The sequence below is a fragment of the Sceloporus occidentalis genome, unplaced genomic scaffold (assembly GCF_023333645.1).
Source record: "Sceloporus occidentalis isolate IW3139 unplaced genomic scaffold, rSceOcc1.0.p SCAF_390, whole genome shotgun sequence".
NCBI classification, from domain to species: Eukaryota; Metazoa; Chordata; class Lepidosauria; order Squamata; family Phrynosomatidae; genus Sceloporus; species Sceloporus occidentalis.
The window spans coordinates 10897-287808 of record NW_028317370.1 but is presented as its reverse complement, the minus strand read 5'-3'; the positions used below and the strand labels follow the sequence as shown (position 1 = coordinate 287808).

At 52.5% G+C, this 276912-nt stretch overlaps 20 protein-coding genes across 25 annotated transcripts; 9 read left to right on the top strand and 11 right to left on the bottom strand.

Moving 5' to 3' along the window:
* Window positions 1–14000: 14000 nt before the first annotated feature.
* Window positions 14001–71918, top strand: LOC149273252 (ryanodine receptor 1-like). Its single transcript, XM_089506551.1, has 109 exons — window positions 14001–14048; window positions 23369–23488; window positions 23569–23673; window positions 24300–24320; window positions 26106–26180; window positions 26425–26503; window positions 26742–26854; window positions 27012–27111; window positions 27352–27448; window positions 27531–27605; window positions 27943–28099; window positions 28211–28375; window positions 28464–28585; window positions 28728–28914; window positions 29118–29253; window positions 29452–29547; window positions 29659–29777; window positions 29871–30004; window positions 30148–30389; window positions 30601–30793; window positions 30891–31107; window positions 31227–31331; window positions 31450–31553; window positions 31658–31741; window positions 31852–32011; window positions 32134–32278; window positions 32397–32605; window positions 33049–33223; window positions 33305–33513; window positions 33607–33968; window positions 34068–34197; window positions 34488–34648; window positions 34843–35008; window positions 35379–35465; window positions 35636–35862; window positions 35953–36835; window positions 37061–37261; window positions 37399–37507; window positions 37655–37804; window positions 38379–38652; window positions 38801–38915; window positions 39243–39375; window positions 39464–39558; window positions 39712–39847; window positions 40199–40385; window positions 40684–40795; window positions 41362–41482; window positions 41572–41741; window positions 41867–42087; window positions 42409–42499; window positions 42615–42755; window positions 42850–43013; window positions 43308–43386; window positions 43490–43579; window positions 43689–43826; window positions 45392–45472; window positions 45782–45857; window positions 46096–46219; window positions 46302–46417; window positions 46685–46752; window positions 46856–46977; window positions 47217–47266; window positions 47473–47533; window positions 48315–48553; window positions 48671–48752; window positions 48895–49025; window positions 49132–49452; window positions 49680–49920; window positions 50048–50135; window positions 50293–50385; window positions 50972–50986; window positions 52806–52976; window positions 53236–53295; window positions 53395–53529; window positions 53638–53750; window positions 54064–54160; window positions 54457–54563; window positions 54647–54698; window positions 54882–54947; window positions 55252–55351; window positions 55452–55531; window positions 56016–56092; window positions 57520–57593; window positions 58079–58096; window positions 60257–60337; window positions 60566–60654; window positions 61086–61214; window positions 61309–61413; window positions 62208–62237; window positions 64537–64566; window positions 64917–64998; window positions 65137–65272; window positions 65393–66107; window positions 66212–66686; window positions 67116–67182; window positions 67480–67672; window positions 67861–67947; window positions 68066–68290; window positions 68443–68573; window positions 68931–68973; window positions 69175–69305; window positions 69535–69595; window positions 69698–69844; window positions 70275–70409; window positions 70659–70815; window positions 70953–71017; window positions 71211–71311; window positions 71483–71534; window positions 71823–71918. The coding sequence occupies exons 1-109, from the start codon at window positions 14001–14003 to the stop codon at window positions 71916–71918; spliced, it is 15156 nt and encodes a 5051-aa protein (XP_089362677.1).
* Window positions 71919–75019: 3101 nt separating this feature from the next.
* On the bottom strand, window positions 75020–90487 carry LOC149273251 (mitogen-activated protein kinase kinase kinase kinase 1-like). Its single transcript, XM_089506563.1, has 28 exons — window positions 90380–90487; window positions 88886–88943; window positions 87678–87768; window positions 86619–86683; window positions 86421–86476; window positions 84185–84232; window positions 84020–84062; window positions 83430–83502; window positions 82968–83099; window positions 82321–82383; window positions 81820–81901; window positions 80926–81045; window positions 80072–80284; window positions 79902–79954; window positions 79736–79795; window positions 79516–79588; window positions 79277–79436; window positions 79024–79091; window positions 78303–78387; window positions 78146–78222; window positions 77507–77567; window positions 77320–77422; window positions 77017–77075; window positions 76756–76859; window positions 76390–76567; window positions 76217–76285; window positions 75848–75937; window positions 75020–75099 (listed from the first exon to the last, which is right to left on the bottom strand). Exons 1-28 carry the CDS (start codon window positions 90485–90487, stop codon window positions 75020–75022), a joined length of 2472 nt encoding a protein of 823 aa, XP_089362689.1.
* Window positions 90488–96651: 6164 nt separating this feature from the next.
* On the top strand, window positions 96652–101832 carry LOC149273249 (tetraspanin-15-like). The gene is made up of 8 exons (XM_089506562.1): window positions 96652–96738; window positions 99678–99863; window positions 100107–100181; window positions 100304–100399; window positions 100628–100744; window positions 100878–100925; window positions 101376–101492; window positions 101665–101832. Exons 1-8 carry the CDS (start codon window positions 96652–96654, stop codon window positions 101830–101832), a joined length of 894 nt encoding a protein of 297 aa, XP_089362688.1.
* LOC149273250 (uncharacterized) lies at window positions 97559–99602 on the bottom strand. Its single transcript, XM_089506550.1, has 4 exons — window positions 99537–99602; window positions 98908–99396; window positions 98191–98619; window positions 97559–97714 (listed from the first exon to the last, which is right to left on the bottom strand). Exons 1-4 carry the CDS (start codon window positions 99600–99602, stop codon window positions 97559–97561), a joined length of 1140 nt encoding a protein of 379 aa, XP_089362676.1.
* Window positions 101833–106206: 4374 nt separating the features above from the next.
* On the top strand, window positions 106207–109528 carry LOC149273248 (eukaryotic translation initiation factor 3 subunit K). The gene is made up of 8 exons (XM_089506543.1): window positions 106207–106265; window positions 106753–106851; window positions 107308–107428; window positions 107791–107865; window positions 108399–108465; window positions 109046–109123; window positions 109255–109380; window positions 109457–109528. The coding sequence occupies exons 1-8, from the start codon at window positions 106207–106209 to the stop codon at window positions 109486–109488; spliced, it is 657 nt and encodes a 218-aa protein (XP_089362669.1). The 3' UTR covers window positions 109489–109528.
* A 5680-nt stretch (window positions 109529–115208) lies between these two features.
* Window positions 115209–122472, top strand: LOC149273247 (CAP-Gly domain-containing linker protein 3). Its single transcript, XM_089506540.1, has 13 exons — window positions 115209–115344; window positions 116195–116334; window positions 117301–117394; window positions 117582–117743; window positions 118529–118647; window positions 118781–119017; window positions 119252–119387; window positions 119519–119647; window positions 120249–120383; window positions 120807–120930; window positions 121020–121084; window positions 121808–121880; window positions 122418–122472. The coding sequence occupies exons 1-13, from the start codon at window positions 115209–115211 to the stop codon at window positions 122470–122472; spliced, it is 1605 nt and encodes a 534-aa protein (XP_089362666.1).
* A 5250-nt stretch (window positions 122473–127722) lies between these two features.
* LOC149273246 (putative RNA/DNA demethylase ALKBH6) lies at window positions 127723–129885 on the top strand. Its single transcript, XM_089506561.1, has 6 exons — window positions 127723–127770; window positions 128654–128722; window positions 128843–128903; window positions 129040–129191; window positions 129273–129389; window positions 129619–129885. Exons 1-6 carry the CDS (start codon window positions 127723–127725, stop codon window positions 129883–129885), a joined length of 714 nt encoding a protein of 237 aa, XP_089362687.1.
* Window positions 129886–142326: 12441 nt separating this feature from the next.
* Window positions 142327–148176, bottom strand: LOC149273245 (galectin-4-like). The gene is made up of 9 exons (XM_089506560.1): window positions 148132–148176; window positions 147283–147371; window positions 145843–146050; window positions 145532–145666; window positions 144835–144876; window positions 144656–144682; window positions 144132–144220; window positions 142866–143031; window positions 142327–142473 (listed from the first exon to the last, which is right to left on the bottom strand). Exons 1-9 carry the CDS (start codon window positions 148174–148176, stop codon window positions 142327–142329), a joined length of 948 nt encoding a protein of 315 aa, XP_089362686.1.
* A 2278-nt stretch (window positions 148177–150454) lies between these two features.
* On the bottom strand, window positions 150455–153864 carry LOC149273244 (delta(3,5)-Delta(2,4)-dienoyl-CoA isomerase, mitochondrial-like). Its single transcript, XM_089506542.1, has 10 exons — window positions 153828–153864; window positions 152962–153124; window positions 152557–152645; window positions 152323–152447; window positions 152002–152050; window positions 151861–151925; window positions 151359–151429; window positions 151039–151110; window positions 150649–150799; window positions 150455–150559 (listed from the first exon to the last, which is right to left on the bottom strand). The coding sequence occupies exons 1-10, from the start codon at window positions 153862–153864 to the stop codon at window positions 150455–150457; spliced, it is 927 nt and encodes a 308-aa protein (XP_089362668.1).
* A 1785-nt stretch (window positions 153865–155649) lies between these two features.
* LOC149273243 (heterogeneous nuclear ribonucleoprotein L-like) lies at window positions 155650–161597 on the bottom strand. Its single transcript, XM_089506539.1, has 13 exons — window positions 161484–161597; window positions 160750–160868; window positions 160393–160633; window positions 160188–160273; window positions 159957–160053; window positions 159803–159875; window positions 158211–158282; window positions 157477–157757; window positions 157276–157397; window positions 156809–157010; window positions 156596–156653; window positions 155793–155888; window positions 155650–155708 (listed from the first exon to the last, which is right to left on the bottom strand). Exons 1-13 carry the CDS (start codon window positions 161595–161597, stop codon window positions 155650–155652), a joined length of 1620 nt encoding a protein of 539 aa, XP_089362665.1.
* A 3922-nt stretch (window positions 161598–165519) lies between these two features.
* LOC149273242 (ADP-ribosylation factor 6-like) lies at window positions 165520–166047 on the bottom strand. Its single transcript, XM_089506544.1, has one exon. The coding sequence runs from the start codon at window positions 166045–166047 to the stop codon at window positions 165520–165522; it is 528 nt and encodes a 175-aa protein (XP_089362670.1).
* Window positions 166048–175426: 9379 nt separating this feature from the next.
* On the bottom strand, window positions 175427–182591 carry LOC149273241 (galectin-4-like). Its single transcript, XM_089506541.1, has 10 exons — window positions 182547–182591; window positions 181639–181727; window positions 181159–181363; window positions 180857–180982; window positions 180743–180772; window positions 180646–180681; window positions 179221–179250; window positions 179053–179141; window positions 176402–176567; window positions 175427–175573 (listed from the first exon to the last, which is right to left on the bottom strand). The coding sequence occupies exons 1-10, from the start codon at window positions 182589–182591 to the stop codon at window positions 175427–175429; spliced, it is 963 nt and encodes a 320-aa protein (XP_089362667.1).
* Window positions 182592–189284: 6693 nt separating this feature from the next.
* Window positions 189285–206734, bottom strand: LOC149273240 (alpha-actinin-4-like). Of its 4 annotated transcripts, XM_089506535.1 has the most exons (22): window positions 206603–206734; window positions 196919–197033; window positions 196583–196702; window positions 196211–196297; window positions 196044–196131; window positions 195880–195958; window positions 195488–195569; window positions 195124–195209; window positions 193951–194043; window positions 193436–193666; window positions 193194–193341; window positions 192918–193068; window positions 192290–192398; window positions 192054–192194; window positions 191772–191954; window positions 191523–191657; window positions 191193–191372; window positions 190921–191067; window positions 190272–190352; window positions 190021–190086; window positions 189731–189889; window positions 189285–189443 (listed from the first exon to the last, which is right to left on the bottom strand). In XM_089506535.1, the coding sequence occupies exons 1-22, from the start codon at window positions 206732–206734 to the stop codon at window positions 189285–189287; spliced, it is 2772 nt and encodes a 923-aa protein (XP_089362661.1). The 4 variants fall into 4 exon arrangements, with proteins under 4 accessions (XP_089362661.1, XP_089362662.1, XP_089362663.1 ...); XM_089506536.1 differs by lacking the exon at window positions 190021–190086; XM_089506537.1 differs by lacking the exons at window positions 190021–190086; window positions 195124–195209 and adding an exon at window positions 194682–194767 and having other exon boundaries at window positions 190290–190352; window positions 206603–206725.
* A 1654-nt stretch (window positions 206735–208388) lies between these two features.
* Window positions 208389–218181, bottom strand: LOC149273239 (calpain-1 catalytic subunit-like). Its single transcript, XM_089506558.1, has 18 exons — window positions 218035–218181; window positions 217591–217660; window positions 217402–217520; window positions 217151–217314; window positions 216587–216758; window positions 215880–215951; window positions 215437–215522; window positions 215280–215351; window positions 215003–215169; window positions 214350–214510; window positions 213817–214022; window positions 212565–212601; window positions 212412–212474; window positions 212265–212325; window positions 211824–211882; window positions 211357–211435; window positions 210730–210846; window positions 208389–208588 (listed from the first exon to the last, which is right to left on the bottom strand). The coding sequence occupies exons 1-18, from the start codon at window positions 218179–218181 to the stop codon at window positions 208389–208391; spliced, it is 2052 nt and encodes a 683-aa protein (XP_089362684.1).
* Window positions 218182–220745: 2564 nt separating this feature from the next.
* LOC149273238 (uncharacterized) lies at window positions 220746–227306 on the top strand. The gene is made up of 11 exons (XM_089506557.1): window positions 220746–220773; window positions 221409–222090; window positions 222975–222999; window positions 223285–223407; window positions 224142–224259; window positions 224742–224834; window positions 225532–225572; window positions 226118–226283; window positions 226370–226437; window positions 226540–226699; window positions 227041–227306. Exons 1-11 carry the CDS (start codon window positions 220746–220748, stop codon window positions 227304–227306), a joined length of 1770 nt encoding a protein of 589 aa, XP_089362683.1.
* A 424-nt stretch (window positions 227307–227730) lies between these two features.
* LOC149273237 (serine--tRNA ligase, mitochondrial-like) lies at window positions 227731–240875 on the bottom strand. Its single transcript, XM_089506556.1, has 23 exons — window positions 240651–240875; window positions 240297–240392; window positions 240125–240154; window positions 239641–239781; window positions 239501–239555; window positions 239365–239428; window positions 238192–238297; window positions 238079–238126; window positions 237809–237917; window positions 236211–236256; window positions 235990–236077; window positions 235796–235908; window positions 235349–235442; window positions 235141–235233; window positions 234995–235060; window positions 234695–234819; window positions 233424–233522; window positions 231932–232158; window positions 231079–231125; window positions 230492–230585; window positions 229461–229529; window positions 228622–229277; window positions 227731–227805 (listed from the first exon to the last, which is right to left on the bottom strand). Exons 1-23 carry the CDS (start codon window positions 240873–240875, stop codon window positions 227731–227733), a joined length of 2766 nt encoding a protein of 921 aa, XP_089362682.1.
* A 1258-nt stretch (window positions 240876–242133) lies between these two features.
* On the bottom strand, window positions 242134–243895 carry LOC149273236 (F-box only protein 27-like). Its single transcript, XM_089506555.1, has 5 exons — window positions 243604–243895; window positions 243158–243269; window positions 242931–243026; window positions 242548–242686; window positions 242134–242364 (listed from the first exon to the last, which is right to left on the bottom strand). Exons 1-5 carry the CDS (start codon window positions 243893–243895, stop codon window positions 242134–242136), a joined length of 870 nt encoding a protein of 289 aa, XP_089362681.1.
* A 5864-nt stretch (window positions 243896–249759) lies between these two features.
* LOC149273235 (small ribosomal subunit protein uS12m-like) lies at window positions 249760–251404 on the top strand. Its single transcript, XM_089506554.1, is given in 4 exon segments — window positions 249760–249790; window positions 250256–250325; window positions 251033–251055; window positions 251058–251404. Coding segments are annotated over 4 exon segments (471 nt in total).
* Window positions 251405–253892: 2488 nt separating this feature from the next.
* On the top strand, window positions 253893–257489 carry LOC149273234 (acid phosphatase type 7-like). The gene is made up of 13 exons (XM_089506553.1): window positions 253893–253995; window positions 254070–254273; window positions 254601–254783; window positions 254865–254890; window positions 255063–255160; window positions 255298–255360; window positions 255681–255795; window positions 256071–256184; window positions 256375–256432; window positions 256714–256781; window positions 257058–257129; window positions 257226–257363; window positions 257442–257489. Exons 1-13 carry the CDS (start codon window positions 253893–253895, stop codon window positions 257487–257489), a joined length of 1290 nt encoding a protein of 429 aa, XP_089362679.1.
* Window positions 257490–267874: 10385 nt separating this feature from the next.
* Window positions 267875–272986, top strand: LOC149273233 (serine/threonine-protein kinase PAK 4-like). Of its 3 annotated transcripts, none has more exons than XM_089506534.1 (8): window positions 267875–268078; window positions 268286–268936; window positions 269155–269550; window positions 269712–269845; window positions 270048–270174; window positions 271256–271381; window positions 271470–271604; window positions 272831–272986. In XM_089506534.1, the coding sequence occupies exons 1-8, from the start codon at window positions 267875–267877 to the stop codon at window positions 272984–272986; spliced, it is 1929 nt and encodes a 642-aa protein (XP_089362660.1). The 3 variants fall into 3 exon arrangements, with proteins under 3 accessions (XP_089362660.1, XP_089362659.1, XP_089362658.1); XM_089506533.1 differs by having other exon boundaries at window positions 269128–269550; XM_089506532.1 differs by having other exon boundaries at window positions 268286–268948; window positions 269128–269550.
* The last annotated feature ends 3926 nt before the right edge of the window (window positions 272987–276912 follow it).

Genomic DNA, 276912 nt, shown 5'->3' with positions numbered 1-276912 from the left:
CGCTTGCTCCGCGTTTCTCTCACCTGCGTGACCTGGATGAATTTAGTGAAGACCTCGGCGCGCTGCTGGGGCGTCGGGCGATTCAGGATCATAATCTGGACCCACTGAGAGATGCTGTTACACAGAGTGACCGAGCGGGCGAGGCGAGGGATCTCCTGCAGGGGCGTCTGCATGGTGTAGCTGCGATAGTCCAAATGCTGCAGGAGAGAGGGGAGCAAAACGGAGAATTATAGAGAAAGGAACTAGAAGAAGAGACCGGAATCTAACGCTAGAGGGTAGTAGATAAGTGGAGCAGCCTCCCAGCAGAGGTGGTAGAGGGTAATACAGTGAGGGTATTAAACATGCATGGGATAGACATACGGCTCCTGAATCTAAGACGAGACCAACGACTGATTAAGGTTTGAGTCTTTACAGACTAGACGGGGGCCGCCAGGGGCCGATCTGCCGGGGGGTTCTCTGTTTCTATAAAATATTCCATTAGAAAAAATCTCTAAAACTTCACTAATCACCGGAATAAAAGGGGCTTTAACGTCTCTGGGCCCCCGGTATCCAGATCTATTTTAAGAAAAGACAAATATGCCAAGAAAACCACGATCGATAAATGGAAAGGGTTAAAATATCGTCAATTTGTAGCAGAAATGTTATTTGTGAGTCGTGGCCCCGCCTTGTGCCGGAGACGTGGGGCCCCAAGTCGCCGGGGCTTCCGCCCCCTACGGTAGAAAAGGGTTTTGCCCCCTCGGGGGCGGGATTCTCCGTCACGGGGTCAGCGTGCCGTCTGGGGGTCCGTCCACTCGTAGCCCCCATCTCACCGTGATCCGGCAGAGGCACTTGAAGTCCAGGAAGCTGAGGTGATTGGCCAGCTCCGACGGCTCCAGGTGGTCGAACAGCAGGGACACCTTCCTTTTCTTATTGAAACTCGGCGACTCCTGGAGCGGCTTCGAGGCGTCCGGTTCGAGGCTGAGAGTGATGAGAGGGGCAGTCACAAGGGGGCAACAGCGAGAGGCAGCAAACAGTCACAAGGGGGGCATTATATGGAGGAGTCACAAGGGGCAAACGACATGTCCGGGTACGACGGGGTATTTAAGGCGTAGAAGCAGAAGAAAGGAGCCCCCCCCTTACACGAGCGAGCTGGGCATGGCTCCGGGGCATCGGCCTCTTCCTTCCTCCACCACCTCCCAGAACTCGGCCATCGTCTCCTCCAGCTGAGCGTCCAGGCGGAACATCTCCGGGTACTGGCTGATCCAAAACCTGCGCGACACGGTTACATTATCCACGGGGAAAGCAGGCAGTTTGGGGAGGAAAAAATGGAGAAAGAGGGTGAGAACCGATTGAAAGAGAAACGTCAACGAGGCCAAGCTGGGAAGATCCATCCCGGGAAGGAAGCAGCGATTGGGTCAATAAGACGCCGTCCAACGGGACAAAACCATACAATTCCATATTACATACCAGGAGAAACCGGCAGATACCAGCGGGAGATACCGGCAGATACCAGCGGGAGATACCGGCAGATACCAGCGGGAGATACCGGCAGATACCAGCGGGAGATACCGGCAGATACCAGCGGGAGATACCGGCAGATACCAGCGGGAGATACCGGCAGATACCAGGAGACGGATGAGGAGAACGGGCAAGAAGCGACTCCTGGGCAGGAACCCCGTGTCCTTCACTCCAGGCTCCTGAGATGAAGCGGCTGTTTGTATCCGTTCCGTTCCCTCGGTATAAATGACTCCGCGTTCCGCTCCGGAATCTGCCCTCGCGAGTTACCCCGCGTGTCCCGGAGGAACGTGGCGGGGGGATCAGAGATGCCCCTTACCTGGCCAGGTGACAGATGGCGATCCTCGTGTGGTTCTGAGCGGCGTGTTTATACGTAGCTGGGAGTTAAGCTTAAATACGCAGGGTTTGGAATAGGAGAACCCCCAGATCTAGAACCCCCTTCCCCGCGCGTTCCGCACCCCACACCGCGAAGGATATATCTGGAGAAGCTTCTGTGCGAACTCCGCTGACGGCACCACCCAGCTGTGCATCACCAGAGTCATATGAACCGTGTCCTCGTTCCTCCACAGCTGCCCTTCCAGATCTTCCAACAGAAAACAGCATTAATATCTCCACGTGGCTCTACCGCCTCTGCTGGGAGGCTGTTCCTCTCATCTACCGCTAAACTAAACCTTCCTCCCATCCTCACCAAACGATTGGACGCATTTTTCCAGAAGCTCCTCCAGGCTGCAGCCCTTCCCGAGCGGAGCCAGCGTCACGGCCACCATGGCTTTGTTTATCTCGGCCGGAGAGGGGCAGGTCATGCGCCGCCTGCTCTGCCTGGGCTGGCCCTTGGCTGTGATGAAGACCCCATTACTGCTCAGGGTTTGGTGCTGAAGATCCTGCCGGGACTTCCTGGGGGTGAAAGAAAAAAATCTGCCTCCAGTAATGACTTTGGGGTGACTCGGGGCTCTGCCGGTATCGCCCACATATACAGGAGCGGTGTCAGCGACCCTCTTCCACCCCTGCCCGGCCCCTGCCCCACTTCCTTAGATCTCACGTCCTACTAGTTACTTGTTATAAAATATTTCCTTTCCTCGCTACAAAGAACGCCGTGACGCAGGAGACCGCCGAGACCTCCGCCTGAGCGGGTAACTTACCGGTGTATCCGAGCCCTTTCATGCTAAAGAGACAGGAAACCGAATAACCAACCCTGCCCAGCGCCGGGACGCGGCATCCACCACCCGCCGGCTCACCTTTTGCTGTCTTTCCGATTCATGGTCGGGCTTTGGAGGTCTGCGGGGCCCCAAGAAAAGTCAGGGACGGAACCCTCGCCCGCCTCTAATCACCCCCTTCCTACAGACCCTCGGTGACATTAGCTGCACAGCGTCCGGATCGAGGAGTGTGACGGGGAGTGTCTTCTCTAAAGAGGAACTGCGAGAGAGACTGAGACACCAGAAGAGACAGAGAGAGACAGCTCAACGAGACCTTACGACACCCGCCGCAACCCCCCAAACGGCACACTTAACCCTTCACTGCCAGTGCAGACCCTGTAATATATAACCAGGACTGGTCAGACAGCGGCGGGTCTGTATGTAATGTAGGGGATGTGACCGCGTTATCAGGACTGGTCAGACAGCGGCGGGTCTGTATGTAATGTAGGGGATGTGACCGCGTTATCAGGACTGGTCAGACAGCGGCGGGTCTGTATGTAATGTATGGGATGTGACTGCGTTATCAGGACTGGTCAGACAGCGGCGGGTCTGTATGTAATGTAGGGGATGTGACTGCGTTATCAGGACTGGTCAGACAGCGGCGGGTCTGTATGTAATGTAGGGGATGTGACCGCGTTATCAGGACTGGTCAGACAGCGGCGGGTCTGTATGTAATGTAGGGGATGTGACTGCGTTATCAGGACTGGTCAGACAGCGGCGGGTCTGTATGTAATGTATGGGATGTGACTGCGTTATCAGGACTGGTCAGACAGCGGCGGGTCTGTATGTAATGTAGGGGATGTGACTGCGTTATCAGGACTGGTCAGACAGCGGCGGGTCTGTATGTAATGTAGGGGATGTGACCGCGTTATCAGGACTGGTCAGACAGCGGCGGGTCTGTATGTAATGTAGGGGATGTGACTGCATTATCAGGACTGGTCAGACAGCGGCGGGTCTGTATGATGATGATGATGATGATGACGCTCGTCCTGATTGCTGAACCCAATTAACAGAAGAAGTCTGGGGTCTGTTAGGGAATCCGGGCCGGTTTTTCCATCTGGCCCCCGGGGTTGCCGACTTGGGGCAGATCCCAGCATGCTCGGCGGGGAGGAATAATTTGGGGCAGGTAACAGAGCCGATCCTTCTGCGTCCCGGAGACTCGGAGCCAAATCACAGGTGACAGAATCGTTTGCAGCTCTGCGGGGGTCCTGTGGCTGTTAATTTAACCCCTAATGTTGGGGGGGTCCTGATGTGCATTGGCCGGGGGGCTCATACCGGGGTATAGTGTGGCCGGGGGAGGGGATACAATGTTTCGTCTGGGGGTTCCTGGGATTTTAATTAAGTTCTGTTTATTAAATGAGCTGATTGGAAACGTTTACCTCCTCTGCTGGGGAAAGGAGCTGGGCTACTGGCTTTAGGTGGAGGTGACAGGGCCAGGTTAACGGGAGTTGCCCCCGGACCTCCTGGCCCCAGGCAGACATTCTCGTGGCACTCTGGGTCGGGTTGTCGGGGGGCAGTTTGCACAGAGCGTTCGTTGTGTGAGGGTGTTTTTGGGATCGGTGTGTCGGGGGATCGGTGATTGGTGTGTCGGGGGTCGGTGATTGGTGTGTCGGGGGATCGGTGTGGGTCGGTGATTGGTGTGTCGGGGGATCGGTGCGTGTCGGGGGATCGGTGCGTGTCGGGGGATCGGTGCGTGTCGGGGGATCGGTGCGTGTCGGGGGATCGGTGCGTGTCGGGGGATCGGTGCGTGTCGGGGGTCGGTGATTGGTGTGTCGGGGGATCGGTGATCGGTGTGTCGGGGGTCGGTGATTGGTGTGTCGGGGGTCGGTGATTGGTGTGTCGGGGGATCGGTGATCGGTGTGTCGGGGGTCGGTGATTGGTGTGTCGGGGGATCGGTGCGTGTCGGGGGATCGGTGATCGGTGTGTCGGGGGTCGGTGATTGGTGTGTCGGGGGATCGGTGCGTGTCGGGGGATCGGTGCGTGTCGGGGGATCGGTGCGTGTCGGGGGTCGGTGATCGGTGCGTGTCGGGGGATCGGTGCGTGTCGGGGGATCGGTGCGTGTCGGGGGTCGGTGATTGGTGTGTCGGGGGTCGGTGATTGGTGTGTCGGGGGATCGGTGATCGGTGTGTCGGGGGTCGGTGATTGGTGTGTCGGGGGATCGGTGCGTGTCGGGGGATCGGTGATCGGTGTGTCGGGGGTCGGTGATTGGTGTGTCGGGGGATCGGTGCGTGTCGGGGGATCGGTGCGTGTCGGGGGATCGGTGCGTGTCGGGGGATCGGTGCGTGTCGGGGGTCGGTGATCGGTGCGTGTCGGGGGATCGGTGCGTGTCGGGGGTCGGTGATTGGTGTGTCGGGGGTCGGTGATCGGTGCGTGTCGGGGGTCGGTGATTGGTGTGTCGGGGGATCGGTGCGTGTCGGGGGATCGGTGATTGGTGTGTCGGGGGATCGGTGATTGGTGTGTCGGGGGATCGGTGATTGGTGTGTCGGGGGATCGGTGCGTGTCGGGGGTTGGTGTGCGGTTTAGCCGGGTCATGGAGCGTCTGTGTCCCGGTTCTGATCACATGACCCAGTAATATTTTAGAACCGGCCCAGAGACTGAATGTGGCTGCAGCTCCGGCCTTCAAAGGAACAATCGGGTAACCCGGCTGGGGCTCTTAATCAACCAGCACAGCCCTGTCTGTCCCCCCGCACTATTATCTCTTATCCCCGTACCGGATCCATTCCCTGTGTCCTCCCCGAGCTAATGGGGTTTGGGGTTGGGTTCCGTGCCCCCCCCCGGGCTGATGGGAGTTGGGGTTGGGTTCCGTGCTCCCCCCGGGCTGATGGGGTTGGGTTCTGTGGCCCCCCCCCGGGCTGATGGGGGTTTGGGGTTGGGTTCCGTGGCCCCCCCCCCGGGATGAGGGGGTTTGGGGTTGGGTTCCGTGCCCTCCCCCAGGCTGATGGGGGTTTGGGGTTGGGTTCCGTGGCTCCCCCGGGATGAGGGGGTTTGGGGTTGGGTTCCGTGCCCTCCCCCAGGCTGATGGGGGTTTGGGGTTGGGTTCCGTGGCTCCCCCGGGATGAGGGGGTTTGGGGTTGGGTTCCGTGCCCTCCCCCAGGCTGATGGGGGTTTGGGGTTGGGTTCCGTGGCCCCCCCCAGGATGATATCGGGGTGTGTTTTATTGCAGAGAAGAGCCGCCCGCGCTGGAGTCTCATTAAATGATCACTAAAGGAGCCATGGGGGCCACAGGCCCCTCCGTCCTCATAATCCAGTATCTGAAGTCCTTGGGGATTAAGATCCGGCCTTTGAAGAAGTCCCTCAGTCTGGACACTCAGGTGGGTTCCGGGCTTTTGTTGGGGGGGGGGGGGATTGTTATCGAGGGACATTCCGCTCATCGGGTTTGCTTTTCTTTCCAGAAGAAGATGCCCCCCGACGGGCTGTTTGGGGTCCCGTTACAGTCCCTCCCAGTCAACAGCAAGGAGGGTGGTGTTCCACAGTAAGTTACGGGCCGGGGGGGTATTTTGCTCTCCCGGGGGGGTAACTTAATAAACCCAAAAACATTCCTTCTTAATGGATTCAGGCAGGAGTTACGTAAAACCCAATGACAGATCGGCCCCCATTCATCGTCTTAGATTCAGGAGCCGTATGTCTATCCCATGCATGTTTAATCCCCTCACTGTATTACCCTCTACCACCTCTGCTGGGAGGCTGTTCCACTTATCCACCACCCTCTCAGTAAATTACAGTTGTGGAGTCGTTAATCAGCGGCTGCTGTAAGAATTGCTGTTTTCAGTGTTTTTGCGGTAAAGTGGGGGTTATTATGACGCCAAGGGGGGTTGGAGTTTTTTTATATATATATTGTGGTAGAGTGTATGGGAGAGTGGTGGATGGGATATATATCTCACCTGGTTTCCTCAGCCAGGCACGGCAGCAAACCCAGGAGCCCTCAGGTGAGGCTTCCTAAGCTCATTACTGGGGAGGAGGCCTTAAAAGAGAGGGCTGTTGGGTTTGCAGGGGGAGGAGAGGCTGAGTGAAGGAGCAGCTACAGCCAGCGCTGCAGCCCACCAGGTATGAAGCTTTACCTATGGGCAACCTGTTACTTTGCATTGTGCCAGACCTTAGGCTTGTAGAGAGGTATCCGGATGTTTAGTTAGAGCCGGACAGGCTTAGGGTTTGTTTTGTTTGCAAGGAGCTCTGTGCCTAAATCATCTAAATAAACACGCTTTACGTTTTTTACGTTTGAAGCCTGTGTGAATGCAGTGATTGCCGCCCCGTGCGTGAGCTGCCCCTGCAATATATATTTGTTTAGATTTTATTAACTTGATATATTTTGATTAAAAATGATTCTTTCCTTGAATATTCCTAAAAAAAACAAAAAAACATGAGGAAATAATCACGTTTCTGATGTTATTAGAATGTGGCCCCCGTGGCCGGATTATTACATCATCATATAATATAACTGAACTCCAAAAGTAGAAAAGATCATTAAAGGAAATGTATATTTTTGGGTTCAGATTCTGCATTTTTTGTAAAAGAGACCGGAATCTAACACTAGAGGCTCAGATGAAATTGAAGGAAGGGTTAAATACATTACTGGGGGTGGATAAGTGGAACAACCTCCCAGCAGAGGTGGTAGAGGGTAATACAGTGAGGGCATGGGATAGACATACAGCTCTTTGCAGCAGGAACATGTATAATTCAGAGACACGGCACATGCCCGGGGAGGACTAAGTGCTGGGGGCCGCTTGGTGTCTGGAGTCATTTTGCTGTGTAACCCGGTCCCGCTCCCCGCAGGTTGGTGGTAGACATTTGCCAGTTTCTCCGGAGCCATCTCCGCACCGAAGGCCTCTTCCGGAAATCCGGCTCCGTCATTCGGATCAAAGCTCTGAAGGTATCGCTTTCCTCGGGGTAATATGGGGGGGCGCTGCGGGGCAATTACATCACGCAGGGTTATACCCCGTTACCCCTACAGTTTATGTTAAACGGTTTTTGATTTGCCCCTTTCAGATGATGAAGGCAAAGGGTTAATTATTCACAAGTGACGGTAATACACCCCCCTCGCCCGAGGGCAGAGCCCCCACGCAGGGGGGGTCTGTGGTATTAGGGGCCCACAGATTTTGTTCTGGGTAACGGGGCAGATACTGTGACGGGATACGGGGCTTATTCAGCATTTGCCCCCCATGCCCCATCACAGTAATCCTGTGCCGGTCACGCGTGTCGGGGTTGCGTAAGAGAGCGCTGCCGGTGTGTGGCAAGAGCCCGAGAGGAAGCCGAGAGACCGCAGCGGGCGGGGAGGATATTTGAGAAACCCCAGCGTCGTCACGGAAACCCCACCAAGACCCCTTCAAGTCTTAAAGGGGCAGTAACGGAGACCAACGAAGCGCAGCCCGGAACGCAGCGAATGTTCCGGATCAGGGTAGAATTCAGGTTCTAGATCCGTTGGGATGGTTTTTATCTGCAAGGGGTCCGGTGATTCTGGGCTATTCGCTGTGAGCAGAGCTCGGGCCTGGTGGCCCCCCAATGGGGTAAAATGGGGGGCAGATTTCCACTCCAGCCACGAAGATAAAGCGTGGTTAATGGTGAATTTTGTTAACCCTTTACCTCACTATCACACTGCCATGTGACCCGGATTTCTCCCTACAGGCCCAGCTGGAGTCCGGCGAGGGCCGCTTGGAGTCGGCCCACCCTGGCGACGTGGCCTGTCTCCTCAAGCAGTTCTTCCGAGAGCTTCCTCAGCCCCTCATTCCCCCGGAGCTGCAGGACCCCCTCTGCCAGATCCAGGAGTGCGTGGCCGAGGGGCAGAAAGGGTCTGCCAGCACCCTGGTGACGTGTCTGCTGCCCACCGTCCACGGGACCACCCTCCGCTACCTCTGCACCTTCCTGCAGGACGTGGCATCGAGGTTCGGGATAAGAGCGCGGCGGGGGAGGACGGGGTTTTTGCCCCACTAGGCACTAATTTGTCTTCTCGGATTGTAGGAGCTTCGAGAACAGGATGGATTCTGGGAACTTGGCTCTGGTTTTGGCTCCAAATCTGTTCTCCAACCACGGCTTGGGCGAGAAGCTGACAATCGGTGCGGAGCGGCAGCTCCAGTTGCAGGCGTCTGTGATGCAGACTCTAATCGAGCACGCGGAGGGCATAGGTCAGCAAAGGGTTAATCACGCCACCGCTATGGGTCACAGGACACACTCTGTGTGGGCGGGGCAGGCTCCGCGTCCCATATCTCCCCTCGGTCACCCCGCAGTGGGTGGGGCAGGCTCCGCGTCCCATATCTCCCCTCTGTCACCCAGCAGTGGGTGGGGCAGGCTCCGCGTCCCATATCTCCCCTCTGTCACCCAGCAGTGGGCGTGGCACGCGTGATAATGGCGTTATGTATTTTCTGTGTCGGTAGGACGGACCCCGGCGTTTCTTTCGGAGAAGATGTCGTCTTTGTGCCCGGATGCTGCGGGGGGCGAGGTGGAGACCCCTAAGGAAGGAGTGACTCGCAGGAGGCGGCGGCGCAGCATGGGTGGTAAGAGACGGCGCCATCTGTATAATACATGTAATACATATAATAATCGTTTAACCCCCTCCCTCCCAAGGGCTTGTTAACGAAGCGCTCAGCAAACTGAAATCCGGACTGACGTCTTCCAGTGCCACCCCGGAGCGAGCCCCCCCTGGTGAGAGACGCCAGGGTAACCCCCCCCCCCTGTCCCTCAGTGGGAGGTAACCCCCCCCCCTTAATTTCCCCCCATTTTCTGCTCTGGTAGATGAGACGGAACAACCCCCGCGGAGCAAAGCCAAGCGCAAGGCGTCCGAGGACTCGGCGTGCGGAGAGCCGTGTATGGCTAAGAAACGGTACCGGCTCCGCTCTTCACTCCCCCCTTTTGCCCCGCTCCGCTCGTCACCCCCCCCTTTTTGCCCCGCTCCACTCGTCACCCTCCATGTCTGGTCGGTTTTCCAGGAAATCTTTGCTGGCCGTTCCGGATGATGACCCGACATGCGCGGATCCACGGCCGTTACCGGACCCTGCGTCCCCCCTGAGAGGTGGGTAATTGCCGGTTGTATTCACTTCCGTGGATCTTCCGAAGATCATCGGGGGGGGGTCTCTTTATCATCCTCTGCAGATAATGGGATTGGAGGGGATGTTTTCCTGGAGTTCCCCCCCAGTCCTGGCACCTTCCTGGAGCTGACGGCCGTGCCGCTGGAGGCTCCACTGATCCCTGAGCCTCCACTCAAAGGGCCACGGGCCAGGACCAAGAGGAAGGAGGGCAAGAGGGCCCAGAGGTGAGGTTCGGCCCCTCGGATCACCCGCCGTGGCCCCTCGGATCACCCGCCGTGGCCCCTCGGATCACCCGCCGTGGCCCCTCCAGCCATGATCATCTAACGTGGAATTCTCTGTCCCGAAGGACCAGCCAGATATCTCTGTCTCCGGCGCACCTGGAGAGGAGGGAGAAGGTCCGGCATTCCCTGCGCCTGTTCCAGAGGTCGCGTCCGGCCAAACACCCGGTGAGCGCTAGGTTATCGTAGTTACCCCCCCCGGGGTGCGGACCCATCTGTGGGGGTGGGAATGGCGGATACGACCCACCCAGCCCTTAGACCCCCGCTCCGTGGTCTTCTGCGGATTAACCCCCCGGCCGCTGTTTCTTAGCACAGGGGTGGTAATTGCCCCCTTCTGTCTGTCAGATGCCCCAATAAGCTCTTCGGGATCTTTGTCTCTCCTGCAGACTCCGGAAGGGAAAAATCCAGAAGAAAGCGGCTGGAATCTGATGAAGAGAATCGTCGCCGAGGCTCTCGAGGGACCGATCTTCAACGGGAGAGAACTTCGTGTCGCCGCCCTGTCTGTGAAGTCTGCAAACCGCGGTAATAATGTACATGCGCTATCAGGACTGGTGAGACAGCGGCGGGTCTGTATGTAATGTAGGGGATGTGACAGTGTTATCAGGACTGGTGAGACAGCGGCGGGTCTGTATGTAATGTAGGGGATGTGACCGCGTTATCAGGACTGGTCAGACAGCGGCGGGTCTGTATGTAATGTAGGGGATGTGACTGCGTTATCAGGACTGGTCAGACAGCGGCGGGTCTGTATGTAATGTAGGGGATGTGACCACTGTTACAGGGTCACCGTACCCAAGGCTGGGTACCCCTGTTTGAGGCCTGTCACAACCACGTTATCAGGACTGGTCAGACAGCGGCGGGTCTGTATGTAATGTAGGGGATGTGACTGCGTTATCAGGACTGGTCAGACAGCGGCGGGTCTGTATGTAATGTAGGGGATGTGACAGTGTTATCAGGACTGGTGAGACAGCGGCGGGTCTGTATGTAATGTAGGGGATGTGACCGCGTTATCAGGACTGGTCAGACAGCGGCGGGTCTGTATGTAATGTAGGGGATGTGACTGCGTTATCAGGACTGGTCAGACAGCGGCGGGTCTGTATGTAATGTAGGGGATGTGACTGCGTTATCAGGACTGGTCAGACAGCGGCGGGTCTGTATGTAATGTAGGGGATGTGACTGCGTTATCAGGACTGGTCAGACAGCGGCGGGTCTGTATGTAATGTAGGGGATGTGACTGCGTTATCGGGACTGGTCAGACAGCGGCGGGTCTGTATGTAATGTAGGGGGTGTGACCGCGTTATCAGGACTGGTCAGACAGGTCTCTGATTATCGTTCTATTCTCTCTCTCTAGTTAACCCCTCGTGTGCTGACTTGTCCTCTTCTCGCTCCTCCTTGCATTCTGCTGCCTCGTGGAAGTCCATGGAGCGGGTGAGCGTGGAGCCGGCGTTGCCCCGCGGGAGGACGTGCCGGTCCATGCGCCGCTCGCTGAGTATGCCGGAGAACGTGGGGGAGTGTGCCGGTACCGGGGCTGATGGGTGTCCGCTCTACGAGGATGCGGCCGGCTCCAGCAGCGCAGAGTACGGGGTAGAAGGGGGCAGCCGGGAGGAGACCCCCGAGGAGAAGATGCATGGAGACGTCTGTGAAATGTGCCCCCTGACTTCGCCCACTCAGGTCTTCTCCATCCACAGTCAGCTGTCGTTGTCCTCGCTGCCCCGCAGCCCCCCACATTTCGGCAGAAGCGGGGGCCACATGGCGCAGTACCGGAGCGTGCGCAAACTGGTGCTCAGCTTTCCCTGGGCATCTCGAGTGCCCGCCGAGGATCCTCCCCAAAAGGACTCGAAACAGCCGGCCCCCCACACGATCCGGCGACAGGGGGCTCGGAGGTTCGGCCGGTCCCTGAGCCACGAGAGCGGGATCGGCCTAACGGAGGAAACGGACGGGCGGAAAACTCCGGAACTCGGCGGAAAAGACACCAAAACGTTAAGTGACAGAAACCGGCGAGTGTTCGTCAGCCACAAAAATATCACCCTGAGCGGGGCGGGTCACCAGAGTCCGGAGGCGCTGGGCGAGGGGCCGGCAGACACCGCCCACCTTCCCATGGAGCTCGGCCTCAGTCCGCTGAACGACTGCTTGTTGTTCCGGCAGGTGGGGGCGACCAACCGGGGCCCGGAGTCTCCCGAAACTGCCCTCTGTTTGGAGCCAAGTTAGAACTCCTGGGGGGCTCTTTGGGTTTATAATACGGGGGTCTGGTTAGCGTGACAGGAACCGGGCCACGTGGGACATTTCTACTAAATGAGTCTCTGCCGGGACCCGGTGTGTGTGGGGGGGCTGTCGTATTTTCCCCTTAAAATACTTATGTCGTTTAGCCCCCCCCATCCTTACCAGTGGTTGAAGCAATGTCACCCTCTGTGACCTGCGAGTACTAAACACTAGAGATAGTAATCTGCCCCCCAATCAGGCGCTCATCTACTTAACGGGCCGCTCTGTATTGTAATAACGTCTTTTTTAATGTTTTTTAAGCCGCGCTCTCCTGATGCGAGATCGTCATTAAAAATGTCTCTTTCTATGTGTTTTAATAAACTCCCCATGGGGGGGGGGGGTGTTTGCGGACCCTGGGGGGGGGGTATTTGGGGTTATTTTCCCTGAATATTGACTTTTTTGGGGTTTTTAATAAATCTGTCGTAATTATTAATAATGTGATTAACAATAAATAATTTGGAATAAATCTTGTGATCGTGGTGACTGGATCCTTCCTGTGCTCTGCGTTCTGATTGGATAGCGCAGAGGCCGGACTCTGCCAGGTATGTTCTCTGTGTTCTGCGTGTGAAGCCGCGGGGTGTACGCTTTGGGGTAAACGGTTTCATTTTTTGCCCCGATCGCTCCTCTTTGTGCGGCAGATAATCCTGGGGGAGGGGCTCTACAGTCATAAAGAGTCATTTAGGGAAAATATTTATTCTCAAGAAAAATGAGTTTTGACTCCCTCCCCTGCCTGTAGGGGGGGCTGGGGCTCTAGGCGGCTGCTTAATATCTTATACGGCTGCCTGGAGTGGATGATACAGGGCCTGGGGCACCGGCAGAGGCGCTCTCTCTAGAAACCCCTCTCTCCTCCCCTGATGCCCCTCTTTTCTAGGAGGTCAGAATGTTTGCTGGGTATGAGGGGATCGCAGGGTTCTACAGCCCTAAAAGCCCCGTAATGTGTATAGAAACAGCAGGGAACGGCTTTATAAATTAAACAGGGTAATAGAATAGGAAGGAGTCAGACTGCGTGACCCGAGAATTTGCCCCCTCACTGTGAGACTGGGGCAAAAACCCCGAGAGCTCCGGCGTACGATCATATTTACTAAAGTGGTTCTGATTAAAAGTCCTGAACATGGTAGCGATCATCCCATTGGTTTCCACGGTGACTGCTCCACATTTAGAAATTTGTCCCAGACATTTTAAGACGGGTGTATTGAGCTGGAAGTGCCCTGCCCTGTGCCCCATGCCGCCCCTGCGATTTGCCCCACGCCCTGCCAGGTGCCACCCCTGCGATTGGCCCCACGCCCTACTATTTGCCCTGCGCCGCCCCTGCGATTTGCCCCGCGCCGCCCCTGCGATTTGCCCCACGCCCTGTGATTTGCCCCACACCGCTCCTGTGAGTACCTGATAAGTTTCAGAGATTCATTAATCTGGAAAAGCCCCCCTCCCCCATTATTATATCCCTGGCTGGGGGCAGTTTTTGGAAACAATCTTTCTCATAAATCTTTTGCCCCTTCTCAGTCTGCCCCCTCCCTGTTGCTGTTGCCCCCCCCATCTATTTTCCCTGCCCTCCTCCCACTCTCCTGCCCCTCTGTGGGTATTTTGGCCGTAGGAGCGCTCCCTCCAATCAGTGAGCGGAGGTGGGGAGCGGAGGGGACAGGCTGTCTGTGTCATCGTTCTGCACGGAGCTCGGGGGGCAGCAGCCGCTCTCTCTCCCCCCTCAACACCAACGGATTTAGTGCCAGGAGACCCCCGGGAGACGTCCTTTGCCGAGACCCCCAGCCATGGCTGAAGCAGGAGAGAGTGAGGACGAGATCCAGTTCCTCAGGACGGTGAGTGTCTGTGGAGGGTGAGGGTATGTGGAGGGTGAGAGGGTACAGAGGGTGAGGGTGTGCGGAGGATAAGTGCGGTGAGTGAGTGTGCGCTCACACTGGCACTTGGTTACCCTGGGCGTTCTAGAGTCGTAGTTTTATAAAGGTGGTTGCGGAGAGAGGGGCCATGGGCGCTGTGAGTGTGTGCGGGGGTAAGTGAGGGCGCTGTGAGTGTGCGCGGAGGGTGAGTGAAGGCACTGTGAGTGTGTGTGGAGAGTGAGTGAGGGTGCTGCAAGTGTGTGCGGAGGGTGAGTGAGGGCGCTGTGAGTGTGTGTGGAGGGTGAGTGAGGGTGCTGCAAGTGTGTGCGGAGGGTGAATGAGGGCGCTGTGAGTGTGTGTGGAGGGTGAGTGAGGGTGCTGCAAGTGTGTGCGGAAGGTGAATGAGGGCGCTGTGAGTGTGTGTGGAGGGTGAGTGAGGGTGCTGCAAGTGTGTGCGGAGGGTGAATGAGGGCGCTGTGAGTGTGTGTGGAGGGTGAATGAGGGCGCTGTGAGTGTGTGTGGAGGGTGAATGAGGGCGCTGTGAGTGTGTGTGGAGGGTGAATGAGGGCGCTGTGAGTGTGTGTGGAGGGTGAATGAGGGCGCTGTGAGTGTGTGCGGAGGGTGAATGAGGGCGCTGTGAGTGTGTGTGGAGGGTGAGTGAGGGCGCTGTGAGTGTGTGCGGAGGGTGAATGAGGGCGCTGTGAGTGTGTGTGGAGGGTGAATGAGGGCGCTGTGAGTGTGTGCGGAGGGTGAATGAGGGCGCTGTGAGTGTGTGTGGAGGGTGAGTGAGGGCGCTGTGAGTGTGTGCGGAGGGTGAATGAGGGCGCTGTGAGTGTGTGTGGAGGGTGAATGAGGGCGCTGTGAGTGTGTGTGGAGGGTGAGTGAGGGTGCTGCAAGTGTGTGCGGAAGGTGAATGAGGGCGCTGTGAGTGTGTGTGGAGGGTGAGTGAGGGTGCTGCAAGTGTGTGCGGAGGGTGAATGAGGGCGCTGTGAGTGTGTGTGGAGGGTGAATGAGGGCGCTGTGAGTGTGTGTGGAGGGTGAATGAGGGCGCTGTGAGTGTGTGTGGAGGGTGAATGAGGGCGCTGTGAGTGTGTGTGGAGGGTGAATGAGGGCGCTGTGAGTGTGTGCGGAGGGTGAATGAGGGCGCTGTGAGTGTGTGTGGAGGGTGAGTGAGGGCGCTGTGAGTGTGTGCGGAGGGTGAATGAGGGCGCTGTGAGTGTGTGTGGAGGGTGAATGAGGGCGCTGTGAGTGTGTGCGGAGGGTGAATGAGGGCGCTGTGAGTGTGTGTGGAGGGTGAGTGAGGGCGCTGTGAGTGTGTGCGGAGGGTGAATGAGGGCGCTGTGAGTGTGTGTGGAGGGTGAATGAGGGCGCTGTGAGTGTGTGTGGAGGGTGAGTGAGGGCGCTGTGAGTGTGTGCGGAGGGTGAATGAGGGCGCTGTGAGTGTGTGTGGAGGGTGAATGAGGGCGCTGTGAGTGTGTCAGGGCCGGGCTCTCGGGGGCAAAACACCTGTTGGGTTCTCATCAAAGCCTCATAGCGGGGGGGGGGGGGGCGAGTGACAGCGACCAAAACGGACACTCGGTGACAGGAGTTTTAACACTTAGAGAGTGAGCTGGGGGGATGGGAGACTACCCCTCTCTGTATAACACGCAGAACTACCCCTCTCTGTATAACACGCAGAACTAACCCTCTCTGTATAACGCGCAGAACTACCCCTCTCTGTATAACACCCAGATCTACCTCTCTGTGTATAACAAGCAGGACTACCCCCCGTAAAACTACCCCTCTGCATATAACACACATAGTAGTCACTCTGTATAAGACACTTCCATTAATCCTCTGTTACATTCACCGGTTCGCAGGGAAAGCCTGCTGGGCCTGTAATGATGTAAATCCCTTCACTGTATTACCCTCTACCACTTCTGCTGGGAGGCTGTTCCACTTAACCACCTCTGTGGGTACGGGGGGGGTGAATGTCTTCTCGCGCATGCATAAGAATGTATGTATCATGTAATTCTATATACCCCCCACCCCCCCACACACTCAGCAGAACAGGACAGACGCGTTTCACCCGATCTATAAAAAGCCTCGGCCGGCCCCGGAGACCCAGAGCGAAGACGTGGCCTAAATATCTCGGTGCTGAGCGGAGAGCCTTCCTGATACCCTCTTACATATCATACATCACATACATCATACATCTCATATATCACATATATCATACATCACATATATATATATACCATACATCACATATATCATACATCACATATATATCATACATCACACACATCATACATATCATACATCATATGCATCATACATATACATCATAGATCACATACATCACATACCTCATACATATCATACATCTCATACATATCATACATCACATATATCATACATATCATACATCATGTATATCATACATCACATACATCATACATATATATCATACATCACATATCATACATATCATACATCACATATATATATCATACATCACACACATTATACATATCATACATCACATATATATCATACATATCATACATCACATATATATATATCATACATCACACACATTATACATATCATACATCACATATATAATCATACATCACATATATATCATACATCACATACATCATGCATATCATATATCTCAGACATCACATACATCATACATCACATATATCACATACATCATACATATCATACATCACATATATATCATACATCACACACATCATACATATCATACATCATATGCATCATTCATATACATCATAGATCACATACCTCATACATATCATACAGCATACATATCATACATCATATGCATCATACAAATACATCATAGATCACATAGATCACATACCTCATACATCACATACATATCATACATCATATGCATCATACATATACATCATAGATCACATACATCATAGATCACATAGATCACATACCTCATACATATCATACATCACATACATCATACATATCATACATCATACATATCATACATCACATACCCTCATACCCAGCGCACATTCTGACCTGATGCCGAGGGGCATCGGGGGAGAAGAGAGGGGTATCAGTGGAGGAGAGAGGGGGATCATGGAAGGAGAGGGCCATTGTTGGGGCTTTTAGGGCTGTAGAGCCCTGTGATACCCTCATACCCAGCAAACATACGAGGTGGCGTTCTAGTACCCCGGTAACAGTCCTCCTTCTGTGACGTGGGGCAGCTCCCTACACGTCCGTTATAGGAACTGCATTGTTTAACCCCTTAAGGACAATGGGCGGTCCCTAAACCCATTGAAAACAATGCATTTTGAGCCCGTACATGTACAGGCTTTGTCATTAAGGGGTTAAATGTACGTAGAAGACCTCCGTTATCCGGGGCAGTCCTGGACTGCCCCGGAGTCTCCGAGCCAGGGCCTGCCTCCCCAGGTGTCTCCGGGCCTTTGGTCATACCCAATCACTGCGCAGGTCCCGCCCACCCCGGCGCCCCTACTCCCCTACTTCCCATCAACCCTACTCCCCTACTTCCCATCAACCCTCCGCCTTCCAAATGCTAACCAGCCCCGCCCCCACATCCGACTAGCACCACCTCATGATGGAAGCTCCGCCCCCATAAGGGGGGGGCAAGTAGCCTTTGCTGAAAAGGTCCCAGGCTCAGTGTAGCTGCCGTCATCATGGGCAGAAAAACTCCCATGACCCTCAGCCACAATAATGATGATGAAGGTGTTACAGGGTCACCGTACCCAAGGCTGGGACCCCTGTTTGAGGGCTGAGGAATCACCAGTCAGTCCCTCATACGGAGCTCCTGCTATCCACGGGTCAGTCAGACCACCATTCACAGTAAAACAAGAACTTTATTTACAAACACACAGAACTTTATATATAATCAAAATCCAATGAACACAAAACCCAACCCCCAATCCCATCACTCCCATCCCATCACAAATCCCATCAGTATACAGGGGATGTATCAGGTGAGGGGATTAAGGGATACAATGGGTTCCCCCACCTGTGTTATCCCCCCTATAGTGCGGGGGCCGGCGGGGCCGACAGGGCTGTGCTGGCTGATTAAGAGCCCCAGCCGGGTTACCTGATCGTCTCTTTGAAGGCCGGAGCTGCAGCCACATTCAGTCTCTGGGCCGGTTACACAATAATACACACAATATAATATTATAATATAATATATTACCGGGTCACGGAGCGCTTTTGTGTCCGGTTCCGTATCCCGTGACCCGGTAATATATTATATTATAATGAACATATGAGCCGGCTAGCCTGGCCCTGTCGCAGAACGTCATAGGAGCCAAAACCCCAAAAGCAGGGGCACCTGAGCATCCAACACACCTGTCATTTATTGGCCCCAGGGGCCAATTCTGGCACTGAGGTTTACTTCTACTGTGATATGTGAACCATCACCTCCAGGGGCTCTGCGTGTGCTCCACACGTATGTACAGCCGCATGCAATGAACCAATTTATACCTATATATAACAATATGATAACCACACACATTGGCCAAGCCTCCCAGGTAGAAATAATGAGTCCTGCACCGGTTTTGGGGGTGAATGGAGACCCTTTTCCTGCTGTGTCGTATTTCCCCGTTGCCCGCATCATGCATGTTTCCCAGGACATGTGTGCGCTTCCGTATGCGGGGGCAGCACTTTACACTTTAGGCAACGGGTTGTATGTTGTGTGGTTTGCAGGCAGCGGGTTGTATGTTGTGTGATATGCAGGCCGCGGGTTGTGTGTTGTGTGATATGCAGGCCGCGGGTTGTATGTTGTGTGATATGCAGGCCGCGGGTTGTGTGTTGTGTCATATGCAGGCCGCGGGTTGTATGTTGTGTGATATGCAGGCCGCGGGTTGTATGTTGTGTGATATGCAGGCCGCGGGTTGTATGTTGTATTGTGTGGTTTGCAGGCAGCAGGTTGTATGTTGTGTTGTATGTTGTGTTGTGTGGTTTGCAGGCAGCAGGTTGTGTTGTATGGTTTGCAGGCCATGGGTTGTATGTTGTGTGTTGTGTGATATGCAGGCCGCAGGTTGTATGTTGTGTGATATGCAGGCTGCGGGTTGTATGTTGTGTGGTTTGCAGGCAGCGGGTTGTATGTTGTGTTGTGTGGTTTGCAGGCAGCAGGTTGTATGTTGTGTTGTGTTGTTTGGAGGCAGCGGGTTGTGTTGTATGGTTTGCAGGCCGCGGGTTGTGTGTTGTATGATATGCATGCCGCGGGTTGTGTGATATGCATACCGCGGGTTGTGTGTTGTGTGATATGCAGGCCGCGGGTTGTGTGTTGTGTGATATGCAGGCAGCGGGTTGTGTGTTGTGTGATATGCAGGCCGCGGGTTGTGTGTTGTGTGATATGCAGGCAGCGGGTTGTGTGTTGTGTGATATGCAGGCCGCGTGTTGTGTGTTGTGTGATATGCAGGCCGCGTGTTGTGTGTTGTGTGATATGCAGGCAGCGGGTTGTGTGTTGTGTGGTTTGCAGGCCGCGTGTTGTGTGTTGTGTGATATGCAGGCAGCGGGTTGTGTGTTGTGTGTTTTGCAGGCCGCGGATTGTGTGTTGTGTGGTTTGCAGGCCGCGGGTTGTGTGTTGTGTGATATGCAGGCCGCGGGTTGTGTGTTGTGTGGTTTGCAGGCCGCGTGTTGTGTGTTGTGTGATATGCAGGCAGCGGGTTGTGTGTTGTGTGGTTTGCAGGCCGCGGGTTGTGTGTTGTGTGATATGCAGGCCGCGGGTTGTGTGATATGCAGGCAGCGGGTTGTGTGTTGTGTGGTTTGCAGGCCGCGGGTTGTGTGTTGTGTGGTTTGCAGGCCGCGGGTTGTGTGTTGTGTGGTTTGCAGGCCGCGGGTTGTGTGTCAGTTTGTGCGGTTAGCGGTGTGAATGTGGATTGCTGGAATTTCAGTTATTTGCTGAGTGTTGATCTCAGTAAAACCCCCAACAGGTGCAGCCTTAAAATATTGCAGAGAAGAGCCTAAAGTCCCGGCCCTCTGTACGAGAAAGAGACCCCCTATATCCCAGGGAAGAGCCCTATATCCCGGTGCGATCTACAGGGGAAGAGCCCTATATCCCGGTGCGATCTACAGGGAAAGAGCCCTATATCCCGGTGTGATCTATAGGGAAAGAGCCCTATATCCCGGTGTGATCTACAGGGGAAGAGCCCTATATCCCGGTGCGATCTACAGGGAAAGAGCCCTATATCCCGGTGTGATCTATAGGGGAAGAGCCCTATATCCCGGTGTGATCTACAGGGGAAGAGCCCTATATCCCGGTGTGATCTATAGGGGAAGAGCCCTATATCCCGGTGCGATCTACAGGGGAAGAGCCCTATATCCCGGTGCGATCTACAGGGGAAGAGCCCTATATCCCGGTGCGATCTACAGGGGAAGAGCCCTATATCCCGGTGTGATCTATAGGGGAAGAGCCCTATATCCCGGTGTGATCTATAGGGGAAGAGCCCTATATCCCGGTGCGATCTATAGGGGAAGAGCCCTATATCCCGGTGTGATCTATAGGGGAAGAGCCCTATATCCCGGTGTGATCTACAGGGGAAGAGCCCTATATCCCGGTGCGATCTACAGGGGAAGAGCCCTATATCCCGGTGCGATCTACAGGGGAAGAGCCCTATATCCCGGTGTGATCTACAGGGGAAGAGCCCTATATCCCGGTGTGATCTACAGGGGAAGAGCCCTATATCCCGGTGTGATCTATAGGGGAAGAGCCCTATATCCCGGTGTGATCTATAGGGGAAGAGCCCTATATCCCGGTGTGATCTACAGGGGAAGAGCCCTATATCCCGGTGCGATCTACAGGGGAAGAGCCCTATATCCCGGTGCGATCTACAGGGGAAGAGCCCTATATCCCGGTGTGATCTACAGGGGAAGAGCCCTATATCCCGGTGTGATCTATAGGGGAAGAGCCCTATATCCCGGTGTGATCTATAGGGGAAGAGCCCTATATCCCGGTGTGATCTACAGGGGAAGAGCCCTATATCCCGGTGTGATCTACAGGGGAAGAGCCCTATATCCCGGTGCGATCTACAGGGAAAGAGCCCTATATCCCGGTGTGATCTATAGGGGAAGAGCCCTATATCCCGGTGTGATCTATAGGGGAAGAGCCCTATATCCCGGTGTGATCTACAGGGGAAGAGCCCTATATCCCGGTGTGATCTACAGGGGAAGAGCCCTATATCCCAGTGCGATCTACAGGGGAAGAGCCCTATATCCCGGTGTGATCTACAGGGGAAGAGCCCTATATCCCGGTGCGATCTACAGGGGAAGAGCCCTATATCCCGGTGCGATCTACAGGGGAAGAGCCCTATATCCCGGTGTGATCTACAGGGGAAGAGCCCTATATCCCGGTGTGATCTACAGGGGAAGAGCCCTATATCCCGGTGCGATCTACAGGGGAAGAGCCCTATATCCCGGTGTGATCTATAGGGGAAGAGCCCTATATCCCGGTGTGATCTATAGGGGAAGAGCCCTATATCCCGGTGTGATCTATAGGGGAAGAGCCCTATATCCCGGTGTGATCTATAGGGGAAGAGCCCTTTATCCCGGTGCAGTCTGTTAGGAAGGGCCTAATGTTCTGTTATCAATTACATCTCCTGGGAGCTGTTATGAAAATGCATGCTGCAGGGTGGCACTGAGCCCACTGCCTCTGTATAAATGCCCCCAGTTTATGCGTCTGTGGGGGGGTCTTTTGAACCTTTCGTCATTCAGTCCTCCTTTAGACAGCTGTCGGTCCGGCGGGCCCCTGCGCTCGGCTGGATCCGCAGTTTAATGACATTTCCTCCTGCTGAGTGTTAACCCCTCCATATAGCCCTTCATATAGGGGGTGGGGGTGCTAACCATCAGCCCAGGGCCCATCCATATGGCCCGAACATAGAGTGGCCAGCAGGGCCGGCCCGACAATGGAGCCGAGTGGGGCAACCGCTCCAGGCGGCACTTTTGAAGGGGCCCCAAGCCCCCCCTTTTTTTTTTTTTTTTTTTAAAGCAAAAGAGAGAGAAAGGGGCGCCGAGTGGTTTTCGTTTACCAAGCTGTCAGTATCCGCTCGGCGCCCCTCTCTCTCTCCTCTGCGGCGAGTCTTCCTGTTCGGTCTCGGTGCTGAGTGCAGAGTGCTGGAAGATGACCTCATTTCCGGCGCTCAGCATTACAAGCCGGCACCGAGACTGAACAGGGAGACTCGCCGCAGGACTGCTGAAAGGTAAGTACAAGGTGGGGGGGGGTAAGGGTAGATAATAGGGAGGGAGGGAGAGGAAGGGTAGATAATGGGGGGGGCGGCAGGGACGGAGGGAGAGGAAGGGTAGATAAGGGGGGGGGGCATTTTAAAATTCGCCCCAGGCGGCATTCTGTCACCCTGGTGGCCAGACACATGGACTGTGCCAAAAAAATAGATGGAGCACAGAAAGGTTCACTGGGGAAATGCTGTGGGACAACCCTAAGTGAGACCCTCGTGTTATTCCAGGCAAGCAGATAAAATGTAAGATTACAGTTGCCCTCTTGGCCAGCGCTCCCTGCCCACTTTATTACCTTTCCTGTGTTTTTCATAAAAAATGCTGAACCCTTATTTTACCCTATATAACCCCTCCTATTACTTCATAAACCCCTCCTATTACTTCATAAACCCCTCCTATTACTCCATATAACCCCTCCTATTACTTCATAAACCCCTCCTATTACTCCATATAACCCCTCCTATTACTCCGTATAACCCCTCCTATTACTTCATAAACCCCTCCCATTACTCCATATAACCCCTCCTATTACTCCGTATAACCCCTCCTATTACTTCATAAACCCCTCCTATTACTCCATATAACCCCTCCTATTACTCCATAAACCCCCTCCTACAACCATCCTATTACTCCATCGACCCCTCCTAGTACTCCATAAACCCCTTCCTACAACCCCTCTTATTACTCTATGTACCCCACCCTATAATCCCTCCTAGTACTCCATATACCCTGCCTTATAACCCCTCCTATTACTCCATAAACCCCTCCTACAACCCATCCTAGTACTCCTCCTATTACTCCATATAACCCTCCCTATAACCCCTCCTATTACCCCATATATCCCCTCCTATTACTCAATAAACCCCTCCTATTACTCCATACACCGCTCCTATTTCCCCATATAACCCCTCCTATTACTCCATACAACCTGTCCTATAACCCCTCTTATTACCCCATATACCCCTCTAATTACTCAATATACCCCACCCTATAACCAACCTCTCCTATAACCCCCATATTACCCCACATTACCCCATCTCCATTTTTTGTCCCTGCAGGAAGATGTGGTTGTCCTGCAGTGCAGCGCCACCTTCAGGAAGGAGCAGCTCAAGATGTGCATGGGAGCCGAGGGCTTCGGGAACCGTCTTTGCTTCTTGCAACCAACGTCCAATGCCCAGGTGAGGGGACGACCTAGCCGCAGCCAGCCCAGAGCACCTCCTGGACCCCGCTGCCTCTCATGCTTTTGTGTTTCTTGTAGAACGTGCCCCCGGATCTCGCCATCTGCTGCTTTGTCCTGGAGCAGTCTCTGTCGGTCAGAGCCCTTCAGGAGATGTTGGCCAACACAGTGGAGATCGGAGGCGAGGTGAGGCGTCTGTAGGTCTGCTCTTCTTTTGGCCCCTAGTCCGCCACGTTCTGCCACATCGGTCTTATGGCCAGACTTTGTGAAGGTTAAGAACGTCTCTTTTTACCTTTTTACAGAAAAGGTGATATTTAAGAACATTTCTAATACGGATGTAAAAGTATTTTTCACGTTCCAGTGGATCTGGGGTGATGTGGAATTTGGGAGTGGGGTTCTGTGGCTTGCGGGGGCTCCCTGCCTGTCCCCGGAATACCCACGTTACCATGGTAGTTGGTGAAAATGGCTGAACATTCTGTATCCAAGCCCGTGCAGAAGTATCTGATTCCGGGAGTGGGGAAAGGCTTACGGGAAGCTCTCCAGATGTGGATGGACTGCAATTCCCAACATCCTTTGGCTATCGTAGTCCATTTAGCCAATATAATGCCTGAGCACCATAGTAGTTGTAATCCAACATCACCTGGAGAGCTACAGCCGGGGTGGTTTCTGCCCCCCATGTTTCACACCTGTATGTCTGTGGTGGTCTTTGGCTCAAACAGGAACGTATTTTCGTGGAGCCGTCTCGAGGATCTTTCTGTGACGTAACCTCTTCTGTGTTTTGTTTTGGCTTTCTTTCTCTGTCTTCGTGCTAGGTGCCCAATTTGGATAAATGGGTATGTTTCGTGGCTTTGTTCTGCTACCTCATGTGACTCCCCGAGCCCCTTTCCTCGCAGCCGGTACCGCATCTCTCCTCCTGCCGAGACCCCTGGATACGCAAAACGTATCATTTCTTTAACTCGCCCAAAAGAGATTCTTCTCGTATCATTCCAACGCAGAGCCGCTTACTCGGTGATATCGGTATAGCTGCGCACGCACAGCGTTCAATTTACTCCCCATGAGAGCCTCTACCTTTCCATGTATCCGGTTTTCTTCCTCCCAGTGATACATTGAAACCAGTTAAAGAAAATCCCTTTACAAGCTGTCGGGTGGTGACCCCCATCTTAAACTGGCTTAAGTCTCTCGTGCTCGTATGTCACTGCAGCTGGTGGAGAAAAATACTCTCCGGAAATAGCCAGCACTCCGCCGAGAGGTCCTACCGGCAATGGAGACGTGAAAGGAGAGAAGACGCGTTCACACCAGCAATAATAATTTAGAATGTGTCATATAGACCCGCGGCAGCCAACACCCCACCGTCTATCCGTTAGCCTTAGATTGAGTTAATTATGGTCCACATGGAAACCCGTTAGTGGATTTAGAGTCCACTCCTCTCCGAGATGGGAAAGGATACACAAAGTGTATAATTTTGCTCCTCATCCAAGCCTCTAATGCTCCACGTATCCAGTTTTTGTCCTCCGAGTGATACGTTGCAGCCAATTAAAGAACATCTCTTTACAAGCCGTTGGGTGGTGACCCCGTCTTAGATTGGCCAGCCTTGCCCGAAGTACTGATCTCACCTTTGGGATTTTCTCTCCAGAGAGAGATGTGGTTTCCAGCTTCCCAAATCCACCCTCTCCTCGTTCCTCCTGGTGTCCTTGCTTTGCAGCCTGTTTGCCGATGTCCTCTTCTGTTGACCCGATTTCTCACCAGCACTAGACATTCCTTCCATCACTGACTTTACTTTGAGTTTTTCTCCCATCCCTTTCTTTTCTTTTCCTTTCTTTTCCCTTTTTTGCATGGTACAAATGAATCCTCTAACAGGCGTTCTGGGACAGAAGAACTTCGACTCTTTGGATAGCGTCCTCCCGTTTGGGCAGATTTGGGTTTAGGGTGTTAGGATTGGCGATTAATGGGTTCCTGGTCTCCTACTCCGTTAACGATCTGACCATGGAGATGCAGTACACCTCATTATACTTAATAACATCAATGTATCTGTGCTTAAAGCACAGGTCAAGGGGCGTTCTCCAGTCTTGCGGAAATCCTCACCGCAGGGCAAGAACCACAAGGCATACTCACTCCGGGAGACACCGTATAATAAACACAACTGCACTTTGGGGGTTTTGTGCAAAGGGGGGTTTAACTAAGTTAAAGCAGGAGTCTTACTTAAGCATTTGCTTAACCTGGTTGGCGATCAATCTCCAGAAGGGAACAATGAGGTGTGCTCCATCTTTTTGTATGGATTATCCACAGGAAGGCTGCATGGTCGGCCCATATGGCCCCAGGTGGTTATATTTCCATAGCTGCATGCAATCCACTGACCTGGAACCTCTCTAACACGGACCTAGAAATGGCCAGCAGAAGAGCAGTCAGCCCCTCCGATCCTGAACACCACCGCGGACTTGCCTGGTGGTGACGTTCTTAGAGTTAATGATGGCCTGGCATTTCTGTTATCCATGCGCATCCTCAATAGATGGAGACCCATGGTTGCCCCTAGTGGTGGGGTTTGTAAAGGTTTTGGGGGGGGGGCAATTGTACAAAATGATTTCATGACTCTTACACTGCCTCCTGTCTTCTTCATCCAGTCATCGCAAGGAGGAGGACATCGGACCTTGCTGTACGGTCACGCCATTCTGCTTCGCCACTGTCACAGCGACATGGTAAGGAAACTGAGCAGGGTTTTTACTGGGAAATAAAATGGACAAACATGTCAGATTATGTCCAATAGGTGATTCATACACCTTTACATCATATTAGTTTTATTTATTTTATTTGCAATTAAGTAAAAATCTTAAAGTCCCACCCAGCCTTCTATTATTTCCTGATGTGGGAGCCGCCATCTTGCCCCTGCCAGGTCGTGGAAGCTGCACCTCTCAGGTCTTATAGCTTTTTCCTTTTCTCTAGTATCTCAGCTGTCTCACCACGTCTCGCTCTCTGACGGATAAGCTGGCGTTTGACGTAGGGCTACAGGAGGACGCAACAGGTAGGACTGTGGGGGTGATTAGGACCTGCGGATGGGGACATATTTACAGAACTTGGATTGCGCCGTGTTGGAGATGTTTGGGTTGTCCAGTAATGGATGGATGGGATCCCACCAAGTTTCTTTGACCCTGGTACACATACCAGCAGTATGCATTTGGCACCGGTCCTGTCTTGGAGATGTTCTTCACCGGGAGGGACATTCAGTGTCTGCAGCTAATGAGTCTTTCCCCCGGTTGTAGGAGAAGCGTGTTGGTGGACCATCCATCCAGCGTCCAAACAGCGCTCGGAAGGTGAGAAAGTGCGTATTGGAGACGACTTGATCCTGGTCAGTGTGTCCTCCGAGAGGTATCTGGTAAGTTGATGATGTGTCCATCTTCTTTTTTCTGTCCTCCAACTTTTATTTTCCCCTCTTTTTATTTCTAACACGTCTCCCGGGTTTGGTTTCCTTCATGATTTGTAAATAAATCTTATATCATATATATATTTATTATGTCTTTATCTTTCTCCAGCATCTCTCCACCGCCAGCGGTGAGCTCCAGGTGGACGCCTCGTTCATGCAGACCTTGTGGAACATGAATCCCATCACATCTGGCTGTGAGATGGCTGAAGGTAGGAAGCTGATCCCCCTCGCTAATCCTAGCCAATAAAACAGCCATATTTATCAATGTGACAGCTGAGCAATTCTGGTGCTAAATATGACATCATATCTCCTGTAAAACAAAACAATGAATGAACCCTCCTCATCCAAAGTCAGCTCTGTGCTCCAGAATTGCTCTCGTTTTGATAAATCGAGATCAGGGTCTTGGCCGGAAACTGGAGGTGGGTGATAACCCTGGGTTCTTCACACAGGATACCTGACTGGAGGACACGTCCTCAGGCTCTTTCATGGTCACATGGATGAGTGTTTGACCATTGCCTCCACTGACCAAGGCGAGGAGCAGCGCAGGTATGTCTGAGTAGAGGCTAACCTGGGGGTCTAGGGAGAGGGTAAGGGTCTGGCACTAACTTTTTCCTCCCCTGTACCCCAGGCTACCACATTATGAGGGTGGAGCTGTTTGCTCACATGCGCGGTCCCTGTGGCGCCTGGAGCCTCTGAGGATCAGGTATGTAACAGGACGGGTTTCCAGGGGTAAATAGGTCAGTTCCTGGTAGAATTTAGGGGCAGTTGGGCAGAAATGTAGCCGAATATACAACTACAATATACACGGATATATAGAATTTTCGGCCGATGTAGTCTGTCCATTTTTCCCGAATGTAGAAAATGTATCTAGTAAACTTTTAAAAACAGAATAATTAAAATTATGAGATCATTCACAGGTTTAAGTTTTATCCGTCCCGGTTATTGTAATACGCCGATACTTTCTAACCCCGCGGGGGCAATAGGTGGTCATTAGCCCCCTCTAGAGGCTGCAGTGTGATTGCATGCACTTCTCCCCACAGCTGGAGCGGGAGCCACATGCGGTGGGGTCAGCCATTCCGCGTGCGCCATGTTACCACCGGCAGATACCTAGCGCGGGACGAGGAGAAGGGGCTTGTGCTGCTCGAGCCAGAGAAGGCAAACACCAAGTCCACGGCGTTCTGCTTCCGGCCATCCAAGGTGAGGAGGCCACCAGTGGACAATAATCTTCCTCTTCACTGCCCCCTTTAATCACTGATAATTGCCCCCTCTCCTCCTTATACCCCGACACTGCTGTTTCTTCCTCTGCAGGAAAAGTTGGATGTGGCCCCCAAGAGAGACGTGGAGGGTATGGGCGCAGCGGAGATCAAGTACGGGGAATCCATGTGCTTTGTGCAGCACGTCCAAAGCGGGCTGTGGCTCACATATGGTGCGGCGGATCCCAAAGTTGTGCGCCTGGGTCCATTGAAGCGCAAGGTAAGCGAACATGGCCCCAGTTGGACGCACGTAACGTCCCCGTCTGCCCCTCGGCTCTGGTTTCTAACCCCATTCTCCCCATCCTCAGGCTATTCTGCACCAGGAAGGACACATGGACGACGCGCTGTCCCTCTCCCGCTCCCAAAGGGAGGAATCCCAGGCTGCAAGAATGATATTCAGCACCGCAGGGCTCTTCAACCTCTTCATCAAGTGAGTCCCGCTCAGAGCATCCACTCTCTGCAGAGCATCACGCGATGCCGCTACTCACTGCCCATCCTCGTCACGCTCGCTTTTATCACCCCCATCACCCCTCGCCGTTGCGGTTTTTAATAACCGTCTGTCTTATTTGCAGAGGACTGGACAGCCTCAGCGCGAAGAACAAGCCAGCCAAGCCGGTCCCCCTGCCCTTGGACATGGTGGTTCTCACCCTGCAGGATCTGATCGGCTATTTCCAGCACCCGGAGGAGGAACTGCAGCACGAAGAGAAACAGACCAAGCTCCGCTCTCTGAAAAACCGCCAGAACCTCTTCCAGGAGGAGGTGGGCGCCACACAGGGATCCAAACCATTCCCCAATTCCCGTACACGCCGTTGTATGCAGTAACTGGCCTTGTCCGAGCTGCCCCCGCGTCCGTGTGCCGGCATTGTACCGGCAGGCCCCGTCCTTAAGAGCTAAAAGTCTTTATTTTACGTTACGATTCCGTTCGTTGTAAAGCGACCCTGTCTTTCTCTCTCCCCCCCAAGGGCATCATCTCTCTGGTCTTGGACTGTATCGACAGGCTGAATATCTACAGCACGGCGGCGCATTTCGCGGAGTTTGCTGGCGAGGACGCTGCCGAGTCCTGGAAGGAGATTGTAAACTTGTTATATGAACTGCTGGGTACGCGCTGGCTTTCTTTTATTGGCCCTAAAAATATTAATAATCATTAAGATGAGTTCTATTTCGTCTGGCTCTAAGAGGGAGTCTTTTTGGGAAATACCCACGTTAAATATCACGGAAACTGCCCCTAAATTTCTTTTAGTCTCCTTAAGCAGGTTTAGGAGGTTCTGATGATATTCTCTGCCTTCTGGTTCACAGCTTCTCTCATCAGGGGTAATCGCTCCAACTGCGCTCTCTTCTCCAGTAACCTGGACTGGGTGGTCAGTAAGCTGGACCGGCTGGAGGCTTCATCAGGTGAGCAGCGAGAACCCCGTTGCACCGTGCTCGTGGTGGCATTGCATTGTAGACACTACGGTTGTGTTCCCGTGGTCAGTGGCCGTTACACCGGGTTTCTTTCCATTGCAGGGATTTTGGAGGTGCTGTACTGCGTGTTAATTGAGAGTCCTGAGGTTCTGAACATTATTAAGGAAAACCACATCAAGTCCATCATTTCTCTTCTGGATAAACACGGCCGTAACCACAAGGTATTTGCATCCATTCATTTGTCGGTATTTTGTTTCTGAATTCACTGCGTGTCTCTGGATTGTCCTCACTTTAGACACTCGTCCCTCTCTCAGGTGTTGGACGTTCTTTGCTCTCTTTGCGTCTGTAACGGGGTTGCCGTTAGGTCTAACCAGAACCTGATTACTGAGAACCTCCTTCCGCGCCGCGACCTTCTTCTTCAGACAAAGCTGGTCAATTATGTCAGCAGGTATATTATTTCATTTCATGGCCGTTCATTTCTCTGTGACTCCTTAACCCAGAAAAGACCAATATAGGCCATTGGTACACTTTGAGTTAATACCCCTGAAAATCTTAAACCCACACGAATGACACAAACCTTCTGTATTCCAGCATGAGACCAAATGTGTTCCTGGGCACATGCGAGGGGTCTACACAGTTCAAGAAGTGGTATTACGAGATGATTGTGGACCACATGGAACCTTTTGTGACCGCTGAGGCAACCCATCTGCGCGTTGGTTGGGCGATGACTGAAGGGTACAGCCCGTACCCTGGGGCAGGAGAGGGCTGGGGAGCCAACGGTGTGGGAGATGACCTATACTCCTTTGGCTTTGATGGTCTCCATCTTTGGTCAGGTGAGATGAACCTGTCCCTGGTTACTTAGTCGACACATAATAAGTCCTTGTGGTAAAAGGACTAAATAATCTGTAATAAACAAATCAGCATCTTGGGGCAAAAGTAGGTTAAACTTTGGATGGGGTGCATCAGAAAGTTGCATCAAGCCGAGGTTGTAGACATGTTGTCTTTTTTGGACTTTGATGAAATGACCGTTTTTGTTGTTGACAGGTCGGGTTGGCCGGTCGGTAGCGTCACATAACCAGCACTTGTTGGCAGGCGATGATGTGGTCAGCTGCTGCCTGGACCTGACGGTGCCCAGTATCTCTTTTCGTATTAACGGGCACCCCGTACAGGGCATGTTTGAGAACTTTAACTTGGACGGGCTCTTTTTCCCAGTGTGCAGCTTTTCCCCTGGAGTTAAGTGAGTAGTGGATACTTTCACCCGTCTTGTTTACGACGGAAGAGCTTCTATGTTTGGATACAATCTTTCTGACATTAATTTGTGCCGCGCTCAACAGAATTCGATTCCTGTTGGGTGGTCGCCATGGAGAGTTCAAATTTATGCCCCCTCCTGGATATGCCCCAGTTTATGAAGCTCTTTTGCCGCGGGACCGGATGCGGGTCGAGCCCATCAAAGAGTATAAGCATGACTTCCAGGACATCAGAAATCTCCTGGGTCCCACCAGGTCGCTCTCCCACACGTCCTTTGTTCCATGTCCCGTGGATACTGTGCAGGTACCAAGAATGGACCAGTAATAAAATTAGCGCTGTCCGTTAGACGTGTCTATAGTATGTTCTGGCCATTAGAACAAGTGAATTAACTCTCATCGTACCTTTCTACCTCTCGCCTCCAGATTGTTCTCCCCCCTCACCTGGAACGTATCCGTGAAAAGCTGGCAGAGAACATCCATGAGCTGTGGGCTTTGACCAGAATAGAGCAAGGATGGACCTACGGACCGGTGAGTGTCAGCTGAGCTGCCCTAACGCCTCCTCTTAGACTGGCAGAACCCACTAGAATCGAAAGGCTGTAGGTCCCTGTCTCTCATTTTGGGCTCGCACTTTCTCTCGCTTCTCCAGATCCGGGACGATAACAAAAGATTGCACCCGTGCCTTCTGGACTTCCACAGCCTTCCCGAGCCAGAGAGAAACTACAACCTCCTCATGTCCGGAGAAACCTTGAAGTAAGAGGCGTGGGACGGGGGCCATGGATAATACCCTGGGTAGTGGACAAAAAAGTCAGTTCCCAGATAGACTTTTTTGATAAATATCTCCTCGCTCTCTACAGGACATTGCTTGCCCTGGGCTGCCACGTGGGAATGGCGGATGAAAAAGCAGAGGAAAACCTGAAGAAAATCAAACTTCCTAAAACGTGAGTGGCTCCCACATGCTGGGATACGGAGGGCAGAGGGGCCCTAAAGGAAAAAGCCAACCCACGCAAATGATGACAATGGTCACATTGTTTGCCTCTCGTCCCTCCAGGTATATGATGTCCAACAGCTACAAACCAGCTCCTCTGGACCTCTCCCATGTCAAGCTGACGCCTGCCCAGAACACCTTGGTGGACAAGCTGGCTGAAAATGGGCACAACGTGTGGGCGAGAGACAGGGTGCAGCAAGGGTGGACATACAGCATCATCCAGGTATATCGGTCTGTCTCGCCATGCTCCCACCGCTATACCGATGCTCATTGTGCTGAATACGTGAGCTACCAGCCTGCGATGAATCAAACGCTGATCAGTGACGTAAATATCTCTATGCTCAGGATATAAAGAATAAGAGGAACCCTCGCCTCGTGCCCTACAGTCTGCTGGATGAAAAAACCAAGAAGACCAACCGTGACAGTCTTTGTGAGGCCGTCCGCACCCTTATCGGATACGGTTACAACATCGAGCCCCCGGATCAGGAAAGCAGTGAGTCTGGCTTTTTTGGAAACGTTATTATCTATTCAACGAACGCCGAAACCTCAGGCATTACCGTCTAAATGCAGCAGTTAGTTGAGAAGCTGAATTTGTGTTTCCCCTCCAGCCGCTGCCCAGGGCGTCACGAAGCCGCGTACCGAAAGGGTGCGGATCTTCCGCGCTGAAAAGTCCTACGCTGTCAATTCTGGGAAATGGTACTTTGAGTTTGAGGCGGTCACTACCGGGGAGATGAGAGTTGGCTGGGCGAGACCTGAGGTCCGGCCAGACGTGGAACTGGGAGCCGACGAGCTGGCATACGTGTTTAATGGCTGCAGGGTGAGTATCTGCTGTGAGCGTGCACTTACACACCCAGCAATGGCGGCCGGGCATCTGTGTGTTATTGGGTTGTCGTTTTATTTATCTATCTCATTGTGACTGGGGAAAGGATTAGGCACCTTCCCTCTGGCGCTTTAAGGGTGGATGAAGACAAGAGACATGTTTTTTAAAATAGATTTTAACCCAAATTTTCTGAATTCCTGATAAATTTAACCAAATTTAGTAAGTGCCACTCAAACCTTAAATCATGGCGCTCAAACTGGTAACATCTGAGTAGATAAAATGCTCCTGGGCAGAATACTTCTTCGGCGACGATGGATACATTAAACATCAGAACCCCTGCTGTCGGTAACATGTTACCACAAACAAGTGTCCGTGGGGCCCGTTTGTGTGTCCTTGTGCTTGAGTATAGATATAACCTCCTGTTATTTGCCATCTCTCAGGGCCAGCGATGGCACATCGGAAGCGAGCCATTTGGCCGTAACTGGCAGCCGGGAGATGTGGTTGGCTGTATGATTGACCTCATAGACATGAATATAATGTTTACCCTAAACGGGGAGATGCTGATCAGTGACTCTGGCTCCGAACTGGCTTTCAAGGATATAGAAATTGGCGATGGTGAGTTCAAGCTCATGGGGAACTGGGATTCTTCTGTCTGGAAACAAGTAGGTCTGGAACACGTTCTACTTCTCTGTCTAGGGTTTATCCCGGTTTGCAGTCTTGGGATGTCCCAGGTCGGCCGTTTGAACCTCGGTCAGGACGTTGGCAGTCTTCGCTATTTCACCATCTGTGGTCTGCAGGAAGGCTTCGAACCTTTTGCCATCAACATGAAGCGAAACATCACTACGTGGTTCAGTAAGAGTCTTCCTCAGTTTGTGCCTGTCCCCCCTGACCACGGCCACATCGAGGTGAGTGAGGGAGACGCTCTAGGCGAGGTTTCATCCTTGAAGAATGTTTTATTCTGAGATAATATTCTGTTTTCCCAATACCCTGTAATTTAGGTTGGAAGAATTGACGGTACGGTTGACAATCCTCCAAGTTTGAAAGTCACCCATAAGACCTTTGGCTCCCAGAACAGCAACACCGACATGCTCTTCTTCAGGCTCAGTATGCCCATTGAGTTCCATGAGACTTTTAAATGTACGCCAGTGGCGACCCCTCTCACCCGCACCTTCACCATCCCCGAGGAAGATGTCTTGGATGTGGACATGGACTCGGAGTTCGAGGTCTTGAAGAAATCCGCCAGCCGCAAAGAAGCAGAGGCCATCACGGAGAAGGAGGCTGTTAAGGAGCCACCGAAGGAACTCCCAAAACCAGAGAACGAGAAGGACACAGTCTCCGAAAAAGGCAAAGGGAAGAGAGGGTGAGACAATACAGCAACAATGCATAGACTTATACAACGAAGGTAACACAACTCGCGAGTCTCTGATCAGTCCTGCGTGTTATTGCCTCTCTCTCAAAGGTTTCTTTTCAAGGCCAAGAAGTCGGCCTTCATCTCTCCACCCCCCGTGGTGCCAGCCATGCCCCGTCTGATGAAGGACGTGGTGCCCGACGACCGAGATGACCCCGAGATCATTATGAATACGACCACGGTATAAAACATGAGCGTACTGAGCTGACGATGTGAAGATATATAGTGGGGATATGTTATCGTCCCTGATCCTAGAAGCTTACAATCTAGTTGCTGTGCTTATGTTTCTTGGAGAGCAGCAAAAATGAGTTCAGAATCACAAAAAGGTTTTTTTTAGGGTCTCGTTATAAGAGCCCAAATCACTCTGTAATGAGAATTCGGATCAGAACGCTCGGATAGTTACGAGAGCTTCTTATGTTCTTGGTGCTGGGTAATATCAGTCGTTTTCCTGATTTTTTCTTCCCTTGGCAGTATTATTATTCGGTGAGGATTTTCGCAGGACAGGAGCCAACTGGGTTATGGGTGGGCTGGGTGACCCCTGATTACCATCTCTATGACATGAACTTTGACCTGAACAAAGTGCGTCTTGCCACCATTACCATGGGGGATGACAAAGGGAACATATTCAACAGGTGAGTTCGTGCCGGAGAACCCATGTTTCCCGGCCTGTGTTGATTGACAGGAGAGAAGGAAAGTTTTTAACATTAAATCGTTAACGGAAACGTCAACATTAATCCCACCGCCTGGTGTAGAAAACGTATATATATACGAAGGTTTACAGTTATTTTTGCTTGAAAAACCCGAGGTCTATGATTCTTTCTTCTAGCATCAAGCGCAGTAATTGCTATATGGTCTGGGGAGGAGAATTCAGTGCCAATACCCAGCAGGCTCGGGTCCGAAAAGAGGACCTCGTGATTGGCTGCCTGGTTGATCTGGCGACTGGTCTAATGACCTTCACGGCCAACGGGAAAGAGGTCAACACGTTCTTCCAGGTACGAGAACCCGGCTGCGGTTTTAGCCTAACCTTCCGGAACCTTCTCTAACCAAAATCCCGTTCAAATACAAATTTCGATATGGTTCTGCTTCGGAATGTTGTAGATACCTTGGGAAGGAACACAATACCATCATCCTTTATTGACGCAGAGCTATGTTCTTAAGATGTATCAAGAAGGGAACTCTGGGCTTTAACATTTCTTTAAACTAGCGATACGAATATACAAAATATTTACACATATATAAAATACTGAAAAAAGAAAACACGTTCTAATGAATGTTTTAAAGAACTTTATATATCTAAAATAGAATTTGTTATTATGTTTAATATTTTTTTGCCCAATAAATGGTCATTACTTTGACTTCTAGGTGGAACCGAACACCAAGCTGTTCCCAGCAGTCTTCGTTCAGCCCCTGAGTCAGAACATGTTCCAGTTTGAACTTGGAAAACTGAAGGTAAAAACCATTGTGCTGTAAAGATACCCCACGGATCACCTCACTCGTTACTTGTACCCCATATCATTTTGTTTACCCCTCCTGAATTAAACATCAGCTGTCCATCTTCCTCTCGCTGTCGTCATAGCGCTCTCTCCTTTGACTAATACCCTTTTCCCACCTTGTCGCAGAACATCATGCCCATATCAGCCGCCATGTTCCGCAGCGAGGGCAAGAACCCGGTGCCCCAGTGCCCTCCTCGGCTGGACGTCCAGATGTTGACGCCTGTGGTGTGGAGCCGAATGCCAGATGAGTTTTTAAACGTAGAGACCGGTAAAGTCAGCGACCGCCGCGGCTGGATGGTGGAGTGCTCGGAACCGCTCATGATGTTGGCTCTCCATATCCCCGAGGAGAACAGGTGAGAAATTGTTGGGCAACTGCTTAGCGGCCAGACGTTAGGGTGACAGCGCTGCGAGAGTAACTGTTACTGACGTTTTGTCGCCCAAAGGTGTATCGACATCCTGGAGCTGTCGGAGCGCCTGGACATGCTGAAGTTCCATTACCACACATTGAAGCTCTACTGCTCGGTCTGTGCTTTGGGCAACAACCGAGTGGCTCATGCTCTGTGCGGCCACGTAGATGAATCTCAGTTGCTTTACACTATCGAGAGCAACCATCTTTCTGGACTCCTCCGCAGCGGTTTCTACGACTTGCTCATCAGCATCCACCTGGAGTCAGCCAAGAGGGCCCGTCTTACAATGAACAACGAGTTCATTGTCCCCATGACCGACCAAACAAAGAGCATCAAGCTGTTTCCCAATGACAACAAGAAACACGGGCTTCCCGGGGTTGGCATGAGCACCTGTCTGAGGCCTGAACTTCATTTTTCGCACACCTGTTTCGTCAGTACGAGCAGCGAACTGTACCAGCATAGCCCTTTCATCCCCCTGGACATTCTTAAGATCAAGGCCATCAACATGTTGACCGAGGCTGTGTTTGATGGCGGGCAGCATACTAGAGACCCGGTAGGGGGAAGTGTGGAGTTCCAGTTTGTACCAGTCCTAAAACTCATCTCAACACTTCTGATTATGGGTGTTTTTGAGGACGATGATGTAAAACACATCCTAAAGATGATAGAGCCCAATGTTTTCTCAGAAGAGGAAGCAGTAGAAGAAGACGAGAACGCAACAGAGGAAGAAGAGGAAGAGGAGGAAGAAGAACCTACAGAGGAAGGTGGAGAGGAGGAAGGAACAGGTGAAGAGGAAGAAGGACAGGAAAAGACAGACGAAGGAGAAGAAAAAGTTGTAGAGGCTGATGAGGAAGAGGCCAAGGAAGAAAGTCTGGAGGAAGGCTTGCTGCAGATGAAGCTTCCAGAGTCCGTTAAGTTGCAGGTAGGTTGTTAAACTCAAGAATTTGTAACCCATCGCATACCCCAGGAGCTATCATGCTATTGAGTTGGAGGTATAAAGTATTTAGGCAATCACAGACTTCATAGACTGCCATGACAGTCTACTCGGGTGGAATATCTCCATTTTTCACTAATCTAATCTTTGGCTGAATGTGAGGCTTTCTCCATGCCCCATAGCCTGAAGGAATTGTCTATCTCTCGCCACCAGATGTGCAACCTATTGCAGTATTTCTGCGACCGGGAGCTGCAGCACCGCGTGGAAGCCATCATCGCATTCTCAGAACGCCATGTTGACCGTCTGCAGACCAATCAGAGGGAACGCTACAAGGAGCTGATGCAAGCCTTCACGATGTCCGCCGCAGAGACAGCGCGACGGACGCGAGAATTCCGCTCTCCTCCACAGGAACAGGTGACATGGCGCGCTAGCCTTCCTCCTCATACTCCAGCATCCCATCAACATTGTGCTCCCTTAATCTACCGTGTACTTTCCTGCTCTCTTACATGCACATTTTTGGATGTTTGACCCCCTGATGTCTCTTCTTCCAGATAAACATGCTTGTGAACTGCAGGAATGTTTCTGAGGAGGAATACCCGGTGCCTGAAGAAATTCGGGAAGAGTTAATAGAGTTTCACAGCGACCTCCTGTCTCATTGTGGTAAGAGGCAAATGACTCCACTAGCTTGTCGAGTCCTTTCCAGCTTCCAGTAAGATCACACGTCATTCAGGAGAGTAGTCTGGGATCAGGCGCTGTCATATTTGGTTATGTGCATGCGCAGCTCACGTATCTGTATTTGTTCGCTAGGAGTTCAGATAGAAGGAGAAGAGGAAGAGGAGTTGGAGGACACCGGCCTGGCCAGAAGGCTGGCTAACTTAGTGGAGAAAGTGAGAAATCTGCGTGGCAAAAAGCAAGAACCAGAACCGGTGCCGGAGGAGAAGGAAGAACCCAAACCCAGTAAGCGAAGGGCAATAGACCCAAAAGCTGGGAGGGCTGCTGGGGTGAGGAATAGAGTAACAGCCCGGGATAGAGGGATGAGGGCAGTGAATAGAGGCTGAACGGGGAGGAATAAGAGAAGGAGAATATTGGATTGGAGTAAGGATCTGGTAAGTAACTAATGGACGCAGATTTTTGGGTATGTCCTCTTTGGACACACATGATGGTGCATACGGCAGTGCAGGCTGGGGATACTTGGTTTTAGATGGTTCCTTTGAGTGCTTGAGTTTCTTTGTGACTTGAGGATTACTCTGCAGATCTATTGTCAATGGATCTCTCTTTAATGAGTCCGGACATATCTATCATAACCATAAAAATCTCCAGTTTGATCCTGCAGGGGATGATACATTTCTGCTCCCACCACATATCCTCCTAGAGATTATAGAATTACATCCAACTAATTCATTTGTATCCACTTTTCTTTTTCACTTCTCATGTCCATTGCTCATAGAGTCCCAGTCTTATAGTCCTGTCAAGCACCAACGTGAGACACCAAGTCCGTGGTCATTGACTCCTCTCTTTCTTGCACGGCCAGGTACCCTGCAAGAGCTGATCTCCCACACCATGGTTCACTGGGCCCAGGAATCCTTTATCCAGAGCCCTGAGCTGGTCCGCGTGATGTTCAGCCTGCTCCACCGTCAGTACGATGGGCTAGGGGAGCTGATCCGAGCTCTTCCCAAGGCCTACACCATAAACGCCATCTCGGTGGAAGACACCATGAACCTTCTGGAGAGTTTGGGCCAGATCCGCTCCCTGCTCATTGTACAGATGGGACCCGAGGAGGAGAACTTGATGATTCAAAGTATCGGGTTGGTCTTTCTTTGCTTGTTCTCAATATCATAACATTTTAGCTTTTTGTATGTAAGGATCCTTTAAATCCTTTTTTTTATGTTTATGGAACTTCAGCTAAAGTCCCATATTCTGTACCTGATCTCAGACTCATTCTTCTTCTTCTAGAAATATTATGAACAACAAGGTGTTTTACCAGCATCCCAACCTTATGCGGGCTCTGGGGATGCATGAGACGGTGATGGAAGTGATGGTGAACGTACTAGGAGGAGGAGAATCCAAGGTAAGGCACAGCCATGGTAGATCTCGACTGGCGGCTGGACAGTCGTGGGCTCCCTATCCCTGATGCTGTGAATGTAACGGCTCAACCAGGGATTAGATATGGCCGCTGACCAAAAAGCTGCTCGTGTACACGCGCCACGCTCCAACTATAGACTGTTTACATGTATGAACACTGGTGCCCTGATGATAGTGGAAAGTGATGGTGCTCCTTCCAGGGGATCAATGTGTCTACACAGGTCAAGAGCAAAGCCATCCATTGGGTTTCTCTGTATACAGTCTTGTCTTTAATTTATTATTATTTAATCATCACTCTCTGTCTATATTCTAGGAAATTCGCTTCCCCAAAATGGTGACCAACTGCTGCCGGTTCCTGTGCTATTTCTGTAGGATCAGTCGGCAAAACCAAAGAGCCATGTTTGACCATCTCAGTTACCTCCTGGAGAACAGCGGCATCGGGCTGGGTAAGACCTCATCAGGCCGGGGATGGCAACGCTAGGACGCCTGGCGCGGAGGAACTGGGTTTTGACCCTGTATGTTACCTTCTTGCAGGGATGAGAGGATCAACACCCCTAGATGTGGCCGCCGCATCAGTCATAGATAATAACGAGCTGGCTTTAGCTCTTGAGGAGCAGGATTTGGAGAAGGTGAGTCTGAGAGGTTCTTCAGAAACCATCAATAATCTTAACATGTTTACGGTTAATATATTCCCATTCCCACCATTATCAAGCCCCATGCTCCAAAATGAATCGCCGCAAATAGTTTCCTAAATCCTCTCTTTTTTCTGCAACCTCCGTCAGGTTGTCTCCTATCTGGCCGGCTGTGGTCTTCAAAGCTGCCCCATGCTTCTGGCTAAAGGTTACCCTGATATTGGGTGGAACCCGGTCGGAGGGGAAAGATACCTGGATTTCCTGCGATTTGCAGTTTTTGTGAACGGTAGGTGAAAGCCGAGGGCTATACAAGGGGCATCTGGTTTATGGAAAATAATGCAATTTACCCAAATCCAAAAGTTTTCACTTCTATTGTTGAAAAGACTTTTAGGTGAGTTTTCACTTTTTCTGGTTCAGTTGGCTAATGAATGATGATCCGTTCAGCAAATAAACGTTTATACGACTGGTTATAGAAGGAGTGGAAATTGGTGTCTTTCCTGGGTTTTTGGTAGCGCTAAGGCTGAAACGTTGATGGTTATAAATTGGAAGCAAATTGCTTTTTGTCTCGTCAGTCATTCTTAGTATGGGGTATATATGTACAGGGCGATGTAAACAAGTCTCCCTGGATTTCCCGCAGGAGAAAGTGTGGAAGAAAACGCCAATGTGGTGGTGCGTCTTCTGATCCGGCGGCCCGAGTGCTTCGGTCCAGCGCTGAGAGGGGAAGGAGGGAACGGGCTTCTTGCCGCCATAGAGGACGCTATCAAAATATCAGAGGATCCAGCAAGGGATGGGCCCACAGTGAAGAAGGATAGACGGCGGGAGATGTACGTGAAAGGCGACGATCGTAGCCCTTCTCTTTTGGCGCAGTCACAGCCCGTCCTTCTGTTTCCTCCATTTTTGTTTGACTACCAGTCCCATGACGCCCATCTTGCCATATGCAAACTGTTTTAGGATGAGGGGCTCCAAAGCAGCTGGAGATTGTTTGTCCGTGGTCTGTTCCTTATGTCCTTTCTCCTATCCCAAATTCCTCCTTTCCGTGTTCTCCTGGATCTGGTTCTTATTCTCATTTATTTATTGGTCGCTCCCCCAGACCTCTAACGTACATCCTGTCTCTTTTCCTAGGTATGGTGGAGAGGAGGTCCACGAGGAGAATCGGGTGCACCTCGGAAACGCCATCATGTCCTTCTATGCTGCTCTCATTGATTTATTGGGACGATGTGCCCCAGAAATGCATGTAAGTGAATGATTAAGACTGGGTCCTTTACACCCCATTATATATATATTATATATATATATATATATATATACATACACACAGCTCCACCATGGCTCCTGGAGACTCATTTATCCACATCTTTATGTTCTTTGCTACCTGTTCTTCAGATTTCAATCTTATGATTTTCTCATACCTTATCTTACCCCAACTTGTTTCCATTAACCCCCCAGGTTCACCTGTCATCACTATATCTTATGAGCTAGTTATTTTCTTTTTTCCCCCCTTGACTTGATACGTCCAGCAATGTATTTACTTTGGGCACGGGTCTGACGCTAGGGCTCACTTCTGCGGCTGCCATTTTCATCCCCTAATTGATCCTGTAAATGGGACAGTTAGGGAGATCTCCCTTGTATCCAGCCCATTGAGGAGGCCTCCAGTCCTGACCCCTAAGCCTAGTCGCCCTAACCCAGAATACATTGATAACATTTTCTTCTCTCTAAGCTATAACGTATTTATTTCTCACTCTGTCTGGTGGATCCGTCTGCTTCTGATGCCCTTTGTTAATATCTCCTTGGTATTTCCAGTTGATCCAGGCTGGTAAAGGAGAAGCTCTGAGGATCCGCGCAATCCTTCGATCTTTGGTTCCTATCGAGGACCTGGTGGGAGTCATCAGTCTGCCACTCCAGATTCCTGCCTTCGGCAAAGGTGAGATGGGTGGAATCTTAGTGGCCATGTTTGTCCTCCTCATCCCTACACAGAATCTCAGTAATGAAAAGATGTCTTCTCCTCACCAGATGGAAACACCATTGAGCCAAAGATGTCTGCCAGCTTTGTGCCGGATCACAAAGCACCAATGGTTCTGTTTTTGGACCGTGTCTACGGCATTGAGACCCAGGACTTCCTGCTCCAGGTTCTAGAGGTTGGGTTCTTGCCAGACATGAGGGCTGCAGCATCGTTGGACACAGTGAGTATCCCTATTGTCCAAGGGCCACCTAAACCAAAAGACTGGATCAGACAAGCACTGACCCCCCCAGTGAAGTCTAGGTTCCTCTGATTCACTTTTCTGATACCCTGCGTTCTCTCCTACAGGCTGCCTTTAGTACCACAGAGATGGCCTTAGCTTTGAACCGGTACCTATGCCTGGCGGTTCTCCCCCTGATCACCAAATGTGCCCCCCTGTTTGCTGGCACTGAACACCGCGCTATAATGGTGGACTCCATGCTCCATACCATTTACCGGCTGTCACGCGGGCGCTCGCTCACCAAGGCGCAGAGAGATGTTATTGAGGAGTGTCTGATGGCTCTGTGCAGGTTATTGCTCCTATTAAGTTGTTTCTCATTTACTCTCCAGGTTCTCAATATCTTAATTGTTCCCTCTCCTTTCAGAAGTGACTCTCTGTCCTCACCTCTGTCTCTTGGCTTGTCTGTCTCTTATTCTGCTTTCTTTGTCACTCTGCCTTTGCACTGTTTTTCTTGAACACTAATTTTCTTGCTTTCCTGGTCTTTCTCTCTCCTTTCTCTCTAATACCCGCTGCCGCCCGTCTGTCTTTGACTCGGTTCCATTGAATGAGGTCACTAGCTGGCGGCCGCTGGGCTTCTGTGGGCGTCTCATTTCTGCGTGTCTGCTTTCAGGTACCTCCGTCCGTCCATGTTACAGCATCTCCTGCGTCGGTTGGTCTTTGATGTGCCCATTTTGAACGAGTACGCCAAGATGCCACTAAAGGTGAGGAACTCCACAAATCCTTTGTCCTTCGCAACCCAACGTGTAGGTTAAATGTGGTCGATCCCTACCTTTTATGCCCCCGAGCATTGATGTTCACGCTGCCTTCGTCCTCCAGCTTCTCACCAACCATTACGAGCGCTGCTGGAAATATTACTGCCTTCCAACCGGCTGGGCCAACTATGGCGTGACATCTGAAGAAGAGCTTCACTTAACGCGGAAGCTGTTCTGGGGCATCTTCGAATCCCTCGCACACAAGGTAATGGACCGCCAATGCTAGCGTCGCCATTATCCGTGGCGGTTAAGTCATGAAAGGAAGCTCTCTGCACGGATAATGACTTTATTTATTGCAGAAATTTGATGCGGAGCTTTATAAGATCACCATGCCGTGCCTGTGCGCCATCGCAGGAGCGATCCCCCCAGACTACGTGGATGCCAGTTACTCTTCCAAAACGGAGAAGAAGGCTTCCGTGGACGCAGAGGGAAACTTCGATCCCAAACCGGTGGAGACCCTGAAGTAAGGAGTGTCTCCAACGTGAAACGCCACCACGTCTGCAAATTCAGAATTTTAACGAGCCGGGGCAGATACCTACCTAATTAGGGCAAATGAATGCAATATGGAAGGCAGGGGTTTCGTGCTATAAGAACCTAGACCATTTTCAGTATAGGTAGCTACATTCTCTTGGAATACGGCCCGTGATCTGAGATCAGATAAGAGAACATATTGTTGGAATGATGGAGAGCAAAACCAGGTCTGAGGATGGCGACTGGGGCGGAAAAAAAATACCCTAATCCTTCTTTCTGGTTTCAGCGTGATTATCCCAGAGAAACTCGACGGGTTTATCAATAAATACGCTGAGTACACTCACGACAAGTGGGCATTCGAGAAGGTGCGTAAACGTTGGCTGCGTTTGGGAAATCCATGTTTTTCTTCCGGAAAATTCCTGAATTTAGGATGGATTAATAACGAGGCTGAACGTTCCCTTCCCACAGATTCAGAATAACTGGTCGTATGGAGAGACGGTGGACGAAGAAGCCAAAACCCACCCAATGCTGCGCCCATACAAAACCTTCTCCGAAAAGGTAAGCGTGTCCGGGGAAAGTGCATACGTGTTATGTGTTGTTTAGGTGCTAATGTGTGAAGCTGCGTCGCTGCGATTTCAGATCACAGTCTGTGTTGTTTCGTTCGCAGGATAAAGAGATCTATCGCTGGCCCATCAAAGAGTCTCTGAAAGCGATGATCGCCTGGGAATGGATGGTGGAGAAAGCGCGAGAGGGAGAAGACGACCGGACAGAGAAGAAAACGAAAACCCGCAAAATCTCCCAGTCTGCCCAGGTGAGAGACGTGTGACGTGTCCTGTGTGTGACAGAGAGAAGCGTGTGACGTGTGTGACAGAGAGAAGCGTGTGACGTGTCCTGTGTGTGACAGAGAGAAGCGTGTGACGTGTCCTGTGTGTGACAGAGAGAAGCGTGTGACGTGTCCTGTGTGTGACAGAGAGAAGCGTGTGACGTGTGTGACAGAGAGAAGCGTGTGACGTGTCCTGTGTGTGACAGAGAGAAACGTGTGACGTGTCCTGTGTGTGACAGAGAGAAGCGTGTGACGTGTGTGACAGAGAGAAGCGTGTGACGTGTCCTGTGTGTAACAGAGAGAAGCGCATGACGTGTGTGACAGAGAGAAGCGTGTGACGTGTCCTGTGTGTGACAGAGAGAAGCGTGTGACGTGTGTGACAGAGAGAAGCGTGTGACGTGTCCTGTGTGTGACAAAGAGAAGCGTGTGACGTGTCCTGTGTGTGACAGAGAGAAGCGTGTGATGTGTCCTGTGTGTGACAGAGAGAAGCGTGTGACGTGTCCTGTGTGTGACAGAGAGAAGCGTGTGACGTGTCCTGTGTGTGACAGAGAGAAGCGTGTGACGTGTCCTGTGTGTGACAGAGAGAAGCGTGTGACGTGTGCGACAGAGAGAAGCGTGTGACGTGTCCTGTGTGTGACAGAGAGAAGCGTGTGACGTGTCCTGTGTGTGACAGAGAGAAGCGTGTGACGTGTGCGACAGAGAGAAGCGTGTGACGTGTCCTGTGTGTGACAGAGAGAAGCGTGTGACATGTCCTGTGTGTGACAGAGAGAAGCGTGTGACGTGTCCTGTGTGTGACAGAGAGAAGCGTGTGACGTGTCCTGTGTGTGACAGAGAGAAGCGTGTGACGTGTCCTGTGTGTGACAGAGAGAAGCGTGTGACGTGTGCGACAGAGAGAAGCGTGTGACGTGTCCTGTGTGTGACAGAGAGAAGCGTGTGACATGTCCTGTGTGTGACAGAGAAAAGCGTGTGACGTGTCCTGTGTGTGACAGAGAGAAGCGTGTGACGTGTCCTGTGTGTGACAGAGAGAAGCGTGTGACGTGTCCTGTGTGTGACAGAGAGAAGCGTGTGACGTGTCCTGTGTGTGACAGAGAGAAGCGTGTGACGTGCCCTGTGTGTGACAGAGAGAAGAGTGTGACGTGTCCTGTGTGTGACAGAGAGAAGCGTGTGACGTGTCCTGTGTGTGACAGAGAGAAGCGTGTGACGTGTGTGACAGAGAGAAGCGTGTGACGTGTCCTGTGTGTGACAGAGAGAAGCGTGTGACGTGTCCTGTGTGTGACAGAGAGAAGCGTGTGACGTGTCCTGTGTGTGACATAGGGAAAAACGTGTGACATTTCCTTTTTGCGACAGAGAGAAGCGTGTAACGTGTCCTATGTGTGTGACATGGAAAAGCATGTGACATGTCCTGTGTGTGACAGAGAGAAGCACGTGACGTGTCCTGTGTGTGACATACGGAAAAGCGTGTGACGTGGCCTGTGTGTGATGTGTGATCTGCCGTGCCTTATTCTCCTAATTCCTGATCCACAGTTTTTTCTCCCCGTGTATTTCAGGCGACCTATGACCCAAGCGTCCAGACATTCAGCCCAACCCCTATTGACCTTACTGGGATTACTCTGTCCAGGGAGCTGCAGGTAGGGACCCTGCTCTCTGCTGATTGGCTGTAATTCTGGGGCTCGTTTCATTATTCAGGGGGGGTTTCCGAATAGCTTGTGGGGTCTGGCGTCTCCTCTTCTGCCTAGAAGGCTGTAACACATTTGCTTGGAAGATCAGGCTTTGAGATCCGACATGCAAGGACTTTAAACCCCTCCAGGGGCGCACAATATTGGGGGTGAATAAGGAGGAGCCTTAGGCTGATAGAACAGACATCTCGGTCTTACCTGTCATTTATAACATGTCTCTCTAATTATCCCACCAAACATTTCATGGTATTTCCTTGGCAGTCAATGGCCGAGCAGCTGGCAGAGAATTATCACAATACCTGGGGGCGTAAGAAGAAACTGGAGCTGGAGTCAAAAGGTGAGATCCAAACCCGATCGTTTGCATGTTTACCCTCCAACATACAGAATTAACCAACATAACCCATTCAGGGACGCATCAAACCCATCAATTCAAGTAGCAGGAGAAGACGGACGGCTAGAAGGGTTGGATGGGTCTTATCTGCTGTCTCTATGCTTCGTACACCTAAAACTACCCCCGCGCTCCACAGCCCATCAGTCTCACCTGCCCTCATTGTGTAACTCATGTTGCCTTCCAGGAGGAGGAACTCACCCCTTGCTGGTTCCTTACGACACTTTGACGGCCAAGGAGAAAGCTCGGGACCGGGAGAAGGCACACGAGCTGCTTAAGTTCCTCCAGCTTAATGGCTATTCAGTGACTCGGTGAGTGCGGAGCGAGCGGTGGCAAAGAGAGCCTGGCGGAGGGGACCCAATGAGGCTGACTCTTTGTCCTTTCTTTTTTCAGGGGTCTGAAGGACATGGAGCTGGACACATCATCCATCGAGAAGCGCTTCGCCTATGGGTTCCTCCAGAAGCTGCTGAAGCTCATGGACAGTGCCCAGGAATTTATAGCTCATCTGGGTAAGGGTCTCCGGACTCAGTGTCTTCCACGTTACCGCGCGCCCCACACGCAGCACTGCGCGCCCCCCCCAAACGGCACTCCGCTCTACACATAACATGTCTTCCTGTATATCATAGATATGAGTGCGGTAGACATGTTTGCCCCCCATTCTAATCCGTCTCTGCTGTGTCGGGTGGCTTCGTTCCCGCGTCCCCGTAGAGCAGGCGCCGAGGCCGACGACTTACTAGCCAACTAGTCAAACCCGTTTTATTTTATGTCGCCTGCAGAGGCTGTGGTGAGCAGCGGGAGGGTAGAGAAATCGCCCCATGAACGGGAAATCAAATTCTTTGCGAAGGTAAGTGTTCGCGACGTCTCTTTCTGTCTCTGTCTGTCTCTTTCACAAGTGTTGAGTCTCATGCATTCGCTCTCGCCTCATTCTCTGTTCTCTCTCTGTTCAGATCCTGCTGCCTCTTATTAACCAGTATTTCTCCAACCACTGCCTGTACTTCCTGTCCACGCCGGCCAAAGTGCTAGGCAGCGGGGGCCATGCGTCCAACAAGGAGAAGGAGATGATTGCTAGGTCGGTGCTCGCCGTGTAGAGCGATGCTGAGTATAACTGTTTCAGAGGATAATATTGTGTGTTCGGTGCCCTTTGGTGCAGGGCAGAGTCCGTGTGTAGAAACACGCGTGTGCCAGTATGTACGGGTCTGTTATGTGCGTGTCTCGAGGTTGTATGAAACTGGTGCTGATCTGCTGTTTAATCTTTGCATTCACCGTCTTCTGTCTCATTCTCCTCCTCTGACGCTCTCTCTCTGATAGTCTGTTCTGTAAGATGGCTGGCCTGGTACGACACCGCGTTTCGCTGTTCGGTAAGCGGTCGGTGTGCTGTGGCCCCTTCAAAACTTCACCGGAGGTTTTCAGTTCTAATCTCTTCCTATAATTACGTTTTACTTGCATGAATTCAATTAACACCCAAACCCATTTCATTGAGGAAAGACCCCCATTCCTTCTGTGAGTTTCCTATAACAGGAATAACAACATGCCCCAAAAAGTTACCCCCTCTGTGTCTCTCCAGGGAATGATGCCCCCGCCGTCGTAAACTGTCTGCACATTCTGGCTCGCTCATTGGATGCCAGGTACGAGACCGACCTCTCACCCCTTCCTAATACACAGACACCGGGACACGGACCTCTCACCCCTCCTAATACACAGACACCGGGACACGGACCTCTCACCCCTCCTAATACACAGACACCGGGACACGGACCTCTCACCCCTCCTAATACACAGACACCGGGACACGGACCTCTCACCCCTCCTAATACACAGACACCGGGACACGGACCTCTCACCCCTCCTAATACACAGACACCGGGACACGGACCTCTCACCCCTCCTAATACACAGACACCGGGACACGGACCTCTCACCCCTCCTAATACACAGACACCGGGACACGGACCTCTCACCCCTCCTAATACACAGACACCGGGACACGGACCTCTCACCCCTCCTAATACACAGACACCGGGACACGGACCTCTCACCCCTCCTAAAACACAGACACCGGGACACGGACCTCTCACCCCTCCTAATACACAGACACCGGGACACGGACCTCTCACCCCTCCTAATTCACAGACACCGGGACACGGAGCCTCTCACTCCACCTAATACACAGACACCGGGACACGGACCTCTCACCCCTCCTAATACACAGACACCGGGACACGGACCCCTCCTAATACACAGACACCGGGACACGGACCCCTCACCCCTCCTAATACACAGACACTGGGACACGCACCCCTCCTAATACACAGAAACCGGGACCCTCACTCCTCCTAATACACAGACACCGGGACACGGACCTCTCACCCCTTTTTTCACTCCCCCACCTCTATCTCCCCGATACAGAACAGTGATGAAGTCCGGTCCAGAGATCGTTAAGGCCGGCCTGCGCTCTTTCTTTGAAGGAGCGTCAGAAGACATTGAGAAGATGGTGGAAAATTTAAAACTGGGCAAAGTGTCGCAGTCTCGCACCCAAGTGAAAGGCGTAGCCCAAAACATCAACTATACGACCGTGGCTTTGCTGCCTGTGCTGACATCGCTCTTTGAACACATCGCTCAACATCAGTTTGGAGATGATGTCATACGTAAGCTAAATGCTGGCGGGGAAAAAGGCCCATTACTGGAAAGCCATAGATGTTCGAACAATGAATAAAAAACATAATGGTTCCAGACATGGTGGTGACTCTCCCTTTTCTCTCCAGTGGACGATGTGCAGGTCTCGTGTTACAGGACGCTGTGCAGTATCTACTCTCTGGGCACCACTAAGAACCCCTATGTGGAAAAGTGAGTAGCACATTTCAGGTAGACAGGAATACTGGTGTTTTTTGACTGTGGCCCTCAGGGAAGATGGCTGGCTTTGCGTGATATCCAGTTGGGCTCCCCATTGATTGAATGTTCCTGAACACTCCGTCGTTGTCCTCTCCAGACAGCGGCCAGCGCTGGGTGAATGTCTCGCCCGTCTCGCAGCTGCCATGCCCGTGGCCTTTCTGGAGCCATCTCTGAACGAGTATAACATCTACTCTGTCTACACCACCAAATCGCCCCGGGAGCGCGCCAGTGAGTATGACCCCAAATCATAGCGAATGTTTGTTATCGTTTCTCTACTCAAACGTTTTTGTAAATCTCCTTTGTAACAAAATGTATTTCCTTCCTTTGCTTCCAGTCTTGGGTCTCCCCAACTCGGTGGAGGAGATGTGCCCAGATATCCCCGACTTTGAATCGCTGATGAAGGACATCTCTATGCTGGCAGAGTCCGGCGCCCGTTACACGGAGATGCCCCATGTAATCGAGGTAACCCTGCCCATGCTGTGTAACTACCTCCCTCGGTGGTGGGAACGAGGACCGGAGAATATTCCGGATGATTCTTCGCCGTGCTGCACGAGTGTGACCTCCGAGCACCTGAATGCCCTTCTGGGGAACATCCTGCGCATTGTGGTCAACAACCTGGGCATTGACGAGGCCTCCTGGATGAAGAGACTGGCAGGTAAAATGGATGGGGGGGTTAAAGTGAGGTTTTTTTTAACCCTTTCTGTAAGCAAGGTTCACCGTCTCTCTCTCCAAATTGAATGAGATCTACTCACTAAAAGCGAGTGCGTCATAGATTTTGTATTATTTAGTATTACTAGAGTATTAATGGGGGTTTATTTGACATAAAACCCCCTGATTTTCAAAAATTGTTTGTCCGTATGATGACCTTGTGGCCTCTCGCAGTTTTCGCCCAGCCCATCGTGAGCAAAGCCAAGCCGGAGCTGCTTCGCTCTCACTTCATTCCAACCATGGAGAAGCTGAAGAAGCGCGCCGGGAAGGTGGTGGCCGAGGAGGAGCAGCTTCGCCTAGAGGCCAAGAGCGAGTCTGAGGATTCGGAGGCTCTGATACGGGACGAGTTCTCTGTGCTGTGCAGAGACCTGTATGCGTTGTACCCCCTGCTCATCCGCTATGTGGATAACAACAGGTGAGGCGACAGGGAAGACACCGTATCCGATAGAGGAGGTCGACCACTGTTGCGGTGTGGCTGTTCCATGCATGAATACATATATTCCGTGTAGGCTTGTCGTGTAACACGTGCATTTTCTTTACAGAGCTAATTGGCTTTCGGAGCCCAACAACGATGCCGAGGAACTCTTCCGCATGGTGGGTGAGGTCTTCATCTTCTGGTCCAAATCCCACGTAAGTAAGCATTGTCGGCGGGCTCCTCGATTCATGTCTCAGCGACCGACGTAACAAAATCATTTCCCAGTCTTTCAAAGTCACGTTATTTTCTCCCAAAAACCTCTTTTTTATCATTTGTTTTGCCAACTTCCTTTCTGCTTTTGTTTTTTTACAGAACTTTAAGAGAGAAGAGCAAAATTTCGTGGTTCAGAATGAAATCAATAATATGTCGTTCCTGACAGCAGACAGTAAAAGCAAGATGTCTAAGGTGCGTAAAGTACTGACCGGTGGACTTTCTCGGCGGTATCCCACTGTGACCTCCAAGACCATGCCTTCCAACGAAGGTTACGGAGTCATCCCGCTCCGACCCACCAAAAGAGAAAATAATGCCACAGGCCAGACTGCTAATACCCCTTATAATGGAAACCAGGGCCACGGGCCAGCCCGCTAGTATCCATCGTATCGGAAGCCATGGCCACGGGTCAGTCTATTCCTACCCATTGTAATGGAAACCACTGCCAGATGTCTGCCCCCCCAGCATAATCAAAACCACTACCACGAGTCTGCCTCCTCCTACCCATCACGGCCTAATCTACCCTTTCACCACTTGCTGACATGAGTTGTGCCCCCATCCCACTCCTACCCCAGACCCCTTAAGTCTGCTGTTATGAGCTACCCTAACTCTTAAACCTACCTTCCCCATTGCTGAGAGCTTCTAACGTCGCCCTAATACTCCTGCCCCTCTCCGCTCGTGATACTGCCCCGGCGTCGCACCGGGCGCCACGTGTCGCTCTCTGAGTCCACGGATACATTGTAACGCTCTCTTGTGTTTCTTTCTCTGTTCCTGTGTGTAGTCTGGAGAAAGCCAGGTCAGCAGTGAGACTGTTGTCTTGTAGTGTGGCTGCTGCGTTGCCGCTCTCTGCCTGCGTGGGGCGCATGGCTCGTTCTGTCTGTCTGTCCTTCCCTCCTGCCTCTTTAACCCTTTCCCTCGCTGCAGTGGTTTCACTGTATTGTGTTACCCCCCTCCACCCCAATTGCTGACCCAGAAGGGTTATCTTATCCTCTTGGGGTTGGAGAGGGACTACAATATAACCCTGTGAGTGTCTGAGGGGCCGAGCCCTGCTTTCACTCAGGTGGTTTCCGCCTTTGTATTTTGTACAAATCCCCCCCCAAAAAAGGGTTAGTTTTTAAAAATAAAACAAAACAGGAATTGTATGACTTAGAAGGGCCGGGAGCTGCCGTCAATTAGCTTGCCGGCTTTTGGTAAATTAAAGCTCCCAAGACTTTCAGCCATTCTGTGGAATATCAGTTACTCATACGGATTGCTGAGAGTGATGGGAATTGGAGTTCACCGCAGTGGAGGAGCTAGCTGGTGACTCTCCAGTCCTTTCTGTCGTGTCTATACGTCTATCCCTCCCGGAGATTAAAGGTTGTTATCAGAAGTGATTAAGGCCCAGTCGTCCTTCATTGAGTGATGCCCCAATGCAGCCCGCCGGAGGGGCAAATGCCTTAGAAGGTGTTTTGAGGTCTCGAAGTGGTTGTCCCGGGCGGGGGGAAGAAAGCACAGACGGATAGATGATGTTGCATGTTCTCCGTTAAGGCTGGTTGTGATTTAATTGGGGGCCGAGCATAGAAACATAGAATTCCCCGGCCCCCATTTCTCCTGCTGTAACGACTCAAACCTCAATCAGTCGTTGGTCTCGTCTTAGATTCAGGAGCCGTATGTCTATCCCATGCATGTTTAATACCCTCACTGTATTACCCTCTACCACTTCTGCTGGGAGGCTGTTCCACTTATCTACCATCCTCTCAGTAAAGTAAAACTTCCTTCCATTCCATCTCAGCCTCCGACCCGCTAGTTCTGGATTATGAATTTTGTTTTAGCACAGTTTGGGGGACTGAACCCCTATGAGTAGAAGTGATAGGATGCATGACGCCCCAGAAGCAGGAATGCGGGGCTCCTGTCTACGAGAATAATGGCTCTGCAATAAAAAGAAAGCCAGGTATATAACTGCATCTGTAGAGATATATGCCCTTATTTATCAGGGGCAAACTGGAGCAACTGTGGTTGACTGCAAAGCTGGTGGTTGGGGTACGTGCGGAATCTGGTAGCCCACTTCCATCACCATTTATGCCATAGAATATATTATTAGTAGTAGAAGTATTTGGTTCTGGTTCTTCCCAAAGTATTCTGGATACAATTCCGTGTAAAGGACAGATGAATACTTTCAGAAGCGTTCCGTTGGGAATCCGTTACCAGACGATTTCACAAAAAACATTAAAGATAAAATAAAAAAAAACCACATAAGAATGATGTAGGATTTTTGAATTGTATTTATTTAGCGAGAGCCTAATGTGAAGCCCCCCAGGGCCTGGTGTAAGGAATGCCCCCTTTCTTTCTGCGTGTTGCTTTCTGTGTAATGTGACCATTGGAAATTCCAGTGACCCCCCAAAAGGGCGATGGCATGAAGTGCTGGCAGTTGGCTCTTGGCAAACACTGGCTGACGGGAGCATTTGGCTGGTGCGTGTGATGGCTGACAATCTATGGAGGCGCTGGGCAGCTGATCATGACCACAGAATAAGAACGAACACTTGTCTGCATGCGTCTCGTTTGCGGGAAAAAATTGAATCAATTTAGGGTCACTTGTCTTGTTTTTTTGTTTTCTGCTCTCCTCTCACAACCGTTAGTCTGGAGGTTCTGACCAAGAACGCACAAAGAAGAAGAGGAGAGGCGACCGCTACTCCGTGCAGACGTCCCTCATCGTGGCCACGCTGAAGAAGATGCTGCCCATAGGCTTGAACATGTGCTCACCTACCGACCAGGAGCTGATCGCACTGGCCAAGACTCGATACGCCCTGGTGGGTTCTAGCGCTAGGGAATTCCTTGGCTCCATCTCAAATTCCAGGAGCCCTTCCCTGCTTTTCCATTGAATAGACATCCCCCTCGTAGAGTCTCGTTCTGTGACCCGGCAGCTATTTTGCTTTTACACGGAAGGAATCTTTTCATCTCCTGGTCTTCTCGTACCCTCCTTGTCCAAAACGGTAGAAGAAGGAGGACGCATCCCGCCGTCGACACTTTGACTTTCTCATTGTGACTTTTTTTCCCCCCTTCTAACAGAAAGATACAGACGAAGAGGTGCGGGAGTTCCTGCAGAATAATCTCCATCTCCAGGGGAAGGTTGGTCTGCTTTGCGCTCTCTGACCCAACTTATCATTTTGTCGTCCCCCCCTCCGACTTTGCGTTTTTTTAACCTGGTTCTTCTCACCCCCCTCGCAGTGTGATAATTCCTCCATGCGCTGGCAGATGGCTCTTTATAACAAAATGTCTGGGAAGGCAGAGGACTCCAACAACCCAGAGAAGATTGTGAAACGTGTTCAGGAGGTTTCAGCCGTCCTTTATCACCTGGAGCTGGTGCGTTGGTCCTTGTGTCCGTAACCCAAAATAAAGCGACCTCCTGCAAAAGTCACTCACCCCCCCCTAATCATTTCCCTCTTTTTCCCCAAATTTTCGCATTCCCAGACCGAGCATCCTTTCAAATCCAAGAAGGCCGTTTGGCACAAACTTCTCTCCAAACAGAGACGCCGGGCGGTGGTGGCCTGCTTCCGCATGACGCCTTTGTACAATCTCCCCAGGTAGGGCTGAAGGAAAGATTGGGGGGTTTCATGGCTTTCAGACCGTTCCTGATTTTTGAGATAGATGTTCGGTTAAATATCAATGAAAATTGATGTCAAGAAATGTCTGTATTTCTTCGTTCAGTAGGGCAGGAGCCGCTTGTGCTGCCCATAAAGTTTCAGGAGGTGCATGGAGTCATGGGGGCCCGGCCCCCAAAACTTTGTCTGCCCTCCATCACCTCTGCAGAGTGGCTGTGCAGTATCTCCACTACTTTATATGCTTCACCACTAAATAGCAGGTGTTTGGGTGTATTTTATTCTGTTCTGTGTGCAGGCATCGCGCATGTAACATGTTTTTGGAGGGCTACAAACATGCCTGGATAATGAGCGAGGCTCACGATTTTGAAGACCGCATGATCGACGATTTGGCCGTAAGTAACAAAACGCGAGAGACGCTGGCAACACTCGAGACACTCTGCGCATGGGCTCCCCGTGACAGCCGCAGACCCTGGAGTACAGAGCAATATGGGACGTTAAATGGGCAAATATTACCCCCCCCCCCAATTACCTGGATCATTATCCGATCTTCGTTCTTATGTCGAACTCAATAAATTCCTCTACGATGTGCAAAAATGATATCAAAATATAAGCAAAATTCCCCAAAAACACCATAAATCCCAGACTGGGGAGGAATTAAGGGAAAAATTATGTGCTTTTTATCCTTTAGAAATCCGGTGTGACTGAGGAGGAGGAGGAAGAGGAAGAAGAGAAGAAGCCGGACCCGCTGCACCAACTCATTTTGCACTTCAGCCGAACGGCTCTGACAGAGAAGAGGTGAGCTAGAGACGTCACGACGCAGATCGGAGCGCCGGCGCGCAGGTTTCCGAACGCTAATCTCTCCTCTCTTTTCTTTGCAGCAAATTAGATGAAGATTACCTTTACATGGCGTACGCGGATATCATGGCCAAGGTGGGAAAAGACACAATCATTATCGTTTGTTTTTGTTTTTTTTACGGTTTATCTAGTTTTTTGTACAAGCAAAAAAGCGCGTCTGTAAAGCGCGTGGCTCGGAAAAAAAAGAAAAAAGCGGAAAGAGATTCAAAAACAGAGAACCTTTAAAAATCACTGTTCCCCTCTCCTTGCGCCCCTCAGAGTTGCCACATGGGAGAAGAGAATGAAGATGCTGCCGAAGAGGAAGAACCGGAGCTCACGTTCGAAGTAAACTCGTCCTCTGCGTGTCTTTCTCTTCCTTAACCCCTCACCGCTCGCTCTCCATCCAGTTACACCGATCGCTCTCCGTCCAGTTACACCGCTCTCCCCCTCCTGGTTTACATAGTTTCCTAGATTAAGAAGAGAAATAAAGTCCAACCATTCCATCGTCCCATAAGATTAAACGCCATCAGTGTTTCCCTGGATCTACATCTCCTTACAAAGTTCTGACTGCCCCTGTTGTCTCCTTATTTTCCTCTGTCTTCTCTTTTTCTTGTCCCTCTTGCTGCCCACCGTTCTTCGCTCTTTCCAGGAGAAAGAGATGGAGAAGCAGAGGCTGTTGTACCAGCAGTCCCGCCTGCACAACCGCGGAGCAGCTGAGATGGTCTTGCAGATGATAAGTGCTTGTAAAGGTGAGGGCCTGGGGGACGCTTCGCCCAACCAACTGCCCCGTCTCCTCCGCCCCGGTGGGGTGTAAGAGACTCTACTGACATGTATTCCTCTGTGCCTCAGGAGAGCCGGGCGCTATGGTGTCCTCCACACTCAAACTGGGCATCTCCATACTCAACGGCGGAAACAACAAGGTTCAGCAGGTAGGGCTGGACTATATGCGTGTTCCGTCCTGTGCTTCTTATGATCTGTCCCCAATACATGCTTTTTCCACCCGTGTTCTGACCACGATAAAGTAACTACTCTGCAAAAGCCATTAGCTATCAATGCACAAATCCAGAATTGTCATTATTTACCCTAAATTCTCCGTACTGTGCCTCGATCTTTCATATGGACGCCTTTTGACATTTATACTGCGATATACAGAGAGTTTTGTTGAGTTGCGGGGCTCCTTTGCTTTAGCGATACATTTAAACGAGCTCGTCAGGCTTACATTCCCACCGGTATCCGTATTTCCACAGAAGATGGAGCAGCAGTTGGCGTAAACGGGAGAAGAGTCTATAGAAATAGTTTATAAATCTAGAAAGGGGGAAGAATGCTTCATGGTCGCCCTTTCTGTCCTCCATTAAACTCGTCTGGTCCTTCCCCAGCCGTAGGAATCTTTAACCTTTCTCGCTGTTCCTGCAGAAAATGCTGGAGTACCTGAAGGACAAGCGCGAAGTAGGCTTTTTCCAGAGCGTGCAGGCCCTGATGCAGACGTGCAGGTGAGAGGCTCGGGGGTCCGGCGTTAGCGCCATTACTGCTGCCTTTACCATCAGAACAGTCCATGCTTATCTGTCTGAAGTAATTTGGGTTCTCTCTGGCTGGTTATTGGGAGCTGTTGGTTGAATTAATGGTCGAATTCTCCTCAGAAAGAGTTTTAATTTATTTAGATCATGCACATAATCGAGACAAGGCACACAACACACACACATCGCAGCGTTGTCTAATTACATGTTTGAATTACGTGGTTTATATAACCTCTTATCTACTTCTAATAGCATGCATCATTCTGATTGGTTACTTTTCAAGCAGGTTACGCCTCTTTAAGCTGCATAATTAAGAATGGCCTAGACTTGACCCTTTGCACACACATATATATATATATATATATATATCATAGAGTAGACGTGTTGGCGGGAACTCGTACATATATCACAGACTAGACATTCCCTGCTTTCTTATGGCTTTGTCAGCAATAATATTTACGACAAGCATTATCTTATCTCGTCTGTAAACATGGCATAACGCCTAGCTTCACTGCCCAAGATAAACTCACCTTTTAGTAAATACCTTCCCCTCGTCTGTGTGTTGGAAGCACGGTGGTCTTTAGTTCTCATCGGGGCCCCACACAAGCTGTAATGCATTTGGCCAGACAATACATGGCTAAGGAGACGTGCGGTTGTATACATACTGTACATACATACATACATGTATGTATACGGTATGTTTATGTGTCTGTATACATGAAAGGCACATATCTCACTGCACTCACAGTAATTCTCTCTCACGGAGCTGCTGTGGCTTTAATGGATATTTTAATTATTTAGAAGTTAATGTAATTAAGTATTTCTGTTACTGAGACCGGTCAAAAAGGATATATATTATCATCACTGAAAACAGCAGTTCATAAACGCGTCAGGCGCATTAATAATGAGTACACTGTCCCCCCCCACTGAGTACATTGCCCCCACTCACTGAGTACACTGCTCCCACCCACTGAGTACACTGCCCTCACTCACCTTGATTCCTACACACAAAGAGGGCATCACAATGAGCAGGCCTGGAGCCTTTCAGAAGCTGGTACAGGAAGCACTCCCTGCTCACACTGCAGACAGGAAATGCCCATGGAATAAGCCACTTGATGGCATCTATTCCTCTTTGTATCATGGAACAAACCACTTGAGGCAGGATGAGGTAAAATATATTCTCCTCAGTATCACGGAGCAAACCATTTGGGAGGCAGGGGGAATCTATTCCCATTATTAATATACACACAGGGTTCTGTCAGGGCATTGAGACAGTCAGGGGCCGCTGGGCTCTGCGGATGGTCCCCGGGCAGCTGCACTTTTGCCCTGTGGTAAATATGGCCCTGGTTGGCAGCAGCGCAGCCTTGCGCATGTTCCTCACACTTTCCTCCTTCTCCCCTCAGCGTGCTGGACCTGAATGCGTTTGAACGTCAGAATAAAGCGGAGGGCCTGGGCATGGTGACAGAAGACGGGACAAGTGAGTTGTGTGATGGCTGCGGCGCGCCGGTGTCTATTCCCCCAGGGCATACTTCCTGTAGCATTGGTTCCCTGATAGTCTTTCACTTCCTGTTGCTGTGTCGGCTCTGTATGACCAATCACTGCGATGGGTCCCGAGAGCCCCACTTCTTAGTCTTAGGTTTATAAATCTCGGAGGGTCTCGGACACAAACGAGCCCTGATATTATTGCATTAATCAGTGCGCCTCCCAGGCGCATAAAGAGTTAACGATAAAATCTTACCAAACCCCCATTTTCCCTTGACTGACCCCCAGAATGCCCCAGCGCTGCGGGGGGCGCTCTCTCTGTGTTTTCGGGGGGGGGGGTGGATTGTTATATTTGTGCGGTTATCCGATTAATATGTTTTTGATAATGATGGTGACATTTTCCTTCCTGTTCCCTGACATATGGTTGTCCCCCTCCTTTCCTGCCTGCCTCTATCATTCCCTGACATCCTTGGTACCCAGTCATCAACCGTGAACAGGGTAAATGTTCCTTTAAACTCCCTACACCAGAGCTTCTACTAACCAACCACTGTCCCCGTACGCCCCTCCGAGCCGGGCTGCCACCAGAGATCTAGCGATCCCACTGTATAGATCCCTGGGAAGATCTCCCCATAGAGTAATGAGCTCAGTCGTATAGATCGGATCTCCAGCAGGACAGAGAATTGTGATCACACTTTATAGATCCATGGGAGATCTTCCCTAGAATACTGTGTTCAGGTCTATACAGCAGATCTCCAGGGGAGCACGGAGCTCTAGGGATTCCACTTTACAGGTCAATGGGAAGATCTCCCCTAGAGGATCCTGTTCATTTCTCAAGAGCAAATCTAAAGGAGGACACAGAGATCTAGTGATCCCACTTTATCGAACCCTGGTGAGAGCTCCCCAAGAGTATTGCGTTCAGTTCTATAGAGCAGATCTCCCAAAGAGCACAGTACTCTAGTGATCCCACTTTACAGATCAATGGGAATGTCTCCACCGGAGTACTGTGTTCAGTTCTATAGAGCAGATCTCCAGATCTAGTGATCCCAATGTATTGATCACCGATAAGATCTCCCCCAGAGTATCGCGTTCATTTCTCTGGAGCAGATCTCAAGGAGGGCGCAGTTATAGATCCCTGGTTCTGTAGAGCAGATCTCCAGGAGGACGCAGTTATAGATCCCTGGTTAGATCTCTTTGGTTCTGTAGAGCAGATCTCCAGGAGGACGCAGTTATAGATCCCTGGTTAGATCTCCCTGGTTCTGTAGAGCAGATCTCCACGAGGATGCAGTTATAGATCCCTGGTTAGATCTCCCTGGTTCTGTAGAGCAGATCTCCAGGAGGACGCAGTTATAGATCCCTGGTTAGATCTCCCTGGTTCTGTAGAGCAGATCTCCACGAGGACGCAGTTATAGATCCCTGGTTAGATCTCCCTGGTTCTGTAGAGCAGATCTCCAGGAGGACGCAGTTATAGATCCCTGGTTAGATCTCCCTGGTTCTGTAGAGCAGATCTCCAGGAGGACGCAGTTATAGATCCCTGGTTAGATCTCCCTGGTTCTGTAGAGCAGATCTCCAGGAGGACGCAGTTATAGATCCCTGGTTAGATCTCCCTGGTTCTTTAGAGCAGATCTCCAGGAGTTTCACCCGATGTGGGAGAGTTTGGGGTCCTTGGCTCCGCTCTGATCAGTGGTCCTAAACATCCAGTGCCAGGGGCTGTTTTCAGGCAGTTACCTCCGTAACCGGGGATATTTTTGGCGCAGCGTCTGTTTTGGGGCGGCTCAGCTCGGTTTATTCCATCGATACTAATTTCCACATGGATTTTATCTCCGAATTTCCCCAATTAATGCCGTTACTAACAGCCTATGATCCGCAGTTTCTCAGGGGCCGGCCACGTCGGGAGATTTAACTGAAATACCTTATAAATCCGCTAAAAATGCAACTATATGGGTAATATGCGGAGAGATCATTTAACCCAACCATTGATCCGTTTAACGAGATGCGTGAAGCTTACATGGCGCTGAACACAAGATGGCTGCCATGACAGGAGGCGGCCATGTTGTGCTCCGGTGACGCTGATGTACATCGAGGGTCAGGCAGAGACGCAGGCGATTCGGGTGTTAGGATCGGCAGAGGCGGACATTGATATTGTTACATAAAATAACAAAAACAACGCTGGCGGCTGATCGGACTCGGCAGGTGGCCGGGTGCGTCCAGCCACTTGCTGCGGTCCCCCTGATAGCTGTCCACCTGCGGCCCCCTAACTGCATGCGTTTACTGCTGGTTTGCTGTGTAATTGGACTTGTCATTAACATTTCTCCTTGGATTATTTGGTGACTCACAGCGGACACTAACCCACCCCTCGCTGCCACATGACGGTCTCTCGCTGTCCAGTTCTCTCTAATGCTCTCTTCTTTCCTGTTCTCTTTCTCTCTCACTGTCCACCTCTCTGTCCTGTACTCCGTCTCTCATTGTCTCTTCCGTCTTCCCCTCCTGTCTCTCTCCTTCTTTCTGTATCTCTCTCTCTCTCCCCCATCTCTCTCCCACCTCTTCTTTTTCTTTCCACTCCTCTTATCTCCCTGTCTGTCTCCTCGTATTTCTCTCTTTTTGCTCCCCCTGCAACCTTTCTTTCTCCTCTTACCGTGTTATCATCTTGGTTATTACCAGGAGAGAAGGTTATGGCCGATGACCAATTCACGCAGGACCTCTTCCGTTTCCTCCAACTGCTATGCGAGGGTCATAATAATGGTGAGACATCTTTAGCAGACCTGGGCTGCTTGTCGCGTGTATGACCGTGACAGAATACATGTCAGTCTTGTGACGCAGTAATGACTAGGCTTCCACTAGTTTATTAATCTTGGTTTGATGTCCAAGATGTGAGTGTGAGGATATAAATGTTCTTCTCTTTGGCGGACGTCATCGGTCATTGCGGGTGAGTGGCCATTCTCATCCGAATTCACTCCTCTTTCCATTCAGATTTCCAGAATTACCTGCGTACTCAGACGGGGAACACGACCACCATCAATATAATCATCTGTACCGTGGACTATCTCCTACGCCTACAGGTAAACCTCCCCTTCTGAGCCTCTCCTCCCACGTTAGACCAAGCTCATATGTGTCTATTCCTGTCAAGCGGTCAATCGAGTTAAGGGTTAACTTGACTGACCAGACTCAACCTTAGTTGCATTCAGTAATCTGTGAGGAGTTTGCGAGGGGCTTGCAGGTTGGAGACGAGGACACACAAATTCAATTTTAACTCGTATGTCCTCGCCTTTAACTCACAAGATTTCCCCTGCACACTCTATAAAAAGTTTTTAAAAAAATCAGTGGGCTGAAAATTGAGGATAAAAAGCTTTATGGATCATGGTTTTTTTTTTGCGGGAGCTGATAGGAATTGGCTTGTATTTTATGCCAACTCCAAGCACTTGTAATTTGTGAACTGACCGGGCAGTGCTTGGACAGACACCGCTCTGACACGTCTTTCATCCCATTACAGGAGTCCATTAGTGATTTCTACTGGTATTATTCTGGCAAAGACATCATCGATGATCAAGGGAAGAGGAATTTCTCCAAAGCTATGTCTGTGGCAAAGCAGGTTTTTAACAGCCTGACAGAGTATATCCAGGTACTGGAGGAACGCGTCGTGGAGCCGGTAGATGGGTAAATCCTTCCGTACTCCTCGCCGTGCTGTGGGTTTACTCTTCACCTCTCACCCCCAGGGTCCCTGCACTGGAAACCAGCAGAGTTTGGCCCACAGCCGTCTCTGGGACGCGGTGGTCGGCTTCCTCCATGTCTTTGCTCACATGATGATGAAACTGGCACAGGTAAACCATCCCAAACCCGGACACTGACCATGTCCCTGGTACCAGAGGTCCTCTTACCCTGTCTGCTGAAACCGTTAGGCAGGAGGGTCTTCAGAGGCCCCCCGGCCGCGCAGTGTTTTCATTGCTTCGGTCGGTTCCCAGGCGCTGTCCCCAGCAGGCAGACGGCAGCATTTCTGCTCCCCGACCTCTGCAAACCATTCCTTGCTATCGTGGCATTAGAAGCGCAATCGCCCCTTGTGAGCGAGAGTCCATACTATGCATACACTCGTGTGGTATTAGCAGGTGCTCACTCCTGTTGATAAGTACTCAGTCATTGCACTCTGAGTGAGCACTCACACTGACAGCTCAGAGTAAATAAGCAGACCCTTAGTATGAATGGTCCTGGGGACACACGCTTATGTGTAATGTTTTAAGCGCGTGTTGTGAGTGGCCCCTCAGTGTACAGTCACACTCAACTAAAGTTATTACAGTCATCCTCAACTGCCACATTTTAGTGTTGGTGTGAGTGCGAATCTTCACTCCCGCACTCACTCCCATGTGCCCTATGCTCTGCACACGCACACCTTGGTAATATGTATCACTCCTCAGTATGAGCGTTCCCTCACCAGTGGCGTTTTACACGCCTGTCCTCTCTGCGAGTGTCCGTGCGTATGTGACACGCTCCTTTGCAATGAGTGAGGCCTGCGGCTTAGTGTGAGTGCTGCCTGCACATGCGCTCCCATCTCAGCAGGTGGGTTAATCTGATGTCGGTGCGGAACGATTCTGAATAACACTTTTATTCTGATGTGTGACAGATGCCCCAAAACGGAGGACTTCGAAATGGCGTAAGAATATTTTCTCTGTCGCACGGCTGCGTCTCTTTAAAGCTGGAAGTGCTCCCCGTCCCTCTCGGTGTCTGTCTCTCCTCTCTGTGTCACTCGCTTCTCCCAACGCCCTCAGCCTTTACTCCGTCTGTCTTTTTCTTTACTCTCCCTCTGCTCATTCGCTTCTTTGGAGCTCTTCTCCATCAGTTTCCGTCTGTCCTCCATTTCTTTAGCCTCGTCTCTTTCTCCTTCCGCTCTGCTTCCCGTAGATACGTTCTGCTCCTCCGTCATCTTATAATATATTCTAATAATCCGATTATACTGGGGCAGCATCACGTTCTCTCTCCCCAAAGTATTTGGGGAATATTCCGCCCCTTTAGCGCCCATTTCATTATCTTGCTGTGGGGCTCACATACCGCTATGATTGTTGTATCCAGTGTTATAAAGCGGAGAAGTTCTTCCTCAGCTGCAGGGTTGGGGGACGTGGGCTCCTTTATGGAGCGGGACCCTGTTGGGCCGACGCCGATCAGGTCGGTGGTCTTCTGGACCGAGGGTGATGGGAGAAGCCGCGTTCCGGATCGGCCCCTTCTGTCCCGGGTCAGCTTAGATCCCCCAAAACATTAATATCCGCTGATTTCCCGCTTATAGCGCTTGGCATTGAGGCGAACAGAGTTTTGATACGGATTTAAAGTCTGATGGAGCCTCAAACGCGGGGAAAGTTAATATTTGGATGGCACCCCTGGGATTACGCTTTGGAAAGTGCACTTTCTGCCCCTGTGATGTCACAGATGCCCCACGCGCGGTGAGAAGGAGCCGGGTCATTAATCTGGATTCGTGCCTCTCTCCGCGCCCGTGATTCCCCCGTGGCTTTCTAGCATCACGGCCTCCCCCGTTTCTCACGCTGCCCGTTTTCCATCTGTCTTGTCTCCGTTCTCTCTATCCTCTTTTCCCTCCTCCCTGCCCGCTCCCCGGAGTCCTCCCGTATGCTCTTTTCCCTCCTCCCTGCCCACTCCCCGGAGTCCTCCCGTATGCTCTTTTCCCTCCTCCCTGCCCGCTCCCCGGAGTCCTCCCGTATGCTCTTTTCCCTCCTCCCTGCCCACTCCCCGGAGTCCTCCCGTATGCTCTTTTCCCTCCTCCCTGCCCGCTCCCCGGAGTCCTCCCGTATCCTCATTTCCCTCCTCCCTGCCCGCTCCCCGGAGTCCTCCCGTATGCTCTTTTCCCTCCTCCCTGCCCGCTCCCCGGAGTCCTCCCATATGCTCTTTTCCCTCCTCCCTGCCCACTCCCCGGAGTCCTCCCGTATCCTCTTTTCCCTCCTCCCTGCCCGCTCCCCGGAGTCCTCCCGTATGCTCTTTTCCCTCCTCCCTACCCGCTCCCCGGAGTCCTCCCGTATGCTCTTTTCCCTCCTCCCTGCCCGCTCCCCGGAGTCCTCCCGTATGCTCTTTTCCCTCCTCCCTGCCCGCTCCACGGAGTCCTCCCGTATGCTCTTTTCCCTCCTCCCTGCCCGCTCCCCGGAGTCCTCCCGTATCCCCCTGTTTTACCGCCGGCAGCCGTGTGACAGTGAGTTGCGTGGGCTCAGCCCTCTTCCACGGGTGAGGTGGGAGGGGTGACTATTATCATCGCTTTTCTTGTGAATTTGGCACTTTTTGGCTCCTCTTGACATCTGTTGGTCACCGGGGGGGGGGAAGAGGCGAGACTCAGAGTATCCCCGGCACCCTGTGAATAACATCATAGGCTGTGAGAACCTTAACCAATACCAGGCAGTCCTGAGGCTGGGGGTCACCGTGCATTTTTAGGGGAGCCCCGCAGCGCCCCCGAATCTACCCAAAGCCCCATAGGATCACCCCTCACGGATACTCACACGTGCAGTGGGGTACACGCGTGTTGCACGTCAGTGGGCACGACTGGATACCTAATCTCTCCCTCCTTCTCCTCCCCTCACAATGATACATGTATGTCTGTCCCGTGCTCCCCGTGTAGCACAGTGTCTGGGGCAGAGAGCCTTTCTCATCCTTCCGTCCTTAACCCTTCCATTGCTGGTTTGCATTTAGCTGTTCTACCCATCCTCGTGCAGCGTAGGGGTATTTGGAGGGGCATCTTCAGGGTATGGGTTAGACATTACTGACACCGCCGGGACAGTATTCTCTGAACAGGAGGGATTACGCACATTCATTTCAATTTACGTAAATACACGGGCAGAAATACAGACATTTTCTTAATAAACATTTTTTTAGCGAGGACAGGGATGCTTCCCCTCCCTGGACTGCTTTGGGTGGGAATCAGTGAATATAAAAATATGTGTTTTCGTTGCATTGCACACAAGGACCGTTTCTGGAGTCGTTTCTACCCAGAGGTAAGACGGGGTCACTGAATTCCCACAATACGCCCGTCGCCTGTCCGCGTGGCCAGGTATTTCTTTCATCATTTGCCATTCCTGGTGGAGATTTGGGACAGTTCTCACGTACACAAAGCGGCCAGTGTATGCCAGGGGGGTTGGGGGTCTCTGTGCTCATGAATATGGACACCACCATGTGAAGAAGACCTAATACTTGCAAATAAAGTCCATGATTGCGTGTTGAATAGAGGCGCTTGTGTGACACCATTCTTCTCATGCTCTTTGCTCATGAGGCATAGTCCCAACGTTAGCGATGGGGCGTGCGAGGCTTCCGTGGTGGAACCTTAATTTTCCCTTTTGTCTTGCAGGACTCAAGCCAGATCGGTCTCCTCAAGGAGCTTCTAGACCTGCAGAAGGATATGGTGGTCATGCTGCTGTCTCTACTGGAAGGTAACAAAAGTATCTTTGTTATAACAAATATTCATACTTTTACAACGTGTTCCTCAACGGGTCAATAATTACAAACAAGTCAACTTCCGATGATATCTACTCGGTGTTCACATGCGGTCGCTTATTTACCTTTACAAGGAAACGTGGTGAATGGTACCATCGCCCGTCAGATGGTAGACATGCTCGTGGAGTCTTCTAGCAACGTGGAGATGATTCTTAAATTCTTCGACATGTTCTTAAAGCTGAAGGACATTGTGGCGTCCGATGCGTTCAGGTAAGGCAGACGTGACTCTCGAGAAGGAAATGGGGAAACGTTTAGGGGTTTCAAACCCCCCACATTATCAGACATCGGGACTGTAAAGTATAACCAGATGACCGTATTTTATCATTACAGAGATTATGTAACAGATCCTCGTGGACTCATCTCCAAAAAGGACTTCCAGAAAGCCATGGACAGTCAGAAGCAGTACAAGCCTTCTGAAATCCAGTTCCTCCTTTCCTGCTCCGAAGCTGATGAGAATGAGATGATCAACTTTGAGGAGTTTGCCGACCGCTTCCAGGAGCCAGCCAAGGATATTGGATTCAATGTGGCCGTCTTGTTGACCAATCTGTCTGAACATGTTCCCCACGACTCGAGGCTGAGGAACTTCCTGGAGCTAGCTGACTGCATCATCGCCTACTTCAAGCCCTATCTGGGCCGAATCGAGATCATGGGTGCAGCCAAGAGGATAGAGAGGATATACTTTGAGATCAGCGAGACCAACAAGGCACAGTGGGAGATGCCTCAGGTGAAAGAGTCCAAGCGGCAGTTCATCTTCGACGTGGTCAACGAAGGAGGGGAATCAGAGAAGATGGAACTCTTTGTCAACTTCTGTGAAGACACCATCTTTGAAATGCAGATCGCTGCCCAGATTTCAGAGCCCGAAGAAGAGAAATCAGAAGACGATGAAGATGATGGAGCCGGAGCAGAAGGCACCGGAGAAGGAGATGAGGGAGAGGACGGCTCCGCACCACCAGAAGCATCGTCAGCTTTTGTGGAGTTTATGGACAACGTAATAAACTTCTTTAAGATGTTCACTTTCAGAAACCTCAAGAGACAATATCGCAAGGTAAATCCCTCATACTTAAAGTATGAAATATCTTCAGAATCTGGGATTAGGGAGGACATGCTGACTTGTTCATTATTTATATTATGTTCTTCTTTTTTGACCAGATCAAGAAGATGACAATAAAGGAGATCTTCATGGCTATTGCTTCCTTCTTATGGACCTTGCTACTGGGTATCCTTCACTTCTTTTACAGCGTCTGCAAGGGTATATTCTTCCTCATCTGGCACACTTTGTTTGGGGGGAGCTTAGTAGAAGGAGCCCAAAAGATGACTGTGACTGAACTATTGGCCAGCATGCCAGACCCCACACAGGACGAGGTCCATGGAGATGTGGCTCCTTCCACGATGAGTGACGAAGTCCCGGAGGATGGCGACGTGACGGACTTTGTGGACATGACCAAAGAAGAAGTGCGTGAAGAAGGAGCGGAAATCTTTGGTCTGGAGCTTAAGAAAGACGGGGGACACTATCGTCTCAGTGCTCCCGACGCTCCTGGTGGCTTAGGCGATATGGGAGACACCACTCCTGTGGAACCACCAACTCCAGAGGGATCCCCAATTTTGAAGAGGAAATTCCAGGTGAGTTAATGTTGTGATAACATCATAATACCTCTGTCACAACATGACGGATTCTGACAATTGATCTCACTATTGAACCATGCCTTATACAGGGCCAGCTTAACCCTTTCACACAGGAAAACCGTGATGTTGGCTTTTTATAATGCAGTTATAACGTCAGTGAGATGATAAAACTCATCAAAAGCCATGATTTTGCCATTAAACTCCAGTGAGGCGTCTTATGATACAGAGGTTTATGACTGTCCGCTGAAGAGCCGCTGGAAGCTCTGAAACCCCCCATCCTTTCATATTCACTCCCGTTTTCACCTAAAAACATGATGACGATGTCAATGTTTCCCAATTTCCAAAACGCTTTGCTGTGTTGCGCGACAAAATAAAATGTGAAATCCTTCTTTTATTAAGGACGATGAGTCAATGGGAGATCACGAGGCAGCTGTGGAGGAGCCAGCCCCGGAACCGGAACCAGAACCAGAACCTGAACCAGAGCCAGAGAAAGCCGAGTGAGTTACCAGACCGCAAAACTTAACCCGACCCTAACCTGGTCTAACATTTTACTTAGGGGACCAAGACGTTTGACTTTTAAGAGGTTCATATCTCCTGCTTTTGTGCTAAACGTCTGTAGCAAAGTGAAAAACCCACCTATGCCTGAGCTGCACCGTCTGTGCAAACTACAAATGAGCTGATCTGTGTACATCCCTTAACCCAATTATTAGTTATTAAAAGCAATTAGTGATTAGTTTATATAATATCACCAAAACCCTTTGTAAATACCGTTGTTCGCTTGTCCTTTATCCCAGTTCAGAGAATGGGGAGAAAGGAGCAGAGGTCCAGGAAGAGGCTGCCCCCGCCCCCGAGGAACCCGAAGACCCCGAAAAACCCAAGGTTACTGCCGCACCCAAGAAGAAGTCTCCGCGGGACAGAAAGGCAGAGGCTGGAGATGGCGTCTCTGAGTTTTGGAATGAACTGGAGATCCAGAGAGTGAAATTCCTGGTCAGTGAGGCCATCGCTCGTCTTTTTCTTCCCTGTCTAATGCCTGCAGTGTAGAACTCGCGACTCTTCCGGGGCATCTTTGAGGCTTCTGGGAATTTCTCCAACATACAAAGAGTTTGTGAATGTACAGTGTATATTTAATGATACAGCTGGTAATGTAACCGCCGGGTTCCCTTCTCTCCCCGCAGAATTATCTCTCCAGAAACTTTTACAACCTGCGGTTCTTGGCTCTCTTTGTGGCTTTCGCCATTAACTTCATCCTGCTCTTCTACAAAGTAAGTCAAGGCGCGGCGTTTTGGTTCCCTATCGCTCCTCTTACGGCTCTCCATACGCTATTCTGTTTGCCGCTCCTCCGATATCCATATTTCATGTTTCTGTCTTCTTCCAATTCAGGTTTCCGACTCCCCAAAAGGAGACGATGACTTGGAAGGCTCTGGGATGGAGGAGGAAATGGCTGTTCTGGATGACGGAGGGGGAGATGAAGACGACGAGGAGGACAGCTTGGTATACTTCTTCTTGGAGGAAAGCACTGGATACATGCAGCCAACACTTAACATTCTGTCCATCGCTCACACGCTCATCGCTTTCCTCTGCATCATTGGATACAACTGTCTGAAGGTGAGGCCGTGCGTCTTACTCCTCATCGTCCTTCTGTGTCCACACAGATTCTAATTCATTGTCTCTGGGTTACCATAGAATTGCGTAAATAGACCAATCATCAGCTGCTAGGAATAACATGGATTATTATTGAATTCTCCCGTCCTCGTCAGGTACCGCTCGTCATATTCAAGCGTGAGAAGGAACTGGCCCGTAAGCTGGAGTTCGATGGTGTCTATATCACAGAACAGCCAGAAGACGATGACATTAAGGGACAATGGGACCGCTTGGTCTTGAATACACCGTGAGTAAACAGAGCTGGACGGAAGAGTGAGCGAGGCGTAAGCATGCGATGGGGCCGAGGCAGAGATACTCGTTAGGGTTAGGAACGTTAGGGTCGTTAACCTCTACCAAGAACCATTATGGAGCCGCAGCGGCCGGCTTTAGTATTATTTCCTCTTCCTCGATGGCTCGTGCCAAATCTCCACAAATATATCAGCTCCGGAATAAGATACGGTAAATGGGATTCTACCGGCATAAGGAAGACAGACCCGTCAATGGGTTTCCCAGAAAGCGGAATTTCACTCTGGGCAGATAGACGCCAATGAGGAGCTAAAACGCTAACCCAACACCTTCGGGGGTTTTCTCTCTCTTTTTGCAGATCATTTCCGAGGAATTACTGGGACAAGTTTGTTAAACGAAAGGTAAATGTTTAAATTCCACACGAAATACTAGTGAACGTCCCCGATCTCTGGTTTGTTTATGACCTCTGAAACCTTTAAAATTCACTATTTTGTTTTCGACGATTCCACCTCCATGAAAATGTTATTTCAATCCCGTGTTTAAAAGCCTTTATGTTACGATTTGGGGATCCTTATTTTTAGCTTCTCATTAAACATTCGTAGGTGCTGGAGAAATACGGGGACATTTACGGCCGTGAGAGGATTGCTGAGCTGCTGGGAATGGACCTGGCCAGCCTGGAGATCACCTCTCAGAACGCCAAGAAGCCCCCGCCGGATAATTCCATGTTCACCTGGTTGGTAACATCTCCGTTGGTGCCATAGACACGAGGACAGGAAGTCTATTCCCTCTATCTACTACCTTTTCCATTACATGTCATTTATGCCCCCAAACTCCTAATTTCATGGCAGACCTGACCCAGCGCCTCATCTGCCATGCCCTTCTGCCCCTTCGATGTCTCTCTGCCACCTTCCTGCCCCACTGACTGCTTAGAATCTCATGGTTTTTGTATCTCTCACTAACAGGATCACATCCATCGATATAAAATACCAGATCTGGAAGTTCGGCGTGGTTTTCACTGATAATGTAAGTCGGGGGTTTTAATGAACTCTTTGTGTGAAGACGTCCAGCCGAGATGGCTTAGCGCTCGCCCGGATGGTGTCTCAGAATCTTGTGTTTGCTCCTCAGTCCTTCCTGTATCTGGTCTGGTACTTTGTCATGTCTATCCTTGGCCACTACAACAACTTCTTCTTCGCCGCTCACCTGCTGGACATCGCCATGGGCGTGAAGACCCTGCGCACCATCCTCTCCTCCGTCACGCACAATGGCAAACAGGTACGAGTCCTATGTGGTGGCATCACGTGCTCCTTCCTTTCCTCCGTGCTCCTTCCTTTCCTCCGTGCTCCTTTCTTTCTACGTGCTCCTTCCTTTCCTCCGTGCTCCTTCCTTTCCTCCGTGCTCCTTCCTTTCTACGTGCTCCTTCCTTTCCTCCGTGCTCCTTCCTTTCTACGTGCTCCTTCCTTTCCTCCGTGCTCCTTCCTTTCCTCCGTGCTCCTTCCTTTCCTCCGTGCTCCTTCCTTTCCTCCATCTTTTGATTCTGTCTTGTCAATCTCTTCCCTCTGTCTCCCCACCATCGTGGCCGTGTTCTCCTCCCAGTCGGTGGATGTGGCCGTGGCCGCCCGCTCCTCTCTACCTCTCCGTTATTCTCATGTCCTCCTCCTCCCCACGCTGTGTGATAATCCCCCCTGTCCTCCTTTCTCTGCAGCTCATGATGACGGTCGGCCTCCTGGCTGTGGTGGTTTATCTCTACACCGTCGTCGCCTTTAATTTCTTCCGCAAGTTTTACAACAAAAGTGAAGATGAAGATGAACCGGACATGAAGTGCGATGACATGATGACTGTGAGGAGCTGCCCTCTTTGCCCGTCTCTCTGTCTGTCCGCCCGATCGTCAGTCTGTCTGTTTTGTCTCTGCCATGGGACTTTATCACTGGTGACTCGACCAAGTCCCTCCACCAGTGTGGGGGGGCTAATTTAATGCCCCCTTAACGTTACGAGGTCGGGGTGTTTCTTGACAAATCGTCACTTTATCTGTCTGTTGCATGTATTGTTATCATGTATGATCTCACGCGTGAACCCTGTCCCTCTGCAGTGTTATCTTTTCCACATGTATGTTGGAGTCAGAGCTGGAGGGGGCATCGGAGATGAGATTGAAGACCCCGCCGGAGACGAGTATGAACTTTACCGGGTGGTCTTTGACATCACGTTCTTCTTCTTTGTCATCGTCATCCTGCTGGCCATCATTCAGGGTACGCAGCAGCAGCAATATGGACGCCGCGTTGTCCGCGGTTGGGGTTTAGCTTGATAGGCTCGCTCTTTAGGGGTGTGACCTCCCACCCACCAATCAGAGATGGGTTCTGCATTCTCATATGTCCTTCATCTACAGGTTTAATCATCGATGCCTTTGGGGAACTGAGAGACCAACAGGAGCAGGTGAAGGAGGACATGGAGGTGAGTGGCAAATATCTCGCTTCATCCCTTCCATCCCATCTCTTCCCTTAATTACCCCATTCCTCCCCAACATGCCCCTCCATTTGCCCCAATCAAAGGCATGGCCTCCTTTCTCTGCCATCTCACAATTTAATTTGGCCTCAGCTGCCTGCCATGTTTTTTTACCCCTTGTGCCTCATTGCCCCTCTTCTAGACTAAGTGCTTCATCTGCGGGATCGGCAGCGATTACTTCGACACAACGCCGCACGGCTTCGAGACCCACACGCTGGAGGAGCATAACCTGGCCAACTACATGTGAGCCATGGGGTCAAGGGGGGTTTAGAGGTCACGGGGTCATAAGGGCAATCAGAGACTTCATATCAAGACCCTGAAACTAGAGTCTGATATAGCGGATGGGTCCCACCAGGCATTCAGCCACCAGGGGCTGCTCGAGGAGCGCTCTGACCCCTCTTTGTTCTCCTACAGGTTCTTCCTCATGTACCTGATTAACAAGGATGAAACGGAGCACACGGGGCAGGTAAGCGGAAGGCCGTGCGTGACCTGGGGGTCCGTGTCACATGTGCAGCTAATGCTTGCGTGGGGGCCGGAGACGCGAAAGCCAACTGCTTTCTCCACCCATGCCTCACCCACCTTGTCTATATCATTAGCATTTTTTGGGGTGGTGGGTTCCAGATATCCGTGTCCCGGGGGGGGGTCCCGGAGAGCAGGAATACGTCTGGAGTGGCCTCTTGCCTGGCTGAGCATCATGGGAGTTGTAGTTCTCGCCAGCCGCAGCGCATGTGTTTATCTGTTCCTTGCCCTCCAGGAATCGTACGTTTGGAAGATGTACCAGGAGAGGTGTTGGGATTTCTTCCCGGCCGGAGACTGTTTCAGGAAGACGTACGAGGATCAGCTCGGATAACCAGGAAATTCACCCAATACTTTAGCGGGGTCCGGGGCGGACCCTTAACCCTGCCAGCCGCAGGGAAGCCCACCTATTCAGCCACCATCTTTGGCGGGGCTCACTCACAGACTTACTGTATGCCGAGATCCCTGCAGAGGACCTTGCAGAGTATCGCACCTCGTGTCTTTATAACCCAGAGAACGCTGCAGAGAGTTTCGTGCCACGCAGCGGGGTGATTCCTGCAGAGCATCTCACTTTATTCAAACCAGAGACCTCGGCAGATCATTGCATTTTAGACTAGAAACAATGTCAGGCCTCTTCTGTAGGAACAAGGCCGAGTGCCGTTTCACTGCCGGATTTGTGCTGTTAACCCTTTCACTGCCAAAAGAGCTTCCCCCCCCCCCCGCGCTTTAACGCCACCGACCACACAGGAAGGGCCCCTCTTGTGCTGTTGGTTCTTCCCATAAAGAAACATTTAAAAAAAAAAAAAGATAATGCAAAAAAGGGTTAAAAAAAAGCAAATCTTTCCACTATTTATTTGATATGAATTTAGGGGATTTAATTAAACTGACGGGTTTGCAAATCTCGATCTATTCTATGGCTTCTAGAGCCTGCTGATTTTTCACGAGGATTTACTGGGAAAATTCGGGGGTAACTGGGAATTCTGCCTTTACCTAAACGCACCCTGGAGCTCCGACTTTGCTCTGTAGCTAAAACGCGCCTCTTAGTAAATCGCGCCCAGAGGTGCAGAAAATCGAAGCACAATATTATTAGAGATTTTTAAAGGGGTGGGATTGCCCCTCTGTCACAAAGTGCCTTGTACCCCCTTCCCCGGGAGACGTGCCCCGGCTGGGAATGAGTCGTGGCTGCTGGGATTCGTTTGTCGCGTTGGCCCGCGTTAGTGAGACGTCTGCGTGTTTCTGTGGCTGAGCCTCCCGTCCTCCTGGCAGCTGCAGAACATCTTGCTTTTTACATTCGCTGTACCCCTTGAGACGTGAGTGCTGTCTGCAGAGAGGGTCTCCGGAGCCCCGCAGAGACCCCAGCGTTCAGTTTGTTGGGGGGGGGGGTCAGCCTTTGTTGCTGCTTTTTCTGTTCCGATTGTCCGTAATAAAGTATTTATTAATTATGCTGTGAGAGCGGCGCCTGATTCCTCTTTACTACGTTACACCCGACGCGCTTCGCCGCTCGATGGGGTCTCTGCAGCAGTAGGGGGCCGGGGGGGTGCAGCCCAAGCCGTGGGTATAGAGTAACGATCAGAGGGGGTCCCCCAGAGCCCGGTGGGGTGCGGGCAGTTAAAGACCAATTAGAATGGGTAGTATTAACCCTGTGCGGGGTTCCCAGAGAACGCAGCCTGTAACCTGTAACCTGCCAGCTGCTTTCTCCAAACGCGAGGGTTTCGTAAAAACGCAGCCCACGTTACGCCCAAAACGAATGATTATTTAAAGGTGGTGGTCTAAGTGACGTGGTACCTGCAGCCCACCCACCCCCGGCAGAAAGGACCCTCCATTACCGGAGCCTGTAGCAGGAAGGGTCTGCAGCCGTGTAGTGTGTTGGGTATCCGAGGGTCCCATGTGGTCCGGGATCTGCCTGCGCGGGAATTTAACTCAAAGCTATTGGCTTCCCGCACAGACACGAGGAGCCCGGGATTCAGGAAACAAACGCGGATTTACCTGCTTTCATAAACCGAAGGTTTGTTTAATTGTTACAGCGTGAGCTTCATAAAAGTCGATCCACTTACACCCGGGGTCTCCCCAAATATCTGGGGGTGCAATACATCGAAAACCCAGACCCATCTGGCCCTCGTCTGGTCGCGCCTTTCTCAGACCTTAAACACGCGTCGGTCTCGTCTTTGATTCAGGAGCCGTAGGCCAACGCCATTGCCTTACTGCATTAACCACTTCTGATGGGAGGCTGATCCATTTATCTACCACTTGGCAGGTACGCTTGTCATGTATGCAGATTATTTACTTTTTGACGGCCGCCCTCCAAACCCACGGAGCGCGAGACGTAATCCTCATTCCGGGATATAAAGGTTTGTAGCATTTCTGCCGGCGGAATGGAAAGCCTCCACAACAATCACCCTGCGGGGAGAACGAAAGAGAGAGAGAGAGAGAGAGAGAGAGAGGTGACCAAATAAACGGGAGCATGGAGGGAGAAAAGGAGCCACAATAATGACGAGCGTGGAGGGAGCCCAAATAATGAGGAGCGTAGAGGGAGCCCAAATAATGAGGAGCATAGAGGGAGGCCAAAAAGGAGCACAAATAATGAGGAGCGTAGAGGGAGAAAAGGGAGCCCCAATAATGAGGAGTGTAGCGGGAGAAAAGGGAGCCCCAATAATGAGGAGCGTAGAGGGAGCCCAAATAATGAGGAGTGTAGAGGGAGCCTAAAAAGGAGCCCAAATAATGAGGAGCGTAGAGGGAGAAAAGGGAGCCCCAATAATGAGGAGCGTAGAGGGAGCCCAAAAAGGAGCATAAATAATGAGGAGCGAAGAGGGAGAAAAGGGAGCCCCAATAATGAGGAGCGTAGAGGGAGCCCAAAAAGGAGCACAAATATGAGGAGCGTAGAGGGAGGCCAAAAAGGAGCACAAATAATGAGGAGCGTAGAGGGAGAAAAGGGAGCCCCAATAATGAGGGGCGTAGAGGGAGCCCAAATAATGAGGAGCGTAGAGGGAGCCCAAAAAGGAGCACAAATAATGAGGAGCGTAGAGGGAGGCCAAAAAGGAGCACAAATAATGAGGAGCGTAGAGGGAGAAAAGGGAGCCCCAATAATAAGGAGCGTAGAGGGAGCCCAAAAAGGAGCACAAATAATGAGGAGCGTAGAGGGAGGCCAAAAAGGAGCACAAATAATGAGGAGCGTAGAGGGAGAAAAGGGAGCCCCAATAATGAGGAGCGTAGAGGGAGCCCAAATAATGAGGAGCGTAGAGGGAGCCCAAAAAGGAGCACAAATAATGAGGAGCGTAGAGGGAGAAAAGGGAGCCCCAATAATGAGGAGCATAGAGGGAGCCCAAATAATGAGGAGCGTAGAGAGAGCCCAAAAATGAGCCCAAATAATGAGGAGCGTAGAAGGAGAAAAGGAGTAATAGTGTTCTGTAGACTGATGTAGGGAATCGGCGCTTTAATCTATACGGGGGCCGTCAGAAGAGACTTCACCTGTCGGAGGATAAGAGGCGGTAGGATCGATCGCTGCACTCGCCTACGACCTGCACGAGGGAGGAAAGAGCGCTCAATGTTTTGTTCACTGGGATGGCGTCAGACTTACAAGAAGCCACCTGCGGCGGTAAAGGCCTTTAATTTGCCCCCGGCCCCGTCCCCTGCCTGGTTACTGTCTTCCCATCTAACCCCAAGGCGGAAGGAACCTGGTGACGAGTGAGTGCTCGTACTACTCCTGCTATTGCCCCCCTCACAGTATTTATTCCTCCCTCCTTACGTCCCCAGTGTCAGGTAACTACCTTTGGAGACCGTTGACCCCAGTGATGGCTCCACCATTACGTCCGACTGAAATGGGGTCCCCACCACTGCCACAGAATGTCCTCCCCAAACCATGGGGGGTAAGACCCGGTGTAAGCGGTTCCCATTAATAATATTGATTGTATTTTATGGCGGGTTGGAGACCGGTGTCGGCCATATTGGGTTGGGTTGGCCGGTTCCTCGTGTCCTGTGCGTCCGGTCGGCACGCGGAGTCCCACGGATTTACTCACCTCTGCAGACGTCGTACTCAGCACCTGAAAGCTTTCCTTCCCGAAAACGAGGATACTGTCCCCTGAAATAACTGCAATGAACAGCCTCTCGTTAGAGAGCGGCCCCTCGGCTCTCACACAGCTCCCCCGAATCAATCAGAAACGAATTCCCGTGGGGTACATGGTGGGGTACATGGTGGGGTACATGGTGGGGTACATGGTATTCTGCCCCCGGTGGTAGATTACAACAGACCCGAGGTACACGTCTCACCTACAGATTCCACGGGGAAAGTGAAAGACACCTCGGGGACGGGCCACGGCGGGACGGGCTCTCCACGGAGGTCCACAAAGTTTAGTGTATCTGCAAGAAGCATAAAAACAGTGAGGTCAGGAGACCCCACAAGCAGAAAGAGGCTGAGTGAGGCTGCAAGGAGCAGAAAGAGGGGCTGAGTGAGGCTGGGGGCCAGGATCAGCTTATAGAGAGGCTGAAGGGCCAGAAGCAGAAGAAAGGAGGGCTGAGTGAGGCTCGGGGTCAAAAGTAGCAGGGAGGGGGGGCTGTGTGCGTCGGAGGGGGAGGCCGCGTTACGTCGAGGGTCCAGAGAATCAGAGAGGGAGTGAGGCTGGGGGGTCGCTCTCTTACTGTTTGCCAGCACCAAAGCCCTGTCACCGGCTGTCTGTATCACCTGGACGGGTCCCGGACACGTGCTGTCTGAGAACAGGTGAATACGCAGAATATGCGGTGATACCGACACGCTAACGACATGTAACAGACAGACATGAACACGTATGCACTCTTACACGCGTGTTTCTCACCTGCCCCGGAGTCCGTGAACCAGGAGGTCAGAGAATTCAGGTTGATCGTCTGGAAGAGGACGCCGGTGCCTGGGGAGGGGCATTTCTTGGCCCCGATACACACCAGCGGGTACTGCTCCCCGGGTATCACCAGCGTCTGGAACAGCCCCAGGGGGCAGGGCAGGGGGAAGTCGAATTGCTGGAAGGAAAGGCGACAGAATGAAGAGCCGACAACGACACAAAATATCACAAAAAAACGACACAAAATATCACAAAAACACCACAAGCTCGGCGCAGGTTTCCGTTAACGGCGCCTGTTTGGGGCAGTTATGGCTGTGTGGGGTAGAAATGGGATTCTGGAGACTGCGGTGGGACAGAAGCCATTACCTTGAGTAGCATGAACTTCTGGAGGGGTTGGTACCACTCGAGGAGGAGGACGCTGCTCTGGAACGCCACGCACAGAAAGCGCCGGTCACTCGACGCATTGTGAGCTGAGGAGGAGAAATGGGGGGAGAATACAGAATTAAAGATGGCGGGAGAGGAGCTCACGGGGCAAACTCGGAGGGACAACGGGGGGTAAACGGAGGCCGTGAACAAGGAGACGAGAGAACGTAAAGCAGCGGCCCCCGCGGCCGTGGAGGGACTCACCCACGCAGCACTTCTTACAGCCCTTCGTGTCGGGGACCTTGCTGGATATAGATTTCCTCCTGAGGGGGGGGGAGTAAAATTCAGGGTCTTGCTTAACCTGCCCCAATTTGCCCCCTATTCCCGTACCCCATCACAGACATGGCCGCTTCCCATCTCCATGGTGTCCGGCCCACCAGCCTCCCTGTCACCCCCCAGTGCTGAGCCCTGTTCATCATGGACCAACGCCTGGTCTCCATTCCCATTTTGAAGCCCCCTCCCGCCGCGTTCAACGCGGCTCCATCTCCTCGTGGCCCCTTAGTGTACCTGAGCAGTAGTCTGTGCGTGGGGATGTGGACCAGCCGTGGCTCCTTCCGAGACTCCTCGTGCAAAGCCAAGAGATCGTGTGAGTACAGGTGTGAGGCTTTACCTGGGGCAGATGGAGGGAGGAGGCGGTGAGTTAACGCTCGCGGGGCGGTGGACGTTGGGTGGCCCCCCAGTCCTTTTTTCTTACCGGAAACCGACATTAGAACGTCGTTTATGGAATAAATCCACGTCGTGCGGCCGGGGAAGAGCTAGGAAGGGAAACGGAAGAAGAATCCATCATCGGAGGCCGAGGCACAGAATACGCGGCTGCTGCCCAGAAGGAGAGGGCCTCGGGGGTCCGGGGTATTTTAGGTGTTGTGGAGCCATAATGGCCACGGGTGCTCGATTTTTGCCACTGGCCATTAAGTGAAGGCTTTTAATGGCTATTCAGCTTCTGGACATTCAGTTGGGGGGGGGGGGGAATAAACTAGTAATCCTCGGCCGCTCCAAAAACCTCCCACACCTCCTAAACCTAGAACCCCCCCCAAAAAATATCCGGAATCCATTATTCATCTCCCTGAAAAATAAAGGAATCGCGAATCCCCCACAAAAACACAAATTTACTAAACTACGGTAAAAACGTTCTTGTGTGAAATGTAGGATTCGTAGAGAGTAAAGCCCAGCGGCTGGGGGTCAGAATAAAATAATAATTCTGCTGTTATTGGGATCTCTTTGGGACTGCCGGGTGCCGCCATATTTGAGAGACGTGGACACGCCTCCTCTAGGGGTCACGGATCGTGGAGCAGAAGTGTTCGGGGCCCCGGGTCATGTATAAGGGTAAACTCACCAGTTCCAGGGAGGCGCGAGTCTCCGCTCTGTTCAGGGTGAAGATCCCTTCCTCGGCTCCCAGGATAATGTGCGTATCTGAAACACACACCGTAAGGTCCCAGCCACCTGTCCTGTGGGGCCGTGGGGCGGGGGGCACGTTTTGGGGTGGCACCTACTTTTTGATGTGGGGTCGTTCCAGCAGGTTGCCGAGTGGATTTTCAGGGGGCATCCATTAAAGATCTTTCGGAACCGGATTTTTTTCTAGAAAGATAAAAAAAAAATCTAAGAAGTCAGAATCTCCAACAGATCCCAGGAAACTGATCCACGGGCAGATCCGCAACACTGGATTCAGAACCACGGACAGATCCCAGGAAACTGATCCACGGAGAGATCCCAGGAAACAGATCCACGGAGAGATCCACAACACTGGATTCAGAACCACGGACAGATCCCAGGAAACAGATCCACGGGCAGATCCGCAACACTGGATTCAGAACCACGGACAGATCCCAGGAAACTGATCCACGGAGAGATCCCAGGAAACAGATCCACGGAGAGATCCACAACACTGGATTCAGAACCACGGACAGATCCCAGGAAACAGATCCACAGATAGATCCACAACACTGGATTCAGAACCACGGGCAGATCCCAGGAAACTGATCCACGGGCAGATCCACAACACTGGATTCAGAACCACGGACAGATCCCAGGAAGCAGATCTCCTCTTTGTGCTCAATGAGAGGTCTATTCACCAAAGCAGAAGTTTGCCGGAGAGCTTGGAGCTCATCCAGCCGCGTGTGCCCGGTGTGCCCGGTGTGCCCGGTGGCCGGTCCAGGCCTGGCCTCTCCCGCTCAACAACCTTCACCTGAAGTGGAATCGCGCAGGTAGTTTTACCTGATTCTTCCTCTGTTTGGGGGGCAGACTCGGGGGGCCCGGGAGGTGATGTAACAAGAGGGACGGCTCTGAAAGAAAAGGGAGGGGCTTTATCTTGGGGTCCCGCTTCACACCCCAACCCTGACCCTTCTCACCCCAACCTCTGCCATTTACCCCTGTCTAAAAGCTGGTTGTGCATAGCTGTGTGTGCCTGATCCATCAGTAATTAAATACCCCCACAACCCTACCCCCCCACCTTATCTGCCCCTCTCACCGGAGTTGGCGGTGGTCAGCGGGTTCCCGACGCACTCCGGCCAGACCTTCCCCGGATTCCTCGGGACATTCGGACCGCTGGAGCATCGCACGAGAGCGGGGGGCACGTGGAGCCTGTTCGGCCGAGCGTTGGTTTCGGCAGAGGAGGCGCGGAATCTGGGCTGCGGACAGACGACGCGGGGACAGTAAATGACGGGGCGACAGGTGAACCCTAAATGTGGGGGGCGGGGTTTGCCTCACCTTGGGAGGTAGAGGGGGAGGGGCTTCCTGATCCGGCGACATCTCGCTGCCGGCGTCACCTGCAGAACTTGGGCTGCCGGGAACGCAAACGTCATACCATTAACACCAGGGGTGCATAGTGAGGGGCATTAGTAGAGAGAGGTGCTTCTGCCCCTTCTAATACCCCTGAATATTTGTACATGGCCACTGCTGCGCCGGCACCAAAACCTCCCGAACTTACATGTCGACATCGTCGTAATCATCGTCGTCATCTTCATCGGAGCAGAAGTTGTCGTCGCTCCTGTGAGATTAATAACCGTTAATGATTTCGGGGTCCGGTCAGTCCCTCGCCTCAGTTTTACCCCTTATCCGGGGCAGGTGGGGCATCGCAGCTTCATCCCACTCACCTACTGCAGGGGTTCAGACGACCTTCATCTTTTTCAGCATCTGCCATTTTTTTCTGGGGATTAATACGGTTTTGACACACAGTATGACATCAGTATGACATCACAGGTACATCTCACTGATCTAATAATACTCGTTATTCACTAAGAAGGGCGGGGGAATACATTATTACCGGTACTGATCCGTACTCATCCGCTACGGCTAATCGATCGAAATTGATCTGACGCACTGCAGAGAGATGGGACACAAAGGCATTATTGGGGTCCCGCACGTCACCCCCAAACCCACCCTGACCCCGCCGGTACGTACGCTGGATGTCGGAGGCCGAGCGCCGGGCTTTGGAGTGGAGGTTCTTTGAGACGATGCGGGAAAAGGTGGGCTGGATCTGGAGGGGATGGAGGTCGTCCAGAGAATAATAATAATAACAACAATAATAATAATAATAATATCAATAATAATAATAATATAATAACAATAATAATAATATAATAACAATAATAATAATAATAATAATAATAACAATAATAATAATAACAATAACAATAATAACAACAATAATAATAATAATAACAACAACAACAATAACAATAATAATGATAACAATAATAATAATATAATAACAATAATAATAATAATAACAATAACAACAATAACAATAATAACAACAATAATAATTATAATAACAACAACAACAATAACAATAATAATGATAACAATAATAATAACAATAACAATAATAACAATAACAACAATAATAATAATAACATTACTTCATTAAATACCAAAAATAATATAAATTATCTCATAAATTAATTAATTAAAATTCATATCAGAAATAGATAAATAAATAGATAAATTGCAGAACATTCTGGGACCCGAAATCACAGGGAAAACGTAAAAAATAAGAAGAGATGTATTTTTATTATTTAGTAATAGGGTCCAGATGGGATTACCCTCTTTTTTGCCCCCCACCCCCTGGGACAATCCATTGTGTACAGGGGCAGACGTGGCCCCAGGGATTCTGACCTCGTACTCGTCGTCCTCCTGTCCGTCTGGGCCGTCTTTCTGCTTCTCTGGGTTTCTCAGCTTCTCCAGCAGCTCCTGCGTGAGGCTGGCAGAGAGTCCACACTGGGCCACGAACTGGTGCTGGGGGGAGATCGGGGAGAGGTCAGGACCCCCGTCTGAAATACCCTTCCCTGCGGTTACTGCCCCCGGAACACTCCTGTGTTCCAATGGCCCTTTATCACTCCCATCACTCCTGTGTTCCAATGGCCCTTTATCACTCCCATCACTCCTGTGTTCCAATGGCCCTTTATCACTCCCATCACTCCTGTGTTCCAATAGCCCTTTATCACTCCCATCACTCCTGTGTTCCAATGGCCCTTTATCACTCCCATCACTCCTGTGTTCCAACGGCCCTTTATCACTCCCATCACTCCTGTGTTCCAACGGCCCTTTATCACTCCCATCACTCCTGTGTTCCAACGGCCCTTTATCACTCCCATCACTCCTGTGTGCCAATGGCCCTTTATCACTCCCATCACTCCTGGGTTCCAATGGCCCTTTATCACTCCCATCACTCCTGTGTTCCAATAGCCCTTTATCACTCCCATCGCTCCTGTGCTCCAATGGCCCTTTATCACTCCCATCACTCCTGGGTTCCAATGGCCCTTTATCACTCCCATCACTCCTGGGTTCCAATGGCACGCTGTGTTTGCTGATCCACACTAACAACGTACACCGACACGCAAACTCATGCTAACCCCTTAATACGTCATCCCCTGCCCCTATATATATAACCGTGAGTGTCTGAGGCCAGAAGGTGTCCCGAGCCCTGTTACAGGGTCACCGTACCCAAGGCTGGGTACCCCTGTTTGAGGGCTGAGGAATCACCAGTCAGCCCCCACTCCCAGGACTCACAGTCAGCAGTTTGGAGGCGCTGGGTCTCTTCTTGGCATTTTTTGTTAATGCCACTTTGACAAAGTTGTGAAAACTGGCAGACCTGAAAACAAGAGGCTCCACATTAACCCCACAAATACATATTAACCCCACACATGCCTCCCACACACACACACGGCCCCCCAGCACAGACAGAGACCCCCAGCCTGACCCCAACCTTGAGATTCCTGGGGGCCGCAGTACAAGCCCCCGTGGCTGCCTCCTCTCTGGGGCAACACAACCCCCAGCACTAATTTCCAAGAGGTTATAGACGGCAGAGGGGCTGTTACCGGACCGGCGGTGAGGGGGTCTCTCAGTGCGTCCTCGTGGCGTGCATGCGCTGTTCTGATTGGCTATTACAAATATTTGCTTTTTTCTGCCAGTTTTAGGTTTTTTGTTCTAATTGGCCGTCCTCCCACGTGGCCGGCCGAGGTTTGGTTTAAGGCCGTGGCAGAAATGTACGTGAATACACTTTATACTCACCATTTGGACTTGTCCTTCAGTTTGGGGGGCTGGTAGCCGCTCTTTGACATCAAGAAGAGAACCCTGCAGCAAAAGGGGGCATTAGTGGCAGTCCTCGTACCCACCGGAGCCTGAACTCAGAAGGGTGTGAGGAAACTTTCATTTCTGCTGCTATGGCAACCTGGGACTTCAACCTCTCAATGCCCTGTCTGTGAGTCACATGATCACACAGCTTTTATTTATTAGCCCCTGATTGTGGTACACGGATTGTATGATGTTCCACGGTTACCTATGGACTCCACACTGGCCCTCAGGTTCCCCCCGATACCTCCACCGCGCTCGCCCGGCCAGTCCTGTCCTCTATCACGCGGCCACCGGCTGGAAACACGCAACATGTAAGAGCGTAACATGCGTCCACGTGTGTCCAGCTGCCGTCACGTGTCATTAAAGCACCGGAAGAAGGCAAAATAAGTGATAAAACTCCAAAACTGCCCCGGAGGGGTAATAAAGGGCAGATTTCTCCCTGGGTCTTTTTGAGGTTCCTCTTTTTTTATGTTATTATGAGAGTTTAAAATTGGTGGCGTGGGTTTTAGTGGCAGGGCGGACTTATAGGAGACTCCCAGCACTCTCAGGAGCGGAGGTCCCCGGCTGTTACCCCCGACACTCACCGCAAAGGGTGCACGTGGAACATGGGGGGCTGCAGCTCCGTCAGCTCGATGGCCGTGATTCCCAGAGACCAGATGTCGCAGACCTCAGTATATCCCCCCTTCAGCTCCACCGCGGCCACCTCTGGCGCCATCCTGAAAGGCAAGAGTGTAAGCTCTGCGGCCAAAGGCTTGTGGAAAGGACCCTCCTGCCCCGACTCTGAGTGCGCTCCCGTCCCAGCTCCGAGTGCGCTCCCGCCCCAGCTCTGAGTTCGGCTCCCGGCTCTGAGTGCGCTCCCGCCCCGGCTCCGAGTGCGGCTCCCGGCTCTGAGTACGCTCCCGCCCCGGCTCTGTGTGCGCTCCCGCCCCGGCTCGGAGTACGCTCCCGGCTATGAATGCGCTCCCGCCCAGGCTCTGAGTGCGCTCCCGGCTCTGAGTGCGCTCCCGCCCCGGCTCTGAGTGCGCTCCCGGCTCCGAGTGCGTTACCAGTAAGGGGTACCAATGAAGGAATTCCTCCTGGCAAAAGTGGCCGTGAGCTGCGCAGAGATCCCAAAATCCGCTGCAAAGAGAGAGAGAAAGTCCGTGTCATGGCGGTCACAGAGCATAGCGGGGGGGTCATGGGGCAAAGGGGGCATCATAGGGGGGCAAACAGCACAGCAGGCTGTCACAGGGCATAGCGGGGTTTCTCAGGGCACAGCAGGGGGTCACCAGCCACAGCAGGGTGTCATAGGGTGTCACAGGGGTAACAGGGCATAGCAGCGTGTCACGGGGGGTAACAGGGCATAGCAGCGTGTCATGGGGGTAACAGGACATAGCAGGGTGTCACGGGGGGTAACAGGGCATAGCAGCGTGTCACGGGGGGTAACAGGACATAGCAGGGTGTCACGGGGGGTAACAGGGCATAGCAGCGTGTCACGGGGGGTAACAGGACATAGCAGGGTGTCACGAGAGGTAACAGGACATAGCAGGGTGTCACGAGAGGTAACAGGGCATAGCAGCGTGTCACGGGGGGTAACAGGGCATAGCAGCGTGTCACGGGGGGTAATATATTCCTATGTCGCTGTTAGGACGCTCACCGACTTTGACGTCGCCCTGGTCATTCAGAAGGATGTTTGCCCCCTGGAAAAACAAAAGGTGTGATGAGGCTCGAGCAGAGAGCTTGCAATCTACTCATCGCAGGTAAACGTGATAAGGTATAGACAGAGGTCGTTCGGGGGGTAAGTACAGGGGCAGTTACCTACCTTAATGTCTCTGTGGATCTTTCCCTGGTTGTGTAGGTAGGAGAGGCCCTGTGTGTAGAGGCAGGAGAGGGTTAATGTATGGAGGCATACGTGTGTATGTACACTGATTGTATGTATGTTTGCAGCATGTTCAAGTACCAGCGGCTGGTGGTTTTGCACGCGCTATCTATGGGGTTAATATGTAGGGTTAGGGTTGTGTATAGGGGTAACGTGTAGGGTTGTGTATAGGGGTAACGTGTAGGGTTGTGTATAGGGGTAACGTGTAGGGTTGTGTATAGGGGTAACGTGTAGGGTTGTGTATAGGGGTAACGTGTAGGGTTGTGTATAGGGGTAACGTGTAGGGTTGTGTATAGGGGTAACGTGTAGGGTTGTGTATAGGGGTAACGTGTAGGGTTGTGTATAGGGGTAACGTGTAGGGTTGTGTATAGGGGTAACGTGTAGGGTTGTGTATAGGGGTAACGTGTAGGGTTATGTATAGGGGTAACGTGTAGGGTTGTGTATAGGGGTAACGTGTAGGGTTGTGTATAGGGGTAACGTGTAGGGTTGTGTATAGGGGTAATGTGTAGGGTTGTGTATAGGGGTAACGTGTAGGGTTGTGTATAGGGGTAATGTGTAGGGTTGTGTATAGGGGTAACGAGTAGGGTTGTGTATAGGGGTAACGTGTAGGGTTGTGTATAGGGGTAACGTGTAGGGTTGTGTATAGGGGTAACGTGTAGGGTTGTGTATAGGGGTAACGTGTAGGGTTGTGTATAGGGGTAACGTGTAGGGTTGTGTATAGGGGTAACGTGTAGGGTTGTGTATAGGGGTAACGTGTAGGGTTGTGTATAGGGGTAACGTGTAGGGTTGTGTATAGGGGTAACGTGTAGGGTTGTGTATAGGGGTAACGTGTAGGGTTGTGTATAGGGGTAACGTGTAGGGTTGTGTATAGGGGTAACGAGTAGGGTTGTGTATAGGGGTAATGTGTAGGGTTATGTATAGGGGTAACGAGTAGGGTTGTGTATGGGGTAATGTGTAGGGTTATGTATAGGGGTAATGTGTAGGGTTATGTATAGGGGTAATGTGTAGGGTTGTGTATAGGGGTAATGTGTAGGGTTGTGTATAGGGGTAATGTGTAGGGTTGTGTATAGGGGTAATGTGTAGGGTTGTGTATAGGGGTAACGTGTAGGGTTGTGTATAGGGGTAACGTGTAGGTGTGACAGGGCCAGGCTAGCTGGCTCATGTGTCATATGAAGTTTAGCCGGGTCACGGAGCACTTTTGTGTCCGGTTCCGTATACCGTGACCCGGTAATATATTATATTGTGTTTATTGTGTAACCGGCCCAGAGACTGATGTGGCTTCAGCTCCAGCCTTCAAAGAGACGATCCTATAATCTGGCTGGGGCTCTTAATCAGCCAACACAGCCCTGTCTGCCCAGACGGCCCCCGCACTACAGGGGGATAACACAGGTGGGGGAACCCATTGTATTCTGTAATCCCCTCACCTGATACATCCCCTGTATACTGATGGGATTTGTGATGGGATGTGGCTGATGGGATTGGGGGTTGGGTTCGGTACACATTGCATTGAGATTGTATATAAGTTCTGTGTGTTTGTAATAAAGAGAGTTCTTCTTGGTTTGCTACGAATGGTGGTCTGGATGATCCGGGGATAGCTGAGTGCGATCCGTATGAGGGACTGACTGGTGATTCCTCAGCCCTCAAACAGGGGTACCCGGCCTTGGGTACGGTGACCCTGTAACAGTAGGGTTGTGTATAGGGGTAATGTGTAGGGTTATGTATAGGGGTAACGAGTAGGGTTGTGTATAGGGGTAATGTGTAGGGTTATGTATAGGGGTAATGTGTAGGGTTGTGTATAGGGGTAACGTGTAGGGTTGTGTATAGGGGTAACGTGTAGGGTTGTGTATAGGGGTAACGTGTAGGGTTGTGTATAGGGGTAACGTGTAGGGTTGTGTATAGGGGTAATGTGTAGGGTTGTGTATAGGGGTAATGTGTAGGGTTGTGTATAGGGGTAATGTGTAGGGTTGTGTATAGGGGTAATGTGTAGGGTTGTGTATAGGGGTAATGTGTAGGGTTGTGTATAGGGGTAATGTGTAGGGTTGTGTATAGGGGTAATGTGTAGGGTTGTGTATAGGGGTAATGTGTAGGGTTATGTATAGGGGTAATGTGTAGGGTTGTGTATAGGGGTAATGTGTAGGGTTGTGTATAGGTGTAATGTATGGCTGGGGCTGTTTCTCACCTGTAGGGTCTCTCTGCACACGTACGCCGTCTGTTGCTCTGACAACGCTCCGGTCACTGGGGGAACAAAGCAGAAAATGGAGGAGCTCGGGGAGACTTTACCGATAACAGCCGAGGTTTGGTTAAACGGGACAAGTCTGGGGGACAGAGAGACAATCATTACCCCTACATGGGGTAATAACAATCCTGGAGTAAATACCTTGGTATACATCTTGGAGAGACCCTCCCCCGCAGTACTCCATACAGATCCAAAGCTTGTTCACCCTATGGAAATAAAACCAGTCCTGATAATACATTACATACAGACCCGCCGCTGTCTGACCAGTCCTGATAACGCGGTCACACCCCCTACATTACATACAGACCCGCCGCTGTCTGACCAGTCCTGATAACGCAGTCACATCCCCTACATTACATACAGACCCGCCGCTGTCTGACCAGTCCTGATAACGCGGTCACACCCCCTACATTACATACAGACCCGCCGCTGTCTGACCAGTCCTGATAACGCGGTCACACCCCCTACATTACATACAGACCCGCCGCTGTCTGACCAGTCCTGATAACGCAGTCACATCCCCTACATTACATACAGACCCGCCGCTGTCTGACCAGTCCTGATAACGCAGTCACATCCCCTACATTACATACAGACCCGCCGCTGTCTGACCAGTCCCGATAACGCAGTCATATCCCCTACATTACATACAGACCCGCCGCTGTCTGACCAGTCCTGATAACGCAGTCACATCCCCTACATTACATACAGACCCGCCGCTGTCTGACCAGTCCTGATAACGCGGTCACATCCCCTACATTACATACAGACCCGCCGCTGTCTGACCAGTCCTGATAACTCCCCTACATTACATACAGACCCGCCGCTGTCTGACCAGTCCTGATAACTCCCCTACATTACATACAGACCTGCCGCTGTCTGACCAGTCCTGATAACGCGGTCACACCCCCTACATTACATACAGACCCGCCGCTGTCTGACCAGTCCCGATAACGCAGTCATATCCCCTACATTACATACAGACCCGCCGCTGTCTGACCAGTCCTGATAACGCGGTCACATCCCCTACATTACATACAGACCCGCCGCTGTCTGACCAGTCCTGATAACCCGGTCACATCCCCCTACATTACATACAGACCCGCCGCTGTCTGACCAGTCCTGATAACGCAGTCACATCCCCTACATTACATACAGACCCACCGCTGTCTGACCAGTCCTGATAACGCGCTGAGTTACCGGGTGTAGCTGCCGTGGTAGGCGACGATGTTCCGGTGAGCGCAGCCTTTCAGCATCAGCACCTCTTGCTGGATGATGGAAAAATCCTCGTCTGTGTGAGATTTACAAACAACGCGGGGTTTTGGTGAATGTCGCGCATGTTTTTTATTTAAAGGGGAAGCGACATAAAAAAAATCATCTTTTTTTGTTTTCATTTAATTCCTAATAGGGCAAATGGCCAAAGGGGGCCAGTTTTTTTATAGGGTTATGGCGGTTAGAGGCGTGCATGGGGGCGTGGTTTCTGTAACTGGGTGGGGCGTTTACAAGAATAAAATATTTATTTTATATTTAGTTTATAAAGCCGTTTCCTGCTGTTTCTATACACATTATCGGGGCTTTTAGGGCTGTAGAACCCTGCGATCCCCTCATACCCCGCAAACATTCTGACCTCCTAGAAAAGAGGGGCATCGGGGGGGGGGGAGGGGTATCAGGGGAGGGGAGAGGAAAGAGAGGGGTATCAGGGGAGGGGGGAGAAGAGAGATGGATATCGGGGGGTGGGCAAATTAAGGGATGAGAGAGGAGCATTAGGGCAGGAAAGAGGGGCACAGGGGTTTGAGGCCCAAGAAGGACCAAACAGGGACACTTGGCAGCTTGTGACGTGGTATTCTCCTTAGAGGTAACGTTGATGGTAATTGCCCCAGTGAGGGGTATCACGACCTGTGTATACGACCCGTCTCCCAGACGCCGTGGCCTTCTGTATAAACGTATATTTTCCCCGAATTTGTGATTTTGATGCCGTTCGCACTGATTAATAAATTTCAGTGCAGACGGAACCTCGGAATCCCATTGGTCGGCCCGAGCAGGAAGTTGGAAGCCACTTCCTGTTCTCTCCCGTCAGCCCGAGCAGGAAGTTGGAAGCCGCTTCCTGTTCTCTCCCCGCGTTGTTTTAGCGGACGGCGCAGGAGCCTCTAGCGCTAGAGGTTGTTTCCAGCCGCGCAGGTCCCTCCGTAACGCTATTATCACAGATATCTCAGGGCGACGGGAGATTTAACCCCGCAACGGGGCAACAAGATGGCGGCTCAGGAAATAATACGGGGGAATTTTATATTAATATTTCATTGTGATATATGTTGTAGGGGTTTGTGTGTAAATTCAGTACACCCAATGAGAGCCAGGAGCGGATGCGAACACTGGGGCCAAAAACGCGGGCCACAAAGTCCAGAACTCACCAGTCTCCTTATTGACGACTTTCACGGCTGCCAGGTCTCCGCTCGCTTTATTTCTGGCCTAAAATGGAGGAATTCAGCAGGTGAATCGATGAGTAAATATCTACCTCCCACCTCTGAGAACAACAAGTATTTTTATTGTGAGAAGGGGCAGAGTATCTGGGTAACGCGCAGATTCCCTGGGTGAAGGGGCAGATTCCCTGGGTGAAGGGTCAGATTCCCTGAGTGAAGGGGCAGATTCCCTGAGTGAAGGGGCAGATTCCCTGAGTGAAGGGGCAGATTCCCTGTGAGAAGGGGCAGATTCCCTGTGAGAAGAGGAATATCGTGTCCATATCGCTGAGTGCCCCGTTGTGTGCCGGGCGGCAGCTGGCATAACCACTGGGGCATTATCCACTAAATGTTGTGTCTGGGCTAATTACCAGAACAAAGAAAGTGAGTGAAACAGGACATTGCGTCCGCCGAGTAGGGGAAGCCCCGGGGTGGGTGCGAATCTGCAGCGGGGCAGGAAGTCAGAGCTGCAAAAAATATTACATCTACTCCAAATGCCCCCCGGCCTGTACGTTGTGTCATGAATAAAGATTTGGGGACTGGGGTGCAGTTTGGACCCCTGAATCTGTGAATATGATAGGGCCCTCTGAGAGTCTCGGCTACATTTTTGGGGCTGTTCTCTAAATGAGTGCTGGTGTCTGGCAGTGAAAGGGTTACCCCAGAGAGCCAGTCACAGGAAGCGCAGAGGATGCGGCATGCACCTGTTACATGCGCAACCACAGGAAGTGAGCTCTGGGGCACAAAAAGCGAGGCTGGGAGCCAGGGGGGTCAGAGTTATTGGGGACACAGGGGCCATGTTAATCCAGAGGGCCAGATATAGCCAAAGGGCTTGAAGCTGGTCCACTCACGGGGCCGGTGCCGACAGGGTGATGACCATAAGCACAATTAGAATTATTAGGAAACATTCGCTTACTGGGGGGCGCATGATGTCATGCAAAGCCTGGGCTGCTATGATGTCATGAATAAGCTGAAATGTCATATATTTTATCCCCAGCTGCAGGAACAATCCTCCCTCAATGAGTGACAGCCTCTCTCGCACACTCAACAGCCTCTCTCACTCACAGTGAGAGGCAGCCTCTCTCAGACACTCACACTGAGCGGCAGCCTCTCTCAGACACTCACACTGAGCGGCAGCCTCTCTCAGACACTCACACTGAGTGGCAGTCTCTCTCAGACACTCACACTGAGTGGCAGCCTCTCTCAGACACTCACACTGAGCGGCAGCCTCTCTCAGACACTCACACTGAGTGGCAGCCTCTCTCAGACACTCACACTGAGTGGCAGCCTCTCTCACACAAAGTCACAGTGGGGGACCATGATTTGCAAACTTATTGAGTGGCAGTCAGTGAGTAGAGTGCTCGCTCCCCATGTTAGTAAAGGGAGATCTCAAAAGTAATCCCATTAACCCGTTCCTCAGGGGCAGTGTGGTTGGCTTTGGGGGTCTCTCACCTTATAGACCTCCCCGTAGCTCCCGCTCCCCAGTCGCTGGATCAGCTCGAAGTCATCCTGGGGGTCCCTGCTAGAGATATCCAGGGGCAGCCTCCCCCGAGTATCCATCCTGCAGGCTGCGCGCATGCACGAGTGCAACGAAGAGTGTCGCTCCACAGCCACAGCTGCTCACACACCCTGCCACTTCCTGACGGTGTGGCTCGGCCGTCACATACACACAACTGCTGCACACTACTACACGCACAACTACTACACACACAACTACTACACATATACATACACACTACAACAGATGTACACACTACTGCTGCACACTAATACACGCACAACTACTACACACACTACAACACACACACAACTGCTGAACACTACTATACACACAACTACTACACACATACATACACACTACAACAGACACACACAACTGCTGCACACTACTAAACGCACAACACATATACACAACTGCTGCATACTACTACATGCACAACTACAACACAAACACTACAACACATACACACAACTGCTGTACACTACTACACGCACATCTACTACACACACACACTACTGCTACACACACATACTACAACACACACACAACTGCTGCATACTACTATACACACACTACTACTACACAGATACATACACACTGATACACATAGACGCTACTGCTACACCAATCTTCACACAGATACTGCTACACACAACTACTGCATACACAATACCACACACACTGATACACATGTATATGCACAAAGTACTTCTACACACATCTGTAACTACCACATACACACCGCTGCACACTACTACACACAAATGCTACACACATACATACACACTACTACCACACACAACTGGCGCACCCTACTGCACAACCTGCTACACACTGCTGCATGTGCACATAGTTGTTATGCACTACTACACACATACAACTGCTACTCACTACTGCTACTACTACTACTTGTTCTGCTCCTACTACTCCTACTGTTGCTCCTACTACTACCCCTACTACTACTACTGTTACTACTACTGCTGCTCCTACTACTACCCCTACTACTACTACTACTACTGCTGCTGACCGCAGTATGGACCGCCCGCTGATGTCACTGTGCAGTCCTGGCCGCGTCCCAGGTAGCCGGAGCCGAGAAGTTCCCAGGTATGCCAAATACTCACCAGAAATGTACATTTCCAAAAGCAGATGGTTTACAATTAAAATTTAAGCTCTCGGTCAAAAAGTGCCATTCCCCACCAAATTACCCCTCAGAATATTTGGGAAAACTGTAAAATCCCCACTTTGCTAAAATTACCCCATACAGCATTTCTCTGGTCATATTCCCCCAAAATAGGTAAAAGGGGTGTGCCCCGACCGCAAGTGAAAAAATGAATGGAAAATCAAAGCATTTGGTTTTTGGCAGAAATTGCGGTGACTCGATAGATAATATTCGGGGCTCAGGGGTAGAACGAGGTCACTCATCACTAAACACGTCTTTAATGGAGGAGCAGGAAGTCAGACGGGCGTTAAACGTGCCACAAAGTGTGTGAGGCGCTGGCAGGCCGGAGCGGCCGTCCTCAGCTATATAACCATGTATACTGTATATATATATATATATATATATATATATATATACAGGGGAGGAAAAACCTGACTCATACCATCTCCTAATTACATTACATATAGAGGAGTAACTGCCCCTCCATCCTGCCCCGCAGCCCCCTCTGCTACTCCTGTACTGACCCCACACAGCTCTGTCGCTGCCCCTCCATCCTGCCCTGCAGCCCCCTCTGCTACTCCCGTACTGACCCCACACAGCTCTGTCGCTGCCCCTCCATCCTGCCCCGCAGCCCCCTCTGCTACTCCCGTACTGACCCCACACAGCTCTGTCGCTGCCCCTCCATCCTGCCCCGCAGCCCCCTCTGCTACTCCCGTACTGACCCCACACAGCTCTGTCGCTGCCCCTCCACCATTGTTCCCTTCACCCACTCTTTTGCTTCTGGAAAGTCTCTAGTGGACAGACTCGCTTTACGTCCTGCTGCAAATCACTCCCAGCACCACTGCTTCCCCCGCAGCATGCGTGTCAGTGAATGGTGTGAGTGTGAGTGTGAATTGGCGTATGGTGTTAGAGTGCCAAGTGTCATCCTAGAGTTAGTGAATGGGAGAAGGGAGAGAAGGAGAGGGAGGAGGAGAGTGTATGCAAGTGTTCAGTGTTAGAGTGAGTGTCTGGTTGTTAGTGTTGAGGTGAGTTTGTGTGTTAGTTACACGGTGTCCCCATATCCTCCCGTGTTTTACCCTCATTATAATATCGATATGACTGCTCTACTTATTATATGACTGCACTTATTGTACCTCTTTATTATACCGTAAAGTGAGTACATACTGCCAACTGCCGGCGCTGCCTACTGCCACCAGCTGGCCCTGCATACTGCCACCCGCCGGCACCGCATACTACCACCCATCGGCCTTGCATACTGCCACCTGCCGGCACCGCATACTACAACCCACTGGCCCTGCATACTGCCACCCGCCGGCACCGCATACTGCCACCCAACTGCCACCCACTGGCCCTGCATACTACCACCCACTGGCCCTGCATACTGCCACCCAACTGCCACCGCATACTACCACCCACTGGCCCTGCATACTACCACCCACTGGCCCTGCATACTGCCACCGCATACTGCCACCCACTGGCCCTGCATACTGCCACCTGCCGGCACCGCATACTACCACCCACTGGCCCTGCATACTGCCACCCAACTGCCACCGCATACTACCACCCGCCCGCCACCGCATACTGCCACCCGCCCGCCACCGCATACTGCCACCCGCCCGCCACCGCATACTGCCACCGCATACTGCCACCCGCCCGCCACCGCATACTGCCACCCGCCCGCCACCGCATACTGCCACCTGCCGGCGCTGCATACTGCCACCCACTGGCACTGGGTCAACATGTAATTCCAGGCAAAGCCAGCCCCAGAGCACGTGGGAGAATTCACTGAAATGGTCGTCGTCTTCCTACTCGATCTTCTCTTTTATGCCTTTGTTTGGATTCACAAAGGGCAGCGTGTAAACATGAAAAAAGAGCAGGGAGGCGCATACGGGGTTAATTCCCCTGGGAGGGGGTGGGGTATTTCCGCGGAATGTCCGTTTAATATGTTTTTCACTCATTTTTTGGTAGATCTGATTGTTTATTAATCCAGTTTGTCCGCTCAGTATCTGGAGTCCCCATTTCCACTCTGAGAATCAGAGTTTCCTGATTGACGCCGACGCGTTTCACACTTCAAAGGGCAGACTTCATCCAACGGCGGCTTCAACGCTGATATTAGTCTGGACTGTCCTGACAAATTTGGCAGTAGGCAGGGCCAGCGGGTGACAGTATGTACTCACTTTACAGTATAATACTAACCCCGTCCTTATAACCCGTTATATCCCTGTATACTCCTCATATTATATACTATATACTCTCCGGCCGTATAACTAATCCCGTCCTTATAACCCGTTATATCCCTGTATATTCCTCATATTATATACTATATACTCTCCGGCCGTATAACTAATCCCGTCCTTATAACCCGTTATATCCCTGTATATTCCTCATATTATATATTATATACTCTCCGGCCGTATAACTAATCCCGTCCTTATAACCCGTAATATCCCTGTATATTCCTCATATTATATATTATATACTCTCCGGCCGTATAACTAATCCCGTCCTTATAACCCGTTATATCCCTGTATATTCCTCATATTATATACTATATACTCTCCGGCCGTATAACTAATCCCGTCCTTATAACCCGTTATATCCCTGTATATTCCTCATATTATATATTATATACTCTCTGGCCGTATAACTAATCCCGTCCTTATAACCCGTTATATCCTGTATATTCCTCATATTATATATTATATACTCCCCGGCAGTATAACTAATCCCGTCCTTATAACCCGTTATAACCTGTATATTCCTCATATTATATATTATATACTCTCCGGCCGTATAACTAATCCCGTCCTTATAACCCGTAATATCCCTGTATATTCCTCATATTATATATTATATACTCTCCGGCCGTATAACTAATCCCGTCCTTATAACCCGTTATATCCTGTATATTCCTCATATTATATATTATATACTCTCCGGCCGTATAACTAATCCCGTCCTTATAACCCGTTATATCCCTGTATATTCCTCATATTATATATTATATACTCCCCGGCAGTATAACTAATCCCGTCCTTATAACCCGTTATATCCTGTATATTCCTCATATTATATATTATATACTCTCCGGCCGTATAACTAATCCCGTCCTTATAACCCGTTATATCCTGTATATTCCACATATTATATATTATATACTCTCCGGCCGTATAACTAATCCCGTCCTTATAACCCGTTATATCCCTGTATATTCCTCATATTATATATTATATACTCTCCGGCCGTATAACTAATCCCGTCCTTATAACCCGTAATATCCCTGTATATTCCTCATATTATATATTATATTCTCTCCGGCCGTATAACTAATCCCGTCCTTATAACCCGTTATATCCTGTATATTCCACATATTATATATTATATACTCTCCGGCCGTATAACTAATCCCGTCCTTATAACCCGTTATATCCTGTATATTCCTCATATTATATATTATATACTCTCCCCCGTTTAACTAACCCCGTCCTTATAACCCGTTATATCCTGTATATTCCTCATATTATATATTATATACTCTCCGACCGTATAACTAATCCCGTCCTTATAACCCGTTATATCCCTGTATATTCCTCATATTATATATTATATACTCTCCGGCTGTATAACTAATTCCGTCCTTATAACCCGTTATATCCCTGTATATTCTTCATATTATATATTATATACTCTCCTCCCCGTATAACTAATCCCGTCCTTATAACCCGTTATATCCTGTATATTCCACATATTATATATTATATACTCTCTGCCGTATAACTAATCCCGTCCTTATAACCCGTAATATCCCTGTATATTCCTCATATAATATATTATATACTCTCCGGCCGTATAACTAACCCCGTCCTTATAACCCGTTATATCCTGTATATTCCTCATATTATATATTATATACTCTCCGACCGTATAACTAATCCCGTCCTTATAACCCGTTATATCCTGTATATTCCTCATATATATATTATATACTCTCCGGCCGTATAACTAATCCCGTCCTTATGACCCGTTATATCCCTGTATATTCCTCATATTATATATTATATACTCTCCGGCCGTATAACTAATCCCGTCCTTATAACCCGTTATATCCCTGTATATTCCTCATATTATATATTATATACTCTGCGGCCGTATAACTAATCCCGTCCTTATAACCCGTTATATCCCTGTATATTCCTCATATTATATATCATATACTCTCCGGCCGTATAACTAATCCCGTCCTTATAACCCGTTATATCCTGTATATTCCTCATATTATATATTATATACTCTCCGGTGTATATATATATAACAGGACTCGATGTGGACGGAGGGTGTCCGAGTCACTCGGCCTGAAGACAGCTCAGTGACACAGGCAGGGCAGAGACTGACACACACAGCTGGCAGCAGGCAGGGCAGGGCCAGCCAGGGGGGTGAGGGAGGGGTACGGCCGAGTGTGACAGATGACACAGACGAAGGAGCCGGACACATCGATCACACGGAAAACAACAGCAAGGCCAAATACACACAACACACAATCACAGCCGGCGAACAACAGCACAACCTCACACGCAACAAACGGATCCCAATTCCTCCCAGTATAAACGGCCCGTGGATCCCCACTCTCCCCAGTACGCTGCCCGTGGATCCCAATTCCTCCCGGTACAAACAGCCCGTGGATGCTGATCTCCCAGCTGATTCTGTTTCCTGTCTCCTCCTCCCTGATTTAGTCTGCACCTGATATACTCCCAGAGAGACCGCAACCTCCGAGAGCGGGGAGAGAGTGACACCTACACCGAGACAGCAGAGGAGTGAGTGACACCTACACCGAGACAGCCGAGGCGTGACACCAACACTGAGACAGCCGAGGAGTGAGTGACACCTACACCGAGACAGCTGAGGAGTGAGGGACACCTACACCGAGACAGCCGAGGAGTGAGTGACACCGAGACAGCCGAGGAGTGACACCAACACTGAGACAGAGGGGAGTGAGTCGCTCCCCACTATGCGTATGGCACCAATACACTAGCACTCTCCCTGTGTCACTCACACTCACTCCCAGCCATGGGATCCGAGGAGGTCCGCTATTGCTCCAGGTTCCCCTACCTGTGCCTGAAATTTACCCTCATCGTGTACTGCACCATCTTCTGGGTGAGTGACCCCCTCGGGGGGTGGATTTATGGGGCGCGGGGCGTTTTGTAGAATTGGGGTACAATCTACGGGGTGGGGGCAGGGAGGGTTTGTAAGGGATCTGGAAGCCGGTACTCAATACTCATGTAGGATCCAGGAGTTTGGTGTCTGTAGTAATGAATTAGTTGGCGTGTAAAAAAAGTACTGTGTTTGTGGGTGTATTGTACTGTCCCCTGGGAGTAGTGGGTGCACAGAGCTGCCTCCCGGCAGGGCTGCACCCAGGGTCTTTTAAACTGTTCAAGGTGTCTCATTCTGCTAGAAAGCGAGTCACGCAACGCGCGGACGTCCCGGGGAAAGTCTGAGTGTCAGCGGAACTGGCTGGACCTGTTTGAGGGAACCTGCGTGGGGTGTGGGATCCACTCAGTTAACACAACAGGTTAAACTGCTCAGTCCCAGGTGGTTATGTCTTTCCCTTTACCGCCTCTGCTGGGAGGCAGCTGTACCTTGCATGCCAGAGGGAAAGGGTTAAACTGCGTGTCGCCCGTGTCCTTGTTACCTGCTGGGTGTGTCTTATCAGCAGTGTTTGCCGAGCACACCTTCAGCAACAGGGCAAACACGCAATTCCACCCCACGACCTGGACTGTTATACCCCACGCGGGGCTCCAGGGACCCCCAGTTATTGTGCAGTATTTGGGGGTACAATAAGCTCCCCTTGATTTTGGGGTCACATGATCCCCCGTTATATGCACGTTGTCACGGGTGCAGATGCAGGCAAGTGTATACACGCGTGTGCAGATGCATGTATGTACTGTAACCACCCTTGGTCTCAGGTTTGCTTGGATCAAAGCGCAGACCCTCCTGCCCCCTCCCCGAGGGGGTGGCTTTGCCCAGACATGTCGGGGTCCCAATGACATTCCTGGAGGGTCCGGGGCATGTAGCGACGCGGGGGACGGGGGTTGGTAGAGTAACGGGTGAGGAAGATGAGTTTGACACCTGACTGAGTGCAACGGGGCGAGTTACAGTAGCCAAGATGGGAGGCAACGAGGGCAAGAACGAGAGCTTTAGTGGCATGTTGTGTAAGGGGCAAAAGCATGAGACCCCGAGGCAGAGTGAGTGCGCGGGCGGGGCGAGGGTTTAGTGGACGGGGCGAGGGTTTAGCGCGGGTGTCGGTGGGGGATATTGCTTGCCATGAGATCGCGAGAACCTCTGTCTGCCCTTCACGTGGTCAATTCCTGACATGCTCGCTCTGTCTCTCTCGCGCGCTCGCTCTGTCTCTCTCTCTCGCGCGCTCGCTCTGTCTCTCTCTCTCGCGCGCTCGCTCTGTCTCTCTCTCTCGCGCGCTCGCTCTGTCTCTCTCTCGCGCGCGCTCGCTCTGTCTCTCTCTCGCGCGCGCTCGCTCTGTCTCTCTCTCTCGCGCGCTCGCTCTGTCTCTCTCTCTCTCGCGCTCGCTCTGTCTCTCTCTCTCGCGCTCGCTCTGTCTCTCTCTCTCGCGCTCGCTCTGTCTCTCTCTCTCTCGCGCTCGCTCTGTCTCTCTCTCTCTCGCGCTCGCTCTGTCTCTCTCTCTCTCGCGCTCGCTCTGTCTCTCTCTCTCTCGCGCTCGCTCTGTCTCTCTCTCTCTCGCGCTCGCTCTGTCTCTCTCTCTCGCGCTCGCTCTGTCTCTCTCTCTCGCGCTCTGTCTCGCGCTCGCTCTCTCTCTCTCGCGCTCTGTCTCGCGCTCGCTCTCTCTCTCTCTCTCGCGCTCTCTCTCTCTCTCTCGCGCTCTCTCTCTCTCTCGCGCTCGCTCTCTCTCTCGCGCTCGCTCTCTCTCTCGCGCTCGCTCTCTCTCTCGCGCTCGCTCTCTCTCTCGCGCTCGCTCTCTCTCCTCTCGCGCTCGCTCTCTCTCTCGCGCTCGCTCTCTCTCTCGCGCTCGCTCTCTCTCTCGCGCTCTCTCTCTCTCTCGCGCTCTCTCTCTCTCTCGCGCTCTCTCTCTCGCGCTCGCTCTCTCTCTCTCGCTCTCTCTCGCGCGCTCTCTCTCTCTCTCGCGCTCGCTCTCTCTCTCGCGCTCGCTCTCTCTCTCGCGCTCGCTCTCTCTCTCGCGCTCTCTCTCTCTCTCGCGCTCTCTCTCTCTCTCGCGCTCTCTCTCTCTCTCGCGCTCTCTCTCTCTCTCGCGCTCTCTCTCTCTCTCGCGCTCTCTCTCTCTCTCTCGCGCTCTCTCTCTCTCTCGCGCTCTCTCTCTCTCTCGCGCTCTCTCTCTCTCTCTCGCGCTCTCTCTCTCTCGCGCTCTCTCTCTCTCTCTCTCGCGCTCTCTCTCTCTCTCTCGCGCTCTCTCTCTCTCTCTCTCTCGCCTGCTCTCTCTCTCTCTCTCGCGCTCTCTCTCTCTCTCGCTCTCTCTCTCTCTCGCGCTCCTCTCTCTCTCTCTCTCGCGCTCTCTCTCTCTCGTCTCGCGCTCTCTCTCTCTCTCGCGCTCTCTCTCTCTCTCTCGCGCTCTCTGTCTGTCTCGCGCTCTGTCTGTCTCGCGCTCTGTCTGTCTCGCGCTCTGTCTGTCTCGCGCTCTGTCTGTCTCGCGCTCTGTCTGTCTCGCGCTCTGTCTGTCTCGCGCTCTGTCTGTCTCGCGCTCTGTCTGTCTCGCGCTCTGTCTGTCTCGCGCTCTGTCTGTCTCGCGCTCTGTCTGTCTCGCGCTCTGTCTGTCTCGCGCTCTGTCTGTCTCGCGCTCTGTCTCGCGCTCTGTCTCGCGCTCTGTCTCGCGCTCTGTCTCGCGCTCTGTCTCGCGCTCTGTCTCGCGCTCTGTCTCGCGCTCTGTCTCGCGCTCTGTCTCGCGCTCTGTCTCGCGCTCTCATTGCCGTTTGTGGCGAGACGTCTCCTGCCGTCCCGGACGGCTCTGAATGAACGTAGAAAGCTAAGACCATGCGCAGAATTCAGACTGAGGAGTCCTCCCTGGACCCGACCTGCCCCTAACGCTCGGCTTTTTGCCCGTTCTGCAGCTGATCGGGGCTTTTGTCTTGGCCATCGGCATCTATGCGGAGGTGGAGAGGCAGAAGTACAAGACCCTGCAAGGAGCCTTCCTCGCCCCGGCACTCATCCTCATCCTCCTCGGAGTGGTCATGTTCATCGTGTCTTTCATCGGGGTTCTGGCCTCTCTGAGAGACAACCTGTGCCTGCTGCAGGTGGTAAGAAAGGGGATCGGGGTAATTGGGGTAAATGGGGCACTGGATGGGGAGCGGAAGGGTGATGGGGAGACAAGAAAGTGGCAAAAGATAAGTCGCCAACACACTGAATGCCCCCTCTTTACATTTTGCCTCCATCCTACTGATCTTGCCCTTCCACTGTGGACCCCCTTCTGCCCCAGAGGGGTAATTCCAGGGGAAGCCCACTTTCTGTGTCGGTTAACCCATTGTATTTTGTCTCTGCAGTTCATGTACACGCTGGGGGTCTGCCTTCTGCTGGAACTCACCGGGGGGATCCTGGCGCTGATCTTCAGAAATCAGGTGAGCCCCTCGTACCGCGTCGGTGGCTCCCATCATGCCCCAGGCGTGTTAAACGGATGTTACACGGATGTTACACGCAGTTCTCGTGGACGTTGGCCGCATCTTCTGTCTTCTTCCCGCAGACCATGGAGCTCCTGAACAGGAACATCGGCAGAGGAATCCGCAACTACTACGACGACCTCGACTTCAAGAACATCATGGACTTCGTGCAGCGGAAGGTGGGTCTCACCTCCCGGCGGCCGGGGCCCAACATACGTGTCAACATACCTGTGCATTCAGTCAGGTCTCGCGTTGGTCGGGCCGGTGGGGGCGCGTCGGTCGGGCCAGGCAGGGTGTTGGTTGGTTGGTCGGTCGGGCCGGTGGGGCGCGTCAGTCAGTGGGGGGGGGGGGGCGCGTCGGCCACCTGCTCGCTTTTCTGTTAATCTGCGGACTCTGTCTGTTTCCAGTTTCAGTGCTGCGGGGGTCACGACTATAAGGACTGGGAGAAGAATCAATACCACGAATGCACGGCACCCGGCCCTCTCGCCTGCGGGGTCCCCTACACCTGCTGTATCAGCAACAAGGTGAGGAGCGCAGCGTCGGGGTGGAGAGGGGCATTTGGTTTAAGGAACATTACCCCTTCTAATTAAATACTCCTGGGGAGGTGTGTTAACCCTTTATATGCTAGAGGTAGTTAAAGCGCTCTGTGTTTTACAGACCGTGATACTGAACACGCTGTGTGGATATCAGGCCATGAAGCTGGAGGTAAGAGTTCAACTCTGCACACTCTAAGCCGTCCCTTTTATTGGATTATTATTTGCCGGCCCCTGTATAATGTATAGATAAATCAGCGAGCCGGCCCCTGTATAATGTATAGATAAATCGCTGGACCGGCCCCTGTATAATGTATAGATAAATCAGTGACTGGGCCTGTATAATGTATAGATAAATCAGTGACCGGCCCCCTGTATAATGTATAGATAAATCAGCGGACCGGCCCCCTGTATAATGTATAGATAAATCAGCGAGCCGGCCCATGTATAATGTATAGAAAAATCAGCGAGCCGGCCCCCTGTATAATGTATAGATAAATCGGGGACCGGCCCCCTGTATAATGTATCGATAAATCAGTGACCTACCCCTGTATAATGTATAGTTAAGTCAGCGAGCCGGGGCCCCTGTATAATGTATAACGGGTCGCTCCATGTTTTGCAGCGTCTGGAGGCGCAGCGGTTTGTTTATGTTCGCGGATGCACGGACGCTGTCATTATCTGGTTCCTGGATAATTACACAATAATGGCCGGGGTGCTGCTGGGGATCCTCCTGCCGCAGGTGAGAGCCGGACGGGCTTTGGAAGTGAGAGAATGAGCTAATGCCGTGTGTGTGTGAATGGCCGTGTGACGCTGCCTGTGATGTGTGAATGGCCGTGTGCATGCGCGTGTGACGTCGCCAGCGTATGAGTTTTTGCCCCTCTGATGCCCCACGCTCTCTCCTTCTCTGGCAGTTCCTCGGCGTCCTCCTCTGCCTGTTGTACGTGACCCGCGTGGAGGACATTATCAGCGAGTGGAAGAGCACCGACGTCCTGCTGGAGGGACAGGAGTCCAGGCCGGAGCTGGAGTTCTCCTCCGTGGGCTGCTGCAGATGTTACCCCGGCGAAGAATCCACCGGCTGAGGGGGGCAAATATCTACCCCCCCCCCCGCTCCGAAGCTCTCCTCCAGCCTCTCCACTAACAACCACTAAGGCATTAACCGCGAGAGTGTCTGCGAAGCAACCGCCTTTAAGAGACTGCAAAGGGTTAAGTGCGTCCCGAGGCCACGACTTCCACAGTGCCTGCCATTTGCCCCTGGTGCCTACGTGGCTTCATTTGCCCCCGGGTGACACTGTGACATTATTATTGCGCTTGGTGGGTGTCCCCGTCAGACAGCGGGGTGACACGTGCCGGGGGACGAAGCAAGTAAAAGTTGCCCCCCGTCTATTACTGCGAATTTGCCCCCAGAATGGCTTTTGCTTTCAGACACACAAACTGTATAAATCCCTGAAATGTGGATGGGGGGGGGGGGGTTGGGAGTTGGGGTCCTCGCCTAAAATACTTGAATAACGGTGACCTCTTTATGCCTTAAATCCCCCCAGATTTTGCCCAAACCTGCTCCCTGCCCGTAGAGGAAGCTCATAATGGGTCCAGGACAGCATCTCACGTGTGGATGGGGGGTGGGGGTGTCATTCATTAGATTTTGTTGATTTGTACTTTGGGGTGGTTTTTGCTCTCCCACTAATGGAAGGTTTCTCTTTGACCTCTAGTAGGGTGATAAGTCGGGGGGGGGGTTGGGGTAATAGGGCTCCATGTTTGCCTGGTCCTGGTTGGTTTTTGCACTAAACGCGTCTCTCGTACTGTGACGGGTCTAACAGGGTAACAAAAAGGACCGATGTCTCTTTTTGTCTGCTTTTTGTGAAGAATGCCTCGGTCTTGCCACGGCTGGGCTGCGGATCCGTTAAAAGTTACTGCAGGCAGGTGTTCATGCGTGGCTGGGGGCTGCCCGTCATTCTTGGGGTCAGATTTTTCTCCACGTGGACATTATTATCGGATGTAACCTTGTGGTGTATGATACGGCAAGTGCCCCGGCTGGAGTATGACTACTGATTACGGGGTAACGCGCTCTTATGACCCGCCGGGACTTCTGCGAAGGGTCTGAACCCCCAAAACTGGAAACAAAAGCCCCCAAATGCGCGGCCTCCATACGGCTTGTGACGAGGTATCCGCCTTAGAGGAAACGTTGATGGTAATTGCCCCAGTGAGGGGTATCATGACCTGTGTATACGACCCGTCTCCCAGACGCCGTGGCCTTCTGTATAAACGTATATTTTCCCAGAATTTGTGATTTTGACGCCGTTCGCACTAATTGTGATAATTAATAAATTTCATTTTTTTTTCTTCCCAGCTGGGTTAATAATTCTTTTATTTATATAGCGCCAACAATCCTACGCAGCGCTTAATACGATGCATATATTTATATAATGTATATCGGCCCCCTGCGTATAGTTATATAATGTATATCGGCCCCCCGCGTATATTTATATAATGTATATCGGCCCCGCGTATATTTATATAATGTATATCGGCCCCCCGCGTATATTTATATAATGTATATCGGCCCCCGCGTATAGTTATATAATGTATATCGGCCCCCCGCGTATAGTTATATAATGTATATCGGCCCCCCGCGTATAGTTATATAATGTATATCGGCCCCCCGCGTATAGTTATATAATGTATATCGGCCCCCCGCGTATATTTATATAATGTATATCGGCCCCCCGCGTATATTTATATAATGTATATCGGGCCCCCCGCGTATATTTATATAATGTATATCGGCCCCGCGTATAGTTATATAATGTATATCGGGCCCCCGCGTATATTTATATAATGTATATCGGCCCCGCGTATAGTTATATAATGTATATCGGCCCCCCGCGTATATTTATATAATGTATATCGGCCCCCCGCGTATATTTATATAATGTATATCGGCCCCCGCGTATAGTTATATAATGTATATCGGGCCCCCGCGTATATTTATATAATGTATATCGGCCCCCCGCGTATATTTATATAATGTATATCGGCCCCGCGTATATTTATATAATGTATATCGGCCCCCCGCGTATATTTATATAATGTATATCGGCCCCCGCGTATAGTTATGTAATGTATATCGGGCCCCCGCGTATATTTATATAATGTATATCGGCCCCGCGTATATTTATATAATGTATATCGGCCCCGCGTATAGTTATATAATGTTATCATATCCCCTCTGAGATGCTGTTTTTCTAGCGTATATAATTGTAACTTTATTAGTCTCTCTTCATAACGAGTATCTCCCAATCCCCTTATTAAGGACCGGTGCCCAGAATTGTACCGCGGATTCAGGGCGGGGTCTGACCAATGACCTGTAACGAGTCAGATGTTTTATGCTGACAAAACCTTATTGGCCCTCGCAGCTGCTCGCTCGCATTGCGCACGGCTGCCAAGTCTGTTGTCTACCATTATTCCTAAATCCTTCTCATTGGTAGTTTTCCCCAGAAATATTCCATTCATAGTATAGATTGCATTATTATTTTTACCATAATTTATTATTTTTTTATATAGCGCCAACAGTTTACGCAGCGCTTAATACAATCCATATATTCAGGGGGTCCGACAAGACGAGAATTGACAGACTGAGACAAACCGATACATTCGGTGGAGAGACCCCGGCTCGCAAGCTTACAATCTAGAGGGAATGGGGTGGCAAACATAAGGCACAGAGAAAGGGTGAGAGGTAGTGTGGGGGGCATAAGGCACAGAGATGGGTGAGAGGTAGTGTGGGGGGTATAAGGCACAGAGAAAGGGTGAGAGATAGTGTGTGGGGGTATCAGTGACGGGTGAGAAGTAGTGTGGGGGTATCAGTGACGGGGAGGTTATGGGGGCTTCTCTGAAGAAGTGGGTTTTAGATATTTCTTGAATGTTGGGGAGGGTGAAAGCTGAAGGTTCGCTGGAAGGAGATTGCAGAGATTTGGGGGCAACGAGTGAAATCTTGTAGACGGGAAAAGGAAGAGGTGATAAGCGAGGAGGAGGAGAGTATTTGCTTATGAGGACAGAAATGTATGGAGGAGCAATGTTATGGGGGTTGTATTATTGGAGGAGGGGCAGTGTTATGGGGGGAGTATTATTGGAGGGGGAGCAGTGTTATGGGGGAGTATTATTGGAGGGGGAGCAGTGTTATGGAGGGAGGGGCAGTGTTATGGGGGGAGTATTATTGGAGGGGGAGCAGTGTTATGGGGGGAGTATTATTGGAGGGGGAGCAGTGTTATGGAGGGAGGGGCAGTGTTATGGGGGGAGTATTATTGGAGGGGGAGCAGTGTTATGGAGGGAGGGGCAGTGTTATGGGAGAGTATTATTGGAGGGGGAGCAGTGTTATGGGGGGAGTATTATTGGAGGGGGAGCAGTGTTATGGGGGGCCCTATACGTTAGCACCAGGATTTTAAATTTAATTCTAAAGGTAATTGGGAGCCGGCGTGTGAGGAAGATAAGCCCAGCAGCAGCAGCAGCAGCATTTAGGACATGCAAGCCCCAGAGATCCGCAAAAATTCACACAAATTCCCCTCCGTTTCCCATGATCCCTCAGGGCAGATGGTATCGGAATCCCATTGGTCGGTCCGAGCAGGAAGTTGTAAGCTGCTCCCCGCGTTGTTTAAGCGGACGGCGCTAGAGGTTGTTTCCAGCCGCGCAGGTCCCTCCGTAACGCTATTATCACAGATATCTCAGGGCGATTTAACCCCGCGACGGGGCAACAAGATGGCGGCTGATATATTTATTGTATGCGGCGTCCAAATATCAGCATGTCCTGAAAATGTATCTTTGGAGTAATAAATGAACGAGCATTTGGGGTGCTGAGAAAATCTGCCGGCAGATCGGCCTCATCCGGCCCCCGTTTCTCGTGCTGTAAAGACTCAAACCTTCAGTCGTTGGTCTCGTCTTAGATTCAGGAGCCGTATGTCTATCCCATGCATGTTTAATCCCCTCACTGTATTACTCTCTACCACCTCTGCTGGGAACCTGTTCCACTTATCTACCACCCTCGCAGTAAAGTAAAACTTCCTTCCATTCCATCTCAGTCTCTGACCCTCTAGTGTTAGATTTCGGTCTCTTGTTGTAACGTTTCTCCTCTATGGTTATACGATGAGGGGATTATTTATACTTTATGTAAGTGTAAATACAAAGTATTTGCCCCGGTCGCGGCCGCCTAAAAAGACTCCTTAGAGCCCATAATATGTGGACTCTCCATTGTGTAGCGCCGCCATTTTGCGCCTCATACAGCGGGTGTACCAACATGGCGGCGCCGATGGTAAATTCAGTCAGTTGACGGTTCCCTCAGGTTTCTGTAACAGTATTCGCTCACGTGATCGAAGTGAGGGCGGAAGTGGCTCGGCGCGCGTTTGTCTTAGCGCCGGAAGTTGTTGCGAGTTTCCTCTTCCGCTGTATTCCTCTCACCATCAGGCAACATGGCCTCGTTCGAGCAGATGAGAGCAAATGTAGGCAAATTATTGAGAGGGATTGACAGGTGAGTGTTCGCAGGGGTAACGGGAGGGTTCCGTGTTGCCTCTGCCTCGGGCAAAATCACGTTTGGGTTGGTGGGCTCCTAACTCACCTAATGAGGGTTTCTCTTGTGCCCCCATTCAGCAGGTACTGGCCCTTGCATGGGGGTATTCTCGGTATATTACTCACCCATAACCCCTATCTACAGGTACCGGCCCCTGCGTGGGGGTATTATCGGTATATAACTCACCCATAACCCCTATCTACAGGTACCGGCCCCTGCGTGGGGGTATTGTATGTGTAAAGCACTAAGGGGAGGGGGTATACCTCACCCATGCCCCCTATCTATAGGTACCAGCTATCTGCGTGGGGGTATTATATGTGTAAAGCACCAAGGGGAGGGGGTACTCCTGACTCATGCCCTCTGTGTGGGGGCATTTTATGTGTGACGGACCGGGGCAGCTGCGCCCGTTTCCCGCCGCATGTCATATCGCTGCGTTTCTGTTCTCCAGGTACAATCCAGAAAACTTGGCCACTCTAGAGCGCTACGTGGAGACGCAGGCCAAAGAGAACGCCTACGACCTGGAAGCAAACCTGGCCGTGTTAAAACTGTGAGTAACCCGGACACCACTGGACCTGCGGGCTGCCTCAGTGTGCCTGCGCGGGGGGACGTCGGCCTCCTCCACGGCCGGGTGGCTCCTGGTTTTAAGGGTCATTCTGGTCGTCTGCTCAGAAAAATGTGTAACTCTTGATATAAACCCGGTCTCCAATCTCCCGGTTCCTAATTATGATGTAATGATCCCACGGTGTGGTATGAATTGCCCCGACTGACAAACTGCTGTAAATCTGTCTTTTAAACCTTTTTGCCCCTAAGACTTTGGGGGAGGGGATGGTGCAAATCCTTTGGAATAAAATGATCCCTTTTGTGGCCTTTTAAACAGGGCATTTGATTTAATTACCCTTCCCGTTAAAAGGTCTCCACAGGCCATTTTTCAGAACTGTCAGCTTTGTTTTTGGGGCGACCCCGCCGAGCCATGTCCCACTAACCTCTCCCTGTCTACCCGCAGCTACCAGTTCAATCCCGCCTTCTTCCAGACCACCGTCACCGCGCAGGTCCTCCTCAAAGCCCTCACCAACCTGCCCCACACAGACTTCACCCTCTGCAAGTGTATGATTGATCAGAGTCACGTATCCTTTGCTGCTATAAAGTAAGAGGGGAAAGTCTTCACAGGGAACAGCTTTCCAACAGGGTTGGTAGAATCTACATTTCCTGCATGCTTGGTGAATATCATCAGCCAGTGAAACGCGTCGGAGCCATGGAGTTAGCTGTTAGCTGTGTGTGTTTGGTGGTGCTCGGCCGAGTGGCACTCGACACGTCCGTGGTTTGTGAGTGTGACGGAGCCTCTGCGAGGGACTGCGTTCCAGAGGTAGGTGCAGGTTGTGGGGCAGAATTCGCAGATGCCAGAGTCCAGGGTGGTACTTGTAACGTGGCCGGGTTGGCGTGTGTCGCGCGTCCGTTTGCAGAAGACTCCTTAACCATTTTAATCCAGCAAGAAGAGCGGCCAATCCGGCAGATCCTGTATTTGGGGGACCTCTTGGAGACGTGTCACTTCCAGTCTTTTTGGGTGAGTGATTTTTTTTTTTATGGACTGGAGGTTATTGGGAGGGCTGCTGGTGCCGCTGGGCCACGGCGTGCCCTGTGTCTGTCGGCGGGAGCCCGAAGTAAATGACTCTCATCTGCTATGAGCCCGGAGTCTGGGCCTGGTGGGGACCTTGTAACTACAGTCAGTATTTTATCTTCCGCCCCAGAAGCCATTGCTGGGGGTCTGTCCCCCACAGTCTGTATACTGGCACCGGGTACCCAGTTTAACCGTTAAAAGATCTGACACTCGGGTGGCTGAAATACCGCTGTTTGCCGTAACCAGCCCTGCTCCGGGTGCCAGTGAAGCCGTGGCCGCCGTACCAGAGAGGTTGACGCGTTCCAGCAGAGACGTCTGATGTTACTCACAGAGCTGACGCTCTTACCCTGATACCACCCTTACCCCCTCGTCTGTTCTGTGCTCCACCATCACCACCCTCCCCTTGCTGCCTTCCCGCTGCTTCCTCTCCACCTTTCTGCCCTCTCTGTACCGTTAACGTTTTGTCCTCCTCTCTGCAGCAAGCCTTGGATGAGAATCTGGATCTCCTGGATGGAATCACAGGGTTTGAAGATTCTGTCAGAAAATGTAAGAATATTAATTTTATTTCACTGACCTTCAGTATGTTCCTGACCTCCGATACATCACCGATCGTCAATATATTACTAACTGCCGATACATCACCGATCGCCAATATATTACTAAAGACCGATACATCACCGATCGTCAATATATTACTAACTGCCGATACATCACCGATCGTCAATATATTACTAAACACCGATACATCACCGATCGTCAATATATTACTAACTGCCGATACATCACCGATCGCCAATATATTACTAAACACCGATACATCACCGATCGCCAATATATTACTAACTGCCGATACATCACCGATCGTCAATATATTACTAACTGCCGATACATCACCGATCGCCAATATATTACTAAACACCGATACATTACCCATCGTCAATATATTACTAACTGCCGGTGTATTAGGTGACGCGTCCTGTAGCGCCCCCTTCAGCCGTGTACTCTGGTTTTTGCCCTGCTCTTGGCGGACACCCACGAGCCCTTGGGGGGAGGGGTTTAATAAAGTGGCTTCCGGTGCAGATGGATTGAAGCTTTTTTTTTTTTTTTCTGCCCCGGTTCCTTTCAGTTATTTGCCACGTGGTGGGCATCACGTATCAGCATATTGACCGCTGGCTGCTGGCCGAGATGCTCGGGGATTTGTCAGGTAAGAGCCGGTGCCGGGAGAGACGCCTCGCATGCCCTCCCCTGCGTATCGTCCGACGCGTTCCGCCTGTGGCTGGTGTGCCGCGCAGGCCTCGTCCGCTCGCTGATCCGTGGCCCCCTTTCTCCCGGCAGAGCCCCAGCTCCGAGTGTGGATGAGTAAATACGGCTGGTCGGAAGGAGAGAACGGAAAGATCTTCATCTGCAACCAGGAGGAGAACATCAAGCCCAAGAACATCGTAGAGAAGATAGACTTTGACAGTAAGTTTCCGTCTCACCGCGTTACTTTGTGCCGCACGGAATCCGCCGCTCAGCCGCCTCCTCTCCTCTCTTTCAGGTGTTTCTGGAATAATGGCGACCTCTCAATGAAGATCGAATTTGATATATTAGCTCGATGTTAATAAACTCCACAAACTGCATCTTTGTCTTGTTTTGTTGGTGGGACGCTGGACGGGGGGCTTGGGGGTAGTTCAGACGGGGGGGGGGTGTCACTGGTTACTGTCCTTTTATATTGTAAGGTTTTGTGTCTGGACTTGATTGACAGTTCCCTGGATCCTCGGGGGCCGGCAGGTTCCTCTCCAAGGATCTGCTTTAAAAGATAAATAAAGCTGCTTTCGGTAAATCGTCCTTTTCCCAACACCTGCCTTTAAAGGGTGCACATTTTGGGCTGGTGCTCTGGGACCACGGAGGTCTCTTCTTCAAATGGGAATAACTCCTGCAAAATCCCGGGTCTGGGAGACTAAGGAGACGTACCCAAGCTGTGGGACTGGATGCAGAGCTTTTAGGAGATTGCAGGGCCCTCCTTATTATGTCCAATTTATGTGAAGTCCTGTTGTACGACGCTGAGGAATATGATGGCGCTATAGCAATCAATAATAGTAACAGGTGTGAGATTATGGAGATAAATGCAGCTGTCCGCTGTTCACGTAACCTGTATCCCCCCCCCCCCGCATATGCTGTGTGATTTGTTATATTGTTTGCATCTTGGACCCGGATCCGCCTTACAGAAGCCGCCTTAATCCTTTTACTGCGTGAATAAATCAAAGGATTTTAATTCCGGAGAGAGCCGCGGAGGGCAGATTTATTAACTATTTACGGGTTTCATTCCACAAAAAGCTGACTTTTCCCGGACGGGGTAGAAATGATTGTTTCTGCCGGACGGCGAGTTAAACGGAGTGCTGCGGACCTGCTGGAGGGAGTACGATGCCTGTATGGGGTCCGCGGCTGGTGCTTGGAGAAGCCCGTTATGGTGGGACGCTGTATAGGGTAATAACCCCCAGCACTGTATACGGTAATGTCACTATTTTGCCCCAATACCCCCCCCTTGTGATATTTTGGGTGACTTTCCTGTCTCAAACACCACACTGAGCTGATGCTTTATGGCGATGCAAATTAAGTCTGTTCCTCCATAGATTTTCATTAGTCAGAGAGTCCAACTGCTTGATGAAGACTGAGCCATTCTATTGTCCCCCACAAGCAGTATTTTTAATGTGAGGCCGGGAGCGAAGGAATTGGTGATCCCCTGGAGCTCCCAGACTGGTTTTATCCTGTTATTCTCTCCCGGGGTGGTGGGGTATGAAGCGTTGCCCCCCCTGCTCTTATTCTCTCCCGGGGTGGTGGGGCATAAAGCGTTGCCCCTGCTCTGTTATTCTCTCCCGGGGTGGTGGGGTATAAAGCTTTGCCCCCCCTGCTCTGTTATTCTCTCCCGGGGTGGTGGGGTATAAAGCGTTGCCCCCCCTGCTCTGTTATTCTCTCCCGGGGTGGTGGGGTATAAAGCGTTGCCCCCCTGCTCTGTTATTCTCTCCCGGGGTGGTGGGGTATAAAGCTTTGCCCCCCCTGCTCTGTTATTCTCTCCTGGCGTGGTGGGGTATAAAGCGTTGCCCCCCTGCTCTGTTATTCTCTCTCTCCCGGGGTGGTGGGGTATAAAGCTTTGCCCCCCCTGCTCTGTTATTCTCTCCCGGGGTGGTGGGGTATAAAGCGTGGCCCCCCTGCTCTGTTATTCTCTCTCTCCTGGGGTGGTGGGGTATAAAGCGTTGCCCCTGCTCTGTTATTCTCTCCCGGGGTGGTGGGGTATAAAGCGTTGCCCCCCCTGCTCTGTTATTCTCTCCCGGTGTGGGGGGGGTATAAAGCGTTGCCCCCCTGCTCTGTTATTCTCTCCCGGGGTGGTGGGGTATAAAGCGTTGCCCCCCCTGCTCTGTTATTCTCTCCCGGGGTGGTGGGGTATAAAGCGTTGCCCCCCTGCTCTGTTATTCTCTCTCTCCCGGGGTGGTGGGGTATAAAGCGTTGCCCCTGCTCTGTTATTCTCTCCCGGGGTGGTGGGGTATAAAGCGTTGCCCCCCCTGCTCTGTTATTCTCTCCCGGTGTGGGGGGGTATAAAGCGTTGCCCCCCTGCTCTGTTATTCTCTCCCGGGGTGGTGGGGTATAAAGCGTTGCCCCCCCTGCTCTGTTATTCTCTCCCGGGGTGGTGGGGTATAAAGCGTTGCCCCCCTGCTCTGTTATTCTCTCCCGGGGTGGTGGGGTATAAAGCGTTGCCCCCCTGCTCTGTTGTTCTCTCCCGGGGTGGTGGGGTATAAAGCGTGGCCCCCCTGCTCTGTTATTCTCTCCCGGGGTGGTGGGGTATAAAGCGTTGCCCCCCCTGCTCTGTTATTCTCTCGCGGGGTGGTGGGGTATAAAGCGTTGCTCCCCCTGCTCTGTTATTCTCTCCCGGGGTGGTGGGGTATAAAGCGTTGCCCCCCCCCGCTCTGTTATTCTCTCCCGGGGTGGTGGGGTATAAAGCGTTGCCCCCCCTGCTCTGTTATTCTCTCCCGGGGTGGTGGGGTATAAAGCGTTGCCCCCCCGCTCTGTTATTCTCTCCCGGGATGGTGGGGTATAAAGCGTGGCCCCCCTGCTCTGTTGTACTCTCCCGGGGTGGTGGGGTATAAAGCGTTGCCCCCCCTGCTCTGTTATTCTCTCCCGGGGTGGTGGGGTATAAAGCGTTGCCCCCCCTGCTCTGTTATTCTCTCCCGGGGTGGTGGGGAATAAAGCGTTGCCCCCCCTGCTCTGTTATTCTCTCCCGGGGTGGTGGGGTATAAAGCGTTGCCCCCCTGCTCTGTTATTCTCTCCCGGGGTGGTGGGGTATAAAGCGTTGCCCCCCTGCTCTGTTATTCTCTCCCGGGGTGGTGGGGTATAAAGCGTTGCCCCCCCTGCTCTGTTATTCTCTCCCGGGATGGTGGGGTATAAAGCGTGGCCCCCCTGCTCTGTTGTACTCTCCCGGGGTGGTGGGGTATAAAGCGTTGCCCCCCCTGCTCTGTTATTCTCTCCCGGGGTGGTGGGGTATAAAGTGTTGCCCCCCCTGCTCTGTTATTCTCTCCCGGGGTGGTGGGGAATAAAGTGTTGCCCCCCCTGCTCTGTTATTCTCTCCCGGGGTGGTGGGGTATAAAGCGTTGCCCCCCCTGCTCTGTTATTCTCTCCCGGGGTGGTGGGGAATAAAGCGTTGCCCCCCCTGCTCTGTTATTCTCTCCCGGGGTGGTGGGGTATAAAGCGTTGCCCCCCTGCTCTGTTATTCTCTCCCGGGGTGGTGGGGTATAAAGCGTTGCCCCCCTGCTCTGTTATTCTCTCCCGGGGTGGTGGGGTATAAAGCGTTGCCCCCCCTGCTCTGTTATTCTCTCCCGGGATGGTGGGGTATAAAGCGTGGCCCCCCTGCTCTGTTGTACTCTCCCGGGGTGGTGGGGTATAAAGCGTTGCCCCCCCTGCTCTGTTATTCTCTCCCGGGGTGGTGGGGTATAAAGTGTTGCCCCCCCTGCTCTGTTATTCTCTCCCGGGGTGGTGGGGAATAAAGCGTTGCCCCCCCTGCTCTGTTATTCTCTCCCGGGGTGGTGGGGAATAAAGTGTTGCCCCCCCTGCTCTGTTATTCTCTCCCGGGGTGGTGGGGTATAAAGTGTTGCCCCCCCCCTGCTCTGTTGTTCTCTCTCTTGTATTCAGTATCTTAAGGCCGCTAGAACCCTCTGCCCTCCACCTCCTTGAGCTTGTTTATGCATCAGCCATCCCTTCTCTCCCCCCTCCCTTCTGCCTCCCCCTCCTGCCTTTCTCTCCCTCAGTCTCCCCCTCTCTGCTCCCTCCTCCTCTCCCTCCCTCCTCCTCTCCTCCCTCTCATTATATTCACAGCATCCTTGTGACGCAGGAAGGAAAGAGCAGAAAATATCAGCATCAGCACCAGAATCCAGCCGGCTGGGAAGAGGACTCCGGATCAGAACCTGAACAAACAGAACCGGCCTTTAACTCCCGAGGTCCTGCGGTGAGTCCGGGGTCTGCCTTGGGGGGATAAGGATGGGGGTATTGGGGGTCTCGGGGGCACAATCTTTATTTCAGCTCGTTGATAAGCAGCGGCCTATCAGGGAATCGCAAATTTACATCTGGCATCAGAGATACATCGGCTGTAAGTCGAGTATAATACTAGACAGACAGACAGACAGACACGGGACATGGGGCAGAGAGGGACAGACGGAGGCAGAGACACATGTCATGGGGACAGACAGACACGGGACCTGGAGGACAGAGAGACAGACAAACACTGGACTGGGGGGACAGACAGACAGCTGCGGACGCGTCACTGCTATCCACTCTGACGCAGGGCAGACTGACAGACAAATAGACAAAGGGATTTATATATGGACAGAGCCGACAGACAGATGGACAGACAGTGGGGTGCAGTGGGTTGATTCCCGTATTATTTTGGTGGAATTTATTATTAATTTATTAATCTGTTGAATCCTCGTTGTTCTGGCGGTTTCTGTATTTGATGTTTCAGTTGCCGGGGGTCTTTGTATTTAAGGTTCCGGCTGCCTGGGCTTCAGTATTCGATGTTCCGGCTGCCGGGGGGGGGGTCTCTGTATTCAATGTTCTGGCTGTCGGGGGTCTCTGTATTCAATGTTCTGGCTGTCGGGGGTCTCTGTATTTAAAGTTCCGGCAGCCGGGGGCTTCAGTATTTGAGGTTCCAGCTTCCGGGGGTCTATGTTTCGGTTTCCGGCATCGCCCCCCCCCGGGACCCTCAGTCATTGGCCATCTAATGGAGGTCACACAAGGCTCTTGTCGCTCTACTCGCTTCCTCTGGACACCGAGGGGTTGTGTCCGCGGTCAGACCTTTGGGAATTGGCTTTACCATAGAGATGTCCATCAGCTGGAGCTTTCCACTCTCTGAGACCACCAAACAGATCCGCCTGCCAGGGGTAATTAAACTGCTGGCAAGGAGGGGGGAATTGCCCTCCCCTGGGCATCTCTAACTGGGTTTGATGCTGTCTGTGAGGCAGAACCGAAACATTTACAGACAAAGTAAATCCCTCTCCTGCCTCCTGCCCCGCGAACGGGCCCCCGGGGGCCACACGATGCGCCAGGTGTATTAGAAAATTTTACCTCTACAAAAAGTTTTAGGTTAATATGCGTCTTTCTCAGGGATACCCCATCTAATAGGGGTTCGAGTCCTCGGGGTGTTTGGAGGTAGGTCTCGGGGTAGGTGCCCCGTCTGCTGAGGGTTAGATACCCCATTTCTTGGTGGTTAATGGCCAAATCTGTTGGTGGTTGGATGCTCTGTCTTTTGGGAGAGGGGTAGATTCCCCGCCTGTTTGGGTTAGGGGGGCCCAGCCAGGTGGGGGTTGGGATGCCCCATCTGTTGGGGTTCAGGTACCCTGTCTGTTGGGGGAGAGACCAGGAGCCCCATCTACTGGGGAGGCTGTACTGCCTGCTGGACTTGTGAGGTTGGATGCTGTTTTGGGGCAGCTTTTGGTGGTTTTGCCCCTGTCCGTGGCATTGGTGGTATTAGTGAATATTCTCGGTCTCATTGATGACGCATCGCCACTTTCTCCAGGGTCCCGTGCTGAATCGCATGTTAAGCGGGGTCTTTGTTGCGTTGAAGGGCCCGGCTCCTCGGGTTAGGAGTTGGCGCTGAGCTCGCAGCTTCACTAAAAATGTTTTTCTCCTCCTCAAAACTACAGCCGTAGCCGGACCACTTGGTGCCTTATTGTAATGTTACTGGTCTGTACTGGGGACCTGAAACTGGTTTAACTGGTGGCTTATTGTAATGTTACTGGTATTCCTGTTTTGATGGACAGTAAATCATGACGAGAGAGGACCCCCCAGATTCCCCATCAGAGGACAGTCAGCTCCCCGCGGAGCTCCAGAGCTCCACCCCCGAGAGGCGGAGGAGACCATTGGTGCATCCGTCGGCCCCCGCTCCCCTCCCGAAGGACTATGGTAAATAGGGGTCCCATGATTATACTGGGAATAACTGAGCCGTTTGGATTTAACTGGGATGTAACTGTGGTAGTGGGATTACAATGTGATACAACGTGGCCAATTAAATGATACTGTAATAACTGGGCCATTCAGATATACATGGGATATAAAGGGGCCATTGGGATTATACTGGGCTAGTTAACTGACCCATTCAGATTATACTGGGCTAGTTAACTGACCCATTCAGATAATACTGGGCTAGTTAACTGACCCATTGGCATTATATTGGGATATAACTGGGCCATTTAGATTATACTGGGCTAGTTAACTGACCAATTCAGATAATACTGGGGTAGTTATGACCCATTCAGATTATACTGGGGTAGTTAGTTGACCCATTGGGATTATATTGGCATATAACTGGGTCATTCAGATTATACTGGGCTAGTTAATTGACCCATTGGGATTATACTGGGCTAGTTAACTGACCCATTGGGATTATATTGGGCTATAACTGACTTTTTCAGATTATACTGGGCTAGTTAACTGATCCATTCAGATTATACTGGGCTAGTTAATTGATCCATTCAGATTATACTGGGCTAGTTAACTGATCCATTCAGATTATACTGGGCTAGTTAACTGGCCCATTGGGATTATATTGGGATATAACTGGGCCGTTCAGATTATACTGGGCTAGTTAACTGACCCATTGAGATTGTATTGGGATATAACTGGGCCATTCAGATTATACTGGGCCATTACTGAAAAGAGACTGAAGTTATTAAAATAATATTTTTTCAATACAAAATAACCAGTTTTCTTCCTCATCTCCTTTGCCCCCCCCCCATACGATTGCCCCTGCCAGCGTTCACGTTCTTTGACCCCAATGACTCTGCGTGCCAGGAGATCCTGTACAACCCACAGACTACCGTCCCTGAGCTCTTCGCCATCATCCGCCAGTGGGTCCCGCAGGTCCAACACAAGATCGACATCATCGGCAGCGAGGTAGGAGAGCTACGCAGCCAGCACCTCTAGGACAAGCTGGGGATATCTAGGACAGGTGCACTGGAACCTCTAAGACAAGGGGGGATATCTAGGACAGGTGCACTGGAACCTCTAAGACAAGGGGGGGATGTCTAGGACAGGTGCACTGGAACCTCTAAGACAAGGGGGGTGCATCATATGAGAGCTGTAATATTTTGCCAGTTTTATGTTGCTGTAGGGGCAGTAGGGACATGGAATCTCTTCCCTGCAGACATGGGAGTCATTGTAACCACAACTAACAGGGTATATTACCTTGGGGCAGATGCTAGGTGTATGTTTGCTGCAGTTATCGGTCAATGGGTTTGGGGCAGGTGTCGGGGTATGTATTGGGATAAGTGGGTTTGGGGCAGGTACAGGGGTATGTATTGGGATAAGTGGGTTTGGGGCAGGTGTCGGGGTATGTATTGGGGTAAATGGTTGTGGGGCAGGTGTCGGGGTATGTATTGGGGTAAATAGGTTTGGGGCAGGTGTCGGGGTATGTATTGGGGTAAATAGGTTTGGGGCAGGTGTCGGGGTATGTATTGGGGTAAATGGTTGTGGGGCAGGTGTCGGGGTATGTATTGGGGTAAATAGGTTTGGGGCAGGTGTCGGGGTATGTATTGGGGTAAATAGGTTTGGGGCAGGTGTCGGGGTATGTATTGGGGTAAATAGGTTTGGGGCAGGTGTCGGGGTATGTATTGGGGTAATTGGTGTTGGGGTATGTTATTGGGGTAATTGGTGTTGGGGTATGTTATTGGGGTAATTGGTGTTGGGGTATGTTATTGGGGTAATTGGTGTTGGGGTATGTTATTGGGGTAATTGGTGTTGGGGTATGTTATTGGGGTAATTGGTGTTGGGGTATGTTATTGGGGTAATTGGTGTTGGGGTATGTTATTGGGGTAAATGGCTGTGGGGAAGATACCGGGGTAACACGTCTCTCCCTCTCAGATCCTGAAGCGCGGCTGCCATGTTAATGACCGGGACGGGCTGACGGACATGACCCTGTTACACTACGCCTGCAAAGCCGGAGCCCACGGCGTGGGTAATGTATCAGCCGCTGGTGTACTCAGTATGTGCAGCTCGCCAAACACGGCCCTAAACTAAGTGATATCCGGCCCCTGGGTAACACACGGGAAGGATTTAGGGCACGGCGCACGTTCCATGATCTCGGGCCCCCGATATACTCTGCACTTTGCCTAAACTGCCATTTCCTTGTAACGTGACATCAGGTGACCCGGCGGCCGCAGTCAGGCTGTCCAATCAGCTTCTTGTCCTGGGAGCCGACGTCACGCTCCGCAGCCGCTGGACCAACATGAACGCTCTGCACTATGCGGCCTACTTCGACGTCCCGGAACTCCTGCGCATCCTGCTGAAGGCGTCGAAGCCCAAAGGTGAGGCGGCGCGGGGAGTCTGCGCAGTTATGTGACGGGGTGTGAGGGGACGCGGAGCGAGGATGTGGAGAGAGGGGACGCGGAGAGAGAGGACACGGCGGGAGGGGAGTTTGTGCGGTTATGTGACGGGGTGTGAGGGGACGCGGAGCGAGGATGTGGAGAGAGGGGACGCGGAGAGAGAGGACACGGCGGGAGGGGAGTTTGTGCGGTTATGTGACGCGGAGCGAGGGGACGCGGAGCGAGGGGAGTTTGCGCGGTTATGTGACGGGGCGAGGGGAGTTTGCGCGGTTATGTGACTGGGCGAGGGGAGTTTGCGCGGTTATGTGACTGGGCGAGGGGAGTTTGCGCGGTTATGTGACGGGGCGAGGGGAGTCTGCGCAGTTATGTGACGGGGTGTGAGGGGACGCGGAGCGAGGATGTGGAGAGAGGGGACGCGGAGAGAGAGGACACGGCGGGAGGGGAGTTTGTGCGGTTATGTGACGGGGTGTGAGGGGACGCGGAGCGAGGATGTGGAGAGAGGGGACGCGGAGAGAGAGAGGACACGGCGGGAGGGGAGTTTGTGCGGTTATGTGACGCGGAGCGAGGGGACGCGGAGCGAGGGGAGTTTGCGCGGTTATGTGACGGGGCGAGGGGAGTTTGCGCAGTTATGTGACGGGGCGAGGGGAGTTTGCGCGGTTATGTGACGGGGCGAGGGGAGTTTGCGCGGTTATGTGACACGGAGCGAGGGTGCGGGGGGCGAGGGGACACTCGCTCACCATCTCACCGCCTCTTCTCTCCCCCTCTAGTACTGAACTCCACCTGCAGCGATTTCAGCCACGGAACGGCTCTGCACATCGCTGCCTCCAACCTCTGCCTGGGGGCCGTTAAATGTCTGCTGGAGCACGGGGCCAACCCGTCCGTAAGGGTAAGAGAGACCCCCAGACGGTGGCGCACCCACCTCTCGCTGCCCGTCCCCGGTAGACGTAGCACTCTGCAGGAGACGTGAGAGGGAGCCCCGCTCGGGGGCCGCTGACCGTCTTTGGCGTCTCTGTCCACAGAACAGTAAGGGCCAAGTCCCGGCCGAGGTGGTTCCTGACCCGATGGACATGGGTCTGGACAAGGCCGAGTCTGCCATGATTGCCAAGGAGCTGAAGCAGCTGCTGGAGGACGCGGTGCCCCTGAGCTGCAACCTGCCCAAAATCACGCTGCCCAACTACGACAACATCCCCGGGAACCTGATGCTGGCGTCGCTGGGGCTGCACCTGGGCGACCGGGTGCTGCTGGACGGAGAGAAGGTAATGGGAGTCAGAGGAGCGGCTCCTGCCACCCCCTGAAACCGGCAGACGCCCTCGCCCGTTATGGCCTGTTCTACTTCCACTGGGTGTCTGTTCTATGTATCTACTACCCTGTATATAATTTGATAATTACCTCCTTCCCATACTATCGCAGGCGCTCCCTGTAGTTATGACCCTCTTACCGATGCGTGTGCATTTCACGCGTGTTCAGTTCCACATCTCTCTCCCGGGCAGGCCGGCACTGTGCGCTTCTGCGGTGCCACCGAGTTCGCCAGTGGCCAGTGGGTGGGGGTCGAGCTGGATGAGCCCGAAGGCAAGAATGATGGCAGCGTGGGGGGCATCCGCTACTTCATCTGCCCCCCAAAACACGGTGAGTACCCCTCGCTTCCCATGTTCCAGTATTTGCCCCGTTGATGGCGTAGTGCAGAGTACACTGGCAGCTTGCCGGTATCTGCACCGTTACTCTCTCTGACCCAAATTATTTTAACCCTTTTCTTGCAGGGATTTTTGCCTCCGTGTCCAAGGTCACCAAAGCTCCGGATCCGGCCCCGTCTTCGGTCACCTCCACCCCGCGGACTCCCCGCGTGGACTTCTCCCGCGTCACCGGCAAATCCAAGAAAGAGAAGAAAGGTGAGAGACTCGCGGGATCAACGCTAGCGCCGCTAATCGGTCCCTGGGCCTCAGGATCAAGCGTCACAAGGCTGGCAACTCATTGCCGTAACGTGGCCCTTAACTCCCCTGGGGAACACAGGCAGGGGCCCCTGGCACAGATGGGGGCCCAGACGCAAACGGTCCTTATTTCGCCAATGAGTGAAGAGCGTTGCACGAAAACCCTGGAGCTCCGTTAGTTTTTCCCTTGTCCACGTGCCGAGGGCAGGGGTCTCTTTATCCCCCCCCCACCGGTGGCTTTGTAAGGCCTGTAGATTTCCGCCTGCCCTGACATTGGGCTTGTCTCATGTCCGGTAACCGTTCCTGTCCGTGCTCGGAAGGAGGCATCACGTGGCACATTCAGTGTCCTCCAGAGGGCCGCCTCTTGAGTCACTCTGAGAAAAGGAAAAGTCGGCTGCACCCCGACCCAGGGACACAGTTTGGGGCCAGAGATACCGCAGGGTTAGCAGGGAGGGCTGTTCCTGGACCGGCTGTTTTCTAAGACGGCTTGTGATTTCTCGCTAAGGTTCTTGCCGTAGGGGCCCTCGGCCTCCCCGTGACACCTTCCACGTGTCTCTTACAGCTTCACAGAAGAAATCCCTGAGCGTGGGCAGCCTGGACAGGGAGGGCCTGAATATCAGCCTCGGGGACCAGGTTCTGGTCGCCGGCCAAAAACAGGGGATTGTGCGCTTCTACGGCAAAACCGACTTCGCTCCTGGTAGGTGGTGATTTTTTACATTCGGTTTTGGGGAAGCCAATCCAGTAACCCCTTCATTCTGGTGCCATTTATCCCCCCCACACCACCTTATGGTGCCATTTATCCCCCACACCACCTTATGGTGCCATTTATCCCCCACACCACCTTATGGTGCCATTTATCCCCCACACCACCTTATGGGTCCATTTATCCCCCCACACCACCTTATGGATCCATTTATCCCCCACACCACCTTATGGTGCCATTTATCCCCCACACCACCTTATGGTGCCATTTATCCCCCACACCACCTTATGGGTCCATTTATCCCCCCACACCACCGCCTGGTGCCATTTATCCCCCCACACCACCTCCTGTTGCCATTTACCCCCCACACCACCTCCTTGTGGCATTTACCCCAGAGTGAAAGCCTCTTCCCTGCAGGCTACTGGTTCGGCGTCGAGTTGGAGAAACCCAACGGAAAACACGATGGTTCTGTCTTCGGCGTCCGATACTTTACCTGCTCCCCAAAGCACGGCGTGTTTGCGCCTCCTTCCAGAGTCCAGAGGTGAGGCTCGATTTAGGGCAGGATTATTAAAAAGAATGGACATAGGGGAGAACCAGAACATTGTATTAATATATGCTCTTTCCCACCAGGATCGGGGGGCCCAAAGAGCCACAGAGTGACGGCAGCGCAGTGAAAAAGGTTCACCAAGTAACTAGTAGGTACACAGTCTTAACATCTCTCGCGCTGCGGCGCGTGTGCACGAGGACTGCGCATAGACGTGCATGTGTGTAACGCAACGCGGCACCGCCACGGGGTGTGCATCTGATCCCACGCGATGCCTGTGAGGAGAGGATTCTGTACCTCGCGGCCACAGAAAGTGTCAGGATCTCCTGGCAGCTCCCCGGCATTTCTTGCACAGGTTCAGCGTCTGCCCTGCAGGGGGCGCAGTAAGAAAAGCGATAGACCTTTTATCAGTGACATGCGGGGTGTGAGGGCAGTATATGGGGTGTGAGGGCAGTACGCGGGGTGTGAGGGCAGTATATGGGGTGTGAGGGCAGTACGCGGGGTGTGAGGGCAGTATATGGGGTGTGAGAGCAGTATAGCAGTACGCGGGGTGTGAGGGCAGTATATGGGGTGTGAGGGCAGTACGCGGGGTGTGAGGGCAGTATATGGGGTGTGAGGGCAGTATAGCAGTACGCGGGGTGTGAGGGCAGTATATGGGGTGTGAGGGCAGTACGCGGGGTGTGAGGGCAGTATATGGGGTGTGAGGGCAGTATAGCAGTACGCGGGGTGTGAGGGCAGTATATGGGGTGTGAGGGCAGTACACGGGGTGTGAAGGCAGTACACAGGGCAAATTCTACGCTGTATGTCTGACAACCCCTAACTGGCTGTCAATTATAATTTAACTCATTCAGTCCCTCTCTTTCCTCCCTCCCAGTAATGCAGCCAAAGCGTAACCTGAGCACCGTGCGGACCCCCAAAGAGATTGCATCGGAAAACTCAGTTTCCAGGTAACAGACTTGGGGGGTCCCAGCAATTAATAGCCATAGACGGCCAATGATATATGGAGTGTTGTACGTGTAACGCGCTGCGATGTCTGTATGGTACGGGTAAAGCTCTGCAATGTCTGCTTTGTATGTGTAATGCTCTGCGATGTCTGTACTGTAGTGTAACGCGATGTCTGTACTGTACGTGTAACGCGATGCGATATCTGCATTGTACATTTAACGCTCTGCGATGTCTGTACGGTATGGGAAACCTTCTGCGATGTCTGTACAGTACGGGAAACGCTCTGCAATGTCTGTATGGTATGGGTAACGCTCTGCGATGCCTGCGTTGTATGCGTAATGCTCTGCGATGTCTGCGTTGTATGCGTAACGCTCTGCGATGTCTGTACGGTATGGGAAACCTTCTGCGATGTCTGTACAGTACGGGAAACGCTCTGCAATGTCTGTATGGTATGGGTAACGCTCTGCGATGCCTGCGTTGTATGCGTAACGCTCTGCGATGTCTGTATTGTACTCACCGTACTCTGTATTACCCTCCAGGCTGCTGTTCTGCTGCTGGTTCCCTTGGCTGCTCCGCACTGAGATGCAATCATAACCCCCCGTAACCCCTTAATCGTTGGGGTCACAGACTGCTCCCCTCCGTCTGTCTGCTGTCCCCCCAGTGCCTTGTGTTTCCTGGCTCTTCTGCCCTGACAGAGGGGACATTCCGAGTGTCCCGAGTGCCCGCAGGTTGAGTGAGCGTCACCCTAGAATCTTCCATAGAAAGCTCTGCACTGGCTGATCATTTAACCCTTTTGTACCTGGAGCATCCAGCCTGAGAAAAGCAATACTGAATATAACCATTCGCTTCCTCCAGGAGCGGGGCCCCTGCTTTCTCCTGCCTTGATTTTGGGGGCTGTCATTTATTGGGGTACAGTTACACCCCATCCGATCTTACTGGGGCTCTCTGTATCCACTGGATGCCAAAGTTGTGCCTGTTTTGGGTTTTCCCTTCACCGGTCTGTCCCCCCATGTTCTACGGGTCCCAGTGATGTACAAGAAGGGACCCCCTATATACAGATCCCCGTCTGCTCCCACCCTGACATCAACCTCAAGGCCCGCCGAACGTGTAGCTACAACTCTCATCGCTCTCAGACAGCCTCAAGTGTTGTTAGAGTGTTAGCTCAAAGTCAGGCACACTTTTTTTGCACCCCCACCCAACCAGGGAGTCTGCTTGTTATAAGAAAATGGAGAGGCAAGGGTTAATCAGTTTACCAGTGCAATCTAGCATCTCCCTAACCCCCCCCCCCGCGTCAGATGCACATGCAAGGGGTTAGAGGTGTGGATGGGGGTCCTGACATGCCTGTTGCCCCTCCGTGTCTTCCCAAAGCCCCCAAAGTATCATGTAGCCCTGTGAATTAGGGGCTGCTATATGGGAATGTAGACCCCGGATAGTGCCGGTGGGTGCTGACTGCGTGCCGGTCACAGACCTGATACCCACCCTGCTGCATGCAAACCCCTTCACTGTTCATAGTCTGGGGAACCCCGCGTGCTGTGAGTAACGAGTATCTGTACCTTGTGCTTAAGTAACAAACCCCATCTGGCCCAGGAAGAGGGGAGACTTCTAATACAGAGAGAGGCTGGTAGGACAGGGACTGTATATCACACACAGGACCGTATATACACAGCTCTGTATACTGCTCCCAGATGCACACAGTACAGTATATACAGCTCTATATACAGTACCTGAACACACATGGTACAGTATATACAGCTCTGTATACTGCTCCCACAGGTGGCACAGTATATACAGCTCTGTATACTGCGCCCACAGGTGGCACAGTATATACAGCTCAGTATACTGCGCCCACACGTGGTACAGTATATACAGCTCAGTATACTGCGCCCACACGTGGTACAGTATATACAGCTGGGTATCTGGTGTAAACATACACACAGCACCTGTGGTCTGTACAGCTCACTACATGTATATAAACGCAGAGTATAAATCAAGAAATCTAGGTCAGAAATACAGATATCGTATGTGGCTCAGTGTGAATAATGAAGCACTCTACACACCCCCCAATAGGCGAGTCCTGGGCCGGGAGGGGTATTAATCCGTGTAACTCCATGTAAATCTTGTGATGAAATCCTGTAACGTGATACAAGTAACTCTGTACAGGACCCGTGGATGTATAGTCTGATCAATAAACCGATTTACTCACATCCTCCAGAGCCTCGTTATTTCTCTGAGTATCTACACTCACACTATCCACATCACAAATCTGATTTTCTGAGCATGTTCTTGTTCTCTGGCGATTTCAGTGTCACTGGCATGTATTACATATGTATTTGCCATGAAGAAAAAGCACACGGGGGTGAGCAGAATATGTAACATAGCAATTTAGGATAAAGACTCAAAAGTCCATCGCGTTGCCCCTACTGTTCATCCAGAATAATAAAAATGGCCTCTGTTACTAACCCTGTCCTTATAACCCATTAGATTATATACTCTCCGGCCCGTATAACTAATCCCGTCCTTATAACCCGTTATATCCTGTATATTCCTCATATTATATACTCTCCGGCCCGTATAACTAACCCCGTCCTTATAACCCGTTATATCCCTGTATATTCCTCATATTATACATTATATACTCTCCGGCCGTATAACTAACCCCATTTTTATAACCCGTTATATCCTGTATATTCCTCATATTATATATTATATACTCTCCGGCCCGTATAACTAATCCCGTCCTTATAACCCGTTATATCCCTGTATATTCCTCATATTATATATTATATACTCTCCGGCCGTATAACTAATCCTGTCCTTATAACCCGTTATATCCTGAATATTCCTCATATTATATACTCTCCGGCCGTATAACTAATCCCCTCCTTATAACCCGTTATATCCCTGTATATTCCTCATATTATATATTATATACTCTCCGGCCGTATAACTAATCCTGTCCTTATAACCCGTTATATCCTGAATATTCCTCATATTATATATTATATACTCTCCGGCCGTATAACTAATCCCGTCCTTATAACCCGTTATATCCCTGTATATTCCTCATATTATATATTATATACTCTCCGGTCGTATAACTAACCCCATCCTTATAACCCGTTATATCCCTGTATATTCCTCATATTATATATCATATACTCTCCTGCTGTATAACTAATCCCGTCCTTATAACCCGTTATATCCCTGTATATTCCTCATATTATATACTCTCCGGCCGTATAACTAATCCCGTCCTTACAACCCGTTATATTCCTCATATTATATATTATATACTCTCCGGCTGTATAACTAATCCCGTCCTTGTAACCCATTTTATCCTGTATATTCCTCATATTATATACTCTCCGGCTGTATAACTAATCCAGTCCTTATAACCCGTTATATCCCTGTATATTCCTCATATTATATACTCTCCGGCCATATCACTAATCCCGTCCTTATGAGGAATATACAGGATATTACAGGTTATACGGCCGGAGAGTATATAATATGAGGAATATACAGGATATAACGGGTTATAAGGACGGGATTAGTTATACGGCCGGAGAGTATATAATATGAGGAATATACAGGATATAACGGGTTATATATTATATTATATACTCTCCGGCTGTATAACTAATCCCGTCCTTATAACTCGTTATATCCCTGTATATTCCTCATATTATATACTCTCCAGCCCATATAACCCCGTCTTTATAACCAGTTATATCCCTATATATTCCTCATTTTATGAATTATATACGCTCTGGTCCGTATAAGTAATCCCGTCCTTATTACCCGTTATATCCGTCATATTATATGCTCTCCAGCCAGTATAAGTAACCCCCTCCTTGTAACCCTGTTGTGAGACCCATACTCAGACTGAGTAGCTCCGCCGTAGAGATCTTCCCAGCCAATGAAAGTTTAATTGCTCAAGGGATCATGGCTTCATATTCCAAGCACTAGCAGAGATTTAGTGTAGGGGTAAAACAGAACTCTTTATTGAGGACAGCACAGATATTTATACAGCAAACATGATAGTATTAAAGGTATAATCCCATCAACCACCAGACGCCGACATACAGTTCAATGGCCAGCAATGCCCACCCGACAGTCACTATTTCGAAGTGATCCCAGGGTACCAATGGAGAGCTAAGGGTCTGAAGATGTTATGATCCAAAAAGCGAACTGATTCAACGTCGGGACCCTGAGCAACAGCGTCAGAAACATCCCCAAGAGCGGTCCCAGTGGTAGCCGGGCCAGAGTTCCATTGCCGCGGCTGGATAAACCCCGAACAAGCTCCTTCTCTGTAACCACCACCGAGTGTTGCCCACCACGTGCTTAATGTAACCGCAAAAGAGCGACGCTGTCCCAATTGTCGGTGGGCATCGTCACTGTTACTAGCCGCCCCATAGTTCCGTTAATTTGCGGCTAGGTCCGGCTCAGGTGCATTGAGCGTTTCCAGGCTTGTAGAGCCCCCATAGCCAGCTAGTCCATGGGAATCTGGTTAGGACAGAGTAGACAGGGTTTTCCATTCACCCCCCCAATGAGCACAGGGTTACTTAGACATAAGAAGGGACTGGGCAGGCAGGTAAGGAGTCTCCCCAGAAATTCAATAGTAGCCCCCTCCCCAACTCAAACATACCCCATGAGTCCTTGGCCTTAAAGGGTTAACGTGACACCTGTATATTTCACCCATGTCTAAATTGGTGACATTGTATTCTTTGTACAGTCCTATTAATGAACAGGTCATCAGAGAGCGGATGGTATTGGCCTCTTATGTATTTATATAATTACATCATATCTGTCCTTTCTCATGTAACCCCCCCAACCTCTCTTCATAACTAAGGTGCTCTATTCTTCTTACTCAATCACCCAGCCAGCCATCTGTTCGCTCCCAGAATGCCAAACACCCGCTTACAGCAGGAGAATTCCAGGTCTGGGTACCAAGTCCCCGGGGCAAAACCAGTTATCTGCACCAAACTACAGGGGCAGTTTATTGGGCCCAGCCAACACCCTTCCATAAAACGGTGTTGCCCTCACCCCACACTGGGCAACCTGAAGCCACCACTTACTCACACAGCTGCCCTTTCATGAAATACCTCCAAAGGTTTTACCTCCTGCTATACTAATACCCCAAGCAAGTTAATATATATATAACCAAGGGTTACTCATAAAAGGAACCCATTATAAAATAAAACCCAGGGGCATCCTCATGTTGTATTACCCCTAAAGTGAGTTCTATCCCTTTCTCTTGTATTAATACCACAAACAGGCTTGCAGCACCTCGCCCTCTTCTATTTCCTCTCGGATAACCCTCAGTCAGTCATCATTGCGCTTTCCCGCTCAGCGCGCGTCTTTATCACAAGTAGTGGGCGTGTCTTTCTCCATTTCCTAGCTTCTGATTGCCTCAGAACTGGACTGCTTAGGCTCTGATTGGTTTACTGTGCCGTCATTCATCCTGAGTCTGAACCCGGAAGTTGGAGACGCTCTGAGGTCCAGATGAGAGAGCCTGAGCTGCAAAGGATTCTGGGAGAGGCAATGAAAGCTGAGGGTCAGTCAGTCAGAGCTGTGCATGTGATACTGACTTATTTACACAAATATTATAAAGAGACCAATGGGTTTGATCCTTGGGGAGGGGAGAGAGAGGAGGGGGGAGACTGAAATGTCTGTGGAGGGCGATATCCCAGAATGTTCTCTATAGTGTGTGCCAGGGGACTGCACTCTGTATTGCGTGTAGACTGAATCCTCAGCTCTCGTATGATTCATTCATGTACACGCGTGTCTTTTTTGTACATATATGTATTTATATGTATCTGTTGTCACTTTGCAGATTGGGCGATGCAGAGTCTCGGCGTCCCCGGCCTGGAGCCCTTCCTTGTGGAAAAGGTACAGGACAGAATGCTAATACCCGGGGGCCTGTATATTACCCCAAACCGGGGGCACAGACTGAATGAGTGACCGAGACCCTTTAATATCCGGGGGCCTGTATATTACCCCAAACCGGGGCACAGACTGAATGAGTGACCGAGACCCTTTAATATCCGGGGGCCTGTATATTACCCCAAACCGGGGCACAGGCTGAATGAGTGACCGAGACCCTTTAATATCCGGGGCGGAAGGGGCAGCCTGTATATTACCGCAAACCAGGTATTAGCTGGCCCTGTATAATGTATAGTTAAATCAGTGAGATGCCCTGTATAATATATAGTTAAATCAGTGACCGGCCCCTGTATAATGTATAGTTAAATCAGTGACCCGGCCCCCTGTATAATGTATAGATAAATCAGTGACCGGCCCCTGTATAATGTATAGTTAAATCAGTGACCAGCCCCCTGTATAATGTATAGATAAATCAGTGACCAGCCCCTGTATAATGTATAGATAAATCAGTGACCGGCCCCCTGTGTAATGTATAGATAAATCAGTGACCGGCCCCCTGTATAATGTATAGATAAATCAGTGACCGGCCCCTGTATAATGTATAGTTAAATCAGTGACTGGCCCCTGTATAATGTATAGATAAATCAGTGACCGGCCCCTGTATAATGTATGGTTAAATCAGTGACCGGCCCCTGTATAATGTATAGTTAAATCAGTGACCGGCACCCTGTATAATGTATAGATTAATCAGTGACCGGCCCCTGTATAATGTATAGTTAAATCAGTGACCGGCCCCCTGTTTAATGTATAGATCAATCAGTGAAATGCCCTGTGTGCCTTTGCTCCTTGTTTGCTGCACATATCTGAGTTTTCTTCTCTCTCATCCCAGGCCCCTCAGACTGCGTATTACATCCCAGATTACATCAGCGTGCAGGAGGAGGAGTACCTGATACGCCAGGTATGCTGTCCAATGAGATTCCGGCCAATGGAAATGTGCCCAGACAGGACATAAACCCCGGACCCTGTGTTAAAAGCCAATAGCAGAACCCGACTCATTTTACCCCTCTGTGCCCTTTAGGTGTATAATGCCCCCAAACCCAAATGGACCCAACTGTCCGGACGGAAGTTGCAGAATTGGGGTGAGTTACTTTCTCAGAAGACCCCCTTCCTCCCAACGCACTCCCTGCCCCTATCTGATCCCCGTTCTCTTCTCTCCCATCCACCTCCCTACTTTTTCCCTAAAGCTGTTAATGCTCTAATGCTCTCTTGGTACAGGGGGTCTCCCTCACCCTCGGGGGATGGTATTAGAAAAGCTGCCCACCTGGCTTCACACCTACACCGCGAAGGTTTCCTCTCTGGGAGTCTTTGGTGGCGAATCCGCTAACCACGTGCTGGTCAACGAGTATAAGGCTGGAGAGGGCATAATGGTCGGTATACATCCAGGTGATGAAGTTCGACGTACAGAGACGGGGGTAACGGTCGGTCACCTGTGACATCATTTCTTTCAGCCTCACGAGGACGGGCCTTTGTATTATCCCACCGTTACCACCATCAGCTTGGGGTCACATACTCTCCTGGACTTCTACCTTCCTGTGGACCGGGGTGGTGCCAACAACCATGACCAGGTGAGCAGGGAAAGTCATCTGGTCCTTGAGGTGTTAATCTTGGGTTCTTTATGGATGGCACCGCCTGGCTTCTCTCCGTGGGACGTCGATTTGTGTGTTTTGGAGAGCGAGTTGTCCTAGAGGTATCCCAAGTCCAAGTTATTACTCTGGGATCCCCGCCACCCCTTTCTTGTACGCGGTGGCTGTTCTTGTAAGGCTTCTATTGGCCTCAACTTCTATACTGTTCCAGGTCAGTACGTCGGAGGAGCAGCGCCACGTCGCTTCCCTCCTGCTGGAGCCACGGAGCCTCCTTGTGCTGCGTGAAAACCTGTACACGGATTATCTCCACGGAATACGCCCGCTGACTGAGGACGCACTGAGCCGCACCGTGGCCAACCTCAATCAATGCACTGCGCAGGCCGGGGACACGCTGCAAAGGGGGACACGGGTGTCGCTCACGATTCGTCATGTCCCCAAAGTCCTGAAGACCTCGCTGTTCCTTGGGAAGGTGAGATGAGAAGATGTGAATGTGTACAGGAACCGCGTTAATCAGCTGGACCTGTGCCGCTGGGGTCAAAATGGAAACAAGCCACGCCCCTGAGGAGCGGATGCCAGGAACATTCTTAATGCTTTATTTTATTCGATTCCAGTAAGTTTTGGGCAAAAGGAGCAGGCGGGATGGACTTGTTTGCGGTGGAAAGAATCATATTTTTAATAAAGGAGGGCTCATGAGAAGGAAACCTGCTTTGTCTGAGGTGTAATCCAGGCATGGTATTTTTAAGGGTCATATTCAATAAAATAACATGGCTGCTGGGGGGATTTAATGCCCCTGACTGTGGGAAATATGTTTTTGATGATGTTTCAAGCAAAAAAAAAAAGTAACTTTTGAAATATAACTTATGTTTAGATCGTGTTTCAGCGAACAAAGGGAGAGCCCCGATTGGATGGCTGCCCTGCAAAATGTTCCGTATCTGTGAAACGAGACCGTTTTCTGTATTTGGCCCCCGTACCGAGACAGCGTGCGGAATGTACAGTAAATATACGTTTGTAGACCTCCTTTTCAGACCTCAGATCCGTGCCCCGATCCTGCGCCCAGACGCATTGTACTCACGCTTGCCAGGTCATGTATGAACTGCAAGGCAGTATGCGGACACATGAAGGCGCCGGTCACATGATTTACGTGGCGGTTGCGTGACCCCGCCGTGAAGAAACGGTCTTCACAAAGTGTGCGCCACATAATGCCGCACGATCACCCATAGTCCTGCCCCTCAGTCTGCTCCTCTTCACAAGCTGTGGAGCAAATCTTGGTGGACTACAAATCCCATGATTCTCAGGGTGCTGTAAGGGTGACCGAGCGTCATGGGACAAGATGTTCTAATCTCTGAGCCACCGGCCACTGTACCTCCTAACCCCACACTACTATGAGTGAGTGGCAGTGTAAGTGTGTGTGAGTGACAATGTAAGTGTGCGTATGAGCGTGTGTCGGTATGAGCGAGTGGCAGTGTAAGTGTGCTTATGTGTGTGTATGAGTGAGTGACAATGTAAGTGTGCGTATGAGCGAGTGTCGGTATGAGCGAGTGGCAGTGTAAGTGTGCTTATGTGTGTGTATGAGCGAGTGGCAGTGTAAGTGTGCTTATGTGTGTGTATGAGTGAGTGTTTCTTAGGTCTTGTGATGAGTGACAATGTTTTGGCAATAGTTAATTTTTCCCCCCCAATATATTTTTTTCTTACAAAAAGATCCAGCGTGGGGGGAGGGGCGGTCTTATATTGGGGAAAATACTTCATTCTTTAAATTCTCTAGCAGAATATTTCTGTGACAGCGAGCGGCTGCCCCGGGACAGCAAATTCCTGTGACGTACCGCCGCGCCCCAAAACGCACGGAAACGACCCAAAGCCATGATCCCCAAAACACTGGTGCCGATTTCCAGGGTCGGTGCGATCCTGACCCCCAACACCCCGGAGAAATAATACCACCCCCGTTAGCTTACACTGGGAATGATCCGGGCTGCATCGTCTAGGTCCCGTAACGTGCGCCAATCTCGCTTTACCCCCCGGCTGCGCATGTGACATGAAAACACCAAACCGCCGGCACCACGCAGAGTTAAAAATCTCCCCATAATCTATAATGTATAGATAATAAATATATTAAATAATCAAATAGTGACTTTACCCCAAACCTTCCGCTAAATCCATCACTTTATTACTATGACCGTTTGACTCCTTTCCAGGCCAGGTTGGGACCGACGGGGGCCACAAACGAAACGGTTATACGCCCTGGAAAAGAGGCCCGAGGCCGGGGGTTGTATATGGATTTGCCCCTTGTGGGCCGGGGTCGATCTTTCACCCACAACCGGCCATACGATTAGTGCTGATTTCAGCCGATTTCTCTGGTCTCCTCCAATCAATTCGCCCGGCTTGGAGGAGAGAAGAGGGGGGGCAGAAATAATTTAGACCAGATAAAAGAGACCGGAATCTAACACTAGAGAGTCAGAGACAGATGGAATGGAAGGAAGTTTTACTTTACTGAGAGTGTGGTAGATAAGTGGAGCAGCCTCCCAGCAGAAGTGGTAGAGGGTAATACAGTGAGGGTATTAAACATGCATGGGATAGACATACGGCTCCTGAATCTAAGACGAGACCAACGACTGATTAAGGTTTGAGTCTTTACAGACTAGATGGGGGCCGATCTGCCAGGTCTGATCGGTTTCTTTGGTTCGTATTTTATAGTCTCGGTTCCTAATGTTTGCTCTCCTTGTTTGGATTTAGGTGAAAGATGCAGCGTTCGGTGTCCTGCGCAGGTCACAAGGGGTTAAGTGTGAGAGCAGGTGACTGGCGTGCGGTGTGGGGAGGGGCCGGAGCCTCCTCTTACCTGCGGTCAGGTAACCTGAACATCCTCCCCGGGTGTGTCTTCACCGGATCCTCCCCCGGGGTGTCTTCACCGGATCCTCCCCCGGGGTGTCTTCACCGGATCCTCCCCCGGGGTGTCTTCACCGGATCCTCCCCCGGGGTGTCTTCACCGGATCCTCCCCCGGGGTGTCTTCACCGGATCCTCCCCCGGGGTGTCTTCACCGGATCCTCCCCCGGGGTGTCGTCACCGGATCCTCCCCCGGGGTGTCTTCACCGGATCCTCCCGGAGCCTGAAACTGCAACACAAATGTCAACAGGATCACCTCCTGAAACCATCTCCACCGGGGAGCGGAACTGACTCTTATTATCAGGTAGGGAGATCCACGGATTCTTAACCTGGCGGGGGCCGGCTGGACAGCCCTCGGATTTCACCGGCACAGGATGCGGTGAGAATATAGACAGGATTACAGATCGCTTTGAGACCTTCCCTAGAGTTCTATGGAGCTGATCCCCAGGACATGGAGAGCCAGTGATCCCCCCTAGATCATTGTGTTCAGTTCTGCAGAGTAGATCTCCCGGTGATCCCACTTTATAGATTGCACAGCTGCCGCTGCTTATGGGATCTGTCTGAAGGATCTGGCGGATCTGACGGTGATCTGTATTGCGGAGTTAACGCTTTAGGGGATAATAGTCTGCGGATCAGGGGAAGCGAGGTCGCCGGAGTAACAGATCCCTTTCGATAGATAACCGATGACGTGTTGGGTGATCTACGCCTGGATCTGCTATCCTGCAGACTTCTCCAGAGCAATGTTCAGGTGAATCCGTTCTGATTAAATCTGCCCACCTGCCCCGTGTCAGGCGAGGCTGAGCTGCAGAAGATCTCCGGTTACCCCATGCGGTGACATTAAAAACCAGTCGTCGGTCTCATCTTAGATTCAGGAGCCGTATGTCTCTCCCACGCATGTTTAATCCCCTCACTCTATTACCCTCTACCACTTCTGCTGGGAGGCTGTTCCACTTATCCACCCCCACTCAGTGATGTAAACCCCCATCTCCAGCCATATGCCTATCCTGCAGATTACATTTCTCTCACTGCTTTGATTGGTACTGCTTGTTATTTCATGGCCCCCGCCGGATCTCGGGGCCACAGAACTCCTTGTATGGGAAATACACATTGTAAGCGCTAGGTTATTGTCCTGTGGTTAGTACATTAGCCGGTGGCACGGAGCTGTTGGCCGGGATTGTCTGCTGTATTCTGCCTCATTACATGCCACACACCTTGCATTGTTGCCCTTTGGGGGGCTCTAATCTGCCGCTGCCCTCTCCCGAAGCCGAGCCGTGCGCAGCAGCCCCGCCGCCGCCTCCTCCAGAATCGGACCAGATCTGAAATGGAAAGTTACCAGCAGATCCCTCCAATTATCCGATCATCGTAATTACCCCACGGGAGATATTTATCAAACGCGCCTCGAAAACCCCCACACCGCGGGTCACGTGCGGCTCGCTGTCGGTCCACCGGGAGCTCCGCCACACAGGTGTCAGCGGCAAATAACTACTATTACAGCTTCTGCCATCGCAGGGCAAACAAGCCCCGGGCTGATTTGCAGGGAATCTGCCCCGGCAGTGAAAGGGTCCCGTGCGATGACTATATATATATATATATACATATATAATGGGGTTTATTGTTATTAATGGGGGGGTACCTGATAATTTCCCGGGGGAAATACTGGGATCCCGGCCCCCGAGAGCCGGCATTGGCCCTGAGCCAGGTGACACTGATGACCCGTCGGTGACATCATACGTGACTGTATAACAGCAAACTAAACGGTAAAGGGCGCGGTGTGCCTGCCTGGGCATGATGGGAGTTGTAGTCTGCAGCGTTTCGCTGGCTCGGCAGTCTGTGGTTTTATCGGTTCGGCCGAAGTCCCCCTGGGCGGTTCTGATAACGGCCGTTTTACGACCGGGGGACTGCTGTGCACGGGAAAGGATCGGGTTCGTTGGTCGATACCACGCGAGATCCACGTAGCACATGCCGTGTCACTTATAGTCTATATGGAGGGGGGCAGCCGGGGGCCCCCACTTACCGGCCGGTACCAGCCCCGCTTTTCCAGGGGCCCAGGGCAGTAGTTACTGATGCAAGTAAACAAATGCAGGGACTGGTTCTGTGAATTAGGGACAGGTGTCTGCTATGGCAGCAGGTGATTAAAGCCCGGCGCTCGCTCTCACCTCATAAAATACAAACTCTGCTGCCCGGCCCCGTAAACCCAGCGTATAAAACACAGTAAAGGAGTAGTTGATACTATGAAATGCTCCTACACCCCATAAACTGTCTGATTCAATCATCCAGCGACAGTCCCGCCCCAACACCCACTGACACTGAGATAGAAAGTTTTACTTCACTGAGAGGGTGGGAGATACATGGAACAGCCTCCCAGCAGAGGTGGTAGAGGGTAATACAGTGAGGGGATTAAACATGCATGGGATAGACATACGGCTCCTGAATATAAGACGAGACCAACGCCTGATTAATGAGGGGCCGGAGTCTGGGTCATGGGTCCCGGTTCTGGGGGGGTGATGAAGGTTTCTTTGTATCCGTTGCTTTCTATACTTTCTCCCCCAGGCCGTGTAATTGTGGGTTTTATCCCGTTATTTGCCCCGTCTGGTCTCGGGGGGGGGGGGGGGGAATGTTTACCTCCAGTTGCCGTTTAAAGCTTCACTTCCTCCACTCCAAGCAAACAAAGCCTGTTTATTGTGAGCAGCTTCGCTCCCTTTACCCGCCTCCTATCGCTCGCTCCCCGGCGCTCTCCCCCCCCCTTTACCTGCTCCTCTGTGCTCTCCCCCCTTACCTGCCTTCCCCCGGCACTCTCTCCCTTTACCCGTCTCCCAGCGCTCGCTCTCGGGTGCTCTCCCCCCCCCGGCGCTCTCTCCCTTTACCCGTCTCCCAGCGCTCGCTCTCGGGTGCTCTCCCCCCCCCGGCGCTCTCTCCCCTTTACCCACTCCTCAACACTCTCTCCCCTTTACCCGCTCCCCGGTTCCGTTCCGCATGTTTTGTGGCATCGTAATAACCCTTTAACTACCTCGAACAGTAGGTATCGGTGCAGACGGGTTCACCGTTGCTATGGTTACATCACTTCGGTAGTCAGCCGGAGCGCCGCTTTTGTTGGATGTCCACTTCTGTAAGTTTATTTAAGGCGGCTTTACCTCCTCTGTCTAATTGCGGATCACAACCGGCGACTGCTGTTCATGTAAACATTGAATCTGATAAGAACCGTTCAGCTCGTCTGGTCTGGAAGTTTACCTCGTGCCCTCGACGCAACGATCACGTCGCAGGGTGTTTATTTTACTTCACTGGGGGGAGTGGTAGATACGTGGAACAACCTCCCAGCAGAAGTGGTAGAGGGTAATAGAGTGAGGGTATTAAACACGCATGGGATAGACATACAGCTCCTGAATCTAAGACGAGACCAACGACTGATTAAGGTTTGAGTCTTTACAGCAGGAGAAACGGGCGACCGGATGGGGCCGATCTGCCAGCAGAGTCTCTGTTTTGGCCCTAAATTAGAATCGTGTTAAGGGCCCGGGGGCTTTGCCCGTCCCCGCCTCTCCTCGGTCTCCTCCGCGTGTAGCCGTGACGGCCCCTCGGCACATGCAGAGCGTGTTTGTTTTGGCGTGGAGTCGGGGAACACGCAGGGTGGACTTTGATCCCAAACGGAAATCTGTCTGGATCTCGCCGCGGAGATCAGGAGTCACGTTACCCACGAAGCCCGTCCAGGTACGTTACCTGCCAGGGCCGGTGATGGGGGGGCAGGGGCCGGTAACGGCACGGATGACATGCAGAGGATTTGGTGCAATTATTTCTATTTTTGGCACAATCCTGTAATTAAAGAATGTAACGTGATGAGGGCGGCTGCCGCGCGGCGGATCAGCGTCTCTCTCGCCACTCCGCCCGATACCTCCCCCCCATCGCTCCCTTATTTAACCGCTAAGACGCCATACAAAACACAGCTAGGAAATGAGAACAACAGGGCAGTTGGTAAGTATGAGTCTGCCTTCCAGGAGAGGTGGCCCCAGGCATTTAAATGCAATAAGCATTACAAGTTCCGTCTGATCTGCCTCTAGGCTGGGGGTATTTTGGAGAATTGCCCTTGTGTGTAACCCTGTGCTCTTTTATGTTGCAGGAATGGCCCATCGGGTGCAGCAATGAGAGAACAGGACATCAGCTGCCCCAGCCGGCCCGCAACTAACTGCCCCGCGCAGTACTCTCCCCCCTCTCCACCAACTCCTAACTGCCCCGCTCAGTACTCTCCCCCCTCTCCACCAACTCGTAACTGCCCCGCGCAGTACTCTCCCCCCTCTCCACCAACTCCTAACTGCCCCGCACAGTCCTCTCCCCCCACTGTGGACTGCCCCACTGCCCCAACGCCCTTTGCTCCTAACTGCCCCTGCCCTCCTGACACAGCCTCTCTCCCCCTTCCCCTGTCTGAGTTCTCTGTGTCCTCGCTTGCCATTAAATGCCACTTTGGGCTCGGCACTGACTCGGATGGCCCCCCGAATGGCCCTTGTGACCCCCCCTCTGTTGCCCCCCATCACCCCAAGCTGATCTGCTTGTCTGTGTCGAGGAGTGACTTTTTCTGCCCCGTTCAGTCTGGGGTTGCTGTGATCTGCCCTCCTAATACATTGAAGACCCCCAAGAGCCCCAATTACTGCCCCATTAACAGAGCCCCAAACTCTCAGACCCCCTCTACTTGCCCCTCCGCCCCTACACCCCACCCAACTATCCCCCCTACCAACCAGGATCTGCCCTTCCCCTCAGGACTTCCTCGCTCCCCCAGTGACTCACCTGACATCTACGTGCCCACCTCCACCCACAACTCTCCTCTCCCCCATCCCAGGGACTCATCGTTTGCCCCATCACCCCCTACTCTCCTTCCCTTCACCTCTCATGCCTCACCCCACGGACTCTCTGCAGCGGCCTCCTGCCCCTGGGCTGCCGTACCAGGCGGGACCCCGGGGTACTTCACATTTCCTGAAGGACAGGAGGAGCCCCCGAGTGTCTGGTGAGTGTGAATAAAGTCCCTCCGTCTCGGCCAGACATTACTCCTCTCCTGCCTCTTTCTCTGCCCCCCCCTCTCATATACCCCCTTGGGGGGCACTGACCGGGGGGGGAGTAATATTTTACTGCTCAGAAACGATGGCTCTCCCCCCGCAGGATGGCGCAGGACGGCCGGCTCGGCGAGCGGTTCCTGGACTCTCTCAGTCACCTGGAGGATTGGATCCAGCGGATCCGGGTTACGCCGGCGCTTCCCGACCCAACGCCGATTCCGCACCGAGACGCCAAACAGGCCCTGAGGGCCTACGAGGTAAAGCGCGGCCGCCCCGGGGGGAGGTGGTCGTCTGTATCTAGCGGAGATCACCTCCAGGTCTGTCTGTCTCATTTGATCGTCTCTCCTTCCTGTCTCACTGACTCTCCCCCCTCTCCATCTCACCGCTTCTCCCCTTCCTCTCGTCTGCCCCATGCAGGTCCTGCTCGGCGAGATGCGGGACAGACTGCTGGATCTGGAGACATTGAATAGACAGTACTGGAGTCTCACGCAGAGCCCCCAGCAGAGAGGTCTCCTCGGTCTCCTCCGTAGCAGGATGCAGGATCTGAACCAGTTCTGGGACCATCTGTACTGGGAGGCGGACACCAAGTACCGGGCACTAAAGGTATCTGCCTGCAGTGGGAGCCCCGGGGGTATATACGGGGTGTATATATATATATATATATATATACACCCCGCGCTGGAGGCTAATGCTGCGCGTGTGTGTGTTCGTCGCAGCTCCGGGTCCAGCAGCGAGAGGAGTTCGACGTGGATCGGGAGAGTGTGCAGCTATGGCTGAGCGAGATGGACCAGGGGCTGAGCAGCGTGGAGTACATCAGCCAGGGGAACCCGTCCGACAAGATACTCCAACTGCAGGTGCCCCAAATACCCTGCATCCTCTACTAAAACTGCCCCAAATACCCCGCATCCTCTGCTAAAACTGCCCCACATACCCCTCTCCCCCGATACTGCCCCGGCATTGAGCGCGTTGCCCCGTGTCCGTTGCAGGCGTTCCTGGAGGACGTGCGCAGGAACATGCAGCGCATGGAGCAGCTGTTTGCCCGCAGCGACCTCCTGATGCAGCAGAGTCACCCCCGCGACGCGCAGGTTCTGGAGGAGGAGATGACGGAGTTGGGGCGATTCTGCCACGAGATCTTCAGCCACCTCTCCCGCCTGCAGAAGCGGCTTGTGAGCACCAGGCTGGTGAGCGCGCCCCCCCCCCCCCCCCCCGACACGCTAGGGGGTCGCTCTCCTCGCCCGTCACGGGTGTGATGTCATCCAGCGCCCGCAAAACACGAACCGCATGTTCACAGCGGAAGAAGACAAACCGCTGGGGCCGCACTTCAATCGGCCGCGTGTCGCCCCGCATCATATCTATCATATCATATGTGTCGCCCGGCAGTGGGAGGGGCAGACTCCGTGTCACATAGTTCTCTTCTGTCTGTCGCCCGGCAGTGGGAGGGGCAGACTCCGTGTTCCGTAGCTCTCTTCTGTCTGTCACCCGGCAGTGGGAGGGGCAGACTCCGTGTCACGTAGCTCTCTTCTGTCTGTCGCCCGGCAGTGGGAGGGGCAGACTCCGTGTCACGTAGCTCTCTTTTGTCTGTCACCCAGCAGTGGGAGGGGCAGACTCCGTGTCACGTAGTTCTCTTCTGTCTGTCGCCCGGCAGTGGGAGGGGCAGACTCCGTGTCACGTAGTTCTCTTCTGTCTGTCGCCCGGCAGTGGGAGGGGCAGACTCCGTGTCACGTAGTTCTCTTCTGTCTGTCGCCCGGCAGTGGGAGGGGCAGACTCCGTGTCGCTGAGCTGTCGCTCTCCGTTTCTCCCGAGGTTCTGGAAGACGCTTTCCTGGGTGGGGAGTTTGAAAAGATGTCGAGTGGCTCCTCAGATGTTTTTCTGGAAATGGGCAGTGACGATGAGGAGTGTCCAGAAGTTGCCCTTTCTGCCCCGGGGGTAAATCCATGCATCGACGGGGCTCCCCTGGGGACTCTGCCCGTGGACTTGGAGTGGGACCCTTTGGGTGATGTTGGAAGATCCAGCTCCAACGATGGCGAGGAGTCGTTCTGCACGGCCACGTCAGGTGAGCGAGCGCACAATACCCACCAAACCTGCCTTTTCTCTGAATTGCCCCACATGTCCCCCACTATCGGGTTCTCCTCTTTTGCCCCACGATACCACTCTCTCTCCTCCACATGTACCCCATTCCCCTCCATGCCTATCCCCCAATCTGTGAGCCTTTTCTCCGCAGTCCCACGGAAACGTTTACAGACTGGGGGGTCACAGAGCAGCCTGAACTCCCTCCCGTGGGCCACCGTCTGTAATGCAGACTCCAGAGTGGGCACAGAATCCCCAAAAGGCTTTCAGGACCCTCTTGTTCCACCATTTGGCCCCCATAACCCGGATGGCGACTGCGAGACCACAGGCTCGACCCTGACCCCAACACAGGTCAGTCTTCCTGCTAAGTGTCTGTCTGTCTGTGGGGGCTTCAGGGGTGGATGAAGATGGAGCCACGGGGTAACAACCATACGGAGGGGGGGTTTGCCCCATTGTTAATGTCCAGTTTGTGTGTCTGTCACTCCTGCAGGTTCTCAGCGATTCTCTGCAAGAGGCCACAGCTGGAAGTGACCCCTCGTCGTGTCTGGGTAACTACCCCCCACTGACTGCAACCTCTAGGACTTTAGTGTGTGCGTGGGGTGGGCTGGCTGGGTATAGGATTAGATTGTGGCGTGGCAGTGTGAGTGGGAGCGTGGGATTTGGGGTACAGAAAAGCCAACTCCTCTGTCTCTTAGCTGTGGCTTCTCAGGGGGTCCTCGACGCTCCGCGTGGGATCTGCCGTCAGCCCGTGACGCTCGGGAGGAGCGAGCTGCCGGTCGTCACGCTGGAGGAGGCTGACGTTATCAGCGGAACATTAAAGCCGAATCCAACCCAACGGAGGCGCCACGGAAAGAAGAAGCTCGTGAAGCAGACAGAGGTTGGTGAACGAGACCCTCAATAAACCTCAGTATGGGGCCACTGATTGAGGTGGGGGGGGATTGGCCCCTCATCCCACGTAGGGGACACGGATCGTTTTTTTAATTGACCCCTTTTTTTCTTTTGTTTACAGAATACGAGGGAAAGCCCCGAGGTGTCCATTCTCGTGGACTGCAGGTGGGACGGTGTGCCGGGGACACGATGTGGTGGGGTGCGTGTGACCTCTGACCTTTCAGTCTCTTTCCTCTCTTTAGCAGACAGGACCCGGTTCCCTGCGGCCCCGACAAGGCGTCTCGTGGAGCTCCCCGGTCTCTGGTTACGTGGATTAAGCGCCTGGCGTCTCTCTCCGTCCTGCTTCTGTTGCTGGGGTTGTCTCTCTTTATTTTCCCCACTAATCGCCCCAAGTGCCCCTCGCAGGGCTTGGCGTGGTCTCTGATGCTATCGTATGTTAACGGTCCTCCTCCCACGTAGTCCGCGGCCCGGTGGCCCACGCTCTCTACAGAATGGAGGTGCCACACGGTTTCTGCAGGGGGCGTCGAGAAACATTCCCATGTGTGGCCTGGTGGGTCTGTGGGATCCCTCAAAAACGGAGGCAAGAGGGTTGTTGCCCCTGGGGCTGTTCCGAGTTCCAGGCATTGGACCACGAGCCGGGTTAGAATAAGATGCGGCACCGGATCCGGCGTGTTTACTGGGCTTGTACGTGGCCGCTCGCTGTACGCAGTTTGTGGTCTGAGGGACGGTATTTATTATTATCTTTTATTTATTTGGAGCCAACGATGTACTTGGCGCTTCTTACATTAAATATGTTCAAGGGGTCTGACCGACTCAGACAGACCGGTACATGAGGTGGGGAGACTCGGCTCACAAGCTTACAATCTGTATAACTCTGCCTTCTCATTGGACTGGCCCCATCCTGCTCATGTTCTGTGGCCCCTGAGGGCAGGTGTTGGGGACGATGTGCACAGAATTGGGGGCTGCAGGTGGGATTTATTTATGTTGCACCCAAAACAACCTATAACCCCCTAATTCTCTGTCTGATCCTTCAGTCGTTGGTCTCGTCTTAGATTCAGGAGCTGTATGTCTATCCCATACATGTTTAATCCCCTCACTGTATTACCCTCTACCACCTCTGCTGGGAAGCTGTTCCCCTTATCCACCCCCCTCTCAGTAAAGTAAAACTTCCTCCCGTTCCATCTCAGTCTCTGACTCTCTAGTGTTGGATTCCGGTCTCTTGTTGTAACTTCTCTTCTCCTCTGAAATAAATTTCCCTCCCGTCCTTTATCCCGTTATGTGTTTAAAGTCTCTCTGCCCTCCCCGCTCCCTCTATTCTCCTCCGTCTCTTTCTCTCTCCCCCCGTGCCCCCCCCGGGGGGGGGGGATTTAATGTGTGAACCGTTACGGTTTATGATGCGCAGGACGTTCTGTCATTTAACTTGTAGAACTTTTTTCAGTTTCTGATAATAAAAGATGATTCAAAATATTACGTGCTGTCTGTGATGTATGTATAATGCGTGTGATGTATGTATAATGCGTGTGATGTATGTATGTATAATGTGTGACGTGTGATGTATGTATAATGCGTGTGACGTGTGATGTATGTATAATGTGTGATTTATGTATAATGTGTGTGATGTATGTATAATGCGCGTGACGTGTGATGTATGTACAATGCGTGACGTGTGATGTATGTATCACACATTCATGCATCTCCATCCTCTCTCAGGCACCATTAACCCTAGTTTTACCTGTGACACTCCACATACTAACACCATACACTGACACACGCACACGCTGTCTCCCTTTTACTTCGCATGGAGCTGCCGTCAACTACCATCTGGGTCACGTAACAGACATTAGTAGACCCTGCTGGGTGCCTCGCTGCCGCTGGGGGGCCGCGTACTCCCAACATAACCTGCCCTCAATGTGAGCCCCCTGCCAGAGGTCGGAGGACGTGAGACCCCCACACAGTGGCGGCTATAGGGGGTTCACGGGCTCCGGATATGAAATAACGAGTCCCGCGGTAATAACTCACACAGGTTTATTTGAGGTTATCGGTGGGCCGGCCGCTCTCAGACCTGGACGAAGGACAGAATGACGTCTCCGCCGATCTCCAGCCCGTCGATCATCGGAAAAGCCTGGAAGCGGTGAGCGAACTCACAGAGCTGCTGGCCGTTCGTGAAAATCTTATAGCGGAAGTTACCGCAGCGGATGGAGATCTGGAGGATGAGGGAGTAGAAAGGGTTAAATGCAGCGCATTGAGGTTAAACCTCAGGATCCACCGACCTGGGGGGTAAGAGTAAGTGATGCTCGGATCACGGGGTGGGGTCAGAGACGTGGACAATGTTTGCTGTGCCTGTCCCTTTAATTGGAGGACTTAATGAGGACCTTAGGACTTCTGCCATAAAGCAGTGCACACAGGGTGGTTTGGGAGCAGGGGGCGGGGCCAGCATCACATGACTTCATTTCAGAAATGACATCCCCCTGTAACGTCTCACACAGAGCAGGCAGATCCAGAGATGCGGCAGAGCAGACACACCGACGGGCGACGCGGCTGGACACGCCACTGGGTGCGACAAACGGACACACAACATGCAAGTCTGATACTAACATCAAAATACTGGCCAGGCACGAAGGGGTTAAAGACCAGCTCTCTTTCTTCAGACCCCCATTCTCCTCCCAGGCAGCTGTTCCTCACCACGGTGCTCTCATACAGGCGAGGGTTAAAATGCAGCGCGATGTCATCGGATGATGTCACTTTGAAATTAATATGGAAACTACAGAGACAGAAAATGTAAACAATATCAACGGGGATATTACACGGGTATGTGGGGGTATCTCTGTATTAGATGGGGTATGTGGGGTATCTCTGTACTAGACGGGGTATGTGGGGGTATCTCTATTATATGTGGTATTTGGGTATCTCTGTATTAGACGGGGTATGTGGGGGTATCTCTGTATTAGACGGGGTATGTGGGGGTATCTCTGTATTAGACGGGGTATGTGAGGGTATCTCTGTACTAGACAGGGTATGTGGGGGTATCTCTATTATATGTGGTATTTGGGTATCTCTGTATTAGACGGGGTATGTGGGGGTATCTCTGTATTAGACGGGGTATGTGAGGGTATCTCTGTATTAGACGGGGTATGTGGGGGTACCTCTGTATTAGACGGGGTATGTGGGGGTATCTCTGTATTAGACGGGGTATGTGGGGGTACCTCTGTATTAGACGGGGTATGTGGGGGTATCTCTGTATTAGACGGGGTATGTGGGGATATCTCTATTATATGTGGTATTTGGGTATCTCTGTATTGGACGGGGTATGTGAGGGTATCTCTGTATTAGACGGGGTATGTGGGGGTACCTCTGTATTAGACGGGGTATGTGGGGGTATCTGTATTAGACGGGGTATGTGGGGGTATCTCTATTATATGTGGTATTTGGGTATCTCTGTATTAGACAGGGTATGTGAGGGTATCTCTGTATTAGGCGGGGTATGTGGGGGTACCTCTGTATTAGACGGGGTATGTGGGGGTATCTCTGTATTAGACGGGGTATGTGGGGGTACCTCTGTATTAGACGGGGTATGTGGGGGTATCTCTGTATTAGACGGGGTATGTGGGGGTATCTCTGTATTAGACGGGGTATGTGGGGGTATCTGTATTAGACGGGGTATGTGGGGATATCTCTATTATATGTGGTATTTGGGTATCTCTGTATTGGACGGGGTATGTGAGGGTATCTCTGTATTAGACGGGGTATGTGGGGGTACCTGTATTAGATGGGGTATGTGGGGGTATCTCTATTATATGTGGTATTTGGGTATCTCTGTATTAGACGGGGTATGTGGGGGTACCTCTGTATTAAGTCACTTACCTCTGAGCTCCCTCTGGTATGAAGCCTCTGACCACCACGGTCCTTTTGGAAGACAAACCTCCCGGCATCATCCCAAAATACGGCACGGGCTGGAGGAGGAGAGAAGGGGGTGAAACACGAGGGGCAGATGGGGGTCAGGGGCTGGAGGAGGAGAGAAGGGGGTGAAACACGAGGGGCAGATGGGGGTCAGGGGCTGGAGGAGGAGAGAAGGGGGTGAAACACGAGGGGCAGATGGGGGTCAGGGGCTGGAGGAGGAGAGAAGGGGGTGAAACACGAGGGGCAGATGGGGGGTCAGGGGCTGGAGGAGGAGAGAAGGGGGTGAAACACGAGGGGCAGATGGGGGGTCAGGGGCTGGAGGAGGAGAGAAGGGGGTGAAACACGAGGGGCAGATGGGGGGTCAGGGGCTGGAGGAGGAGAGAAGAGGGTGAAACACGAGGGGCAGATGGGGGGTCAGGGGCTGGAGGAGGAGAGAAGGGGGTGAAACACGAGGGGCAGATGGGGGGGTCGGGGCTGAGGGTACTCACCGGGTTGTATGTGGGGAGCCCCATAACCTGAAATGACACAGAAATCCATTTGGAAACACATACATGTAAATACTAAACCTCCCACACGCCACCCTGGGGGCCACACACACGCTTACACGCCAGTCCACGCTCACAGACATACCCTCAGTCATACATACGTGCAGGTAGAGGATACTCACGGGTAGGTTGCCAGATGGGTAGCTGGGTAATGGCATTACCCCCTGGGGAGGAGAGAGGGTCTGTTAGTTTGTGTTACCCAAATACCTATTTTCCTGCTGCCCCCGGGAGCTGCCCCTCTGCCCTGACAGGGACCCCCGAGCCCTCGCCAGCCGGGGCCACGTGGACACCTACCAGGACTCCATTCAGATACATCGCCTCACCAAATGCGGGGCAATAGAAGTGATTATATCTCTATATATGTGGGTTTAATCATGCCACATGCCCCAAGTCTTTACCCCTGGGGTAACTGGCTGTTAAATTAAAGATATCCCGTAATAAATCAAGAATTTCCCCACATGTGGCGCCGGAAAATCACGCCGGTGATTGCTGCCCCATACTCTGCCCGGTCCCGGGAGCTGACGCTTAGCTACCCCTCCACTGATACTTACCCCATCCTGTGGGTAGGCAGGAAAAGTCATGGCCCCCTGTAAGTGAATACATCCATGGTGAGACACGTGGCGCGGCGGGGTGGGGGCTGCCCTTATCTTATCGCAACCCAAATACGTGGACATGTGATATCCGGGCTCATAACAGTGTTTGCACAAACCACCCCTTATTAATAAACCCTTATTCATCAGACCTGCCCCGCCACAAAATGCCCTGGAGGGGCTCTTGACCCCACCTAGCTTTGCCCTTCTTGCCCCAGATGCCACTTACCCCTCCCAGGTTTCCACCACCTCCGACGACGCTCAAGGATTGGATGTTCACGTCTCCGTCCACGTGCACGCACTCCACGCGTTCGAAGGGAACCCGATGGCAGTATTCATAAAACGGAGAACCGTTCACGTTTACCTGCGGAAAGAAAGGCCGTGGGTTTGGGGAGAGAGAAAACATGCGCGTCACGGGGGTCCCTCACCCATTCCGTAAAATTAACCCATTTCTCTGGGGTCTCGGGGGATACATCTTATTGTCGCTGATATGGCAGAGTAGTAATACGTGTCCAGGAGGTTATTCGTGGTCACCCTCACCTGGTAGCCCCCGGGATTGATGAAGAAGACCAGTTCGAAGTGTCTGCCTTTATGGAACGGGAAACCGTCCCTCTTCTTCTCCTCCGGCCCCCAGGAGCCGTCCTGAAAGCTGTTGAAGACCACTTTGTCCTTCCCATCAAATCGTGGGTTAAAGTGGAGGGCGATGTCTGCTCCGTCATACGGGCCACAGGAGAAGTTCACGGCGAACCTGGCACGGGAATTTACCGAAGAATCGTCGTTAGGGTCCCTCCCAGTAAGGCCCAGTTTGGGGTCCCCGGTTCTGGTCTGTAATCTCTAGAGCCATCAGCAGGGGGAGCCGGCGAGGGGCGCCACGGCAGATACAGAGATTTATCAAACTCCTTAACTCACTACAGCGAGAACGGCCACGTCCGGTGAGATAATAATCACCACATAAACTGAGCCGCCGCGGAGCAATTGCCGTTTAACCCTCCGATAACCCTCAACATATGAAATGAGTCAAAAATATCATGTGATCTGATATATGAAAGTGGAAAAAATCAAACACAGCAAGAAAGAAAAAAATACCTTTTCAAAATGATTATTATTTTATTTAGTTATTTCATTACTTGTTATAATTAAATGAATTAGTTAATTATTAAAGGCTATTGTGACGCTGGCACCTTTTGGAATTGTGGTTTATGATAATGTCTCCTGTTTTGCTACTCATTCAGAAGTCTTTTATTGTAGTTATTTATGTATTAATTATTATTATTATATATCATATTTACTTTATTACTACTCCACATGCATTCAAACAGTTGTAATGAACACATAGCGGTAACATCTCTGGTTTTAAATATATCTGTAAAGGTCTGGTATGAGTTCAGTTTGTATCAGGGGGATCTGGACACATTTGTGATAGGGAAGCTTAATTGATCCTTTTTGTTCAATTGCTCTAACCTTAATTGGCTGCCAGACGGTATTCGAGCAGCGATTCCAGCTGTGATACATCAGGCAGGAAAGCACCAATGGGGACGCTCAGATATCATTAAATCATAAAGGATCCTGAGACTGGGGTAAAATCCCTGAAAATCTGGCAATTCACCCCGAGGCCCAGAGACTGGGGTAAAAACCCTTAGATTCTGCCCATTCACTCTGAGATCCTAAAATTGGGGTAAACTGATGATTTCCTGGAATTCTAGATCATGCCGTGTTACCTGTGCCCACAGTGACTGTCCCGTGCACATCCAGCTTCATATCAGCAATATGGCTGGCCTAGTGCACGCACATGTGAGTGACACACGTGTTACATGTATTGCACCCATAATGTCAATGTGTAACCTTCAGGTCAGAGTTTGCCCTGCTGGCCCTTCTATCAGACACAATAAACTGATTTATAACCAGATTTATGGTCACCCCTCCACCCCTTGAGTTATTAACCCTTTGGTAGTAATACCTGCGCTAGGGGCGGATTCTTACCTGGTGACGTGATGGGGAACCTCTCCCTGAATATACACAGACATCCCAGGACGGAGACCCCCATAGATTGGGCTTCGGAATGGGATTGGCTGGGGGGGGGGCAAAACACAATATGAAGATCAGAGAAAAGGGAGAGAACACATCGGGGAAAACGAGCAGGAAGAGGAGAGGCTGGTATATATTGTTAAATCAGTGAGCACCCCCTGTATAGTTAAATCAAGAAGCCGGCCCTGTATAATGTATAGTTAAATCAGTGACGCGGCCCCCTGTATAATGTATAGATAAATCAGTGACCGGCCCCCTGTGTAATGTATAGATAAATCAGTGACCGGCCCCTGTATAATGTATAGATAAATCAACGAGCCGGCCCCTGTATAATGTATAGATAAATCAGTGACCGGCCCCCTGTATAATGTATAGTTAAATCAAGAAGCCGGCCCTGTATAATGTATAGTTAAATCAGTGACGCGGCCCCCTGTATAATGTATAGTCAAATCCGTGAGACGGCCCCTGTATAATGTATAGATAAATCAGTGGCTGGCCCCCTGTATAATGTATAGTTAAATCAGTGAGATGCCCTGTATAATGCATAGTCAAATTGGTGAGATGCCCTGTATAATGCATAGTCAAATCGGTGAGATGCCCTGTATAATGTATAGTTAAATCAGTTTTTATAGAAAGCATGACTGGGCAGGAGGTGAAGATGTTCTGAATGGAGTCACCTGTTTTCAAGCAGGGATTCCAGCTGTGGTACAGCAGGGAGAAAAGCACCAATCTGCCCTGCAGTGTGGTGTATTAATGCATGCCAGTTTAAAGTGCCGATGCGGAAGCCCTAGGGGGTCCACTTACCGGATTGTAGAGGGGCTGAAAACCAGGAGCTGGAACGAACGCCATGTCTGTGGGTAACTGTGTGCACAGTATAGAGGCTTCAGCCTTTATATACAGATAAGGCGAGGCGGGGCGAGTGGCCAACTGCACCAGCTACCTTTAACCCCCATCCTTGGGCAACAAGTGACTCCTTAGAGCAAACACCACACACTATGTGTGACAGCATCGCACACAAAACGCAGCGTCGCACAACTGATAAAAAAAGGAAAGGGGGCGAGATTTTTACCGACGCTCTAGAAACCGAGTCAGCAGAAAAAAAGCCTCCAGCCTCAGTCCGAACAACTGCGAGGCTTCTTGCACCATGTGCTGGGCTGTAAAAGAGGGTAAGAAATACCCCCTCAACAGTGGCATAACTGCCGAGCTGGCTACTCTGACCCCTGAGACCACTTGTCCGCCCTCTCCCTGCACACCAGGGGCCTGCAGCTTACCTCTCTGGCCCTCGCACGCTGCGTTCCTGCTTTCCCGACACTGGCCCAAAATTATTCACAAGAGGCTGGACGGGGACCTGTCCAGGTCAGACTGGCCCTTTATGAAAAATCTTGGACTGGCATGGGGAGGCAGGAACACAGTGCAGTCATGTCACATTACGTGATCCTGCGGTACCGGAGAGGTAAGCTGCGTGTGAGACAAGCACTGACAAGCTGTTTGAGGGAAAAGTAACTTTTGTCATAGCACTGGAAGGATTAATGGTTAAGGCCCTGGGAGCCACAAACAAATCTGAAATCGGCCCTCGGGCTGCAGCAAAGACCGGATCAAATCGACAATTTCCGTGTGTGTGTGTGTGTGTGTGTGTGTGTGTGTGTGTGTGTGTGTGTGTGTGTGTGTGTGTGTGTGTGTGTGTGTGTGTGTGTGTGTGTGTGTGTGTGTGTGTGTGTGTGTGTGTGTGTGTGTGTGTGTGTGTGTGTGTGTGTGTGTGTGTGTGTGTGTGTGTGTGTGTGTGTGTGTGTGTGTGTGTGTGTGTGTGTGTGTGTGTGTGTGTGTGTGTGTGTGTGTGTGTGTGTGTGTGTGTGTGTGTGTGTGTGTGTGTGTGTGTGTGTGTGTGTGTGTGTGTGTGTGTGTGTGTGTGTGTGTGTGTGTGTGTGTGTGTGTGTGTGTGTGTGTGTGTGTGGCAGGGCCCGGCCCGGCCCCAAAGAGCCTTATCATTTTTAAATGCATCCTTATCTGCAAGGAGAGGCCGAGAAATGGGACTCCCAGGTGGAAAGAGGAACCGTTTCTTGGATAAAGTACATGGGACCTCCCTCTGATAAAGCAATAAAGCGGTCAGAGTAACCTGGGAGCGGCAGGACTTCTCCAGCCACTAATTACAGCCTCCAATCTCTTTATCTGCCACTTCGTACATTTAACACTTACATCTCCACATTGTAATCTGTTCATATTTGTAACGTTTCTTTAACATCATAATAAGGAACAAGGGGGCTGTTTGCCACAAATGCACCTTAACATTCCCTTTAGCTGCTTCTTTAAAAGGATTCCCAGTAAATAACCTGTATTCATGACAAGCATGCCACAGAGTGGTAGATACATGAAACAGCCACCCAGCAGAAGATGTAGAGACTAACACAGTGAGGGAATGTAAACATGCATGGGATAGGCATTTGGCTCCTAAATCTCCCATCAGGCCTCTTCCTTCACAAGCAGGTCTGACAGATGTTTTCTGGGGGCTTTATTAACAGGGCCACTTAGGGGGCTGGCCCCATGCTGGACCTCGCCTGACTGCATTTAGCAGACATGGGAAGTTCATATTGTCTCCAGAGCATCGTGAACCCAATGTCCACTTGTGTTTCAAACAACCAATCAACAGCAAGAATCGTTGCACGCTGAAGGAGGAGGGGGAGAGCAACAGCTTCTACCCCAGGTAAGTACTCAAGGCACACATCAATATGCATTCTCAGTAAGGGGGCAGTAAATTGTCCCTTTAATACCCCAGGACGGGAGATACCTGGTTGATCCTGCCAGTAGCATACGCCTTGCTCGTGTAACTAGACACGCCTGGTACAGTGAAACTGTGCACGGCTCATTAAATCGGTTACGGTCACAGTATGAAGACGTGCGTTTAGGTCACAGAGTTTTGAAATAGAGAGACAGCCTTCAACAAAACTGCGCAGACTGGTCAGAAGGAAAAAACTTTTAATCAGAAACACCTCCTACAAATATCACTTGGCTGCAGGTCACAGAGGTCCTGACCTGGAATACAAGCGAGACCGAACGCACCGGGGCGGTCTGATTCTGGATCTGGGTGATCAGGGGTCCGTCCCCCGACTGCACTAAAAAGGGCAAATGGCTCCTATAACTTTGAAAATGTCACTTCCTTTAGCGGTTTTCTCTCCATGGCGGCCTGGGCGGATTTCAGCAGATCTTCGGACTGCAACATGCTCATGTTCCAACACGCCTGTAACATACAAAGGACACGTTAATAGCCCCGAGGGGGTCACAGGAGCTGCACGGGGTGAGCGAGATGTCTGCGTGATGCTCTCTCACCATGTAGTTCAGACTCTCCTCCACCGAGTGGTCTCGGGAATACAGCAGGTTCACTTTGGTTCCCTGAACGGCGATGGGGCTCTTACTGGCAATTTCGGCGGCCAGGTCAAACGCGCCCCGGAGCAGGCTGGCCTTATCGGGGAAAACACGGCTGAAAGAGAGGGTAATTAATGTGGGAACTTGCTAATTTCATATATAGCACCATCATATTCAGCAGTGCAGTACAATTACATCTATAAACTTGATAACCATTAGCAGATGTGCATGAAATAAGTAGGATTAGTGGATACGCTGTACAGATATATCCCCGGAGAGAAAAAAAGTACAGCTACTGTACAGTGTGCTCCGTACACACGCATCTACACACACCCCATAATCACACGCCGCTACCTGACAAATCCGCTGCTTTGGGCTTCATCCGACATCATCTTCCGAGCGGTTAAGGCCAGTTCGTTTACCAGGCTACAGGGGACAGCAGGTTAGGAGCATTAAATGACCATCCACAGCGCCAACCAGACCCCCCAACCCCACATCACCCCCCCACTGGCCTATACAACATTCACCACTAACTTAGCCAGCCTCACACTGTGCTGTTACCCAGGTCACCCTCTCTGACGCTGTGTCAGTTTGGGTATAAGCAGACAGTAACATTCCTATCCATGGGAATCCTACCCATCTACCCCCATATTAAGGGTATTGTGTCCCAGTACCTTCTGCTTCCAATGATCCGCGGAAGTCTCTGTAGCGTCCCGACATCAGCCGCCAGACCGATGTCCACCTCCTACGGGGGGGGGGGGGTGTTTGTTATTTTATTCAGAAATATTACACGCTGGGGCAACAGGCATCCTCCTGGCTGTATATTAACCCAGCCATTAATCCTTAATAAAAAAAAACAGGGACATTTCAACCCCAAACGTGTCATCAGTAACAGAGGGGGCAGAATATTGGGGTGCACACTGGCTGTCTGTACCTCAGTACTGAGTAATAAGAGAATAGGATATCGGAATAAATCGGCTCGTAGGATCATCCTCATGGTTCCCAGAAAACGTCAGCCCTGTTACCCCCCCACTCACAACCGCTCCCCAATGCTGCCGTGTATATAAGGAGACCCTAAGTGACAGGATACGGCAGCGTAATAACCCTGGATGCCAAGTCCACGAACCCCGCTTTGCTCACGTGCTTCCCATCGTCTAATCAGAATCCAGGCTTTACCTTAACTTGGAACCAGGCGTCCTGCGCGCAGTAGCGGATGTCACACGCAGAGACGAGATCCACTCCTACAAAGACACGGTTACAGCGTCAGGCACGTCTGCATGCGTTAGCCACAAGTGCCCCTTCTCCACACGGCCTCACCTCCTCCAATGCAGCCTCCGTGTACTGCGGCGATCACAGGCTTTGGGCACTGGGGAGGGAAAAAAAAGATGTCACATGGCTCCCAGGCTCACTTTACTACTTATTTTCACCAATTATCCTCATCCCCGCTGTACAGCACTGCAGAATATGATGGCGCTATAACAATAATTAATTCCAAAATATTTTCTCCCACCAAGTTGCGTGACGATAGAGGCAGTTCTGGGTTCTTCTGATTTACTCGTACGTTTAGAAGCGCGTGCCGGCAGCGCCAATCAGAGATGTGGGGGCGTGGCTTATTACAGAATCTGGCGTATCACTCACTTTTTCGATGATGGAGAAGGACTCCTGGTACTCCGATATCTTCTTTCGGATCTCCCAAGCGACTCTGGCCGTATCCGAGTCCTGCGGACGTATGAAGTCACTCCCCAAATCCATTAAATCGATTCCTATTCACAAAAATAAATAAATAAATCTTCGCACAACCCTCAGCCGTCCCCACAGACCACGCGCGCGCCTCCCCTCTCCACGCGTGTAATTTACAGACACCGCACATACCAGATGTGAACATCTTCCCGGCGCCAGAAATCACGGCCACTCTACAATCAGCATCCTCTGCGATGGCGCGAAAGCAAACGACCATCTCCCTGCGGAACGCGACGAGAGCAAAAGTCACCAGGCATTGGTAAAGCGAGTGCGCGAGAGCCAGCGAGCCCGGCGTGTGAGGTGCGACTGCGTGTACGTATAGTGCGCATGCCTGAGAGCTAGAATTGGCGTGTTGAGTGTCAGTATGGCATTAGCCCGGCATGTGTGTGTGTGTGTGTGTACAGTGCAGTTTAGCATGTGTGCCCCGTGTGTACGGTGTGAATGCGTGTCAGTACAGTGTGTGCCTGGGTGTCAGTACCGACAGCGTGAGTGCCCCACAGCTAGTGACCCCGGGGTGAGTGGAATTGCCCCACTTACCTCCAGAAGCTCTTATTCATGGCATTTCGTTTCTCAGGGCGGTTTATCTCCACGTGCAGGACGTGATCTCCTTCCGCTGTGACTTTCAGAGTCTCGTATTGATACTTGGCTGATTCTGGCCCGGACGCCATGCCCCGGACTGCCAGGACAGCACTGTGGAGATCTGATAATCACAAAAAAATAAACTTTACACACGCTCACGGCACCCTTAACACACAAGTGGGGTGTCCTCTTCCCCTTAATGTATAATGTTTGGGGGTGATGGGGATTAATCTGTCTCCTTTTCCTGCAAAAACTCAAGCTCGCCTCGTTCTGTCTCTGAATGGTCAGACTCTGTATCCCTCAGGCGGTATCCGGGCAAAGTTCAGCGTGAGTGTGTGTGTGTGGGGGGGGTTAGCAAATCATCCACTATACACTATACAGAGAGCAGGGCTCCATGCCTTTCCTCTGGGGCCCTATACACTATACAGAGAGCTGGGCTCCATGCCTTTCCTCTGGGGCCCTATACACTATACAGAGAGCTGGGCTCCATGCCTTTCCTCTGGGGCCCTATACACTATACAGAGAGCTGGGCTCCATGCCTTTCCTCTGGGGCCCTATACACTATACAGAGAGCTGGGCCCCATAGCAGTCTTTAGAAACATTCTTTACACTATATAGAGAGCTAAGGCCCACATACCTCCCCCACAGAGCCTTTATACTCCATACAGAAACCTGGGGCCACACACTTGTCCTCGGGGGCTCCTGTATCCTGAGCAGGGACCCTATGACTCTCTTGAGAAGCCTCTACACATTACACCGCAGCCGGGGCCCCGTATCTCTCCCAAAGGGCCCTACTCACTAAACAGACAGCTGGGTCCCCATACCTCTCCTCAGGAGCCCCCTCACCGCAGCCGCAGCCATCAAAAGTCCTGTCACAACTACAGGTCAGCGTCTGGTCACGGCCATGTTATGGCTGGCAGCTAGAAACTCACTTCCAGTCACGTGACTTCACAGCGCCATTGACGAGTCTGCCAGCCACAAGATGGCCGACCCAATGACACACTTCCGGTTCCGCACACGGCTCTAAACACATATTTTTAGCATTTATTAACCCCTTCGTGACAATGGCTGTTTTAACATTTCTGCGACGCTCGTGTTTAGCTGTAATTTTCTTCTTTCCCGTTTACTGAACTCACAAAGTTATATATTGAAAGAGGGCTTTCTTTAGATGTCATTATTTTGATTGTATCATATAATTTACTATTAAAAAAAAAAAAGTATAAAATATGGTTTTACGTAAAAAATCTTTTACTCATCTAAAAAAGCTAATGAAAGAACCTGCTGTATAGATTCTATTCGTCCTGAGTTTAGAAGCACCCAATGTTTTGTTTTTTTGCTTTTTTTTCTGCACTTTATGGGGCAATAAGGACAGGCAGCATTTGCTATTTTTAATTTAATAATTTTTCCAAATCTGGTAATTATTCCCCCATGCGCCGTTTCGGGTATCTTTAAACCCGGCCAATTCAATTTACCCCATCAAATCACTCACACCCCATGGGCATTTAACATGCCCGTATTTTAACTCTTTCCATACTTTTTTATATACATTTATATTTATTTCGTTTTGCCTGTTTTCTAACATGTTTTGGAACTGGAAGGTTCTCCTGATGGTGATGGTAAATTCATTTTACGTTACTTTTTTTTTTTTTTTTACATGTTTTATTAATCGCATTGTGATTAGAAAGCTAGGTTCCATTGACCTGCGTGGTTGAACGCAGTACCTGTATTCAACCTGCAAGTGGAGCCAGAGTTCTCAGGAGGGTCTTGAGAGACCCCTTTGGAATCTTCGCTATTTTTTTTTTTTTTAAATAAAGGACGAGCCGCCAGCGGTAAAATCGCTCTTCGATAGCTGCCTAAACTCTTTTAAAACGGGCGTCTGCTGCCATACAGAGCATTGAATCCCCGGGGAGGGTCAGACACGGCCCCTGACGCGGATGTCGGTGTTGCTGAACGCCTCAACATCAGGCCATCGCAGCAACACCGTTTGGGTGCAGAAAGCGAACGTAGATGGCTTTCTCCCCCAGTTTAAAGCTATGGCGGTCCTGGCCAGGGCATGACGTGCCCGGATCGGCAGTTGTCATCAAGGGGTTAAACCGACTTACTTTAACCCTTCCTATACCAAGTTACTGCTGCTATATCTGGTGTTTCACATAGCTGCCAACTGTCCCTGATGCCCCTCTTTTCTAGGAGGTCAGAATGTTTGCTGGGTATGAGGGGATCGCAGGGTTCTACAGCCCTAAAAGCCCCGATAATGTATATAGAAACAGCAGGGAACAGCTTTATAAACAACCCCCCGACTCCAGACTGGGACAGCGATTACAGTTTGTTTCCTGCATTAAAAGGATTAATTGCCCATCACAGGGAAGAGAGCGACCTTTAATATACAGTCAGCATGAAATGGGGTATAATATATAGCCCACCGATGGAAAGACCCCCCCCCCAAAGAATAGTCACACCAGTTACTCTCAATTTTTTATTGAAATGTGCTAAACAATCGAGCACAAAACAATTACACGAACATAACAAAAACCCACAAGTCACAATCCCTCCAATCCCAAAGCTTATAAAAACAAAAAAAAAAAAAAATGCGTCTCTACAAGGAGCAGATGATACTGAACGGTCGCTGGAGCGCGCGGCGCACGCCGGTTACGATGCATGCTGGGCAGTGGAGAAGCACAGTTTCAGGGTGTACGGGTACGGCCCGTCTGTGAAGAGAGCACACGTCAGTAACTGGTCACATACTGGGGTAACTGGGATCGGGCCCACTAACTGACGGATTAGATACTCACTGGGATTCTTCATCTGGTAGTGATTGAAGAGGCTGAGGGTCTCCAGCGCGTCGCTCTTAGACTCCCACTCCAATAACCCCGAGGAGCTCCGCTCACCTACAGACAAGAGAGGACATTAAAACGAGACAGCTCAACGAAGAGACTGCCAATAACCCTGCAGAGAGACCTCGCGAGTGTATTCACTAAAGAGGGCTCAGTTTCACCGTCACATCCCGAACTTCGCCGGGTATCGCGAGCTTCGACGGCTGCTTTGGCCCCGTATAACGCCTGAGTTACGGAACGGTTCGAAGGATAAATCAGGACAGACTAAAGCAGGGGCTTTAGTTGGGTCAGCCTGCCGGCCCTGTGTAATGCATAGGTAAATCGGCTAGCTGGCCCTGTGTAATGCTGCGCACTATTAGACCAGTTTCTAGACCATGGCCTCTTGTCCTGGTTTATATATCGGACGCTCTCTTCTCTCCTGTATATTAAGGGATCCTTTAGTCCAAGGTCGTTCAACCTGCGGCCCTCCAGCTGCTGAAGGACTACACCTCCCATAATGCTCTTTCAGCTTAGTGGCTGGCAGAGGAGTATGGGAGATGTACCGATCTACCTATGCATTACACAGGGCCAGCTAGCCGATTTACCTATGCATTACACAGGGCCGGCAGGCTGACCGAGCTATATAAATTACACAGGGGTCGTCTCGGCCCTTCCTGCACTAGGCGCAGCGTGTAAAGGGTTACACACATTGGTGTTCGAGGTTCTAAGGACCATCAGGACTGAGATTAATCCAGAGCGTCGCCGCACTCCCCACCACTTACTCTTTCCAGAAAAGATCTTGACGGACGACGGCTTCTTCACCCCCAGCTCGTCGCTGATCTGCAAAGTAGATGAACAGAAGATTACCGCAGAGCCCTTCGCCCCGATCGCTTCCATACAAGCCGACAAGGTAAGCGCGAGCTGCTTCCGCAGGCGCAGACGACCCCCCCCCCCCCCCATACTGCCACCAAGAGGGTCCGTGTTAAGAGACTCACCTCCAGGAAGTTCTGCTCGGTCACCTCCGGAGGGGCGTTGAAGAAATGGAGAACGTTGCTGGGCTGCTGGATGCGGTTTTTGGCCGCCTGCTCCGGGGACGTGAATCGATTATTTCGGGAGCCGCTGAAAGCCTTGAAGCTGCTGGAACCGTCCTCCAGGCAGTAGGACTGACCCGGCACGATGGACTGCTGCTTGGACACGCTGAGGGGAGAGAGGAGCCATTAACACGGGATGATGGGCTCCGACTGCTCAGCAACACGAAGGGGCCGGCGGCCACATCCACGCTGCCTGGGCTGGGAGAATTCCTCAACAAACTCCCCCGGCAGGGCGACAGAGCATCGTGGAACTACAGCCCCAAACATCGGGACGTTCACCGATAAGGGCAAAGCAAGGATCAGGTAACTTGGTCTGGCGGCCAACCCAATGGCCACCAGCCTTACCCCGGAACAACCAGGACGGGACTCACCAAACGCTCAGCTTCTGGCCAAACATGAAGTTGTTGTTGAGGTGGGTGAGGGCCCGGTCCACAGAGTACTCATCTGCCATCTCCACCATAGCTGCCCCAGGCTTGCTCTTCATGAACTTCACCTGGCGGGGAGACACGTCACGTTAGTAGCCCGTTAGTAGAGCTCGAGCTCCCGGTAGGAGTCACGGCCTACGGCCTCACCTTCTCCACGTTGCCGTACAGACAGAAGACGTTGAAGACGCGGTCGCAGTTCATTTTAACGGGGTCCAGCCCGTACACCATCAGCACGGGGCTATCGGCATGCGGGCCATATTCAGGAGGAGGCGGCGGCGGGTGTCCATATTGTGGCCCATAGCGGCTTGGCCCACCCCTTCGGGGCGCCCCAACAGGTGGTGGACCCATTCTGCGGCCCTCATAATGTGGGGGTGGGGGGCCATATGCCTCCTCGTGATAGTGTCCATGGTATCCTCCATGAGGGCCACCTGAAAAGAATAAAAAAAACAAAAAAAAACAAAGTCAGACTGCAGCACCGGGAAGCCCAGCAGAGGCGGCTACAACAGTCATGTGATATTTTGGGTGACTTTCCTGGCTCAAACACCGTTTTGAGCTGATGCTTTATGGCGATGCTAATGAAGTCCGTTCTTCCATAGACTTTCATTATTAAGAGAGTCCAGCTAGGTAATTAAGACTGAGCCATTCTATTTTGTCCCCACAGACAGTATGATACAAGGTCAGGGTGTTTTGTTTAATAGATAAAGCTAGAACACAGACGCGATAGAGTAACTACCAACGCTTCCACGGAGAAAGTAATTTAAAACTTATGATAGAGGGTCTGCAACTACTAAGGTGCTCAAAGGAAACTTTACATAGAGGGTCTGGGGGTCTTTACATAGACGCCACCACGACCCCCCCCCACCCACCTGCCGCATCCTCACCATATTCAGCCGGATGATCTCCTAGAAGCGGTGGATTCCTCTGCCGTTTGCTGGGGTTTCCCGCCGGATCCCCTGCAGGAAAGCAAGACTGCAATCAGGCTCCCTTCTAAACTACTCCAGACCCCCACAGTTATGCCCGCCACAGACGGCTAAGGGAAAGACCCCTCTAACCAGTAAACAGCTCAGGGCAGGGGTACCCACAGTAATTCCTCCCCAGTAACAGGCGCTTCCCAACAAAGGCTGGAGGAACAGCTTCTCGGGCATTATCTGACTCGACCCACAAGCAGTTATCTGACCCGGCATTTAAAGGGAATATAAAGCCACGGGGGTCCCTCCCAGACCAGCAGACCCTCGCAGAGACACAGAGCAGCCCCCCCAAATCCCAGCAATTACCCCCCCACCACCGAGGAACCACAACCCCCCCCCCCAGACACGACAATTCATTGGAAAGAAGAGCGATTACAAAAATGGATAAAAAGTTACTTACAGAACAGCACAAGGTCCCACTGTGACAATAACACATTTCTCTTACCGTGGGATTACCTCGTGTGCGTGAGCAGAGCTCTGAAACGTGCCGCCCCGCCATACACACGCAGCGACCCTGCATCACATGGTTTTATAGTCATGAGTAACACGGAAACAAAACAATTGGCATTCTCAAAAAGCTTCACGTGTTGCTAACGTGTCTTCGTGTTCTGTGTGCTCCATGTGCTTGTTGTGTGCCTCTGGCCATGGAGATGCCGCCCCCCGTACAGAGCGAGGCACATCCCGTGTCTTGGGACTGAGGCTATGTTCGGATCTTCTTCACTTGACCCACTGATCTGATGCTGGTGAGGAGGAGACTGCTGTTTTTGGAGGCTCGCGTGGTGTTAGAATGTTGCGTGTTCCGACCCATCAGTGCCTGCCGTGGCGTGACACATCTGTATCTGTTACTGTGTTCGTATGGCGTGTAACGTGGATGCGCTCCCTTCTCTGTGCTTGTTAACGTGTCTGCTGTGGTGTTGAGGACAGCCTCTGCGGCTTGTTTAACGTGTTTGCAGCGTGTTGGAAGCCGTCTCACTGTACTGGTTACATGCCTGCTGTAGCGTGTCGGAGCCCCCGTTTCAGCGAGTTTCTCTTGGTCACCGTGTGATGTTCTCCGTGTCTGAGCTCTGCGGATGGCCTGGGCTTTCTGCGATGAGTGTCTCTCCGTGGGCAGAGAACTAGTGCTGCCTCAACTACACTGTGTGTCATGAAATAATGTGCAGACGGGGGGCTGTCAGTCCTGAGCCCGAGCGGACCCCCAGGGTCGGTTTAAAGCGCGGCCCCTGCACATGGGACTAGTATGTACCTTGGAAAAGAAATGTGTTAGGGTGGTCGTATAATGCCCCTGCCTGGCCCGGGGTAAACCGCCGTCCGCGTGGCTTCACGTGCTTTCCGCGTACAGGAATCAGCGGGGACCCCCCCAACGGGCGACCACGGGGGGAGGTGGGATATCCAGGCCACGAGACAGTTTGTAGCCGGGAGTCCAGGCATTGGCATTACAGAGTGTGAAGTGGGGCTAACTGACAGCACATGTATACAAATACGAGAGGCAGACGGGGATACGGTACCTTGTCCGCTCAGCGAGGGGTTGGTGTAGTCCCAGGTGTCTTGGTCGTTCTTAAAGACGTTCAGTCGGGTGGGCTGAAGGAACACAGAAAGGTGTGAGACGGGGGGGGGTAGACCCCCCAACCCCCCCCCACCGGCATCATGCGGCCCACTCACCTTGGCGTACTCGATTTTCAGGGTACAGCAGCCGGAGTAGATGTCCGCCCCGTTCAGAGAGGCCTTGGCACGCTGGGCGCTTTGCACGGAATCGAACGTGCGCGGAGTCAAGGAAGAGCGTACAGAAAGCAATGTGTATTATATATACAGCCAAACCCACCCCCCGCACACACAGACAGACAGACAGAACGCTCCCCCAGCACGGGGACAGACTGAGCGGTTAAAGGATATTCCACCATGGCCTGGACGCCGTTCTTCCGGAAGATGACGATGCGCTGGACCGGTCCGCACGGGTTACAGATAGTGTACAGAACGTCCTGCGGAGCGAGAGGCACCATGAAGAGGGTTACCGTCTATAACAATCCCACCGGGGTCAACACAGACAGGCCAGGGAGAGAGACCCCCCCTCCCCGAGTCGCCGGTCCTGGGGCATTACCGTAGTGATGGAATAAATGGGGTTCAGGATGGTGAAGAGCAGCACGTTGTTGACTCCCCGGGAATCGTCTCCCGAGTCCACCGGCCGCGAGATCTTCTGGCTGGTGGAGTAGTTGACGAAGGCCGGGTGACCCGCCACGTAGATCTGGTTGTCGGCCGCGTAGTTGACGGCGTTACAGGCGCCCAGAATGTCCTCAAACTCGACGAGCGCCTGACGCTTCTTGGGCATCACCACCACGTAGCTGCGAGAGGGAAGCGAGACGGTCATTCCAAGCTTTCCGCGGCGGACGTTAGACTGCCGGCTCCCAAACCAGCCCCGCGTCCCGGACCCCCGAGGAAGGGACCCCCGAGTATTTACCTGATGGTGCCGAACTCCTGCAGGGCTTCCGCGAGATCTGCCTCCACCACCCCGTCAATCAGCCCCCTCACATGGACCACCGGGGACGCCGGGGTCTTGTGAGGGTCGTCGTATCCTTCCTGCAACAAGAAGAGGGAAGACTCCGCAGTTAGTAACAGATTATAATGGGGGGGGGGATACAGATACCCGAGCAGGAGGATTACGGGAACACAAAGCGTGAGGTCAGGGGGTCACTCGCCGGTTACCGTTACACCACAATCAGAGGGTGCGGGCAGCCAGTCCCGCCATCTGCTGATACCCCCTCCCCCGGTACTCCAAGCCAAGCAGGGACGCTGAGTAAAGGAAGCCGTCCGGGCCAAAAACTCTACAGGCGCAACTCCATGAGAGGAACACGGAACACAGTATGTGGGGCATTTAGAAGAATAATAATGGGGTTTACTTCCCCCGTTTAGTTTATAAAGCCGTTTCCTGCTGTTTCTATACACATTATTGGGGCTTTTAGGGCTGTAGAACCCTGCGATCCCCTCATACCCCGCAAACATTCTGACCTCCTAGAAAAGAGGGGCATCAGGGGAGAGAGAGGGGCACGAAGGAGAATTAGGAGAAGAAAGAGGGGCGCAGGTATTTAGGAGAAGGACTAGCAAAACTGAACAGGGACACTTTGTAGCTATAGCATCCGCCCGCTCTATCCGGTGCATCTCGTTACACGCAGTTCCTGTTCGCGCTTCTCTTACCGCTGCGGCCGCCACGTTGTCGTCGTTTCCTTCGGTTTTCTGTCTCTTGGGGGCCCGGCCGCCCTCTGTCCCGTAATATGCTGATCTTCCTCCCACCGCTGCAGCAGCCGCCATCTTCAGAGCTCCGCCGGGACTGAGCGGGCCGTAACATGGCGCCGGGGCTAAACCCTCAATACCACGCCCACTTACTGCTACCGGATTGGTCCGCCGAGCCGCTAATCCAGATTTTTCCACACTCATTGGCGAAGAAAGACGTCCCCTCCGGTGAGGTCGAAGTTAATTGGCTGAGCCATTGTGGAGTTCAGGATAGAAGCGGCCCGGGTGATAGGTCGACAAACACGCCACTCAAAACCCTGATCCTACCTCTCTCATATTGTGATTGGCTAGGCGTAGCCATCTTGTGCCGTTCGGTTATTATGTAATGGCTCCTCATTGTCTGGGGCTGTTTGGGGTTTCTCCGTTGAAGGGGGCTGGGAAATTAACGGAGTGCCGGGGCAGTACAGACAGGAAGCAACAACTACCAGCTCGGGGTACCTCAAAACCCACTTTCCCGAGCGGCAGTATTTGCCCCTGCTGGAAATGCCCCGGTATTCGCGCTGGTTACTCAATGATACCGTTACTCAGATCCCTGCACCGAACCAGTTTTTACCCCAATGCAGGGTGCACAGAGATACTAGTTTGGTGCTTAGTTACCCCAGACTGGCTCCAGCACTCTGCTGTATAGAACACTATAGCCGTAGAGCCCCCACGCTGCCCCTGGGCCCTGGCAGAGCTCGCCCTTGGGGGCCCCACGCTGCCCCGTGCGGGCCGCCCCTACCACGACCCCAACTCACCTATAGCCTGGCCCCATCTCTGACCCCGGCGCTCCCCGATCCCCGGCACGTACCTCACAGTACTGTCACATTGTGCACATGGGGTTTGAAAATGAGCTTCTTACACGGCAGCTTTGGGATGATTTCGGATACACAGCCCCCTCCGGAGAATTACCCCGGATAGGATCGCTCTCACACCCCACACTGTTCAGCAGGCCCCTGGACCTGTATATGAAAGATGCCTGAGGCACGAGCGGGGCCAGCCCCATAAACTGAATCCCGAAACCACGGAGGGCTCCGACTGGCCTGAAGACGACCAGCCGGCGACGGCAATAACCAGGACCCGGCCGCAAACCTTTATAAATATATTACGTGTTTCGATAAGTTTTATTACCCCCCCCCCATATATATATTACCATTTCTCTCATCCAGGAATATCTTTAAAACGCACTTTAGGGCGAGACGAGGGAACCCCAGACCTGGGAGATCGGCCCCAAGTTAGACTTTAATCAATCGATTCAGGAGCCATGCATGTTTAATCCCATCGCTGTATTACCCTCTACCACTTCTGCTGGGAGGCTGTTCCACGTATCTACCCCCTCTCAGTGAAGTAAAACTTCCTTCCATTATAATGATGGAAATTCATTGAACGATCACTCCGCGGCGCTGAATGAATACATAATTATTTAATCACGCAGTGATGTCTCATTCATTACCTTCGCTAGAAACACCAAGTTGCCCCCAGACCAAGAAACAGACAGCAATAGACTGTCAGGGGCTTAACACGTTTTACTTTACCGAGAGGGAGGTAAATAAGTGGAACAGCCTCCAAGCAGAGGTGGTAGAGGGTAACACAGCGAGGGTATTAAACATGCATGGGGTAGACATACGGCTCCTGAATCTAAGACGAGACCAACGACTGATTAAGGTTTGAGTCGTTACAGCAGGAGAAACGGGCGACTAGACGGGGGCCGCCAACGCTCTCCCCCCGGCAAGCCAGGCCGCCAACGCTCTCCCCCCGGCAAGCCAGGCCGCCAACGCTCTCCCCCCGGCAAGCCAGGACGCCAACGCTCTCCCCCCGGCAAGCCAGGACGCCAACGCTCTCCCCCCGGCGGCCAGGACGCCAACGCTCTCCCCCCGGCAAGCCAGGCCGCCAACGCTCTCCCCCCGGCAAGCCAGGACGCCAACGCTCTCCCCCCGGCAAGCCAGGACGCCAACGCTCTCCCCCCGGCAAGCCAGGACGCCAACGCTCTCCCCCCGGCGGCCAGGACGCCAACGCTCTCCCCCCGGCAAGCCAGGACGCCAACGCTCTCCCCCCGGCAAGCCAGGACGCCAACGCTCTCCCCCCGGCAAGCCAGGACGCCAACGCTCTCCCCCCGGCGGCCAGGACGCCAACGCTCTCCCCCCGGCAAGCCAGGACGCCAACGCTCTCCCCCCGGCAAGCCAGGACGCCAACGCTCTCCCCCCGGCAAGCCAGGACGCCAACGCTCTCCCCCCGGCAAGCCAGGACGCCAACGCTCTCCCCCCGGCAAGCCAGGACGCCAACGCTCTCCCCCCGGCAAGCCAGGACGCCAACGCTCTCCCCCCGGCGGCCAGGACGCCAACGCTCTCCCCCCGGCGGCCAGGACGCCAACGCTCTCCCCCCGGCGGCCAGGACGCCAACGCTCTCCCCGGGAAGCCAGGACGCCAACGCTCTCCCCCCGGCGGCCAGGACGCCAACGCTCTCCCCGGGAAGCCAGCTCAGACAGACAGCGGATCGGATGCGTTGTCAAAATTTTATTGAACAGAATCATTTTGAAGCGGAGAACATGGAATGGAAACATTCTGCGTGGAGCCCCGGCGCTGATGGGGGAGGGGGGGGGGGTTAACACTTCGGCCCCTTCAATGGCAGGGTCTGCATAGCTAAACGGCGTACGTCAGCCAGGAAAGAGGAACCCCCCCGGGCCACGCGGCTAATGTCAGTGACTTACCCCATGGGGCTGGAAGACTAAGCGGGGCAATAGTCTGGGAAGAACACTGCATACGTGCTCCAGGACCTGCGCGGACACCCAGCGGAGGCATTACAACAGGGCACGGCGAGTTATGGGACTCCCCGGAGGATGACCTCGCAGCATCGTTACTTCACTTTTACCAGCACTGAGCGGGTTAACAGCACCATCCCAAATGCAAACAACATCCATATGGAAGCGGACAAACAGGGGTTAAAAAAAAAAAAAGCTCCGCAACGCTCCGGGATTTCAGCTTAAAAAAAGTTAACCTGAATAAAAAGAACTCTTAACCATTAATTAGATTTTTAAATAAAAACCCCAGGCGGACGCTTAGAGACTCGGACTGACGGACAGGCGAGTGAAGCGCATTAACGGCATCCCGCAATAAATGAAAAGGCAAGAGGAGGATTAGGGATGGGATAACCCAACGCCACGTAACGTCGCTGACAGAACATGCGCGGCGGGGCCCTCCGCTGGATAACTTATGGAAAATACTGATGCCGGGGCCCAAAACATGAAAACACTCATGTAACAGGTCACCAGAACGGCGCTCTATAAAGTGTCCGAGCCGCGCGTGTTCTAGGTTATCCCCGCGTAACCAAGGGGACCATGTCAGCCATGGTCTAGTGGGGGTCTGTAGAGCCAGCGGAGGAGTTTGGGGGGGTCTGTAGAGCCAGCGGAGGAGTTTGGGGGGGGGGGTCTGTAGAGCCAGCGGAGGAGTTTGGGGGGGGTCTGTAGAGCCAGCGGAGGAGTTTGGGGGGGGGTCTGTAGAGCTGGCAGAGGGGTTGGGGGGGGTCCGTAGAGCCAGTTTAGGGGTCTGTAGAGCCAGCAGGGCCGAAGCATTAGAGGACTGGGGCCGGGGACCGCAGAGAATATCGGGTAATACAGCTCAGTGGTCTCACCCCACAGCACCAAGGGTTAAAAAGCACCTCCTTATCAGTAACAGGGCGGGGGTTAACAGGACGGGGGGGGGGGGGGGGGGCGCAGAAGAGACGTTCAGTCGTGTTAAATGTCACTGATGATTAAGGCAGATGCCACACGGGGCTTTCAGTCTCAGCAGCAGAGCCAGACGCGCAATAACCCGCTGCCAACGCGCGCAATAACTGTCACCACGCGGCGCCTCACCCACGTCGGGGCGAGAACAGTAACCCCTTCAGAGCTCCGCTCCGCTCATCCGTCTTTCCAAATGTAAAACAAAACGAGAATTAAAAAAAGGGAATCGCCGTAGAAACAGAATTAGGATTTGTAATTTGAGGTGAGCCACATGAGGCCCTCGTACAGTCCCTCCCCGGTGTTGGCGCACGAGGGCTGCACGTACCAGTTCCTGTCTCTGATGCGGGTCAGTCCCAGCTTTTCCTGGATCTCGTGGGGTTTCATGGCGTCCACTAGGTCCTGTTTGTTGGCGAAGATGAGGATGATGGCGTCCCGCATCTCGCGGTCGTTGATGATGCGGTGGAGCTCCTGCCTCGCCTCGTCGATGCGGTCCCGGTCGGCACAGTCCACCACGAAGATCAGTCCCTGCGTGCCCGTGTAGTAGTGCCGCCACAGAGGACGGATCTTGTCCTGGCCGCCGACGTCCCACACGTTGAACTTGACGTTCTTGTAGGTGACCGTCTCCACGTTGAAGCCCACGGTGGGGATGGTGGTCACGGACTGGCCCAGCTTCAGCTTGTAGAGAATGGTCGTCTTCCCGGCGGCGTCCAGACCCAACATCAAAATCCGCATCTCCTTGTTCCCGAACACCCTGGATAGCATCTGCCCCATGATGGAGGCTCAGAGTCCATACAGCTGCGCTGGAGACGGGGACAGAAGAGACATTGGTCAATAAGCGAGAGAACAGACCCCCCCCCGAACACGGAACATATTACACACAAACCCATTCCGTGTTCACAGACACGGCAGCAACACCGGGACCACCGTCAGAAGCACGCCTGCCGGGTGACAGTGGACGCCCCGGCGCTGCAGATGGTCTCGCCGTTCCTGTGAAGAGGGGCCACCAGCCCCCCCCTCGGCCACTGAATTACGATATGATGCGATATTGTGGTCTGGCTCAACACAGGCAGGCTTTGTCACAGAGGCCGAGACAAAGGCTGCTGGGGGATGTGAGGGCCGTTTGTACCGTTTTACTCTGAGTATCCCGAATAAATGACCCAGTGGCCTGCAGAATATAACAATTTACCCCAAACAGTCACAACCTGCACCCAGAACCTACCGCACCCCCACCCCAAGATACCCACCTGCCCCTACAACGCCAAAGCCGAGGTTAAGGGGCACTTCTGGTGCAATGTACTAAAGGGGACGATCTACACGAACACGTCACTGGTTGACACGGTAACTGCACCTTTTCACGGGAATTGTTCTTTATCTACAGTCCCAGTAAGTGACACCACCTCCCGGCACGCCCGCCACCGGTATCAACCCTCGTTACTAGCGTATAGTATTATTGCCCCTTGGGTGTGCTGCGGCTTACCGCAGAGCTGTCTCTCAGGGCTAACTCCCTTCGGTACCGGCTCCTGTCTTTCAATCCCGGAATCGGAAGGGCGCGGGCGGCAGTACCACAGATACGTTAACCGCGCATGCGCGTAAACCACGCCCACAGCTTTGACCTCACTGCGCGTGCCCGCACCCCTCAGATGGCTTCCGCGCCTGTTATACGCATGCGCAAAACCTCTTCTCCCTGTTCCTTTGCGACGTCTGCCCTACTCGGAACCCCGCCCATAGCGTCGCTGGCTCACTGCGCATGCCCTGTGTCCTTCGCTACATTATTGTTACTCTACTCGATGATGTTTCTCTAGCTGTAGTGTCTGACTAGACATATACAGGCCAATCAGCGCGGAGGGGTGTGAACGTCAACAACCGCGCCTTATAAAACGCTCTACCTGCGCCTCATTCAGACAGTTAGTGAGGGGGATTTATGGTTGGGTTTATAGGTACGGTGTATTGTTTAGTACCGAAGGCGTTGGTACAGATTTAATAATGAATTCACCGAACGTTGAGCAGTTCTGTCTCACGTCGTTATGCAGCGCTGCGGAATACGGTGGTGTTATATAAATCAATACATGATAATGCTATATAGTGGCTCCTAAGAAGAGGCCTCTTCATGGCGTGTGGCGTAGATAGCCCGGGCTGTTCGTCAGTCAGTGTGTTTGTTGAGGAGAAATTCGGCATTAATAGAGAGGACTACATCGCTGTGGTGGGATTGATGGCAGCCTGTGGCAGAGCCAGCATTATCTGACCAGTTTCCTTTTCTGAGGTTCACTTGTAAAGGCTGTTTGAACTAATGGATAGCAATCGGTAATGGGGAGGAATAATCACTCATATAACGTGCTTCCCGAGTGCGCCATTTTATGTCAGCCAACCCTGATTCTTAGGGCACTATCCTGCCATGAATGGGCTAGTTGGTGGATGCTCAGGTCTTCCTGACCGGCCCAGGAAGCTGTAAAATAAATGGGTCTATGGCCCCTTGACCTGTGGCTGTTGGTCTCAGGGATTATTGGTGGCCTTTCCGGCTTCACGCATGCTGCTAGGAACTGATGCCTGAGGTTCAGTGCTCGTTGCCCTCATCTGCCCCTTGCTTCCGAGGCTGGGTGTAAGTGGGTCCCGCTGTTATCAGGCTGCGTCATTAGCTGCTGACCTGCTGTCCACTCAGGACCAGGGTCCCTCGGTGGTCTGCAACCATCTGTGTCTTCAGCCTCCAGCATCTGAGCTTGGCTGATAATTGCCCCAAGGGCAGTACTACGGTGAGCAGATGGCTCCTTTTAGTTGGAGGCAGTAAAATAATTATAATGCAGCCGGCATTTGTTAAAGGGATACCCCAGATCACCAGAACCTACCGGAGAGTATATAATATATAATATGAGGAATATACAGGGATATAAGGGGTTATAAGGACGGGTTTAGTTATACGGCCGGAGAGTATATAATATGAAGAATATACAGGGATATAACTGGTTATAAGGACGGGATTAGTTATACGGCCGGAGAGTATATAATATGAGGAATATACAGGGATATAACGGGTTATAAGGACGGGATTAGTTATACAGCCGGAGAGTATATAATATGAGGAATATACAGGGATATAACTGGTTATAAGGACGGGATTAGTTATACGGCCGGAGAGTATATAATATATAATATGAGGAATATACAGGGATATAACGGGTTATAAAGACGGGATTAGTTATACGGCCGGAGAGTATATAATATGAGGAATATACGGGGATATAACGGGTTATAAGGACGGGATTAGTTATACGGCCGGAGAGTATATAATATGAAGAATATACAGGGATATAACTGGTTATAAGGACGGGATTAGTTATACGGCCCGAGAGTATATAATATATAATATGAGGAATATACAGGGATATAACGGGTTATAAGGACGGGATTAGTTATACGGGCCGGAGAGTATATAATATGAGGAATATACAGGATATAACGGGTTATAAGGACGGGATTGGTTATACGGCCGGAGAGTATATAATATATAATATGAGGAATATACATGGATATAACGGGTTATAAGGACGGGATTAGTTATACGGCCGGAGCGTATATAATATGAGGAATATACAGGGATATAACGGGTTATAAGGACGGGATTAGTTATACGGCCGGAGAGTATATAATATATAATAGGAATATACAGGATATAACGGGTTATAAGGACAGGATTAGTTATACAGCCGGAGAGTATATAATATATAATATGAGGAATATACAGGATATAACGGGTTATGACGGGATTAGTTATACTGCCGGGGAGTATATAATATATAATATGAGGAATATACAGGATATAACGGGTTATGACGGGATTAGTTATACGGCCGGAGAGTATATAATATGAAGAATATACAGGGATATAATGGGTTATAAGGACGGGATTAGTTATATGGGCCGGAGAGTATATAATATATAATATGAGGAATATACAGGATATAACGGGATTAGTTATATGGGCCGGAGAGTATATAATATATAATATGAGGAATATACAGGATATAACGGGTTATAAGGACGGGATTAGTTATACGGCCGGAGAGTATATAATATATAATAGGAATATACAGGATATAACGGGTTATAAGGACGGGATTAGTTATACAGCCGGAGAGTATATAATATATAATATGAGGAATATACAGGATATAACGGGTTATGACGGGATTAGTTATACGGCCGGAGAGTATATAATATATGAGGAATATACAGGGATATAACGGGTTATAAGGACAGGATTAGTTATACGGCCGGAGAGTATATAATATGAAGAATATACAGGGATATAACGGGTTATAAGGACGGGATTAGTTATACGGCCGGAGAGTATATAATATATAATATGAGGAATATACAGGATATAACGGGATTAGTTATATGGGCCGGAGAGTATATAATATATAATATGAGGAATATACAGGATATAACGGGTTATAAGGACGGGATTAGTTATATCGGCCAGAGAGTATATAATATATAATATGAGGAATATACAGGGATATAATGGGTTATAAGGACAGAGTTAGTTAGAGGTTGTTGATCCAGTGAGAAATCAGAGGCCATTTTGGAGTCAGGTAGGAATTGTTCCTCTTTTGAGGCACAATCGGAAATCTCTTCAATGTGGGGGTTTTAAATCTTCTGGGAAATGTGATGTATTTGGGATTTTTTTTAATCGGTGTTATATATCACTGTGCGCTGCGGGTGGAGAATTATTTTTGAAGGCAGAAAATACATTTTACGTCAATACAGGTCCAACAACAGAACTGCTCTGCTTTCAAAACACACCGTTTCTTTAAGAATTCATGGCGGACACACACAGGTAAGGGCGTAACGTTTTTAAAGTCTTTTTACCCACAATTCCATGGGCTCACTCATTTGCATATACCTTCTACTTTATAGGTTAAGCGGATGGCTGGAAGTTCATACGAATCGGTTGATTGTTGCATTTCCCGGCTGTGCCCACAAGAGGGAGACATCGAGAAACTCAAAAACTTAATAATTTATTAGCCAGAAATTGCCTGAATACACGCATTCAGAATACCCCCACCTAAAAAACACTTTACATCGTGTATTACATTAGGCGGTTATCGCTGATATCCTCATGATGGAGCAGCTTTAGACAAAGTAACGCAACTACCTCGGTACCTGGATGCACATTCACAGTTAATTAAGGAAAGTCTAATTATTTCGCGTAACACAATAAGCCGATGGGCGCAGTTCGTATTAAGCATTTACATTCTGCTTTTCCGAGCTGTGAGCTTTTGGAAACCTCAAGCATCTTAAAGATTCCATCAAACAATTGTGTGCCCCCCCCCCGTCTATCCATTCTACAAAGAAATATACAGACGTCTGTAAAAACACAGATAATGTGACCAAAAACTCACAGCATCACACTTTAGCGCATCCCCGAAATCGGCAACGTATGTGAAGCAGCGCTTTCGACACGTTACCGTCACGCTCCCTCACTTTACATAATAACCTGCACTGCGCTTCTTCTAATTAATCACATTTAACCGTTTACAGTAACGTTGGTAATAAATCTGCGCCCAAGCAAGCTTCCTAATACTTAGGGAATTAGCTGTGGCAAAGAAAACAGCCATACCAGGAGCATCCCCCCGGCCCCCCATTCTCCTGGGCAGTTCCAGAACCGAGTACCAATTGAAGTCGATATTGGGGCATTTACTCCGTTAGCTGCTGGGTATTTGTCTTCCCAGTCCGGATTCAGACTCTAGGGATAGAAATAGATTCAGTACTTCGCAAGGTTTTTTCTTGTGTGTTTAAATTGTTTTGTAGCGGAGAGAATGGGTTATATCCCGCAGCGTTCGCGTTGAATGCTGTATGGTGCATGCGTTGGAGGGGTTTATTCTGAGCTGTAGGGATTCTGGGTGTAAGAGTCCAGTCTAACAGATGCCTCTTTAACCATCCACTGGACCATGCCTTCCACTTGAAGCCTGATGTCCCCCCATTCCATGCCCTCACACCCCCACATATGATCCCTATTACCCTCCCAAATAAAGTCAGGACGTCTCCCATCTTCTTTGCATTTAGTCCAGGAGGCCGTGTCAGGGCCGGACCCCCTGTCACACTCCCTGCTGCCCATGTTTTCTACAGATGTTGTCCTCTCTCCTTCTTTGCTGAGTTCTATGTGTTCTTCTTGCAACCTTTTAGTACAGCTAGTCCCGGCTGTAGAAGGTGAGTCCTGTAGAAGGCCAGTAACATCTGTACCCCAGTCCCTGGTAGCGAGAGAGTGTGAGCGGGCCAGAGTGTCTTCACAAATACGGCTACTACTGACACATTGCCACCCACTACTGGAACACTGGGGCATCCTCAGCTCCCCCGCTGGCTCACAGCAGCACTTATGTGTCCTCAGATCCTCCCCTGGCTCCTGGAGACACCGTGGTATACTCATCTCCTCCCCTGGCTCCTGGAGACACCGGGGTATACTCATCTCCTCCCCTGGCTCCTGGAGACACCGTGGTATACTCATCTCCTCCCCTGGCTTCTGGAGACACCGGGGTATACTCATCTCACCCCCTGGCTCCTGGAGACACCGTGGTATACTCATCTCACCCCCTGGCTCCTGGAGACACCGTGGTATACTCATCTCCTCCCCTGGCTCCTGGAGACACCGTGGTATACTCATCTCCTCCCCTGGCTCCTGGAGACCCCGGGGTATACTCATCTCACCCCCTGGCTCCTGGAGACACCGTGGTATACTCATCTCCTCCCCTGGCTCCTGGAGACACCGTGGTATACTCATCTCCTCCCCTGGCTTCTGGAGACACCGTGGTATACTCATCTCCTCCCCTGGCTCCTGGAGACCCCGGGGTATACTCATCTCCTCCCCTGGCTCCTGGAGACACCGGGGTATACTCATCTCCTCCCCTGGCTCCTGGAGACACCGTGGTATACTCATCTCCTCCCCTGGCTCCTGGAGACACCGTGGTATACTCATCTCCTCCCCTGGCTCCTGGAGACACCGTGGTATACTCATCTCCTCCCCTGGCTTCTGGAGACACCGTGGTATACTCATCTCCTCCCCTGGCTCCTGGAGACACCGGGGTATACTCATCTCCTCCCCTGGGTCCTGGAGACACCGGGGTATACTCATCTCACCCCCTGGCTCCTGGAGACACCGTGGTATACTCATCTCCAACCCTGGCTCCTGGAGACACCGGGGTATACTCATCTCACCCCCTGGCTCCTGGAGACACCGTGGTATACTCATCTCCTCCCCTGGCTCCTGGAGACACCGGGGTATACTCATCTCCTCCCCTGGCTTCTGGAGACACCAGGGTATACTCATCTCCTCCCCTGGCTTCTGGAGACACCGGGGTATACTCATCTCCTCCCCTGGCTTCTGGAGACACCGGGGTATACTCATCTCCTCCCCTGGCTCCTGGAGACCTTTGTTGGTATCAGGATAATTACGTTTGCTCTCACACTCATTCTGACGCTCTTTCTGGAATAATGCTTCTCCGTCCTCGAACTGTCTCTCTGTTTTGCACGACGTCTGTCCTGGAAATAGTTCCACCTGATGATCTGTCTTCGTGACATCGTTACAGAGTCCGTCACGCTCGGGTTTACTCTCTGGAGTATCTTTTGCTGGAACCTCGATCTCCGCGGCGTCTCTTAGTGCCGGTGATCTACGTAGCTCTGGATTGTGTAATCCCCTCTCCTCCTGTATTTGTCTGTCTTGTTCTAGATTCTCTGTTCCCATCTTCCTCTCAATTTCATCCCCTCTCTCCTGTTCTAGATTGTGTGTTTCATTTTGTCTCTCTTCTAATTCTATCTCCGCTTCGGTTCCATCCCGTCTCTCCTGTTCTAGTTTGTCTATACCTGTAACCTCTAGCATTCCCACCGCTGTCTCCTGTTCTGTCTCGTTCTGCCGCAGGCTCAATGCTTTTGCTCCGGATTTTCGTCTTATTGTCCCCTCCGTGCCACCGCGCCTGTCCTGTTCTGCACTGTCGTCCCTAGTGTTCTGCGTACTCCCAGACAAGCTCTCCTGACCTGTCCCGTTTTTATTTGTGTCGTCGTCTTTTATCTGTTTTACGTTATCCCCGTCTTTATCTCTTCTTCCCAATTCTTCCTCCCTCACCAAAGGTCTCTCTTGTCCTCTTAGTTTTTCCTCCTCTGTGGCCGGCTTCTCCTCTTGTACATAGAAATCGAGAACCCTCTCGTCACCCCCGCCTCTGCCCGCCTTCGCCTTCTCCCTTTGCCTCTTCATTTTTTTCAGCAATGGTACCCTGGAGCTTGATAATGATCCCCCTCCCCCGCCCCTCTGTCCTCTTTTGCCCCTTTCGTGTGTCGCATCTGCCATGTTTGCCCCTAAGTTTCCAAGGCACGACAGCCGAAGGACCCTCCACGCTCCCTGCTTCCTCGTCGTGTCTCCTGGAGAGCGGCCTCTGGCTTGTGGAGCGTGGAGGACCCCGGGGACGTCCTCCTCTGACCGTTTGTCCGTATGTCCTGACCTGTTGAGGCCAAGGCAGAAGAAACTACCCCTGAGGCAAGAGGATTTCCTTTTTTCAGGTGGATTCGGGGTATCTGTCCCGAGTCTGCATTTGGGGGTCTGATCGTCCCTTGTGATAACATTTTCAGATGCTTGGGGGTCTCCTGCTTGCCGTGACTCCATGTCAGGGTCCTTCTGTCATTGCGGATGTCTGTCTCGCAGGGGGCACTCTCGCTGTGAGGATGCGGACCCCTTTCCGTGTAACGTGGTGGGTTTGTGCACCGTCCCCCTTGCCGTTAACTTGCAGCTTCCATGCTGGGTTGGTACAGATCCTCGTTGCAGACTGTGTCTATACAAACAGACCCCCCACCATCACACATACGCGTCACCTGACACTCTGGTTACCATGGCAACATGGTGAATCTAAAAAGCCATTCACAGTTACTGAGGGAAGGCACTCTGCGGCTGCCTGGCGGGCACCTATATAGACGCGGAGCTGCCCAGGCTCGTTGTGGAATACTCGGTGGATGCCTTCGGTATCGAGGCGTCGCTGCGGGTTTTACCGGGTGAAGCGTCTGGAGCCGGCAGATACCCGGGAGATACCCGGCAGGTTCATTTCTGACAGCTGAGCAGCCTGGGGGGAGCACTGCATGGACCCCACAAGGTGGGAATAGGGTGCTGTATGGAGGTGGAGGAGAACACATCGCCGGGGACAGCGAGTGATCGTTCTCTGCCGGAGCTGGGAAGATGGCGTAATGTACGGCCTGGAGCAAGGGAGCGGAGGTAGTGAGTGAGGGGAGAAGGGGAGCAGAGAGTGTAGGGAGAGGGGTAGTGAGTGAAGGGAGAGGGGGTAGTGAGTAAGGGGAGACAGGGAGCAGAGAGTGTAGGGAGAGGGGTAGTGAGTGAGGGGAGAAGGAGCAGAGAGTGAGGGGAGAAGGTGGTTTACAAGCTACTTTCCCATTGGATGAGCCGGTGGAGCTGTAGAAATCTCAGGGTTAATTTGAAGGTTTGCTGCCATCTCAGGGTGTGTTTGGGACGAGTCCAGGCAGCTCAGGAGCCCCCGGCTAATCCTCATCATGTGCCAGTCACAGGGCGTGCGCCAGGAGAGAGACGGGGGGGGGGGACGGGGCAACGACAGAAAGAGAGAGACGGGGGGAAAAGAGAGAGGAGGGGCCAGAGAAAGGTAAAGGAGAGGGTTTAGAAAGCTTGGCCTGAAAAGAGGGAATGGAGAGACCGCTCATGGAAACCCAGGACCGGCAGATCGGCCCCATCCGGCCCATTAAACCCTTGGTCTTGTCTTATGTCTATTCCATGCCTCTTTAAATCCCCTCGCTGTATTAGCTCCTGCCACTTCTGCTGGGAAGCTGTTCCACTTATCTACTACACCTCTCAATAAAGTGAAATTATGAAACCCCACCAAGCAGCAGCTTCGTTCCGAATCCAGGAAATTACAGAACGCGTTTCATTTTCTAAGAATGTTTTATTTTCATTGAAATTGAGTAAAATCCGATTATATTCATTAAAAAAGGAAAGGGGCGGGAGCCGCTCGATCCGTAACAATTCCGAGCTGGGGGTTATTCCGCGCGGGGGGGGGGGCTTATTGCCATGATCCCCGCAGACTGGCTTAGCACTTAGAGCAGACGGGGAGGTGGCGCGGTTTGGCCCCTGGTCGGCCCCCTGGACTGGTTAGAGGTGGACGAAGCAGAGTTTGACGTCGCCCTCCACCTCCAGTGTGTCGATCTGCTGCAGGTTCCACGTCCGGTGCTCGTAGTTGAAGAGATGTTGGCCGTTAACAAAAACCTTAAAGCGCTTCTCCCCGCTGCGCACGGAGATCTGCAACGGAAAGTACCCGTTAACGCGCAGCACCGAGTATCCCTCCACCCGCGCAGCACTGAGTATCCCTCCACCCGCGCAGCACCGAGTATCCCTCCACCCACGCGGCACCAAGTATCATTCCATCCACGCATGTACTGAGTATCGCTCCACCTGCGCGGCGCTGAGTATCCCTCCAACTGCGCCGCACCGAGTATCCCTCCAACTGCGCGGCACCAAGTATCATTCCATCCACGCATGTACTGAGTATCCCTCCACCTGCGCGGCGCTGAGTATCCCTCCAACTGCGCGGCACCGAGTATCCCTCCAACTGCGCGGCACCGAGTATCCCTCCAACTGCGCGGCACCGAGTATCCCTCCAACTGCGCGGCACCGAGTATCCCTCCAACTGCGCGGCACCGAGTATCCCTCCAACTGCGCGGCACAGAGTATCCCTCCATCTGCGCGCAGCACAGTACTGAGTATCTTTTCACAAGCGCACCGCAGTACTGAGCATCCTTCCATGTATGCACTACCTATTGTGGCCCCATCCTTGGTTGCCCCTGTGTAAGGATTACCCCCAGGCAGGGCCCTGGTTGAGTAAGCGATACGGAGTACAGATACTCAGCCCATGTACTGAGGTCATGGGCACCGCTGCCCCCTGCAGTCACCCCGCTGCCCCCTCCAGTCACCCCGCTGCCCCCCGCAGTCACCCCGCTGCCCCCTGCAGTCACCCCGCTGCCCCCTGCAGTCTCCCAGCTGTCCCCCCGGCCCCCCTGCAGTCACCCCACTGCATCCCGCAGTCCCCCCCCGGCCCCCCTGCAGTCACCCCACGGCCTGTGAACTCACATCAAAGAAGTCCCCCTGTTTGAAGGGGTTGAGGGGCAGTTCCTTCTCTTCCTGCCCCCACGCCCCGTTCACGAAGCTGTTCCTGATGACCGTGGACTTGCTGATGCGCGGATTGATGTGCAGAGCGATGTCGTTGGAGAATCCCACCTTAAAGTTAATGATGAAGCTGGAGAGTGGAACGAAGGCGGAGGTTAGCAGGAGCATCCCCCCACCTTACAGAGCCTGCAGAGCATCCCCCCACCTTACAGAGCCTGCAGAGCATTCCCCCACCTTACAGAGCCTGCAGAGCATCCCCCCACCTTACAGAGCCTGCAGAGCATCCCCCCACCTTACAGAGCCTGCAGAGCACCCCCCACCTTACAGAGCCTGCAGAGCATCCCCCCACCTTACAGAGCCTGCAGAGCATCCCCCCACCTTACAGAGCCTGCAGAGCATCCCCCCACCTTACAGAGCCTGCAGAGCACCCCCCCACCTTACAGAGCCTGCAGAGCATCCCCCCACCTTACAGAGCCTGCAGAGCATCCCCCCACCTTACAGACGCTGCAGAGCATTCCCCCCACCTTACAGAGCCTGCAGAGCATTCCCCCCACCTTACAGACGCTGCAGAGCATCCCCCCACCTTACAGACGCTGCAGAGCATCCCCCCACCTTACAGACGCTGCAGAGCATCCCCCCACCTTACAGAGCCTGCAGAGCATCCCCCCACCTTACAGAGCCTGCAGAGCATCCCCCCACCTTACAGAGCCTGCAGAGCATCCCCCCACCTTACAGACGCTGCAGAGCATCCCCCCACCTTACAGACGCTGCAGCGCATCCCCCCACCTTACAGACGCTGCAGAGCATCCCCCACCTTACAGAGCCTGCAGAGCATCCCCCCACCTTACAGAGCCTGCAGAGCATCCCCCCACCTTACAGAGCCTGCAGAGCATCCCCCCACCTTACAGAGCCTGCAGAGCATCCCCCCACCTTACAGACGCTGCAGAGCATCCCCCCACCTTACAGACGCTGCAGAGCATCCCCCACCTTACAGAGCCTGCAGAGCATCCCCCCACCTTACAGAGCCTGCAGAGCATCCCCCACCTTACAGACGCTGCAGAGCATTCCCCCCACCTTACAGAGCCTGCAGAGCATTCCCCCCACCTTATAGAGCCTGCAGAGCATCCCCCCACCTTACAGAGCGTGCAGAGCATTCCCCCACCTTACAGAGCCTGCAGAGCATCCCCCCACCTTACAGACGCTGCAGAGCATTCCCCCCACCTTACAGAGCCTGCAGAGCATTCCCCCCACCTTATAGAGCCTGCAGAGCATCCCCCCACCTTACAGAGCCTGCAGAGCACCCCCCCACCTTACAGAGCCTGCAGAGCATCCCCCCACCTTACAGAGCCTGCAGAGCATCCCCCCACCTTACAGACGCTGCAGAGCATTCCCCCCACCTTACAGAGCCTGCAGAGCATTCCCCCCACCTTACAGACGCTGCAGAGCATCCCCCCACCTTACAGATGCTGCAGAGCATCCCCCCACCTTACAGAGCCTGCAGAGCATCCCCCCACCTTACAGAGCCTGCAGAGCATCCCCCCACCTTACAGAGCCTGCAGAGCATCCCCCCACCTTACAGACGCTGCAGAGCATCCCCCCACCTTACAGACGCTGCAGCGCATCCCCCCACCTTACAGACGCTGCAGAGCATCCCCCACCTTACAGAGCCTGCAGAGCATCCCCCCACCTTACAGAGCCTGCAGAGCATCCCCCCACCTTACAGAGCCTGCAGAGCATCCCCCCACCTTACAGAGCCTGCAGAGCATCCCCCCACCTTACAGACGCTGCAGAGCATCCCCCCACCTTACAGACGCTGCAGAGCATCCCCCACCTTACAGAGCCTGCAGAGCATCCCCCCACCTTACAGAGCCTGCAGAGCATCCCCCCACCTTACAGACGCTGCAGAGCATTCCCCCCACCTTACAGAGCCTGCAGAGCATTCCCCCCACCTTATAGAGCCTGCAGAGCATCCCCCCACCTTACAGAGCGTGCAGAGCATTCCCCCACCTTACAGAGCCTGCAGAGCATCCCCCCACCTTACAGACGCTGCAGAGCATCCCCCCACCTTACAGAGCCTGCAGAGCACCCCCCCACCTTACAGAGCCTGCAGAGCATCCCCCACCTTACAGAGCCTGCAGAGCATCCCCCACCTTACAGAGCCTGCAGAGCATCCCCCCACCTTACAGAGCCTGCAGAGCATCCCCCCACCTTACAGAGCCTGCAGAGCATCCCCCACCTTACAGAGCCTGCAGAGCATCCCCCCACCTTACAGAGCCTGCAGAGCATTCCCCCCACCTTACAGAGCCTGCAGAGCATCCCCCACCTTACAGACGCTGCAGAGCATCCCCCCACCTTACAGACGCTGCAGAGCATTCCCCCCACCTTACAGAGCCTGCAGAGCATCCCCCCACCTTACAGACGCTGCAGAGTATCCCCCCACCTTACAGACGCTGCAGAGCATCCCCCCACCTTACAGACGCTGCAGAGCATCCCCCCACCTTACAGACGCTGAAGAGCATCCCCCCACCTTACAGAGCCTGCAGAGCATCCCCCCACCTTACAGCGCCTGCAGAGCATCCCCCCACACCACCCGGGGCTTTTCTTTGCCCTCTCACCTTTTTGCATTTGAATTCACGACGCCTTTAATGTCCACGGTGCGTTTGGGGATCATTCCTCCGCGGATGTTGGTGGTGAAGGGCATGGCCTGCGGGGGGCAGAACGGGGTCAGAGTGACAAATATTGGGGTGCGAGAAGCATGGGGTGCAGAACAAGCGCAAACTCACCGGGTTCAGGATGGGGGGTCCCAGCATGGGCTGCATGAAAACGGAAAGGTAGAGTGAGCAACGGCTTACGCCCCACAGCGCCCCCACTCCTCCCCGAATACCCCCAACGCCCCCACTCCTCCCCGAATACCCCCAGCGCCCCCACTCCTCCCCGAATACCCCCAGCGCCCCCACTCCTCCCCGAATACCCCCAGCGCCCCCACTCCCCCCGAATACCCCCAGCGCCCCCACTCCTCCCCGAATACCCCCAGCGCCCCCACTCCTCCCCGAATACCCCCAGCGTCCCCGCTCCTCCCCGAATACCCCCAGCGCCCCCACTCCTCCCCGAATACCCAAAGCGTCCCCGCTCCTCCCCGAATACCCAAAGCGTCCCCGCTCCTCCCCGAATACCCCCAGCATCCCCACTCCCCCCCGAATACCCAAAGCGTCCCCGCTCCTCCCTGAATACCCCCAGCGTCCCCGCTCCTCCCCGAATACCCCCAGCGTCCCCACTCCCCCCCGAATACCCCCAGCGTCCCCGCTCCCCCCCGAATACCCCCAGCGTCCCCGCTCCTCCCCGAATACCCCCAGCGTCCCCGCTCCTCCCCGAATACCCCCAGCGTCCCCCCTCCCCCCCGAATACCCCCAGCGTCCCCGCTCCTCCCCGAATACCCACAGCGCCCCCACTCCTCCCCGAATACCCCCAGCGTCCCCACTCCTCCCCGAATACCCCCAGCGTCCCCACTCCTCCCCGAATACCCCCAGCGCTCCCACTCCCCCCTGAATACCCCCAGCGTCCCCGCTCCTCCCCGAATACCCCCAGCGTCCCCACTCCTCCCCGAATACCCCCAGCATCCCCACTCCCCCCCGAATACCCAAAGCGTCCCCGCTCCTCCCTGAATACCCCCAGCGTCCCCGCTCCTCCCCGAATACCCCCAGCGTCCCCACTCCCCCCCGAATACCCCCAGCGTCCCCGCTCCCCCCCGAATACCCCCAGCGTCCCCGCTCCTCCCCGAATACCCCCAGCGTCCCCGCTCCTCCCCGAATACCCCCAGCGTCCCCCCTCCCCCCCGAATACCCCCAGCGTCCCCGCTCCTCCCCGAATACCCACAGCGCCCCCACTCCTCCCCGAATACCCCCAGCGTCCCCACTCCTCCCCGAATACCCCCAGCGTCCCCACTCCTCCCCGAATACCCCCAGCGCTCCCACTCCCCCCTGAATACCCCCAGCGTCCCCGCTCCTCCCCGAATACCCCCAGCGTCCCCACTCCTCCCCGAATACCCCCAGCGTCCCCACTCCTCACCGAATACCCCCAGCGTCCCCACTCCCCCCCGAATACCCCCAGCGTCCCCACTCCCCCCCCGAATACCCACAGCGCCCCCACTCCTTCCCCAAAACCTGTAGCGTCCCCACTCCCTGCACCCTGGTTTCCCCCCCGTCACTTACCGGGAGCTCTCCTTGTGGGGCCGACATGAGAAGACCCTGAAATAGAAGAAAAATGAATAACTATTTATTTTTCGGAACCTCGGCTGATTTTAGTGACCCTGAGTGCTCTGATCCCGGTTGCCCCGCGCTCTGATCCCGGTTGCCCCCTCGCTCTGATCCCGGTTGCCCCCTCGCTCTGATCCCGGTTGCCCCTCGCTCTTACCCCTTTGACTGCAGGGCCACTTCCAATGATGCTGAGAGACTGAAGCGTGATGTCACCAGACACTTGGAGCCACTGGACCCTCTCCAAGGGGATGCGGTGGCCAAACTCATAGAAGGGTTCACAGTTCACCGACACCTGGGACAGAGAGACGGACAGTTACAGAGACATACAGACAGCGGCGTAACGCAAGAGACATCCAGGCCATCCCTAGCTGACTTTATCCTGAAGATTCCAGCTCAGCGTATCAGAATTCTGCTGTCATCAGCGCGGTCTTAGAATTCATTGGCACCGACGGACGGTCGCCGCGGTACCTGGTAGTTGTTTCGCGTGACCTCGAAGAGCAGCTGGAAGACCTTTCCGGGCTTGAATGGCATTTCCCGCTTCATCTCCTCGTCCCCCCAGGTCCCCCCCTGCAAGGAGTTAAAGACGACGCGGTCGCGGCCGTCGTATCGGGCGTTCAGGTGTAGGGCGATGTCCGAGCCCTCGTACTGACCGGTCGAGAGGTTTATGGTGAACCTGAGAGGAGACGGCAAGAGAAAGCGTAAAACGGGGGCAAAGACAGGCGAGGGGGCTTCACGGGGAAATACCCCGGTGAGGGGGGGTTAAAAGACCCCAAGGGGGGCAATGGAGACAAAATGCGGAGGTTCTAGGGGTGGAAAAGGATTGGCATGGGCCAAATAGAAGGGTTTAAAGGAGGGGAGCGAGGAGCATGAGGGTTGAAGAAGGGGGTAGAGGGGCTGGAAGGGTAATATAAATGAGGTGGAGGGGGCATTACCTGGGGCAGCTCTCACCTGTTATGTTTGCTGGGAACAACAGCTTGAATAAACACGGCCATTCCTACCCGCAGCCCGCCGGCGATCATCGTGGTGTAAGGGACGGGCTGCGAGGGGCACAGGAAGGGTTAATCAGTGACATCATTCCGATTGTTTGTGCGGAATGTTAACAAACCGCGTGATACAATAACCCCCCCCCCCGAGAGCTGGGAATAGGGGGCGCCATCTCTGTGCCACCGGAGGCTCCCGTATACCGGGGGGGGGTATGTTCTGGTTTAGGGGACCCCCATTAACCCCCCTGTGACAGGTAACTATCTCCCGGCCCCGCCCTCCCGCCCTTTTCTCTCCTCCTCGTTTCATAAACTTTCCTCTTTTCATTAAATCCCCTAAAGCCGCCTCTCATCGTCACGGATATTATCTGATAATAATATGTACAGCGCTATGGAATATGATGGTGCTATACAACACGATAACTAATAATAACACCGTGAAGCTGCCCCTTCTACAACCCAAAAACACAAAAGACGAGGCGGTCGGGGTGTGAAGGGTCTCCCCCTCGCACTTATTCACTAAAGTAGTGCGATGCATTCGGGGCCCCCGTGTAACACGCCCAAGGAAACGCTGGTGCTGGCGGAGCGGAACCCAACAGGTACAGCGCCACACCTAGAATGTTCTAGATGTAATCCGCGTCCCACGCCCTCTGCGTGTCTCCCCAAACAGAGTTTATTACATTTATTTCTGACACCCCCCCCCAAAAAAACCCTAAATGCTTTTAAAGCATTTCTACCACCTCTACCAAACCACCATGCAATGGAACCACCACTGAAGAACGCGCCACAAATTCCCATCTGAAACAAAGAGCTGTGGCCCCGAGAGGTTCGGAGAGATGCTGAGCGGGTAAGAGGGTAACAGGGGCGGCTACTCACGGGGTTGAAGGCAGGCTGGTAGCCAGGAGCTGGTACGAAGGCCATGTCTGCTGCAGGGTAAGTGTGAGTGAGCGCTCCGTCTGCACAGCGACTGATGCTTTATATCCCGAGGTGGGGCAGATCCTACCTGTATCTGTTTCGCAAACTGGTAAATCCACTTCAAACTGGGAAGCTCTCCAAAGCATCATTGAAACCACAGAGACTCCTACTGGAGAGGAGTGACGGGGCAGGTGGCAGGGTACCTCGTCTATCTGCCCCCACCCTCGTCTGGGAATGTGCGGCTCGGACAGCTACGTATAAAAGGGAATTGGGGTGCAAAGCGGGAAAGTCTGTTAGTTTTTAGGGTCATTGCACCTCTTGCCCAATCCTGCCAATCACTGCAGCCCCGGGGGTCTCTACGGCCTTGGGGGCTCGATGGTCCTCGTCCTGACTCTTCCTGGCCTTTTGCAGCCTCCTCCGGGCACTGAGATGACACCAATGGAAGCATCTCATTCCCGACCTGGCCATTTCTAGACAACACGTCTAATCCCCGGGGGGCAATAAATATATTAAACCCCCCCACGAGCCGCAGCGGGGCACGGAGGGCGATAAATATATTAAACCCCCCACGAGCCGCAGCGGGGCACGGAGGGCAATAAATATATTAAACCCCCCACGAGCCGCAGTGGGGCACGGAGGGCAATAAATATATTAAACCCCCCCACGAGCCGCAGCGGGGCACGGAGGGCAATAAATATATTAAACCCCCCCACGAGCCGCAGCGGGGCACGGAGGGCAATAAATATATTAAACCCCCCACGAGCCGCAGCGGGGCAGAGGTCTTTAACACCAGAAGTGGTAATGAGTTGGGGACAGGATACACTACGTTCTGTTTATATAGCGCCAGCAGATACCGTAGCGTGACAATAAGATGAACGCACATTAAGTCAGCCTGGGACAGGAGTGGGGCTGCTCCCAAGAGCTTACAATCTATTAGGCGAGCGTGGCCCCCCAGTGTCCCCCGTTCACGGAGCTCTGGGAGCTGCTGTTTTTGGAGCCGGCGAGGTGTGTCCCGGCGGCCGCTGAGTAACCGCTCAGGAATGTCGCGGAGACGTGGATGCTGTTTGACAAGTGCGCTCCTGTCTGCGAGTGGAGCCCCTGCTAACCCTTTCCACGCCAGACTGCGCCGCACGCCATCAGCCGGGGCTCCATCGTCATGGAGATTAACTGAAGATTTATCCCCAAAACCAGGGAAGCCCCTAAAAAAAGAACTAATATATAAATTATTATACAGTATATGGTGATGGGTTTAGCCGGTGATACCTTTCTTATTGGACTAACATAATAGGTTAATACTTAAAACCAGTGAAGGGGGGAGTTGGAGAAGGGGAGGGGGGTTGAGTGGGGTGTTGGAGAAGGGGAGGGGGGGTTGAGTGGGGAGTTGGAGAAGGGGAGGGGGGTTGAGTGGGGTGTTGGAGAAGGGGAGGGGGGGGTTGAGTGGAGAGTTGGAGAAGGGGAGGGGGGGTTGAGTGGGGAGTTGGAGAAGGGGAGGGGGGTTGAGTGGGGTGTTGGAGAAGGGGAGGGGGGTTGAGTGGGGTGTTGGAGAAGGGGAGGGGGGGTTGAGTGGGGAGTTGGAGAAGGGGAGGGGGGGTTGAGTGGGGAGTTGGAGAAGGGGAGGGGGTGTCATAAATGATGGGCCTGGAGGTGAAAAATGGTTGGGAGATAACCGAATGGCAGAACAAATAAACATAAGAAAACCGATAAACACGTTGGAGACGATTATACCAATCAGACATGAAGATGTTCATATAAAGTTCTGGTACGCGGTGGGGTCGTGCAGTGCTAGTGCCGGAGAGGTAAGCTGCGCATGAGGTAAGGGGGAGTTTGTTAGAATGAATGAATGTTACACTATGTAAGTGTCTGTAAGCTCGTTGGATCAGGGCCCTCCTCACCTGTTGTCTCTGTTAGTCAATTTGTTATGTTATATACTACTTGTTATGTCCTATCTACCCATTGTACAGCGCTACGGAATTTGATGGCGCTATATAAAACAATAATAATAATAATATGTAAGTGGGGGGCAAAGACGGCACAGGCAGAATGTTTGGGTGCCGCTCCTGTCAGCTGAGAACCGGAAACTGAGGCTACAATTCACACAGAATCACCAAAATCGGGCAGAACGCTGCCGGGTCTGCTGAGTCTCGATTCCAGTGGCGACATTCAGATGGCCCGGTCAGACTGTGGCTTAAACAACATGAAAGCCGGGATCCATCTTACCTCGTATCAGCGCGTCAGGCTGCTGGGGGTGTAATGGTGCGGGGGGCCTTTTTTTTGTTGCTGACCGCGTCCATCGCTTTATGACCGCAGTGTCCCCATCTTCCGATGGCCGCTTCCAGCAGGATAACCGCGTCACCAACCTCACATCATCTCAAACTGGTCACAGTAACCCCCTGAGGCTGAGGGCACATGGGGGTATGTTTGAGTTTTGGACGGGGGTCATCTGCTCTGCCCTAACCAGACTCCCGTGGACTAGCCGGCTATGGGGGCTCTACATGACCGGGCCCTAGCCGCAAATCCATGGAACTGTAATGCGGCTAGTAACCGTGGCGATGCCTGGGAACAATTGGAACAGCGTCGCTACGGAGATCTGCTGTCCCACCACGTCGCTCTTTTGCTGGGCCACAATCGGCGGTGGTTACGGAAAAGGAGCTCGTTTGGGAACCCTGGTTTCGTTACCAATCGCTGGGCCGGCTACCGCGCGGATCGTTCCCGGGGACGTTTCTGGCGCTGTCACTCAGATGACCAATCAAGTCGCTTTTTGCAATATAACGGACCCTGAGCTCTCCATTGGCATCATTGGATCACCCAGAGATAGTGACTCTTTGTCGGTTGGGCATTGCTGGCCATGGAACAGTATGGAGGTGCCGGGCTGTCTGGTAGTGATGGGATTATACTCCTGATCCGATTATGTTTGTGTATAAATACCCGTGCTGTTCCAGGTAAAGTCAGTTCCTGTTTTCACCTCAACATTAGTTCTGTCTGATGATTTTATGACAACTAATTGTCCTCGTCAGGACACAATTAGCTCTGTGTAGCTACGCTCCGGATAGCCACAGGGCCAGCTTCGTCTCGCTAGCGCTGAAGAGGTTAACCACTGGTCTCCGCAGAAGGAAGCGCAATTTGGTGGGTGTCTGGGTACAGTTTGTCCCGTCACTATATATATATATAGATATATATATATATATATATATAGTGTATACACTGTACACACTATATATACACAATACAGGTATACATCTAGGGGGCAGGAGGGTATCAGTCTCTATACAGGTATACCTCTAGGGGGCAGGAGGGTATCAGTCTCTATACAGGTATACCTCTAGGGGGCAGGAGGGTAGCAGTCTCTATACAGGTATACATCTAGGGGGCAGAAAGGTAGCAGTAACTATACAGGTATACCTCTAGGGGGCAGGAAAGTAGCAGTAACTATACAGGTATACCTCTAGGGGGCAGGAGGGTATCAGTCTCTATACAGGTATACATCTAGGGGGCAGAAAGGTAGCAGTAACTATACAGGTATACCTCTAGGGGGCAGGAGGGTATCAGTAACTATACAGGTATACATCTAGGGGGCAGAAAGGTAGCAGTAACTATACAGGTATACCTCTAGGGGGCAGGAGGGTATCAGTCTCTATACAGGTATACCTCTAGGGGGCAGAAAGGTAGCAGTAACTATACAGGTATACCTCTAGGGGGCAGGAAAGTAGCAGTAACTATACAGGTATACCTCTAGGGGGCAGGAGGGTATCAGTCTCTATACAGGTATACCTCTAGGGGGCAGGAAGGTAGCAGTAACTATACAGGTATACCTCTAGGGGGCAGGAAGGTAGCAGTAACTATACAGGTATACCTCTAGGGGGCAGGAGGGTATCAGTCTACCTGTGCACAAACTATAAGGTAATAAAGCGTTAATACAAAAGAGCGATTGGTGTGAAGCTCTGCTAGAGATAGACCATAATAACGTCAGACCGCCGTAAAGGGTTAATAAGTTGGTCTGGAGCGTTATACTTTTTGGGTGTGTTTGCCGGTGTTCTGAGGAATCATAAAAGGGACAAAGAAACAAATAAAAGCGCAATATATTTAAAAAAACAACATTTTATACGGGAAGCCCAAAATACCCAGGAAGCGTACATCACAGAAAAATAAAAACAGGATAATGAAAGGTAATATTTTAACCCCTTTGTGACACAAGGTTTTATTCCCTTAGGGGGAAAGGAGATTTTTTTGCGGGTTTCAGCATATTTTTGTTCAGCCACAATTTCCCTTTTCTAGGTTTATCAACACAAATTATTACAGATCAGGGCTTTCTGCTTCTGCACATTTTTGTCGGTCAGTTAGTATGAATTAAATGTAAAATAAAATAGAAAAAAACATGAATGAGGATTTCCTGCACAATGATTGCCCCCCCCCCCCCCCGCACATCACCAATTTATGTTAAACATCCCCCAAGCAGAATGATACCCCAGACAGGTTGGCTTTTAGGTTTACAAAATGCTCTTTTATAAGTTTTTTTTTTAAAAAAAAATTTATATATTTGTAGCGGGGCACAAGGTGTTTGGGCACTTAATTTTTCCATTTATTATTTTTACTTTTTTTTTTTTATGGCGGTCCATTACTGGAGTTTTTTTTATTTTTTTTTACATTTTTGAAGTATTTTTTGAAACAGTTTCTCCCTCCTTTCACTCCCATGACTGCCGGTCGGAGTGATCAGTAAGCAGGACTGCATCGCTGCACAGTACCTGCGATCAGCCTGCAGGGGGAGCTCACCAGAGGGTTTGGGATAGAACCTCTGGGAAACTTTTTATATTTTTTATTTGTTTTTTGATGTTGTTTCCGGGGCCGTTACACCGGATCGGTCAGCAGGACTCTGAAGTCACATCTCAATGTGTTTTTTTTATGTTATTGTCCCTTTAACATGCATTTCTTCGATTGAGGAACCAGCGTCTCCTGTGGGGTCGCTCAGCGTTGGGGCCCTCGGGCTCAGCACCCATCACGCTGGGTAGTCATCGCATTACTGGAACACTCAGCAGCCCCTCCTGCCCAGCCAAACCGTGGCATGTACAGGGCAGGGCCACCCGGAAACCGAGGGCTCACAGCATGCAGGAGTCCCGCAGCAAGCGGCAACGTAACTCAGCATATGGGATTAGCGCACAGAGGCTGACGCTCCATCAATGCCTCAAGCGCGGTGGGGATAACAGAGCTGGCGCATCACATTATCTGCATCTTACGGGTGGTATGGAGATCCATCAACAACCTTCTAACATACACAGGCGGAGGGGCGCCGGAGGTGCCAGGGCGCGGTCGAAGGGTTTATTCACCAAAGAGGTTGGTTGGCCATCGCCATTCGGAAACAGACGACCGACTCAAGCCGTTAGAGTCCGACACAGCGGGGATCACGGGGTGGATTTCATCCAGGAGACGGAGGATCTGGTCCAGCAAACGCAGAGGGGCCGCCGGGATGGTCTACGCCGGATGAGATCTGCCTCCCGTCACCGGTAGAGAGAAGCCGCGACCCCCCCCCCCCCCGCTGCCCACAAAACACCAGAACGGCAAAAATATATCTTAAAAATATCATTTATTGTTCTGTAAGGAGAGGCAGGAGGTGTAGGCAGGACAGACAGACGGACTGGTGACGAGGCCTCGCCTTCTCCCATACGGCTGCCAGTATAAAAAGTGAGACGAGGAACGTTACAGACCTCAGCAACCGTTTTATTTAAAGACAAGAAAAATGCAAATATAGGTTCCGCTAGGTGAATATATATATATATATTATCATAAATCCCCTAAATTAAGTAAATAGTATCCTTCTTTCTGATTTTTTTTATTCATTTTTTTGGTCCTTAGAGAAAAGAAATAGCAAAAAAATATATATAAAAATGGAATTTTACGATTAGCCGAATAATGGAATGTAGGGTGTGGGGGCCGAGCATCCCAAGCAAAGTGAAGCCCCTCTCTCAGCGCATGTGCCGCAGCGGCATCCTCCCGAGAGAGAGCGTAAGGAATGTGAGGTCTATGGAAGTGGCATGAAGCTCATGGGGTAACTTTTTAAATACCCCGGAACGTGATTGGCTAGGACTGCTTTTAAGCCCCGTCCATCCCAAGTTTTGCATGCAACATCAGAGAAGTGTTTGTAACAGATGCGAGCAGATGAACACCAGCTGCCTTCTCAGAGCCGCGTCTCCCCCGCCAAAACATGACTCCGTGAAAGAGCTCGGGGAAGCGCGCACCTATCGTGGATCTCTCCCCTGCCTGCAGTGTGGAGCCTTCCAGAGAAATTCAACACCGAAACGATCGCTATACAATAGAGAAGCAACTTATTGTACGGGATCCCCGACCAATCGGGAGTCGCGTGGGAAAGGACCAGGAATAAATAACCCAAGGAGGAGAGGGGGGGATGGGAGTGTATGGAGGGGCAGTGTCAGCAAGCATCCCTTACGCCTTAGCCATTGCATAGTAAGCTTTGTAGAGGGGGAGGAGCGGCCGCGCAGGTCCTGTCTGCACCATCCTCCCTCCCTGCAAAGGGAGTGAAAGTTACTGTGATCCCCTCTCGTCCTTGGCGGCAGGGGCGCGATAGTAAGCCCAGAATTTCCTCGCTCCCCCAGAGCTCTGACTGCGCCAGAAAGGCATTACTAGCCGATAGAGGATGGCAGGACACTTTCAGGCGGGGGCCCCCCTCGAGTCTTCCCCCCTCCTGCGGTCTCACAGGTCGCTCTCGCCATACAACGCAGTAGAGAAGGACATGTAATCCAGCGCTCCGGGAACTGCGTCTGGGCCCTGGTACGGCGCCATGCGAGCGATGCAGTACTCTGCCTGGTCCGGCGGCAGCTCCCGGCGCAGCTCTGCTGCAGTGATGTAGTTCTGGGGGGGAAAAAAAGGGGGAAGATGGCGTCAGACACACGTGATGGCAAATAAGACCCATTCGGCCCCCGTCTAGTGGCCCGATCCTCCTGCTGTAAAGACTCAAACCTTAATCAGTCGTTGGTCTCGTCTTAGATTCAGGAGCCGTATGTCTATCCCATGCATGTTTAATACCCTCACTGTATTACCCTCTACCACTTCTGCTGGGAGGTTGTTCCACTTATCCACCACCCTCTCAGTAAATTAAAACCTTAGATTACATTCCAAGTAGCCAAGAGCCGCCTCACCTTATCTCCGGCCAAGACCTTGAATGATGCGATGACTTGGTCGGCGGTGTCTGTGTCCGTGGTCTCTCGGGACATGAAGTCGATGAATGCTTGGAAAGTCACCATGCCGGAATTGTTTGGATCCACGATGGCCATGATTCTGTTGAACTCTGCCTCTCCCTAAAACAGAGGCGACAACGGGGTAAATCAGTGTATGGGGGGCATTAATTGCACCGCTTGGAGAGGTAGGTGAATCACAGAAGACGGCACCAGACAGAACGATGGCAACCACAGAACGGAGAGGCCCATACCAGGCTGCATCCCGTAGCGATAAGAAGAGCTCGAAAGTCCTCCCCATCCAGAGCACCGATTCTCTTCTTTCCGAGAGACAGAGAGAGAGCGAAAGAAAATAAAACGACAGAGCCGAGAGGAGAGAGAGTGCCGGGGCGATTGGTATCAGAGAGACAGAGGCAGCAGGGTGCTTGCGGGAGGAGAGGTAGCGGGGAAGCAGACGAGAGAGAGACGGGCACATGGTTAGCTCGGGTTGGCATTCACTCTGTACCTGTCTGTCATTCTCCACATCGTATCCCAGACTGATGAGGCAGGCTTTGAATTCTTCAGGTCCGAGGGCGCCCGTATGGTCCTAACGGACAGAACCGCATGGGCCCAGGGAGGCAGAGGGAGGTCACGTCGGTGGATGGTGGCCAAACGGGAAGGAAGAGAGGAAAAAAAAAAACAAAAAAAAAAACCAGACACATTATAAAAAGTACAAGTGAGCGAGGAATGTGGATTCTTCCTCTGAGAAGTCTAGAAGCTGCTGAGCTACCAGAGGGAGGTGGTCTCCCTGACAGACAGAAAAGATTTATGAAATGCCTGGTCAGAGACCCACGGACACGGGACGGACACGGGACGGACACGGGACGGACACGGGACGGACACGGGACGGACACGGGACGGACACGGGACGGACACGGGACGGACACGGGACGGACACGGGACGGACACGGGACGGACACGGGACGGACACCCCGTGTGCTACTCAGAGGACCAACTTAACAATGGGAAAAGCCACGCCCACTGTCAGAACCAGAGCCAATCCCCATCAGGCATTTGTCAAATCCGCCTCCGACATTTAAATGAAAGCCCGGAATCGGGGACAGTCGCCACCTTTCACTGCGACCCGCGGCAGTCGCCGGCCGAACGCTCCTCACCTTATCGAAGTGGTTGAATGAGGCCCGGTACTCGTGCATCTGCTCCTGGCTGATGCCCTTGGCGTCGCGAGTGAGGATCTGGTTTTCCACTTCATTGATCGTTCTGGCGATGGTGGTGAGGAGATGCTCCCAGCCGACGCGAATGTGCTGGGGAGGAATAAAGTACATATAATACAGCCAGCAGGAGCACAACATTCTCGCAGTCACCCTCGTTGTGTGCTCTGCCCCTATGCCCTTCGGCCCCCGTGTTCGGCTGCTGCGACCCCCCTCACCTCCATGGTGTAATTGGTGTGCTTGTTGTCGAATATCAGGGCCTCCTGGATGAGCTGGTGCTGCTGCTCCAGTTTGTCGATGTTGGGCTTGTAGTTGATGACGCTCTGCTCGTACTGCTTCAGGTGGGTCATCTGATCCTCCAGCGTGCCGTGCATCTCAATGGCAATGCGGCCCACCTCCTGGCGAGAGACGTGGCAGAGGTTAGAGGCCGGGAACATAAAGCGCTCGCGGAACATTCAGAGCAACACCACGCAGTACCTCATGTCCCCTGCAGGTGGCAGTAGACCCGGCATCGGGTGGACTATGTGCCTGCGCAGAACAGCACTCACCTCCATTTTGGACTGGATCCAGGGTCCTACCAAGTTGGCCTGGTTGGCAAACTGCAGACGCAGGCTTTCATTGGACTGCTGCTTGTCCTGCTCCCCGTTCAGCGCGCTGTCTCTCTTGGGAACGAGCTGCTGGACCTGCAGAGAACATCCGTCAGTGAAGCGCTGCGAGAAGCCCCCCCGGCGCGGCTCTCCGCTATCGTCCCCCCCCCCCCCCCGGCTCTCCGCTCTCGCCCCCCCTCACCAACCTACCTTCTCCCACTGCGCGTTGATGGTCTGCGGGGTGACCGAGGTGTACGGGTTCCCGCTGGCCAGCTTGATGTGGTTGTAATCGGCGATCTTCTGGGCTTGGGCCTGGATGTCCAGGATAGCCTCGCGCTCGCGATCCGCGTCCGGCAGAGTAGATTTGAACTGCTCGTGAGCGGCAATCAGACCCTGGGGGGCAAACAGAGGGGTCCGGGTCCAGTTTATTCAGAAAACAATGAGCAATTTCGTGGGCCCAGCAGCCCCCCAACTGTCCCCAGGCGCACTCACTTCGATCTCCTCGATAGTGTGCACTATAAACATGTCCTGCAAATCCTCCATGGCGCCCTCCATCCAGTTGTTGAACGGCGCGGCCCTCTTGGCATACTCCAGGTACAGCTGGTCAATGGCCTCCAACTGCTTCTCGGTTTGCTGAAAGAGGTAAAGCAGGGTGAACGGGCAAGTTCACGGAACCGCACGACGATGATGATGATCATAATTACCCCGTCCCGGAGAATTGCCCTCACCTCCAAAGCCTCTCTCCTGCTGTGCGTCAGCGACCCCAACACATCCCACTGGTCACAGATCTTCTGGCAACGCGCGTTCACGCTGGGCGAGTCGTAATAATCCAGCTCGCTGCCGGAGACACAAAACACCCCCGTTAGCGCCAGACCCGGGGGGCATTACAACCCCCACCTTCCCAAAACGAGCTTGTGGTTACTCGTACCCGTGTCGGGGTAATAAAGGCTCCCATTCATATCTGCCGGGGAATTTCTTACAATAACCGCGTGTAACCAGCAGCAACACCGGCAGCAGTGTGTCGTCCGCCGGCTGCACACTACACATCTGTACCGGCCTGTATAAAGCACAGCGCTCACTGCTGGCAACGGGGGGGGGGGGGGGGGGTTATAAACTGATGGCGGGCCCATGATCCACCCTCCCTGAGATCGGTTATAATAATCCATGAGGGGCAGCCCTGACATTTAAGACATGATGTCAGATCTATAGGGATGCCCCCCGGGCCAGGATAATTAAGTGATGAAGACTATAGTAGATGAGAACAACAGGGGCGCCTTAACCCCTTGGCTGCCTTCACACCATGAATAGTTACCCCAACTCATCACCAGGACTCTGACCTTAAAACCTTCTACTCACTTCAGCTCTTGCGCGATGGCCGCGATCTGCTCCACTCGGTCCTGGTGGGCCGCCAGGTCGCTCTCAAACGCCTCATGCTTTCGAATCAACGCCTTGATGTCCGACAGGGTGGCGCTCTCGTAGTCCTTCTGCTTCAGCATGGCCTCTTTGCCTGTGGGAAGGAGCCGCTTCGGGTGAGCCCTTAAAATTCCATTCACCAAGCCGGCGGCCGGCGACTAACTACGCAGAACGTAGAGGACAGCACCACGCGCCTGCGCAAGCCGCAGCACAACGCACCTTCTGTCCAGGCTTCGTGGATAGACGCCTTCTGTCTAAACTTCTCGGCCAAGTGATCGAGTCTCTCGAGCCGGCGGATCTCGTTCAGCATCCATTCCTCGTAACCCTTTTCCGCCTGCTCGAGGTGCTGCCAGCCGTTATTAATGTCCTGAGGGAAGAAGGAACGCCAAGGGGCAACATGAGCACCAACACCCCATTATATACATAGAGCCCCCCGCCGGCAGCATCCCCCAGGGCCTCACCGACACCATCTTGCCCTCAGACGGCATGAACGCGGGCCGGTTGCTGAGCCTCAGCTTGGTCTGCAGAGTGTTGAAGTTGATCTCCAGCTGGCATTTCTCTTGCACTTTGGGGGGTTTGTGGACTCGGCGATAGTCCCTGAAGTCCTCCAGCTTCTGCTGCATGTCGTGCATGGTCTTCTCCGGCACGCGGTCTTCCAGCCACGGGATCGTGCGCCGGATCCATTCCAGCAGCTGCCGAGAGGGAACACGCGTGATGAGACATCAAGCCGCAGACCGCGGTCACCGCGCGGGGGAAGGGGTCTTACGCGATCCTGCCGCCTTTGGTGCGGGGGTCACACCGCAGATGGCGATTTTAGTAAACTTTTCCAAAATGGTTTTATTTTAGCGTAAATTCCTAAAACTGAATATTTACACCAAGGCTCTACCTGCCCTCAAATACCCCCCCCCCCCCCCCAGTTCTCTGCTAGCGGTGGCAATAAGCGCGTCCGGCCCCAGGGTGCTCCGCGCAGACTCACATCACTGGCGAGCTTCTCGTAATCCTCCATCAGGTGCTCGTTCTCCTGGTTCACAGCCAGGACTTTGCAGATTCTGTTGGCTGCCGTCTCAGCCTAAAAAGGAACAAAAAGGACAGCGCAAGAAATGAGACGTCGCATTATCACCCCCCCCCCAACACCAAAGCCAAGCAAAGAGCATCGTGGCCACAGGCTGCCGGCTCAGAGTACAGAGAGTGGTTTAAAGCAGAGACACGGACAGGGCAGGTGGCGTGACGCGGGTAGCCTGGTGCCGCATGGCCCGGGCTGCAGCAGAACGCATGACAAAAGCCTCCCTGCACGCGTCGCATTTTATTTACTCATTTGGTAGAAGCTGCAATCAGTACATGGAACGGACTCTGTATAAGGAATACAGTTTTCATGGGGGGGTTGTTGTCCGGATGAGGGTTTCCGCTGGGCCGGTCGCACATTATTATTAATGCTATTAATTACACCGACGAGCCGACGCTGGCTTCACTCGTTTAAAGCCCCATAAACTCGTGATCAGAGGCAAGTTTCCACATCACGCTCAGCCAGCAAATAAAAAGCAGGGATTGGGGGAGCCGGTAAGAATGACTATAATAACGCGGCACAAAGCTCATCGGTCTCCACGTCAGTCTGCCAGCGAGGGCGTACCCGGGAAGGTACAAAGCCTGGTTCGTGTCACCCCCGGGCAGAGGGTATCAGAGAGGAACGTCACGCAAAGCCCAGCTCACCTTCTGAGCACCAGAGAAAGCGTGGTAGAAGCAGGACACGTAGGTCATTATGGCTTTCTCATCAGGTCTGAGAGTGCCCACAATATCTGTGCAAAGAGACAGAGAAAAACAGGACAAGGACAAGAGTGAGAGGGAGCGGAGCAGGCCGGGAGCCGGAGGGGCCGGGAGCCGGAGGGGCCACGTCCTGCACCTCTCAGCCATCGCTCTGTGTCTGGGACAGCGTGGGGGTAACGCAGGAGAACACTATGGGGGGGCTTGACCCTAACAACTAGGGGTCTATTAAAAACACAGGGTGGGACGTGTAAACGAGCTGAAGCCCCCACTCAGCAGTCCAGACACACAGCGAGGGGAGAGCCGCCGGCAGCTGTAAGAGAAGCAGGTGATGCATGCGGAGGAGAGAGAGGAGGCGAGGAGAGGCGCTGCGGGCCGCCTTGGACGCTACCTTCTGAGCTCCAGAGAAGGCGTGGTAGAAAGAGGACACGTATGTCATGATTGCCTTCTCATCGGGACGAGCGGTGTTGACAATGTCTGGAAATGAAGGAGATGCGTTAAGAAACAGAAGAGGTGGGGAGGGAAGGCGCTGACCCCGCTCGCTCGGTTTAAAAGGGAAAATCAGAATTTAATATGGACCAATGAAAAAGAAGCGGATATCCCTTTCACATCTGCAAGGGGGTCAGCCGGGTAAAAACCACAAAGGAGAGGAGACCCCTTCAGGTATCCGGGTAAGAAAGGGTTAAGTGACGTCACGGAGCGACCGCCTGCGGGAGAAAAGAACACGAAATATCCGCATCGGGGCCGACGCTCACCTTCAGCGTCCAACATCTTGGGGATGTCCAGGTATTTCTCGGCCACCTCGAAGGCGTTGTTCAGATTGGTGACCGGGTCGTCCTGCAGGAGAAGGAAACGTGGAATGAGTGAAGGAGCCGCGGGGTGGGAGACAAATGCGGGGGGGGTCTCGGGGGGCCAGGGAGCCCAACGCGGGGGGCCAGGGAGCCCAACGCGGGGGGCCAGGGAGCCCAACGCGGGGGGGGGGTCGTTGTGTCTTGGTCAGGCAGGGAGCAGAACGCGGGGTGGGGGGAGGTTTCGGGGGTTGTGTCTTGGTCAGGCAGGGAGCAGAACGCGGGGTGGGGGGAGGTTTCGGGGGTTGTGTCTTGGTCAGGCAGGGAGCAGAACGCGGGGGGGGGGGCGGGGAGCGTACCTTTCTAAGTCTGTCGTATTCTATAAGCTCGGGACGGTGTCTGTGGATCAGGGCGTTGAAAGCCAATCCATCCTTCCAGCTGTAAAACAGAAGCAAAGATCAATACGCGGCGAGCGCAGGTCGGCTTCAGAGCCGGCAGGAGGCCGCGCAGGCGCAGCGGTTACCTTATGTGGAAGTTCTGCACATTGACGTTCTTGTACGGCGCGGTTTTTCGCTGACACCACAGCAGCAGACCCTCCTTGGCGGACGTCTCTGCGGAACGAAGCTCGTTATTAAAACAATCGGGAATGAGACGGTGAAATTAAAGAGGTAGTTGAAGCGGAGCAGTCACCTTCCACAGAGATGTCCTGAATGGCAAACCGGAGGATAATGGTCCAGATCATTCCCAGCGTCATCTTTGCGTTGCCATCAACGATTTCTAAAATAATGGAAAAAAAAAAATGAAAAAAATAGGAGTTTGGGGCAGAGACGCTAAACATGAGGCAAGAGAACGGCTTCCTCCCTGTGACAGCGACACAGACCCCCGGCAAAGTGGCAATAATCCCCCCGTGCCCCGCACACATGCCCACCCGCCCCCAAGCAGGGCACAAATCCACCGGAAAGCATGGAGGGCACAGGGCAATTGAGGCATTCCCCAGTGTTTCCATGGTGACCGCTCCCTCCACCCCCAACAATAACTCGAGCCCCCCCCAAACCTGCTCACCTTCTGCCCCGATAGACACCAGCTTTACCCCTTTACTTGCAATGAAGTCAAGGGCTTTGTTGACGTTGTTTATTTTGTGGACCCTCATCTTGCCCCGCTCCGGTTTGGGGAGACGCTCGCCTGAAACCGCAAGAAAAGAGGTTACTCTCCGTGCGACAGCCCGGCCGATGCCCCCGCGGGGAGTACGACAGCCCGGCCGATGCCCCCGCAGGGGGTGCAGCGACAGCCCGGCCGATGCCCCCGCGGGGGGGGTGCAGCGACAGCCCGGCCGATGCCCCCGCGGGGGGGTGCAGCGACAGCCCGGCCGATGCCCCCGCATTTCGCTGCCCCGCTTACCAGAAATCACTTCCAGCAACAGCATGAGCTTCAGCCCATCGCGGAAATCCTCGTCTATGTTCTCGATCTGGGTGCCGGCCTTGCGCAGGTGCGAGTTACACCAAGCGGTGAAAGTCTGCGGGGAGAAGAGAATTCAGAACATCAGAAACCGGCGAGCCGGAGCGAGACCGCCGGTAACGGCCGAGTCTCTCCACCGAATGCATCGGTTTGTCTCAGTCTGTCAATTCCCGTCTGGTCGGACCCCCTGAATGTATGGATCGTATTAAGCGCTGCGTAGATTGTTGGCGCCATATAAATAAAAGATAATAATAATAAATAATAACGGGCGACGCCGCGGAAACCGCTGCAGACGGGAAGCGATCCGACCCTCGGCGAGGAACCCTTTTATTGGATTCATCTCTCCAAGAAATAGCGGAAACCCCGACTGCACTGACTGTATACCCTGAATGAGTTAAACGGGGGGCTTTTATTCCTGGGGGGTCACAGTAATACAGAGTGCCCGACGGCGACACTCGGGTAAGTATGGGAGGAAGGGAGCGAAAGAATCACAAAGCCCTCCTAATACCCGGGGACACCTGTCACCCACACGCCCCTCCGAGGGAATGCCAGGATCCAAAATGGCCCCCGCAGACCTCTAACACCACACAGGGAGGACACCTGTCACAGCGGGAGCAGCAGGGATCACTCATGCCGCGCAGGCACATTCTTCCCGCCAGCCAAGCCCATCGAGTGAGTAAAGAGCTCCATTCCTGGCATTCCTTGACCTTCCGGGTCACGGTTGGGGATGAGCGAGAGGTGTTGGTGTCCTTGAGAGCGAGCAGGTGAGTGCGAGTGCGGCTGAGGAATGCGGCTCCACCGCGCTCTCGGCACACCCTGGCGATCCCTGCGAGGACTTGTCTCTCTGATCTATTGCACAAACGCACCGCCACACCCTGCATCGCCGGCTCGGCGGCCCTCGCCAGACGGCTCTATTGTCTTAGAAACGAGAGGCAGAGAGCGGCTTCCTGCGTGGCGTCCGCATGGAGGTCACCGTGAAGCCTCACGGCCCCCGCACCGGTTCACGGCCCCCAGCTCACTCTTCCATAGCCGGGGTCTCTGCAGACAGGACAGAAGTTAAACAGACCTCTCAGCCGTCGCATGCCCCGAAGTGCAAATAACAGCTGCAGCGTCCCTTTAACCATTTACTGACTGGGGGGGGCGCGCGTTTGGGGCAGGAAGTCCACGCGGTCGCTGCTCCCGCATCTCGCTCGCAATTTACATGCAGCGGAGCCGACAGCCGCTGCGAATTACAGGCCGAACGGAAGCAATTAGTGTTCATTAAAGTTGAGTGGGGGATGGGGGGCCGGTGTGGACACTGCTGTCATTGTCCCCGGGGCACGGAGGTGGAATCTCGCCCGCTGCTGCCGAGTCGCTCTCAGGTGAGTGGGGAGCCCTCCACGTTTCCGCCGCACTCCACCCTTCCTGCCGGAGGCAACCAGCGCGGCTGCCATTAGCTCAGCCGGGAGGAATGCGGCGCGGCAGCCATTCCTTTACGCATTCCCGGGGATGAGCAACGCAGGAGGGGCCGGGGGGCCGAAACACTCCCTGACCAACCGCCGGCAGATTCCAAGAGTCCGGGGCACGGCTGGCGGGCGACAGGTGCTTTCTAACCCCACGGCGTATTAAAGTGTTTTTCCACCCCAGTCAGAGTGCCAGGCTGTGGAAAGAGAGCGAGGAGAGGCGAGCAATCCTACTAACTGCCCCACCATAACCCAGCACCAGATCCCGCCGGTTACCACGGAGACGCGCTTCCCCGCGAGCAGCTGGCTTGGGGGTAACAGGCAGAGCGCCCAAAAAGAGCAGAAATCCGGAGCCACGCTCAGTGCATCCAAACAGAAGAGATGCGGCCCCCGAGGGCCACAAGCTGGAGCGCCCGCCCTGTATCCGGGGACGCTGCATTAAACGCTCCGTAAAGCAGATCTTGCCCCGTTTTCTGTTCGTGATGAATTTGGGGTGAATTTTAAGCGATTTGGTCGCCGGAAAAAACACTTCCTGCCGCCCCGGCCTATAAATATCCGCCGGCCGAGCAAACAGGCGGGAAACATTCACAGACATTTCCCAGCATGCACCCCGATTACTAAACGCCCGCGGTACTAATAGAGGTTCTGGGGTTACACAGAACCCGCCGGCGGATCGGCCCCATCCGGCCCCCGTCTAGCCGCCAGCTTCTCCTACTGTAAAGACTCAAAAGTTGAATTTAGGATTCCGGAGCCGTATGTCTATCCCATATATGCTTAATCCCCTCACTGTATTACCCTCTACCACCTCTGCTGGGAAGCTGTTCCACTTATCTACCACCCACTGGTTCTCCAGCTTTGCGGACACGGGGCATTTCCCCGAGCGCACTTTGCCCCGTCCGCTGCCGCGGCGCAGGTTTTACCGCACGTTAAAGATTAACGCATTGTTCGCATTCTTCCGGCTCTAATGTTTAGCGCTCGGAATCCAGAAGCCGTGAAGAGGAGCGGCCGGAAAAAAACACTCAGCTCATCGGGGCTGGGCGAGAAACGCGGGTTCCAGGTTATTATACAGGTCACGGCGGGACAGCGACGATACTCAACCTCAATACCCCGAGCCAAGGGGGACGGACGGACAGACGGGGAGAAAAGAGAGAGAGAGGACAGGAGAGACAAACCCATAAAGCACAGGAGGGAATTCGTTTCAAAGGAGGAGAGAAGTTACAACAAGAGAGCGGAATCCAACACTAGAGAGTCAGAGACTGAGATGGAACGGGAGGAAGTTTTACTTTACTGAGAGGGGGGTGGGAGAGAAGTGGAACAGCCTCCCAGCAGAGGTGGTAGAGGGTAATACAGTGAGGGTATTAAACACGCATGGGATAGACATACGGCTCCTGAATCTAAGACGAGACCAGCGGCTGATTAAGGTTTGAGTCTTTATTGACTAGATGGGGGCCGAAAGGGGCAGATCTGCTGGAAGATTCCAGCTTTCGATGTTAAAGGGACACGTCAGCGGACAGCCCCGCCGCAGGCATTTCAGTCCCACCGAGGTGATACATTCACAGCACCGCGAGTTATTACAGATCCCTGCCGGGCCGTTAGACAGGATATTACCGGCCCCCGGGGACAGCGGAGGGTCACGTGTAACGCTGGAGTGACTGGGCGCCCAGTGTGTGTGTGTGGGGGGGTAGATCCCGGTGTGTGTGGGGGGTGTGTGGATGGGGTAGTAGTTCTTCACGGCGTAACCCCTCGCTGGCTGGGAGTGATGAGGAGATCCGGAGAGCGATAAATATCCAAACATTTCACGACATCAGGAATTCTAAACAGTGAAAGCCGGCCGGGGGCCGGGGGGCCGGGCGGTATGAACGGCCCACGTACACGGGTCTCACGCATGCCGTTAACCCCCTCGTGGCCACAGCATGACGAGGCAGAGCATGTAATGCGGGTAGATTAGGGGACACATCAGGTTAATGGATCAACCCCGCGCAAGGGGCCCACCAAAGACCCCCAACCCCGGAACATAAAGCGGGGATCCAAATATATATAAAATACACATTCCGCCCAGCGCCGCGGCCCCCGCTCCCTCTCTGAGGACACGCGGCTCCCTCTCTCTCTCTCTCTCTCTCTCTGAGGACACGCGGCTCCCTCTCTCTCTCTCTCTCTCTCTGAGGACACGCGGCTCCCTCTCTCTCCCTCTCTCTCTCTGAGGACACGCGGCTCCCTCTCTCTCTCTCTCTCTGAGGACACGCGGCTCCCTCTCTCTCTCTCTCTCTCTCTGAGGACACGCGGCTCCCTCTCTCTCTCCCTCTCTCTGAGGACACGCGGCCCCCTCTCTCTCTCTCTCTCTGAGGACACGCGGCTCCCTCTCTCTCTCTCTCTCTCTCTCTCTCTCTGAGGACACGCGGCTCCCTCTCTCTCTCTCTCCCTCTCTCTGAGGACACGCGGCCCCCTCTCTCCCTCTCTCTGAGGACACGCGGCTCCCTCTCTCTCTCTCTCTCTCTCTGAGGTCGAGGTTTTACGGGACGGGAAGTTGCAGCAGGTCAGCGGATGTTTCTCGGTGTAACTGCCTTTTGCACAATGCTGCAGGTTATGACAGATCATGTGACAGCGGCCGCAATACACAGGATTACAGGGGCGGAAAAATAACTCAAAGTATGGCCTTAAAGCGAGGGATTTATCTCAGAAGCCCGCGGTCAGTAAAAGTTCCCGGGAGTCTCTGGGAAACGTCTAGTCTATCAGCGACGCTCTAATCACACGCCGCTCTCTATATATATACAGAAATGAGTGGATATTGTGGTCTGGCTCATGTATACTGACGGACTGTGCGGCATTTAATGAGCTGCGGTGACCTAAAGAAATCTCCACGGCAACCGGTTAGTAGCCACGGTGGATGAGGCTTAAACGCCGGCGGAAAGCAGATTTCCAGCGCACGGAACATGCGCGGCCGGGCCCATCAGGACAGCGGCGGCCGTGTCACCGAATCGCGTCGTCTGAAAGGTTTTCCGCTTTTGTGTATAATCCCAGCGAGCGAATTCCTCGGCTGCTAAGTTTAGACGGAGCCGCGGGGGTCAGAGGCGCGCTCGAGACGCTCCATATTTGGCTGCGAGAGGAGCGGATTTGGGGTTCACGGAAAGCATTACCGGCACGCAAAGGAACCGGGGCTCTCCATGCGACACGCGAGAATAAACACGGGACGGGAGCGTGAGAAAGAATTTCCGCGACCGAGACTTCAAAAGTCTGCAAACGCCTAATAAGGGTAAAGAATGAGCGGAATTCTGATCCGGCTTAGAAGCGGCCGCAGGAAACATGCGCGGAGCGCATCCGAAGGAAACAGGAGGAAAATCTCAACCCAAACAAAATCATGAGGGTCCCGGGGGGCGGGGAGGAGAGGCCGCCGGGGTCACGGACAAGCGCGTACAGCTTCATAGACGCGCGTCCCGTGAAGGTGACAAAGCCCTTTAGTAGCCGGCGGGGACGCTCCCGCTGACGGAGGGGCTTGAAAGCAATCAGCGTGTTTATCCGAGTCTTAAAGCGAGGAAGCTGCGGACTTCCGAATGGCACGCAGCAGCCCCCGGGAGGGCCGGCGGAGACAGGATGGGGAGGGGGAGGAGGGGGGACTGCAACAGGAAGACGGCAAAACCTCAACCCCTCGGCGGCGGCGGAGACAGAAAACGCTCCCTGGAAACCGACGCCTGATTTGCATCTCAAACGGACATCTCATTGTCGGGGCCGCCTCGGCCCCCTGACGCGTTACACGATCATCGCGCATCGTAGGCTGCAATGTAACTTTTAGTAAACGGGGTCCTAAGGGGGTCCTTAAAATAACCGATTTAGGGCAGAATATAAATAAATAAAATAGAAAACAGACAGGCCGGGGTAGTGCCGGGCCTCCTCTACCGGGTGTCAGCTCCCGTTAACGCCGTCACTTCGTTTAACCAGAACCCATGCGCAGTAGCGGTATAAAATATATATATATATATATATATATATATATATATATATATATATATATATAGTGCCATCATATTCCGTGGTGCTGTACGATGGGAAGTAGCGCCTCGCGTAATATAATGAATACTGAATCATTGGACCCGGCTGCCCATGCGCGGGAGTGACGGGAACGCGCCATTCCTCAGACCCCCAGGAAGAACATCGTGTCTCAGAGGGAAGCCACCCTCGCTGCGCCCAGGTATCAGTACACCAGGAACAGCCGCGCATGACAGCCGCGCACGGCACCCGCGGCCGGCTGAGCTCCAGAATTCACTTGGTATGTAGCAGGTCTGTGAGGTTTTTCACTCTCTTGTGCTACCTGCATCACGTGTGCGTCATGCACACGCACACGCGGTCACCGACAGAGACAAGAAAACGCCAGCAGAAGAGAAACTTTACAGAGATGCGCGGCCCGGCGCCCACCCGACGGACGGCGACTCTATACCGGCATACACCCCTTACCCGACCAACATACTTATTATTACGTCTAGGTGGGTTTCACGCCTGGATGTTTTGTGTCGGCGGGAACATTAAGTGTCCTGGGGAACCATTTGCCGGTTACACGACTGATGCGATAAGCCGCCAAACGCTATCACAGCACCCAGACTCATTTCAAAAGGGGCCACAGATGCTACGGGGTTAAAGATACGTCATTCTGGTTCAAAGGTTGAAATGATACAGCAACCAACAAAACGGTCCAATCCGAAGGACTCGTCTGTTGCTATGGTGACAAGAACTTTTGAAACTTTACCCCAGAATCTAAGGGCTGAACGTAATCTTTACCAAAAGAACCACGCACCATGCGCTCGCCCCAACGTGACACACGCGGTAAACACGCTTAGCATACATCTTAGCATGTGGGCCATGTCTACTAACTGCCTCCACGGAGCTCAGGACAGTCTTACTATCCCGTCCACCGCACGGCAGCTGCTTAGTTCTGTAACCGCGGCCGGGGTATTTACAGAGCACAAAAGGCCGTAGGAGGGCCGTGTCGCCTTAACGGTGCTATAATTGTCTTCCCGAGCCAGTCAGGGATAAGCGTGCGTGGGAAGGCTGCTGTTTGTTTACCGCGCAGCCGCTGCTATTTTTATGAAGGCGAATGGCGGGGTACGACTCTCCGGAGAGACCCGGGGGCTCCAGCCCAGGGCAACAACACAGAGAGGTGGCATCCAGGCACATAACAGCCCCTGTGTTTACACCCCTGGCTTCCGTCCAGCCACAAGTCGGAGCAAAACACTAACATCACACCCACGGGAATCACAGGCGGAAGGAAAAAAAACACCCGCCTGGCAACAGAACCCAACGGGCGGCCCCCGGTACCGAGCCAGACCCGCCGCGCTCCCAGCCGGCGTACAAACCAATCACTGATCATATAAAAAAAAAAAAAAAAGGAAGCGTAACGATCCGGGGGATCCCGTCTCCGGCTTGCGAAGGGTTAACATCCAAAGGGGAAACGGCCGCTAACCGAGGCCACAGAAGTCTCCGCACACACCGTGCCAGGGAGCCATTGCAACACGGATTACACAAGCGTGCCCCCCTCCCAGCAGATCAGGAACATGTATATCAATAACGTATAGCATGTCCCGCCGACTGATAAAAGCCAGGCCTTCCTATGATGTCACCGCACCGCGGGCTGTTTAATTAGTACATCACGTAAGGCTCATCCGGCCGACAAACAGCAGACGTGTAACCGCCGGGCATCGCCGAGGACTAAAGGGAAATCCCCGAACAGATCGCCCACAGACGCCGAGGCGAAGCTGCTCTACATCCGCGCCGGGGAAGCGGAGAATAACGGAGGAGCCGGTCGTACCCACGGGCTCTTAAACAGAAGGGCCACGGGGCCAGAACCAGGCGAGTAGGACAGGTAACCGTCAGCTCTCTGCACCAGGCAAGCCAGAGCACAGTCAGTAAAGAGTTAACCCATCCCTTGATTGCACAACTAAGCAAATAAAGTCTTACTTAACCTTTTCCCTGCTGAGGACGGCTGGCAGTAACCCTGTTAATGATTAGAGGACTGGAAGGTTAAAAGTACAGCCCGCTGAACCCGGGAGCGTTAATGCCCCCCTCATACCCCTGTCACGAGTTTGGGGTAAGGCCTGGGGGTTATTAGGCCGCGCTGCACGTCATCTTATACCCCAGAGGACAGGAGGCAAACCGCCAAGTAACTCTGAACACAATCGTGTCACCAGGGGCCCGGAGAATAAGGCGTTATTCTTCCCCGGCAGCCGGTAATACCTGTAATTCCAGAACTGGATGAATGGGCTTTAAGTGACCCTTCCAAAAACTGCCTCTCCCCCCCAGACCTGTGCGGTGGGAGGGGCCGGTCTCCTTAACCCTTACACACCTGCACAGCAACCCCCCATAATAGAAGTTAGGAGGCAAAACAAGGCACATTGACGGCCCATGCGGACGGCATCCTGAAAAACCTGATACGGCAGGTGTGCTCGGCGCAGACAGCTCTGCTTACGGGGAGGTATTGTCTGCCACAAAAGGCGACTGTGCTGCCCCGGAGGGTCCCGATAAAGGGGTCTTTCAGCGCGGCCAGGAGCCCCGGCCGGGGGAATTGGAAAGGATTCCAGGTCGCTGGATTCACTTACACCTGAAGCCAAGGACACGCAACACGCAACACAAACACGGCTTTCCGTGACAGGCCAATTGCACACACGGCGCACACACAGAGCACACAACGCATTCTAACCACACAGCGGCAGCCCTCACGGTGAGACGAGAGGTGCCGGGTTTCTGGCGGGCCGCTTATTGGCTCATCTGCCACAGAGCACTAAGGAGATGCGTGTCACAGGACAGTCCGTGATCTGCTCAGCACATCCCAACTGTCCTGGAGATCAGCGCATCAGTCACTGCGTCCAGGCCAAGGTCCACCAAGCAGTGAACGCCCCGAGTCACGGATTACTGTCACCAAACATCACAAGGATTTATTAACGTGACGAGGGGGCTGAACGCTCACCGCACCCACCCGGCACACTGTAATTATACCCCCTGTAAAAAGGAGTCTCCTAGCGTGTGCCTCCCAACACTACACGCCCAACATGCGCGGGGCTGCAACATATCACAGACGTTAGTCAGACGGGGCGGAAGCTCCAGGTCCACCCAGCGCGGCCCGGGGAAGCGCTCCACCTCTGCACCTAATCCCGGAGCCGCCATACAGGTGCGGGGGCCACACACTGGGAGGTCACGGGTCCCCTCCCCCATTAGTGAGAACAATAGGGCAAGATTTCTAAAGGGCAAACAGCCCCCTGAGCTACATGGAGGGGCATTTAACAGCCAATAGCGGCTCATTACACAGCACATCCCGTGATGTCAAAGAACGCGCATGCATTGCATGTAAACCGACATCAATATCAATCTACTTTAACACTAGATCTTTCAGCCGGACCATTTCTGTCATAACCAGTTTGCGGCGGGGTGGCCGCTCTGGACACGCCGCGCTCTACCGTCACACAGGAGCCGTCCTTTTACTGCCGATATGGCAATGCAGCCTTTCCTCCTACCAGAGTCTCTCTCTGCGGTCACCTGACTGCAGGCTACAAATCAGCAGCCCCCGAGAAACACAAACTGGGCAGATGAGGGCACTTGGCGCACGGAGCAAAAAGTCAGATAAAGGTCCTCGAAGAGAGCGTCGGTGACATCACACAAACCCACTACAGCCCCCACTAACACCGGTGTAACCTGGAACAGCCCCGGGGTCAAAGTGCTGGACAGGGAGCAATTAGCGAGGTCACTGCACTTGTTACCACGGTGACTGCTCCACTCCATTTGCACCAAACTTCTCCAGTGTGTGTATAATATATATATATATATATGTTTATGTGTATTTATGTATACATGTGTGTGTGTCATATATATATATATATATATATATATATATATATACGTATGTGTCACGGAGCTGGCTAGTGACAGTATGTATGTATGTATGTATGTGTGTGTGTGTGTGTGTGTGTGTACAGGAGGGGGGGCTCCGGGCTCCCACCCCAGACACGCACGGTTTACGACCAGCACGTTCACAGCCCCAGGGCCGCGGGCGGTGTGTTCCGTGTGGCAGTTTGCGCGTGTTTCCGTCAGTAAGCCTACCCGCCCCTGTCTGTCTGTCTGTCTAGCCCCGTGTCAGTCAGTCAGTCAGTCAGTCAGTCAGTCAGTCGGTCGGTCTGTCTGCCTGTCGTTCCCCTGGCTGAGGGCGCACCTTGCGTTGCTGCTTCTCCCAGGCCGGGTCCAGCAGCAGGTCCCTGTCCCAGTCATCTTCCTGCTCCATGTATTTGCCGTCAGGTCCAAGAATTCCGGTGTGAGAGTGTCCGCTCATGTGATAGTCCACCATAGCGGTGGGGTTGAGGCTGCGGTCGGTAAGGGGTTTCTGTACGGGTCGCTGCGCCGGTGACTGCCGGGCGCTGTCTGTCCCTGGAGCTGCTACTGCTACGAAGTGATGCGCATGCGCACTGAGCCACCGAGCCGTCGGAGCGCTCACCTCAACCCCATCCACCAATAGCGGTTGAAGGAGGAGCTCCACGACAACCAATGACAGCCCGGAGGAGAGATCCCGCTCGTTCGACGCCTAGTCTGGGCCACGCCCACTGGCCAGTTTTTTGTGATCCCGCCCGGTGACGTCACAGCCCGCCTCTTTCCCTCACACCTCTCAAACTGCCCTGGGCGAGACGAGTTGCCCGTCTTGTGTGACGGCCTGGGGCAAAACAAGCTGTCCGGCCTGTGTATTGCCCCAATAGCCTCCCTCCCACTGACCCTCCCCTTAGTTTTACCATATAAGCCATGTTTTCCAGGACACATGACCCAGGCAGGTAAAGTGCTGCCCCCTGCAGGTTCCTTAAATTACCCTAACCCTACCCCCAAAACTCACCCCCCTCACACACACTGCCACCCATAACCCACCTCACGCACTGTTGCCCCCCACCTCATCACGGATGCCCCCCACCTCATCACGGATGCCCCCAGTACCCGCATGGTGCAGGTTGATGTGTGCCGCTGGTATGTACCCCCTGGTGAAAGGTTACAGTGCACTTGCTTTTATGAAATGCCCCGAGGTTGCCCTCCGACCTCTCAGACACGCAGCAGCTGGGGAAATGGCGGTTTATTTAAATCAGACCCTCGCGCGTCAACAACAAATACACCCGATCATGACGTTAATGTTCTCATAGCTTCCAATAGTCCTAAATTTGCATAGACAGTCCTATCACCCACACGCATGTTCCACCCGGTGTCCAGATTCTGAGGGTTACTGGCACCTCGGCCCAAATCGAGCGCTCCGGACGCGCAACGAGGTCTGGTGTCTGTAAGGAGTAAAGATGCGACGACTCGGACGAGAGGCCGCCGCTGGTAGCCCCCCACCTGGACCCCGGGGTATTATTTCTGGTTCTGGTCCGTCGGATGCTGGGTTCTTTGGACCGTGGTAACGGGACGCCACGAGAGGCACGCCTCAGCACTCCGCGGGGGGTTGTGAGGATGGCGGTCCCAGTGCAGTCTTGCGCCCCCCCGGAAGATCTCGTCGTAGAGAGCTGTAAATCTGTGTGCGTTTAAATCCACGTGTTTTATCCGTGTCTACAGACACAAGGATAGATGGACATACGTGACTCGCGCGATCTCTCCTGCCACGGACCGCGTATTGTTTCTGCAGAGGGGCCGGTGGAGAAATTATTATTGAAATCACATTGGAGTCAAAACCAGCATCGGAGCCACTCGTGGTCCCGCGGCTGGCGTGCGAAGCCACGTGAGAAGAGAGTGAAACGGGGAAGCGGAGTATCTGACTCACGCCACGAGGGGTGCAGGTCACGTGTAACCCGCTCACATGCTGTCACAGGGACCTAGGCGGTAATTTTGTGCCGCGGGGGACAATGTTTGTGTATCGGCCGTTCTGTGGTCCGCCCCGTGCCACGCGTGTTACGGAAGGATTCCCTGCGGTCTCCGTGTCACAATCAGCTGTAAATCGCCAGCTGCAGCCACTGCAAAGAGAATAGTGAGAATCAGATCGCGGCGCAGTCACCCCCGGCCGGCATCTCTACCCGCGGGGCAGCCGCTGGAGTCACGGGGCCCCCGTAGTGGTGACACGTGGGTAGGATGTGCCTAGAGGAATACCGAGAAAACCTAAATCCCTCTTTACGTACCTGGCGATAGTTTAGGGTCGCGGTGCCGGAGCTCGCGGGATTCGCTGCCAGGAACATCCCTGCCGGAACCAGACAACGATTAATTACAAGATATATAACAATAACCATGGAAACGGCACTGGGGCAGGTAGAGAGGGTGAGATGGAATGGAAGGAAGTTTTACTTCACTGAGAGGGTGGTAGATAAGTGGAACAGCCTCCCAGCAGAGGTGGTAGAGGGTAATACAGTGAGGGGATTAAACACGCATGGGGTAGACATACGGCTCCTGAATCTAAGACGAGACCAACGGCTGATTAAGGTTTTTACAGCAGGAGAAATGGGGGCCACCAGGGGCCGATCTGCCAGCGGGGTCCGGGGTTTCTATGAGAGTTGGAGGGCAAAACGAATTCTGTGCCAGACGCTTCTTACGGTCCCTACAACCAAGGAGTCCGACGGAACCGACAGCCTTAAGAGGAGCCCAAAAGAGTGGACTCGGCTAGTGAGCTCGCGCTCTATTGATATAATTGAGTGAAGTCTTCCCGTGGCGCTGACACAGGAACAATCTGAGCTGAAAGGCGCCTTTTATTCAATCTGGTTTTTAATTTTTGAATCTTAATTGCGAGCGAAGAAATTATTCATCAGGTGAAAAGAACGCTGTTTGTGTTCCCTGCGGGCGTTTATTACACGAATCCGACCCGGCGGGAGAGAGGAGCGTCGCCCCCCCTCAGCCAGGAACCCAAGCCGACGGCCCCTCTGCTCCTTGGTCAGGTCTTGTGTCCCCCCCCCCCCCTCAGCCAGGAATCCAAGCCGACGGCCCCTCTGCTCCTTGGTCAGGTCTTGTGTCCCCCCCCCCCTCAGCCAGGAACCCAAGCCGACGGCCCCTCTGCTCATTGGTCAGGTCTTGTGTCGCCCCCCCTCAGCGAGGAACCCAAGAGGAAACCGACAGCCCCTCTGCTCCTGGATTAATGTCTACCGGTTCTGCAGGGAGGCTCTTCCGCTTATCTACTGCCCCAGTAAAAGTAGCAATTCTGAAAAATGTAACTTTATTATCGCTAAATTTTGCAATTTGCAGGATTAACGTCTCCTTCCTCTTTCCTGAAACAATAATCTCGTTTCACTGAATCCCATGACGGGGGAGAGATGGACAGAATTGGGGTTTAAAGCATAATCCTGGATTGTCCTTGTGCTGTGGGGTCTGTCACTTGTGCTGTGGGGGTCTCTCACTTGTGCACTGGGGTCTCTCACTTGTGCACTGGGGTCTCTCACTTGTGCTCTGGGGTCTCTCACTTGTGCACTGGAGTCTGTCACTTGTGCACTGGGGTCTGTCACTTGTGCACTGGGGTCTCTCACTTGTGCACTGGGGTCTCTCACTTGTGCTCTGGGGTCTCTCACTTGTGCACTGGGGTCTCTCACTTGTGCTCTGGGGTCTGTCACTTGTGCACTGGGGTCTCTCACTTGTGCACTGGGGTCTCTCACTTGTGCTCTGGGGTCTCTCACTTGTGCACTGGAGTCTGTCACTTGTGCACTGGGGGTCTCTCACTTGTGCTCTGGGGTCTGTCACTTGTGCACTGGGGTCTCTCACTTGTGCACTGGGGTCTCTCACTTGTGCACTGGGGTCTGTCACTTGTGCTGTGGGGGTCTCTCACTTGTGCACTGGAGTCTGTCACTTGTGCACTGGGGTCTGTCACTTGTGCACTGGGGTCTGTCACTTGTGCTGTGGGGTCTCTCACTTGTGCACTGGGGTCTGTCACTTGTGCTGTGGGGGTCTCTCACTTGTGCACTGGAGTCTGTCACTTGTGCACTGGGGGTCTCTCACTTGTGCTCCGGGGGTCCATATTCCACTTCAGTGTCTGCAGCTGTTAGAAGCTGGCTGGCAGACGACTGACGCAGTGATTAGAGATTACCAGGGATCTATAAAGTTGGATCACAAACTCTGCTTCCTGGAGATCCGCTCTGTGGTACTGAACACAATACTGTAGTGGGGATCTTACAAGGGATCTATAACGGGGGATCACCGTCTCAGTGTCCTGGAGATCTGCTCTGTAGCACTGAACACAATCCTCTAGGGGAGATCTTACCCCCGACCGACGTCCAGCTCTTTAAAGGTAAAATGATCTCTTTAGATCCTGAAGGATCCCGCCTGTTATTCTCAGAATGTCGCCGGCTGTGAAGCGCCCCGGTTTGGGGTAAATTGGTGATAAGCGGGGCATCGGAGGCTCACCTGTCACTCTCTGCAGTTTTAGGAGGCAGCAGACGAAGTTCTGGTAACCGAAGGATCCGTCCTGCTCTGCGTACCGGAGCCGCGCCAGCCTCACCGAGAAATCATCCACCGGCAGCCCTAGGAGAGGCAACAAGGGGCAAGAAAGAACTGCCTGGTCACCGCGTCCGTACGTTACCGGCACCGGGAGGGGTTGTGCCGAGGCAAGTAGTACGGTATGATTATACCCCGTGGGGGGGGCCCCGGCTGGGGCCACCGCTTTATATTTTTAATGGGGACACCTGATTACGATGCAGCCCTGCAGGGGGTATTTTCTCTTGTTGCTCCGCTGAGCCCTCATGTCACCGGCAGAATTGCCCTGGCCCCCCCGTGGGAGGGTAATTGTTACTTTTATTGTAACCTGTTCGCTACGTCGATACTGAAACTTCCGCAACTTTTCCGCATACCGAGTGAAAAAAGGGGAATTTGTGGTTTTTATTGATTCTCGTTCCTCCTTCACCCCGGAGGCCGAGCTGCCGGGCCGGCAGAGGGGGAGGAGGTGTCGGATTGGGGTAAGAATTAGGTGCCTCCTGTTACCCCTGGGAGGTAAAGCTGGCGACTCCTGGGTATTTTGCCTCCTTGCGCACTCACCTGCCATCTGCAGGGCAGGTACAAGCCGCTCTCTGCCAATCCTGCCCGGCTCCTCTCCGGATAAGCTGCAGAAGATACGCTGCGGGCACAGAAAGCGAGCCGTGTTACACGCGTGTCGGCCATAGCAGCTTTGCCTCGGTCCCCCCAGGAAGGAGGGTACTTACCGTGCCGGCTGTGAGTGACTCCCACAAGGCATGAAACTGCTCCCAGCCCAGGGAACCCACGGCTGCCGCCTGTCTGGAGTCACATACTCATAACAGGGGGGGGGGTGAGGGGCAGTTATTTTACCCCTACACGCTGCATAGTGACTGATGTCAAACAGTGGCCCCTGCACTGATTGCCACGGAGTCCGGTGCGCACCCCCTGGCCTCTCCTTGACTCGCCCCCCCCCCCCAAGCCCTGTATACTCCTGATAGTGGGGTACTGGGGCGGAAAAAATCTCCACTAACATTCAGACTTTAGGATACATCCAGCGAGGCCAGCAAACTCCGGCAGGCATCCAGGGTGAAAGCGGGCAGCACGGGAGCTGCGGGGAGAGAAGGATGGGCAGAATGAGATGGGATGCCCTTACATGAGCCCTAATCTGCCCTTACAGGAGCCCTAATCTGCCTTTACAGGAGCCCTAATCTGCCTTTACAGGAGCCCTAATCTGCCTTTACAGGAGCCCTAATCTGCCTTTACAGGAGCCCTAATCTGCCCCTACAGGAGCCCTAATCTGCCCTTACAGGAGCCCTAATCTGCCCTCCCGGTGCCAGAGGGGGGTCCACTTTCTTAAAATATGTAAAGATTACAATAAACAACCACTGGTTAGCTCAGCTTCAGGATAGCCGCTAATGGGCCGGACCCTCCTAATAAAATGTGTGGCCCCTCTGGGGGGTTAATCATACGGGTGGTGGGGAGCTACTCACCAAACTCATTGAGCAGAGCGGCCAGGAGTCCGTGGAGTTGAGTGTCCGTGACCCTGCAGTCCTGTGAAGAGACAGGCCAGGGGGGGCTCAGGGTGGCACTCGGGGGGGGGGGTAAGGAAGGGCGATGGGGGGCTTCGTGACGCTCACCTGACCCGCAAACAGCAGGAATTTGCTCCGGCAGAGACCCTCAGGGAGACCTTCAGACGAGGGCTGCGACAGACATGATGGTGAAATACAGTGAAATGTACCCCAAAAACACAGACCCCCAGACTGTACGAGTGAGCGCAGCCGGCCACTTACCTGGCTTTCTCGCTGAGTTTCAGGTCTGTCTGTGGATCTGAAGTAAAAAGTGAAATATAACTTTTCATTATTCTATAGGGGAATCCATGCTGCCCCCCGACCCCTACCCGGCACATATACCCGCAACAAACTGCCCGCCGCCGGAAGGACCCTCACAGAGCAGAACTGAACACACTCAACCTCCCTCCTCACCTGTGACTCTGCAGCCAATGGCACTTAAAACTAAAGGGAAAACGACCTCCTCGGCAGGGAGAGATGCCACGTGAATCTACTACTCCAGGGAGAAAAGGAACAAACTACAAGGAGGGATGAGAGATGTCTTAACAAGAGGCCAGAAGCTAACACTAGATGATGAGAAGCTAACGCTGAGATGGAATGGAAGGAAGTTTTACTTTACCGAGAGCTTGGTAGATAAGCAGAACAGCCTCCCAGCAGAGGTGGTAGAGGGTAATACAGCGAGGGTATTAAACATGCATGGGATAGACATACGGCTCCTGAATCTAAGATGAGACCAACGACTGATTAAGGTTTGAGTCTTTACGTCAGGAGAAACGAGTGATTAGACGGGGGCCGGATGGGGCCGACCTGCTGGCGGGTTCCATAATCCTACCCATATCTAGACCCGAAAATCTAACTATTTCTTAAGTAAAGACTCGGCAGAAAGCGTTAAATAAAGTCTCAGCCGGGACTCGCTTTCACGGATTACTACGACTTCGCATTTTTTAAAACGGCTGTATCTAGAATTTTATCCCCAAATTCTGTATCGTGTGCCAAACGGTAACCGGCTCCTCGCTGCTCAGTCCAACCCACGGCCCCATAAACTGAGACGGCCGTCAGCTGAATGGAGACAGACGGACAGACAGACGGACAGACGGTATAAATTCATACCCTTAGCCCCCCCCCCCATTATTTACGTTATAAAATTCTTTAAAAGAGTAAAAAAATCCCAGCCGCCTTCTATACTTCCATTCATTTCCATGAAACGTAAATCCGTCATTCTTCCTCCCGGCGCCGGATAAACAGAGGGATTACATGATCCAAATAACGAAGGAACGTGCGCGGGACGGACCCAACGGGGGGCTCTAATGGGCACGCACGCTGTGGGTGCGGGGTATATACTGGATGTAGAGTATGTTGCCCCCGCGTAGTAAATAAATCAGACCGGCCGTTAATAAATAGTTTGCCCGTCCCCCTTTTCACGTTCGATTACCCGGGGCCACCTTTCCCAGCTGCGCCCCCGCTGGGGGGTTACCTGCCACAGCTCTTCTCAGTCAAGACTCTGAGCAGAAACTCTCCCTCGTCGGATGCCCCTTCCAGCGAGGGGATGATGACGTAGCGACCCGGGGGGAGACTGGAGCTCAGGACCACCTCCCTCCGACCATCACACGGCCCAATGCCCACCAACGGCTGTGCCCGACGAAGCTTGTCCTCAAACAGATAGGCGTGAGCGTCGTCCCCCTGTCCAACACAGCGAAACCGGGCTTCAGGACAGACTAAGGGGTCTTAATGGGTAGGGCAGAAATCAGGGGCATTTAACATTTTCTACAGCCTCTACTACTTCTGCTGAGAGGCTGTTCCACGTATCTACCGCCCTCTCAGTAAAAGTCCCGTGCATTATTAAGACGAAGTAACACGGCAGCAGCCGGGACCGGTTTCTTCTGCCAGTACCGCCGTGATAACAATATGGCGGCATGTTATACGGGACTGCACAGCGGTTCTGCGCTGAGCTGGCAGGAATTACGTGAAATGCACATAAAAGCGTGCGATGTACCGAAAACCAACTACCTGAAATATGTGGCAGGCGGCGCGCGTGTGTCCGGCCCTCCGGAGCCTCTGGTGTTTCTGCATCACAGCGACGATGAAGCTGCAAGTCGGCCCAGGGTCTGAGGGACTGTTATCTTCCTCCAGGAGGACCAGAGAGTACTGGGGGTTCATCCAGTACGAATCTGTAAGCATCGAAGGCAGAAGGGAGCTATGGGGGCCTGGAATCTGCCCCCCACCGCAGGTCAACACGGGAGCTATGGGGGCCTGGAATCTGCCCCCCTCCGCAGGGCAACACGGGAGCTATGGGGGCCTGGAACCTGCCCCCCTCCGCAGGGCAACACGGGAGCTATGAGGGTATGGAATCTGCCCCCCACCGCAGGGCAACACGGGAGCTATGGGGACATGGAATCTGCCCCCACCGCAGGGCAACACGGACCTATGGGGGCATGGAATCTGCCCCCCACCGCAGGGCAACACGGGACCTATGGGGGCATGGAATCTGCCCCCCACCGCAGGGCAACACGGGAGCTATGGGGGCCTGGAATCTGCCCCTTCCACCTCAGGGTGACACAGACAGAAAGCATTAATGGGTCTTGGCATTTGCCCCTCACACCGCAGGATGGTCAAGACAATTATTATGTGGGGCAAAGCTTTGGCCTGGTACAGTTAATTACCCCTGCACGTAATGCTGCCCCCTGCAGACAGCCCTTTCACCCAGCGTCCTTCGTAGGTGACGCACTCCCAGGGTCTGGACGCGGCTCCCACCCTCGACAGGCTCTCGGGACCCAGGTGACAAATCTCGAGCAACTGAAAATTCCTCTGGAAATCTTCTATCGCCATCCTGCCCAGGGAGAGGGGTAAGAGAGGGGGTAATAAGCAAGATTAGAGGACCAATGGAAGATTAGAATACATAGACCTCTAAAGATATCGCTGTATATATAATAAAAATACCAGAATTCCCCATCTTCCAGGATTACGGCCTCCGTATCCTGGGGGTCCGTCACATTCTGCCATTCCGGACCCCTGCAAACAAGAATGAGAATTCAAAACCCACTCCTTTCCTCCTTCCTTGACGTGAAAGAGGAATCCGGTGTATGAGGAAGCCCACCCGTCTCTCCAAGGCCCGAGCCACTCGGTGTGACCCCACGGGTTCCGAATCCGGAGGAGAGACGCCGGACCTTGAAACGTCTCGACCTGAAAGAGAAGATAAACGCCAGAATTCCACGGCTGATACATTCTAACGCAATCTATTCTTTTGTTTCCCGTGGCGGCTGCCGCATGACATCCGATTTACTTATTCAGGAGTCAACCAGGACCCCCAAAACCACCTTCCCGTGCCGATTCCCCCAGTACGAGCCCACCGACTGCCGTCCTATTTGGTTTCTTGGGACGATTCTAAAATATCAACATCCACGAGGACTTGGTCTTTATTATTTTGTTTACTTGATGTAAAATATGGACAAACTGGTACCATTACTACCCCTGTGGCTGGAGATTTTTTGAATTTGCCCAAGGGATTGCCCCTCCGACCCTCTCTCTGAGGGCAGTTACCTCCTTTGTCCCGGTCACCGAGTACATGTGGTAGCCGAGGATCCCCAGTAAGTTGCTCGCCTCGAGTTCCCCCTGCAGGAAGAAAACGTTCAGAGGACGCGGGTTACGGGTCGAGCGCTTGGTGACCCTACTCGTTCTAGAAGAAATATTAATGATTTCATTGGACGGGATGGTATCCAGAGAAGGTTTAGGGGGAGTGCCCATGGAGTGCCCTCTCCTCCCATCGTTTAATCGCGGTCTCTGCTGAGCTCCGGAACATTCCACATAATCAATGTATCAATCTACGGCCCTGTTTGGCTACTGGTAGCCTTATTGCCCAATACAGGGGTATTAATTTACTCGCAGATTCCAATACCCCAGAACTCATACGTGGGATGCCCTGATCTGTGTCATTCGGCCCGCGGCCCAGCCGGTGTTCACCGCTTATTAAAACGTATTAAGTACAGCTTTCCCGCTCAAAACCCGGCCAATGGTGATTCATCTTCATCGCGTGTCATTGGGAAGGTAACCCTTACTATGCCGGTGCTCCCTTCAGGTTTGCTAATAGGATGTTCTTTGACATCTCTGATTGGCTGAATGGACATGTACGGTGGGAACAAAAACATTAGGGTATTATTTTGGCAGTTTTCCGATTGGCAGACTGGGCCGACAGCCGGAGGTGGCAGACACCAGGGTATTCCTTTATTGTTTAAGGGGCTTCATATTACCTGAGTGTTCCCACAGCAGATCAGGGCCCCTCGCTGAAGCATATGGCTCAGGTGGTTCCATAGGGTCTCTGCTGGTCCACTGGTGTCACCGCTTTGTACTACGCCACCCGTCATATCGACCAGAGCCTCCCCGGCAAATCCCAGCTGGAGGGCAGAATATCCCCCCTTCATCCTGCAAGAAAAATACCCCGTGAGCAACATGTAATACTCGAGTACGGCGCGCAAGTTCAGTCTCTGTGGGAGTATTAATACTAAGCTGTGCTACATCGGAGGGGGGGGGTTACTCGGATTTCACAGCCAGTCTGCACGGATTCCACATCTAAACCGCTGCCTACTGATGAGATCAAAAGGAAACTTGTCATTGATATTAGTGCAGGCCATTGCCACAGCAGAAGCTCATTACAGCCAAACATTGCGTAATCTAGCTTTTTTTGGTGTGTTAATTTTCGTTAGACGGGTCGTGGGTTTTTGGTCTGGAATGTCCGTGTAAAACGTATCCATTAAGTTACGGGCGTCTCTGCCGCGAGGGTCGGGCGTCTGAATTCTCCTGCGTTTGCCACTTACTTGGCGTACGCCTTCTCAAGCAGAGAGCTCCAGAACTCATCGGTATCGTTGGAGTGCATGAAAAGCAGGTTATACCGCGAGTGACCGCGTGCGCTCTCCCCGCTGTCCTGTGTCCTCACCGCGGGCAGGAGGTCATCCACCAGAACCTCCACCCACTTTCCATACTGCCAAAACTGAGCGAGACGGAGAGTGAGCGCGGACACTCAGAAGTCACGATGCCAAGAAACGCATTGAATTCCGTAGAGAATTACCCGGAACCTGAAGCTGCCATCATAGCCGTCCTCAAAGCCCTGTCCGGGGGGCACCACTTGCTCCAGGAGGTGGGGGTACAGAGACAGACATGCCACGGCCGACAGAAACCAGCAGTTACCTGGTGGGATTGGGAGTCACTGGTATGAGTGGCTTCACAAAACATGACCCTCTCCACGTGCCCTCCTTACTCAGATTGCCCTGGCAGACGTCCATCCTGGTGGCTCCGTCCACAATAAACCGCGGCCGGGCGCAGATCTCCTGCAGGGAGGAAACCAGGAAAACGCAGCCAATGAAGGAGGCTGAGACTCGGAGTCATCTGACGGACCCCCCAAATCTGAGAGATGATGCGTGATACGTGACAAAGGCGTGTTGGATGATACATGTGAATGGTGGGGCATGAGGTGCGTACAGTATATGGGGTAACAAACTGGGCAAGGTCTCATGGATCGCGAAAATAGAAGGTTGCAAGGTAACGTACGGCATGCTGTATGGTAGTAGATACCTGGAACAGCCTTTCAGTGGAAGAAATGTTTCCGGGATGGATCGGATTCATGTTAAGAAGCGGAATGATATCACGTCACGGGCTATGTTTGTTCGCTAATGAGGTTAATGTGTAGCGAGGTTAAAAATACCTTGGGTCTCCTCCACTCCACACCCTCAATCTGAAGAGCCTCGTCCCGGGGGAAGCTGTGATCCACAAACAGGGGGACCGGGGGAGTCTGGGCCGGAGCGTCCGAGGCTGGGGGGTCATATTTGGCTCTTTTAGCTGGAGGTCCCATTAACTACCGCTGCTTGGCGCTCGTCAAATCCTGAAAAGAAGGGAGGCCAGGTTTGGAGGGGCACCAACCAGCTTCCCAAACCGGTCCAAAGTACCCCCCCGTCCAGCAGTAATACCCAGTAATACTCTAGTAAGTGCCAGTAATACTCCAGTTAGTCCCAGTAATACTCTAGTAAGTGCGCACGATGGCTGGAGTGTCCCTTTAAGTACATAAAGGGTTAATAAAGGACAGGAGGGAAGTTACGACCAGAGACCGGAATCAAACACCAGAGGCTCAGAGCCTCCTCCGAATCCGTTATATAAATACGGAAAGATGCCAGTTTGATGCCGCCGTGGAGCTCGCTATTACCAGCTCCACGAGTCCTGCACCAGTCGCTTATCCAGTTAAGGGAAATGTAAGTGACGCTGAGGGTTAAAGCTGCGGAAAGTTCTGCTCTATGGATCGTTCCGCGGTTCCCATTCTCAGCCGAGACATTAATGGCGGTCTGTAGCGCCACCCAGTGGCCGCTGAATGGGCTTCAGAAGGTCGGCCCCGTCCGGCCCTCTTGTTGCTTGTTTCTCTTCCGTCGTTGCTCTCGTCTCGGGGGCCCTTTGCCTGTCCTGCGCATGTTTAAAGGGACACTACAACCCCTTAAACAAAAACTGCATATTAACAAACTCTTTAATAGGCATTATTTATGCTAAAAAAGGACGATTAATCGCTTACCTTTTAGTAGAAGCTGCAGCTCCCCGCCTTCTCTGCCCAAAGCTTCTCATCACTGATTGGCTGGTTGAAGCAGCCATTCAATGACAGGAAAGAACTACCATTGAAATCAGTGGGTGCACCTAGCATGCGCAAGGGGATCTCATTAGTCCCCCCCAAACACTTGCCAAACCATGTCTGGATACCACAGCAATTAACTGTGCCAGCGGGCAACGTGGCAAATGGAACATTCCGAACCTTTATATGAATTAAAGTGCATGTGATGGCTGAAGTGTCCCTTTAAATGCCCTCACTGTATTAGCCTCTACCACTTCTTCTGGGCGGCTGTTCCATGTATCTACTACCCTCTACTTCCTTACATTTCATCTAAGCTTCAGTGACACGGTCCCAGTAGTTGCCCCCAGTTCCACTTTTTTTAAGGGCAGGGGCAGATTTTCTTTGCAGTGAGTGGCTCGGCAAGCCCCCTGTCTGCAAGCGTTTCCTCCTGTGACGTCCCTGTTTCCGAGCTCCTGTGCACTCACCGCGTGGACTCACCGAGTGGACTCACCGCGTGGACTCACCGCGTGACCTCGGCTTTCACTCTGCAGGAAGCGATAACTTCCACAAGTTAATAGAAACAGGAAAAACCAGTAAGGCGAAGTCTGATGGGGTGGAAACCGCGCCTGGCTGGGAGCACTGAGAGCCGGGGCTGCTCAGATATCCCCACACCCTCCGCGGAAACTCCCATCACGCTCAGCCAGCAGAATGTGTCACAGGGATACTGTCGATCACCACCTTCTCCTTGACTCACTCGCTTCTGTAGGCGTCAAGAATTTCCGGCATTTTGGGCAGGCGTGATGGGAGTGGCTGCCTTCCGAAGCCGGCTGGTGCGTTTCTATTTCTAGTAGGTAAGGAGGACTCTGCGCATGCACAGTCTCCTGCCCTGGGCTGCCTACCTCATAAACAATATTTGATTATTATTATTCTTGTTATTATTCTCTTTTATTTGTAGATTTTTAATGACAGACACATAAAGACAAAACAGTTCAGTATGTAAGGAGGACTCACTCTGCGCATGCACAGTCTCCTGTCCTCCCTACCTCATAAACAATATTTGATTATTATTGCTCTTGTTATTATTATTCTCTTTTATTTATAGATTTCTAATTACAGACAGATTAAGACAAACCGATTCAGTAGGTAAGGAGGACTCTGCGCATGCACAGTCTCCTGCCCTGCCTCCTTCATAATATGTGAACAGTATTTTATTATTTATTTAGTTTTTTTACCAAAACATGAGGCTTTGCTGGTTGTGTAAATATGTTGCTGACACACATCCCAGAGACAGTTTCACTAGAAGGCTGCAGCTCTAGAAGTTCTGACATCCAGTTGTCCCGGACTAAATCCACGTCGGGACAAATATATTCCAACATTAACTTTAACGGACTGGGAATGACTCAGTTACCCAAGTCTGTCTTATTATCGAGGTGCCGTCCCCGTCCCCCAATGCTGGACGTTGGAACCATCAATCAAAGCTGTAACCAATGAGACATCCCGCCACTTCGTGCCACAATTATTTGGGCTACTTCTACCCATCAATCACTTATTCTGTCCCCTCCCAGTCCCTGCCCACTTTTCCTGCTCGAAGATCGCCAAAACGGGTGTAATGGCCTCAAAACAGGTGTAGTGGCCCCAAAACGGGTGTAATGGCCTCAAAACAGGTGTAGTGGCCCCAAAACGGGTGTAGTGGCCCCAAAATGAGTGTAATGGCACCAAAATGGACAAACGAATGAAAACATTTCTGATGAAGATTCGGAGGTGTAACGTTCGTTTGCTTTGTTTTTTGGTCCAAAGTTGTTGTTTTTTTCCACCAGGAAGCTAAGATGGCTGCTCCCATGGGATACACGGGGGGTATGTGAGCTTGGGTCACACGTTACATATATGTCACATTCTAACCCAATGTCCCTGGGTGCACTTTGTTGCCATGTTAATCCATACATGTTCCTGGGTATGAACACATACATGTTCCTGGGTATAAACACATACATGTTCCTGTGTATAAACACATACATGTTCCTGTGTATAAACACATACATGTTCCTGGGTATAAACACATACATGTTCCTGTGTATAAACACATACATGTTCCTGTGTATAAACACATACATGTTCCTGGGTATAAACACATACATGTTCCTGGTCCACCCCGGTGCAGACCAGTCTTGCAATCTTTGTGAATGTGTCACAGGTGCCGTGTTGTTGGTGTAAGGCGTGTCACATACATGTCCCTGGTTACCGTGACCTAATCAATATTACGGTGAGTGACTGTGGGAGGCTTCTTCCTGCTATTCACACCCACCCTGCCCCAGCTGGGGGCAGATCATCCTGCAATACCTAGAAGTGACAGGTCAAAGGTCACTGAGCAGGCTAGTATAACTGGAGCTACTGGGGAAGCTGGTGTAAGAGGCAGGACCGGTGTAACTGGTGAGTCCTGTGTCGGGGTATTCGTTGAGGGTCACGGGGGACGCACCATGCCTGCCCTGCAGCGGAGGAAGAGGATTGGGCTCTGCCTAAACGAGAAAAAGAAACGAAAACTGAATTTCCAGATTTTCGAGGAGCTTTGCAGGTGGGTGAGTTACCCTATTACACGGAGCGTGTTCACTATTACACGGAGCGTGTTCACTATTACACGGAGCGTGTTCACTATTACACGGAGCGTGTTCACTATTACACGGAGAGTGTTCACTATTACACGGAGCGTGTTCACTATTACACGGAGAGTGTTCACTATTACACGGAGAGTGTTCACTATTACACGGAGAGTGTTCACTATTACACAGAGCGTTTTCACTGTTCCCCGGAGTGTGTTCACTATTACACGGAGAGTGTTCACTATTACACGCAGCGTGTTCACTATTACACGGAGTGTGTTCCACTATTACACGGAGAGTGTTCCACTATTACACGGAGAGTGTTGGTTATTACACAGAACGTGTTCACTATTTCACGGAGAGGGTTCACTAATACACAGAGAATGTTCACTATTACACGGAGCGTGTTCACTATTACACGGAGCGTGTTCACTATTACACGGAGCGTGTTCTACGATTACACAGTGTTTTCCACTATTACACGGAGCGTGTTCACTATTACACGGAGCCTGTTCACTATAACACAGAGCATGTCCGCTATTATACGGAGGGTGTTCTATTGTTACATGGATGTCACGTATGTTATGCTTATACCGTGGTATGTGATATGATAACATATACTAATAATACTGAATTCTAATCACACACGTGCTTCGCGTGTTTATAATGTGTTGTGCGTGATTTGTCTACACTTTTTGTTTTATGTCTCTGTTTGTGTCGCATTTTATTGTCGCAGCCGTTTCGGTCGGACCCTGAGGAAGCTTCGTGAGTTAAAGCAGCCGCGGCACACACTATTCCTTCTAATACTGTATGAAGGGCTAGTGGTAGCGTGACCGTGGCAGCCGTGTTCTCCGGGCCACGCACACGTCAACCAGCTGAAATCTGAATTCATGTTATTTTTTCATCAGTGGAGGAAAGAGGGCAATAAGGGAGGAAAGGAGGGCACAGGGAGGAGGGAGGGTCATTAGAGGAGGGAAGGGAATAACGGGAAAAAAGAGGGGCATCAGAGGAGGGGAGAGGGTAATAAGGGGAGGAGAGAGGGGCATCAGAGGAGGAGATGGAGAATAAGGGGAGGAGAGAGGGGCATCAGGGGAGGAGAGAGGAGAATAAGGGGAGGAGAGAGGGTAATCAGAGGAGGAAAGGGAATAAGGGGAAAAAAGAGGGGCATCAGAGGAGGAGAGAGGGGCATCAGAGGAGGGGAGAGGGTAATAAGGGGAGGAGAGAGGGGCATCAGGCTAACGCCAGAGGAAGTTGTGTGTATAATATGTGTATCTCCCTGTGGAGATGTAGGTTGAGTTGAAACACATTCAGTAAATGCTAGAAGCTGCGGCGGACGAGAAGCCCCCTCAGCCTGCGCGGTCACCCGGACGGCGCACTCACACACCCGCTAATTGTCTCATATAAAGCGATTTATTTTCTCTTTAAGGCATTTGGCTGAATGCGGTTCATTTTATTTTTCAGAAGCCGCGGCTATGATGTCACAGATGTACGTTTGTGGTAACACGTTTTGTTGTTGTGTTTATTCTGTTAATGTTTGACATATTTACCATGGCCACCCAATGGCTCCCCTCTCACAGATCTCTATTTAACTAAACTCAGAGATGGTGATATGTTTTGCGCATGCACGCCTCTAAACTACACAAAAACTAAATGAGTGAATCTGCTCCACGGCCGGGAATAATACCCACGGCTCGGCGGCCGTTTTATTAGTATGGGGAACGGGCCGGGATTCTATGTCGATGATGTAAGATGTCTGTGGTATGTCGTTCAGATCGATCTGGCTCGGCCTCTCTGTACTCAAGGCCCACTTGATCTCATCATCCACAAGTTATCAGATCTTCTCGTGGAAGCTGAACAAGACCTGATATCACATCATCTCGTCCAGAGGCTACAGGTAATGTCACCTTTACTGCCTGCCGCTCCGGCTCCTCTAGCAATGTCTGCCTCTCTGACTCTTCAAGCGATGTCTGCTTCTCTGACTCTTCTAGCAGTACATGCCGCTCTGGTTCCTCTAGCAATGTCTGACTCTTCTAGCAGTACCTGCCAGTCTGGCTCTTCTAGCAACGTCTGCTGGCCTTAACTCCTCTAACAATGGCTGTTGTTCTTGATGTTCTAGTATGTTCTTCCTCTTTGACTCTTTTTACCAATGTCTGTCACTGTGGCGCCTCTAGCATTGTCTGCTTCTCTCTCTTCTAGCAATATCTGGCTCGCTGCCTCTTCCCGCCAATGTCTGCCTCTCTGACTCTTCTAGCAAAGTCTGCCACTCTGGTTCCTCCAGCAATGTCTACTGGCCTTAACTCTTCTAACAGTGGAAGCTGTCCTGGATCTACCGCTCTCTCTCTTCTAGTAATGTCTGCCATTTTGGTTCTTCTAGTAATGTCTTCTTCTCTAACTCTAAATTCTGAAATGAACATAAAGCTCTGAAGGCAGCATGGAGGCGTCCTGAGCTCCGGGACGATATCTCTGTCCTGTACGGAGGAGACTGTTCATTGAGAACATGGCATGTCCGTTGTGTCTCGCCCTGTCCGTTGTGTCTCGCCCTGTCCGTTGTGTCTCGCCCTGTCCGTTGTGTCTCGCCCTGTCCGTTGTGTCTCGCCCTGTTGCCCTCTCACCTGATGTGATTTGCAGGTTTATCTGAAGAGTCACCCCCGCACCGTCCTGCTGGACCCCCTGCACGCCCTCCACACGTTGCTGGACCGGTTCCAGTCCTACCACCTGCTGCGCAGCCTGGAGACCCAAAACGAAGGTCAGAGCGGACAAAGCGCCACCCTACCTCCCAACTTCTACCCCCGGCCAATCGGGATGCTGGGGGCGGAGCTTTGGAGATATAGTGTCACTCAAGCTGGCAGTGCTACTGTGCATGTGCACAATTCTGAGCATGTGCAGTACGGGTGGGAATCCTCCTGAGCTCTACCTCTGTCCAGAAAAGCGCGATGAGGGCCAATTTCAGGAGACATGCCAAGTAATAACCATGTAAAGGAAGTGCAGGAGATGCAATGTGGGGGTGCAGGGTGGGGGGTGCATTGGGAGAGAGGCAGGCTGGGCAGCGCATGGTGGGGAGAGGCAGGGTGGGGACTGCATTGGGAGAGAGGCAGGCTGGGCAGCACATGGTGGGGAGAGGCAAGGTGGGGAGCAGGACCCCTTGTAGTATAAGCGTTATGGCGGACGGGATACGGGCCCTGGGACGTCTCGCTCATGCCGCGTGTGTTCATTTTCTTTCTGCAGGAGCTGACGCTGTCTTTTCCCCCCCGTGTGTGGAGATGTCGGCCATGCGCAGCGACGTGGTCACGCTGGTCCGGACTCATCTCACCTTCCCCATCAGTAAGACCCCTGGGCCCCAGACCATTGGGTGAATGACACGCACACGTGTGAATGTATGAAACACGCAGGCACCGTACGCCTCTGCCTCCCACGTTTTACCCCAAGATGAGCATGTAATGCGGGGGACCCCCGATGCCTGCAGGAGTAGTGTAACGATGGCCGGGGGCTGGGCAGACAGTGGCAGACAGTTGTGTGTCTGTGTACGTGTCACGGTTGTGCTCTCCGTGTTATTCTCCTTATCTTGGTGCCGGGTGCGGCTCAGGGAGGACAAAGTCCCCAGGTGTGTCTGTGTCAGGCTGGGTTAGTGTGTCACCGCTCCGTGTGCGTGGGCACGCCATGCGATACTCGGACGCCTAAATGACATCATAGTTTGTCGTTAACCAGTTGAACGCCAGCCCCATGTGATGCTGCTTCTATGGAAGGGGTTAGTAAGATATGAGTATAACAGGACGTCCGGATCTCCTGGGACCCCAAGAGCTGACAGTCTAGCCCTGTACATTAACCATGACTAAGCCAAAGACGTGGCATCTCCCTGAGAGCGCCTCCGGCTGACAATAAACCGGGGGCAAAAAATCCGAAGCGGTCCAGAAACATTGGGCACAAGGCGGGTTCGGGGCAAATATTCGCACTGTGATTATCTCGTTATTTTGCACATGCAGACCCAATAATACCCATTCTCTCTCTCTCTCTATTACAGTCTGTAAGACACGTGTGGCACATGGGCCACGCTCCCACGAGGTGAGTTCCCTCCACAGCTCCACAGATGTTTTGGGATTTGTGGCGGAGTGTAAGCTCTTGGGAGAAGGATAAATATAAATATAGTAATAATGTAAACCCGGGGCAGCTGTCTGTCTGGGGTCATAAGACTTGTAGTGGCCTCAGATGGTCTCACGCGTGCTCATATCGTGTTCCTGATTACATGTTGATGGCATGTTCCCAATTATGTGTTCATGGCATGTTCCCGATTATGTGTTCATGGCGTGTTCCTGATTATGTGTTCATGGCATGTTCCCGATTATGTGTTCATGGCATGTTCCCGATTATGTGTTCATGGCATGTTCCCGATTACATGTTGTTGGCATGTTCCAGATTACGTGTTGATGGCATGTTCCTGATTATGTGTTCATGGCATGTTCCTGATTACGTGTTCATGGCTTGTTCCTGATTACGTGTTCATGGCTTGTTTCTGATTACATGTTCCTGATTACGTGTTCATGGCTTGTTCCTGATTACGTGTTCCTGATTACGTGTTCATGGCGTGTCTGTCCCCATATAACTTACAGATGTCCCTCATTTTTAACGAGGACGGTTTGAGCGACGTGACGCCCCCCTGCCTCCTGCAAAGCTTCATCAATCACAGCGCGGCGCTGTACAAGGTGTTTGTGGTGGGGTCGGAGCATTTCATGGTGCAGAGACCCTCGGTGCGGAACTTCCCCCCGGGGCAGACAGGTGAGCGGCCCCCGCTACCCTCCTATTGGTGTAAATGTACGTTTTTTTGGCAGCGAAAGCTGATAAAGCTTCTGTTTGATTTTCAGATCAGAGGACGATTTTCTTCAACAGCCACGACGTCTCCAAGGCCGAGTCGTGTTCGCACCTGTCCCAGGTGAGCTTCTTCCTCCCCGATTCCTGTCCTGCTGTCCTGATTTTTCCGACTCTCCGGGGTAAACGTTTCTGAACGCTACGCTTTGCTGCCGTCTCTTTGCAGACCACCCCGTGTCCCGAGGTGCGCCCCCCGCCGGGCGAGGTGGTGAATCGCGTGGTGCGAGGGCTGCGGAGCGCTCTCGAGATGTCTCTCTTTGGAGTGGATTTGATCGTGGACACGCAGAGCGGCCGGTGCGCCGTTATCGACGTCAATGCCTTCCCGGGTATGAAAAGAAGCCTCGCTGCCCCCATATTCCATAGCGATGTACAAAATGAATTAGAATGACTAGAAGCCATGGACAGGCTTGATCTGAAGAGCTTGCACTCTAGAGGATACATGAAGGGGAGGGTTGGGCTTTAACTAGAATCCCAGCATAAGATGGCGGGGAAGGCGGTATGGAGGCATCTGGGGAGAGGCTGGAGGCTTTTGCTCGGTGGGGGGGGGGGGGGTAACATGGTCCTGCTGCCACTTATTGGGCAGGTTGAGTGACGAGGGGCTGAATTCCCAGCCGGCCCCTGAATGTTTTTGGGGGGCCCTCATGTTCTGCGTTTCTCTATCTCACAGGCTACGAGGGGGTCCCTGAGTTCTTCCCTGCTTTGCTTTCACATGTGGACAAAGTCCTGGCTGCCGGCGAGGGACCCCCAGTGAACCCCCACAGAGAAGCCCCCAGGACCCCGGAGCGTCCAGCAGAGGAGTCGCCCGACTTGCGTGGGCCGGTAACCGCCGAGCGCTGGTCCAAAGAGTCAGCCTTACCGGCCCCTTACAAGAAAAACCGGGCCTGCAATCCCTACTTTAACCTCCGCACCCCCAGTGTCTCCTGCGACTGGTGACGGACTCAGCCTGCTGCCCCTTCCCTGCCGGAGGAGATTAATGGGGAGGGCCGGTGATTCTAACCCAGACCATCTCTTTCCGTAACGCAGCCCCCCAAAACGGCATCAGTGATTCTCGGGACCCCCGACGTGGATCTGGTTTCATGGTTCGATTTTATTGGGTATCAAAAGCAAAACATTTCACGAAGAGCCGGCCTAAACAGCAAAACTATGGAAAAGAGAAGCGACCCAGCTCCGTCCCGCCCCAATCTGCCCCGTCCCGCCCCAACACACCCCAATATGCCCCATCACGCCCCATCCCACCCCAATCTGCCCCATCCTGCACCAGCTGCAAGATCATCTGAAGAAGAGAAGGTATGGTATGTACAGGAAGAGCGAGGGTTAACCCCCCGTGTCGCCCGTGGTGGTGTCGCCCGTGGCGGTGTCACCCGTGGTGCAGCTCCTGCAGTCTCTCCGCAGCTCTCCGCAGCTCTTTTTCCAGCTCCTGCAGATCCTCTTCCTGCAGACCGAAACACAACAGACTGTAAAATGCGGTCGCAATCGGGTCTCGTGACTTCACCTAATCACGCCTTAAATCGCAGGCTTAGCTCCCCTGTCAGGGGCCGCCGTCCCCGGTCATCCTCCAAAGAGAAATGTTTTATAAACTAGTGCAAGGCTAACGCTTCCTGATCTGTTCCGCGCAGAGGCCGTTAGAAGAGTCGCCTGCAGTTAGTGGTGTGATTAGGAGAGCCTTTCTGTAAAGGGGAACTCTATCGGAAATACATTTCAATAAATGCCACATGGACACGTTCCTGACGCTTGCGTTCATTTACCTCCAGTATAAAAGGGCCCGCTGTGCCAGCGATTAGGTGGCTCTCTGAGGGCCACAAGGCTGATGGCAAGTTGGGGGCCTCGCTGCCCACTATACTGTATGAAGAGTCATGATGAGAAGGGACTGCCGACAAAGAGGTGGCGAGAGCGCCGGGAGAGGCGTGAAGAGGAAACATCCGGAGACGGCAGGGAAAGGGGTGAGAAGCCGGGAAAGAGGAGGCCAGAGAGCAAGAAACCAGTTCAGGACTGCGCAGCTCGGGCCCTTGGGGGCCACAAACAGACCGCGGTCTCTGGATGTCCCGGACCTAGCGCAGGCGCCTCGAAGAGATATTTATTAAACTAATCGTCCTCAGACAGGGATGCACGGAATTCCCGGCCTGTCTGCGGCCCTCGGGGACAGCCCTGAAATTAAACATTATAAGAGATAATAAATAGACGGGGAGGAAAGCCAGACTAAGAGAGGGAAGCCGCGCATGCGCAAGCTTCGGTGCCGCTTCCTCCTCACCTCTTCTTTGCGTTCCTCTCGCTCCTCCATCTCCTCCAGCTCCCTCTCCTCCTCCTCCTCCTCCTCCTCCTCCCGCTGACCGTGGCCCCCCGGCCGCCCGTTGTAACGGTGCCTTTCCGAGGCCGGCTCTCCGGGGCTGAAGTGTCTCTTGGCTTCCCGGTGCGTGTGGCTCTTGGAGTTGAAGAATTTTAAGCCCCTGTTCTCGGACTCAAACTGGGCTGTCTCATCGTCGCTGGGGTCTCTCGCCATCCTCTTCTGGGACGCTCTCTTGTCCTCCCAGTCCTCGTGGTCGCTGTGATGCCACCCGTGGCCGTTCCCGTGGAACCCTCTGTCTGCCTCGTCTTCTTCCGAGCTGTCTTCATCGCTGAAGCGTCTCCTGGACTCTCCCTTCCCAGAGCTTCTCTTCTCCTCCCTCTTCACAGAGGGGCTTCTCTTCTCTTCATCCTCATCACCCTCAGCCAGCTGCTCCGAATCCTTCTCTTCTGCCGACTCCTTGTGTTCCTTCTCCTTTACCTCGACCTTCTCAATCTTCTCAAACTCTCTCGTTTCCTGGTGGTCTCTGGAGCCTTCGCTCTCCGTCCCTCTCTTGGCGGTCCCGTCTCTCTTCCTGAGCTCTTCCTCCTCGCTGCTCTCCGTCCTCCCCGGCTGAGTCTCTCCTGTAACCCAAACAGAGGTTGTGAGAAGGAACTCCCCCCCCCCCACACCCCCGCGGGATGCGACAACACAAAGGGGAGGAAGAGGAAGGCGAGGGGATGCAAGGGAGGGAGTATCGGGGGGGGCAGATAGAGCGATAAAGAGGGGAGCTGGGAGAGGATGAGTATCGCGTCCTCCGCTAATACCTTCGTGGGTTAAACCTTCCAGCTCTCTCAGCAGGTGCTGGTGACGGAGAATCGAGACGATGCGCTCGTCTGAAAACAAACAGAGGAGGCATTTATTACCCCGAGAGCCTTATCACCCCGAGAGCCTTATTACCCCGAGAGCCTTAACACCCCGAGAGCCTTATTACCCCGAGAGCCTTATCACCCCGAGAGCCTTATTACCCCGAGAGCCTTATCACCCCGAGAGCCTTATTACCCCGAGAGCCTTATTACCCCGAGAGCCTTATCACCCCGAGAGCCTTATCACCCCGAGAGCCTTATTACCCCGAGAGCCTTAACACCCCGACAGCCTTAACACCCCGACAGCCTTATTACCCCGAGAGAAGAACTTGACTTTAGCTGAGGTCGATACGTTTTTAAGGGTCGCAGAAAAAAAAAAAATATAATACATAAAAAAAGATATTCTGTGAATTTATTCTCGTTTTCTACGTTGGTTTCATAAAATGGAGCAACAGATGGGGGCTTTAAACACAGGGGCCTTGGCAGTAATGCCGGGAAACGCCGGGGTCAGACCCAGAGCCGTAGTTAGCTCTTTTTGCGCCCGAGGCAAGAATGGAAAATTGTGCCCCCCCACCTAATTATTTTATTTACACTGCCCTTACACACACCTGCCCATAAACACACACATACACATACACTGCCCTTACACACACATACACTGCCCTTACACACACATACACTGCCCTTACACACACACACACACACACACACACTGCCCTTACACACAGATATACACATACAGATACACACACCAGCTTACAAACACACATATACCTACACTGCTCTTACACACAGAGGGGGATTGTGATTGGGCGGCTGTGCGCCCCCCTCGTAGCTGCGCCCGAGGCGACTGCCTCTCTCGCCTCACCCTTCTTACGGCCCTGGTGAGACCACCGGGACTCCCTCTTGAGAGGTGCGAGGAGCCCCAGGCAGACCTCGATTTGGGGCAGAAAAGTGTAAATTTTTGACTTTGCGAGTTTTTTTTCTCATACCTTCCCTCAGGATCCGCAGGCAGTGGCTGCTCACTCGCCCCGCGCCGGCCACGGTGAGCGATTCGGCCAGGACCTCCCTGATGCACCGCGTCACCTAAACGGTAAACAGACAATATCGGTTAATTAACCCCCGCCGCGCTGCACCACAATACACTTACTAGATTGCTTTACGGCTGCTGTAAAGATGCCGCCGGTCGCCACCGGTTACGGGGAGCCGGACTGGAAATCCCATTAATTGGGAGAAAAAAGCCAATTTATTTTTAAAGCGATATTTGGACAGAATTTCCCACCGGACCCCCCCGCTCCGCCTATACGTTCCATATACGTGGCGGACGACATCATGCAGCTTAGTAAATCTCCACCGCTGGGTGGGACGAGCCGGACGAGGGGAACGACGGGTCAAAAAAAGGGGTTTTTGGGTAATTTCATAAGTCGCACATGGAGTCAATCGTGTTATCCACCCTTTGTCTTCCAGTCAAAGCTAGGTGTGCAATCCTTTTGCACTCAAGGGGTTAGAAGAACCCGTCGGTTCACGGCTAGGCTCGGGGCAGTTACTTTGGGGCAATTACTTTGGGGCCGTTTCTTACCTTCTCCTCTTCCTCGGAGAGCTGGGTGGAGAGGGGGACAGCAGAGGCTGGAGGGAAATATAAGGGGTTATTGTAATGAAACATAGAAGCTGCTGGCAGATCGGCCCCATTCGGCCCCCGTCTGGTCTGCCCATTTCTCAAACCTTAATCAGTCGTTGGTCTCGTCTTAGATTCAGGAGCCGTATGTCTATCCCATGCATGTTTACATTCCCTCACTGTATTACCCTCTACCACCTCTGCTGGGAGGCTGTTCCACTTATCCCCCCCAGTACAGTAAAAATGTTTAGCAGGGAAGTTTTGTACATTTCACTTCTGCAGAGAGAATATTTTGAGGGGGAAAAAAGCATTTGTCGGTAAAATTCTTTCTTCCTCGGAAGATGAAACTTTAGGGGGAAGGTGATGTTGGGCGCTCGCTGAGGTCCTGAAATATCCCAAAGGGTTAAATGCCCCACACTCCAGGCTGGATGATGTCATTATATTAATTACCCCCCCATACCCTCTTTCATTATTAAGGACTTCGGGGAAGATTTCCCTTCCCGCCTGTCCTTTCTGTCGAATTGCTTTAGGTGACCGGTTATGTCGTGTTTACCCGTTGTACAGCGCTACGGAATACGGCGGAGCTATACTAATTATTAAATAGCTAATAATCGCGCTGCGTAAGAGAGGGTCTCCCGGGATAACGACAAGGTGTCCTCCGGCCCGGCCAGTCTCACCTGGTGAGGAGGTCTCCTGGGAATAGCAAGAAATTCCTCCCCATTGAGATTGGGGTCAGTAACGAAGCCCCCCGACTGCGCAGGTCCTACGGGGTGCTTCTGATCCGGTGACACCCGCTGCGTTACCCCTCAGGACTTACCGTGCACACAGACAGCCAGGAGCAGCCACCCCGCGGCAGACGCCATCCTCTCTCTGTGGATAATCCGGCGGCGGGGGATGTGGTGGGTGAGCGGCGGGCGTGTGCGGGGGGGTTTGAGCGTGCGCGGCTGTCGCTGCTCCGACGGACCTTTACCTGCAGCGTCTCCTGAGCCGCAGCTTAAATAGCTGGCATGAGAGCGGCCGATGTCGTCAGAGCAGACGGAGCGCCTGCAGATGGCAACGAGACAACGGACTGGGAGCCTGGGGCGGAAACAGTCACCAGAGCAGAGGGAGCGCGTCCCACCCCACAGCTCATACCCCCGGGGGGCAATAAAACACTCTATGTATATTGGGGCGAGGGAGAAAAACCCGGACCCTGCCGGCAGATCGGCCCCATCCGGCCCCCCGTTTCTCCCGCTGTAAAGACTCAAACCTTAATCAGTCGTTGGTCTCGTCTTAGATTCAGGAGCCGTATGTCTATCCCATGCGTGTTTAATACCCTCACTGTATTACCCTCTACCAGCCCCAATAACTGGTTATAATATAGTCTGCATATCTACCAACGGGGAGGAATAAGCATGCACTTCCTATGAACCTAATGTGTTACTGCTGAAGACCCCCGGGTCTCCCAGTACATGGGGGGGGGGTTAGTTTTCGGAAGATGCCAAATACAGCTCTTAGGACAAAAGAACGGTAAGACGGTCCCAGTCAACGCTCTGCCGCCATCTCACCCACCAAATAGATTGTAAGCTCCTGGGAGCAGAGCCGCCTTCTCCTCCCATCCCAGTCTGTTTTAACACAATAACTCTGTCAGCTTTAATGCTATTTATTTTCACTCTTCCCGTGGGAACAGCGCTACGGCGTCTGCTGGTGCTATACAAAGTAATCTGACATCACGTGATGTAATGAAGGGAGAGTAACGCTGGTGGCAAAAACTGCCTGGGGTAAAAAACACAATCACAGAGCGGACAGCCTTGCCACGGGGCACCTGTGCAGCCTCAACACTTGTAGCAAGAAGCCCAGTACGACGTACAGGTACGTCCTGACTTTGTTGCAGTGACAGGAACGTCCCGCTACACAGGAGATCATCAGCCTGGACTCTCTCCATTGCAGGCTCCCTGCCGACTGATCGCGTGTAACAGCGCTTGCCCCGAGCACCGGTAGATGGAAGGCCTGACGGCGTTATCGGCGCTCCCTTCGGTTGGTGTCACTGCTGACGCCCCCCAGAATTTCACTTGAAGAGAGGAGCGCCGCAGCAGGGTCTTTTTCGACCCAGTTGGAATCTCCCATTGCATCCCTGCTGGTTGATTCCAATTACTGCAAGCGGCAGCGCAGGATAGCAGCCCCTGCTTGCTGATCACATTGTGATCAGCACAGATCATAAAGGAGAGCAAGAAAAGATTAACCCCCCAAAAAAGTGCCCCTTAGCCCTTCCTCTATCTGTAACAAAAATCACTACCCCCAAATCCCCTAAACCCAGAAATATGTAATACGGGGTAATACGTAAAGCGTGGACGTGGCCCTCGGTGTATTTGGGGTGCGAATGGAATCCGGAGACGTTACTGAACTCGGCTCGTCGATCGGCTGCGGAGCTTACAGCATAGAAGAAAATTTAGGCAAAATTACTTTTTCTATTTTAGTATACTTTTTTTTTTTTCATCTACTATCGCCAATTATTATGTTTTATGCATTTCTTCGATTTTAAAAGAAGGCCCCCCCCTCTCCCGAACTCACGAGTAATTTGTGCGGCTTCATCGAGTACAGGAAAGGGGCAATCATGGGTTAACAGACACACGGTAACAATGACAAAACAGATTTTGGCCCTTTGGTTATAACCCCCGGGACTGAAGGGGTTAAGCGATTGTTTTCATGCAGAAAGCCTGGCTTGGACTTTATACCCTCTGCCCACAGTATACACACCGCGCAGTCAGTCAGCGTGTATACGGGGGGGGGGGCGCAGGCAGTCAGTCAGCGAGTATACGGGGGGTGCGCAGGCAGCCAGCGTGTATACGGAGGGGGGGGGCGCAGGCAGTCAGCGTGTATACGGGGGGGGGGCACAGGCAGTCAGCGTGTATACGGAGGGGGGGGGGCGCAGGCAGTCAGCGTGTATACGGAGGGGGGGGCGCAGGCAGTCAGCGTGTATACGGGGGGGGGCGCAGGCAGTCAGCGTGTATACGGAGGGGGGGGTCGCAGGCAGTCAGCGTGTATACGGGGGGTGCGCAGGCAGGCAGTGTGTATAGGGGGGGGCGCAGGCAGTCAGCGTGTATACGGGGGGGCGCAGGCAGTCAGGGACGTGGAGGTTTAACGCCTCGGGGCTGAGAAGGGTTAACGAGGACGAGAGTGTTTACTCAGCGAGTGCACTTTATTTATTATACAAAGTTTAATTAAAAAGGTTCCAGCTGTTTAGAGGTTAATGCCCCGCGGCACTCACACACCCGCCAATTACCCGCTATTGTCAGGACGGTGGTTGGCAGGTGGACGGCGCTCCCTATTGTGTCTCTTTTGTGTGGAAAGTTCTGGGCCCCCGGCCCCCATCTGCCACCTGCACGGGAAAATCGCCCGGGGCGCCCGATCCGGATGAGACGGCCGCAGCGCAGGCAGAGGAGGGAGACAGCGCAGGCAGAGGCGGCCATAGACTCACGCTCACAGAGGGGCATTTAAAGCCCCCATCGTACTCCTGTGGCCTCTGATGCCCACCCCGCTCAGGGCTCCATCTCCAGGCCTGCATTGTTTGCTCCACCAGTCCCACCAGCCCCGACCTCACGGATCCAGTCCCTCCGCTTTCCTCTGGTTCGGGCCGATATATTTCGCAGGGCTGTAGCTCGGTCTCTCAATGACGTCCATTCCCATGAGAGGCCGCAAGACTTCGGGGACACGCACTCTGCCATCCTGCACAAACAGAGAGTGAGTGTGAGTGCGAGAGAGAGTGCGAGCGAGAGAGAGGCAGTAAGCCAGGCTACGAGAGAGAGACACACATAGCCAGGCCAGAGACAGAGAGCCGCGTGGGTAGCGGGAGCCGCGTGAGGACAGGCAGCGGGTTACGGACAGACTCACAGAAACTCACCTTTAACTGGTTAGACTCCAGAATGGCGATGAGGAGGCGCGGGACGGCGCAGGCCGTGCCGTTAACCTGCGAGAGGAGAGTGTGGTTAGCGGGTCTTTCCCACGGCCCAGCAGCGGCAGAAACCCCGCCTGTTAGTGTGAACTCACGGTGTGCGCGTGGCGCAGCTCCCCCCCCGGGCCCCGGTACATGATGTTCAGGCGCCGGCTCTGGTAGTCGGTACAGTTTGATGCGCTGGAAATCTAGAAAACAGAGAGAAACGTTAAGAACCTCGGAAATAACCCAAATTACAGGCCCCCCCCCGTCGACACACGTGGCCCAGATCACCCCCCCACACACGTGGCCCAGGTCCCCCACCTCCCCGTAACACTGGCGGCCCGGCATCCAGGCTTCGATGTCGTATTTCCTATACGCCGGCAGCCCCAGCTCCAGGGTCGGCATCTCCAGGACCCTGAACAGAATGAGATCACAGAGAGAGAAGTAATACGAATAATAACCCCCCGTCCTCGCCCCGCGCCAACACTCCGCCCGCGCCCCGCCAACACTCCGCCCGCGCCCCACCAACACTCCGCCCGCGCCAACACTCCGCCCGCGCCCCGCCAACACTCCGCCCGCGCCCCACCAACACTCCGCCCGCGCCAACACTCCGCCCGCGACCCGCCAACACTCCGCCCGCGCCCCGCCAACACTCCGCCCGCGCCCCGCCAACACTCCGCCCGCGCCCCGCCAACACTCCGCCCGTGCCCCGCCCGCGCCAACACCCCACCAACACGCCGCCCGCGCCCCGCCCGTGCCAACACTCACTTGAAATGCAGACCGAGCTCGGAGAAGATCTCTTTCTGCACTTGCAGGAACTCATCCAGCAGCCTCTGACTCTCCTCTCCGCTCTCGTTCGCCGTAACCCCGAACATCTCCACCTGGGGAGGGAGCAACGAGAGGGGTAGAAACAGGAAGGGGGTCCGGGCTGATGGGGCAGGCAGGGGGGGGGCAAAGCTAACCTTAGTAAAGTGGTGAACTCTGTAAAGACCCCACGTCTCGCGGCCCGTGTCGGTCTCTGCCCTGTAACAGGTGCTGCAGCAAACCGTCCTACGGAGACACGCAGGAGTCAAAAAGAGACATCAGAAAGGCGAGCGAGACAAACTCCCTATCACAAGGGGGCTTTCTCTATGAACTGCCCCCACCCCGTGTTCAGAGGGTAACAGAATGGGGGGGCACTCACCTGACCGGGAGGTCCGACAACATCTGCGCATGGTCCATGAAGTACCCTGTAAGAGAGAGCAGGACATTGCTAATACTCACACAAACAGCCATGGAGACAGACGCAGAGCGAGAGAGCCAGCCAGACGCAGAGCGAGAGAGCCAGCCAGACGCAGAGCGAGAGAGCCAGCCAGACGCAGAGCGAGAGAGCCAGCCAGACGCAGAGCGAGAGAGCCAGCCAGACGCAGAGCGAGAGAGCCAGACAGACGCAGAGCGAGAGAGACAGACGCAGAGCGAGAGAGCCAGCCAGACGCAGAGCGAGAGAGCCAGCCAGACGCAGAGCGAGAGAGCCAGCCAGACGCAGAGCGAGAGAGCCAGCCAGACGCAGAGCGAGAGAGCCAGCCAGACGCAGAGCGAGAGAGCCAGCCAGACGCAGAGCGAGAGAGCCAGACAGACGCAGAGCGAGAGAGACAGACGCAGAGCGAGAGAGCCAGCCAGACGCAGAGCGAGAGAGCCAGCCAGACGCAGAGCGAGAGAGCCAGCCAGACGCAGAGCGAGAGAGCCAGCCAGACGCAGAGCGAGAGAGCCAGCCAGACGCAGAGCGAGAGAGCCAGCCAGACGCAGAGCGAGAGAGCCAGCCAGACGCAGAGCGAGAGAGCCAGCCAGACGCAGAGCGAGAGAGCCAGACAGACGCAGAGCGAGAGAGCCAGCCAGACGCAGAGCGAGAGAGCCAGCCAGACGCCGAGCGAGAGAGCCAGCCAGACGCCGAGCGAGAGAGCCAGCCAGACGCCGAGCGAGAGAGCCAGACAGACGCCGAGCGAGAGAGCCAGACAGACGCCGAGCGAGAGAGCCAGACAGACGCAGAGCGAGAGAGCCAGCCAGACGCAGAGCGAGAGAGCCAGCCAGACGCAGAGCGAGAGAGCCAGACAGACGCAGAGCGAGAGAGCCAGACAGACGCAGAGCGAGAGAGCCAGACAGACGCAGAGCGAGAGGGCCAGACAGACGCAGAGCGAGAGGGCCAGACAGACGCAGAGCGAGAGGGCCAGACAGACGCAGAGCGAGAGGGCCAGACAGACGCAGAGCGAGAGGGCCAGACAGACGCAGAGCGAGAGGGCCAGACAGACGCAGAGCGAGAGGGCCAGACAGACGCAGAGCGAGAGGGCCAGCCAGACGCAGAGCGAGAGAGCCAGCCAGACGCAGAGCGAGAGAGCCAGCCAGACGCAGAGCGAGAGAGCCAGCCAGACGCAGAGCGAGAGAGCCAGCCAGACGCAGAGCGAGAGAGCCAGCCAGACGCAGAGCGAGAGAGCCAGACAGACGCAGAGCGAGAGAGCCAGACAGACGCAGAGCGAGAGGGCCAGACAGACGCAGAGCGAGAGGGCCAGACAGACGCAGAGCGAGAGGGCCAGACAGACGCAGAGCGAGAGGGCCAGACAGACGCAGAGCGAGAGGGCCAGCCAGACGCAGAGCGAGAGAGCCAGACAGACGCAGAGCGAGAGAGCCAGACAGACGCAGAGCGAGAGAGCCAGACAGACGCAGAGCGAGAGAGCCAGACAGACGCAGAGCGAGAGAGCCAGACAGACGCAGAGCGAGAGAGCCAGACAGACGCAGAGCGAGACTCACCGGCGATTCCGACCTCCGAGGTCCCGGCCAGGTTTAGATCCGGATGCTGCGCAGGATCCAGGTTATAGACTTGGGAGCTGTGAGCCGTCGGCTGCATCCCACAGCCTTCCTGGGAGAGCGGGGCAAGAAGGGAGACGGGATGAGAGGGGCAGACAGTGCCGGGGGGGGGGGCCGGAGACAGACAGTGCCGGGGGGGGGGGGGGGGCAGGAGACAGACAGTGCCGGGGCAAACAGTGATGGCGGAGCTGGGGACAGACAGTCTTTACTCACAAACACAGCTCCTCTCAGCATGTCCGGGACAGACATCGGGATGAATCCCTGTGGGAGAGACATGCGGTGAGTGAGCGCTCGCTCTGGTGACGCACTCGCCAAGCTGCAGTTACCTTTTTCATCAGTTTGTTAATCGTGAAGTTGACGAGCGCGTACTGCAACATGGAGCCCGCGCCACGGAGGTAGTAGGAGCGGTGCCCGGAGACATGGGAGAGGCGTCTGCACAGAAGATAGCGAAGGGTTAATAAACAGAGTCCGAGCAGACACGGGGTTAATTCTGTGCCCCTAGAACATGGGCCCAGAACTGTTTTGTGCCCCCCGACAGTTTTCACCCCCACATTCTTACCCCCCGGATTTTCTAGATACCCTTCTAATCATCTCCTGGATTTTAGCCAACACCCCCCCCCCCCCCGTCCCGCGACAGAGGGTGACGCACGGCAGCTACGCGGTGACTCCTGGAAACTGCCTCAGGGCTCCATCAGCTAATGAGACACGAGTCCCACGCGAACACGGAACACGCAACACGCACTCACCGGCATAACATACAGAACACGAAAAAGCCTGGCGCGCGCAGCCATGAGGATGAAAAGATGACGCAGATAACTAATTATTTCTTGTAATTCTAGAACTAGAGGGCCAGAAGCTTGGAACGGAAGGAGGTTTTACTTTACTGAGAGGGTGGCAGATAAGTGGAACAGCCTCCCAGCAGAGGTGGTAGAGGGTAATACAGTGAGGGTATTAAACATGCATGGGATAGACATACGGCTCCTGAATCGAGACCGACGACGGATTAAGGTTTGAGTCGTTACAGACTAGGCGGGGGCCGGAGGGGGCCGATCTGCCGGCGGGTTCTATGTTTGTAGATAATACAGAGGGGGGCGATGCTGACTCGGTACCTCTTGGGACAGGTGAAGAGGATGAACGCTATGTAGGGGCCACCTAGTGGTGGAAGTGTGGATGACAGGCCCCCCGCTGCCATTTATATGATGGGGGGGGCGGGTAGTAGATGCCTGGAACTGGGGAACAGATACAAACAGCAACGAGGGAAAGACGGTATTCGCTGGAATATAAAGCAGCCCCGGCGTAAAGGTTTGGATCTTAGTAAAAATACCAAAAAAACCCCCCCAAAAAGCAGCCCCCCCCACAATAATATATTTTAATTCCGTTTTTTTAATCTTTTTATTTCCGCTTCATTTAAAGCCGCAGCAAAAGTCAGACGAGAAGAGAGAATGAAGGAGGGAGAGGCGGGGGGGGGGGGGATAGGACGGGGGGGCCGCGGGTCGCACCTCTGCCGGATAATATCCAAATCTTCTCCGATCTGGAGATGGCCGCGGGCTTCAAAACCAAACTCTGGAAGAGCAGCAAAAAAATGGAAGTCAGTGTCTGAAAATCCCCGACGACTCCAAACCCCATCATCCTTACCAGGCCTGGAGCCGACCACGTCCAGGACCCGAGCGCGGCTCTCATCTCCGACGGGCTGGGGAGGAAAAACACGGAGGATGATCAGAGGATGCATGGGATGGACGTGTGACCAGACGGGCCGGATGGGGGCCGATACTCACGGTGTCCGGGTGGGTTCTGTTGGGTAGCCGCAGCGCGCGGCAGTAAAAGGCTCTCTCCACGTCGGTCTCCTGCTCGTAGAGGCCGTTGAGCTGCGATCGGATCTCTTTCCCTCTCTTCCTGATGGATAAATATCTCGGGAGCTGAACGGGGAGTAGAGTCAGCGGAGTGGATGACAAATCAAGGAAAAGCCTTCAACGCACCGACATCAGCCCCGTCTCACAGCGAGGGGGCAAGAGGGGAGGGCCAGGGGGCAAGAGGGGAGGGCCAGGGGGCAAGAGGGGGGGCAGGCAGGAGAACACAAAACCTACAGGATTCTGGTGACTGCTCAGGCTGACCCTGGAGGACCAGAACTCAAAATCATAGAGACATCTAGACCCCTGAGAGAAGCTTCTCCCACCTAACAGGCCACATTCACCCAGCCGGCCCCGACGCGCTCCAGCCGGCCCCGACGCGCTCCAGCCAGCAGCTCCGTGGGGGACTTACCGTCTGCAGACTCTGCTGCCCGTGCGCCAACTGCAAGCAAACAAGAAGAGATCAGAACCCGACACGTCTGGGAAGCGTGAGATGGGACACGCGGGGGCCACGGGGGGCCACAGACAGGCCTTGCGAGACCCGAGCGGTGGCACCCAGGTCCCGGCCGACGCTCCTCACTCACCACCAGATTCTTGACTTCTTTAGCGATCTGAGATTTCTCCTCCTCCAGTTTGTGAATCTCGGCCTGGAGACTCTGCAGCTTCTCCCACATCTGGAGCTGGAACACAGGAGACAGGGAGGTCACCCGGGAAGAGGCGGAGACAGGGGGAGGAGGGGGTGTCACCCGGGAAGAGGCGGAGACAGGGGGAGGAGGGGGTGTCACCCGGGAAGAGGCGGAGACCGGGGGAGGAGGGGGATGACAGGGGGAGATGGGTCACCCAACCAAATCCATCAGGGGAGAAGACAGAGGGCACGCGGATTTTAGAGAGGCACTGGGCAAACATAAACGGAAGACTCTCTCTTCCGTTGTACCTACCGTTACCCGCAGCTCCCCCGGGTCTCCTCCAGCTTTCCGGTCCCGCAGTTCGCGTTCTGCCGCCTCCAGGTCCCGGCTCAGCGAGTCCATGTCCAGCCGGGGCCGCGCACTATAGCCCTCCCGCACATGTTCATACAGGCGACTCCGGGGCCCTGAGTCCCCGGTGCTCAGCGCCCGCCGGCACCATGACCTGACAGACACCCGCAGCAGCATGCGCGCCGCCATCTTCCTACACCCAGTGCGGCACTGACGGCCAGAACAGCCAATCACACGAATGGGAAGACATCCAGCGCCATAGAAACTCCAATCAGCGGTAGGGCAGCCTGACACGGGACCAAAACACAAATGACAGCACGGGGTAGAACAACTTTCACTCAAAGAGACCAATCAACGAGGAGATGCATGAGAAAAGGACCAATCACAGCGCGTACGACTAGCGCGTCGCATGTAGCAGCCAATCCGATACCAGGGCTGGGGTTGTACGCGGAAAAAATTCATAGAGAGGAGCTTCGAGCATATGAACCGACAAATCAGAACGAAGGATGCAGGAGGTTCCCAGAATAGGATCGGAAGTGTCACTATGACAACAGAGTACACAAAACCCTGAATCTGGAGGCCGAAACGGATTAAACGGAGCCGAAGCCACTGAACCCCCCCATACTGGCACATTACAAAAGGCCAAGGGTAGCCCCCACTATAACTAACAACAACCCCATATTTGCAGCACCAGTCCCAATAAACAGGCTCATAACCTGACAAGGCCCTGTTTATCGGGATCTGATGAGATCCAAGTTTTATTTGTGATTCTGAGGATAAATTTGTGTTTTCTATAATAATAAAAATATAATAAATCCAATACCCGTCCAGAACCAATACAGCGCTGAGTAACGGGGCCGCAGGGGTCCACATGATGACCCCTCCCCATACAGCGACCCCTAGGCCAATAGCTGATTGGCTCTTATATATATTAGACAGGTGCTGATTGGCACACATCTCTGGGTAATGGATGCCGTTGTGGGCCCCAACGCCTTAACCCATCCAGCCGGTATAGTCACCCGTCTTCACGTCTATTTATCAATGACGGTTGCCGGGGATGTACCCGTTGGTGGCGCATGTTTAAGTAGTACTGGCACATGCCACTCCCTGGATCCGCTCCTCCATTTCTCCCCCCATCCTTCCTGTACGTTCCCCAATGCTACTGGAAAGCCCCTCTTTAATAACCCCCAAAAACAGCAGCAGCCAATCAAACGCTTCAAACCTCTGTACATAAAACTTTATTTCTATTATCTCATAAAGCGCATTAATATCAGAGGGCAGAGATTACGGCTCTACCTGTAAAGCTGCTGTCCCACCTTTCGCTGCTGAATGTAACATTTTTGTTACCAAACGCAGCGTTTGAAGAGCCTGATCCCGCTGAATATCCAAACCCATCAATCAGGTAAAATTCTGCCCCGTTCACAATTTCTGCCGGGATCGAGCGCCGTTAACATGTCCAGGGTGCGCCGGGTTCTCCACTGGGAAGCTCCCCGGGCGCTGTCGGTCCTTCGGTTCCGGACTCGCGGTTCTCAGCCAGGTTGGTGGCGATCCGGACGGTGACGGAGGAGTTGGTGATTCGCGCTCCGTACCAACCCTTCCAGAACTGCGTGTCCTTCCCCCGGTGCGAGAACCGGACGAACCGCACGCCGGGGCCGTAGTTTTGGAAAACGTAAGAAACCTGAAGTGGGAGGAAGACTCGTTACTCGGACGGAAGACGACGTCAAAAGCCGGATCTACTGGCGGGGACTCCATCAGTTAATCGCACGAGCGCAATCGTGACGGGGGAGGGGGCGTCCCATCAGGTAACGACGGGTGCATGAATTATGAACGGGACAGACGGCGCCCTGCCTTCCGCCGGTACCTGCGTGTAGCTCTGGTCATTCCACTGCGGGACCGGCTCTGGGTTGCTCTCAAACACTTTTATGGCCGTCTGTCTGTCGGCAGCGAGGAGTTCAACCTTCATTTGATAAACACAGCCGCAGTCTTCCCTGCCGCCGTACCTGCAGGAGCGAGGAGACGGTTTAGTAACGGCGCCAACCGGACAGGTGAGTAGTGGTTATGTATAAAGCGTCATTGGTGCCCCGGGGAGGTGGCTGAAGTGACCTCCACGTCTGGGGGGCTCCGTCTGCAGTGGCAGCTGCAGCGCAGTTCCCTCCCGGGACGAGGCCGGCCGGCTGCAGCGGACGCTTGGATTTGCCGTATGGAATATAATAACCGGGACGAGCGTCGGGGGGAGGAACTGACCAGTCGGAGATGCAGATAGGCGGCTGGTGGACATCCAGGTAATGATCCCACAGCCCTGATTCCAGAAGGTCAACGAGCTGCGTCTTCACACACCAGCTGCGGGGAGACAGACGGACAGCAGAGCGTCAGACAGAAACACAGACCCTGCCGGCAGATCGGCCCCCGGTCTGGTCTTTGCTCCTCCCGTGGTTACCGGTCACGCTCACTCTTTGGGTAATAATACTTACAAATAAGACGTGACGAAGCATTTCTGGCTCTCTGCCCCATCCAGGGGGGATTTATTATCCTCAACAGTCCAGCCGTCCCCTCCGTGCGTCACCTCCCAGTGCCGAAGTCCCTCTACAGAGAAAAGGAAACACGCAAACAGAATTTTCCAGCAGGTCGGCCCCCGTCTAGTCTGTAAAGACTCAAACCTTAATCAGTCGTCGGTCTCCTCTTAGATTCAGGAGCCGTATGTCTATCCCATGCATGTTTAATACCCTCACTGTATTACCCTCTACCACCTCTGCTGGGAGGCTGCTTCACCTGCACTGATTGGTCGCTGCCAGCACCTTTACTCATCTCTACACCTCCTATACTGAAGATGATCACTCGTCAGCTGGTCCTTCCTGCCCCTGCTTTCAGGGCAAAAGATCCTGGGAGGGGCTGATACCCCGCAGACCCCTCTTTTCACCTGCGCCGAACGGGTTTCGCAGCAGGTTCCGTGCGAAAGGGTTCTTCAGACAAACTCGCGGCCAGGGGAAGGAGGTGCAGGTGTGGGAAGCCTCCAACACGTCCGCCCTGCGCTCACGCTCACACTTCAGCCTCCACAGGAACGGAGAGTCCACCAGCCTCTTCCAGCGGCGGCTCACAGCCCTGCACCGCGCGGCCAGCTCCCGGGGAGGCAGGTAACTCAGGATAAGGAGGAGGAGGTCATCCGGCAGAGGCTCCAGATCGAACCGTACCGTGGAGAGCGGGTGACCCATGCCGAAGCCCCCCGCCGGGCCGTCTGGGAAGAGAGGGCAGTTAGCTGGCAAATCACGGCGCTCGCCCCAAACGTACCCAACATGAAGCGAGAAAGACAACTCGCCCCAGCATGGAGAGCGATACTCGAAACTAATAGTATAAATCATATAGGTCGCATATCGTATAAATCGTTTCCATCGCTTATCGTATAAATCGCGTACAGAGCAGACATTCTGCCCACATGCGACAAACCCAAACATCATGACAGATGAGTAGGAAAACCAGTTGGGAGTTTCCTCGGAAATTCAGGATTGTTGGCCGCTATGCATCACAGTTAAGAGGCAGTATAAATATGTTGTAGCAGCAGGTGGATATTGTGAACGCAGCGGGTGATTGGACGGTGAAAGCTGCTTTCTGTGGCCGTCCGGCACCGGTAGCCCGCGGCATTCATACGCTTGCCAGGACCCTGCATCATTATTTCTCCGAGGTCTATAACTCTGCGGCTATTTATTACTGCCTGGGGCTATTTCTCAGTGTGGGGGTATATCTGTGATCTCTAACATATATTATCAGTGACTGCTCTCTCAGGGGTTAATGCTCCTTGGCTGGGGGTATTTCTGCTGTCTCAGGGGTTAATGCTCCGTGGCTGGGGGTAAACCTGCTCTCTCAGGGATTAATGCTCCGTGGCTGGGGGTATATCTGCTGTCTCAGGGGTTAAAGCTCCGTGGCTGGGGGTATATCTGCTGTCTCAGGGGTTAATGCTCCGTGGCTGAGGGTTTATATGCTCTCTCAGGGTTTATACTCAGTGGCTGGGGGTATATGTAGTCTCTCTCAGGGGTTATACTCAGTGGCTGGGGGTATATGTAGTCTCTCTCAGGGGTTATACTCAGTGGCTGGGGGTATATGTAGTCTCTCTCAGGGGTTATACTCAGTGGCTGGGGGTATATGTAGTCTCTCTCAGGGGTTATACTCAGTGGCTGGGGGTATATGTAGTCTCTCTCAGGGGTTAATATTCAGTGGGGGGTATATGTAGTCTCTCTCAGGGGTTATACTCAGTGGCTGGGGGTATATGTAGTCTCTCTCAGGGGTTATACTCAGTGGCTGGGGGTATATGTAGTCTCTCTCAGGGGTTAATACTCAGTGGCTGGGGGGTATATTTGGTCTCTCGGGGGAAATTGAGCTCCGCTCCAATAATTTACCTCTCTTTCCTTCCGTGTAATCCACGCCTCGCTGTGAGTCAGCCCCACCTCCTAGTCATGTGACCCGGAAGTGGCTTCACATGGCGCTTTGGAAGCTGGGCAGTTGAAGGTGAATTCTCAGCGTAGTTATAATAACTGTTAATAGACTATAAAATATAGATCGCTAATCAGGGTGAAGTTAATATCTCTTTATAACAATAACTTCAATTCTAATATGAGACTTCTCTCTGTATGACGCTAATCGGTGTGATAATACATATATATCTATCTATATATCTCTGACGCTAACATTGTGAAAAAAAAATATATATCTATCTATATATCTCTGACGCTAACATTGTGAAAAAAAAAAATATATATATATGTATCTGTATGACGCTAATCAGCGTGATATTAATATATATATCTCTCTGCATGACGCTAATCGGGGTGATATTATTATATATCTCTCTGTATGATGCTAATCGGCGTGATATTAATATATATATCTGCATGACGCTAATCGGGGTGATATTATTATATATCTCTCTGTATGATGCTAATCGGCGTGATATTAATATATATATCTGCATGACGCTAATCGGGGTGATATTAATATATATATCTCTCTGCATGACGCTAGTCGGGGTGATATTATTATATATCTCTCTGCATGACGCTAATCAGCGTGATATTAATATATATCTCTCTGCATGATGCTAATCTGGGTGATATTATTATATATCTCTCTGTATAACGCTAATCGGCGTGATATTAATATATATATCTCTCTGCATGACGCTAATCGGGGTGATATTAATATATATATCTCTCTGCATGACGCTAATTGGCGTGATATTAATATATATCTCTCTGGATAACGCTAATTGGCGTGATAATATATATATCTCTCTGCATGACGCTAATCGGGGTGATATTAATATATATCTCTCTGCATGACGCTAATCAGCGTGATATTAATATATATCTCTCTGCATGATGCTAATCTGGGTGATATTATTATATATCTCTCTGTATAACGCTAATCGGCGTGATATTAATATATATATCTCTCTGCATGACGCTAATCGGGGTGATATTAATATATATATCTCTCTGCATGACGCTAATTGGCGTGATATTAATATATATCTCTCTGTATAACGCTAATTGGCGTGATAATATATATATCTCTCTGCATGACGCTAATCGGGGTGATATTAATATATATCTCTCTGCATGACGCTAATCAGCGTGATATTAATATATATCTCTCTGCATGATGCTAATCTGGGTGATATTATTATATATCTCTCTGTATAACGCTAATCAGCGTGATATTAATATATCTCTGTATAACGCTAATCAGCGTGATATTAATATATATATCTGCATGACGCTAATCGGGGGGGTTTAGTAATATATATCTCTCTGCATGACGCTAATCAGCGTGATATTAATATATATCTCTGCATGACGCTAATCGGGGTGATATTATATATCTCTCTGTATAACGCTAATCGGCGTGATATTAATATATATCTCTCTGTATAACGCTAATCAGCGTGATATTAATATATATCTCTGCATGACGCTAATCGGGGTGATATTAATATATATCTCTCTGCATGACGCTAATCAGCGTGATATTAATATATATCTCTCTGTATAACGCTAATCAGCGTGATATTAATATATATCTCTGCATGACGCTAATCGGGGTGATATTATTATATATCTCTCTGTATAACGCTAATCGGCGTGATATTAATATATATCTCTCTGTATAACGCTAATCGGCGTGATATTAATATCTCTGCATGACGCTAATCGGGGTGATATTATTATTATATATCTCTCTGTATGACGCTAATCGGCGTGATATTAATATATATATCTCTGCATGACGCTAATCGGGGTGATATTATTATATATCTCTGTATGACGCTAATCGGCGTGATATTAATATATATTTCTCTGTATGACGCTAATCGGCGTGATATTAATATATATATCTCTCTGTATGACGCTAGTCGGGTGATATTATTATATATCTCTCTGTATGACGCTAATCGGCGTGATATTAAAATATATATATATATATCTCTCTGTATGACGCTAGTCGGCGTGATATGAATGTGTACAGCGCTGAGTATATACTTGGCTCTCTGTGTATAGGAGTAGAGATACGTGTGTATCTCTGTATAACGCTAATCGGCGTGATATTAATATATATCTCTCTGTATAACGCTAATCAGCGTGATATTAATATATATCTCTGCATGACGCTAATCGGGGTGATATTATTATATATCTCTCTGTATAACGCTAATCGGCGTGATATTAATTATTATTATTATTATTATCTTTTATTTATATAGCGCCAACAGTTTACGCAGCGCTTAATACAATACATAAATTCAAGGGATATGACAAGACAAGAATTGACAGACTAAGACAAACCGATACATTTGGTGGAGAGAGCCCTGCTCGCAAGCTTACAATCTAGAGGGAAAATGGGGTGATAAACATAAGGCATAGAGAAAGGGTGAGAGGTATGGTGGGGGTATCAATGACAAGGATGTTCTAGCAGCTAAGATGGTATGCTTCTCTGAAGAAGTGGGTTTTTAGATGTTTCTTGAATGTCGGGAGGGAGGGTGAATTCTGAAGGTTCCTTGTGAGTAGATTCCAGAGATATGGGGCAGCTCGAGTGAAATCTTGTAGACGGGAAAAGGAAGAGGTGATGAGTGAGGAGGAGAGCCTTAGCCCATGGGAGGAACGTAGGGATCGAGTAGGAGAGTATTTGCTAATGAGGTCAGAAATGTACGGAGGAGCGGTATTGTGGATGGCCTTATATGTCAGTACCAGGATCTTAAATTTAATTCTAAAGGTAATCGGAAGCCAGTGGAGGGTTTCACAGAGGGGGGAAGCAGAAGAGGAGCGACGTGCAAGGAAGATGAGCCTAGCAGCGGCATTAAGGATAGACTGTAGTGGAGAGAGTCGAGACAGTGGAATGCCAACCAGAAGAGTGTTGCAGTAGTCAAGACGGGAAATAAGTGAATGAACCAGAGTTTTTGTGGATTCTTGGGTGAGGAATGGGCGGATACGAGAGATGTTTTTTAGGTGCAGGCGGCAGGATCTGGCGAGGGACTGAATGTGAGGGATGAAGGAGAGGTTTGAGTCAAGGATGACCCCAAGGCATCGGGCCTGGTTAGTAGGAGAGATAGTCGTGTTGTTAATGGTGATAGAGAATTCAGGTAGTGGAGTGGAGATGGAGGGAGGGAAGATAATGAGTTCCGTTTTAGAAAGATTAAGTTTCAGGTAGTGTTGTGACATCCATGAAGAAATAGTAGACAAGCAGCTGGTGATCCGGGACATGAGAGATGGAGAGAGATCAGGAGAAGACAGGTAGATTTGGGTATCATCTGCATATAGGTTATACTGGAGGCCAAATGAGTTGATTAGTTTGCCAAGAGAGGAAGTATAAAGAGAGAACAGCAGAGGGCCAAGGACTGAACCTTGGGGGACACCAACCGAAAGTGGAAGGGGCGAAGATGTGTTGCCTGAGAAGTTGACAGAGAAGGAACGGTTAGACAGATATGAGGAGATCCAGGAGAGAGCTGCATCTCGAATGCCCATAGAAGCAAGTGAGTCAAGAAGAAGGTGGTGATCAACAGTATCGAAAGCAGCAGAGAGATCCAGTAGAATTAGAATAGAGTAGTGACCTTTAGCTTTGGCAGAGAGCAAGTCATTGGAGACTTTTGTTAGAGCTGTTTCAGTAGAGTGAAGGGGTTTGAAACCAGACTGTAGAGGGTCAAGGAGGGAATTAGAGGAGAGGAAGTTAGTGAGGCGATTGTACACAATCCGTTCAAGCAGCTTAGAGGTAAAAGGAAGCAGAGAGATAGGGCGGTAGTTAGTCAAACAGACGGGGTCTGAGGAAGGATTCTTTAGAATTGGTGTGATTAGCGCATGCTTGAAGGCAGATGGTACAGATCCAGATGACAGAGAAAGATTGAATAGGTGGGTAAGTGATGGACCAAGGGATGGACATAGAGACTTTGTGAGGTGTGAAGGGATGGGGTCAAGGGGACAGGTTGTTGGGTGAGAGGAAGAAAGAAGAGTGGCTATCTCTTCTTTGGTTGTAGGGGAAAAGGCAGTTAGTATAGTAGGAGTAGAGAGGGTGGTGGTGAGTGGTGTAGGAGGGAGTTGTAAGGAAGAGAGGTCTTTTCTAATAGTCTCGATCTTCTCTTTGAAGTAGGTAGCAAGATCTTGGGCAGTGAGAGAGGTTTGTGGTGTGGGTGTGGAGGGACAGAGAAGGGAGTTGAAAGTAGAAAAAAGGCGTCGTGGGTTGGAAGAAAGAGAGGATATGAGAGTGGAGAAGTAGAGCTGTTTGGCGAGAGAGAGGGCAGAGTTGTAGGTGTGAAGCATGAATTTATAATGAGTAAAGTCTTCGCTGGATTTTGATTTTCTGAAGTAGCGCTCAGCTGTGCGGCAGCACTTCTGAAGATACCGTGTGGTTTTGGTATGCCATGGTTGGCGTTTAAATTGTCGGGGGTAACTTGTAGTAATTGGAGCTATGGTGTCGAGGGATGAAGCAAGTGTGTTGTTGTAAAAAGAGGCTGCTGTGTCTGGGCAGGAAAGGGTTAACATGGAAGGTAAGAGAGGTTCGAGTGAGGCTGACAGTTGGGTAATGGTATTTTCTGGTAATGGCCTACACGTATGAGGTGAGCGTTGTAAGTATGTATTAATATATATCTCTCTGTATAACGCTAATCGGCGTGATATTAATATCTCTGCATGACGCTAATCGGGGTGATATTATTATTATATATCTCTCTGTATGACGCTAATCGGCGTGATATTAATATATATATCTCTGCATGACGCTAATCGGGGTGATATTATTATATATCTCTGTATGACGCTAATCGGCGTGATATTAATATATATTTCTCTGTATGACGCTAATCGGCGTGATATTAATATATATATCTCTCTGTATGACGCTAGTCGGGTGATATTATTATATATCTCTCTGTATGACGCTAATCGGCGTGATATTAAAATATATATATATATATCTCTCTGTATGACGCTAGTCGGCGTGATATGAATGTGTACAGAGCTGAGTATATACTTGGCTCTCTGTGTATAGGAGTAGAGATACGTGTGTCACGCACCCTCTCTGTCTCTCCTCCCCAGGTGACCGTCTCCTGCCCCGAGATGTCCGGTTCTGGGATCCTGAGCTTGGCCGCCGCGCCGTGGCGTTTGGGTGAGTCAGTGGCAGCGAGGGCCCCAAAGGGACGCTTTAATGCTGAGTGGTCACTTTAACTTATGGGGTGTTTCCATTGCAAATACTGAGGTGCAGTATCCCCCCATACACATATGGCCCTTTCTGTACCCCCCAACTCCTTCCCCTCCTGCCATGTGGCTTTTTTGGCTTGGTGGCAACAGAGGTTTTTTTTTGTTTTTTTTTAATATATCTATTTCTTGTGGGAGGGGCAATGGGTTTTCACCAATATTTTCTTTTAAACTGGAGATCCCTCATGGTGAGCACCGTCACACCGGATTGGTCAGTGGGAAGCTAGCGATGCTGACAATCAGGGGAGACCCCAGGCTGACTAATAACACCCTGATCTCCCGTGTACCGCCAGAGAAACCTCCTTGCCAGTTTGAAATCCATAAGACGTACTGTCCTATATCATCTTGGGGCTGGTTTATAGGACGTAATAGTATGTCCTAAGGTCACTAAGCTGTTAAAGCACCTAGAAAATAGACTGCCTGGGACATTAAACGGGCCTTTTAAAGATAAACACATCATACACCTGAGGGCCACGTTGTGCACCGACACTGGCTCTACCTGCTGAAGGCTGCGGATCCCTTTAAGCATTTCATAATCCGGGGAAACCCCTCCGTGTACTGACTTTGTTTACTTGCTTGTTCTTCGCAGGCCTCTCAATGCTCCGGTTTGGCACCCAGAGGAGTCTCCAGATTCCTGCCCCCCTGGAATCTCGGACCATGGCCACCCTGAACCAGATGCACCGTGCGGGCAGGCCAAAGCCTCCACCTCCAAAACTGGGACCCACGTTTGGCCGCCCTCAGCTCAAGGGCGTTGTGCTCAAAACCATGATCCGGAAGCCGAAGAAACCAAACTCTGCCAATCGCAAGTGCGCTCGCGTGCGGCTAAGCAACGGCAAAGAGGTGGTGTGCTTCATTCCCGGGGAGGGCCACAACCTCCAAGAACACAACATCGTCCTGGTGGAGGGAGGCCGTACGCAGGACCTGCCTGGGGTGAAACTCAAGGTGGTTAGGGGCAAATATGACTGTGCCCATGTCAAAAAGAAAACCTAGTAATGTTCTGTGCCTCAGCCTCCTGGGGGTATATGGGGCATTGCTTCCTGGCAGGAAGCCCCCAATGGGGCAGTTTGTAACCGCAGATTGGTGCAGTCAGCCTGCTGTGTCATCGTCAGACGTGTAAATGTTTGCGTGTGCGCTCTCCCAGCTGGTGGGGGAAGCCTTTATTATTCGCACTCACTGGCTCTAAAGCTCGATGTGTAAATGCCTTTCCTGCTCCTCCTCGAAAACATGACATTTCACAGATCCCAAATATTCTCGTTTATTTCTGAAATCACCGTATTCTGAATGCCAGGAGGTCGGTTCTACCTGTTCAGAGCCTCTGGTGGGGTGCAGTTACTCAAGTTCAGTATTTTTGGGGGTTGGAAGGGCTTTTTACAGTTGCGGTCAGCATTGGGGTAATCTGGGACCCCGCAGGTTATTTAACAAACACCTGACTTTCAATAAATGGAAACCCGAGGGATGAAATAAAACATTGCTTTGATATATTTGCGGTTTATTAAGTACAGCTTTGTGTTGCAATCAATTCATACAAGTGTCTGAAAACTAGAAGGGGGTTCCCAATGAAACAAAAAGTAAGAAGAAAATTAGAAGCTTTTTTTTTTTTTCTCGCGTTCACTCACATTCTCCCCCTACCTTTACCGACAACCACTTCCGTGTCTCTGTTTCTCCTTATGTGCCGGACTGCTGCTCCCGGCTCTCCGCTGCATTATTCTGACCTCTTCCCACGCGGACCGCCCCCTAATTGGAGGAATGAGGGAAAGGTTGTCCCCTCTGGTGCGATGGAGGCCAGAACAATCCTGCGGAACAAGAAGCTGATACACAGAAGAGGTTGTCGGGGAAGGTAGAGAGATGTTGAGCGAAAGCGCTTGACAACAAATTATGTTTCTGAATTAAAAAAAATCTGAATCAGGAAATAAACGGACCAAAAAACAAACGAAAATATAGTTTGAATCATTTTTGGTGCAGTGTAAATTAAAGAATTTTATGCCCAGCGCCCCTGTCTGGAGAAGTAACCGTCCCCTTAGACTCAGAACACGTTTGCACCACCTTGAGCAGATGCGCCCTGTCGTTTTGGATCAGTATCCCTCAGCGCCGTTGAGGAATTTTGACGCCTCGGAACATTGTCCCAAAACTCCTGAGGAACATCTCAATGCCTTTAACAAACTCTACATGCGCATCAATGTTTGACCTATAGAGTCCGGAACAACTGTATCTATATATCTGCTCTTACGTGCCAATACACTCGCCCTCTCCGTTCTTCCCATGACTTGCGTCTCTCTTCTACCGGTATCCCCTATTCACGCTCCTTTATTTAGGACTTTGCCGCGTCTCTGGAATTCACTACCACGTTCCATCTCCCTCTTATTCTAATTCCAGACGCTCAGTTAAAACCTACCAACTCCGAGAGACATCCAAGCTTCCCCCCTAATGCCATGTCCAGCTCCAAGATCTACATAGAATACGGCATCATTTGGCTTCAGACTTTGCTGACGAGGTCAATCAGATGGCAATGGCCACCATTAAATTTATAGTGACCAGGATCCTCAAACACCTGACTATCGCGGGTTTTATCACTCAGTACGTCAAACAAACTCCAAACTTTACTCATTACACCATCCTGCTGAGAGCTGTAGGTAACCTGTTCCCAGGTGACCCACAGCATCCATGCTACAACACAAACACTGCTAGTGGACCAATGTTCCTCAAATCATAGGTTCAATTGCCCCAACTGCCCTCCGCATAATAGTATAGGATGTCTGATGACTGTACTGGTGCATTACTTGCTGATGCCACAAGAAGGCAGAGTGGAGGCCACCGCAGGATCCTGGCTCTTCCCCTTTGTTTTGTTTCCGTCTCAGTCAGCTGATAAGTTGGTCAGTCTGTTTCCCTGTTTGGACAGCCGGTGATCGACTGGGATCTGTCATAGTGACCTGGACGGTCTGCTAACTGGTGATCGACTGGGATCTGTCATAGTGTCCTGGACGGTCTGCTAACTGGTGATCGACTGGGATCTGTCATAGTGTCCTGGACGGTCTGCTAACTGGTGATCGACTGGGATCTGTCATAGTGACCTGGACGGTCTGCTAACTGGTGATTGACTGGGATCTGTCATAGTGACCTGGACGGTCTGCTAACTGGTGATTGACTGGGATCTGTCATAGTGACCTGGACGGTCTGCTAACTGGTGATCGACTGGGATCTGTCATAGTGACCTGGACGGTCTGCTAACGGGTGACCAGTAGGGACCCGGCGGGTCCATGGCTCCATATCAAACAAGGTACACAGAATACACTTTGATATAAGGAAGTTGACTTCTGATTATAAGATTCAAGTTGAACTCCACAGGGTCTTCTCGTGGAAATCATCTTGTGGGACTTTTTCTCCGTGTGCAGCGATCACGCACGTTAGGAGACAGATCCATAGCGTATCGCTGTTTAGTGGACGTCGCAGGTCTTAACGCTCCTGTATTCCACGTGCGAAGATGCTGGTTGCTGCTGTCAGGCTTCTAATTCTGTCTCTGCCGTGGGTGAGCGGTGTGGACATTGTCAGAGAACAACCAGAACAGGTCCATCTGTCCCTCACCGGTGAGTGCAACGTTGCAGCCCTCCCTGCTCACCCACCCTGTAGCTACTGCCTTCACACTGTCTCCTCTGCTCAGGTGACCCCAATTCCATGACTGTGACCTGGACGACATATAGCTGGACCCCCTCTATAGTGGAGTACAGCGCCCTGCCAGGGCCACCCTCCTTCAACACGACAGCGTATGGCAATGCCAGCCAGTTTGTGGATGGAGGCTGGATGCGCCGGTCCATGTACATTCACAGAGTCACCCTGCGTGACCTCCGACCCGGCGGGAGATACGGTGAGAAGATATACGTTGTGCGTCTGGACCTTGATTTGTGGGTTGTTGGGGGAATCTGGGCGACGTTATGGTAACTGCGCTGTGTGCGGAGGCATTTTGTCCGGATTATAACGAGCCACGTCAGACATTACTCACTCCCTTATTACCCGGAACTCAAAGTGTGCCAAGCCTTTCCACCAACAATAACAACAAAAAACTGGCACTGCCTTTCTGATTGGTGCATTTAAGCAGATTTATTGCGCTCTCTGTGTAATAATCTTTGTATGGACCAATCATACTCGGCTTGCTCACTCACCTTTCTGGCTCGTACTTACCCCTCTCTTTCAGTTTATCATTGTGGCAGCGAGCGTGGTTGGAGCCCCACGTTTTACTTCCGAGCTACTCTAGGCGGTTCGTCGTGGGGTCCACGTCTGGCTGTGTTTGGGGATATGGGAAACGAGAACGCCCAGTCCTTGTCTCGGCTCCAGAAAGACACGCAGATGGACATGTATGACGCCATACTTCACGTTGGTAAGTGTGGGCTTCGGTGTCAGCATGTGCCATGGTTAAGGTGAATTTAAGGTTCACTGCCTCACTTTTTCTCTCTTACAGGAGACTTTGCATATGACATGGACAAGGTAAGCACTGGAGTCCAACCACATTCATTTGGGGTCCAGCCCACTCATAGGTGGCTCGCCCCACTAAAGGGAGGCCACTCGCACTCACGTGGCATCAGACCTACCAGACGGCATCTTTACTCATTAAATGTCAACACTCAGTAACTACCTGTATCCCTACCACCCCTTCCAGGATAACGCTCGAGTGGGCGATGAGTTTATGCGGCAGATTGAGTCAGTGGCAGCGTACGTTCCCTACATGACTTGCCCAGGAAACCACGAAGAGGCCTAGTGAGTATCACTTCCATATCTGTATCCATAAAACACGCTTCTATATCCTCACCCAGGCTTCCCGTATGCGTGGCTCGCACCCCGGTTCTGCATGTTTTTTTGCTGCCGGTTGGTCTAATCTAAGTCTTGTTTTTCAGTAACTTCTCCAATTACCGTAACCGTTTCACGATGCCGGGTGACACCGAGGGTCTGTGGTACAGGTGAGGTGGTCTCAGCTGTGACATCAGCCACGTCTATAGAGCACAATCACAAACAGGGGAAACTTAACCAGTTCCAACCCGTGACTGGCCTGTTGACAATAAAAAAAAAAAACTAGGTCATACACAGCAAGCTCAGGGTATGACATCACTAATCATCCCCGGGCAGCTCGACATTAGCGCACGTGGGACATCAGTGAGCGATGAGAGACATGAGGAATGTTACGTGACGCTCCACGGCAGGGGATTTGGGACTGTGTGTTTTAGAAAACCAGGCGCATGTTCTCAATGTCCCGGCTACTTACCTTGTCTTGTCTCCCCAGCTGGGACCTGGGCCCTGCACACATCATCTCGCTCTCCACGGAGGTTTATTTCTACCCAAAGTACGGGAAGGAGCTGGTCGGGGAGCAGTTTAAATGGCTGCAGAGAGATCTTCAGGTTAGTAAACCAAGTCCAGAATTGGAGGAAGGCGATTGAGCCAGAGGAACACTGAGGGCAAAAATCCAGAAGCGTTAAACTTCAGTTAAAGTAAATACCTTTTTATACGTGGAAAAAGATATAGAGTAACATTAGCTTTCAGGGCCGCAGGGGCCTCTTCTTCAGGTGAGAAATACTTGTAGCCGTGTGAGTTGGCAACGATAAGCGGAAAGCTCTTAAGATGCAATGGAGAGCAGTTTGTTAGAAGTTTACATTTCTGGATCTTCTCCCTGCAGGAGGCCACCAGACCGTCTTGGCGATTGGAGCGGCCCTGGATTATCACGATGGGTCACCGTCCCATGTACTGCTCCAACAATGACCAGGACGACTGCGTGCAGCATGAGAGTGTGGTGAGGACCCCCGATTAAGGGCACGGGGGGGGTTATCAACAAAGATAGGGACAGAGATGGACGGGGAAGAGGTCATTTGTTTCCAGCATTCTCTCTCTGTACTCCCCACAAGGGTTCTTCACTTTCTCTTTCTGAAAATAGGGCTCTCTATCTGGGTACAGAGGTTTCCTAACACTCTCTCTCTTTTCAGGTTCGCACCGGCCTTCCTGGTGGGCAGTACGGTTTGGAGGACCTGTTCTTTAAATTCGGTATTATACCCAATCCTGGTTTCATAGGGTCACAGGCCGCTCTGCCATCAGGCAGGGAAGGGACAACTGAGCTCTGGAATATGAAGCAAGGGGTAGCACATTTCATGGTTTGGCTGGGATTGATGGGGAACAGGATAATGGGTTTGGCTTGATTTAAAACTCCCATCAATCCCCAGTTGAAGATGGGGGTTTGAGTCCAGCAGAAGGGGACAGGTTTGACAGTTAATGCCATATGACAGATGCCATCTCTGCCCCTCACTCCACTCTGTCTCTCTCTTCAGGGGTAGATTTAGAGATCTGGGCACATGAGCACTCCTACGAGCGGCTGTGGCCAGTGTACAACCACACGGTGAGTGGATTATTCATAGTATCCCCTTGCTTGAGCCTGAAAGAGGCAGTGAGCCCTGTTCCCAAGAACTTACAATCTAGACGATTTAGATCTGCACACAACTATCTGTCCCATAAGTTTGCTTCGTACCTACTAGCATTTCTGCAAATCAATTTGCCACAGGGCTAATAAACCCAGTCTATTTCATGTAGCTTGTTGCCTGCCTCAGGGTTATTATCATGTAGATGAGGATCTCCCCAAAAACCCCAATATTTAGTCAATCTTCATTTGTTTCAGGTTTATAAAGGATCCCCAGAAGCTCCATATACAAACCCTGGAGCTCCGGTGCACATCATAACGGGGTCTGCGGTAAGCACATGGATGGGTCTGGAACACATCATAACGGGGTCTGGGGTGATAAGGGAGCCTGTAACACATCATATGTCTATCATCTCCCCCCACCAGGGCTGTAAAGAAAGGCTGGATCCTTTCATCCCTTCGGAGCGGCCGTGGAGCGCACTCAGGGTTGAAGATTACGGATACACTCGGATCGCCATCACCAACAAGACCCACATTCACATCCAGCAGCTCTCCGACGATCAGGTACACGCTCCTCCTTCGTGTTTAGAACAAGCAAAACGTCATGTCTCCGCCACTAAATGGCCCATCTTTCTCCTCCAGAACGGGCAAATAGTTGATGACTTTTGGCTGGTTAAGGACAAGCGGTGAGGACGGTCGGGTGCTCTTTTCCCCCGTCTGGAATTCTTCTGTGGTACCATGCCTGTGATCGCCATGGGACACTCACTGGATGTCTTCCTATGTGGTAACCACCTGTCTATGGTCACCACAGGACTCTCACTGGATCTCTTTCTATGTGGTAGTCTGTCTGTGATCACCAAGGGGCACTCGCTGGATCTCTTCCTCCATGGTAGCCTGTCTATGGACACTTGCTGGGATCTGTTTCCACGGTAGCCATCTGATTATGGGACACTCGCTGGATCTCCTTCTCTTTCCAATTTTGCAACAAACTAGGGGAAAAAAATACTTCATGACCCCAGAATGGCAGATCTCTCCTCGGATCAAGAAGCTGTTTCCCCATAATTTAAAAATTATATGCCTGAATGTTATGTTTTTGCCGGGAATTCATCCAGCTGCTGTTTAAATGTCTGTATGGAGTCTGATAAAACTACCTCTGCAGGCAGAGAATTCCATGTCCTTATTGTAAAAAACCCTTTCCTCTGCCTTAAATCTCCTTTCTTCCAGTCTAAACGCATGACTCCGCATCCTATGCGTAGTCCTGTTTATAAATAGATTTCCACACAATGGTTTATACCAGCCCTGAATATATTTATATAATTCCATCATATCCCCTCCGAGGTGCCGTTTCTCTAAACAGATTTAAATTAGTTAACCTTCCGTTCCTTTTATTCATTTTGTAGCCGCCTCTGCACCTTTTCCAGTGCTATAATATCCTGCTTTAGAATAGGTGCCCAAAATTGCACAGCATATTCAAGGTGCGGCCTTACCATTGATATATAAAGAGGCAAAATTATATTTTTATTCCGCGAATTGATACCCCTTTTTATACATGACAATACCTTACTGGCCTTAGCAGCTGCTGACCGACATTGCTGCCGAGTTTGTTGTCTATAACAATTCCCAAATCCTTCTCATTTGTCGTTATCCTTAATTCAATGGTAGTCATTTAGGGTGTAAATTGCTTGTGCGTTCCTTACCCCGAAGTGCATAACTTTGCTTTTATCTACATTAAATTTAATCCGCCATTTGTGTGCCTGCCCCCCCGGTCTATCTAAATCCCTCCGCAGCTAAGTCATATCCCGCTCACATTGTATTACTTTACAGAGTTTAGTGTCATCTGCAAACACAGAAACATGACTTTTGCCTATTGCCAGGTCATTTATAAATTTGTTGAATAAAATTGGCCCCAGAACAGACCCCTGAGGGACACCACTTAGCGCTTTTGTCCATCTTGAAAAATTACCATTTATGACTCTCTTTACTCTATCACTAAGCCAATGTTCTACCCAAGAACAAGAATTTGCATCTAGACCAATTTCTGTCAGTTTGAATTCTAACCTATTGTGTGGAACCGAGTGAAACGCCTCGGCAAAATCCAAGTAGATAACGTCCACCGAGACACCCTTATCCACTTCTACTTACTTCTTCTACAATGTAATTAAATTAGTTAATGAATTCCTCAATATTATAAGAAACGTTAAATTTCAATGCTTTGCGGTACAAATTCTTTTAATTCTGTGTTTCACGTAAATGCTGATGGCTGCCGTCGGAGCACATGAATGCGTTACGGGGTCATATAACCCTCACAATACGTCTCGGTACAGAAGGGTTAATCGTAAATATCCCTTTACTGGAATATTTTTGCGTGAAAATTTATGAATTGAGCCATTCGATGAAGAGACGTCTGAGGCCCTGCATGCTCAGGTAACTTTACAACTTCTGTGTTGGCCAATAAACGGTATCGCCTTCAGCGAAAAGCCTTCATGGTCTCTAAAAAGAGAAACGCTGGAAATGGGGTCACCCCGTCTACAGCGCCGAGTAAAGTTGTTTCCCCGCTCAAGCGCCCGCCGCGCCGAAGACACAACGCTAAGTGCATGGATTACCCAGTGCCCACTGAATCCCTGAAGTAAGTAACCGCTCCAACTAATAGGAACGCGCGGATTTCATGACGCGAGTGCTGTCATTGGCTGGGAAGGTAGCGCTTTCTGACAGATGGTTAGACCAATGAGCGTGCGCCTGGCATGAGGGGGCGGTGCCGCGGAAGCTTGCGGCGTTGCCATGCAGCGGTCGCTAGGGGAGTCGGGAATTCCCGGATATTGGAGCTTCTAGGACAACATGGCGTCGGCGGCCGGAGGACTGTGAGAAGAGAGTGCGGGGGCAGGTACCACCCGGGCAGCGAGCAGATGGGGCAATAGGAGGGGGTTGTGAGGGGTAAGAAACCAGAGGGAGGGGGATTGTCGGGGCGTGAGAGGGCAAGAAGAGGAGGGGGGTTGTCGGGGCGTGAGAGGGCAAGAAGAGGAGGGGGGTTGTCGGGGCGTGAGAGGGCAAGAAGAGGAGGGGGTTGTCGGGGCGTGAGAGGGCAAGAAGAGGGGTGGGGGAAGTATTTGTGTAATGGCAGAGGGCAGTTTTACCGGGCGGGGGTATTAAGCGCATCTGTGTTACTTTACGAAGCATTGAAGCCCGGAATGGGTGAGCGGCCTGGCCCGGGGTCAGTTGCCGAAGGTCTTCTCTGCGCTTTGGTTCATTAACTCCTGGGACATTTAGCTAAATGAGGCGGCTGCCCTTACGGGGGCAAAGTGGGCCTTTATTCACTCACTTACGGGTTCCCACCTCCTCAGGAGCCTTTAGCGAACTTCATTCCTTTTATTGGCTCAACCTAGTGAAAGTCATTTTCCAGTGTCACAGAGGTCTCTTCCTCAGATGGAATCTGAATGTTTAGTATGTGTAAGGGTGATCCGTAGATGGTCGGCGCCACAGTCCTGATGGTCAGCAGGTGCGGTTGGTTTTGGCTCACACGGGGTGCGAATGTTTTAGCGAGCTGAGAGTTAAGGTTTGGGGCTTTTATTTATTGGCGGGTCATGTGACGTCCTGGGGTGGCTCATGGGAGCCGAGCTGCCGGTGGTATTACATAGCTGTACCCGGTGCGATAGTCTGCCGGGCTCTTTGCGGGGTGCGCTCAGCACTGTCACACTGGTCCCGATGATCTGCGCATGGTTCTGCTCCCTGATCCAGTTAACGCGCTTACCCCGGTTTTGCCCCGTTGCGCCTGCGCAGAATCCCGTTGCTTTTTGCCCCGAGCAGACGCCCTTCATGCCGCATCCCCTGCTGCTGGTATCACGAGGGTTAATGCCCCCTCCATCTGCCCCAGGTGAGGCAGGAAGTTCGGCTGTCCCCTCCCCCCGTGGCTTGGGAGTGACGGGGTGTAACAGGTGCAGCTCTCGCACCGCTTCTCCCGTTGTGTAAGGACTCGGTGCGAGCCACGACTCGCCGGCCGCAGACAAGTGCAACCCGCCGAGCCCATCCCCCACACCTGTCATCCACGCCGAGGGCAGCAGCCGAGTCGCCGGGAATTACCCCAAGGATGTAACTAGAAACAGAAACCCGGAACCTGCCGGCAGATCGGCCCCAGACTAATCCGGAAAGACTCAAACTTCAATCGGCCGTTGGTCTCGTCTTAGATTCAGGAGCCGTATGTCTATCCCATGCATGTTTAATACTCTCACTGTATTACCCTCTACCACTTCTGCTGGGAGGCTGTTCCACGTATCTACCCCCCTCTCAGTAAAGTAAAACCTCCTTCCATTCCATCTCAGTCTCTGACTCTCTAGTGTTGGATTCCGGTCTCTTGTAACTTTTCTCCTCCTTTAAAACAAATTTCCCTCCTGTTCCTTTATTAAATCCCTTTATATATTTGAATGTCTCTCCAGTCCCGTCTCTTTCTTCTCTCACTCAATTTTTATGTTCCAAATGCATAATTTTACACTTATCAACATGAAACTGCAGCTGCCGCGCTCTCTCCCCCAGTCTCCTAACATGAAACTGCCGCGTTCTGTCCCCCATTCTCCTAACGTGAAACTGCCGCGCGCTCTCCCCCATTCTCCTAACATGAAACTGCAGCTGCCGCGTTCTGTCCCCCATTCTCCTAACATGAAACTGCCGCGCTCTCTCCCCCATTCTCCTAACATGAAACTGCCGCTCTCTCCCCCATTCTCCTAACATGAAACTGCCGCGCTCTCCCTCATTCTCCTAACATGAAACTGCCGCGCTCTCCCACATTCTCCTAACATGAAACTGCCGCTCTCTCCCCCATTCTCCTAACATGAAACTGCCGCGCTCTCCCACATTCTCCTAACATTAAACTGCAGCTGCCGTGCTCTCTCCCCCATTCTCATAACATTAAACTGCAGCCACCGCGCTCTCCCCTGTTCTTCTAATTGAATCGCTTGCTGTTTGACTGCTTCCCCTGGGAATCGCCGCCGTTCCGCAGACCTTGATATCATCCGCGTGGAGACAGACCTGACCGTTAAGAGGGTCTTTATTTACACACGGAGCGTCACGGTGCTGAACGGCCTTCGGGTGGGAGTGGAATCCTCACTAGTGGAAGCTCTGACCCTAAGAGCTTGCACTTACTGTGTGTGTTAAAGCTGATGGAAGGTTCTGAAAGGGAATGGAATGCGCACACATTTTTGCTTCCTGGTCGCCGTGGGGAGGGGGTAGTTAGGCTGCTGGTTTGGCAGGTGTCCCGGGTTTTGTTGTAGCGAGCAATTCTGCGTCCTGCGCCGCTTGCTGCTGTCGGAGTGAAAGTGTTTGTCGCCGTACGGGGTCAGGCGGTCACCGCTGGGAGGGAAGCCCCCGCCGGGCAGCAGCCCCGGCACAGAACAGATCTGCTGCTTACACCGTTTAAGGCGTGGGGGTGGTTATCGGCTTTGTGCTTAATACCCCTCCTGGACGCGTTATGATGGAGTCGGCTCGTCGTTTACACCCCGCAGTCTAACAGAGTTTCCTGGACAGGGCAGTTCCAGGGGCATTTCTGACGTCTAGGGTCTGTATTACCCCCAAACCAACTCACTCGTCTAACCAAGGTGAGAGAAGGCTTCTGTTAGCAGTATGGGGGCAGTGCAGAAGCTGCAGTTTAATATTAGGAGAATGGGGCAGAGTGCGCAGAAGCTGCAGTTTAATGTTGATAAATGTAAGATAATGCATTTGGGACATAAAAATCCCAACCCAGGCCCCCGTGCTGTCAGTGACGACGGAAGAGAGGAGCTCGGGGGGGGGGTAATTCTGAGGACTAAGCAGGCAGTGCGATGAAGCGTTGGGTTGTATGGCTACAGGAATTAATGGCAGAAGCAGGGCCGGTTTATTGGCCTAGAGTAGTGGAGACAGTTCCATGTCTTCTTGGTAGTGTCTGCTCCTGGGAAAAATGCCCCTCCTATACCGCCCCAGTGATTGAAACCGCACGTGTATTGTTTGTGGACTGAGCTGCTCGTTGGTCTGTGAAACATATGGAGCATGAATGTGCGTTTATATTGTGTGCACGGGAATGTGCGTGTTACGCGGTTAGTGTCTGCGCGCAGGAATGTGCGTTACGTGGTTAGTGTGCAAGAATGTGCATGTTACGCGCTGCGTATGTGCGCGTGTTACCCCGTGTGTGGGAATGTGCGCGTGTTACCCCGTGTGTGGGAATGTGCGCGTGTTACCCCGTGTGTGGGAATGTGCGCGTGTTACCCCGTGTGTGGGAATGTGCGCGTGTTACCCCGTGTGTGGGAATGTGCGCGTGTTACCCCGTGTGTGGGAATGTGCGCGTGTTACGCCGTGTGTGTGTGCGGGAATGTGCGTGTTATGCGGTGTGTGTGTGCATGTTACGTTGTGTGCGGGAATGTGCGCGTTTTACGCCGTGTGTGCGCGCGTGTTACGCGGTTTGTGTGTGCGGGAATGTGCGCGTGTTACGCCGCGTGTGGGAATGTGCGCGTGTTACGCGGTGTGTGGGTGTGGGGGAATGTGCGCGTGTTACGCGGTGTGTGGGTGTGGGGGAATGTGCGCGTGTTACACAGTGTGTGTGTGTGTGCGGGAATGTGCGCGTGTTACGCGGTGTGTGTGGGGGAATGTGCGCGTGTTACGCGGTGTGTGTGGGGGAATGTGCGCGTGTTACGCGGTGTGCGTGGGGGGAATGTGCGAGTGTTACGCGGTGTGTGCGTGGGGGAATGTGCGTGTGTTACGCGGTGTGTGTGGGGGAATGTGCGTGTGTTACACAGTGTGTGTGTGTGCGGGAATGTGTGCGTGTTACGCGGTGTGTGTGGGGGAATGTGCGCGTGTTACGCGGTGTGCGTGGGGGGAATGTGCGTGTGTTACGCGGTGTGTGTGCGGGAATGCGCCTGTGTTACGCGGTGTGTGTGTGAATGTGCGCGTGTTACGCGGTGTGTGTGAATGTGCGCGTGTTACGCGGTGTGTGTGTGCGGGAATGTCCGTGTGTTACGCGGTGTGTGTGGGGGAATGTGCGCGTGTTACGCGGTGTGCGTGGGGGGAATGTGCGAGTGTTACGCGGTGTGTGCGTGGGGGAATGTGCGTGTGTTACGCGGTGTGTGTGGGGGAATGTGCGTGTGTTACACAGTGTGTGTGTGTGCGGGAATGTGCGCGTGTTACGCGGTGTGCGTGGGGGGAATGTGCGTGTGTTACGCGGTGTGTGTGCGGGAATGCGCCTGTGTTACGCGGTGTGTGTGAGAATGTGCGCGTGTTACGCGGTGTGCGTGGGGGGAATGTGCGTGTGTTAAGCGGTGTGTGTGCGGGAATGCGCCTGTGTTACGCGGTGTGTGTGAGAATGTGCGCGTGTTACGCGGTGTGTGTGAATGTGCGCGTGTTACGCGGTGTGTGTGAATGTGCGGGAATGTCCGTGTGTTACGCGGTGTGTGTGTGAATGTGCGCGTGTTATGTGGTTAGTCTCGATGTGTGGCTGTTACAGACCCCCGGCTGATTAGGGGGGCTGTCTGGAGATGGTCCCTGCTGTCTCCTCTTACATTCCTCACATGCCTGACCCCCCCCCCACCTGGAGAATGTCCTACAACACCCTGTATCAGCCCTCACCCTACACAGATCATTAACCCTTCAGTTGCTGGTGGATACTGACATAGCTGTAACCCTTGTGCTGCCGGTGGGCGCTTACGTTGCTGAGAGTTGCTGTAATGTGTTTGTGGCGTGTCTGCGCTACATGCTGATAGTGGTTATGTCCGATTTTCCCCCCCTTATTGCCACCGGCTGGGGGTACATCAGGAGCTGCCTGGCCCTCGCTGGGGCCGGTTATTTACAGTGAGATGAATGAACTCCCAGCTGCTGGGGGATAATGCGTAATTCCCCCGTGACGGCAGGAAGGTTGGGGCATGTTTACTGAACGCCTCTCCTTCCCGTGGCCGCTTCCTGGCGGCTCCCGCATACTTTCTAGAAGGCGCTGAGTTTGGTGCCAGGACTGTACCCGCTGGGAGCGGGCGGACGGGTGCCAGGACTGTACCTGCTGGGAGTGGGCAGACGGGGGCCAGGACTGTACTCGCTGGGCACGGGGGGGTGGGTGGACGGGTGCCAGGGTGTAGCTGTGCAAGCCGTGGCAGGGTTTGGGAACGCTCAGTATCTGGGATAACCCGTAAAGCAGCCGGTGTGTGTGCATGAGTGTGAGTGTGAGTGTGTGTGTATGCGTCTGTGTATATATGCATGTGTATGTATGTGTCTGTGTATGTATGTGTCTGTGTGTGTTTGTATGTGCGTCTGTGTATGTATGTATGTATGTATGCGTAAGCCAGTGGGGACTGTCCTGCTGTTACAGGAATCCCCGATTTATTGCTCTCCTGCATTATTCAGGAGGTTCATCAGCGTCTCTCCCTCCTTATATTTATCTTCCCGGCCTCAGATTCCTCGCCCTCCTCCTCTCCCCTCCACCGTCCCTCCCATGGATAAGGGAGGAGTAGCTCCCTGGCGTCCTGAAACTAGTAGGGACTCTGTGAGGAAGCAGACGCCACGGACTTTATCATCACGCAGAAAACTCGCCACTAGACAGCCGGGGGCCACAGACTTTACCACCGGATAGACAGCCGGGGGCCGCAGGCTTTACCACCGGATAGAAAGCTGGGGGCCACAGGCTTTACCATCGGATAGAAAGCCGGGGGCCACAGACTTTACCACCGGATAGACAGATGGGGGCCACAGACTTTACCACCGGATAGACCGCTGGGGGCCACAGACTTTACCACCGGATAGACAGCCGGGGGCTGCAGGCTTTACCACCGGATAGAAAGCCGGGGGCCACAGGCTTTACCACCGGATAGAAAGCTGGGGGCCACAGACTTTACCACCGGATAGAAAGCTGGGGGCCACAGACTTTACCACCGGATAGAAAGCCGGGGGCCACAGACTTTACCACCGGATAGAAAGCTGGGGGCCACAGACTTTACTGTCTGCAGCTTCTATCCTCGCCTGGCCGGCCCTTGCCTTGCCCTCCTCCTCCTCTATCGCCTCGTCTTGTGGATCTATGGTGTCTGGAGGTGCAAGCGATGGTCAGGGTGAGTGCCCCTCCCCCGTATACCGTGCTTTGCCCCATGTTATGCAGGAAGTCACTGACAGCCCTGGGCTAGTGGCGCGGCGCGGAGTGGATGCGCGGAGTGGATGCGCGGAGTGGATGCGCGGAGTGGATGCGCGGAGTGGATGCGCGGAGTGGATGCGCGTGTTTCATGGCTGCAGCTCAGAGAGCCGTGTATGCGGCGGCGGCCTCGTGAAACGTCCCCCGTCGGTTTGCACGCCGGGTGTGTCCCAGACTTTTGAGGCTTGTAGTGAGACGTGCCGAGTTTGATGGTTTATTAGCTCCCTGTGAACCACCCAAACCCTCCCGTGACAAGCTCATGATCCATGACTCTAGGAGGCTGTAAGGCGGTTCCATGAATCAACTTCTCTATTAACGGCAGTCTGTCTGCGGCGCTCGTGTCTTCCGTCTAATCAGCTGCGTCCCGCCGGTCCTGTTTAATGGCTCTAAACGCCAACTCCTAGCCGCAGGGATCTGTGCATCGCGTGCGCAACATCTTCTAACGCACGGGGTGTATGAGGGGCGCGGAGCGGCCTCTCCTGACCCTGCGCTGTTATTTGGGGTGTATGAGGGGTGCGGAGCGGCCTCTCCTGACCCTGCGCTGTTATTTGGGGTGTATGAGGGGTGCGGAGCGGCCTCTCCTCACCCTGCGCTGTTATTTGGGGTGTATGAGGGGCGCGGAGCGGCCTCTCCTGACCCTGCGCTGTTATTTGGGGTGTATGAGGGGCGCGGAGCGGCCTCTCCTCACCCTGCGCTGTTATTTGGGGTGTATGAGGGGCGCGGAGCGGCCTCTCCTGACCCTGCGCTGTTTTTTGCGGGTATGAGGGGTGTGGAGCGGCCTCTCCTGACCCTGCGCTGGTATTTGGGGTGTATGAGGGGCGCGGAGCGGCCTCTCCTGACCCTGCGCTGTTATTTGGGGTGTATGAGGGCGCGGAGCGGCCTCTCCTGCTCATGTGCTGAGTGCGGAGGTCGTGTCCGAGTCGGCCCTCCTCTGCCCGGCCGCTCAGGCATGCGGTTAATCGGTTACTAATTAAAGGCAGAGCTTGGAGGATCTCCATGCGCTGCAGTCAGCTTTGCCCCCCCCCCCCCCGGGCAGATCTGTCTGGGGCTTCAGGAGCTTTTCCTCTCGTAACCCATGTTTCTGCCCCCAGCCGGCCGGGGTAGTTTATTATTATTATTATTATTATTATTATAAACAGACAGCAAATCACCTAGTTGGGTAAAAAAGCAAACCACGAACGCCGGCCCTTTAGGAGAGGGGGGGGCGGGAGAGAGAGAGGGGCAGGAATATTTCATTGGTTGCTGTGGTGGTAAAGCGGCGTCTAAAGCTTTACCCCACGTTTGCTATTTAATACGTTGCGCATCTGAATTTTGCCCTGAAATATTTTTGTGTCCGGTGGCCCCTGCGGCCAGGGGAAGATTCGGGTCGCATCTCAGAACTCTCATGGATCCTTTTTGCTCCTCATCCGGTTTCCGCCTCTAAATATGAATCTTAAAGGCTTTTTTAATAAAAATAACAGGGGTCTCTGTGCCAGCAAAGTACTTGCTGGGGGGGGCGGCTGTGTAATACCCGTGACTTGCGGGGGGGGGGGGGGGGCTGTGTAATACCCGTGACTTGTGGGGGGGGGGGCTGTATAATACCCGTGACATGCTCGGGGGTAGGGGCTGTGTAATACCCGTGACTTGCGGGGGGGGATGTGTAATACCCGTGACTTGCGGGGGGGGATGTGTAATACCCGTGACATGCTCGGGGGTGGGGGCTGTGTAATACCCGTGTCTTATCTCATGTATTGCCGAGAAGTCTCTTCCCGCTGTCACGTGATAATGCGAATGGACTGGATTTCTGTGATGTGGGGCGTGTGACGCCACGGAGGGCTCTCGCTCACGGCTACAAACTGTGTAATAATGTATATCGCGCTGAGAAATAAGTCGCTGGGCGTGGATTGCAAGCTCCCGGGAGGTTTTGCACCTTGTTCACGCAGGGCCTCTGTTGTCTCGCGCAGGTCCGTTAGCAGCCATGTTTGCCAAGAAGAAAAAGCGCGTTGAGATCTCGGCGCCCTCGAACTTCGAGCACCGGGTCCACACGGGCTTCGACGAGCAGGAGCAGAAGTTCATCGGACTCCCTCGGCAATGGCAGAGTCTGATCGAGGAGTCGGCCAAGAGGCCCAAGCCGCTGGTGGACCCGGCGTACATCACGACCATTACACACGTCCCGCAGAAGGTGCGTACCCTCAGATGGACAGGTATCCCACCCGCAGGGCTCCGGCCGTGGGTCTCCTCCCACCCCCGGGTCTCCTCCCACCCCCGGGTCTCCTCCCACCCCCGGGTCCCCGGCCGCGGGGGGCGCCCCCACCCGCTCCCGTTTAATCTCCCCGTTCCCTTTCTTTAGTTGCCCCCAAAGTGCTAACTCTTGGCCGTTTCCCTTCAGACCATAGTGCGCGGCAACAAGCTGTCCAGGGACGGCTCCTTGGCCTGGCTCCTCGATGAGTTTGACACCATGTCCGTTTGCCGCTCCAACTCCCTGCGCAGAGACAGCCCCCCGTGTCACCCACGCGATGAACGGATCCCACTGGAAAATGGCGCGAGCGAGAGACGTGCCAGGCAGCCACGCGAGGACGGTGGCCGAGCGTCGGAAAGGAGCCGGACGGAGCACCAGGCGAAGGACAGGCACAGGGAAGAACAAAGGGCGGCCCCCCAACAACCAAGAGGGCAGGAGCCCAGCGCTAAACACCGTCCGCCCCCACCGGACTATCCCAAGCCCCCTGAGAACAGAGGCATGCGCTCACACGACCGGACAGAGGCAAAGCGGGAGTTCTCGGTGCCCGACCGCGATTACAGCGAGCCGCCGGACAGAGTGCCGAGACGGGACAAAGAGGAGCGCCGGCCAAAGTCTGCTTACGCAGGAGGCGAGGGCAGCCCGCAGTCCCCCAGAGACAAGCGGCCCCTCTCGGGGCCTAGCATACAAACACCAGGCACCTCGGCCACCGAGCGGGCCACAAAGCCGACGCAGCAGGCGGGGCGACCGTTTAACACCTACCCAAGGGCCGATACAGACCCTAGCCGAGGGACGGGCCACCAGGTAACACAACGCGTGCTGCTCGCTGTGAGTTTTAACGCTCATTAACCCGCGTAGCCATGTTTATCGTATTAATGCATGTGATATATGTGGATTAGAACCCCATGGGAGCCGCCATCTTGACTTCCCATTCTCCGGATCTGCAGGATTATTTCTCCCCGATTGGTGTCTGACCTCATTATAATTCTCGATAGGTGCCGGATTCTCGCTCCGCTGCGCAGCTGGATTCAAAAAGCCCAGTGGATAGAGGGTCTTCTCGGCCCCAACAGGGCCATTCGAAACCCAAGCCCCCGGAGAAGCCTTCCCACGCGATCCTCGCCCAGCATAGTTCCGACCCCCAGCTCTCCCGGCCCCCGCAACCCCAGCCGCAGAACCCCGCGCAACCCCGTTCCCCGCAGAGAGAACCACAGCGGGTGTCGCACGAGCAGTTCCGAGCCGCGTTGCAGATGGTGGTTGACCCCGGTGACCCCAGAACCTACCTGGAGAACTTCATAAAGATTGGCGAGGGGTCCACAGGAATTGTGTGCATCGCCACGATCCGGAGCTCGGGCAAGCTGGTGGCCGTGAAAAAGATGGACCTCCGCAAGCAACAGAGGAGGGAGCTTCTGTTCAATGAGGTGAGATGATCTGCTTACTAGTGTCCTGACCTGGGGGCCACAGAGGCGTAGGGTGGGAGTCGTGGTGCCCGGGGTCTGGCGGTATGAGTGTTACAGATGGTAGTGGTGGTGTTTGCTGCCATCTGGTGGTTACCCGGTGCGTTGCTTTCTGTGCTCTGCAGGTGGTTATAATGAGGGATTACCAGCATGAGAACGTGGTGGAGATGCACAACAGTTACCTGGTGGGAGACGAGCTCTGGGTGGTCATGGAGTTCCTGGAAGGAGGGGCGCTGACTGACATAGTCACCCACACCAGGTGAGTACAAGCAGCTTGCTGTATATGAGCCGAGGCTGAAGAGCTGACAGTCTGTGTTATAGGAGTCGTTTTGGCTTCGGTTATACCTGATTGCGCGCCTCGTTTCGCCCCCCCCCCCCCCGATCGCGCGCCCCGATCGCGCACCCCGTCTCGCCGGCATTCTTCTCTGCTCTGTTGATGTTTTCGCCATGTCTGTTTCCAGGATGAATGAAGAGCAGATTGCGGCTGTCTGTGTGTCTGTCCTGAAGGCTCTGTCAGTGCTTCATGCTCAGGGTGTGATACACCGCGACATAAAGAGCGACTCCATACTGCTGACACACGACGGACGGGTACGTACTGGGGACAGAATGCCACCCTCTGGGATCGCCGTGGCTGCTGGGAAGCAGTTTGGGAGGGGGTCGTAACTGGCCTGGTGCTGAGCGCAGTGTCTGGTCGCAGCAACAAAGGTCAAAAAGCGTGTGTCTGGATAAGTGATGTCTGGCCGCTTTACGCTCTGCATTGCTGCCGCACATGGTATCTACTACCTCTGCGACACACAAACTTTCTGCTGGGGAAACTCAGTAATTTGCATGTGTTGAGCGCGTACTCTCATCACGGGACTGGAGCTGAATAACATGCTGTGTACAGTATACATGTAACACGGGACTAGTCCATGAGCCTGCCTCGCGCCCTCTCTCCCCCGTGTTCGGTCTCGCACGTCCGTCTTTGCTGGGCTCTCTCCCCGTGTTCAGTCTCGCACGTCCGTCTTTGCTGCGGTCTCTCCCCGTGTTCGGTCTCGCACGTCCGTCTTTGCTGCAGTCTCTCCCCGTGTTCGGTCTCGCACGTCCGTCTTTGCTGCGGTCTCTCCCCGTGTTCGGTCTCGCACGTCCGTCTTTGCTGCAGTCTCTCCCCGTGTTAGGTCTCGCACGTCCGTCTTTGCTGCGGTCTCTCCCCGTGTTCGGTCTCGCACGTCCGTCTTTGCTGCGGTCTCTCCCCGTGTTCGGTCTTGCACGTCCGTCTTTGCTGCGGTCTCTCCCCGTGTTCGGTCTCGCACGTCCGTCTTTGCTGCGGTCTCTCCCCGTGTTTGGTCTCGCACGTCCGTCTTCGCTGCGGTCTCTCCCCGTGTTCGGTCTCGCACGTCCGTCTTTGCTGCGGTCTCTCCCCGTGTTTGGTCTCGCACGTCCGTCTTCGCTGCGGTCTCTCCCCGTGTTCGGTCTCGCACGTCCGTCTTTGCTGCGGTCTCTCCCCGTGTTCGGTCTCGCACGTCCGTCTTTGCTGCGGTCTCTCCCCGTGTTTGGTCTCGCACGTCCGTCTTCGCTGCGGTCTCTCCCCGTGTTCGGTCTCGCACGTCCGTCTTCGCTGCGGTCTCGCCCCTCGTTCTTTGTCGGCGTCCCGGCTCCGTCATTTAATGCAGTCTCTTTCCTGCTGCAGGTGAAGCTCTCGGACTTCGGGTTCTGTGCCCAAGTCAATAAGGAGGTGCCGCGCCGGAAATCCTTGGTGGGGACCCCGTACTGGATGGCTCCTGAGCTGATCTCCAGGTTGCCTTACGGCCCAGAGGTGAGGCGCTGTGGCTTCTCGGTTTGGGGGTTGGGTGAGGGGGTCTCTTGTGTGCCCTCCTTTCATAGCCTTCCCTTTCTTCTCTCAGGTGGATATATGGTCCCTGGGAATTATGGTGATCGAGATGGTGGACGGAGAGCCCCCTTATTTTAATGAACCTCCCCTGAAGGCGATGAAGATGATCAGAGACAATTTACCCCCCAAGCTGAAGAACGTGCAAAAGGTGAGTTGGGGGGGGGTCTCGCTGTTGTATACACTTAGCGCTCCACGCGTGAAATGATGCCCCCTGCCGACACCGGCCACCCTGACGCGCCGTGCTGTAAGCCTCTCGGGTCTCTCTTTGCTCTGTGTTACGTTATTAGTGTGAAATTTGCCTCCGTTTGCCCCTGAAGGAGAGAGAATCTCCGGCAGATAGCGTGTAACACGTCTGCAGACACAGATTCCACATCCGTGATACACGGGAGCACGCCGGATGCGTGTATCAGCCGTCAGACAGGAGCACGTCACTCGCCGGTATAAGAGTAACCTGTTTGCCAGCGTGTGTTTTTATGGGGTGTGGACACGCGGTACAGCCGCACATACGTGTAAATATACAAAGTAGTCATTGGCTAGGAACGGGTCCGGCTGGTTTTCTATTGGCCGGAAGCCAGGAGTTTTGAGGACGGGGGGCGAGGGGCCTGTATGTCTGATTTTACCCCGCTGGGCCATGTCTTCTCAATGGGGTGTCTCATGGCCCGGATGTATATGTTGTGAGGCTGTCGTTTGGCGCCGAATTTCCAGGTAATATTTTAGGAAGCTTTCCTCGAGTACTTTCTGGGTTTTGAGTAAAACCAGTCCTTTTAGACTGCAAGCTCACGTGCGCGGCCCTCAAAAGCCCTCCGATCCTGCCAGGAACTTTGTATAACGTGTAAGGCTAGATTGTAAGCTCACGGGCCGAGTCCTCAACTCGTGTTGTATCTGTATGAGTAAATGTATGTATATGTGTAAGTTAATCACCCTATATTTAACTACCGGTAGTACAGCGTGAGTAATAATAAATAATAACAAACAAACCGTGCGCGTGAGACAGAGGCCGAAAATGTTTGTTGTAGATTGTCAGCTCCTGAGAATAAACCTTTGGAAACCATAGCAACATCATAAAACGTACTTTATAATGCATTTTATTTTTTAAATCACTGATTTGAAACAATGTGGCATCATTAAATTCTTATTGAAAGCACCCTTTACCTGCCAGGGCTCTTTATGGTTTTTGGTGCCATTTGCCCCTGGAACGCTCCCTCCTGATTGGTTGCTTGTTTCCTGTCTTTGTTTTAATGAGTGTCTGTGTGTGTGTGTGTGTGTGTGGGGGGGGGGGTTGGATATGATCGGGGGGGAGTCACTGTTGCTGGGTTACCGCGTCCGGGGGCCAGGTTAGCCGGACTGTCCTAACGGCCCCTCTGCTCTCCGTAGGTGTCTCCGCTGCTAAAGGGATTCCTGGATCGTCTGCTGGTGAGAGACCCCGGCCAGCGCGCCTCTGCCAACGAGCTCCTGAAGCACCCCTTCCTGGGAAAAGCCGGACCGCCTTCATGCATCGTCCCACTGATGAGACAGAATCGCATGCGATGAGGCGTCGGGAGGGATTGGGGACCACTATTTCCTTACGGACCACCAAAGACACGGGGACTCGGGAGCAGTGACCCCGCAGCGCAGTATTTTATCTAGAACTTGGCCAGAAACTACTGAGCGTCAAAAGCTAAGCTCCCTCTCGCCCGCTAATGTTCTGTTACCGACCCGGATCCCCCCCGCACGGAGATGTTGGGCGCAGCGAGACCCACCGTTTGAGCCGAACCCGGACCGGCCAGAAACTTTGCACCCGTTACCTGGAATTACACTGGAAAAAAAAAACAAATCGGCTTTAAACCGGGATTCCCAGCGCGGATCGGACTCTCCAGACATTGCAGTGCGGAAACGGGATGTAAAGTGTCCCTCTGATTTGCCCACACATCCCCATTACTCCGAGCCGGATGAAAGGACTGAGCGCTACCACAAGCAGATCTATAGCCCCCTGCTGGGCAATACAAGCCTAGCCTGAAACGGTTACCCCCGTCCCCTGGTCTTCCGCGTTGAGAGTAGTAGTAGTGTTTGCGGGGATCTGACCCGTACGCTCCCCGAGCTCGTCACTTCGCACGTACGTCACTTCGCGGGCTCCGAGGTCAGTATGTATGCTATATTATCCGTTGCTGGGGTCCCTGCCCCCATCGTCCATGCACTTAGCGCTGCCATTGAAGCCCGGCACACGGATTGTAGGGTGACGCCGCGTGATGATGTGACACTGGAACAGACATCTAGAATGTGAATCCCCTTCTTACCCAGAATCCCCCTCTCCGGAGTACAATGTCGGGGTCCCCACACAGCACGTAGCTTGTTTCCGGGGCTGATAGGCGATCCCCTTTAAACCAACAGCCTGCGGCGGCCATAATGTGAAAAGCAGGGGCGGCCCTCAAGGGCCAGAGCTCCTTCGCCTCATGATTCAGAGATGGGTTTTAATCTTTGCTTATAGAACCTGCAGGTTGCTGGGCCCTCAAAGAGGAATGACCCCGCTAGCGAGGGTTTTTACCCTGCAGTAACGTGGGGGCATTTGGTACACATCCATGAACGTAGTGCCTTATTGCATTCGCACCATTATTTCCTGACAATCACCGACCATTTAACGAAGAGGTTTTTCCTCGAAGCAATACGTGACGAAGCCCCCCGTCCCGCTGCGAGAGCGCCTGTGGCCCCCCCCCCGTCCCGCTGCGAGAGCGCCTGCGGCCCCCCCCACCCGCTGCGAGAGAGCGCCTGCGGCCTCCCGGCCCGCTGCGAGAGAGCCCCTGCGGCCCCCCCCCCGGCCGCTGCGAGAGCGCCTGTGGCCCCCCCGACCCGCTGCGAGAGCGCCTGCGGCCCCCCCCCAACCCGCTGCGACTACTGTTTCTAGTTTTATACATGAATATATATTTATAAAGCGTATGTTTGGGACCCTGCCGTATCGCTGCGGTGACCTGGAATCCATAGGCTGTGACGTTAGGGACCCGTAAAAGGATCGCAACTTCTGAATTCATTTGTATAAAAAAAAACCCAAAAAACTATTTTGCATTTTTTTTGGTTTGAACAGAGCTGAAATAGTTTTAGTTTTACAAATACAGTTTTGGATGAAAAAAGTGTGCCTATTATTATTATTTATTATGATTATTTTTTTTATGTTGTATTATTATTTCTGTACAATCGCTGGCCGTGTGTCCAGTAGGTTACGTGCTCTGGTTACGCGCTCTGTGTGGAATGCACGGATTGGTCGATGAATGAATGAAACAAGCCGTGTGACAGGTGAGTGTCCGTGAGTCACCGGGGCGAGGTCACGAGGCCTAATCCTGTCATTCTTACGCGGCTGGTTATTCAACCCCCCCAAAAAATATCAACATGTGATTAGTCAGAGATTGGTGCCTGCTGCGAGCGCCTGGGTCCCAGAGAACGTGTAGGGCCCGATTCCGCAGCACGCGCAGCCGCCAGCATAACGACCGGCCCGCGTCTCCCTGCGGAGGGCGAATACGGAGAAGCGTTAAAAAATAAATAAATATATATATATATAAATATGTATATAATACAAGCCTGCGGATCGGTGTACATTATGTGTATAAAACCAGGCCCATAACAGATCCGCTTTACTCGGTGAGGTATCCCCACTCCCGGGAGTGGAGCATATTGTGAACATGACGTCACTCCCGGTTAATGTAAGGTTAGATGTGTCTTGGTGTTAGTGGGCCTGAGTGAGCGTTAGCAATGCAAGAGAAAAGAGGCAGGTAGTATGTATGAATGTGCGTGCGTGTGTATGAATGTTTGTATGAATGTATGTGTTTCATGTTAGAGCAGGTTTACGTGTGTTTGTGAGGGAGTGCTGAGGAAATACTGCCCCCGGGCGCCATCAACGCTCAAGCGCCGAAGCCTAGAAGATTCCAGTCTGCTCGATCTCTATTGCCGGAGTCGTGTGATATTTGTAGGAAGTTCAGCCGGAAGGAAGCGAGGCAGAGGCGCCCACGCTGCTCTTCTGCCCCTGTCTATATCACAGACCCCCCTCTCGCTAACAGCACCCTTTCTTCTGCCCTACGCCATCTCTATCATCCCCTACTAACCCTTGATGGATACACGGGCTCGTCATACAAAGGCAGGCAGGCCTGCAAGCTCAGTGCACGCGTGATATAGGCCGTGTTAGCTGGTCTGCCGCGGCACCACGATAACGTTACATGCAACACAAAGCTCATTCTGTGGGATGTAGGGTTGCTGCCTGTCCCGGGTTGACCCGGGCAATCCCAGGATAAAGAAGGAAGGTCCGAGTCCCGGAGCTACCTCTGTGTCTGGAAAACCGTCGGGTTGGTGATGGTTTCTGATAGCAGAGGATGACTTCTCGATCGCACAGTGCAGTTTTACGTGACAGTAGTACCGTGGCAACTCTTCCCTTTCTTCTTTTCTCTCATCCCACCTATCTTATCTCCTCTTTCCTCTTCCACTCATCTCCCTATCGTTTACTCTTCTTTCTCTCTTCCCTTCTCTCCTTTCCTCTTTTCTTTCTCTTCCATTCCTCCATTCCTCTTGTCTCTCTGCTCTTTTTCTCTCTCTCCTTTTTTTTTTTTTTTCTTTTGTATCTCCTTTTTTCCTCCCTTCTATCGCTTGTTTTCATTTCTTTTTCCTGTCTCCTTTCTTTCTAATGAATAAGGAAAGGGTTCTGTAAAAGGTGGTAGCCCTAGCAGGACAAAATGAAGTTTAGTAAAAGAAAATATTTGCTGCCTACGTTTCTCCTCTTTCCATTACTATTATTATTCATTTCGCTGAAAATAATTTTGCCTCATGGGGGGTTAAAAAAATGATCAGCCCCGGGTGTCAAATCCGCTGCACCCCACCCCTTAATTCCGTCCCAGGAATGGGTTTTGGTAGAACTGGTTATTCTGCCTCTGTCACCGTTACTAAAAGCTTTGGCACCAAATGATTGACATGTGTCACCCGCGCGAAGGCGTGCAGCTGGGTGATGTCACACCAGATGTGATGGTGGCATCCGGGCTGACAGAGGCACTGGGGTTAGCAGCTCAGGGTACACTATATGACCAAAAGTATTTGGACGCCTGACCATCACGCCTATGTGGGCTTCTTGACCATCCCAATCCAAAACACGGGCATTAATATTGGAGTTGCCCTCCTATAACGGCCTCCGCCCTTCTAGGGAGTCTTTCCGCAAGATTTTGGAGTGTCCCTGTGAGAAAAGGGAACAGCTAATTATGAACGGGGGCCACAAAGAGTGCCCTGAGTTGGAGAATTGGAGAATCGATGCTTCACCTGGAGTCTCCGGGTAAAACTGTTCATTCTTCTAAAAAAAAAAAAACCCAAAAACAAATCCTCCTCCTCGTTCTTAAGCCATTTTTGTGGTTGTTGGGATGGCGCTGGGTGTGAGTGGATGTCTCCAAGAGTCTCCCTCCCTACATCCAGAGTCGTGTCTGAAGCTGATGTCTCGGAGTTCTCTCTGCAGGCCG

Excerpts from the sequence above, each read along its gene's own strand:
- LOC149273252 (XM_089506551.1), top strand. The coding sequence starts at position 14,001 with ATGGCTGAAGCAGGAGAGAGTGAGGACGAGATCCAGTTCCTCAGGACG. Across the intron at positions 29,778-29,870 it reads AACACGGCCGTAACCACAAG|GTGTTGGACGTTCTTTGCTC; the intron begins GTATTTGCATCC and ends TCCCTCTCTCAG. Across the intron at positions 41,483-41,571 it reads GATTCCTGCCTTCGGCAAAG|ATGGAAACACCATTGAGCCA; the intron begins GTGAGATGGGTG and ends TCTCCTCACCAG.
- LOC149273251 (XM_089506563.1), bottom strand. The coding sequence starts at position 90,487 with ATGGATACTCGGGGGAGGCTGCCCCTGGATATCTCTAGCAGGGACCCC. Across the intron at positions 86,477-86,618 it reads TCTCCAAGATGTATACCAAG|TGACCGGAGCGTTGTCAGAG; the intron begins GTATTTACTCCA and ends TTGTTCCCCCAG. Across the intron at positions 76,568-76,755 it reads AGAAGTTCATGCTACTCAAG|CAATTCGACTTCCCCCTGCC; the intron begins GTAATGGCTTCT and ends CTTTCCTTCCAG.
- LOC149273249 (XM_089506562.1), top strand. The coding sequence starts at position 96,652 with ATGGGATCCGAGGAGGTCCGCTATTGCTCCAGGTTCCCCTACCTGTGC. Across the intron at positions 100,745-100,877 it reads CCTGCTGTATCAGCAACAAG|ACCGTGATACTGAACACGCT; the intron begins GTGAGGAGCGCA and ends TGTGTTTTACAG. Across the intron at positions 101,493-101,664 it reads TGGGGATCCTCCTGCCGCAG|TTCCTCGGCGTCCTCCTCTG; the intron begins GTGAGAGCCGGA and ends CTTCTCTGGCAG.
- LOC149273250 (XM_089506550.1), bottom strand. The coding sequence starts at position 99,602 with ATGGTCTTAGCTTTCTACGTTCATTCAGAGCCGTCCGGGACGGCAGGA. Across the intron at positions 98,620-98,907 it reads GAGAGCGCGAGAGAGAGAGA|GAGAGAGAGAGCGAGCGCGA; the intron begins GAGCGCGAGAGA and ends GAGAGCGAGCGC. Across the intron at positions 97,715-98,190 it reads GCGCGAGAGAGAGAGACAGA|TCAGGTGTCAAACTCATCTT; the intron begins GCGAGCGCGAGA and ends CGTTGCACTCAG.
- LOC149273248 (XM_089506543.1), top strand. The coding sequence starts at position 106,207 with ATGGCCTCGTTCGAGCAGATGAGAGCAAATGTAGGCAAATTATTGAGA. Across the intron at positions 107,429-107,790 it reads GTATGATTGATCAGAGTCAC|CAAGAAGAGCGGCCAATCCG; the intron begins GTATCCTTTGCT and ends ATTTTAATCCAG. Across the intron at positions 107,866-108,398 it reads GTCACTTCCAGTCTTTTTGG|CAAGCCTTGGATGAGAATCT; the intron begins GTGAGTGATTTT and ends TCCTCTCTGCAG.
- LOC149273247 (XM_089506540.1), top strand. The coding sequence starts at position 115,209 with ATGACGAGAGAGGACCCCCCAGATTCCCCATCAGAGGACAGTCAGCTC. Across the intron at positions 117,395-117,581 it reads AGCCGGAGCCCACGGCGTGG|GTGACCCGGCGGCCGCAGTC; the intron begins GTAATGTATCAG and ends ACGTGACATCAG. Across the intron at positions 118,648-118,780 it reads GGGCCAACCCGTCCGTAAGG|AACAGTAAGGGCCAAGTCCC; the intron begins GTAAGAGAGACC and ends CTCTGTCCACAG.
- LOC149273246 (XM_089506561.1), top strand. The coding sequence starts at position 127,723 with ATGCAGAGTCTCGGCGTCCCCGGCCTGGAGCCCTTCCTTGTGGAAAAG. Across the intron at positions 129,192-129,272 it reads AGGCTGGAGAGGGCATAATG|CCTCACGAGGACGGGCCTTT; the intron begins GTCGGTATACAT and ends CATTTCTTTCAG. Across the intron at positions 129,390-129,618 it reads GTGCCAACAACCATGACCAG|GTCAGTACGTCGGAGGAGCA; the intron begins GTGAGCAGGGAA and ends ATACTGTTCCAG.
- LOC149273245 (XM_089506560.1), bottom strand. The coding sequence starts at position 148,176 with ATGGCGTTCGTTCCAGCTCCTGGTTTTCAGCCCCTCTACAATCCG. Across the intron at positions 147,372-148,131 it reads TTCAGCCCCTCTACAATCCG|CCAATCCCATTCCGAAGCCC; the intron begins GTAAGTGGACCC and ends CCCCCCCCCCAG. Across the intron at positions 144,877-145,531 it reads GTGGTGGAAACCTGGGAGGG|GGGGTAATGCCATTACCCAG; the intron begins GTAAGTGGCATC and ends TCTCCTCCCCAG.
- LOC149273244 (XM_089506542.1), bottom strand. The coding sequence starts at position 153,864 with ATGGCTGCGGCTGCGGTGAGGGGGCTCCTGAGGAGAG. Across the intron at positions 152,646-152,961 it reads ATGAATAAGAGCTTCTGGAG|GGAGATGGTCGTTTGCTTTC; the intron begins GTAAGTGGGGCA and ends CGCGTTCCGCAG. Across the intron at positions 150,560-150,648 it reads AGGAGAGTCTGAACTACATG|GCGTGTTGGAACATGAGCAT; the intron begins GTGAGAGAGCAT and ends TGTATGTTACAG.
- LOC149273243 (XM_089506539.1), bottom strand. The coding sequence starts at position 161,597 with ATGGCGGCTGCTGCAGCGGTGGGAGGAAGATCAGCATATTACGGGACA. Across the intron at positions 160,869-161,483 it reads ACAACGTGGCGGCCGCAGCG|GAAGGATACGACGACCCTCA; the intron begins GTAAGAGAAGCG and ends TTCTTGTTGCAG. Across the intron at positions 159,876-159,956 it reads TGAAAATCGAGTACGCCAAG|CCCACCCGACTGAACGTCTT; the intron begins GTGAGTGGGCCG and ends GTGTTCCTTCAG.
- LOC149273242 (XM_089506544.1), bottom strand. The coding sequence starts at position 166,047 with ATGGGGCAGATGCTATCCAGGGTGTTCGGGAACAAGGAGATGCGGATT.
- LOC149273241 (XM_089506541.1), bottom strand. The coding sequence starts at position 182,591 with ATGGCCTTCGTACCAGCTCCTGGCTACCAGCCTGCCTTCAACCCC. Across the intron at positions 180,983-181,158 it reads TCACGCGAAACAACTACCAG|GTGTCGGTGAACTGTGAACC; the intron begins GTACCGCGGCGA and ends TCTCTGTCCCAG. Across the intron at positions 175,574-176,401 it reads AACAGGGGGACTTCTTTGAT|ATCTCCGTGCGCAGCGGGGA; the intron begins GTGAGTTCACAG and ends TTTCCGTTGCAG.
- LOC149273240 (XM_089506535.1), bottom strand. The coding sequence starts at position 206,734 with ATGGTGGACTATCACATGAGCGGACACTCTCACACCGGAATTCTTGGA. Across the intron at positions 191,955-192,053 it reads ACACTATCGAGGAGATCGAA|GGTCTGATTGCCGCTCACGA; the intron begins GTGAGTGCGCCT and ends TTTGCCCCCCAG. Across the intron at positions 189,890-190,020 it reads TCGCTACGGGATGCAGCCTG|GGAGAGGCAGAGTTCAACAG; the intron begins GTATGGGCCTCT and ends CCTCTGTTTTAG.
- LOC149273239 (XM_089506558.1), bottom strand. The coding sequence starts at position 218,181 with ATGGGACCTCCAGCTAAAAGAGCCAAATATGACCCCCCAGCCTCGGAC. Across the intron at positions 217,521-217,590 it reads CGTCTGCCAGGGCAATCTGA|GTAACTGCTGGTTTCTGTCG; the intron begins GTAAGGAGGGCA and ends CAATCCCACCAG. Across the intron at positions 214,023-214,349 it reads CCGCCTGCCACATATTTCAG|GGGGACGACGCTCACGCCTA; the intron begins GTAGTTGGTTTT and ends TGTGTTGGACAG.
- LOC149273238 (XM_089506557.1), top strand. The coding sequence starts at position 220,746 with ATGGCTGCTCCCATGGGATACACGGGGG. Across the intron at positions 224,260-224,741 it reads CCTGGAGACCCAAAACGAAG|CTGACGCTGTCTTTTCCCCC; the intron begins GTCAGAGCGGAC and ends TTTCTGCAGGAG. Across the intron at positions 226,284-226,369 it reads CTTCCCCCCGGGGCAGACAG|ATCAGAGGACGATTTTCTTC; the intron begins GTGAGCGGCCCC and ends TTTGATTTTCAG.
- LOC149273237 (XM_089506556.1), bottom strand. The coding sequence starts at position 240,875 with ATGGCGGCGCGCATGCTGCTGCGGGTGTCTGTCAGGTCATGGTGCCGG. Across the intron at positions 235,234-235,348 it reads GCCGCCAGTGTTACGGGGAG|ATTTCCAGCGCATCAAACTG; the intron begins GTGGGGGACCTG and ends TCTGTTTTCTAG. Across the intron at positions 235,061-235,140 it reads AGCTGCGCCACGCGCACACC|GTTAACGGCACGGCCTGCGC; the intron begins GTGAGTTCACAC and ends CTCCTCTCGCAG.
- LOC149273236 (XM_089506555.1), bottom strand. The coding sequence starts at position 243,895 with ATGGGTCACCCGCTCTCCACGGTACGGTTCGATCTGGAGCCTCTGCCG. Across the intron at positions 243,027-243,157 it reads TGCTTCGTCACGTCTTATTT|CTGGTGTGTGAAGACGCAGC; the intron begins GTAAGTATTATT and ends GTCTCCCCGCAG. Across the intron at positions 242,687-242,930 it reads CCTATCTGCATCTCCGACTG|GTACGGCGGCAGGGAAGACT; the intron begins GTCAGTTCCTCC and ends TCGCTCCTGCAG.
- LOC149273234 (XM_089506553.1), top strand. The coding sequence starts at position 253,893 with ATGCTGGTTGCTGCTGTCAGGCTTCTAATTCTGTCTCTGCCGTGGGTG. Across the intron at positions 255,161-255,297 it reads GGAAACCACGAAGAGGCCTA|TAACTTCTCCAATTACCGTA; the intron begins GTGAGTATCACT and ends CTTGTTTTTCAG. Across the intron at positions 255,361-255,680 it reads ACCGAGGGTCTGTGGTACAG|CTGGGACCTGGGCCCTGCAC; the intron begins GTGAGGTGGTCT and ends TTGTCTCCCCAG.
- LOC149273233 (XM_089506532.1), top strand. The coding sequence starts at position 267,875 with ATGTTTGCCAAGAAGAAAAAGCGCGTTGAGATCTCGGCGCCCTCGAAC. Across the intron at positions 268,949-269,127 it reads GCCACCAGGTAACACAACGC|GTGCCGGATTCTCGCTCCGC; the intron begins GTGCTGCTCGCT and ends AATTCTCGATAG. Across the intron at positions 269,846-270,047 it reads GACATAGTCACCCACACCAG|GATGAATGAAGAGCAGATTG; the intron begins GTGAGTACAAGC and ends GTCTGTTTCCAG.